Source organism: Cupressus sempervirens, chromosome 8 (assembly GCF_028749045.1).
Source record: "Cupressus sempervirens isolate cs-2001-9-10 chromosome 8, ASM2874904v1, whole genome shotgun sequence".
NCBI classification, from domain to species: Eukaryota; Viridiplantae; Streptophyta; class Pinopsida; order Cupressales; family Cupressaceae; genus Cupressus; species Cupressus sempervirens.
Window position 1 is genome coordinate 537,984,812 of NC_143125.1, and position 288,358 is coordinate 538,273,169.

A 288,358-nucleotide genomic window follows, 5' to 3' on the forward strand; every position below is an offset into this window, starting at 1 on the left:
ACTCTGAAATTAAATGCCATTACAAGTGACATAATGACTGCAGCTTCCAGGGTCCAAGACTTGCAGATGTTTACCAGTAACCCATCTTCTCAGGAACGCTTACCAGTTTCATGGCCCTCTGCACAAGAGTTTGTAATAAGCAAAGTTGTGCCAGGTGAAGCAACCATTCCTATGATGGAAACTATGTCAACTCAAAATGAAGAAATTATAAAGGATGTGCCCCTAAAAGAATCTTCTACTGGATTGGAATTCTTACCTTCTGTGAAGGCAACTCCAGGGGCACAAGGTGGCAGTGATACTCACATGCAAAGCCTCCCATTTGATGGAAGCATTTCATCAATGTAGGATGATTTATTTAGATAGAATTCTAAAGGGAGTTCCCAACAAGGATCATTGAGTAATATAAAAGGAGAAAAAGTGCTAAGTATGACTACAGATAAAAATTCTCACTCAGCACAGTTGACTCGTCAAAAAGGTCTAAGAACCATGAGTTCTATTCATACACCCTTTACTGAAAGGTGTCATAATGTGACAAGCACATCTGATACTTGCAGGATGCTAACAACCGTGTCACTTCTAGAACCTCAAGTGTGGTTGATTTGGCTAATGACAAAGAATCTAGTTTTTATCCTATAGACAAAGAGCTTTATGGGGAGAAAATAATTCTCCGCAGCTCTTCAGCTATTACAAATTCTTCAAATGGTTCTGAGTCTTCACAGTTGCGTTCAAGTGATTGTGGTTCACCCACCGAGAGCATTGCAAATATTTCACCTAAAGAAATACTTATTAAAGGTGAGAATTCAAGAACTACAGTGAAGGCAACATATAAAGAAGACATAGTTCGATTCAAACTTCCATAAATTTATGGATATTCTGAATTATGTGAGGAGCAGTTCAATTGAAACAAATTATCAAGTTATATTTTATTTGAAAGAAAGATCAAAATGGGATAAAGTGTATCAGCAAGTTGAATTTCACGTAAGAATCTGATCACAAAGAATCACTTATATCGGAAGGTATCTTTGGGCAAGAAGGATAACTATAAAGATTAAATGATTTATATGTTCATACAAGTCTAAAAATCAAGTTCAAATGAAGCTTTATATTTAAGGTACATGTCAGAAGATTACCACAATGATATGAAACTAGAGTTTGAATTTAAGAAAAAATCGAGTCTGGAAATAGTAGAAAATACTTATGTATGGAGCATGTTTTTTGGTAACAGCAAAAAGTAGACCCAACAAAGGCTCATACCAATGAATATGGCGTCCAAAGATAACTCCAAGAGGAAAATATGCAAGCTCATGAAGCCGTCCAAGCTCATAAAATGGTGTCTCACAAACATTCAGATCACAGGTTCAAAGCAAATCCGCGTCACAGCAACCATGAGGAAACTCGCAATAAAATATGGTGAGCTCACACCAAAATATGGTACAGCATGTGCCCAAATACACAGATCAGAACCCACGGCTAGAGTAGCAAATACATGGCACCTCAATCACCATTGGACAAGAAAATCCGTAGTTCAAGACCCATATGGATGAAAAACAACCGTAGCCGTAGCTCACAATAATGGAGCCGTTTTACGTAGAAAATCTGCATGATAGATGCCCAAACAGCAAGAACAATGCTCATGAGAAAATGAAAAATACAGCAGAGACCAGTCATGTGGCTAGGGTTTGATGAAAACCCTTCATTCTTCCCCACACAAAGAGCAAACAAAACACAAAAAATGCCTTTTACAAATGCTTTGGACGTATTTCATATTTTGCCTTTGCTATTTTTAATAGGATTTCGGGTCCAAGCTTAGACATTTGTTAACTCCATCTTTATTTTGTATAAATTATTATATGCATTATGCCCATGTCATTTATTCAATGCATATAATAGATTTATTAACAAATGAAGATTAGTAAAATATATACTATAAATATACATATATTAAATAAATTATGACTATATATTTATCTAATATATATAATACTTATAATATATGTTCAATATTCCCTTTGTTATATTTAATTAACATTGATGTGTTTTAAATAAAAAAAATTAATAATATTAAAACATGTAAATATTAATTAAATATAATTAAAAAGAACTTTTTGTAAAATTAATAAATTAAAAGGCTATAATTATAAGGCCTTAAATTTTATTAATTAATTAAAGGTAATTAAATAGAAGTTTTAAATGTTTAAATGCCTAAATGCAAAGAGAGAAAATGGGAATGCTATTTTTGGAATAGGGGGACATTTAGTTCACAGGAGGTACTCATTGAGGGTAAGTTCAGTTCCAGTTCCACATGCAGCTTTGTGAGTCATGTGATGATATTTTTAGCATCTTATGAGGCCGTTGAGATCAGTGATGCATGCAATTCAAATTGAGGGCTTATTTAATGCATATATTGCATAATCTGGAGCATTTTCACATGCTATTTCTGAGGGTTATTCAGTATATCCGAGTTTGAGCTTTTTGTGCATGATTTTGGAGAGTTAGAGGTAGTTTTGAGTTATCCATCAATTGGGCAAGTGGTTGAGTGTATTTTTCAGAGGCTCCTTCATTGTTTTCATCATTTTTTGGTGATTTTTCCTAGGCATGATTTTGGGATCCGAGTTAGGGTTGTTTTTCTATATATTGTATTTTCACCTCATTATGGGGACCTTCTTTCGGATTCAAATTTTTTGCAGATTGCAGATTTTGAGTTGATTGCAAGGGCACTTGTGATAGAGATTTTTTCAGCATTGATTATAGAGATACAGTGGTTCCTTATCATAGATTCTTGTGCAATTTTATGAATTCTTTGTTTTAATGTTGTGTTCGCCTTCATTATAGTTACATTCCTAGTTGCAAATTTGAATCGTGATACATGTGATTGCAAGTCTATGTTTGTGATTATTGTTTTCTTGCAAAAAATTGGTGAGACTTAGATATCCCCTTTCAAAGCAGGAGATCCCAATCCTTACATAGAAACACTTTTGTGATTCTGTGATTGTCTGATATTGTGAATCAATTGTCTTTTTCGTAGTTTGTGTTGAAGTAATCAAAATTACATTAATAATCATTGGTGTATCACCTCACTTAGATTAGTTTTAATCATTCATTCTTTCATTTCTTACCCTTATCTCGAGTACAATTTAGGATTAGGTGATGACAACTTAAGAACCAGCCTAGCTTCCGTAGATTCTTCTTTCGTTTTAGGACAACCCACCACCCGAGAGAGTTTTCGTTGTTTCACAGGATAGCTTGATTCTACATCTCGCTAAAGGCACAAATCCTAATTGACAACAGAAACAAAGAACACAAATTGAGAGAACAAAATATGGACTCCTTATTATCATCACAAATGTGAAATTACATAATTACAATATGAAAACCCACATGGGTGCCTTCCTTGCAACAATCTGCAAGACACAGTGGCTACTATCACCTAAAACTATTCTAGATAACCTACAGGCCTTCCTTATATAAACACTTTTACCACCCAGGAAGGTTCTAAACACTAAGTCCTAACCCTTGAGGCTGACCAACCTCATATTATATCATTTCATTATACTTTATTACAAAGAATCGACTCAAGACAATTTAAAAATTATATTTTTGGATGGGTCCACTTCTCAAGACCATAACTAGTAATCCATTAACTTAATGAGCTATTATAAAGCCATTTTGGAATCCTCGACTAGTGAGCTACAATGGCTGATTGTGTAAACATCTATTAGTTGAGGTTTTGCCTTATTTTGAAGCCATTTAGGCCTTCATCATTGGACTTGAAGTTTGGATAGCCAAAATTTCATATAAAAAATCTACAATGATTGCATTGATACATATGATATGGAAATAAAACTCAACCAGAATGCTGATATGTCAAAGATTAACCTCCATATATGAGATTAGAACAATCTACTTACTAAAATTAGCAATCTCCCTCAAATAGAAACTATGTATAGGAATCACCCTTATTGAAAACACAAAAACCTGAAAATCTAGAAATAGAAATATTTTTTGGGTGATGCAAGATTTACCTTACACTTAGGATGCTCCTACATTAGAAATTTATTCTCTTCAACAAACTGGGCATTCAAAAATATTAATTAGACTGGATATAAGTAAAGCCTATGATAAGGTTAATTAATTGTTCCTCTATAATTTGTTGCAAGCCTTTGGTTTTTCCAAGGCTTAGATTGGTCTAATTTTTGAATGCATCTCTACCAAAAAAATTTCTATCATGGTTAATGGTTCACCCAAGGGTTTCTTCTCTCCTTCTAGGGTATTGAGGCAAGGGGACCCAATGTCTCCCTTTCTCTTCATCTTAATGTTTGAAGCTCTTGGTAGATATTCTTGTGTAAATTGTTCTAATCAATCACTATAGGGTATCTAATTATCAAAGGATAAAGATCCATCCACTCACACACAATTTGTAGATAATACCAAGTTGTATGGTGAGGCTAGTATCAATGAAGCTAGAGTTATTAAAAGAATCCTTTTCAGCTATATGTTAGTCTTAGGGAAGGAAATTAAATTATCCAACTCTCAAATATTCTTCTTTAATACAAAGGTGAGTAAACAATAAAAGATAAGAATATTGGGATAGGTACATTTCCTTATAAATATCTTGGTGTTCAATTGGAAGTGGGTCAGAAACAATCTTTGAGTTGGGATAGTCTCCTTGAAAATGTTAAATCTAGGATGTAATCATGAAAAGGAAAATGGCTCTCACTAGTTGGCATAATTAGCCTTCTAAAAGAAGATCTAACTAGTATTCATATTTACCAACTTTCAGTTATAAATTTACCAGTACAAAATGGGGATAACCTGAACAAAATATTAAAGGATTTTTCCTGGCAAGGCAAAAAGAATAAGCATAAAATATCTTTGATGACATGGGAAAAATATTATAAACCTAACAGAGTGGGTGGCTTTGGGATTAGAAATTTTAGCTAGAGCACTACACAAACATTGTAAACATGTCCACCAATCCATATATCCTAAAACACCAATGTGAAGCATTATCCAATCTTGTCATGACTATTACTAATAGTCTTATTGATAACAAACAACAAAACACAACTTGTACCTCTAGACTTCCATAGACTTCAAATAGGGCAATGGAACATTCACAACCCATACATTGCAACACAAAAACTATAATTTGTCAACATCATTTTAGAGGAATGTAGAGCATTCTCCCATATGGACTTCAAATACTCTTTCTTGCATATTTCAACTTCTAATTGTTCCATGTTCCAATTATACCTCACACCAACTTGTTATCACCAGCAAACATAAGAACATGTAAGCATACAATATAGCACTTCAAATATAGATATTCTTTCATGAACATCTTATCTTATTGTAAACAACTTGTTGTTACATACAATATTGAACACAAACTCATGCATTTGCATAAAGTAGGTTAATACTAAACACAACTCTCATTTCTCTACATCGGGTACACTATTAATGTCACACACTTCTTGATCAGTTGACATCAATAATAATGTTAAGCTCAGAATGCTAATAAAAGAAAGGCCTAATATCCTTGCAATAAAAAAGGAGACAAATGTTAATAATGGTTGTGAACACTTTAGGAACTCAACCCCTAAAAACTACACCCTTCATAACCCAAGTGATAGTGATGCTTAAGAAACTCCACGCACAACAAACAACATTTTGTCAAGCTATGATACACCAAAAATGTTTGCTCCACAACTAAAAGAGAAGAAATTGACCTTATCAAACACCTTCAAATTCATAGAAGATTTTGTAGTAGGAAACTCCTACACAAATGCAACCACAGAATGTTCATTTATGCTCATGGGACTATACGGGAGAAGAAGCCTCTACACAAACACATACTTGAACAAAAGTAAGAAAAAGCCCCTCCATCATTCGTTAAAAGAGGCCCTAACCAATCACCAAACACATTGGTAGTAGGAGAAAAGTTATGTTGTTTACAAGCAATTGCAATTATCCTCACCCTTACCAGAGATTCAAAACACACTCACCGTCCCCATCCCAACTACCATTCCAGTTATCATCCTCATTTACCCATGCATCTTTGTCATCATCCTCCCCATCCATAGTGTTAAGTTCTTCCTAGTCAAGCCTTGTTCAAAGACTTTCTTCCCAATTTTGGCTTTTTTTAACTAGAAAAACATTATATATTAAATATGCTTTTAATATTGAAGCACATGTTCAAGGTAGGCTTCAAATTAATTTAATGTCATTTCTCTGAATTTTATAGTTGTCTAGAATGGTTATAATAGGTAGAAAAATAATAAATTTAATGAACATAAATAAGCTAATTATTATTTTTTATAGTGAATGATAATGAAATATATTATAAATAATAATCATAAAAGTAGGAGAAACATAAATTTAAAAATAAACTTGAAATCAATCATACATTAATGTTGTAAAAATAATAAAAACTAACATGTACAATAAAACAAGAAAAGCTCTATTTATTTAACAAAGTTATATATGTTTACATCGTTTAAAAATAATTTATTCTCACTTAAGCATTTCTTATTTCTTAACTTATTTTTTTAAAAGCAGCCTATCAATTTCTCCTTTGATGTTGTACATGTCAATAATTTTCTTTGCATAAGAGGGAATATGCCTGTCAGCCCTGCAACCAAGTAGAAACAATTTGTTGAGGTTATAACCTGCCACAATTCCATTTTGTTAGGCATATAAAGCCGCCTTCTCAAATACTCCAATTATTTTGTAACCTTAAAATGAAAATGCCCACAAAGTTTGTACACTGTTTTTCAACGAAAATTGAGGAGAGCAGATGACCTACCTTTGCTTGCCCCAGCTACGGCATACATGCAAATAATTACGTATTGTATGATAATCCAGGGAATATCGACCAAACTCTAGACCTTTGGGTCCAATCTGCCACAACCAAGAATGAAATCACTCTCATAGTAAGCATACCTTCCAAGACAACAACATTTTGCCAAAAAATGGCACTATGCCAACTGAGCAGGTTTGCTCTGGTATCGGTACATTTGAAGCCTTAATATAAAGCATTTTTCATGCCAAGGTATCTCAAATCTACTTGTTAGTTTCACTGTAGAAGGTGTTTCTCTCCAGACGGAGATTGGTTTTTACTATGGCACAACTAAAATTATCTAGAACAAAATCAATAAAAAAAGCAGAGTATACTCACCAAGTTTAAAAGAAAAGCAATGATGTTCCCAATTAATCTGGGAGCTGGTTGGGAGTTTCCCTTTTCTGCAAAGAGAAAGGCGATAAGTTCATAATTGCACAGCATCAGCACAGCATTAATATAGCCACAACAAGATAAAAAAATGAAACAAAAGATGCCAAGTGTCAGCTAAAAGGAACACAGATGCTAACATCATGTATGACAAGTTTATTCTAACCGTCAAAGAATAAAACCGAGGTCAACGTCAGAAAAAACATAAGCGAATCACAGATCATGCTTGGCATGGTAGCCAAGGAATATGTTGGAAGCTAGTAATCTGGTGGTATGAACAAATGGTCAACATTCATCCTAAAATGAATTTGTCTAATACAGGTTTTATATATTTCTATCCATAATTATCCACTGTAATCGTAAGGTGAAAAGATTCAATTGAAGAAAAAGGCCAAGATATACCAGTTTTTGCTTTGTCGTCAGCTTTAACTGTTTCCATAACAAATGACTGTCGCCTTCCCTGTACAATACCAATCAAAAGTTACGAAAATACAACTTTCTAAATTGCATTTGCATACTAAAATGAACAGACTTCAGGAAACACAATGCACTAGGCATGCTCACAGCAAAAGGAAAATCAGCAACAAACAAAATCATTTAACATACATTGCTGACAGTGGGGGATATTTCCAAGAGGTCACGAACTAAATTAAGCATTTCCCTTCCTCTTCTATTCCTGCCATTAAAATAAATGACTAACAAATCAAATTCTAGCAACTTCATATTCATGGGTATATTTCCTCTCTATAAACAAACACCAAATACATTTGATATTTTCAATAAAGCATTTTTTCTTCACTTCTGTTCCTATCACAGAGATGACTCAATCAACAGTTAGGAAATAATTAATTTCTACTCTGTGGATATATAATCAATTCCCTGAAAAGGTTGAACTTGAATGTAGAAGCCAAAGAAAAGACTTACCGAACTGTTATATACTGAGGGTGTTGAGTCATGGTTACCCCTGGGTATTTTGGCACTCCCATGTATCCTACAACTAAATCCTGTAATTTTTGTCAATTCTAGCACATTTGACAGTATGTTAGAATAAAAAATATTTGTAAAACCTCAGTTCCATTTATTAGACTAGCAATTGAGAAGACCATTACAATAGGGACTATTTTAGACAAATTTACTTTAAAATTACCAGGCTAGAGACTTGTGGACTCAATTTGCTATAGAAAGGAATGCCCTGGGTTACTCTGTAATGCCCTGCAATTTTTCACTTTCCTAAATAACAATGTTGGGGAAAAAAACAAAAGAATTTTGTGTTGATTAAGGATCATGATTATCAATTGAATTCTACCTACCTGAATAATAAAGTTTACCTGATTAGCAAATTCGAGCACGGACTACATTGCTAATCAGGGTCTACAGACGGAGAGCATAATTACTCGGAAAGATAATCTTGCCAAAAATTGTCTTTTAAAAGAAAAATTATACGTGGATGAGACACATAGCCATATTGGGAGCATAAACATCTATGATGAATACATCGAGCCAGTACAAGAATCATAACAAGGTAATGTGGTGGAGTCAGAATATTATCACGCTTTCTGGGTCCTTTTGGCAATTGTTTCTATTTTCTCTGATAAAGAAGTGCGCTGCCTGGTTTGTAAGAATAGCGGAGAAATCATGGGTGGGGAGCCAAAACAGCAAGAGCCAAGTGACTGTGATGAATGGAAGAGCGAAAACAAGGTCTGGGTACAACTGGAGAAAGGTGGGGTTACGATTTACCTCCAAAGGCCTCATGGCTTTGAGCCTTAAGCAAGGAATGAATTTTTTAAGGGCTGGAAAGAGCATATTGCTACCATGTACAGAATCACCTTTCCCCTTAATATGAAGTTCATCTCTGAGATATCTGGATTGCCAAACAACATGAACAAGTTTTTCAAGGAGTGGAAGACCACTCAGGAAGCTCTGAGAAAATTTCCAGAGGACAAAGCTGAAAAAAGGGCCCTTGTTAAGGTAGGTAGTTTTTTCTCCAATAAGCAGATCAAGCCGTTATGGCGAAGTGTTCTCAGCTTTCTTAGGGCTTACTTCACCTTAGATGGGAGAAAAAAGAGGGTTCATTGTTTCAATTTCGTTTTTCTTAACCACTTCTGATATGGCAATAGGATTTCATTTCCTTACTATAATCTGATTCCTTGAGAAAAGCATTGTTAGTCATAGGAAGAAATCTTCCCACCCAGCTCTCCACGAAAGCCTCATCTTGTTGTTTGCAGACTATTGCAAAGCTAGGATCCCTTCTGTAAAACCAAGGATTAACAAGGGAAGCGGGTCGACTAGTAAGGGTAACACCCCATATTCAAAGGAAAAAGGTGTTGAAAGTGAGGATACGAGTATGGATATTGGGGACGATGACAATGCCACCTCTAATGACTCGCAGGAGGATAGAGTTTCTATAGATATCTGGGGGGGAGATGGTGATGGGATGGACATGGGAGATGAAAGTGAAGAAACCTACCTGTGAAAAAGCTCAAAATGACACCTAATCCAGTTATTCCCACCATAATGGGTAGAAAGGAGAGGATGGTTCGGAATGAGAAACAAGGGAAAGGTAAGGAGAAGGATTCCCAGCCGTTGACTAGCTAGGGCAAGCGATCTGATGAGCTTGGGCAAAAAGCTAAGGATGATAAAGATGAGACCTCAAGGATCAATATTGTCAGTTACTCGGGATTGAATTCTAAGCACAGGCCTGCAGGGGAGAAGATGAAGGATACCCACGGAAAGGATTATGTTAGGGAACAAGGAATCAGGGTTGGATTAACTAACATTAAGGAAAAGCTAGATGCATCTATAGCCTTTGACAGGTGGGTATATCATGAAATCATTTCCATTAGGAAGGCAATGGAGAAGCTGGAGAAGGATATTCAAAATGAGATGGAGGCTAGGAGAAAGGTGGAGGAAGACATCCGGACCCAAATGAATGAGATAAAGAATTTTATTGATGATAGCGACGGGAAAATTCAAAATCTCGTGCAAAATCTTGTAAGTAATCAAGGCAGGTCAAAGAAAGAGGGCATTGAACTGAGCAATGACCTTACTGGTAAAGATAAAGAGGATCAAAACGACGTGGCTAGTGGACTTGGAAAAAGAACTTGGGGACGATTCAACAAAATTCCATGTATTGCCCCAAAGAACATAGAGCAGGATCCAAAGGTTGAAGAGGTCCAAGCTACTAAACTCCTTAAAGAGTTGGCCTAGCTCTGGTACTTGTGTTTTATCTTTTTGTTGCTTTCTATTTGGTCTGGTCTACAGATTAGGTTTTTTGCTAGTTTTAAGGTTTTTGTCTTGTTACATTTTTACATTGATTATATCTTGTTTCTAGCATAGTTTTAATTCTGGACTTTATTGATCTATCTTGTTTTTTGCTACTATTGAGTTTCGGGTCCCTATAAAACCAGCTTTTACCATAATCCAAAAAATACAGTTTACACTAAGAATGTTCTAATTTTAAAAGATGAGGGACAATATAGTTTCAAGGTTACAAAAGAAAAAATCTCAAGTGCATTGAAGAGAACCCAATCTTGTTGAAATCCTAGCTTCAAGGATGTTTCCCTTTAATCTTCTAATTGCACCTGTCCTATACACTAAAGGTCTCTCCAAGAAAACATCCAAGATTCTTCTTAAAAAGGATCTCTGTTACACATTCAAGCCCTTTTGCAGTCTAAGAAATTGTAGTTGTTGTCAATCAGGATTGTGCCTATAGCAAGATGTAGAATCTAACCATCCTGTTGAAACATAGGAACTCTCTCGCGTGGTGGGTTGTCCTACAATGAGAGATGAATCTCCGAAAGCTAGGCCAGTTCCTAAATTGTATGTGGCAAAAGGGATAAGAAGTGAATGACAAATAATGAATACTAAACTAAATGAGGTGATACACTGATGATTTTGTATGTAACTTTAATCAAATCAACAAAAATTATGCAAGATACAAATGATTCACAATACTTAGACAAACACACAATTACAAAAGTGATTCTATGCAAGGACCTGGAATCTTCTGCTTTGAAAGGAAAAACTAAGCTTTACCAATTTTCTGCAAAAAGGATAAGGACACAAACAAAGACCTATAATCACATGCATCAAGTTTCTAACATGCAATAAAGAATATAACCTAAATGAAGGACGAACACAACATAAAAGTAAAAAATCCACAATATTGCATGAGAATCAATGAGAAAGAACCACTGAATTTGTATAACCAATGTTGAAAAACCTCTAATACAAATTGCTCTTAAAATCAACTCAAAATTTGCGATGTGCAAAAATCTGAATCCGAAAGAAGATCCTCATAATGAGGTGAATGTTAAATAAATAGAGCTCATAACCCTAATTCGGATTTCAAAATCATGCATAAAAAAAAGGTCAAAATTGATCCAAAATATGAAGAAGCCCCTGAAACCTACTCTCAACCACCTGTCCAACTGATAGCTAACTGGAAAACTGCCTCTAACTCCTCAAAATCATGCATAAAACCCTAACTCAGATTTCAAAATCAACTCAGAAATATAGCATGCAAAACTCATCAAAAATATGCAAAGTATGCATAAAACAGGCTCCCATAACGAACTGCATGCAAAACTAGCTTTAATTGCTCCATATATTGCCAAAAATAGCACTAAAGTACTCCATCACTGCATGGAAAACTAAAACTGCCCTTAACCAAGAATGAACCTTATGTAGCGTTTAGTTAACTCAAACAGTCTATCTCTGCTAAAAATAGAGCTCTTTGCCTTTACTAAAAGACATAACTGAATAAACTCCCAGCTTTATATTGCTTCAATTTCTTCTTTCCCCCTTTTTATAATAATTAACAATAACAAAGGCTTTATAATTATAGCCATTTGATATATCAATTTTACAATATTTATACAAATATTCTTCTTTTATTATATTTATCAATATTAATGTATTTAATAATTAATATCATTTATTAAACTAAATTTTAAACATATTAATATTGATAAATATAGTAAAAGGGGGGTATGATAAAGCATTTTATAAATTTTTGTATATATTAAATGATAAAAATAGAACTTCATTTAAAATGTATTAAAATTTATAAAATGCTTTATAGCTTTAACACACTCGCTTTACATAGGGACCTGAAATATTATGCAATGTGGTGAAGGCATGAATAAAATGTAAAAGGTACAGTCTTTTTGGGCATTCGAATGCTTTGGGAGTTAAAATATGAGAGAAAGAAAGAGATAAGAGTTTTCAAACCCTAGCCGCCATGAATCTGCTGCCATTTCAAGGGCTCCATTTCTTCTCCTTGCGAGGGTTTCTTTACTGCTTTTTCCATTCTATAAATGCCATTTCTGCTGGTGTATTTGGACACAATGACTTCTCCATTTTGTGGCTTAGTGATGGTTGATTTGCTGATTACGTGTCTCTATTTCTTATAGCCATAAGCTGGGTTCTCTATTCTCATGGCTCCATTTCGTTTTTGAAAGAGGGGAAATCAGCTACAGCCCTGAGTACTTGGAAAAAGGTTGCTCATTCTCCCTCATGCAAGGCTATTATTACGTGAGCTTCATGCTTGATGTCGTGATTCATATTCTTTGCTCCCTGCTCACATGCTACCATGATTTCATGGGTTTCTTGCTTTGTTACGAGTCTATGCTGTGGATTTCATCGCCATTTCATGGTTCTACATTTCTTCTTCTTCACTTGCCATGAGTTATGGTGATTTCTAGGTTTCCTGTAGTGAGCTAGCGGTGCTATTTCGTGGATTTCCTGATGTAAGTTATTTGCTCTCCATTGCTTTGCTGGTATTTCTTTTCAATGAGCTATTTGCTATAGATGAATGTTTATATATTTGATGTTGTGAGCTGCTTTCTTTCTAACTCGTGATTCCTCCTCCATTTTTAATACCTATCTCTGGTCGTCGTGAGAGTATATTTGATAGTTTTGCTGTTTAGTATTAGACTAGTATTATCTTCATTTTCTGCCATATAAACTGTATAAATTGCTAAGGCTGATTTGTTTCTGTCTGCCATGACCTATCCATGTTGAAACATGAATTTCTGTTGTTGTTATACCTATGTGCTCTATGATGGAAATCGTTATTTGCTATAGCATCTTCTCCATTTCTTTGGCTGTTGTGCATGCCATGAGGGTTGTATTCTGTCTTCAATAAACATGATAGCAGCATCCCTGTCCTTGAGTAATTGCAAGCAATTTGAGTTTATCTTTTCTAATTCTCCTTGGTTGAGTTTGAAAGACTGAGAAACTATTTTGCTCATAATGGCAAGAGAGACTTTTGTTTACAACAATCAATGACCCAAGAGTAATGAATGGCATCTCAATGCTTTGTCGCCGCTTGGTATTTGATTCTTCTTTTATCAGATCTGTCATTAACATATGGGATGGTACTATAGTAAGAATCCTCTTTTCTCCCTTTGAAGTGCCTTTGATATGTTTTGCTTCCGAATATTGTATTGAAAATATTCTTGCTGCTACCATGAAATCTGCAATTTATTTCCCTGCATTCTATCTCATTCACATGTATGCTGAAATCTATGATGAGATAACCATGTCATTGTTATGTATTTGCTTCGCACTTTAGCCATATGGTATCACTTCAATGTGTCATGTACCCATGAATGTTTTGAGGAATGGGAATATCTGATGCATTTTACCTCATGTACTAAATATCTGATTTTGAATGACAACAAACATCTTTTTGTTTATGCTGTAGCCTTTTGACATTGCCAATGATTGTAAGCATGATTGTAGCTGCCTTAGTGCATATGAAATTGAAGTTTATTAATTACCATTGTTTTCCGAAGCTTTCTTCTGTATGTGCATCTATTCATACTGAGAATGGGGCTTATTTGAAACTCTAAGAATCTTTAATGTTAAATATTACAAGCAGATGTAAAATTCAGAAAATGTTGCTCTCAAAAAATCACTGATATCTCCTTTTCCTCTGTTTTTCTAGGGATTCTGCCCACAATGCTACCTAAATCACCCTATTTTGGTCATAACCCAGAAATCGTTTGTCTTGATTCCTTCTCAATCGTCCAAAATATGCCTCGCAATATGACTCTAGCTGATTGCAACTCATACTCTATTTCTTCATGTAGTCATGGATTAGTCATTCATTGCGCTCCTTTAGTAATTTCAGTTGAGCTGAAAGGTTTCATGACAAATTATCATGTCCCTTCGATAGCCAATCTTTTAGAACTCCATTAATTCAGCTGGAAGGTCCCATACCTGTAGTGTATGTATGCCCATTCAATGGTCTCCCCATGTCTTTGGTCTTCGCTTCTACATGATTTGACCAAAAAGTTTCACACTTGTAATTTATGTGTGTCCCTTCAATAATCTCCTCAGTCCTTCTGTCTTTGCCTCTACAAATCTTAGTCGAAAGGCTTCATGCATATAATTTATGCAATATCTTTCAACAACCTCAAACTTCATACCTATATCTGCACATGAAATAAACTTATTAGCATAAAATCTATTTTGCTTTCAGAAATCTCTCTTGCCTTCACATCTTTTAATGTAGTTATATAAATAATTACATTGTTGGAGCACTAAGTAGTGTAGAGATAATTGGAATAGTTTTCATTGCTCAATGCATATATACTGACCCTCCTCTTCTTGCATTTTTTGCAAGTCTATTCTTAGATGGAGATGTGGGCTCAAACCTTCTTCAACATTTAGATCAACGATCCTTCCATTCAGGCAATGGAGGTCTTTTCCTTTATCTTTTCAGTACTTTTTTGTTTATACAATGTGTTTATTCAGATATTATGTTAGGAGCGGAGAATGTTTGTGTGGTATGTGAATGTATTGTACTAAAAATTGTTTAAAATTTGAACACTTTGTACCTTATCAAAACAATTTTGAATATCTGAATAAAATGTACTATTTTGGTACTTGTATCTCGAATAAAAATGATCAATTTTTCTTGTTTATTGATTTTTGTATTTTACTTTTTGCATCCATTGCATTATGTAATATGTATGCTTAGCAACTTAAAACACCTAGCACAGTATAAAGGCAAGCATAACATAGCAATTTAGGAGGTATGTTAAATTGGTAACAGTAGTAGGCACCCTTATCCTGATTTATTTTTTGTTTGTTCTCTAAGAGGAAACATTAAAATTTCAGCTTGCAACCCATCAATATCCTTTGCTTTATTACTTGCTAGATTCTTTATCCGTTGCTTAATATCCTCTACCGAGAAAAGTTCAATAGAGGTGCTAATTCTGGGAGGCGTATTTCTATCTTGGATTCTCTCATAAAGGAGTTTTGCATACTCAAATCACTAGTTGTCCATAATATTGTTTCTCATTTTCTGCTTCTTTTGTTGTAATTCTTTCAAAAACCTCCTAGGATTGTGCTTGCCCAAAGAGATTAGCTCTTCTCTTTTTGTCGTACAAACATAAGATCCTCTTCAAAATAAAATTGTGTGCCTTTGAGCATTCCTCTCAGCTTTAGGATTGCATTTTTGTCTTCCACATCTTTTAGTGTAACCCTTATGTGCCTAGATTTGTTATTATCTGGTTTCCTCCCTATCCTGGCTGCCTGTTGGATATTACCTGACCACCTTATTTGATCTTTCAAAAAGTCTCTCACTAAGATATATGTTCTTTCATTTTCCCCAAAATCTTTGAAACCCTTGATTATGAAATTTGCTTCTATACTTTGTTTGTCTTTTTCTTCTATTAATTGTTTCCTAATTTGCTTTTCTATAGTTTCCATTTGTGCATTTAATGGAGTCCCATTTACAACTTGAGCCCAAGATTTGGTTGCCTCTATTTGCTCCCTTAAATTATTTTCTCTCCCTCTCAAGTCCTCCAATGCTTATTGTATTTCTTCCATATGTTTTTTATCGCCCTTATCCAATGTCTTTGCATCTCCTTTGCTTGTTTGTTTTTGTATACCTCTTGTCTCAAAGCGAGTAACTCTTCTTGCCCTCTCTCCATAGTGTTCCGCAACTTTGCAACTTCCTCTCTAAGCATCTTGTTTTCCTCTTCTAATCTCCTGTTAGCTTCTGTGATTTCATTCATCCATGAATATCTGATTTGGTTCTTTGTTTCTCTATTGTTAACTTGTTCTTTCAACAACATCAGTTCGTTCACTTACAGTTCAGAGGACCAAAGAAGTGGGGAGGTTGTAGGGTTGTATGTGCGTTGATGGTTACGTTATCCATCCTCCTTTCCATCTTCTCCTCAGCTATAATGCCAGCTTTGGTTTGCACTATCTTATTGCCTTAAATGAAAAAAGCCTCGTTCTCCCGTTTATCCCTTTCACCTTGTTCATGTTGCCCAATTTTATCTTGAGTTACTTGTGAGGTCATATTGTAGTTGTTTTTAACTATCTTTGGAAGTATTGTGAGTAGTTTCTTTTTTATGCCTCATCTTGCATATTTGTCTATGTCGAAAGATCCCCTTGTATTGCTTTGCATTGACCATAATTAATCTTTCTTTAATCATCACTCCATTTCCATTATTGAAATCTGCCCACTGCTACAAATTTGAAGTGTTTTTTCATCAACACTCAATTTCTTGAAGTCAACTTTTTGTTAAGAAGAGTTGCTCCTGCAACGTTGGCTCTTGCACAGTCTTAGGCAACTGAGATTGAAGATGAACAGATAATTGCGGGAAAAAATCGTAAAGATGCTAACCGATTTAAGAACAACGCCTTCCCGGAATCTTCTTCATCGAGTACATCTAATTCACTGGTTCAAAAGATAGCAAACAAACTTTCTCTCAAGAAGCAAATATCTCAATTTTCATTTGCGACACCATACAAGGATATTCCAAGGTGAGCCTATCCTAATGCTACAAATAATTATGCAGCTAAAAATCAGAATAATTTTCCTCCATTTCTGAAGATGCTTGCGCTCGAAGCGCCACCAAGTAACACAGCTAATGGTTACTTTGAAGCTCATCCAATCAATGATAATCAAGATGAATATTCTTCCGAGAATATTGTTCCTCTATATCATGATGACTCTCAAGCAGCTGGCGACTCTACTATTGGGTACATACAATACAATGATGTAGATCATGAAATTGATTTTGCACAAGCTTATGTGGTTATGACATGTTAACAAACCAAGTTAGAAGAGGCTGAAAAGAAGTTGGATATTTCTCAAATGCCTGTCGCCATTGCAAAGAGGGAACATCATTACCTAGCCTAGCTAATGATCCAGCTAAAAATCAAGTAAGTGCTAATCAAACTGTTCTTCAATATAGTATTTCTAAGTCCAGTATGCCTAATACTAGTATTAAAACTCAGGCTGAAAATTTCAGTTCTTTAGTGAATTCTTTCCAAGCTTTTGATATCATAGACCATGCTAGGAAGACTAAAATTCAGATGTTTGAGGTGGAATATCTCCAGGCCTGTCCGGATCAGCTGGATAGACTTACTAAAATTGTCAAAAAATCCCAGCCTACCCAAATTCATTTGGTTGCCCTTGAAGTTAAAAATATGCCAAATAACTTGGAAATCATTCCATCCTCAAATCCAGGAAAGATTGAACCTTTCTATCTTTCTCTCTTGATCAATGGCTACAACTTAACCAACTATGTCATAGATTCTGGTGCCTCTAATAATGTTATGTCAACCAAGGTTGCAGATGCTTTAGGTTTGACTTTAACCAAGTCTTTTGGTAGCTGTTATTCTATGGAAAACAAACAAGTGCCCTTGAAAGGACAAGTTAAACATGCCTAGTTTGCTTTTGCGTCTTTCCCAGACAAAAAGATAAAAATGACTATCTTAGTTGTTGATGTACCAGCCTCCTATGGGATGTTGCTTAGTCGCAATTTTTGCAAAGATGTAGAAGGAAAACTCAATATGGATATGACTGAAGCCAGAATACCAGTTAAAGGTGTTATGCAAAAGTTGTACCCCAAAAGAGAAACAAAGTAGGTGGTAGTCAAGTCAAATGATCCACATGCTCAAATTCTTTTTAAATCACTTGGAATGGGTAATTACTACCTACATGTTGATGAAGTATCCGAGTTTGCCAAAGACTGAGTTGATTTTGTAAATTCTTCACTACTATCAAACACTGAAAAATTTGTTGATGCTATTGAAGTCATAGAAGAAGATGTAATTCCTAAGGGAGTTATTCCTTAAGATGAACCTATGGATTGTTTTAAAGATGAAGAAATTCTTTCCAAAGGTGATTCCACCGATTCCCTTGAATGGAAAATTATTCTGAACAAAATCGGAGCAAGTTCAAGTAGTTCTATTACTGTTTGGATTATGGAATTTGATGGTAGTTGTGCTTCTATGGGATATACTGCTAGAGTTGTTTTCTAATCTCTTGATGGTGAATTTTCTCTTTTTCTTACAAATTGTAAATTCCTAACACCAATAACATTTCTAAATATGAAGCCTTGATATTGGGGTTAAACATGGCAGAAGCTAGATGAATTCAAAATTTGCATGTAAAAGGAGATGCTGAGTCGGTAGTATGTCAAGTCAAGGGTCAATCTCAAGCGAGAAACGATCGACTTAGACACTGCCATGATTTAGATTGGGATTACATCAAATTGTTCAAATATTTCAGTGATTCCTAGATAATTGAATGATAGGGCTGATTCACTAGTTGTTTCAACCACTCTGTTACTTCCGCACCAAGATTTTGAAAACAATATTTATGAAATACAATTAGTTTGTCAGCCAAGTATTCCAGACAATTGTGAACATTGGGTAGTGTTAAACGATGATACTCACATCATCAATTTTCTTGAAACAAAGGAAGGTTGAGATGAGATGTATTTTGAAGGAAGTGAAAATGCCTTCAAAGAAGTGATTTCTCAGAAAGATCCTGAAATTGGTCATGAAGTTATTCAGCTTAAAGGGAATAAGATTCCAAAGGGTTTGGTTTCCTTGGAAAAGGTTTCTGACAAGCATGATAGGTATGTTAAGGAGCAACAAAAGATAAGGACGAGATCTATGGAACAATATGAGAAATACAATATTGGAACTAAAGAAGACCCAAAGCTGGTTAACATTGGTAATTGGTGTAAGGAGGAAGAGAAGGAAAAGTTTATCGCCTTGCTTTGTGAGTTAAGATGTTTTAGCTTATTCTTATGAAGATCTCAAGTCTTTCCGTCCAAAAGAAGTACAACATGATATTCCTCTTAAGTTTGGTGTAGCTCCTTTCCACCAAAAGTAGAGGCAATATAATCCCAAGATTTCAGGTACCATTTTGGTTGAAATTCAAAAGATGCTTGAAGCAAATATTATTTTTCCTATTCATTGTTCATCTTGGGTAGCTAAAATAGTTCTTGTTAGAAAGAAAAATAGAGAGATTCGCATGTGTGGATTTTCGTAATCTCAATCAAGCATCTCTGAAGGATAATTATCCACTGGCAGTCATAGACCAAGTTTTACAAGTTGTTACTGGTTCCGAAATGTTATCTATAACAGATGGCTTTTCAAGTTACAATCAAATTGAAGTTCATCAAGATGATCAATAGAAGGCGACATTTACTACCCCATGGGGAACTTTTGCATTTAGGTCGATGGCTTTTACTCTTATCAATGCTGGAGCAACTTTTCAACGAGCAATCGATCTCTCTTTTGATGGTTTGATCAACGACAGTATTGTTGTATACTTGGATGATTTGATTGTTTATTCCAAAAAACATCAAGATCATTTCTTTCATCTTTGACAAGTTCAAGAAAGATGTAGATAGCATGGTGTCTCTTTAAATACCAAAAAATCAGTTTTTGGTCAGATGGAAGAAAAAATTCTAGGACACATTGTGTCAAAAGAAAGTATTAAAATTGATCCATAAAGGATACAAGCAATACAAAGCTTATCTTTACCGTCAAGTAAAATAGCTGTTCATTCTTTCTTCAGGATGGTGAATTTTCTTAGAAGGTTTGTACCTGATTTTTCTAAATAGACTTGTCATATTGTTTAAATGATGAAAGGAAGAATGCTTTCCATTGCAACCAATAAGGAAGAAAAGCATTTGCAGAAATGAAGGATGCTATAGCCCAACATTAATCTCGTATAGCAACTGAAAAGGTGACATTCCAATTGCTCACTTCAGAGTAATTCGATCTGCTCATAAAGTATCAAACAAAGCTTTGTGCCAGGTTCTCTTATTCGAATCAACCAACTTCTTAATGATAGTTGCTAGATTCTTGTTGGTTGATTCTGCTTGACCATTGCCTTATAGATAGTAATCAAATAATACCGTGATTGAAATAGAATTCAATGACCTCCTTGGAAGAGAAAGCCATTGTATTATCTGCAACAATCTTATTTGGAACACCAAAACATGAAATGAATATTCTGCTTTAGAAAGTCATAAATTATTCTAGTTGTAGAACCTTTCACCGGAATTGCTTCAACCCACTTGGTGAAGTAATATGATGCTGCTAAAATATGAGTATGACCCTCACTTGAAGATGGATTAATAGTACCAATAAAATCAATTCCCCATTGTTGAAATGGTTCATCGATCACAATTGGTCTTAATGGAAGAGCAACAAGTTTCTACTTAGCAACACACTGCTGACATAATTCACATTTCTTTACCCATTCAAGCATCGTAAAAAAGCGTGGGCCAATAATACTGTGCTCTCAAAATCTTATGTGCAGTGACAAGTGCTGAGAAGTGTCCACCACATACCTGATTATGAAAAGAATCCAAAAGTCGTACTTGCTGACTTTTATCCACATATCTAAGGAATGCTCCATCCATTGCTCACTTGTAAAGACCGTTTTCCCAAAGAACAAAACTCAGAGCTTTTAACTTGACAGTCCTCCATTCTTTGTGTATCAAATGTAGAGGACACTCACCATAGCTCAAATAGTATGCCATATCGGAGAGTCAATCATCCATAGTACTAATGAACAAGACAATAGAAAGAGAAAAAGAATTCTCATTTTCTACCTACAAGGGTTCATTTTCAGCCATGAGCTGACAAAGTCCTTTACCACGAACTAACTTGGTAGGACGTATCTCCATATCATACACCTGAATCTTAGCTATCCAATTTCCTCTTTTAGTAACAAAATCCTGTTGAGTCAGAATAGTATTGACAATCATATCTAGAACTAAAGCAATGATATGAGAATTCAAAATATAGAACCTAAAATGCTTACTACTTTGACAATAGCATAAGCATGTTTCTCCATTTGACTATATTTTAATTGATGAGCCTTAAAAGGACAGCTCATGAATGAAATAAGTGATTCAATACTTACATTATTTCTCTGCATCAGAATAGCAGAAAGAGTATGTTCTGAAGCATAATTGTGCATAATAAAGTTTTTTGTATAATCGAGACATACCATCAAAGGAGCGTGTTATTGCATCCTTGATTTTAGAAAATGTTTTTCTTCCTTCTTCGTTCCAATGGAAAGCATTCTTTCCATTCATCATTTCAACAATCTAATGAGTTTCTTCAGCAAAATCCGATACAAACCTTCTCAGAAAATTCACCATTCCAAAGAGAGAGTGAACAGTTGTTTTACTTGATGGTAAAGATAAACTTTGTATTGCTTGTACCCTTTCTAAATCAATCTTAATACTTTTTTTTGACACAATGTCTCCTACAAGTTTTCCCCCCATTAGACCAAAAACTAACATTTTGGTATTCAAAGACACACCATGATATCTACATCTTTCTAGAACTTGTCGAAGATTAAAGAAATGATCTTGATTTTTTTGGAATAAACAGTGAAATCATCCAAGTACACAACAATATTATCATTGATCGGACCATCAAAAGCAAGATACATTGCTTGTTGAAAAGTTGCTCCAACATGGATAAGACCAAAAGGCATCCGCCTATAAGAAAAAGTTCCTCATGTGGTAGTAAATGATATCTTATACTGATCATCTTCACGAACCTCAATTTGATTATAACCTGAAAAGCCATCCAACATTGATAAAATTTCTAAACCAATAACAGCTTATAAAAATTGGTCCATGATCAGCAGTGGATAATTGGCCTTGAGAGATGCCTGGTTGAGATTAAGAAAATCCACACATATGCCAATCTCTCCATTCTTCATTCTAGCAATAACTATATTAGCTACCCAAGACGAATGATGAATAGGAGAAATAATACCTACTTCAAGCATCTTTTGAATTTCATCCAAAATGCTACCTGAAATCCTAGCATTGTATTGCGTCTTCTTTTGGCAAAAAAGAACTATGCCAAAGTTAAAAGGAATATCATGTTGCACTTCTTTTGGATGGAAAGACTTGAGATCTTCATAAGAATAAGCTAAGACATCTTTGTATTCACGAAGCAAAATGATAAACTTTTCCTTCTCTTCCTTTGTGCACCAATTACCAATGTTAACTAGCTTTGGGTCTTCTTCAATTCCAATATTGTGTTTCTCATACTATTCCATAGATCTCGTTCTTGTCTTTTGTTGCTTTTTAACATATCTATCATGCTTGTCAAAAGTTTTTCCAAGGAAACTAAACCCTTTGGAATCTTATTTCCTTTAAGTTGAATAACCTCATGACCAGTTTCAGGATCTAGCTCAAAAATTACTTCATTCGAGGCACGTTCACTTCCTTCAAAGTACATCTCATCAAAATCCTCCTTTGTTTAAGAAAATTAATGATCTAAGTATCATCATTGAACACTTGCCAATGTTCAAAATCATATGAAATACTTGATCGATAAACCAATTGTATTTCATATATATTGTCTTCAAAATCTTGATGTGAAAGTAACGGAGTGGCTGAAAGAACTAGTGAATCAGCCCTATCATTCAGTTCCCTAGGAATTACTAAAATGTTGAAAGCATTGAACAATTTGATGTAATCCCATGCTAAATCACAATAATGTCTAACTCGATCATTTCTTACTTGATATTGACCTTTGACTTGACATACTACCAACTCAACATCTCCTTTTACATGCAAATATTGAAATCCTCTAGCTCACACCATGTTCAACCCCGATATCAAGGCTTCATATTCAGTCATATTATTGGTGTTAGGAAATCGCAACTTGTAAAAAAACAAGAAAAATTCACCATCAGGTGAAATAAACACAACTCTAGAGCCAAATCCCATAGAAGCGCAACTTCCATCAAATTCCATAATCCAAACAGCAGTAGAACTACTTGAACTTGCACTAGAATCGTTCAGTATGCTTTTCCCTTTAAGAGAATCAATGAAACCACTTTCGGAAAGAATTTCTTCATCTTTTAAAAAATCTATAGGATAATCTTCAAGAATTACTCCTCCCTTAGGAATAACATCATCTTCTATGATTTCAACATCATCAACAAACCTTTAAGAGTCTGATGGTAATGAAGAAATTTAAGAATCAATCTAATCTTTGGAAAATTTGCATACTTCATCTGCATCTAGGTAGTAATTACCCATTCCAATTGACTCAAAAATAATTTGAGCATATGGATCAATAAACTTGACTACTACATCATTTCTCTTTCAGGGTACAACTTCCGCATGACTCTTTTAACTGCTATTCTAGCTTCAATCATATCCATATTGAGTTCTTATCCTATATCTTTGCAAAAATTGCAACCAAGTAACATACAATAGGAGGCTAGTACATCAGCAACTAAGACAGTCATCTTGATCTTTTTGTCAAGAAAACAAGCAAAGGCAAACTGAGCATCTTTGATTTGTCCTTTCTATTGGAGTTGATGAAATCCAACTCCGAAGATGCCTAAGATCACCTGCATGCAATGACCTGTCAAAGGGAAGCCAAGGAGAGAAGAACGTGGAGCAAGGGAAAAACCCTAAGTGGACATGAGAGAGAAAGAGAAAATGCAAACACAAGAAAATATGTATTTACAATAAGAATGCGTTGTTATGTTGTTGTGAAATACAATGAGGGAGCCCGAATATAAAGGACTCCAGGAATCTCCTAGAAGAAGCTAGAAGACGCTAAGAGATAAGTGTGACAACTAAGCATACATCCACATAAGGTGGAAAGTCCTCAAACAAAGTGAGAGGATAAGTATGACTTACGAGAGAACAAACTCCCGTATTGTCAACAACTTATAACTAACTCCTAGACTACAACTAATTAATAAATGCATTTACCTAAGTAAGCTTAAATAAATAGAATAAATAATTAGTAAATTAATTATTTACTCTAACACCCCCCTTAAGTGCAACTTAGGGAAATGCCTTAAACTCAGAAAACTAAGATGAATGCAGAATGGGTCCAGGCAACGAGGCCATGTTAGGTACCCATGTACAATGCAATAAAATCCAACCTTTGAAAACAGGGAAAGAGAGAAAACCATGTGGGAAAAACCCTCCCCTAAAAAGAGGTGAGAACCTAGTGAAGAACTGAAGAAGCCTCCAACTAGGGAAATGTCCCCTAAAACAGGAGCAAGGAGTGATCATGAAGAAGCATCACTGAAGCAAGAAGAAGCCGCAAAATCTGCTATCAAGAAGAAAACTGCTGATCTGAAGAACCTCCATGGAAGAAGAAGGCACGAACCGAGCATGTCTATATGGTAGGTGATCCATCTCACCGAAATGCATAGGTAACCAGCCACTGCAATCGCCTTGTATATAGGATCAACCACTGAATACATAGTTCACACTATCGAACCATCGAACCAAGGATGCATTAGAACAATAGCATAACCCCCCCTTAACGCAGACGAGGTGTGATGATAGGCAACTGAGAAGGTGGGCCAAAGTCTTCTACAAACAAACCAAGAACGACGAGAGAGGAAGAGATACAAACACCTATAAAGACACGGTCACACTGACGCTACATGGGGCTAATGTCGTGGAAGGGACACTCACTTGACAAAGGGAGAATGCCTAAAACAGCAAACAACTATCCCCCCCATGGTGCTTTATGAAAATAGTGCATGTACAACTGACTCAAAAACAACATTCATGACCCCCAGAATGCAAGAGTGGCACTTTATCTCAGTGCGATACATAAAAGTGCTTCAAAATGATAGCTACAATGATCAAAACTGAAAACAAGCTGCAACAAAACAAAGTACAGCCCAAAACAAAGGAAACCATGCCAAAAAAATGATCCTCGGGCCTAAAACACTCAAGATATCCACCATATAGTAAAAATGCCAAAAATATGATAGAAAGAGCATGGACCAAAATCTAAGGAAAATGACTATATTTCTGAAAAGGTGACGAACCAACGTTCCAAAAATCAAGGTTGCACGGGTACGCGTACCCAGACCCCTGGTACGCGTATCCCGTACCAGGTACGAACTAGGGCACGTTTCCTAAATCGTATAACGCCACGTCAGCTTTTGAAAAGGTAGAGGCGGCACAATTTGTCGTGCTGGAAAGTTGAAATAAAATGTAACCTAAAACGCGACGTTATATTACCAAAACGCGGCATTAAACACTCTCCATCCGTGAGCAGGTCAAAGAAGAGGTTAAAGGTTGAACGCAAGTCGAAGACAAGGTTAAACGCAGGTCAAAGAAAGTCGGAAAACGGAAAGGCAGAGACAGTTTCACGCATTTTTCTCAAACGCCACGCATTTTTTTCAGACGCCACGCAAAGTTCAGACGCCACACAAAGTTCAGAAGCTTCACCCATTTTTCTACAACCACAAACTCGACGCTCACACAAACAGGTATTTTAATTTATTATTTTACTGTTGAAAAGTTAATAACTTAATCGACTTCTTTCTACTCGCATTTACAAAATACAGTATTATTTTTCAACGTTTTTTAATTTTGTTTGAGTTTTAAGCTTTTAATTTTTAAAGTTTTCAGTTTTAACTTTTACCAAAGTTTAATATTTTTATATATGATGGAACTACGTAACTATAGTAAACTTAAGTTTAAAGTCTTACACCAAATAAAATTAATAAATTAATAAATATTTTTAAATTTCAATACTTATACATTTTATAACTTTATTGAAATTAATTTTTAAATGTTATTGTTTAACTTTAGTATTTATTTAATTTTTAATTTTTTATATAATTTAAAATTGATAAAATTTAGTTAAAGTATTATTTTATTGATTTAATTAAATTAATTTATAGTTTAGTAGTTTACTATTTAGTATTTTGACTTGTAACAATACACGATCACCTTAAATTTTAAAAAATTTAAATTATAATATCAATATAGATTTCTAAAATTTTAAATAGATGTTTACAATTTAAATAATCATTTAAATTTTAAAGTGAAATTTATTTTAGATATTAAATTTAAAATATAAAGCAATATAAAGCAACTTTAAGTCTTTAATTCTTTTTAATTTGCTATACAATATCTTCTCAACAGTTCGACACTAATTATTGAATTTTTTAAAAATATTTCCAGGTAGAATGTCAAGCAGAGGAAAGCAAGCATTGTATCCTTTGTGGAAGTATGTTGATCGTGTTCGAGGGCCGAAGGGTTCAGGTGGATCAGCCGAGGTCACATGCAAGCTTTGCCCTTTGAAATGGAAAGGTTCTTACACGAGAGTGAAGGCTCACTTCCTTCACATATCTGGGGTAGGTGTTGATCCTTGTACAAATGAGGTGGAACGATATGATCTTATAAGGGAGCAAGAAAGGGCTGAAGGGAAAGTTGCTAAGAAGAGATCTCATGCTTCAACAACAGGGCATGTACAGAGTCAACATGGAGATTCAGAAGTAGATGTCTCAACTACATATGTAGCCCGCAAGAGACAACACATTGGCAGCTCAAATCCCATTGAAGAATTGTTTGATGTGATCGGTCGAGATGCTGTTGATGCAGCAATTGCACGATTCTTTTATACAAATGGAATTGCATTTAATGTTTCTCGCTCCCCTTTCTACACTGAGATGGTCCAAGCTATCCTTCATGCACCAATGGGGTATAAACCACCTGGATATGAAAAGCTTCACACTACTTTACTTGATAAAGAGAAAAGTCTATTAGATGAACAAACAACACCACTGAAAAGAGAGTGGGTTACAGAGGGATGCAGTATTGTGATGGATGGGTGGACAAATGCTAGAAATCGTCCATTACTTAATATCATGGTAACATGCAGCAAAGGGCCTTATTTTTTGAAGGCAATAGACTGTTCAGGGCAAGAAAAAAATGCAGAATTTTTACACACCCAACTACGTGAGGGCATTGAGGAGGTGGGGGCTACACATGTGGTCCAAGTTGTTACTGATGCTGCCCCTGTTTGTAAAGCAGCAGGTACGTTGGTGCAAAAAAAGTACAAGCATATATTTTGGACACCCTATTGTGTGCATTCGTTGAATAATGCACTCAAAGACATTGGCAGGTTTCAATGGATTGCAGATTGCATAGAGAAGGGGAGAAAAATACAAATGTTTATATGCAATCACCACCACACACAAGCCATCTATCGTAAATTTTCCAAGGTGGAGCTACTCAAACCTGCTGATACACGTTTTGCTTCTTACTTCATTCTTCTTGACCGCCTTTCTGAAGTCAAGGGAGCTTTGTGTTCCACAGTTGTTAGTGAAGCATGGACAACTTGGAGACAATCTACTTCAGATACTGCTATTGAGGTGCGAGGTATGATTCTTGATGAGCATTTTTGGGCTGATGTGAAATTTGCTGTGGAGTTTATTAAGCCCATATGTGAGCTGATCAGATATGCAGATTCAGATAAGGCATGTTTGGGAGAAATTTATGAAGCAATAGATTCCATGTGTGAAAAAGTGAAGACAATAACTGATATAAAAGACCCTTCTCTATATCCTTTGATAGAGGAGAAGTTACATGGAAGATGGAATAAGCTTAACACACCTCTTCATTGTGCTGTGTATGATCTTAATCCTAAATGGCATGATATACAAGTGACTGGGAAGAGGGCTCCACATCAGGATAGAGAGGTAATGAAAGGATTTTGGGCTGCAATAAAAAAGATCTATGGCCGAGGTGACGATGCTGCAGTTATAAGGAGTCAATGGAAAAAGTTTTCACGTGGGAAAGGTAAGTTTGGTTCTGTGGAAGCTTTATATGATATGAAATTAAAGATAGACCCTATAGAGTGGTGGTGGAACTATGGAGGTGAAGCTCCTGAATTGCAATCATTTGCCATAAGATTGCTCTCACAAGTAGCTAGCTCTTCATCTTGTGAGAGAAATTGAAGTACTTATGGGTTCATCCATTCACTATTGAGAAACCGTTTGGGGTCAAAGAAAGCAGAGAAATTGGTGTACATTCACAGCTCACTTCGTCTCCTCTCTCGTCTAGATCTTGGATACAATGATGGTCCTTCATCAAAATGGGATCAAATCTCACTTGATGGAGAACTTGCTGCCCTTGTGGATGGAGAGGTTGAAGTAGATGGCCTTATTGACTTGCCTATTATTATTCTACCAGCAGAGGAACCTGAGCTCGAGAGTGATGACTATTTGGACAGCATCATAACTGAGGACCTTGATATGAATGATGAAGACATAGAAGACTAGAAAATAGATTAAGATGTCTGATTTTTGTTTTAGTTTTTTGTTTGCATATCAGCTTGCTGTTTATCAAGCTTATTTTGATATGTAATCAGTTTGAGACTTTCGTACAATGCTGATTAACAATAGATTATAATCTATAAAGTCATAAACTTTTTCTGATTTTCACTGTTTAAACTTTTAAGTTTAAACTAGAATTTTATCATTTCTAATATCAATATGTCCTATCTATATGATATATCATTATGAAGTTATTGTTCGTATTTAAAGTTTGTCTTCTCTGTTAAAACTTAAGTATCTTTATCATTATGAAGTTATCACTGTTATTGTTTGTATTTAAAGTTTGTCTTCTCTGTTAAGTATCTAGACTCTAAAGTTTAAAACTGATATTTTTTAAACCCTCCTCGACATGTACAGCCAGCTTATAGACTCATGAGACTCACCTCGGCATGTATGGCCTCTCTGATTTTCTCAGCCAGTATGGCAGCTTGTTCTTAATATCAATGTTGAGTGAGTACTTCAAACAGCAAAGCAATTCCCAGACCCTTCAATCACAATCTTCAGCATACTATCACAGTTTCATATATTAAAATTTATAAGTTTAAACATTTTTGGATTTCTTGTTTTGGATGCTCAATGTCATGACTCATGACTGATATTTTGATTTTCAGATTTTCTATAAGATAATTATATATATATATATATATATATATATATATATATATATATATATATATAAAATATTAAAATTAGACATACACACGTACCCCCGTCCCTTGTTTTGGAAAATACCTGTTCCCGTTCCCGTACCCACGTACCCATGCAACCTTGCCAAAAATATAAAGTTTTTGAAAAACTGACATGGGACGCAAAAGATATGCAAGCCGGAGTCAAAAACACAACTCTAGACTTCAACTGAAAAAACGGGCAACAAAAATGCATCAAAACCTAAAAATACTTGCACCAATGTCTTCGTCTTGGAACCAGCTTTCCGGCGCTTCTTTCGGATCGGGAAAATACCTCCGTATGCTCAAGTTATGGCCAAAAAACTAAAGGTAGGTCCAAAACTGACCGTGGAGATGTGCATGCAAGGTGTGTTGATGCAGTGCTGACGACCTGATGACGTTAGCATTTCACGACCTTAAATTTGACGACTGAGAAACCGTCAGCGCAAAAAAGCCACGTGGCAAGTGGCTGATGTGGCAGGGGCCACATGGCAAAGTGCCACATGGCAGCCCTACCACATGTCACGCACAGGCTGGGCAGTAAATTGCCAAGCTGGTGCTGCCGAAGCTGCTGACGGGTCACTCGCTGGCGCTAACTGTAACTGCGCAGACGACGCGTGTCAGCTGGCTAATGGCTGATAAATCTGCACTGGCACTAACGAAGCAGGTGGCACTGACGTGTATTGGGCGGAGTGCAGAGTCGGTGGAAGGAGCTGGAGGAGGCAGCGGCTGAGTGGCTCGCCAGCGGAGGCCGGGCCGCGGTGCTGCCCCGGTGGCGCAGCTAGTTGCAGCCGCTACGAGAGGCGTGGCAGCGGCTCCATGGTGGCGCGGCGGTGGCCACCCGACGATGGTTTTTTTTTTTTTAATCACAATAAATGCCCCAAAATCATCCGTACGGCCTCTCAAACAAAAAAAATTTTGCCTCCCGGAGCCCTGTCTCCAAAATTAGATCCATTGGCAGTTCATTCCTTGCCTCCAGCGCCTCCTCCAGCTCCCACTACTCCCTCTTCATCTCCACTTTGTTTCACGGATGATGAGGATGATGATCATGGTGCTCCCGATATACCTCCACCACAAGATCCTCCCCAGATGCCTAAATGGGCTCAAGCTACTGTTGAGGCTGCAAGATCTCTAGTTGGTGACCCATCCACATCTTGTCGCACCCGTTCTCACACTCGGGTTCCAGTCTACTCAGTCATGCTGTTAGTACTGATCCTCAGACATTTGCGGAGGCGACAGGACATTCAAAATGGGACAGTCCAATGGAGGAATATTCTTCTTTGATGAAGAACCACACATGGGATCTTTGTTCTTTTCCCAAAGAGAGAAAACTAGTGCATTGTAAGTGGATTTACCGCACTAAGTATGCTGCTGATGGTTCCATTGATAAGTATAAGGCTCGTCTTGTTGCGAAGGGTTTTTCACAAGTCGAGGGTGTTGATTACTCCAAGACATTTGCCCCTGTCACCAAGATGAATTCCATTCGCCTTGTCTTATCCCTCGCAGCTTCACAGGGATGGTCAGTTTATCAGATGGATGTGAAAAGTGCCTTCCTACACGGTGATATCACTGAGGAGATTTATATGGAGCAGCCTCCAGGTTTTGTGCAGGATCCCACCTTGGTTTGCAGGCTTTGACGTTCATTATATGGTCTGAAACAAGCCCCTCAGGCTTGGTATGAGAAGATGGACTCATTTCTACTGTCTACAGGCTTCACTCGCTGCCATTCCGATCCCACAGTGTACATTCAGCGTCTTATGATGAGATTCTGATTCTTGTTTTGTATGTTGATGATCTTATCCTTACAGGTAGTTCATCATCCATGCTCCAGGATGTTAAGCGTGCACTGATGGACCAGTTCGAGATGATTGATCTTGGTTTGCTGCACTACTTTCTTGGTCTTCAGATTCATCAGTCTCCCACTGGCATTTCTGTGTATCAGCAAAAGTATGCTCTTGACATGCTTCGTTGCTTTCACACGCTTGATTGTAAGGCTGCTCCTACACCATTTCAGTCAAGTGTTACTTTGTCTACCTCCTGCTCCTCATCCACAGTGGATGCTACATTGTATCGGCAGTTGGTTGGCAGCCTATTGTACCTGACACACACCCACCCTAATCTTTCTTTTGCGGTTGGCCTAGTCTCTCGGTTTTCTCAGGACCCTCATGAGAGTCATTGGCAAGTTGACAGGCGTATTCTGCACTACATTTAGGGCACACGTATGTATGGCATTCATTACACTACGGGGACTCCCCACATTATTGGCTACACTTACTCAGATTGGGCCGGTGATGTTGATGATCGGAAGTCTACTTCTGGCTTTGTGTTTTGCCTTGGCTCTGGTCCCATCACATGGTCGTGCAAGAAGCAGCATGCTCAAGCACTTTCATCTACTGAGGCTAAGTACAAGGCCGCAGTTCTTGCTAGTCAGGAGGCTTTATGGCTTCGTCAGTTGATGACTGAGTTTGGCTTTCCTCCCGATCGTCCCACTATTTTGTGGTGCAATAATCAGAGTGACATCCACATTTCTCGCAACCCGATGGAACATCAGCATACCAAGCACATTGAGTTGCATATGCATTTCATCCGTCAGTTGATCCAGGATAGTGTTATTGCATTGGAGTACATTCCTACTGCCGGTCAGGTTGCAGACATCTTCACTAAGCCTTTTGCATCGCCTCGCTTTCTTCAGCTACGGTCAATGCTTCAGGTTACGGAAGTTGTCCTTGGGGGGATTGGTTGAGGCCTTCCTTCCTTCATGTTTTTTTTCAGCATGTTGTTTTTACCTCTTTTTGGGGAAGGGTTTTTACTACGTGGTTTTCTCTCTTTCCCTGTTTTCAGAGGTTGCATCTTTTTCATTTGTACATGGGTACCTAACATGGCCTCGTTGCTAGGACCCATTCTCCATTCATCTTAGTTTTGTGAGCTTAAGGCATTTCCCTAAGTTGCACTTAAGGAGGGGTGTTAGAGTAAATAATTAATTTACTAATTATTTATTCTATTTAATTAAGCTTACTTAGGTAAATGCATTTTATTTATTAGTTGTAGTCTAGGAGTTTGTTATAAGTTGTTGACAATACAGCAGTTTGTTCTCTCTTAAATCATACTTATCCTCTCACCTTGTTCGAGGACTTTCCACCTCAGCTGGAGGTATGCTTAGTTGTCACACTTATCTCCTAGCATCTTCTAGCTTCTTCTTGGAGATTCCTAGAGTCCTTTATATTCGGGCTCCCTCATTGTATTTCACAACATCTCATTCTTATTGTAAATACATTTTTTCTTGTGTTTGCATATTTTCTCTCTCTCATCTCCGTTTAGGGTTTTTCCCTTGCTCCACGCTCTTCCTTCCTTGGCTTCCCTTTGATAGATTTTCACATGCAGGTGATCTTGGGCGTCTTCGGAGTTGAATTTCATCAACTCCAACATGGTATCAGAGCCTCCCTGCTGCTGCTTCGTTGAAGGATTTTTGAAACTGTGATTTGGAGTCACAAACCCTAGTTTGTTTCTACATTTTTCTTCAAATCACAGGAACAGCAAATTTTTGAAGCACTTTGGGTCCAAACGGACGCTGCCATTAGATCCGAAAGGCCGTTTGCAGTCAGGAGTTATATAAAACTTTTCGTTTTTTGAGACAAAGCTCTGGGAGCCCAAAAAAAAATCATTCCAGGGCTGCCGTACGGACTGTACGGATGATTTCGGAGCAAAAATTTAAAAAATAAAATAAAATTTGCAACGCCACCGTGGGGCCACCACCGCGCCACCCGCGCGCGGCCCGCAATGGCCGCAACAGACAGTGCCGCCACAAGCACTGCCTCCTTTCTGCAGCCCACCACCAACAGCTCCGCCGGCGGCGACACCACCTCCGCCGCTCCAGCACCACCAACTCTGCACTCCGCCCAGTACACGTCAGTGCCACCTACTTCGTTAGTGCTAGCGCAAATTTATCAGCCACTCACCAGATGACACACGTTGTCTGCGTAGTTACAGTCAGTGCCAACGAGTGACCCATCAGCAGCTTCGGCAGCACCAACGTGGCAATTTACTGCCCAGCCTGCGCGTGACACGTGGCAAGGCTGCCACGTGGCGCTTTGCCACGTGGCCCCTGCCACATCAACCACTTACCACGTGGCTTTTTTGTGCCAACGGTTTCTAGGCCGTCAAATTTAAGGTCGTGAAATGCTGACATCAACACTGCATTAGCACACCTTGCTTGCACATCTCTAGGGTCAGTTTTGGACTTACCTTCAGTTTTTTGGCCATAGCTTGAACATACGGAGGTATTTTTCCGATCCGAAAGAAGCGTCGGAAAGCTAGTTCCGAGACAGAGACATTGGTGCAAGTATTTTTAGGTTTTGATGCATTTTTGTTGCCCTTTTTTCAGTTGAAGTCCGGAGTTGTGTTTTTGACTCCGGCTTGCATATCTTTTGCGTCCCATGTCAATTTTTTGAAAACTTTATATTTTTGGAAAGCTGGTTCTGTCACCTTTTCAGAAATAGTCATTTTCCTTAGATTTTGGCCCATGCTCTTTCTATCATATTTTTGGCATTTTTGCTATATGGTGGATATCTTGAGTGTTTTAAGCTCGAGGATCGTTTTCCTGGCATGGTTTCCTTTGTTTTGGGTTGTACTTTGTTTTGTTGCAGCTTGTTTTCAGTTTTGATCATCGTAGCTATCATTTTGAAGCACTTTTATGTATCGCATTGAGATAAAGTGCCACTCTTGCATTCCGGGGGTCATGAATGTTGTTTTTGAGTCAGTTGTACATGCACTATTTTCATAAAGCACCATGGGGGGGATAGTTGTTTGCTGTTTTAGGCATTCTCCCTTTGTCAAGTGAGTGTCCCTTCCACGACATTAGCCCCATGTAGCATCCATGTGACCGTGTCTTTATAGGTGTCTGTATCTCTTCCTTTCTCGTCGTTCTTGGTTCGTTTGCAGGAGACTTTGGCCCACCTTCTCAGTTGCCTGTCATCACACCCCGTCTGCATTAAGGGGGGGTTATGTTGTTGTTCTAATGCATCTTTGGTTCGATGGTTCGATAGTGTGAACTATGTATTCAGTGGTTGATCCTATATACAAGGCGATTGCAATGGCTGGCTACCTATGCATTTCGATGAGATGGACCATCTACCATATTGACATGCTCGGTTCATGCCTTCTTCTTCCATGGAGGTTCTTCAGATCAGCAGTTTTCTTCTTGATAGCAGATTTTGCGGCTTCATTTTGCTTCAATGATGCTTCTTCATGATCACTCCTTGCTCCTATTTTAGGAGACATTTCCCTAGTTGGAGGCTTCTTTAGTTCTTCACTAGGTTCTCACCTCTTTTTGGAGGAGGGTTTTTCCCATGTGGTTTTCTCTCTTTCCCCGTTTTTAGAGGTTGCATTTTATTGCATTGTACTTGGGTACCTGAAATGGCCTCGTTGTCGGGACCCATTTTGCATTTTTTCCTTTGTTTTGTGAGCTTAAGGCATTCCCCTAAGTTGCACTTAAGGTGGGGTGTTAGAGTAAATAATTAATTAATTGTTAATTATTTATTCTATATACTTAAGCTTACTTAGGTTAATGCATGTAATTGAGGTTAGTTGTTGACAACACAAGAGTTTGTTCCCTTTAGCATACTTATCTTTTCCACCTCTTGTGAATGTGTGCTTAGTTGTCAACCTTATCTCCTACCTCATTCCAGCTTGTTCTACAAGCTTCCATGAGGCCTTTTTATTTCGTCTCTCACTCATTGTAAATTCATTCCATTTTCACATAGCAATTCTAATTTCCTATTATGAAATATTTTCTTGTGCGATATTTGCTTCAAGCTCTTTGCTCCCTAGGTTTCTCTTCAGCAAGCTATTTGCATTGCAGGTGATCTTGGCACATTTCTGGAGTTGGCTCCCGGAGCTCTGTCTCCAAAAACAAAAAGTTTTATATGACTCTTGACTGCAAACGGCCTTTCGAATCCAATAGCAGCGTCCGTTTGGACCCAAAGTGATCCGAAAATTTTCTGTTCCCCCAATTTGAAGAAAAATGCACAAACAAACTAGGGTTTGTGACTCCAAATCACGGCTTGAAAAATCTTTCAATGAAGCAGCAGCAGGGAGGCTCTGATATCATGTTGGAGTTGATGAAATCCAACTCCGAAGACGCCCAAGATCACCTGCATGCAATGACCTGTCAAAGGGAAGCCAAGGAGAGAAGAGCATGAAGCAAGGGAAAAACCCTAAGCGGACATGAGAGAGAGAGAAAATGCAAACACAAGAAAATATGTATTTATAATAAGAATGCGTTGTTATCTTGTTATGAAATACAATGAGGGAGCCCGAATACAAAGGACTCCAGGAATCTCCTAGAAGAAGCTAGAAGACACTAGGAGATAAGTGTGACCACTGAGCATACATCCACATGAGGTGGAAATTCCTCGAACAAGGTGAGAGGATAAGTATGACTTAGGAGAGAACAAACTCCCGTATTGTCAACAACTTATAACTAACTCCTAGACTACAACTAATTAATAAATGCATTTACCTAGGTAAGCTTAACTAAATAGAATAAATAATTAGTAAATTAATTATTTACTCTTAACACTTTCAAGGGCGCTTATTTGTTCTCCATAAAATAATAGCTACCAAAAGACTTTGTTAAAGTCAATTTTAAAGCATCTACAACCTTGGCTGGCATATCATTATCAAAGGCATCAGAATCTATGACACAGTTGCTTAACTTGAAACCATTGATCAATTGAGAAAGATATAAAGGTTCAATCTTTCTTCGAACTGAGGAAGGAATGATCACAAAGTTATTTGGCATATTTTTAACTTTAGGGGCAACCAAATGAGTTTGGGTGGGCTAGAATTCTTTGACAAATTTAGTAAGTCTATCCAGCTGATCTGGATAGGCTTGTAGATATTCTACCTCAGACATCTGAATTTTAATCTTCTTAGCATGGTCTATGATATCAAAAGCTGGGAAAGAATTTGCTAAAGAAGAATTGAAATTTTCAGCCTAAGTTTTAACACCAGTATTAGGCATACTGGACATCAAAATACTAGATGCAAGAACAGTTTGATCAACACTTACTTGATTTTTAGTTGGATCATTATGTAGACTAGGCAATAGTATTCCTCTCTTTACAATGGTCACAGGCATTTGAGGAATATCCAACTTCTTTTCAGCCTCTTCTTGTTGTTGAGCCAGCTTGGTTTATGAATGTGTCATAACTGCATAAGCTTGTGCAAAATCACTTTCATGTTCTACATCATTGTATTGTACGAACCCAATAGTAGAGTCACCAACTACTTAAGAATCATCATGATATAGAGCAGCAACATCCTCAAAAGGATATTCCTCTTGATTATCATTCATTGGATCAGCTTCAAAGTAACCAATAGCTGTGTTACTTGGTGGTGCTTCGAGTGCAAGCCTCTCTAGAGGAGGAAGCTTATTCTGATTTATAGCTACATAATTATTTGCACTATTAGGGTAGGGTCGCCTTCAACTATCCTTGTATGGTGCCTCTGTTAGTTGCATAATTATTCGCAGTATTAGGATAGGGTTGCCTTGGACTATCCTTGTATGGTGCCTCAGATGAACCTTGAGATATTTGCTTCTTGAGAGCAAGAAGATCATTTGCTAACTTTTGAACCGGTAAATCAGATATACCTAGTGAAGAAGATTTCGGGAAAAAATTGTTCTTAAATCAGTTGGCATCTTTACAAATTTTTCCCGCGAATATCAGATTATTTTCAATCTCATTTGCCAGAGATTGTGTGAGAGCTAACATTGCAGGAGCAACTCTTCTCAACAAAAAGCTGACTTCAAGAAGCTAAGTGTTGATGAAGAAAAATTTCAAATTCGTGGCAGTGGGCTGAGAAGCAGTAGGAATTCTATTAGCTAATTTATTGAACATAGCAATAAATTCCTGCATTCTGTCATTTGCTTCCTTCTTCATATGTGTGAGTTGTGCTAGGAGAGCATGCTCATCTTCTACAAGCTTGAACCTTTCAAGAAACTGAGTTTTCAAGGAAACCCAATCTGTGATGGAATTAGGTTCCAAATTATAGAAACAATCAGCTGCTATACCTTGTAAGGTTTCAATAAATTCTTACGAGAACCTTGAGATAATGCATACAATGGTGTTGCAAGATTTAATTTACCAAAAGCTGCTCCCCACAGACCAACAGCCATATTGATGACTGGAGGAGTATGAGTAGCAAGATGTAATTGTGTAGTGGAAACAAGGGTTTTGAGAAAAAACTTGGAATATTCACTGGGTATAGCAGTCTAATATGGGAAAGAGAAGTAATACACGTACTCAAAACTTGCCAGTGTGATAACCTATAATGCCAATTAGAACAATGAACTAAACTTCAAACAAAAGCAAAAGGCTTTCGAATGCGTTCCTATCTCCCCAGCAGAGTCGCCAAAAAACTATTGGGTGGATATTTTGCAACCAACAATTTTGGATAAAAATCCAATCGCAAAATAGGATAACCAACCACAACATGTGAGACAGAGTCTCTCCTATCTTAAAGGGAAGGCTCCCCCTTCTCACCATTCTTGGATCAACTCAAGGTAAGTAAGAAGTTGAGAGATTTTGTAACAGGGTTTTCCCAATATTCTTTCCTCTTAAATTTCTGGAAATCGACTTACCTGTGGAGCGAGTAATGGGCAGAGTGAAATCTCTTACTACACTTCTATCTAAAAGCTGAAAATAATGGTACCAATAAACCAAAACTAACTCAAAGGCTAGACAAAAGTGTACCAATTTGGCTCTAAGGTCGGTCATAAATCTATATAAATAAGCTTTTACTAATAGGGCACAAAGAATTCCAAACGTAAAGATATATTAGCTATTTTGTGAATCAAGAAAGAGATAAAAGCTACAAACAAAGCTTCTAACAATATATCTCCACAATTGCTCCTAGTAAAAACCCCGACTCCAATTGCTTCTTAACTCTTTCTACACTCAATTATCAAGAGCACAAGATTACATGAATCGAAGATAATATATGCAAATCACAAACAAAGCTTCCAATTCGCACAAGTAACAATCTCACTCAATCAAAGTTGAGTCTCAATTGCTCCTTTGTATACAATTTTCTATCAAAATAGTGCTACACAAACAAAGTTCTTCTGGCACAATTTCTCCAAAGTTCTCTTGCATACAATAAAAGATGATTTTACAATAAGAAGGCACTCCTTTATATAGGCAAAAGAGTTGAGAAAAAGATCGGGGAAAAAGTGGGAGAAACTCAACCAACTTTGACTAACTCTAACTACAAGAGAAATTATTGGGTTACATGCAACTCGCATTACATGTAATTACATCTTTTCATGCAATGCATCCTCTTTGATCTACAAACAGAAATAAAAACAAAATAACAATCTTTTTGTGCCTTGAATTTGATGATAACATCACGCACTGTAGGAAGATTAAAAATCTCCATTGTCTTCGATATTGCTTCTATCCTTACTGCATCTTCATATGTTGATTACACAACCTTGGAATTCGTCGCCAAAGAAACTTTCAAGTGTTTTGCCACAGATTTATATGAAGCAAATTTGTTTATTGTGCAAGAACCGAAATCCTCAATGTTTCTTCTTTGTAACCCCTAAGCCCTTGATATTTGAAGAAAATTTCACATAACAGAAGAATGTCATATGAAACCATGGCATCTATTTCAAATTTAACAATCACATCCCAGTCATTGAGAATCTCTTTCAAATCATCCTCTTCTTGAGTCAAAGAGGAAATTAAGCCTTGCTCCATTTCAATCATATCTTTGATACATCTAAGGATTTTAACCATATCTGTAACAGCTTGGACTCCTTCAGAAATGACTTTTGCTATCCAAAACTTGGTAGGTTCAACTAACTTTCTTTCCTTGGATGTCTGAGACATAACAACAACATTTTGAAAAGATTGTTGCCAAATAAATTCATTTAGGTGAACAACATCGTGTTTCAACTGATTTTACTTTTCCCATAATTCATAATTGCTCTTTGATACATTGGCTAATGCATCTTGAGCATCTTGCAAGAAACTCAAACGTGACTGCTTTCCAATCTCTACCCAGTGAACTTGTAATCAGAATGGGTAATCTCTTCAACAAATTTGTCCACCAGTGGCTCAGCAACCTCTACAAATTTGATTTTCTCGGAATCGACAAAGATCCTTGAAACAATCTTATCTTTCAAAGATTTGGACCTATATTTCTTTACAGGAAGGTTATCTGGGGATACAACCACTTTCCTTCTCTTCATTGTGACCCTGCTCAACCATGCAGGCAAGCTGAAACTTTCATATGTGGAAACAGGTACAATGGAGACCATTGGCATTGATCCTGATTGTATCTCCATTGTAACCGAGCAAGATTAAGTTTGCACGGCTAAATTCATGGGTGCATGATTAGAGGACTGTCTCACGAATAGCTCAAAACCTATCAAAGATGTATCAAGTTGAGAAACTCAACCTTCAGTGAGTTGAAAAATATTCGAACACATTTACCAAACGTTCCTATTGTTCGTTTGTAAAAGCGGAAGGAGCTGTTGAAGATATATGAAAAGCCAATGTATTGACTTCTAAAACCGGAATGGAAAGTGTGAAAACAGTGGAAAATGAATCGACGTCATCATCTATGTCGTCCTAAAAATGTGCTTCGCGCATGAATGGTGCATGAGTTTGTGCAGGTCTTGAGGGAGATATGATCATAACTTCCCCTTCTTCTACATCTTCGTCTGATTCTATCTCTGATTCTTCCTCTGATTTCTCCTTTAACTCCTGAACTAATTCAAAGATATGAGATGATTTAGATCCCTTTCCGGCCTTCAACTTGAATTTAAGAGACTTCTTCACATCAAAAGAAGAAGCTCCATCTTTACCTATAATTTGCAGCTGCGACTTCCTTCCAGGAGAACCAAAACTTCCACAATCCAAACCCATTTTCAGATTGACCCTTTTTGGGCCTTTAATTTTCAACCACTTGTTAGTGTTTGCCAAAATGGATTGAAATCTATCAAGGATAGGCTTACCCTCCTTCTATTGTCACTAAATGGGAAAAGAACATCTTTTATCAAAACCGGCTTGATTATATTCAGGATCAAGAATATTGCCATCATCTTCGATTTGGAAATCTGACGAGATCTCGAGCATGTTAAGATCAATGATTTGTTGCAAATTTAATCTACAGTAATCCATCTTCATTATATCCAATTCTGTCCACATGTCAATCCAAATATCCTCGATGCGATGAACATGTGTAAAGGCCCTCTTAATTTGAGAATTCATTTCTCTGTAATCAAAGTCAAACTTGGCTTTCAATTTCTTTAAAGTGATCTTCCATATTTTTGCTTTATGTACAAAATTGATCAAAAAATTACCAATTACCAGGGGTTTGGAAAAAGATATACCAAACCTGGGCCTATGCAAAGCCTACTAATTAGATTGAACTTCCATGAGCTTTATGGCTAATTCCATCAAAATGATCCTATAAGTCACATACCTAGGTAAGGTATATGGCTCGCCCTTAAAGTACCCAACCCTCAAGTAAGTAAAGGTTGGAAACTGGATAAAGATACAACCGTACTAATTTACCTTCTCCCAAGCCTCAGATACCCTTTTGATGGATAAATGTCTATTCAAAAACACCGGAAATGCCCGAAGAAAGCATCTTCAACTCTTTTGTAATGGGACTTATTGTTAGCCAGAGTGATCTTTTCATAGTTATCCCAAACTGAATTTGAAGACGATCTCCTCTGGTTGAGAGTCCAGAGAAAGATCCTATGGTAGCAACAAGGTAGGAATTCATGTAGAAAGGCATTGAAGTGCCTACATTGAGCAATTGTTGACAAAGTGCAGTGCTAATCAGTTCTCCCCAAAAGATATGCTCCTTATTTTCCATGATTTGGAAGACGAATTTATACATCGATGGTTCAAAATCAGTGGAATCTTTAAGACCACAGATTCTGCAAAGAAGAATGATGAGATCTTTGTACTCATACTTGAAATTAGATATGTGAACAGTCTTTGGCCATCTCGAGAAGTTGTTCCTCTTGGTATCCAACCAATATCACTTCACAAACCTTTCATAATCTCCTTTATTCTCATTCCAAGTTTTCAACAATGAATCTTTGGTCAGATCTACGCACTCTGTATTATTAGGCACTTTGAAAATTTGCTCAATGAGTTATGGATCAAGAGTAACAATAACATTGCCATCAGCATCCTTGATTGTTTTTGACTTTGAGCTAAAATGCTTCGCGCATCCAAGAACAAACTCAAGTTATATGGCAGCCATGGGAAACGTAGAAACCAAGTGACTATGACTTATTTCATGCCCAGCAAGAGTTTCTACTCTCCATAGAAAATCAATCATATCTACATGTCCGATCTTTGTGTCTAGCACATTGTCAAGAATGGTTGAGACATGAGATGGAGTTGCATGAGCCAACTCTTTATCAAACTGGTATTTCATTTTGCCCTTAGATTTCGATTGTGAGGGCATCTCTTGCTCTTGTGTTGCAACACAAAAATTCCAAAACATGAACACATCATCAGAGGATATTGCCATAAAAGGTAAATCTTGATCAACAACAAAGGATTATGAAAGTGGAAATGGAAGGAGATGAATATGTGTGAAGGTGGAACGCATGTGAATCTGTGTGAGATAGAAATACAATGTAACTTGAGGCGAAGTGAACTTTATAGTCGTCTTTGTGGAAAGGTGAAGTCAAAGTATATGGGAAAACATGCACATGACATTTTTGACCTTTTAAAAAGTGTCTTTAAGTCAAAAACGGGTTTTAGAGACAAAATTACATGTAAGACTTTTCATGTAATCATGTCATGCGATTAGATGCGAAAAGTGAGAAGAGTGGAAATGGAAATAGAAAATGAGATTACATGTAAGTGCGAATGATGGATGGGATGAAATACATGTAATCGCATTTTATAAATGAGATGCGAAGTGTGGTGGCATGGAAAGATGGAAATGGAATGTGATGATGATTTTGCATAAAATGGAAAATGGAGTGAAGTGAAACATGACCAAGTTCTTGGGAAAGAACTTGCAATTCTCCAAAAATGAAGAAAAACCGAAAAGCAAACACACAAAACACAAAAAAAACTTCAAAAGAATGTACATTTGGCAAAAGACTCAAACATGTCAACAAGCAAACCCCTTCAACATGCAATTTCGAATTTAGAGTTTGGGAAAATTCCAAAAACATGAAAATGAACCATTTCATCATTTTTAAAGGAACAATACACTTTCCATGGCAACCAAATCAACAAGTGTAAAACATCAAACCTAAAATATGCATAAAATCAACAAAATAAGCACAAATTAATTAGCAAGAAGGAAAACGTCCACTTACATGATCATTGTATGCCAAAAATGAAGGAGGATGAAGCTCCAATGTTCCAAAATTCACAAACAAACTTGGATCTTTTCAAACTTTGCAAGGAGCAATTCAAATGAGCAGCAAAAGAGGCGTTTTCCATTCACAATACCAAAAACGTGCCCTAAAAATGCTCAAGCTTCCAACATTTTTGTGAAATGCAAGTTAATGAGACATTTTTGGGTAAAAACATGGTCCAGATGTGCACTTTAACAAGTCGTCGTTGTCAATGAGGAGCAAAAACGTGCTTTCCAATGATAAAGATATTCATTGAAACTCCAAAATGCCTCTTCCTATGGCAAAAACATGGATTCTAATGGCTCAAATCTAGGCATTTTTACTCAAAATGTGGCTTCAAATGAATCTGAAAACACACATTTTTTGCAAAAAGATCCAACATTTTTTGTGTAAAGAGGATTGGATTTGCAAAAACACCCCTCAAGGAGAAGATTGGAATATAGCTCATGAAGAAATCCAAGATTTTTATGCAAATATGTGTTCTTGGGAAGAACTTGCATGGAGTTTTTTTCATAAATGGGTTCATGAAGGTCAAATGCATGTGTTTGACAGAAAAACATGTTTACCATACAAGGTAAACGGTTTATTAATGCATGCAAACAATAGACAAGAATATGTAACACAGAAGTATTCTTTTTATTATTCACATGTGTATTGAAGATACTACAATATTCAATATGACTGATTCCAAATGCTTGCTTCTTGTTCAAGTACATATATCTGTCCGAAAGGGTGACTCAACCATCACGCAACCTTTCAGTTCTAATCTACCCATCGATTATACAATATAGATTTTACTGACAACATCATCCTCCCCAAAAGAAAAGCCGTCTCCAGACGACAATTACAAAATATCCGAGACAAATTAACAAAACGGAATACATTAACTGACTGACTATAACAAGATAGATTTGTTTCTGTCACATCACTTTCACATTCGTCCTGTACCTGCACCAAACTGGTCTTCAAAACATGTTGCATCTGTAACCTTCGCTAATACAATACTGTCACCTTAGCCAAGCTGACCTTGATAGCCACCTGTGTCATCTTCTCTACTTCCAACTCCTAGGTACACTGAGCCAAGTGTCTCTCTACTGCCTCCAACTGGATGATCAGCTCCTCCCAAGCTCTCTATGCATCCACCAAGACAACCTCACATCAAACACCTACTCCGAGTACCTCAAAACATAACATCCCTCTCGAAAGGCTTCTCCAGTGCCCTTTTCACCCCAGGCATACAAACACTCCATGACTACAAGAGCTCCAGGTCTCATCAACTGGTCACACTTCCCATACAAAAGTCCATGGAACACACCATTTTTGTGATTTTCTTCCAATCCCACACTCTTTCTGCCAACTACTTATGTTATTGTTCATTACCTATTTATGTCTGTCCCTCTCGTACTATACGTTTTCCATTCTCAACTGTTTTAATTTATCATCATTTCTTTTTAGAACCTCTTATCACCCTTCTTCTGTGTTTACTAGTGTACTACAATCTACTTCCCTTCAAGTGAGTCTGTACGATGATCTCAGACTTTTATGTTGTATAGATGACTATGCCTATGTCATACGATGTACGGCTACACCATTCACTGCCTCCACCAATTCTTCATACAGTCACCACAAAGTATGACTAATGAGTACTTGTGTTACTCCTTAGTGTCGTACGGCCGTACAATCTACTTCATGTCGCCTCCTTTCTTTATCTCCCTTTCCATACAGTGTATCATGTACCGCCTGTGGAATTTCTATTCTTCTGTTTAGCCGTACAGTGGATCGATTGTCATCTCCTATACAAGGCCGTACAGTCCATGTGCTTTCCTTAAGACCGCATGGTGCATTAACTTGTGCTCTCCTTGAGTCCGTATGGTCCAATTCACTAGCTAGTTGTTACCCGTATGGTGATACTATTCCCTTCACTTGAGCTGTGCGGTGTGTCATGTACAATATCTAATTTGTCTGGCCGTATGGTGGATCACCTATGATTTCCTGTCGTAATTTGCCTGGCCCTACGGCATCCTTCCTAGGTCGTACAACGTTTTGTTTTTCTTTACTGCCTTACTTTCTTGCTTACGCTCCCGATAGGCCATACGGCCATGTTTTATGGCAACCGTACTCCCTTCTATTCTCCTCCACATGTGCCCGTACGGCCAGAATTCCTTTTGACGCTTATCTGTATAGGTGTCTTTGTTCCTCACTTATTCTATGCGCTCACTTTCTTATACTCCTAGGACTGTACAGTGGTTGCTTTTCCTTCTTCCCAATCTATCTTTTTCATGCTACTGTAAGGATTTCCAAAGCCGTACGGTAATAATCTTGTTCTTTATACTCATTACTTTGTTACTTCCAGGTCCGTACTTAGAAAATATGCTCAACTTTATATATTATCTACATTTACATATTGATGGGGACACAACCCAAGAACAGAATGGACACAACAGATAAGGGAAATTGTATTAACTGAAAAATAAGCTACTACATTCAGTACAGAGAAAATAAACTTCAAAACATGCCCTAAGGGCTTACAATAACGTAAATCTGGAGATAATTTCTCCTTTTAGTACCTCCTCCCAAACTCCACTCCGAACTCCCTTTTACAATGCCAAGAATCTCCTTAAATAGACCCCGAAGGGTTAAGGAGTAGGAGTACATTCTAGAAAGTGCTAGTAGGCATCCACCGACCAAATAGAAGGTTCCAGAAGCTGTGTTAGAAGTCGGTGCAAATCTAAAAGAATCCAGAAACGGTAACCGAACTTCCGAGAGGCATAACTTTTGAACCGTAGCTCCGATTGACGAACCGTTTACATTTCCGAAAAGCCCTCGAAGCGCTCTATAGCCCTATGGACCAGCTTCGCTCGTCCCCCATTTTTCGGCCCTTTTCGAGGTCATTTAATGCCCCTAACTTGACTTTGAAGCATTCTTAGGAGGTCTCCAAAACCCGAAAAACTACAATAACTTTCAAACCGTGGGGCCTTTTGACCTGATTCTTTTTCTGGAATGCTCTAAATCACAGTTACATTCATTTGGCCAATTCACACCTAGTTTACCAAAATGATGGCCCAATTACATGCTCCTATTTTTTTGGGATTTTCTAGCACACTGATAGTGGAACTGTGAGAGTTGGAACCTTTATTTGACCCAAATGGGTGTCCAAAAATGAAAACACATGAAACAGAAACTAAGTCTAAGTACATTTTTTTTGGGTGACACAGAATTGCCCTTATACCTCTGGATGCTCCTGCATCAGACACCCAGGGTAGATTGAAAAGTGACCCTGTCACTTTATGAATGGTAGAGGAAATCCCAAATGCGAAACCTCAGCTGCTGAAATCCAAGTTGAGTCCTCGATCGGTCGTCCTTTCCATTTGACCAAATACTCTTCATACTGCCTGTTTCTGGTACTCCTACCCACACGATGATCTAGAATGTCTTCTATCTCCTCCTTAGAAGCAAGAATTGGACATGGCTCTAACACCAGCTCCTCATTTACACCATCATCATGATACTCTGTTAAATCTGCAATGTTGAAAATGGGAGAAATGTGAATACCATCTGGCAGCTCCACTTCATATGCATTTCCTGAATCATGTTTCTTCAAAATTTTGTAGGGGCCAAATTTCTTCATTTTCAGCTTGTTGTAAGTACCGGCTGGAAATCTTTCTTTTTGTAAGTGCACCATGACTAGATCCCCTACTTGGAATTCCTTATGTCTTCTCCTTTGATCAGCTCTAGCTTTATACTCTTGATTCATCTTGGTACTGTGTGCATGAACCTCCTCATGTAGACGCTTGATATGTTCAGCAAATTCTTCCACTTCAGCACTTGTCCTCTCCCCTTCCTCTATCTTCCTCAATTCTGGTGCAGTCCTTGGGCTACTCCCATATACAATTTGGAATGGTGATTTTCCAGTACTCCTATTTACAGAGTTATTACAAGCAAACTCTGCCTGTGGTAGAATCAAATCCCATCCCTTGGGCTTATCCCCAACTAAACATCTCAGCAAATTGCCTAGACTTCTATTTACCACTTCTGTTTGGCCATCAGTTTGTGGGTGATGCGTGGAACTGAATTTCAAGTCGGTTCTTAACTTTTTCCACAATGTCCTCCAGAAATACCCCACAAATTTAGTATCTCTGTCAAAAACTATGCTCCTTGGAAGACCATGTAGTCTTACCACCTCTTTGAAAAACAAGTCTGCAATATGGACAGCATCATGAGTTTTGTGGCATGGAATGAAATGTGCCATTTTGGAGAACCTATCAACCACCACAAATACTGAGTCATTACCCTTTTGTGTCCTCGGCAATCCCAGAACAAAATCCATACTTATGTCCTCCCATGGCCTTGATGGAATAGGCAATGGCTGATATAGGCCAGTATTGTGACTAAACCCCTTGGCAACTTGACAAACCTGGCAACTCTGTACAAACTTCTTCACATCCTGTGAAATTTGAGGCCAAAAATAATGTTCTCTAAGAATGGCAATGGTCTTATCTCGACCAAAATGTCCTGCCATCCCTCCACTATGTTTCTCCTTAATCAGATTTTCCCTCATGAACCTCCTTGGAATGCACAATTGACTACCCTTGAACAACATGCCATCCTGAATCAAATAGTCTAACCACTTGGTTCTATCTACAGCAACTGGTTCTTTACAAGCTTTCCATGCTTCAGCAAAATCAGGATCCTCGGGGTACAAATTTTTGAGTTCATTAGACCCAACTACTTCAACCTGCATTACTTCTTGGCTTAATACAGCCCCAATAGCGCTTCCACTGGCATCACAATCCACCTGGAAAACCTTTCTAAAATCTGGAAGTGCCAACACAGGCTATTATGTCACCTTCTTCTTCAGCAATTCAAAACTTCTCGCAGCTGCTGCAGTCCATTTGAACTCTTTTCTATCCCCTCTTATTGTATCAGTTAGGGGTGCACATATGCCACTAAAATTCTTAATAAACTTCTTGTAAAAACTAACCAGACCATGAAATGATCTTACCTCAGTAGCAGACCTTGGAGTAGGCCATTTCAAGATAGCTTTTACCTTCTCCGGATCCATTTTGAGACTTCGGGTGATATAACAAACCCCAAATAGACTAACTCCCTTTTTGCAAAGATACACTTCTTCAGATTAATTAACAGTTTCTCTTCCCTTAGCCTTTCAAGGACACTACGAATATGCAGTAAATGCTTCCAAAGTCTTGCTGAAAATTAAAATATCATCCAAATAAACAATAACAAATTTTACCAAGAACTTCTTAAGTACCTCATTCATGAGCCGCATGAAGGTGCTTGGGGCGTTCATCAATCCAAAGAGCATGACTAACCACTCATAAAGACCCTTCTTGGTCTTGAAGGTTGTTTTCCACTCATCTCCTTCTCAAATCCATATCTGGTGATAACCACTCTTCAGATCTATCTTTGTGAAGTATTGAGCTCCACTCAAGCAGTTCATAAGATCATCCATCCTTAGCAAAGGAAACCGGTACTTGATGGTTATCCTATTTATAGCTCGAGAATCTGTACACATCCTCCACTCTCCATCCTTCTTTGGTGTGGGTACTGCAAGTACTGCACATGGACTCAGGCTCTCTCGAATCAAGCCCTTCCTCAACAGCTCCTGAACCTATCTATTTAGCTCCTCTGTTTCAGTAGGAGTCATCCTGTGAGCAGTCTTGTTAGGCAAACTAGCTCCAGGAATCAGATCTATCTGATGACTGATTTGCCTTACTGGTGGCAATCCATCTGGAACATTATCAGAGATAATATCTCCAAACTCCCCTAGTAAATCTGAAACTTCAAGTGGTATTTTACTACTACCTTCTTTATGTTTCCTAGGAATCAAAGCATAACACATATGCTGATGTTTCATGCCATCTAAAAACTTCCTTTCATCAACAAGACAAATCCTAGCACTGCTACATACCTTTTCACCTTCCTTTTTCATGGGCTTCAATTTGTGGCGAATTCCATCCTTTGTCAGAGAGTATGTGTTTGCATGTCCATCATGTACTGCATGTCTATCAAACTACCATGGTCTACCCAACAATAGATGGCAAACATCCATCAAAATAACATCACAGAGAACTTCATCATGGTAATTCGCAATTTTGAATTTCACTAAACATTGTTCACTTACGAGGACCTTATGATCATCTTTTACCCAAGCAATCCGATAGGGCTGGGGATGTTTCTACCTCTTGAGCTTCAGCTTAGAGACCATCTCTTCTGATACCAAGTTATCAGTGCTACCACCATCAATGGTCACATCACAACATTTATCCTCACACTTGCATCTGGTACGGAACAAACTCCTCCGTTGTCCTGATTCAATCTCACCACTTAGTAGGACTCTTTCATTTACGAAGGTCTCTCCTCTTTCTGCATCCTCTGAATGTGATGATTGTGCATCCTCATCCACATGAGCAACCCTAGCTTGGCCCTCAGCTCTCCTATCTGTCCTTCCTTGTCGTTGAGAGCATTCAAAGGCACGATGACTTTCTTCATTGCAATGGAAACAGGTACCACGGAAGCTGCCTCTTCCTTGTCCACATCCTCTACCTCTTCCTCTCTGATTTCCAAAGTCTTGATCATGGGAGCGGTTGAAACCCTCATTCCTCTGGTTCCTGCTAGTACCCACATCCTCATTTTTCTTTTGGGTTTCATTGCGGCCTCCAGATGATCTACCGCTTCCCCTTCCTCTTTGACCGCGCCCCCTTTGTCTTCCTTCAAACCTTTTATTCAGCTTCTCTTCAACTCGTAGGGCAAACTGGTATGCCTCTTCAACGCTGGTCATTCTTACCAGACTTAATTCCTCCTGGATGCTAGGTTGCAACCCACTGATATAACGAGCAACCTTCTCCTTATTTGCTTCTACATGCCCAGCTCTAATCAAGAGTTGGTAAAATTCCTCTGTATATTCTTGGACTGATCTTCCTGCTTGCTTTAACCCATGCATCTTCTTAAACAAATCAAGCTCGTAGTCCATAGGAATGAACTGCTTCTTCAATTTGTCCACCATGCGATCCCACCTTGTGATCTTCTCCTTTCCTCTTCTGTTTCTTTCCAATTGGACCTCTTGCCACCAGATTTTGGCATGGCCTTTCAGTTTGGCCTTTGCAAACTTAACCCTATCTGGGTCCCTGATATCCTCATACTCGAAGTATTCTTCCAGTTCATTGATCCAATCGATCAACTCATTTGGTTTCAGATTTCCTAAAAATACACCCACTTCAATTGTAGGTCTTTTCCCAAACTTAGTAATGGCCCTAAAAAGCCTTTCCTCTGCATGATTCAGAACTTCCCCGTCAAATTCCCCTTCTGGTCCAATTTCGTCTTCTTCGTTGTCATCTTCACTTTCATCACCTGCGGCCACAATTGTTCCTCTACGGAGCTCCTCCTGCAATGCTTGTACCTGCCTTTGGAGGGCTCTAACCTCCTCAGGATTAATAGCTCTGGCCCTTCCGCCACGCTCTCTTCATGGAGGCATCTTCTTAACTCAAACCCACAACCACACAGTCCTGGTGCAAACTGCCTCACAGTCGGCGCTCTGTCTACACACTCGGGAAAACCAGCTCTGATACCACTTGATGGGGACACAACCCAAGAACAGAATGGACACAACAGAAAAGGGAAATTGTATTAACTAAAAAATAAGCTAGTACATTCAGTACAGAGAAAATAAACTTCAAAACATGCCCTAAGGGCTTACAATAACATAAATCTGGAGATAATTTCTCCTTTCAGTACCTCCTCCCAAACTCCACTCCAAACTGCCTTTTACAATGCCAGGAATCTCCTTAAATAGACCCCGGAGGGTTAAGGACTAGGAGTACATTCTAGAAAGTGCTAGTAGGCATCCACCAACCAAATAGAAGGTTCCAGAAGCTGCGTTAGAAGTCGGTGTAAATCTAGAAGAATCTAGAAACGGTAACCGAACTTCCGGGAGGCATAACTTTTGAACCGTAGCTCCAATTGACGAACTGTTTACATTTCTGGAAAGCTCTCAAAGCGCTCTATAGCCCTATGGACCAGCTTCGCTCGTCCCCCATTTTCCGGCCCTTTTTGAGGTCATTTAATGCCCCTAACTTGACTTTGAAGCATTCTTAGGAGGTCTCCAAAACCCGAAAAACTGCAATAACTTTCAAACCGTGGGGCCTTTTGACCTGATTCTTTTTCTGGAATGCTCTAAATCACAGTTACATTCATCTGGCCAATTCACACCTTCTAGTTTACCAAAATGTTGGCCCAATTACATGCTCCTATTTTTTCGGGATTTTCTAGCACACTGATAGTGGAACTGTGAGAGTTGTAACCTTTATTTGACCCAAATGGGTGTCCAAAAATGAAAACACATGAAACAGAAACTAAGTCTAAGTACATTTTTTTTTGGGTGACACAGCATTGCCCTTATACCTCTGGATGCTCCTGCATCACATATATACATTAATAATTACTACTTTTATACTCTCTCAATTGTTCGTCCATAGAGGTGCATTATTTCTTTCATGATAGACTTTCAGCTTTGATGCATTCACTGCATCGGCTACTTCCTTCCCATCGAGCGTCCATAATTTTAGTGCCCTATTATTGCCCACTTCGTAGATTTTATATGGCCTAACCCACTTTATTTTAAATTTTCCTAGTCTGATCTCGTTGCAGTCATTATACTTTAGCACTAGTTGTCCCAATTGAAATTTGTTCAACTTCAAGTGCTTGTCGTGCTATGCCCTATGCCTATTATGTATAACCTTCGTGGCCCATTCTGCCTACAATCGTTGCTCATCAAGTTTATTTAAATTATACAATCTCTCCCTCAGACTATCCATATCACCCAATTTGTTCTCGAAACTCGGTACCATGAATTTCGTCCACTGCCACTCCTTGCCGCCAATAACTATATTCTTGATTTTAGAACCTTCACCCCATACAACTGCAGTTTCTATTAAGCCCTTCCTCTTTGTTTCTTGTGTAGACCATACAATGTGTTTCCCTTGTTGTCGACAACTTTCTACCATATCCATGGTGCAGTGTAAGCTTTCCTTTCCGCATGGTCCATTCACCGTGTGTTGTATGGTGGAATCTTTCCTTTTATTGGGTTTGTATGGTATGTTCTTCCGTTCAACTTCAGTCTTAACTACCTTTCCTTCTTTCACTTCTCTGTATTCCTTCGAACATTCATTTTCTTCTCCTTTCTCACCTTCGTTGACCCTTAACATATTACAGCTCGAAAAGAGCTCGTAAGCCTCCATCTACCAGTGAAATAGACAATTTACCTAATTCAGATCGTCATCCTTCAATCCACCTTCTAACCGCAGGACTCCTTCCTCATCCAGTTCCATTCGCTTCTTACCTTCGTCCTCCCCTTCTGAATCAGACGATCCGGCTTCTTCTCCCACCATTTCTATATAAATCAATAATAGATCTCCGTCCTTTGCTCTCCATTGATAGTGTATTCTTCTTCCAGTCATGTTTAACCTTTGCTTGTACGAGCCATCCTCATCCAAAAATGGCGTCATATCCCCTTGTTTTTAGCGGGATGACTACAAATTCAAGCAGGAATGGCTGTGTTCCAATAGTTACTGGTTGTGCCATGAGGATCCCTAGAGGCTTAATGCCATGTTGGTCTGCAGTTCAATTGGAACGTGGGTGACCACAATGTCAGCTGTCTCAACTTCTTCCAGATATCTTCTAGTAGGACATTTACCCCTAAACCTCCGTCCACAATTGTGTCTGAGAGGATCGTTCCCAATATACCTATTTCTACAATCGTCAGATGCCTTCCTAATGTGAGGGCTAGCAGCACTGGGTCTACTGCGCTTGTTTAGCTTTCCTTCTCCTTCCTAGGTTCTTCTGGTAGTTTAGCAGTCGAGGCCATGATTATGAGTATCATTCGTAGTTGGGGCATTGTGAGGATCAGAGCATTTAATTTTACCGGCACTTCAATTTGTAATATTCGCCTTATGATATTATGTTTTGCGTAGTTCATCATTGAGGTACCCGCAGTGTCCCCCTTCTCCGTTTGTGATTTTTCTGTCCGCATCCCCTTCTCAATTTTTGCCAATGCTTCTTCCAGTCTCTTCTTTTGGGTTTGGGTATAGCTTTTCCTATTTACATGTAATTGCCAAGACTTCCTCTTCGTCCATTCCTGATTTGATGCTAATCAAATTCACTCTTGATTTCGACTTCGGGCACTTGGCATCTTCATGGTCTCCAGCACCATGCCATCTGCATAACAACTGCGGTGTGTTCATTGTTGTATAGTTTCGTGCAAAGTGGCCACACAAGTTGCATGCCTGACATTAAACCATCGGTCGATTGTTCTCATCATACTAAATCCTACTGCGGCCCCCGTTATTATCGTTATTATTATTGTTGGTGTTGTTGTTTTGTCCCCTTCTGTTGTTTCTGTACCTAGCCGAGGTGGCACCGTCATTGTTTGTGTTTCCGTTCCCTCCTAACGTGGATGCTTCCTGTGTTAGGAGAATTTGTTGATGCCCTCTTGTTTTCATATTGAATGGGCATTCCTTTATGGAATGTTCCGCAATTTGGCAAATATCACAGAACTAATTCTTCGGACAGTACCCCTTATTGTGACCTTTTGTCTTGCATTTTGTGCACCATAGCTCATTTTCTTTGGTTTGGCTATTCCCTTTCTGCATATTCTTAAACTCTTTCATCATCCTAACCATATCATTCTAGAGGGCTCGAACCTTCTTACTGCCCTTTTCATCACTATTGCTATCCTCAGAAGAGGATTCATCTAAGTCAAATGATCTTCTTTTCTTCTTCTTTTTTGTTTTTTGTTCACTCTCTAAGTCCATCGCTCAATTGTATGCTTCAGTGTATGACGATGGCGGTACAATCTTCATTTTCCTTTTTAACTTCGAGCGTAGTCCTTCTATGAACCATCTCTTTTTCAACCCGTCTGCTAGCTTACTTTCCATTTTATTTACTAATTCTTTTAGTTTTCTAGCATATACACGGACTATTTCATTTCTTCCTTGTTTTGTGGTGTAGATTTCTACTACTATCTCTTTGTCGTCTTGTAGCAGCTGAAACTCTGTAATAAATTCCTTCTTTATGTTTTCCTATGTGGTTAGCTTTGCCAAATTGGTGTCCAAAAATCAATCGATTACTATACCTCATAAGGTGGCTGGAAATTGCCTTGCCACATTTGTCATGGTCATTTCCTCCATTCGCTGTCCAAATCGTTTCGCGAGTTTTGCAGTGTCTGATTGGGTCAGTCGTGCCATCCCTGTCGAACTTTGGTAACTTTTCCTTTGTACCAGCCATCGGTACCCTTTCTTTCTTTTGTTGTGCATTGCTGTCAGTACCCACATAGTTCTGTACTCCCATACCATTCTGAACACCCGCGTTATGGACACCTAAGTTCTTGAGTGGCGTAAAGGCTTCCTCAAGGACTTGGTTGTTTCGACCAAATTCTATTTGCTCGTCAAGTGTATCAGGGACGAAGAGTTCACCCCGCGCTCGTGTTTCTTTAACACTCCGAGTCGTGCTTGTCCTTTCCTTTCCATCTAGATTCCCCCTCGGCGTACACTAGTTTGCCAATTCTTCCTTTGTTCCTTCGATCACCCTTCGCCTTTCTCAAGCTTCTTCTATCAACCTCTCCCTTGATCGACTTGGTGACTACACTCCGTTCGTCAGTGCTCCTATGGTATCATGGTCACCTCCTGTAACACCATTGTCGTACCTTCGGTGAGTTGTTGGAGTCTGTGCCTCCGGTCGCTTTGCTGTGTGCAGTTTAATATTTCTCGTGCCACACATATGCTGTCATCTTCTGGATTCTTATTTCTATCTTTATTCAATGTGTTCAGCATTCATAGCACCTAATCCTTATAGGCAACGGTGCCAAATGTTTACCATATAGGGTAAACGGATTATTAATGCATGCAAACAATAGACAAGAACATGTAACACAAAAGTATTCCTTTTATTATTCACATCTGTATTGAAAATACTACAATATTCGATATGATTGATTCCAAATGTTTGCTTTTTGTTCAAGTACATATATATGTATGAAGGGGTGACTCAACAGTCACGCAACCTTTCGGTTCTAATCTACTTGTCGGCTATACAATATAGATTTTATTGACAACAAAACACACCTTTTGGAGGTGTTTCCATATATTAAAAAAGCAACATAGAGAAAAACGCACCTTTCAGAGGCAATGTGCTCTTCCAAGGCAAAAACGCACCTTTTAGGTGTATATGCATGTTTTGAAAACATGCTTTTTGCCCAAAAATGGGTTTTGGGGATGCAATTACATGTCTTTGGTGCAAAATGCAGCTTTTTGGTGGAAAGACATGTTTAAGTTACTTGCAATGCAACCCAAGCAAAAACTAACCCTTTTGATACATATACATGTAGCTCAACTTTTTGATGTCATTGCACATTCAAGTTGAGTTTACATACAATTGCATCAAAAAGGTCCACTTTAAGAAGTCATTGCACATTTAAGTTGAGTTACCATGCAATTGCATCAAAAAGGTCCACTTTAAGATGTCATCGCACATTTATGTGATCAATTTAACCACAAGTCTATTTAATTTTGATAAAATACTACTTAAGTGGGACATAAATTATATTTACATCAGCATGTTAGTATAATGTGTAAATATCATTTAATAAGTAATATTTACTAGAGCATTTGATTTAAATATCAAAAATTAAATTGAAGTATATAGTTAATATAGTCACTTAAGTAAAAGATCAAAAAGTAAACTCAATTTAAGAATATAACATAAAGTGCACTATAGTTACTTGAAGTGAAAAATTAAATGATAAAGTAACTTAAAAATATAACATAAAGTGAATTTAAGTTATATTTTTCAAAAAAATGAATGTCAAACTAAAAATATAACATCATATTTTTAATTCGTGCAGTTGCATCAAAAAGATTCACTTTTTGGATACTAAATTGGTCATATCTTCTAATTGCCAACTCGGATTAAGCCCTAAGATAGATCAAATTGAAGGGAAAACCGAAAGCAGTGACTTGAGCAAAACCAAATGACTAAAAACTAAGAAACACTCAAAAACGAAAGAAAGGACAATGAAGGCCTCAAAAATCAAGCACAAGCTCGATAAACACAAAAAAAAAAGACTTGACAAAAACCTTCAGTAAAAGAACTTGCTATGTAGATTGGAGTTGATTGGTGACAAAATGTAGGTAACTTCTCACCAAGATTTTGTTTGTTGACTCTGCCTCCCCATTCACTCTCGAGTGGTACAGGCTCGAAAGGGAATGACTGATTTTAAATTATGTCGTAAGTAGTCTAATGACATGGTTGACAAAGTGCCCTCCGCAGTCACTTGTCATCTAAATTGGGATGTCGTACCTTGTAATGATTTCTTCATAAACGAATTTTGTTGTAGTCAGTGCAGAGTTGTCTGGTAAGGCCCGTGCATCTACCCACTTTGCGAGGTACTCTATTGCTACAACAATTTATCGACATCTATGGGCTCTGCTCACCTTCAGATGTCTAACAAAGTCCAGTCCCCAGTTTTAAAACAGTTTCTATGCCTATGAGGCGTTCAAGGGCATAAAGTCCCTCTTTATTAGCTTCCTAACCCTCTGGTATCTATCACATCTAATGACCCACTCTCTAGCATCATTGTACACAGTAGGCCACCATAGCCCTACGAGAAGTATCTTCCATGTAGTTGTGTCTAGCCCCATATGTCTGCCTATGGGCCCTTTGTGTGCTTCTTTTAATACTCTAGGTATTTCCTCTTCGAGAACACATAGCCACAAGATTTGGTCAAGTCCCATCTTGTATAGTACCCCGTTGATCAACTAGAATGTTCAACTTCTCAATATGAGTTTCCTTTTTTCATTTGGTTGCATTTATCTAGGGAACTGACCCATTTAAAGATACTCTCCAATACTTGTATAACAAGATGGAAGTACGCCGATCTGAAATAATTGTGCATCCGCGAAGTCATAATTGACTCCCTCAGGTGGTTTCCCTGTCTTGATTCTAGAGAGGTGATCTGCACTCACGTGGCTTTTTCCGGTGTGTGCTAAAATCTTAAAAGTATGTTCCTGTAGTAGAACTAACCATCTACTTATCTATCCCTGAATGATTGGTTTGTTCACCAAATATAGAAAAGCTTGATGATCTAGGTAAAATACGAACGAGGTTGCCAATTAGTAGTTCTTGAACTTCTCTATGGCATACACCATTCCAAGAGCTTCCCTCTTGGTTGTGTTGAAGTTATTTTCCGCTTTCGACAAAAAGCTACTTGCAAAGTTAATCGGGTGGTCTAATCGATGATCACCTGTCTGTGCGAGTGTTGCTCCGATTGTGAAATTTGATGCATCAACATGTACATGGAACTCCTTGTCCCAGTTTGGGTAAGCCAAAATAGGTGATGTGATCAGTCTTGTTTTCAACTCTTGGAAAGCTTCATCCTACTCTGCTTTCCATCATGTCAAGAGGGTAAGACACTTTGGCAAAAAATTTAATGATCCTCATGTAGTACCCGATGTGTCCCAGGAATGATTTTACATCTTTCACGTCCATCAAAGTTGGCATTTCTAATATCACTCGGACCTTGTCCGGGTCTCTCTTCAAGTCTGCCTTGCACACGATGTGTCCCAATAGTTTTCCCTAGGGCACCATGAATCTACATTTCTTAGGATTTAGTGCTAGTCATGCGCATCTGCATCTCTACATACACTCTTTGAGTACAGCCAAGTGTTTGTCCTCCGCGTAGAAAACCGACCAATCATCCAAGAAAGCCTTGAAGTTGCCTACTGACATCTTGTCAAAGATGTGTAGGATGATCATTTGAAACGTTGTTGGGGCATTGCACAGACCAAATGGCATTCAATTGTAGCCATAAACTCCGTCTTCCACCACAAAGGTTGTTTTCAGCTTGTCCTCCTCGGCAATGAATATCCGATTGTAACCAGAGAATCGATCCATGAAGGAGCATATTTTGTGCCCAGCAACTTCCTCCAAAACATTATCGGTGAATGGTATTGGGAATGGATCATTAATTGTCACTGCATTTAAATAACAGAAATCCATGCATATTCAAAATTGACTAGTCTCCTCTTTTAGTGAGATTACAATTGGAGACACCCACTCACTTGTCTATACTCGAAAGATAATGCCTACATCGAGCATTCAGATAATCTCAACCTTGACCCATGCAGCATAGTTTTTACTTATCCAGTATGGTCGCTTTCATATGGGCACCACTCTTTGTATCAATGGAATCCAGTGGTCACACAGTTCTAGCGGCACTACCTTCAAGTCTTTGTACATCCATGCAAAATCATCCTTGTACTACATGAATATTTTAAATGTTGACACTTTCAATACAAGGTTCCAGTCATCTCCCACAAGAATGTTTTTCGAGTTAGCCTCATCCCCTAATTTCACAATCTTCACCGAAGGTTCTTCATACTTAAGGGGTTTCTCTTTGCTAAATGTGTGTGCGGGTGTTTCATCTATCGATGCCTCCCCTTCCTTGAATTCTCTATATTCTATCGAGAACTCGTTCTTTTCATCCTCCTTATTTGCTTCTTCTACCCCTAACATGTGACAACTTATGAAGAGTTTATAGTCCTCCATTTGCCAATGGAGTAGATCATTCAATGACTCCAAGTCCAAGTCATCGGAGCCTCCTAATTTTAGGATTCCTTCTTTGTCGAGTTTCACCCTTCTCTTTCCTTTGGTGTTTCCTCCTTCGCCTTCGGAGTCTGATGAGGACTTTAGGTCTTCTCCCACCATCCGAGTGTGTAGGTTGATTATGAAACTATGACCCCCTCTTTCCATCGAAAAAGTGCTCCTTTTCCAATCATGTTTCAATTTTGCATGTACTAGCCAACCCCTTCTTAGGATGGCATTGTTACCCTTATTTTTTGCGGAATGACCACAAAGTCGAGTAGGGAGGGTCGTGTCCTAATTGTTACAGTCCGCACCTTTAAATTCCTGATGGGTTTGATTCCATGTTGGTCAACGCAAATCAGTTGGGATGTAGGCGGCCATAGGGTTGGTTGCCCTAACTTCTTCCACATTTTCTCAGGTAATACATTTATGCCAGACCCTCTGTCCACAATGGTGTCCGTCAAGATGGTTCCAAGGATACTCATTTCTACCACAGTAGGGTGTCTTCCTGTGTTCAATACAAGTAACATAAGGTCTGTAGCGAGGGCTTCACTTCCACCGTGGGTGTTCTTCCCTAACCCTTTCATCGTCTTTGGGGATGGTGTCATGTTTAGGATTGTTGTTCTTAGCTATGGTATTGCAAGAAGGTCATTTAATTTCATAGGAACCTCAGCTTGCATTACCTGTCATATAATGTTTTGTTCCACCTGGTTCCTCCATGAAGTACCTGTGGTGCCATTCATTCACATTCTTTTGGTCACCATCTCCTTCTGAATTTTTTCTTTTGCCTGGCGCATCCTCCTCTTCTCTTCTTCATGATTTGAGTATGTCGCCTTTTTTCCTTCCAAGTGGGTGACTGTTAATACTTCTTCCTCGGTTCTTTCTATACTCAATAGGTTCACCTTGAGCTTGGGGCATTTCGAGTCATTGTGGTCTCCAGGAGCACACCATTTGCACAATAGTTGTGGTGTTCCATTTGTGGTACAATCTCTGACAAAGTGGCCCCATAGATTACACACACATCATTGCATCACTGGCCATTCTGTTGGATCATATTGTATTTGGCTACGGCCCCTGTTATTGTTATTGTTGTTATTGTTGTTGCCTCCTCTTTTGAAGTTGTCACGTCATTTTTTGTATTTGCTCCTGAGATGGACACTTCTTGCATCAGTAGCACTTGCTGGTGAACTTTTGTTTTCATATTAAATGACCATTCTTTGCTGGAATGTTTGGCAATCAGGCAGATACCGCAAAACTGGTTCTTCGGACAAGAGCTCTTTCTATGGCCTTCCTCTTTGCAAAACTGGTTCTTCGGATAAGAGCTCTTTCTATGGCCTTCCTCTTTCTATGGCCTTCCTCTTTGCACCATAGTTCCCCTTCTGTGTTTTGACCAGGGTTCTTATTTTTGAATTCTTTCATCATACGTAGCATATCTTTTTTTAATGCTCAAATCTTTTTATTTGAATCATCACTACTTTTGAAGGATGAGTCTTCCAAATCAAAAGATCTGTTCTTTATCCCTATTTTGTGTTCTCTTTCCAAGTCCGTTGCCCGGTTATATGCCTCAATGTACAATGTCAGAGGTACTATTTTCATCTTCCTCCGAATTGCTAGTCGTAGCCCTTTGGCAAACCACCTTTCTTTCAAGCCATCGGCTGGTGGGCTTTCCATCTTCCCCACCAGCTCTTTTAGTCGCCTTGTGTATCCACAAAATGTCTCATTCTTCCCTTGCTTTGTACTATAGATTTCCACTACGATCTCATTGTCATCTCTTAGTAGTTAGAATTTTGCTATAAATTCTTTCTTTAATTTTGCCCATGCGGCCACTTTTTTTTGGTTAATGTTTGAAAACCAATCGATTGGTACGCCTCTTAGGGTGGCTAGAAACTAATGGATCCAATCATCCTCTTTCGTTATGCCATTCGCAACTCATATCGTTTCACACATTTTACAATGTCGAACATGGTCAAATGTCCCATCACCAATAAATTTAGGCAGTTTCTCCTTCGGCCCTACCATCGTTAGCTTTTGCCTTGTTCTGCTTGACATAGTTTGTTGTGTCTATTCTTGTTGCACACTGCTGTTGTTTTGCGCACCCACATTGTTCTGCACAACCGCGTTACTTTGTACAACCACATTGGTTTGTGCTGGTGTGATGGGTTCTTCAAAAAGTAGAGTTGTTCAATTATCGAATTGTATCTGTTCGTCTAGTACATCGGGGATGAAGAGTTCACCCAACGCTCGTGCTCCTTCGGCACGTGAAGCCATGCTGGTTCCTTCTCTTCCATCTGGACTCTCCACCCTTAGCGTATACAACTTTGGGGATTCCTCCCTTGATTCTTCGATCAAGCTCAATTTTTTAAATTATTCCCTTGTTTCTTCTATCAAGTCCTCTCGTGGATGGTTAGGCGCATGCACTCTATCGGTCAATGCTCCTGTGGCACTGTTGTCACCTTGAGTGACACCATCTCTATACCCATTAGCGAACTATTGAAGTCTATACCTTTGTCCTACTTATTGTGTGCGAATTAATGCTTCATGTGTTGTGCATACATCATCATTTTCTTTTATTTTATTTTGATCCTTATTAAGTTTGGCATCAATCTTCAGAACACATCTTTGATACCAGGTTCTACAAGCAACAACACCAAATGTTCGTCGCACAAGGCAAACATAGATTTATTCCATTTAGAGACTAGACTATGACACAACATAAGATAGTATTGTAGGCATATAAGCAGAAAATTCAGTAATGCCTACAACCATAATGTCGATCCATAGTTCAATAGGATGGTATACATATATATTCCAAAGGAACGACTCAACCTTCGTGCAACCTTTCGGGTACTAACTAATCGTGCCGGCTTTGTTATACTTTTGCCGAGAACAGCCTTGCCCATTTAGATTCAGTTAGAGTATTCCCAGATCATATTGGAGACCAAATAATCAATCCACTACATTTTGAAGTGCAGATCTAATATGTCAATACCAGGTATTGGCTGAAAGAAATAAAAATCTGATATATGTAGAGTGTCTTTAAATTTCCTAGCTGTTAACTTCATTTTAGTGTTAAAAGTTTATTGTTTTTGCATTGCAAACTATTGAGAAAATTCAAAAGCATCAAAAACACAAAAAAAACAGAAAAGATCCCCTTGGACATATAAAATAAAGAAAACAGTTCCAATTGAGAACAAATGTGCATGGAGAAAGTTTAACATTATGTCTTCTGTTTGTGCTTGTTTCTTACGAATGGGATGGCAATGAGAGGTGATATCCTCAATTTCCACTGTTTAATTGTGAATACCATTCCTTTGAATTCTCTATTGGTTGACATCCGCATTTTAAAAGTAATTTATTGATATCTGCAGAACATTTGTATTATTCTTTTTAACAAGCTCTCTGCCCGGCCACATAAATTTTCCATGTTACCAACACAATGACCACTTTCCAAAACCAAAAATCTACAATGGCAGGAACTCTGTACTTCTATTTTCTTTTGTGTTTTGGTTGATATATTTGGATACTGTCTTCCCATACCAATTTTTTCACAAAGAACAGCAACAGCTCAAAACTATCCCATCATCTCATGCTTTATCATTTATGGGATAAACTATAATACATCTTGCTTGTAATCGTTTGAATTTCATTTTAGACTAGAATAGCTCTGAAGTAATTCCCAACAGTTCAAAAAATCAGTAAAGTCAGCTTACATCTCTGTGAATAGCTGATATGTAGTCCCACATACACATCTTGCAAGACATTTTAGAATCTACAGCCACCATATATTCCTCTTCCTTTCAGTGTTTGCCACTGCCTAGATGCCTTCAAACCCTAGAATACTAAATTATTCTAAAAGAGAGAAACTATATGCTCTGCAGCTATTAGCTATATCCTAAAGGAAGAATATATGATGTAGGAGACAAATACCATCCCAGCATAAATCACATTGTGTTAAGTTCCTTTCTTTCCTTTCTAAGAGGATAACAATAAACATAGATGTAAACATTTTTCTCTTTCACCCATCTATACTCTGTTGACAAGGTGAACAAATAAAAGAAAACTATTGAATCGAAAAATTGATATGAGTAACAAATTGTAAAATTGAAAATTGATCATTTTTCTATAAGATGTTTCATGGCAATGTATATCACTTTAGATTTATATTCCCCTTAAGTTTTGAAATGCTAAACATGGAAGTTACTTTTACGTTTCAGAAAAGTGCAGAGGCATAACTCACCGCCAACGCATTTGTGTAGTCAAAGCAACTGGAAACAAACACAAAAAATATATCAGGGGGAATCACATTCTATAGTATAAGGTATCATGTACTACACATTATCAATTAATCATTATGTCTAAACATCACAAAGTATTAAGTACAACAAGATCCTAGGAAAAGAGGAATGGATAGATTTGAAGTCATTGAGTTGAGTAAATTTAGGCGTTTATAATTTCAAAAATGAATTAGTATAATTTGCTTTGCAATTTATGTATGCCATTATCAGTTCTGTTCCAAGAAAGGAATTCATGCCCAAAGCAAAAAGCAGACGACCAAGAAAGTACTTTCATGGCAAAGAAATCAATTTAAGAGAGTAACCTGGTTGCAAAAGTCAGGCAACATTCAAAAAGGGATTTACATAATATATCATTCAAGAACCTCTTTTAATTATTATATTTTTCCAGAAATTTGGCTTATATTTGATACTATATATAACAGAATGAATTTATCTACCATTTCCACACTATCCAAGAAGCATCCTTCTACTTTAGCAATAAATTTGAAATGCAAGTCAAAATGCTATTATTTTGTAGACCATGTTGCGAAGAGCCAGAGGATGAAATTGGTTCATAAGAGATTGCATTTATTATTTCTAGCATTTGGACCAGCTTTGCAGCATTTATCTATATGAGCATTTAATTATTCCTTTGGGAGTCCTCAACCACCTCTAAAACATCTTCCTTGATAGCATTCCAAAAGATCAATAGAATCGAGCAGACAACAAATGTAGTTTGGGAGACATGTTTTTAACTTACAAGAAATGAATCATTTTCAGCTCCTCTTCCTCTATCACTTTTGTGTCGGAATAACTGTCATTGCTTTTATAACTTTTGGAATTTGTTGCATGTGTTGGCCCTGGGAAGGGGTAGAAAGACATGCATGTTTGTCCTCGCTGAGGATATTACTGCAATATTCAGGGTGAAGGTACTTAAGTAGGAAAAAATTGGGGATCTATTGTAAGACATCCATTGGGATATCTCAATTTACCTTGTATTGAAGTTTTAATTTGCAAAATTTAGAGACACAAATGCCCTAGTGTGTCAGGTAAAAACCTTTTATTCAAATCAGAATGAGAAGCTTCCTATAACAAACATTAAACTAAAACTTTTCAAACCTAGGGAACAACCTCAAGAATTTTACAATATATACAGTTCAAATCTTGGGGTTTTGGATCTACATCACAAATAAACTAAAAATGTACTCTCTTTTTTTATATTAAAGGACAAAAGGGATTCAACAATTTTGTCAAAATGGGAGATTTTAGTATCATGTTACTTGAAGCAAATAACCCATGGAGCTAATGAATGCTCACTATTTACAGCTAACAGCAGAATCTAGAAACTGAATAAGGAACAAGGATCAGATGGATTTCAACAAAGGATGTACAATTAAGAGAAAGGAATCAAGGAATCACACACACAGTTAGAATCAAAAACTTCAGAAAAACTACAATATAAGGCCCACTAGATCTATACCTTCTACATGTAACTTAATAACCTAAAACTTTGGTCCCTTGTTGAAAGCTGGGAAATTAGAATTCAATTTCTCTAATATCTAGGTTTCTCCTTTGATGAACACTCAATTTCTCAAACCCTTACAAAAGTTTCATAGAAATAAAACGAATGCATGCTCCTATTGTTGGATGGTAAGCATTGCAATAAACCTATCCAATTTTTCTCAAATCTAAACTTCTTCAAAACATCTTTCATAATTTTTATATCCACTTGATAGTAAGCCTTCAATACATCCAAATTTATAATCATGTGAGCAAATCTGGCTTTTTCAGTTGAGTGAACAACCTCATGAGGTACTTCGATTCCTTCAGAAACTGAACTGTCAAGAATATATCCACTCTGTACAACTGAAATGACATCTGCAAGCACTTCTTTAACTCTTTTGCTATGGGTTTAGTTCTTAACTTGTAGATTGTATTGCGAAGCGCTATGGTCCTAAAATCACTCATCTCCCTAGCCTCTTTTTTTGGGACTAAGATTGGTGTGGTTGCAAAAACAATTCACAGATTGGTCTAACTTCGTGATTCTCCAATTGCCAAGAGGAGTTCATGACCAACAATATCACAAAAAATTATAAAATGCAGCAGGAAATCTATCTAGACCGGGATCCCTATCCACATGCAACTCAAAGGTAGCCTTTTTAACTTCTTCGTCTCTAACTAACTTCCACAATCTTTCATTTTGACCTACTATAATGATCTAAGGTATATTGGTCAAAAGTTTCTCTTTGTTAACTTGGGTCACTTTTTTCAAAAGGGACTCAAAGAACCTAACAGCTTCCTCATTAATTTATGGTTCCCTTCTCTCCTGAGAGCCACCCTCCTTTTTAATTGCAGTTATTTTGGTTTTACTCATGTTAGTTACACATGATTGGTGAAACAACTTAGTGTCCCTGTTCCTATCCTTTAGCCAAATTTCCCTCAATTTTTACCTCAAAAAAAATTCTTCCCTTGCTAAGATCTCCATCAATGCTTCCTTTAACTCATTTTCCTCAAAACTCTCAGCATTCATTCCTGACCTAATCACTTTCTCATTCAGGTCTACAAGCTTTGATTCTAACCTTATCCTATCTTTAAAGATGTTCATGAAATGCTCTTTGTTCCAAATTTTCGATTTCCTTTTGACGTAACTTTACTTTTTCCAAAAGCAAAAAAAGATGTAAGTGATTACCAACCTACAGTTCATTCCACCAAACTTCAATGAGGCGTCTCAGCTTGACTCTGAACCACATATTTTCAGATGTGAAAGGTCACTGATTTGGAGGGTTATGTAGTCGAATATGCATCTGAGCGAGAAAATGATCAAAGCCAGAAAATGGGAGAATGTTGGCTTCATGCGTTACACTCATACTACACAAATCATAAAAAAGGTCTAGCCAATTTGCAATGTTGGTGACTCCATTTATCTTGTTTGTCCATGTGAAAATCTCATTCTTTGTTAGGACATAACTGATTTCTATTAAAGATCCCAAATTTTGGATATATAGTAACTCGTAATAGCACTTGTAGATTTTATGTGTTTCAAGTTACTATTTTAATGAATATATATGAGATATAAAGAGCCACGTCTCTTGTAGAGACATGTCTCTTATTAACATATTAACTCAAACTAGTTATTGTTATATCACAAATAATATTTTCTCAATATATTATAATAGTTATATAACAATCTTATATACATATATATTATATATACTCCTAACATAAGTTAATTATTCCATATATAATATTTGCCATAAATTATTTATATATCTCATATATATAATTTAATTTATCCGGCAAAATTATAACATTAACACTCCCTCTTAATGAAGAAGGATAAAACACATAGATATTACCATTTGTTATATTTCAAAAATAACACATTCAAGAAATCTTTGATTAGAAGATTTCCAGTACATGATATCATATACGTATTGGCCTATCAGAATGTCAACACATGGTAATCACCAATTACTATTTGATATCATATTATGTAACATGAGTATTGGCATATCAGTGTTGTCAGTAAAGTTATAAAATAGCCAACAGGTAGATTAGCATGTAATTGGTAATTATAATGTAGCCAACGAGTGGAATTAATTATATCCGAATGGGCACAACGGTTGAGTCACCCCTTCGGAATGGACAGTGGATCATTGTGGTAATCATCATTGGAAGCACTATGTAATCTCTTTGGCATATATGCAAATAATAAAAGGAGTATTGCTGTGTTACATGTTTTTGTCTATTATCTGTATTCATTAAGCTATTTACCCCATATGGTAAACATTTGGCATCATTGTCCAATGGACCTAGAACGAAGGCAGAGGAATGAAGACTAATGTCGAATCAGCTTAACAAGGATAGGAATAAGATAAAGGAAAAAAATGAAATACGCACAATACAAGAAATATTAATTTTGGCACAACAAGCCGAACACAGACGAAGGTTTCAGCAAATTGCCGACGAACACCGAAGCACCGAAGAATTGTTGGAAGAGACTCGATAGCGGTTGAATTTGGTGGAAGAAACAAGGAAGGAATTTCATAACCTGTATACGCCAAGGGAAGAGAATCCAAATAGAAGGGAATTAACTCGCACGGCTCGGAGTGCCAAGGGAGCACGAGCGTGGAGTGAACTCTTCCTCCGCGATACACTTTCGGAACAGACAACTTCACTTGAGGAAAATCCTTTTCACCAAGTAACGTGGCTATTGGAAATAAGACGACTGTTCGAAATAGCGCGGGTGTTCAGAATAGCGCGGGTGTGCAGAACAACGTGGGTGTGCAGAATAGCACGGGTGTGCAAAACAACACGAGAGTGCAAAACAGTGCGGGTACACAACAAGTACCTCCAACTCGAATAGTAATGGCTTGACCAAAGGAAAAATTGCCAAAGTTTGATGGTGATTAAACGGTCGATCCAATCAGACATTGTAAGACATGCGAAACAATTTGGATAGCGAATGGCGTAACCGGCACAAATGAATGAGTCCAACAATTTCTAGCAACCCTAAGGGGTGTAGCAATTGATTGGTTTGCCGACGCTGATCCCCAAAAATTAACTTCTTGGGCAACAATTAGAAAGGAGTTTATCATCGAGTTTCAATTGCTACAAGACGACAATGAGATCGTAGTAGAAATATATACCACAAAGCAAGGGAAAAATGAAACAGTCCATATATATTGCCAAAAAACTAAAACAATTCATAAATAAAATGGAAAGTAAGCTGACAGACGGGCTAAAAAAGAGATGCTTCATTAAAGGACTACGCCCAAATTTAAGGAAGAAAATGAAGATTGTGCCGCCATCATCATACACCGAAGCATACAATCGGGCGATGGACTTAGAGAGTGAACAAAAAACGAAAAAGAAGAAGAAAAGTAGCTCATCCGACTCAGATGACTCATCTTCAGAAGAAGATAGCAGTGGTGATGAAAAGGACAGAAAGAAGATCCGAGCTCTCGAGAAAGATACGATCAAAATGATGAAGGAATTTAAGAATATGCAGAAAGAGACGAAGGGAAACGAGCTATGGTGCACAGAATGCAAGACAGAAAATCAAACGAAGGGGTCCTGTCTAAAAAATGAATTTTGTGATATCTGTCAAATTATGGGACATTCCACAAAAGAATGCCCCTTCAATATGAAAACTAGAGGGCATCAACAAGTGCTCCTGACACCAGAGGCTTCCGCGTTAGGAAGGAGCGGAAACACAAGCAATGATGGTGTCACTTCGGGTGGATACAGCAAAGAGGGCAAAACAACAATACCAACAATAATAATGGGGGCCGCAGCCAAATTCAGTACGATGCGAATGGCTGCCCGATGGTTCAATGTTGAGCATGCAATTTATGGGGCCATTTTGCACGGAACTGTACATCAACAAACGCACCAAAGTTGTTATGCAGATGGTGCGGTCCTGGAGATCATGAAGATGCCAAGTGCCCAAAATCAGGAGTGAATTTGATCAGCATTGGCACGGACGAAGAAGTCTTGGCAATCACCCGTAAACGAGCAAAACTGTACCCCAACCTGGCAGAAGAAAAGAAGAGATTGGAAGAAGCACAGGCAGAAATTGAGAAAGCAACCTAGGCAGAGAAATCACAATCGAAGGACACTACCGGTACCTCAACAAGGAACTGTACAGAACAAAATATCATAAGGCAGATATTGCAAACTGAAATACCAGTCAAGTTAAATGATTTGATCCTCACACTGCTTCAACTACGGACAACACTCACGAACATAGTCCCGACTGCTAAACTACCAGGAGAACATGGAAGGGAAAAGGAAAGCGGAGCAAGTGCAGCGGACCCAATGCTGCTAGCGCTCACATTCGGACGGCATCCGGTGATTGTAGAGATGGGTATATTATGAGCGGTCCTTTCAGACACAATTGTGGACGAAGGTTCAGGTGTAAACGTCCTACTAGAAGATACCTAGAAGAAGTTGGGACAGCCGACATTGTGGCCACCTACGTTCCAATTACTAACGGCGGACTAACACAGCATTAAACCTCTCGGGGTCTTGATGGCACAACCAGTGACTATTGGGACACAACCATTCCTACTCGATTTCGTCGTCATCCTGCTGAAGAGGAGAGGATATGACGCCATTCTGGGCCGAGGATGGCTCGTACAAGCAAAGGTTAAGCATGACTAGAAGAAGAATACACTATCAATGGAAAGAAAAGGACGAAAATTCATTATTGATTTACACACACAAATGGTGGGTGAAGAAGCTCTATCATTTGATTCCGAAGAAGAGGATGAAGGAAAGCAGCAAATGGAACTGGATGAGGAAGGAGTCCTACAGTTGGAAGGTGGATCGACGGACGATGATTTGGATTCGGTGGATGAATTATTTCACTAGCAAATGGAGGAGTATGAGCTATTCCAGAGCTGCAACATACTAACAATAGAGGATGGGCACAACAAAGACGGATTTCCAAAAGAATTCAGGGAAATAAAAGAAGGGGACGCACCGCTGGATGAAACACCTGCACATGTATTCAGTCAGGGAAAGCCGATAAAATATGACGAAGTCACAGTACAAACCATGAATTTGGGAGATGAGACCGAACCAAAAAACATACTAGTGGGGGATAACTGGAATCCACTACTAAAAGCAGCAGCATTTAAAATATTTCTAGAATACAAAGATGTATTTGCTTGGACATTCAAGGATTTGAAAGGAGTACCGTCGGAGCTGTGTGTTCACCGCATTCTGTTGATCAAAGGTGCAATGCCTGTACGAAAGCGACCTTACAGGATGAATAAAAATTACACAGCATGGGTTACAGAAGAAATTAACCGAATGTTGGAGGCCGGTATTATTTTTAAGGTTCAAACAAGTGAATGGGTGTCACCCATAATAATATCCCTGAAGAAGGATACCATCCAAATCAGGATATGTGTCGATTTCAGATGTCTCAATGCAGTAACAATCAAGGACCCCTTACCGATACCATTCACAGACAGTATATTGGAGGAAGTAGTTGGACATGAGATTTATTCATTTATGGACGAGTTCTCGGGATATAATCAAATTTCCATTGCAGAAGAGGACAAACTCAAAATGACATTTGTGGTAGAAGGCAGGGTATACGCATACCACTGAATGCCATTCGGCCTATGCAATGCGCCGGCTATGTTCCAAAGAATCATATTGCACATATTCGACAAAATGTCTGTCGAAAATTTCAAAGCATTCCTGGATGACTGGTCCGTATTCAGCACCAAAGACAAACATCTGGCGGCGTTGGGCGAATGCATGGAAAGATGTCGAAGGGCGCGACTAGCCTTAAATCCAAAGAAATGCAGATTCATGGTTCCACAGGGAAAATTACTAGGACATATAGTCTGTAAGGAGGGATTGAAAACAGATCCAGACAAAGTCAGAGTGATAATGGAAATGCAACCATCTACAAATGTAACAGAGGTGAAGTCATTCCTGGGACACAGGATATTATAGAAGATTCATCAAGAACTTCGCCAAATTATCATACCCGCTGGACAAATTGACATGCAAAGGGGAACCGTTCAAATGGGAGAAAGAACACAATGAGTCATTTGAAGGATTGAAGGTACGATTGGCCACAACACCTATATTGGCGTACCCAAATTGGAACAATGAATTTCATGTTCACGTTGATGCATCCAATTATGCAATAGGAGCCACTTTGGCACAAATAGGTAACCATGGGTTAGATCACCCGATGTATTTTGCCAGCCGACTACTATCAAAAGTAGAACAAAATTACAATACAACCAAATGGGAAGCCTTAGGAATGGTCTACGCAGTGCAGAAGTTCCAACATTACTTGTTGGCAACACCGTTCGTGTTTTATGTAAACCATCAGGCTCTGTTGTACCTGGTGAATAAACCTATCATCCAAGGAAGAATCAGCTAGTGGCTACTTTTGTTGCAGGAATTCACCTTCAAGATCATTGTACGGCCTAGGAAGAATCATGTCAACGCAGACCATCTGTCGCGAATTAAAACAGGTGAACCAGCGGACAAAGTGAATGATGATTTTCCTGATGCACAGTTATTTCAAATTGCAGTACTGCCAAAGTGGTACATGAGTATTGGGTAGTACCTTTCCACGGGACAGCCATCGAAGGAGATGCCACAAAATGAAAGGTGAAAATTAGTAATAAGGAGTCGTACATTTCAATTGATTAATGGATTACCGTAGAAAATGGGGCCTAATCACATCTTGCGACGGTGTGTTAGAGGAGGAAATACCAAAAGTGTTGAAGGAAGCACATGAGGGTCCAGCAGGAGGACATATGGGACCTGATACCATGGCGAGAAAAATATTGTTGGCAAGACTGTGGTGGCCAATAGTGTACAATGACGCACAGGAATGGGTCGTTGGGTGTAACACTTGCCAAAGGGCTGGAAAGCCACTAAAGAGAGACTTTATTCCGCTTAACCCTTCACATGCACAAGAATTATTCGAACAATGGGGATTGGATTTTGTGGGACCCCTGAGACTAAGTTGAAGGCACTGATGTCGATATATAGTTGTAGGTACGGAATACTTAATGAAGTGGGTGGAAGCACGGGCTCTAGTGCAGCAAAATTCATATATGAACAAATAATTATTCGGTATGAGATTCCACTTCAGATAACGAGTGATCGTGGAGGGCATTTTGTCAATCACGTCATTAAACTATTAACAACGGAATTCAAGATATATCACTCTCTATCTAGCCCATACTACTCAAGAGAAAATGGACAGGTTGAGGCTACAAACAAGATCTTGGTAGCAATCATCTACAAGTCATGTGTGGTCGAGGGTGAAGATTGGGAGGAAAACTTGTCATCTACCCTCTGGGCATACCGCACGGCATACAAAGTGACAACGGAACACACACCGTTCCAATCGATGTTTGGACAAGAGGCGGTGGTACCAGCAGAATTTATGGTACCGAGTCTGAGGATCGCACTGGAGAATAAGTTAGGCAACATGGAAAGCCTAAGGGAAAGGTTGCATAATCTGAACAAGCTCGAGGAGAAGCGACTATTGGCACAATGGGCTACAGAGGTGACACAGAATAGGCGCAAAGCGTGACATGATAAACACCTAAAACTAAACAAGTTCCAACCAGGACAGCTGGTGTTGAAGTATGACGGATGGAACGAATTCAAACCGAGAAAGTTTAAAGTCAAATGGGTCAGGGCATACCAAATCTGAGAAGTCGGTGATAACGAAGCAATAAAGCTATGGACATTGGACGAGCAGGAAATTCCAAAAACGGTGAACGGTTCCAAATTAAAAATATATCATGCCAGAATTGTTCCCCCGTTAACAAACAGTGAGGAGCAGTAGTTTCAAAAGAAAATAATAATAATAATAAAATAAAAATTTAAGTCACCGTATGGTCCCATACAGTCACCGTACGGCAACCTCAGCAAGTTAATGATCACCGTACAGCATATGGCTAAAAAGGTTAGAGTACCAAGACCGTACAGCCTATGCTAATAACAATAGTACAGCCAAGCATTACAAGTGTCATGTGCACGTGGTTATATACTGTACGGTGGCAAGGCAAAACACGTGTATAAGGAAAGACCGTATAGTGTACGATGAAATGTAGAGGGGAAGTGAAGAGTGATGACCATACGGCATACACAAAAAAAATTTAACCACGCAGAACAAAGGAAAGTATGAACAACAATCAGAAACTATACGGCATGTTGAAGACCATACGGTGTATGGTGAAGAGGAGAAACTAGGCGCAAGGACCATAAGACCGGCAGTTGTAGAGGTGGAAAAGAAGCCCGTACGGCTGGAAGGAAGGGAAACAACACATCACCGTACTCCCAAGAGGGGATTGCATGATCCAAACACTCATCACGTTACCAAAGCCTATATGGGTATTAGAGGAGAGAGCCTTGGCCGTACCCAAGCACATTCTGTACGGTGCATTATTGGCACCCCATCACCGTATGGCAAACATAATAGATTTTGAAGGCGCTGTACGAACATCATAATACATTGCGTAGGCATTAGGGAACATCCTACGGTCATGCTTACAAAGGATTTATGCAATTTTATACTACTCCAAACAATGTACGGTCACGCAAGAATCAGGCGATGAAATACTGCCACCGTACGGACACATAAGGCATTACATAGGCACATTGCTAAGAGGCTGAGAGGTTGATCAAGAGGTTGAACGCCTTACAAAATAAAGCTACTGTGCAAACAGCAAAGACATTGTACAAACGTTTACAGAAGCTTCTAGAAGGGTCGTATGGATCTGTATGAACACCAGGAAAGGAGAATAATTTGGTTGTACGAAGGAATAATTGACCTAACCAAGTAAAAGAACAAATGGAGTATGTAGGCAAGAGGAAGTGGAAAAGAGAATTAGAAGAATTTACAGCTGGGAAGGGGATGAAAATGTTGCCCATAGGTAACCGAAGTAAAGGCACTAGTAGCAACAGTAAGAAGAAGCGCAAGGTGTAGGCACATGCACCTGCAACTGCTGAAATCACACCACAAAATATAGCATTCGAAGGACTAAGCGGTATGGAATGTAGGAAGTGGTGGCAGGAAACTCTTGACAATCATCCAATAAAAGCCAGCATTAGAAGGGCAAAAGAGGAATGGGTGATTCGGATGCCTATTTTTTGCATCCAAGACTACGAGGGTTTCCTGTGCACCATGATCGAGACTTATGGCAAGGCCTCTTAGAAAAGCTCATTCCCATACCCAGGAAGGGACCTGGTAGTCTCATTCAAAGCAGTAGATTTCACACATGTGTTTGGCATACTAGGGCCACTAGGAAAAAAGGTACAGCCCAAGAAGATTACCAAAGAGTTAAAAATGTTTGTGATCCGGCTGGTATGCAGAGACATGGCAGAAGCAGAACAAGAAGTATTGGCTAATACATCAAAAGGTAGGGGACTGAAGAAAACAGACATTCAGGAGGGATCGTGGCCATGCCTGATGGATTTAGTCAAGAGCAGACTTACTAGATCAAGTAGGGCATCTAATATCTCCTTTCCATAGGTATCCATGATGAACGACATAATGAATGGGAAGGTGTATGATTGGGCATCCGTGCTGGCCGAATGCATGCATGAATTTATGACACTCTAGCATAAGACATTTTACATGCCACATAATGCCATAGACCTCTTTCTCAATAATACAACACGGATGATTCCAGAAGATAGGTTGGAGGTGAGACCTGGACCACTAGCCCCCGGGAAACCTCCTATCATGCAGTGGAAACACTTGGAAAGCCAGTGGGCAAAAGGGCACTGCAATCCAGAAGAGACCCTAGCTAGATACAGGAGGTGATATGGATAGTGGAAAGTAGGAGACATCTTCCGAGGAGAATAGCACAGGAGAGGAGGAAGGGGAAGACGATGATGAAGAGGTTGAGATTTTCACAGTCACCCCCTTGTTATTTCCGTGCCCTACACTATCCGCCACTTCTTGCCTAGTCCGAACAGGTGTGCACATGGCAGATATACCAAGGTTTGGACAGACATGACAGCCGATAGTGATGACTGCAGCACCACAACAGATGGTTACAGTAGTTGCACCCTGGCAGCATAGGATAAGACCTCCCCCAGTCCGACCGATCGGACCAGCAATTGGGTTTGCCATGGGATTTGCATGTGTGGCAAAACTTGTCAACCGAGAGAGAATGCTAGCTCCTGTCAAAGCACAACCAGTAGCAGAAACCGTGGCACCTGTAGCAAAGAGTGTACCGGAGGAGAGAGCGGAGACTACCATGGAGGTACCCAAACTACCAGTACCAGAGAGCAGAGAGCTAGAATACGCCTGGTATACACTTGGATGTAGTGGTTTCGAATGTAGTAGTTAAGGTGGATTCAGCACTCTTAGCATCACCTGAGCGAGATAGGAAGAGTAGAACCCAAAGTTTGAGTACCTACTTAAGTATGTAGTTCCACCGTACTCCATGGCCTACATCCAGACACCTACGCGGGATGAAATTTCGAAGGAAAACACTCAACAAGCACAGGAAGCAGAGCCAGTACAGGATGTGGAACCGTCACATAGCGCTATTAAGCATATGGCGGAAGTAGTAGAAAAGGTTGTGAGGGTACACCAGGGACACCCAATGGTGACAGAAGTAGTGGAAACATTCTTTGCTGATATAGCCGCTCTAGCGACTCGGGCTCGACAGGTAGTGGCATCTGCGGAGGCACAAGCTTTAGACTCAGTGGTGAAGAAGCTGAAGGGAGTGTATCTTTTATGAGATCAGGATGCTCGGCTACCTTTACAGTTTGCTTTGAGGATAGAGGTTGGCCAAGAGTGGAAACTACAAAAATGGGTCAGGAATGGGCCACCACAAGGAGTCCGAGCTTAGGGAGTCGAATAGAGACATTGACTCAGGAGATTGTGCAGATATACATGGAGGCATATTACACCCTTTGGAGGAGCCAAGCAGATTAGGCAGCAGTTGAGAGGGCTCGGGAGGAGTCAGTTGCTAGGATAGCCATGGAAAGGGTGGCCTAGGAATCCAAGAGGGCAGCCTTGCTAGAAAAACAGAGTCAATTACAACAATTGGCAGCAAAGAAAAAGAAGCTAGCAGATGAGAAAGAAAAGGAATTGGGAGAGATTGCTGGGATAATGCAGTCAGCTCTGGAGCTTCAGATGGAAGTGGAAGCCAAATTGAAAGTTTGAAAGGATTAAGTCTACAAGCTACGGGTTGAGCTGAGTAAACTGAGAGCACGGACACCTACCATGCCAGGGACCCATCCCCCTGCCTAGTATCTGTGTATTGATGTAATTAGTTGTGCAATTTTCAATTTTTGAGTTTTGTAATTGTCGTTCAAAGACGACTTTTCTTTTTGGGGGCGATAGTGTTTTCGGTAAAGTTATAAAATAGTCGACGAGTAGATTAGGATGTAGTCAGTAATTATTATGTAGCCAATGAGTAGAATTAATTTTATCCAAATGGGCGTGACGGTTAAGTCACCCCTTTGGAATGGTATATGTACACCGTCCGGAATGGACTGTGGATCATTGTGGTAATCATCATTGGAACCACTATGTAATCTCTTCGGCATATATGCGAATAATAAAAGGAGTGTTGTTGTGTTACATGTTTTTGTCTATTGTCTGTATGCATTAAACTATTTACCCCATACGGTAAATAATCAGAACATCAATCAAATGATATTCACCAAGTACTCTGAGTAATGGCCTATCAGAACATCAACTAGATGATATTCACCAAGTACTCAATACGGTAATGGCCTATCAAAATATCAAAGCAAAATATTCAGCAAATACCTATCATATATCTATACAAACAACTTGTAGACCGTCAATTTAATGACATCTAACACTTAGTTGTTGATTTACAAGATAAAGCCTTTCATGATCTATTTCAACATTTGCATAAAATGTATATCATGATTCTAAGTTTTTGTGAGGTTGTCAACTTCCAATAACTTATGCAAGTACAAGTGATAATCATTTGGAAGTCATCACTTCCTCATGATGTACACAAGGAGCGGGCCCATACACTCATGACATCAAAAATTCAAATGAAGTCACCACAGATACTATCATCTGGTGTTGTCTTGACATTCATCATGAAACATATCAGAGAATATGGTTTCACCTCAAACTTATCTCTCATAGACAAGAATGTATTACAAGGGATTGCACTTGGAGATTCTTCTTCACAAAGAGACACTAAACCTTTGAACTCCTTGTCAAGGTTACTAATAAAGTGTCAAAACTCCCTATAAGTTTGATATCAACTTTTATGACCTCTTAGCACAAGGTTCTCTTTGATGAAGTGACAAACTCCTCCTCAATCTATTATCATCCTTCTAACCTCCTAGCAGTAAGTCGTGTCATGCTTCACTAGTTCAATAGGTATCCTAGTAGCATAAGGCCTTCTAGCTTAGATACATCAAACTTTATCCCACGAATCGTAGTCCTCTAACTGCAATAGTTTCTGATAACTTGAGAATCCATCTCGACATGGTCTACTCCCCCTAAATCAATACAACCAAGAACATAAAAAATTTGACTGAAGCATATCTTCTATCTGCTCCCTCTCTTTGTCCAAGGATGCCTCTAATGAATTGTCGAACTCCCTCTTAATGTAGAATGATACTTCATAATCTTAATCATCAAAAATATTCGCTTCAAGAGCCTAACATTATCTAGCATGATCATCAAATGACTAACGAATTTGAGATCAAAAGCTTCTTTGGAGCATAAGATTGACTTCTGCACAATGTGTAAAGTATCAACCATATTTTCCTGCAAGAACATCTCCATAGACAAAGGAAAAAGATCAAGGCAAATAACTCTTAATAGTACATATAGAAATACAAATAAGAGAGAGAATACAATGATCAGATAAATGTAATACTTAAGGATAAGAAATACTTATCTACACAACTTTAATACACATTACTTCAATGAAGGTCCATTTAGACCAACTTAGAAAACATTTTCTCTAAATGTTAAGGATAAGGAATACTTGTCTACACAACTTTGATACACATTACTTCAATGAAGGTCCATTTACACCAACTTCAGAAAACATTTTCTCTAAATGTTCGAGAGACATCTTCCCTTTGAATCATCTCCCACTAAGGATGTTTCAAATTGAAAACTCTACTAGTGTCTCTTCTCTGGCATCTTACCTCTATAGGTGGTCCGAATGGGAATGGAACATGGTTATTGTTACCCCCTACAATGTTGAATTCCCACTTATTCCATTATTTATAGATATTATTCCAAAGTTGATTAAACAAGAAGCTAGACGGACTAGGTAGTCAAACAAGCTTGTTGATCCAAAAAAAATTGTATTTCTCCCTCTTGACATGAGACTTGACCTTTTCATTTAGTCCACTCAGCTATAGATAAGCCCTCCACAACTATATTCATATTGAGCATCAAGCGATTGCTGGATTATTTGAGCTCCTTGATTCTCAAGTGAGTCTTCTTTCCCAACTCATCACATAACATGATCACCCATCCTACAATGAGTGCAATGTTCCTCTACTAAATGATTCATAAGAGTGTTTGTATTCACCACAAATAACATATAAGAATAACCGCTTCAACTTTGGATATTTCATCCAAATGGGGACCCACCTTACTTATTCAAGGATTATGGATAAAGTTGAAATATTAATTGTATGGCTAATACATTATCAGGCTTGCTGCAAGAATATATTTTAGATAATATACCAGCAAGGAGGTCGAGTGCCCCTGGACTAAATGGATCTCTTTCAAGACAATTTATTTCCAATTTTTGTTGCTGCGAAAGCTTAGATATCGATTCATTCTTTTTTTCTATGATATTCCAATAGAAATATGAGCTCCTTGCATTCTCCCCCAAAATTGGGAGGATTCATACTTCCATTAAGCCCTTGTCCAACATATTCTTCCTTGGACTAGAGCATATTGCCATACCCACAAGTATCACTAGCAAATCTACAAACCTTTGCAATTGAAAGGTAGATCAAACATGATATTTACTTCTACGAATTTATCTTTGGCAACATCTTCTATTTGCAACTTCTTAAATAGAAAAAAAACTGAGCAAGAAATGTAGCCTAATCGTGACCCAATGGACATGTCAACATCAATGCATCTAAAAATTATTTTGCCAATGCCAAACATCTGAGCTAGCTGAATATTGCAACTTCCTCACCTAGAAGACATCAAACTTTTGCATTAGGTCTCTGCCTCAAGCAAGCGTCTAACCCTCCAGATAGTCAAACATCAATCCTCAAAGCGGTGAATGGATGTTTCGACTAGACATTGCTAGGCTTTGGATGGAGACAAATCTGACATTAGAATTTAGCGCGTGACATCGATATTGTTAGCTTGGCTCTACCGGCTACGACTGCCAATATTGCACCACATTGCTTGGGCATAAACATCGAAATCTATCGGATGAGGATCAGATGCCCATGTTGCCTGATTCGGCTTAGAGATGTTGATATCCACACGAAGCTCATTTAGCAGTAATCAACAAGCTAGACATTGCATAAGTCCAACACAGTGTGGTGTCATTGCAAGCCATTGGAGTTGAGACATACACAGAATTCGTTGATCCCATGTTGAGCATTATCAAACATTGAAATAGATTTGTATTGCAAGCAAATATATTGTAGACATTGCTAGCTACTATCAATAGCAGGAAGATGGATATGCATGACACTGGAAAGCATTCATTAGGTAGACCTCTCTTTTAGAACTTTTTGTAAAATGGTTCATGTCTTTATAGTCCTTGCGTATTTTACTGTGCTTTATGTTTTCTAGACATTTTTTATAGAGCATTTCCAATTATGATGCATGGAAAAATCACGTTATATGCAATATGGGTATGTCTTGTATTAAGTACATACTAAATCACCCAATCCCCAAATATCAATGACCGCTGAAAGAGTATCAGGTGATCCTCAAGTTTGATGCCTCCCAAATTGGTGTTCGTGTTTCATTTCAAAGAACTAAAAGTCTATCATCATCCTAGATTGTGGTTATAAGATGACCCAATGTGTTAGGAAGTTCTCAATATCCTGTTGCTATACTTGCATGTTCGCAGAGCAATATAATGAAATTCGTCAATATTTAATTCTGTTATTTCTATAGACAACATTCATTCATTCGTCAATGTTCTCTCATCATCTATTACCAACTTACAGTACCAAGAGCTAAAGCGAAGGCAAAACTTTTGGCATTGAACCTTTGTTAAAACATCTACGAAGTATCAAGTAAGACTGTCGAATGTTTATAATGGTGCAGTATTTTCCTTATTGGGCCCAATCCTTTTATGTGGTCCCTTTTTCCAAATTCATATCATTGAAGGTTTCTTATACAAAGTGCATCACTTTTGCGCAGTCTCAACTTGTGGTCTCCAGCTAAGTAGAAGGAAACCCTTTTGACCGTGGGACCATAGATCCATCATTACTAATGTGAGTTCATTAAAAACTTCTATCTACGATCGCAAGCAAGCGAGAAACAAGGCTCTGATACCATATTAAAGATCCCAAATTTTGGATATACAGTAACTTGTAGTAGCACTTGTAGATTTTATGTGTGTTTCAAGTTGCTATTCTAATGAATATTTATGAGATATAAATAGGCAGGTCTCTTGTAGTGACATAACGCTTGTTAACATATCAACTCAAATTAGTTAGTGTTATATCACAAGTAATATTTTCTCAATGTATTATAATGGTTATATAACAATCATATATAGATATAGATATAGATATAGATATATATGATTGTTATTAATATTATATATACTTTGAACATAAGTTAATTATTCCATGTATAATATTTGCCAAAATTTATTTATATCTCATATATATATAATTTAATTTATCTGACAGAATTATAACATTAACAATTTGCCCCAACAAATTGTTGAAAGTCAAGCTCGGCCCATGAGATAATGATCGTGTTAATTCTCTAGTTATCTATTGTACATAAATCAAACTTAAATGTCAAAGGCTGATAGGCCAATTTGACATTTGAATTATACAGGTACTTACATAAATAAAAAATTAATTAATAGTATTATTATTCTGTTTTTTATTCATCTCTCAAATTATACTTCATATGCTTAATCCTTCTCTTAATTGGAGTACAAATATAATCGTCTCTAACTAATGAATCAGTTAGCTTTGCAAAAGGTGGGCAGCAGATCAAGTGCAAGGTTGCAAACAGTTCAAACAAGTTGTGCCGTCTTAGTCCCTGATCAACATATATGTACAGTGTGTGATCTCATAGCTAGGAATGATGATATACAAATACAACAAAATTAATCTCAAGGTAGATCGAGATACATATATATGAAGAGCTGTATTTAATAGAAAGCATAGGATATATATATTCAGACCATGTTTATTGGAAGACATTAGTATATACAGATATACAGATCGTCTTTATTCGAAGACGCTGGCTTATACAACTGAGGTTGATCGATATATATAATCTTATTCAGATCATGATTCTACAGCAGTTCGATAATGGTAAAGGAAGATAATTATATATTAATTCTACAGCAGTTCGATACTTAAATAAAAAAAGATAATTTTATATATATTACAATATCGTAGTTGTGTTAAATTTGTGTGAATTATCTTATATCTCACTAATCTTTAAAATTTACATTGTATCAAAAGATCCTATATCAGAAATCGGATTTTAAGCATATGATCTTTAAGAGCCCTACTGGCTCATTCTTGCTGAAGAATTACTTATTGTATTTTAAAAGTTTATGATTTTTTGTGTTTTTAGAGAATATATGCTTTTGTTTGTTTTTTCAAAATATATAGAAATGCTTGAGAAACAAATACAATTACTGAAAACAATTATAGAGAACTACTTTGGCTTGCCAGCATAATGAGTTTAAATCACAATTATGATGTACGCAATTATTACAATCATAAACATGTAGACAATGCAACTAATTAAGAGAGCCTGTTATGAATTTGGCGTTGGAAAATTGCAGTGGGATAGAGGAGTCTCCATGCCAACCAGAATGCTCAATGCCGCCCAAATTTTAGTGGTAGCAGCTACAGAATGAAACGCATACACCTTCCAGTAGCAAACACAATTCACTGGATCAATTACCAGCTCAATGTGCAAAAGAGGAAATTAGAATTCCTCAAAACCCATGTCCAAACCCTTGGAGAGAAACTAAGATGAAATAAAAAATTATCAAGAAATGAGTTCTTTTCTCACAAAGCATTGGTTTTATAACATTTTAATCCAAAAAGCTTTTCCTTCCCACCTTTCACTTAAAAGACTTCATGCTCACACTTCTCACTTAAATTATGATATTGCATTTGGAAGCATAATCAACTTTTGAATCTAATGACTCCATTATAATTTAATGGCTAGTCTTCTCATGCACACTTTTCACTATAGAGACTTCTTCAACACACCATCAAATTAGAACATGAAGCTTATAAAGTCATTTATTGAGTTATACTTGATAAATAACTTTTAATATGCAACTCATTATTAAAGCCCAATAAAATATTGACTGAGGTTGTCACAACTCCACTACCAAAAATGGAAACCCTAGTCACCTGACTTCCTATAAATAGAAAGTCACACAAGCTAAGAACCTCAAATCTAGGTGTCAACTTACGAGGGTCACAATGATCAACTGACATACCCATGCTTCAAGGCCCTGCTAAATTGGCAACATTACAGTCTACCCTCCCTAAAATTGCTTGTCCCAAAAAAAATCTCATAAATGCATAACACATCAATTCACTCGGATCCCATAGATAAGACAAAGTAGTGTCCACGTCATAACTAACCAACTCCTGTAACATCATCACCAATACAACTAACCAAATGTGCAAAACTGAATCAAATGTAAGTACAAATGTTGCATGAGTGAACATCTTAAGGGGAAGCAACTCGGTAAGCTAACAAAGGTTGCTTCACCAAACTACACAAAGTGAAATGACATACACACTATCAAACACATGCGCAACAGAATTGTGCACCTAAAAAAGATCATGAATATGAGAGTCAAAGGCAAAACAATATGTACTCAGCATCATGTACACGTCCCAAAACTCCCCTATAAGCCCTGTCAAAAATCCCGACGCAATAGAAGGATCTCAAATACTGAACAAAAGCATGTTAAGAAGAACATTGTAAAAACCCTCAACAAGCTATATCCTTAACAAACATCAATTTTCTTTTGCTAATCAATAGTTTGGTATTTTGTCAAACATTTGGCAGGGCAATTATTATCACTCAATAAATAATGTTTTAAATTCACAGCCAGCTGCTCACAATTTTATTTGATTTAAGTCTTTATCAATTTGGACAAATCAACATCATTAAACATTTCAGAAGTAACTCTATAATTGATGGCAATGCTACTAATATCCAATTTAAAAATAGACTTTTGAAAATTTACAAGAATGCAATAATGAACATGGATATTGACTTCTAACAGATGAAATATAGATTGCAGCTCTCAAGAAATAATCCAATTTACTCACAAGTTCAGAAATTCATCCTCCTCGCTTATAATCGAGAGTGCTCTAAAACTTGATTGTTGCCCTCCAATAATTGATTGCAGCCTTCCACAAAGTCTGAAATCGCTTCCAAATACAGGGACAACAGCCACAGTACATTCCTCTTTAACCACGACAAACAATAGACAATAATAGTGTTTCAAATCACAAATTCTCCAGCCACAATGAAATTCCCAAGGTCAGTACATAACAATCGGGAAATACTATAATTTAATTAAGACAAATCTCAGAATTAATTCACAATACCTCAGCTGTGAATTACCAAGCACTTCTTAATTCTAAACCCTTATACTTCAACAAGGGCAAAAAAAGGGCAAACTCAAAAACTCTTTGCAAGCAACAAAAGAAAATAATCAATCAAATGCTTAACTCATCAAATGGGCTAATATTTATAATCTCCAAATGGCACAAAGTCTCCCAAATGAACTTCACTTAAGAAGCTTCCCACACACAACATTTAAACATAATAAGTACCATTATAAACTAATTTATTAATTGCTTTTGACTCCAAAAGTGACCTTTTCCACCATAACTTCAAATTTTGACATGTAAGACCATTGTTTCTTGTTCCCATGATTTAAAACTTTTCGTCCTAGTTCCAACGAACTATAATATTGAGGTGACCAACCAACAGCACTAGCAAAAATAGCAACCTCAGCGTATTTAGATGAATAATAATAATAATTCACCCATCTTGCGAAAACAACTGAAGAAGCTACAGAATCGAAATCTGACAACACCGAAGTGATCCTGATGAAGAAAGACGATGAATGAACCTGATAGAGTGACTTATTATAAATAGACGCTCCCTCCAAGATTCTTGGAGCCCAAACCGGAAGCCTGAAATAAAAATTGAGAGCCTCCTCCAACTACTCTAACTCAATTGAGTTCATCATAACCAACAGATTCACTTACTATAAATAGTAAGTCCCTCAAACAGAGCCAAAACACACCATAGGCTACTGAAAAGCCTATAATTACAGAACTAAGACACTCAAATCCTACTGTCAGCTCACAAGGTCACGATGGTGAACTGACCTAGCCAACTACAGGAACTTGCTAAAAAATGGGGACATTACAAACATCTTTTGACATCTATTACTCAACTCTGAACTCAACTTCACCAAGCCCCAAGTATTGAAGCCAATCAACTAGACCCGACCAAACTTCAATGCTGACCATATAAGCACTAAGGACCCAAAGCACGCTAGAAGCACATCCATCCGTAATATGGAGATCAAAACATATAAGTGGCAGTATCCCCAACCCCATCTCCATCCTCTACAAGGCTCTTGTGGATGTGGTAACTCTGCAAGTAATCCAACTTGCAACTATTCATCCCATCTACTACTATTGGCAAATACTCATTCCCCCAAAGGATGGTACAACCTCTAAACTAATCCACACTAATGCGTCGTCAAATCCTTTATATGTGGATATGAGAAGTCATGATGAATACTCCTCCCTATATAGTCCTGATTAAAAGCCACCACTTTGGTCAAACGTTGACTGTCATAGCTTTGAATGTAACCCTGGTAATCTAACTCATCACTAACAATACCGACAGCGGGTGTAATCACAAGAGAACTCTATGCAACATGTGGGTTGTCATTTCTCTCTAGAGATGCACTCATCCCAACCACATAATTTGCACCTATAACTGCACTGGATGCAACCACATCCTCATCATAATCTATGGACATAGGAATATCACCAACTGCTGCTATAGAAAATTGCATAGTGTTTGTAGATGGTGTAAATTATGCCCATCTCCACTCAAGTGAATGATCAACATCAACCTCAAAAAACGGATTGTCATAAGACAATGTTGCATCCACCTTGAACTGAGAATAGTCCACAAAGTGAACCTCAACACTGTCTTAGTCTATACTATAACACGACGTCGTCTCTACATCACTCACCTCATAATCAAAATTAACATGTGTGCTATAATCAATACACACATCAACAACCACATGCATACTACTAAACACCTCAATAGGTAGCTCAACTAGCACAGAAGTAGTTGTTGATCTACCAATATCACTACATGCTCTCCCTACCACTATCACTGCATCGCCATCAAATGCATAATCTTGGAAACTCATGCCAACAACTACATCATCCAACTCAACCTGACATGAATTCCACTCACGCCCCACATCCTATGTGTCCAACACTTGAGCAATGACATTTGGTAACTCAAAAGAATGTCATGTACATCTCTAGCTACCACTATATCATCATGATGCCGAAAATCCTCATTGTTATCATGCAAATCAGAACTAATGTGCCCATCAATATCCATGTTATCTTCCTCAATATCATTAATAACATGGGCACTATTATTTATTACTCTATTTACAACACTTTAGAACTTGGCTATGACACTAGGTGCAACTGTAAACTCAAGTGGGCCATAGATGATATAGATATCAAACCTAGAGTTTTGGCTGAAAATATTTTCTTGCTCTCTAATGGTGTCCATTATACCATCATGTTTCTTCCTATAATAAAATGACATCATGTTCTTCTCAAATTTTGAATTTGAAATCACTTTTGTCATCCATTTGTGGTTTTGATTCAACTCATTCACCAGCACATTCAATTGTTTCACAATATCATCCCATTGTTTCTAATTAGTGGCCATGATTCCAATATATGGACAATAAATTTTATTTCCCTAGTCCACAAGATGGCAGGAAACCGCTCTAATATGACTGTAGACAATCTTGTTGGCTCACCCTCAATCTATACTGAAATAAAAAAACAAAAAAAAAAAATTGTATTATGAAAGTTAATAAATTTTTGTGTTTTCAAAGAATATATGTTTTTTTGTTTCTTTTCTCATAATATAAAGGAAATGCTTGAGAAACAAATACAATTACAAGTAACAATTATTGAGAACTACTATGGCTTGCCAGCATAATGAATTTCAATTGCAATTATGATGTATGCAATTATTACAATCATAAACCTGTAGACAAAGTAACTAATAAAAAGAACATATAATGTATTTGGCGTTAGAAAATTGCAGCAAGATAGATGAGTCTCCACACCAACTAAAATGCTGAATGCCACCCAAATTTTAGTGCTTGCAGCTGCAAAATGAAACGATGCTAGCAAGGAGATTAAATGCAGCTCATAGACGAACCAGGCTGCCCAAATTTCAGCACTTGCAGCTGCAAAATAAAATTCTGCTACCAATGAGATTAAACATAGCTCATAGACAAATCAGGCCACCCAAATTCAGTAACCCTCAATGCTGCTATGCCAGAAAGAATTGCAGCTACACCCAAGTCAAGAAATGCCGTTGAAACTCTCACGTAGCTATACCAAATCAAATGCTGCTTCTTCTCAAGAAATTGCATCATATAAAGAAGTCTCTCAGTGACATTTTCAGCTCAGAATTTGTAGACAATACCCTATACAGTGTCGTCCTAGTCAGCTCTTAATTGTAGCAACCTCAAGAAATTAACATACTTGAAATACCTTCAATTTCAGAATGATAGATGCAAACCAGAATCAATAGATTGGTATACCTCAGCACCAATCAAACTCATACACCTTCCAGCAGAAAACACAATTCATTGGATCAATTACCAGCTCAGAGTGCAAAGGAGGAACTCAAAATTCTTCAAACCCCACATCCAAACCCTTCGAGAGAAACTCAAACAAAATAAAAAGGCATCAAGGAATGAATTGTTTTCTCACAAAGCATTGCTTTTATAACATTTCAATCCAAAAAGCTTCTCCTTCACACCTTTCACTTAAAAAGACTTCATGTTCACACTTTTCACTTAAGTTATGATTTTGCATTTGGAAACATATTCAACTTTTGAATATAATAACTCCTTTATAATTTAAAGGCTAGAGTCCTCTTGTGCACACTTTTCACTAAAGGGACTTCTTCAAAACACCATCAAATTAGAACATGAAGCTTATAAAGCCATTTATTAAGTTCAACTTAATAAATAACTTTCAACATATAACTCGTAATTAAAGCCCAATAAAATACTAACGGAGTTTGGACTAAGGGTGTGACAAGTGCACTGCCAAAAGGTGGAAACCCTACTCACCAAACTTACAATAAATAGCAAGTCACACAAACTGAGACCCTAAAATTTGAGTTTCAACTCACGAGAGTCGCAACAATGAACTAACATACTAATGCTTTTAGGCCTTGCTAATCTGGGAACATCGCGTTGAACTAACATACCCATGCTTTTGGGCCTGCTAATCTGGGAACCTCGCATTGTTAGGTTCACCTCTTGGAAATTCAGAGTGTTGCTTACCTTAGAAGAAAATGAGTTAGTAGAACTCATAAAGAATGATATACCTAAAACAAATAATGTCGAAAAAATTATCCCAATGGAAGGAAAACAATATCAAAGCCATTAATGGATTCAATAAAACATCATATAATTCCCATTATTTCCAAATTGTCAATGACAAAAGAAATGTTTAGAACCTTGGAGCAAATGTCTGAAATCAATAACACCAATCGAGCATTAGCATTTAAACAGAAACTTAATCACATAAAAATGGCAAAGGAAATTTTGTATTACTGCATACTTGTTAAAGATCACTGAATTAACCACTCATTTGGTAGCAGGCATAGGAATGGAGAATAGGAATGAATATTGGGAATATGAATGGTTTTTCCAATAACAGCTATTTTTTGGAATGGGTATAAGCTCATTTAGGGGCAAAATGCGAATATGTATTCCTATTCCCTATTCCAATTGATATACCAAACGAAAAATAGAAAACATATTCCTAATTTTCTATTCCTATTCCACCAACCAAATAGGCCCTAAGAGATCAACTATCAATTATTGGATATGTCATTGATAGAAAGGAACTCACCATGTTAGCTCTAAATGGACTTCCCTCATCATAAGAATCATTTAGTCAACGAGTTAGTGCAAGTTCCAAACTACCAATATTCAATAGACTAAGAATAGATTGCATCCAAGAAGAATCTAGACACGCTACCAACGGAATTGATTCAAACATCTATAATGAAGAAAATCAAGCTCTAATATCCAAAATTTCAAGAAGAAAAAGGAGATTACTTCAAACCAAAGAGAAACCATAGGACAGATTCAAATCATGAATCTTATGAGAAGTCAGATATAACAAAGATCAAGTGCTTTAGATGTGAGAAAATAGGACATTATTCTAGGGACTGCAAAACAAAATTCAAAAAGTAAGCTTCTACTACTAGAGTTCGTGATGAAGGACCCGAAGATAAAGAATTCCTATTTATTTCAGCATTATCAAGCAACACATTAAACAATAGCACTACTTGGTTAATGGATAGCGGAGGCTCTTGACATAAAACGGGGTTCTGAAAAAAATCTGATCTAGATGTAACTATTGGAGATAATGCTAGTTATCCTGTAACGGGTTCAGGTGTTACCTACTTGAAGTTGTGTCACTTCAATTGAGTGATGTATTTTATGTAACTAGAATTAAAAGAAATCTTGTATCAGTTTCTACACTAGAAGAGAAAGGTTATGAAATAGCATTTTCTAAGGGAAAGTACTTGCTTGGCCTAAGAATTCTGATATCAAGGACGTGAAATTGGATATAGACAAGAATGCTTGTACACCTACCATAGTTTTACTTATGATATCTGTAGCATTGCTTCTTCCCACATGTCATTTTTTTTTAGTTTAATGATTCTTAACTACTGTGTGACTTCTATATGTTTCGAATTGTTCATTTGTGTCAATGATAATGCATTCAATGCCTCTCATGGTTTATGTTCCTTTGACCTGGCTATATATGTGTGCCAATGTTTCATCATCCTAAGGTATTCATTAAATGATTAAATATAGCCCTTGAATCATGCACTATGTAGTTTATTTGGCATCAACTTGCATCTGTGCAGCTGCACTCATGATGATGGAAAATATTTCTTTTATTTTTCCTATTCATGTTTGTTTCATCATGCCATGTCCATATATGACTGCAATGGCAAGTAGTATTGTCTTCATCGAGTATAGACTTGTATCTCCTATACGCTGACTTCATACCCATATAGTTTCAATTCATTCACTTGATGTCTTCAAACATTGTCATCTAACTTAGTATAGTTCCGCCAATTGCTGAATCCATGCACAGAGAATAATATCACCATTGTACTCCCAGACAGTCCTTTTAATGGCATGGCAATTTGCTTGAATGTTTTTCATACTGTGTCGCCTCTATATAATTGAGATTATCACTTACGGCATGTTTGCTCAACTAAAATATAGAATGTTGCATACAAATGTCATTACCAATTAGATTCATATTCATAGTTACCATTTCAGCATCAACTTTCAGAACTGCCAATACTTCTGAAGATAATTATATAGTGTGTGCCTTCCAGGATCCTGACTGTTCTTATGATGCATTCAATTCATACATGAGTTTTGTTGACTGTATTAGAATCAACTTCCTTTGCAGCTGATAATACATCTGAATATATAGTGTGTGTTCTAATATATTTCATTACTGGGCTGCAGTAGATTCTCTATATTTGATCATTTTATATAACTTCACCAAATCATGCCATACACTGCTAACTCCTTATTTGTTTGCTAGTGTATATATGCTTTAAATCTTTCAGTTCATATGATTCATTATAACCTTTTCTTCACACATCTAGTAGGTAGATGACATCAATGGCAATAATTTATCAATCTCCTGAATGCCTTTGACATCAATGACAATAATCTATCGATCTCCCCCTTTTTCATTGATGGCAATATTTCCTCATCTCTTTCAGCTCCCTTTCTTTCTTTATCTCTCCCCATTTGACAACAATGGCAAAGCGATGAACATCATGCTTCCATCTTCAAACCAGTCATCAAATACTCCCCATGTGAAAAATCTCCCATACTTTCCCTAAGAAGGATTCCTCAATTCTCTTGCAAGGTTTAGTACTACCATCACTGTATTTTCTTGTTTGAAGGTTCCTTGAACTTTGACATCAATGACAATAATCCATCAGAGCTAACCCAGCCAACTACAGAGACCTGCTAAAATTGGGGACATTACACCTTGCATGTGCTCGAATCCAAGTTTCCTATTTGTCTAGCAATTACTAAAATTTGAATTTATTAAATCTGACTTCCCTTATGGGCCTACTACACGTCCTTGTCAATGCCCAAATGAGATCCTATTGACCCCTATTTATAAATTTACACCAAATTTGGCAAGGATGAACTTTGAATCCCACAAATTTGTCCATCTCTGTTGTTCCTAGCTCAAAGTTCCTCCATTGGGAGTTCCCTTTATTCTTCATCTACACATCTTCCCACTCCAACTGGCACCCTTTACTACTCCCTCTAACGAATTATAATAATTATTTAAAAAGGATCACCATTTACATAAGCAGCAAGGCCATTAGAATAGTAGGGACAGGCTGGACAATCAGCCAATTTATAATTATTAAATAGAGTGTTATTGACCATGCAAAAAGATGATTAAAAAGACAATATTATATTTGTTATAACTTTTAATGAATAATTTCCACAGGAGAATTATATTATTTTACTTTCTCAAAAGATGTCATAAAAGGGAGGAATGTTTACGAAAAGGATATTCTTGCTCATTGAAAACAATTTCATTTTTCAAGAACGAATATTCGTTCTTTTATTCCCAAGGATGAAAACCCTCAAGATATGTTGGCTTTGAAAGTGTACTTTAGCTGATTAGTTTTTAGTATACAGTCTGATTCTGAGTTTGATTATTTCCATATTTTCAAGTGAGTTTTCAATCATATTTCAATTTTCTAAGTGGATGATTTCATCTCTGGATTGTGGACTATTATTATTGTCATTTTTTAGTCAATATTTTGAGAGTTTATGGTATATGCAAGTCGTATCAAATATATGAAATGGGAAATTTGTGTCTGGGTGATGAAGTTTTGGTGGTATTGCTTTGCATCTGGCTGTACCAATCCCATGCCAGGACACACACTTGTTGATTATTGTGCTTCCTACTACAGGTGTCTAATATAAGCAATAATGTACCATAATCCTGGGCAAATAGATTCTCTTCCTGAGCTGGGCTGTACTAATGGTACTGAACCTCTGAGATTGGGTGCTAGACAAACAGCAAGGAATTCATAATAAGTGCTGACTTCTTTTTTCTCTTTTTCCTTTTCCATAGATTCTGAAACACCACAAATCCTTAAAGTTTATTACTAATTAATCCTTTTCGCGAATATCATTCATGTTGGTAACTCCCATTCAGTGGGTGATGGTCAAACCTCTTCTATGCCATGATACTTTGCCTCTGTTGGTTTGTACACTCTTTCCCTGCCACCATACTCCCATTAGTTTGATTGCAGCACTATATGAGCTAATCATTGCATTCATTCTCCTTCTTCAATCTGCTATAGAAAACCTTTCAGTCTATACTATTATGGAAGGGTCCCCCTACCATTGCAACAAATCTTTCATTTTTATCAGCAAACACTAATATTCCAGTTTTAGTTTGGGTTCCAGTTTCCTCTCTGAATATCATGTTGGTTTGTTTGATTGCATGTAATTGAATTTTTTGGAATGTGTTTGAATTTTTTGTAAATTGTTCAGCTAGGCATCAATATCTTTTATTTTAATTCCACTAGCCTCATTCTAGTCTCCTTATGCTACCACTTTGCCCACATGAGGAACTTGGCGATTAGAAAGAGCTTAGATTTGTGTTATCACAAATATATCTTGTGGATTTGTGCTAACACTCTGCAGATCGCAAGAGTTACTGCATAGCTGTTTTGTTGTTTTGTTCTTTATACAGGATTAAGAGTTTCTCTTAATCTATGTTCTGTCACAGACTTGTGTAAAATTAATTTTGATCTAGGTCCTATATAGTTTATGTTCTTTAGCTTGTATATCTCCTTGTAACATTCAGCTACAGCTTCACTAAATCTGTTTACTTTTTGTTAGATTTTATGCTACAAAAGATTTGATAAGATCTCTTCTGTTATAGAAAAAACATGGTTTTCCAGTTATTGAAACCAGGCATGATTCATAACTTTACAGTATTTTTGAAAAAAACATCTTGGTTATAGAAATATATAAATAAAGAAAGCTACCTGTAGCAAGAAGGAGCAATGACATCAGTTAAATCATCTGCTGGAAGACAGAAATATGGAACCTGTGACAAAGGTAAAATAAATGGAGGGAAAAATGACAGGTGCCAACAAAAAAGTTAAGCATACTGTTGACATTTAGAATCTCAACTATTATGCAAAACTTCAGATGGTCTAAATTATTTTGATGGACATCAAAGTGTGCTCACCTCTTCTATATGACCATCTAAATGCTTCAAATGAACCTACAGAAAGTGAGGCATTATGTTAGTTTGCAGTCAATAAACCAAACCCTACAAAGTATCAGTCTGCTCTCTCAGACAAGGATAGAACATAAACAATAAATGAAAAAGGAAAATTATAGTAAGAAATGAACGAAATGATATTAACAAAAAATAAACAGACAGGAAACTAAACGATATAGGTAGAAGGTGAATGGAGGAAGCACAAACAGGCAAATTATTTCTATTTTGCAATAGGAATAACATAGTTCAAACAATCGCAGGGTACTCACAAGTTAGCCAGAGGTACAAGAATTTTACCTGTGTACAGGTCAGCATGACCTGATGTACATTTTGTGACCACTTCAACATGCAGAAAAAAATGCCAAGTATCCTATCCTCTCTTGGACAAGGAAACCTCATATGCTAAATAGTATGTTGATGTGAGATAAAATAAGACAACCCCAAGGTTTACATAGAAAACTACCAATTTTGTGTTGGACAAAACTCAGTTTTATGACGTGATTTGTCGATAACCATGTTGGGAGTTACACTTTTCATTCAATGGACATCTACCAACTCTTCGAATGATTTGAAAAATCTAGCTCTTCAACTATCTCTAACAAAACAAAGCTATGTTCCCCCGAGTTTCCTTGACGGCGACGGCAGGGGAGAGCGAGACGGGTTTTCCAGGATGGCAAAAATATATAGAGAAATTCAAAATATTTATACGAAAACATGGATGAATACATAATAGAATCAATAACATAAGAATCAGCAAAACTCATGCCAAATTTATGTTACTTTGAGAGTCAAAATCTAATTTGTTCTAGAAATCAAAGTCAAAGTCCCCTAGGTGTCCAAGTCTCTGAGACGTTTCCAGAAAGGGGACGGCTGAAAATATACTAAGGACACATCCCGGAGCAACATTGAAATGAAGTGCAAAAGGAAATGCGTTTAAAAATCTAGGCTACTTCTAATCTACCAATGCAAGAGATTATTGATGATGAGATGAAACTAAACCAAGAATTATAGTATTATGTGTTAGTGTAGTTTTTTATTTCCTAGTAGGTTATTTATTTTTTCCTATATTGCTAGGTTTTTTGTACACTTTTAATAATCTCACTTAGGTTAATAAAGCATGTCTTATTAGGTGAATGGTTGCAAGGTGTCACCTTCCTACATGTGAGCATCCATTAGCTATCTTGGGAAGATACTTTGCTATCTTTAGTCCGATAGCTGGTTGCTCCTCATTGGTCAGTGTTGCCACCTCCTCTCTCTTCCTAGCCTATACAAGCATGCTACCTGACATGTATTTGTATCTCTTGTTTATGCATCCTCTTAATGCTATTTTACTTCTAGCATTTGCATTACTCTCTTGGAGACTAACTTTGTGTTGTTATTTTGATTTTGTATCATTTGCATTCATAGTTTAGATATCTATTCTTTGCACTAGTTTTCTGGGTTATTTATCTTTTCAGATTCTAATATGGTATCAAAGTTTTTCTATGTGCAAAAGTAGATTTTAGTTTCCTCATTTGAGAGATTCAAGGGGGGCTAATAAATCTTATTGTAAGTTTTTTAAAAACCCAATATACTCTTCTTTCGCATCTTTGGATGATCTTGAGAATCAGAAAAATTTGACAAAGACGTTTTTAATCTCTGGGTGATTGAAGCATTTCTGCTTATACTAGCAACATTTCTGGTTGTTCCAACGGGTCCAGGAGGCTTGAGAAAGTCAGATTAGGCTTTCATTTCACCGAGATCGGAGATCGTCATACAAGTTGCAAAATTGGGATTTCAATCTCAAATCTAACAACCAACTTGCATATTCGGTGTTTTCAATCAATATTGCAGGTTCCAACATGCCATTTATTGACTTAGGTAGCTGATTCAATCTTTTCATGACATTTTTTGGTTGCTGGGGTCGTTTTTGGTTGTTGGGGCCGTTTTTTGTTGTTGAAGGCATTTGATTTACACTATAGCTACATCTTCTGTACATCAGCAAGAAAAACGTTTTTTGGGTTTTGTTCGCAGCCCCAAAAAACCATCTGGGTATCTTTTAGTTTTTGCATGCAATCTATATATTTTGCAGAATCGAGCGCAGAAAGCTACAACCATACCCCTCTCCGTTGGCAGTCGCAATTTTGAATGCAGTTTTCAAATGCCTCGTTCTTGCTCATATGGACTCCAATTTCAACGATTCTTGTTATGATCTTGGCTATTTTTTTGTGTTCTATCCACTAGTGGTCTTTTTTTAATTTTCATGCATAAATTTTTCAGAAATTGCAGATTCTCGGCAGTGACTTTGCACAGTTCTCGTTTTGAAAAATTTTAAGGATCATAACTTTCTCATACGACCTCATATCGAGGTGATTCTTTTTCGAAAGTGCATGATTTTTCGAGATCGCAGTGGTGTTATTTGTTTCCTTGAGTATTGTGCCCAATATTCACTTTTAGCATATGCTCTTCATGAGGGTTTTGTAATGCATTGTAAACAAGACCACTTAGCATTTCTTGCTAGTGGTAATTGTAAATGTACTAAAATAAAGTGCCAAATCATATTTCTTTGGGGGGGGTTCTTTGATTAAGTAAAAAAGGGGGGGTGGCATTGTCGTGGCTAGGTTCTCTTCTTTTTAGCATTTATTCTCTGCATTTCTTCATCATGGATCAAACAAATATGCCCATCCTAACTCCATACAATTACTTTGAGTGGAAATCACACATGACAATTCACTTAAGGAAAGCTGGATTAAGTAGGATAACTATGGGACTTGAAATTGAACCTGATAAAGATGAAGATAACCATAAGTGGTTTAACAAATGTGATGAGGCATATGGAACATTGTGTTTGTCTGTTTCTCCTAACTTGCTATTTCACATCAAGTCTCGATACACCAAATGAAATATCGACAGAACTAGAAACACCATTTGGCACACAAGATTCAATGAGGGATCATATGTTGGAAAATGAACTAATTAGTTTAAGTCCAGGCAATTTCAACGCCATACTGGATTTCTTCACCAAATTGAAATCACTAAGGCTACAATCAAAACAATGTGGAATTGAAAAAAAAAGATGAACAACTGATTCGTAGTATTCTCTTTAAGCTAAGTTCAAAATATTTTGTGTTTGTCTCTACCTTCTATGCTACTAAGGGTGCACTTGGTACCCAATTCACCATGCCATCTTTAGATGATTTTGCTATCAATCTCACTCGAGAATAGGACAAGCTAATCTAGATGGGCACTCTTAAGTCCTCTAAGTCACATGCCTGGGCTGCCAACCAAGGCACAAAAGAACAAAAAAGACAAAGTAGTAACAACAATAGTAAGGATGAGAAACAAAATAATAGTGAGGAAAAGAAGGATCAGATACTAGTTGCTTCAAAAGCAACTATTGATACCCCATCTTCCAAGGGCGATAAGCCTAAGAAAGAATAGGTCAAATGTGCCTATTGTAAAAGACTCGGTCATGATGAACATAAATGTTTGAAGAAACAAATTGATCACTTGACATACATTCTTGAGAAGACTAATATCAGTGTTCCTGAGTCTATCAAACAAAGTTCTAATGAAGGGTCTAACAAGGCAAAAGAAAACAACAAGGGGAAAGGAAAGGGCAAGGCTCTCGTTGTAGTTGCTTCCTCACCATCCACTTGGGTTCTTGATTCAAATGCTTCACACCACATGGCTTCATCTAAGGAAGAACTTGCATCCTCGGAGCCGTGTACTATGCCTTCTATTTTGATGGGTGATAACACTCATGTTGAAGTGTGTGGGAGAGGGTCTGTTGATGTGGGGAATGGCACATTCCATGATGTTCTTTGTGTACCCTCATTATCAACTAATCACCTATCAGTATACCAGATCACTCACACAAGTTCAGGCAAGTGGGTTGAGTTCACTCCTGATTCAGTGGAGATACGTGAGTTGCACAGTGATTCTACAGTTGCAGTTGGGAGAGCAGATCATCAGTCACGACTCTGTCTATTTTCTCACTTTGTTCCTTATCCTCCTTCGACTGTTTTACTCACTCACTCTAATGATGTGAGTAAATTATGGCATGAGTAGTTTGGCCATCTTAACTTCCACTATTTGCATCATCTCAACTAGCAAAGCATGGTCACAGGGTTGCCTTCGGTTCAGTTCTCAGGCAGTGTTTTCCAAGGTTGCATTCTTGGTAAGCATCCTAAGGAAAAGTTTGACAAAAGTAAGGCATGGAGAGCTTCACAAATACTAGAGTTAGATCATAGTGATTCGGCTGGTCCATTTTAGCATCGTTCTTTCAGCGGGGCCTGATATGTCTTCACATTCATTGATGACTTTTCTCGATATACTTAGGTGTACTTTCTCAAATAGAAGTCAGAGGTATTTGATCATTTTCAAGACTTCAAAAATTTTGTAGAAAAGCAATCCAGGAAAGCCATCAAGGTTTTGTGCGCACACAATGGTGGTGAGTATGTCAACCATTGGTTTGAAAGATTTTGCACTTCAGAGGAGATTGATTTACAGCATTCAGTTCCATACAATCCTCAACCAAACGGTGTTGCAGAACGGAAGAATAGATCCTTGAAGGAAATGGCAAACTGTATGATTCACTCTAGATCTCTTGCACCACAATATTGGGCAGAGGCCATTAACTGTGCTTGTTATATGCAGAACCATGTTCCTCACTGAGCCTTGAAGGGAGTTACCCCTTTTGAAGCTTGGAACGGTCGGAAACCATCAGTTAAGCACTTTCGAATTTTTGGCCCTCCTGCATGGGCCCACATTCCTTCAGAGAAACGCAAGGCCTTGGATCAGCAGAGCAGACCTTGCATATTTGTAGGTTATCCTAATGCTGTAAAGGGTTATCGATCGCTCCACCCTACTACACATGAGTTGTTCATTGAGAGGAGTGTTCAAATTGAGGAGGGATCTTCAAGCTCACTTTCTATCACTTCTCCAACTCCTACTTTGACATTGGAGTCACTTGGAATACATGAAAGATCTTCTGATGAGTCAGATTCACCTGAACAGTCTTCTAACTCCACTTCTGATGCAGAGAGTGATTTAGAGAACTCACCTCCTTCCTCTCCTAGTCATCATTCAAAGGTTAATGATTCCCCTCCAAATTCTCCGTCTTCCAGTCCACTTTGGGCTAGACAAACCTTGCAGTCTGCAGGTCATTGGGTTGGGGATCCATCAGACACCAAGCAGACTCGTTCACAATTCTAGGATGCTCCACATGTCTTTATTGCTATTGCCTCAAATCCACAGTCCTTTCATGAGGCTTCTGGTATTCTTGAGCAGGATACAGCTATGCAGAAAGAGTATAGTTCCTTGATGAGGAACCACACTTGGGATCTTGTCCCTCTTCCTAAGGCAAGAAAACTTGTTCGATGTAAGTGGATCTATCAGACGAAATTTGCAGCAGATGGGTTAGTTGACAAACACAAGGCTTGCTTGGTCGCCAAAGGATTCTCTCAGGTTCCTGGGATTGACTACTCTGAGACTTTTGCGCCAGTTGCCCAAATAAATTCCATTCAACTTGTTCTTGTCATTGTTGTAGCTAATTGTTAGGAAGTACATCAGATGGATGTGAAGAGTGATTTTCTTCACGGTGACCTTCATGAGGAGATCTACATGGAGCAGCCATAGGGCTTCCTTCAGGATTCTTCACTTGTGTGTCATCTTCGAAAGTCTCTCTATGGCCTAAAACAGGCTCCTCGGGCCTAGTATGCCAAGATAGACTCCTTCCTTCTATCATTTGGGTTCACTCGATGCCATTCTGATCCTAATGTCTACATTCTACAAGAGAGTGATTCACTTCTAGTTTTGGTTTTGTATGTTGATGACTTGTTGATCATAGAAAGTTCTTCATCCACCATTAAGGCTGTCAAAGTGGCCCTTTAGGACAGTTTTTTTATGACTAACTTGGGCTTGTTACATTACTTTCTCGGGATTGAGATTTTTCAGTCTCCTTCAGGGATCACCATCACACAATCCAAGTATGCTCTAGATTTACTCTCGAAGTTTCATATGGCTAACTGTAAGCCTGCTCCGACTCCCTTCCTTTCTGGAGTCAAACTTGAGGCTCAGTGTTCTTCTCCACTTGTTGATGGCACTTTGTATGGCCAACTTGTTGGGAGTCTCATTTATATGACTCATACGAGACCTGACATCTCATATGTTGTAGGCATGGTCTCTCAATTCATGCAGGAGTCCCATGAGCTGCACTGGAAAGCAGCCAAGCAAATCCTTGGCTACATTCAAGGTTCCCACAGTTGTGGGATTCACTACGCAGCAAGTATTGAGCTTGATTTGGTGGGCTACACAGATTCAGATTAGGCAGGTGATTCTCAGGATCACAAGTCTACTTCAGGTTACAGCTTCTCCCTTGGTTCAAAACCTCTTTGTTGGTCGAGCAAAAAGTAGTTTGCTATTGCTCTATCTTCTACTGAGGCTAAGTATCAGGGGGCTGTAAATGCCGCCACTAAGACCATTTGGCTTCAACATCTTCTCACTGAGTTTGGTATCCAGATTAGATGGCCATCAGTCATATTTTGTGACAACCAGAGTGCCATTCAAATCTCACGGACTCCGGTTCATCATCAACGGACCAAACACATAGAGGTCCACATGCATTACATCCAAGAGCTCATCCATGGTCACATCATTGACCTTCGCTATTGTTCGACTTCTGAGCAGGTTGCTGATATCTTCACCAAACCCTTCACTAAGAGCAAGTTCCTTCATTTGTGAGCTTTGTTGGGGGTGTGGGATGCTTCATCGTTTGGGGGGGCCTCTTCCTCTCACTCAGAGTCCTGACTTTTTTTTGGGGGGTCTCTTTTCTCTCTCTTTTTGGGGAATTTTATGTACATGGGTACCTCATCAGGCTTGACTGGTTGGGACCCATTTCTACATCCACCTAAGCTTCGTTTATCGGGGGGTGTTAGTGTAGTTTTTTATTTCCCAGTAGTTTTTTATTTCCCAGAAGGTTATTTATTTTTCACTATATTGCTAGGTTTTTCCTACACTTCTAATAATCTCACTTAGGTTAATAAAGCATGTCTTATTAGGTGAATGGTTGCGAGGTGTCACCTTCCTACATGTAAGCATCCATTAGCTATCTTGGGAAGATACTTTGCTATCTTTAGTTTGATAGATGGTTGCTCCTCATTGGTTGGTGTTGCCACCTCCTTCCTCTTCCTAGCCTATATAAACATGCTACTTGGCTTGTATTTGTATCTCTTGTTTTTGCATCCTCTTAATGCTATTTTGCTTCTAGCATTTGCATTACTCTCTTGTTTTTGCATCCTCATAGTGCTATTTTGCTTCTAGCATTGGCAGAGAAAGAAGGAATGAAAATACTTTCATTGATTTCTTAAATGTAGAGGTGATTCATTAAAACAACAACTATCCTCAAACTCGTACAAATGTTCGATGCCAAAGTAAAGGTGAGATTTGAGTGAAGGCACAATCACAAACAAAAGAGTGTATGAGAAATGTTTGTCTCAATGCTTGAAGGAAAATGATATTCAAGATTTCTTTTTAGAACCTTCCATTTTCTCTTAAGGCTGCTTCTGATAACTTCAAGATGGGGAGATGAGGTGATGACCTCTTTTATCCATGTAAACATTCTTGTGCAGATATCAAAGGATCGTCAAACCCACATCTCATGAAGCATATTGTAAATGACATGCTTGTGGTTTCATAAATTAATTAACTATGTAAAAGAATAGCGAGCGAGATTTGAACTATTTGACAAAATGCCTCAAGTAGATATTATTGAATGAGATACAGTTGCCAATTGAATCAAGTGATAATTGTGGGAGCACAGACCAAGCATGTGAATTGTTTGATAGAATGTCGCAAGGGAGTATCATATAATGCATTGATTCATTCCACCAAACTGATGTGGTTAGAAGATTTATAAAAATTTGAGCAATTGTAATTGGCAAGGAGTTGCCATGTTGTATATACGTGGTGGTTAAACAAGCTTGAAGCCCCTATCAGTAGACTTTTCTTCCTACCCTCGGGGAAGGGCATGAATGAAGAATGTGGAAGCATAAGGTGGTCTTGATTTTATTAAAAAATTACTTCATATCTATCATCCACAGTAATGAGAGTTACACCACCTAAGGGCAATTAGAGGTATATAGAGGCAGATGTACAAGACAATTTCTGCCAATTACTACTATTTGGATTGATAGCTGTGAAGGTTTGAGTTTGTGCACATGCAGAAGTATCAAATCCAAACATCACCAACCTGATCTTTAAGCTCACTATTGATTAAAGGCCATGTAGTGTGTGCGAGATAGTTCAATGGAAGGCATGTATGTTTCTCACATACATGATTCAGATGCCTATTTTATGAACACATTTTGAGGCGTCATCACATGCAATACTTTAGCTATAAGTAAATCAGTGACAGGAATTTGTTACCACATCAAATTCAAAATGCATGTTTCAATGCATGGCTCAGATAGTGAGTTGGTTGTACCAGTATAAAGGAAGCATATTGGTGTAGAAAACTACAATGAAAAAAATGGTAATTTATCTTTTGTTGTTGCAAGACCTCAATTACTTCATGAAGGAAAGTGATAAGTGTCACTTATTGTAACTCAATAGTTGGAGTTGTAAAATTTAGAGTTGGTTATGGATCTTCTTGAGAGTAGTCCAAGCTCTAACTTTTGGAGTAGTTATGAACCCGGTTGGTTATGCTAGAATAGCTATAAATTTACGAATCTCAATGTAATAGGGGACTTTTTAGGTCTTTAGAATAAGGGAACACTTATGCTAAATTTTGCTGAGAAGACAATTTTTGAAAAGTATGTTCAGGTTTTGTCTTTGAAATCTGAAATGTCTCTTATGTTCTTGGTAAATAAAATGAGAAATGTGTTTGGGTTCTTTTTTAAAAATCTGGTTTGTCATGGCATAAAACTATTGATTCTTCTTCTATTGAATGTTTTCACAATATTGTGTATTTCTTTATGAATCATGAATCATCATGGTAATAATGATTATCTTCAAGTGTAGTTCTTGGTTATCTTTATTATCAATTTATGTTAGTTCAAGAAATTTGTGAAGTTATTTTATTTGTAAGTACCTTTCTCTTTAATCTTCAAGTTCAAATACATTTTATTGAAAATCACAAATACCCATATCTTACAAGAGAGATGCCCCTCTCAAATGCAGAGGAAGATTGTAACTTGATAGTGATTAGTTGCCATCTCTACAACTATTGGCACACTTGTCACTATTTAGAGAACGAACAAGATAATTTTCAGGAGTAGTGACAAATCTTCTTACCAACAAGTTTAGATTAAGTTCCGTAGGTGTCACTTTTTGTTGTCTTTAGACTAAGTTTGAGCCCTTCCCAACTTTATTTAATGAGAACAAAAATATTATTTCATTTGAATTAAATAAAATATTCATAATCTAATTTACTAAAAAATATAATTAGTATTAAAATAACATCACCCATTTATTTTGAATGGGGACATGCGATTCAATTAAAATATGTCAATTGAAACCCATATGTCACAACATCCATTACATATATAAAAATAAAAAGGAAAGAGTTTAACAATAAATAAATAATTTAAATCAAAATCACTCTAACCAAAATGTAATATAGATTCAGCCACAAGCTTACTTCAATCTTAATAAGATCCAACATTAATTTGAAAGAGGAAATATCACTGATATTTCATAGTATACAATTTAACAAAAAGAAATCACTTCCTCCAAATAAATTGAAATTGAATTATTAAAATTTACTTCATTTCAATTAAATAAACAAGAGCTCTGTAGAGCTAGAGTCCCACTTTATGAAAGAAAGAATAAGTATAATAAATCAAGTTGTAAATGATTTCAAACATTTGTTTAATAGAGATTGGTGAATTTAAATTATAAATGCATGCTTCAATAGTAAAATAGAATATAATTGATCTTTATCACTATGATATTTCTAGGTATTATTACTATGTTTTTTATTTTGTACATGCATTTAGTTTAAATATATACAAAATGGACACTAATAGGAAATATGACCTAAGTTTTATAGATACTCTTCATGCTTTACAACATTTGGCTTCATTAAAATGCAAATTAGAAGACAACATAGAAGTTCATGGTAATTATAATAAATTAAAAGTTTCCCTCATTTTTAAATGTAAAATAGCATTCGATTAAACAAATTTCATACTTGTGCTTAGATAATTTGATGTAATAAATTATCCTTTAATGCACTATTGAAATACAACAAGTAACAAAACAGATATATTGAGCTAAAAATGAAAAATAGTACACTAAATAACTTAGGCTCAAATTAAGAAAGGAAAAATAGAAAACTATAAAGATCAAGTATAATGAGAGAAGAAATTTGGAAAAATAGTACACACTAGATTTCCTAGGCTCAAATTGAGAAAGGAAAGATCTATTTAAGATAAATCATTAGTTGATAATCTATTGTGAAAATCATAGGACTATCAAAGTACACAAGATTTTCTCTTATCTCCCCTCGTTCCACTCAATGAGATGAATCAATAATAGTCCACTAGATCTTCTGGTATTGTGGAGACTGATGATTTTTGATAGAACAAATAGAGGAGTAGAGGAGGCAGGTGTAATATTCTGAACATGAGTTTAATAATTAAAATGCTGAATATATGTATGGATATATTGCTGAGAGGAATTTTGTCAAACAATTCTTAGACAATCAGCATAATAAACTTCACCAGCTCTAATCACAAGTTCAGATTTATGCCTAGGTATTTTATCAAGGGTCCACCAGTGACATGTACTTCAACAATAAATATAGGTTCAGGATACAAATACCACTGTTCACAAATTTCATTAACTAAGAACCAGTGACAGCAATCATTAATAGTTCAAGGAGTTTAAACACATGTATTCAGACTGAGATTTTGCATTATCATATTCATTACTTCACAATGATAAAAACAGTCAACCTTTAGCATAAGTGGAATGCAATATCAGTGCAGGAGTTCAAGACAACAAAATAGAAAGATAAGGAATGTCAGACCCGAATTGGCATGCCGATCTGAACAGGTCTGATGTCGATCGAGCTTCCACCACCTAGTATGGTCTCTGCTGGAAACCGACTGTGATGCATGTAAATGACCACGCAAGTTGAGAACAACTGGAACTCATGACAACCCTGCCTGTCATGATATCCTGCCAATTACGGTTTAAGACCAACCCACGGCACCCCAAGACTTTGTTCACATCTTTCCAAAACCGGCTACGAAATCTGGGCGTGTGTACACTCTGAATCTCAACAATCCCGACTGTGTGTGACGTGTATTGCTTCCAACCTGAGATGGAGCTCCCAAAACCTCCAACGCGGGTATGCTAGTATAATGCGTAGTTGTTCCCAGTTGTGCCGACCAATGTAAATTGATAACAATGACCTCCACACAAATTTCCCTTGGTTACTGCGCCAGGTACTAAACTGTTCAAATAAACTGCTCTATCAACTGGAAGTTCAAATTACAAAGGATTCAGATTATGAAATGACTAACTTGCTCGGATTCACTTACCTCCCAATATCTTGATTTACTGAAAAACTACTGCCTTGCCGATTCTTCTGCCCAACTTGTATAGTGTTGATTAGAAGGAAGATTGGGGTGACGTCCGACTCCCTTAGAAAACTTCAAACTTGAGGGTTTTCGTCCTCACAGTTCAGACTAGTCACATTTAAGCAACTAGAACTCACAACATTTCTCTTTCATAAATTCTTGTGTGTTCAAATCCCAATACAAGCTCCATATTTATAACCTCAAAGTGGGGGAAAACACAAGGAGCAAGGAATGTGGGATAAAACACCATTTTTGTCCTATAGTCACTTAAAGCCACTTTATAAAATAAATAACTTTATAACATAAAGTGACTTTATTCCACACACATTAATAAAGTTCTGAAATATATAAAATTAAACCTCCATTGTGACTGGTAGGCATCCTGTTAGAAAATGCTATTAATCTATCCAAATGTGGAGATAGACTAACCTAGCACCAAAACACTAGTGCTGAGAAGGGGACATAACAGCAGGCAATCACCATCAACTTTTGATATGATAAACATCTGTTAATGTTGCTTCTATTCATACTCTTATCATAGACATATAAATATGTCACAAACTATGCATATAGATTTAAAAATGTCATTAACAAGAAAATAATACATTTTTAAAATTGAAATTGAAGCTATGACTAAAAAGCATTCAAATAAGTTAGATAAGCTCATATTGCCTTTAAAAATGAGACCAAATACAAGTTAATGTAGTAACAATCTCAACTTATGGTAGAACAAAAGAAAATCAGATTGGAATTAGTAACAATAAATAAAGTATGGTTGCATGCACTAGATCCCTCAGAATTTTGAAGTTAAGCTTGCTTGGATGAGGAAACTACTAGTTCTTTCCCCGTGAAGCATATTCAAAGGCTACGTCCATTTTTGCCTTTTAAAATAATAATAAATAAGTACATATACAATGTTGTAATGTCCCCGTTTTGGCTGCCATCGTTTTGCGTGCTGGATCAGTCTATCACAGACTCTCGTAGACGAGTGGTTGTGATGAGAGAGTCATTCTGGCGTTTATTTGGGGATTGGATGCTTTATTATGCTCTTGGAGATATTATTTATATTTTATCATTACTTCTTATATTGGGCCTACATGTTATAATTCTAGGTTGAGTTGCACTTTTTATTTTATAAAGTTATTTTATTATAAAAGTGCATTATAATGGGATTTTATAATGGATGTTTCTAGAAGTCCTTAGTAACTTCTTAGAAAAGTAAATAAATAGAGGGGTTGACGTCTCATTTGGATAGACGGGAATTGATGATTCTACTACCATTCTCTTTGAGTATTTGTGGCACCATCCAGGTCTACAAATATTCAGCATAATCCTTGAGAATGATACCTCTCAAGAGATTGCATAACTGAGAAAGTGAAAGAACTTTTGAAGGGTTGCACTTTGGAAATGGTATTCAACCATTTCAAATTGAGCTTAATTTGAAAACTCAGACTACCTGAGGGTTTGAGTTTTTGAAAGCAGTCCGGAATAAGAAGATCCGAAAAAGCAGTCCGAAAAGCAGGTCCGAAAAAATAGATCTGAAAAAGCAGATCCGAAAAAGCAAAGAGAAAAAGCAGATCTAGAAAAAGCAAGTGAAAAAGCGAACAGAAAAAAACAAAGCAGAAAGGCAGCCTTAGAGAAATTATTGCAGCCATCTACAACTAGGTTCCTTTCTTAGCATTGCATTTTAGGTGTTATAAGTTTCAGCTGGAGGGGTGCATTATACCAACATTATCATTTTTGTAATCCATGTAAATGCCAAAAGTCTTGGCCATATTTCATGAGCATTGTATTAGAAATTTCATTGCAATTAAGGAGATAATAGTTGCTAGTGTCGTTTAAGCAATTCAATATCATTATTTATCAACTAGTTAGTTTGCATACCAACTGTTTGTAAAAATGCCAGTTGCCTGTAGGTGCTCATTTCTCATGCTTAGATCATATATATGCATTGAATATTGCCAAAATTGGTTGCACATTCATGTTAGGTCATTGTTTAATCAATTCAAAGTCTTCTTGCAAGCATTCTTATTGATGCTAAGTGAAGGAAAGAGCCATAAAAGCAAACTGAAATTTTATATCAGTCATATGACCCTTGTATGCAAAGTGTTTTCTTGAACCTTTATCAGCATTATGGAATCAGATTTGAGCAGGGTTATTACAATGGTATCAGAGCGGTTTCCTGCCAGCCTGATTTCGGTTATTTCAGATTGAATTCAATTATCAGTATGGCTTTAACAGGAGACAAGCATTTGGAAGAAAGAATGCACAATGTAAAGAAGAAATTAGATTGCCCATTTCAGCGAAAAGAGGACCTTCTAAAAACTTTGGGAGTTGGAAATTGATTTAGGCAAGATTGATCAGTCAAAACCAAATGCTATGCAAACAACTTTATCTCCAACATTTGGTTCGTTGGTTAAGCCCCGCTTATTGAGACATCATGATGAGGTGATAAGACTTGCAGCTCTCTCTTGCATTAGTGAAATCATGAGGATAATAGCTGGCCTTAATTCTTATGATGATCAAATTATGAGAGAGGTACTTCATGCCATGGTAAAAAGCTTCAAAAAGTTGGACAACAACCGGGACCCTTATTTCACAAAGAGGGCAAGATTACTTGAAGTATTTGCAAGGTGTAGATTTGAAAATATTATGCTAGCAATAGGTTGTATCGGTGACATTCGCAGGATGTTTAATACATTTTGGAATATTATGGACGAGTTTCATCCCAGCAAGGTATTGGCATCGATGCACTCCATCATGTTCACAATCTTGTTTGAGGAGGAGGATGAAATTTCTAAACTTTTGGTAGAAGACTTATGGTATGTTTGGACAAAAGAGAAGAATTTGTCACCTATGGCATGTACGTGGTTAAAGAGCCTCATTGATAGGCCTAAGGATCGTACCTTCCCTATGACAGGCAAAAACTTGTATGAGGAGTTTAACAGACATGTAGATTCGAAACAGGGAGACATTAGCACATCTTCAGGTAATGGTTTATCTACATCATCTTCACAGGCAGAAGGGGTTACAGATGTTGTGCAGGTTGAGCCAGTTGCATCAGAAGGTGATATCACAGGCACACCGGATTGCATGATTGACACAAATAGTGATTCCACTACAGTTGGGCTGGATGAAGTTACAGCAGTTGAGGATACTATCATGTTTGAGGATAGTACAATTGATCAGAAAGTGAGCATTCAGGACTTTGCAGAAAATGAGTATCAGGCACAATTGGATACTTCTTCACATGAGATAGAGGCTAGTATCTCTTCACTTGGTTTGGCAAGCCAACTGAAGACAAGGGACAAGGATATTGTCGAGGCTTTATCTCATCATGACAAGATGCATGGATTGATTGAGAATCACATTTGGTGATTCAACTGTAGGAGAGATAGAAAGGAGTCACAACAGGTTCTTCTTGTGACAACTTACAGCAGATCAAGGAAGGCATGGAGGCAATGAAGGTAAGTTAGATACACCTACTTTCAGATCGCGATCATCTCCTTAATCTTGCAGGGATTTATTTAGATGCATTGAAGGAGGAGGAGGTTGACCGGCTTTCTCATGAGCTGGAGGATATTCGGAATTCCTTGGTGTGTACTTAGTTGACTCTCGAGGATTCTGAGAGACATGTGGACGAGCTTTGTCTTGAGGTGAGTTCAGTTCGGGAGTTAGCGCGTATAGCAGGGACTCAGTTTTCTTTTACAGTCGGGTCACATGTTGATGATGATATGAGTATGTCTAGCATTCACACTCTGGATTCAGAGATTGTAGATAGGTGCTTGAAGTCAGTTGGTATTGTTCACATTACTCAGGTGAGAAGTTTACTTGAATTGCCAGTTGGTTTCCGTTCATGGATTAGATGTTGGGATCGTTATCTTAGTACTTGGGATCGTTTTGACCGGAGATATCTATTATTCTTTGGTAGTAGTATCTGTTAAACCATCATGGACTTGATTAGTAGTTTTCCAAGTGTAGTTCTCATCCATGCCAACAGCTTGTTTGATGCTGGAATTAGTTTTTACACGCCTGTGTTGGGCATTGTTCATGTATCTAGTCGACCATTCTTGTTGGAATGGGTTGATGATCTCTCAGATATGACTGAGTTTACAGAAGAGTCCCAGGATCTGATTATTACAAATGACACCCAAGGGGATGTTGTGGACAGTTTTGAGGACTTAGTCTCCTCAGCAGTTTCTTTTGATACAGAGGTTTTTGATGTTGATGCTTTAGTCGCTCCATTTGATGATACGAGTTCAGCAGTTGGCCTGCAGAATTTGGATGGCAGTATTATAGATGATAGCTATTCTGAGGTTACTTCTTTGGACAGTGTACCAGTGGTAGAGTATAAGAGTTCAACCAGTCAGCACAATCATTTGTCTAGTTAGCTAAGAGTTGGTGAGCGAGCCATTTCTATCACTTGCGAGCATTTCGATGCTGCTTGTCAGTTATTAGTAGTTTATGGATGGGGTTCTCCTACTAGTGATGAGTAGGGAGGCTATTATCTTTCCTTGACATAGATCCACTCTTTATGGGAGGCTAATCGGATTCTGAGACAGAATTATATGCAGTGCATGGGTGTTATGGTTATGAGACAGTGGCTGGTGATCTGCAGAGTTGTGTTAACTGTAATAGATGTACAGTGTGTGGTTTCTCTATATTTGGTGCAGTTTCATGTGGGTGTGGTCACCATTGTAGCAGAGTTGGAGTGTGCATTCCGCATAACACGGTGGGTTGTGTAGATGGTGTTTATTATGATGACAGTTTGGGTGATCTACTCTACTTGGGGTTTGATGTTTTGAGAGTTTGTGTCTCGTGAGTTTTTGACTCTGGCAGTAGTGGATTTGGAGTTCAGTTGCGCAGTTGTTCACGATCCATTCATGGTTTCCTCTTGGTTATATTTCAGAGGTTGTCGCTGGAGCCTACGTTGACTGACAATAGTATGGTTCATGACTACATTTGGGATCCAGGTGGATTGACTAGTTTGTTGTTCGGCCATTGTTTGGGGACAAGCAATTTCAGGTAGGGCGCACTGTAATGTCCCCGTTTTTGCTAGCATCATTTTGCGTGCCGGATCAGTCTATCACGAACTCTCGTAGACGGGTGGTTGTGATGAGAGAGTCATTATGGCGTTTATTTGGGGATTGGATGGTTTATTATGCTCTTGGAGATATTATTTATATTTTATCATTACTTCTTATATTGGGCCTACATGTTATAATTCTAAGTTGAGTTGCACTTTTTATTTTATAAAGTTATTTTATTATAAAAGTGCATTATAATGGGATTTTATAATGGATGTTTCTAGAAGTCCTTAGTAACTTCTTAGACAAGTAAATAAATAGAGGGCTTGGCCTCTCATTTGGACAGACAGGAATGGATGATTCTACTACCATTCTCTTTGAGCATTTGTGGCACCATCCAAGTCTGCAAATATTCAGCATAATCCTTGAGAACGATACCTCTCAAGAGATTGCATAATTAAGGAAGTGAAAGACCTTCTGAAGGGTTGCACTTTGGAAGTTGTATTCAGCCATTTCAAGTTGAGCTTAATTTGAATACTCAGACTACCTGAGGGTTTGAGTTTTTGAAAGCAATCCAAAAAAAGCAAATCCAAAAAAGCAATCCAAAAAAGCAGTCCAAAAATGCAGGTCCAAAAAAGCAGTCCGAAAAACTAAATCCGAAAAAGCAGTTTGAAAAAGCAAAGTGAAAAAGTAGATCTGAAAAAAGCAAGTGAAAAAGGGGAATAGAAAAAAGCAAAGCAGAAAGGCAGCATTGGAGAAATTATTACAGCCATCTACAACTAGGTTCCTTTGTTAGCATTGCATTTTAGGTGTTATAAGTTTTAGCTGTAGGGGTGCATTATACTAACATTATCATTTTTGTAATCCATATAAATGCCAAAAGTTTTGGCCATATTTCATGAGCGTTGTATTAGAAATTTCATTACAATTAAGGAGATAATAGTTGCTGGTGTCGTTTGAGAAATTCAATATCATTATTTATCAGCGAGTTAGTTTGCATACCAACTGTTTGTAAAAATGCCAGTTGGCTGTAGTTGTTCATTTCTCATGCTTAGATCATATATATATGCATTGAATATTGCCAAAATTAGTTGCACATTCATCTTAGGTCATTGTTTAATCAATTTAAAGTCTTCTTGCAAGCATTCTTATTAATGCCAAGTGAAGGAAAGAGCCATAAAAGAAAACTGAAATTTTATATCAGCCATATGACCCTTGTATGCAAAGTGTTTTCTTGAACCTTTATCAGCATTTTGGGATCAGATTTGTGCAGAGTTACTATAAATGTGGTAAAAAAAGTTAGCTTAAATTCAAGCAAAAGCATAGAGACCGAAGAAGGTTTTCTCATTTCAATGAGAATATGAAGGTAGGAAATAAAGATAGAGTTTTACTTTGACCTCTTGCACAATAATAAAGTGCCTATTTGTTCTCTTTAATTTTCTACCTAATTTTATGTATTTCTAATGTGCAGTCTGTCAGCAAAACAAATCCGAAAACACTTTACCTGTCGAGATACTACAACCTTTTCTTATACCAGAACAGAAGTGGTAAAGTATCTCTATGGACTTCATCACCAAACTTCCGAAGGTAAACGGGAAGGATTGTATCTTTGTGGTGATTGGCAAACTGACGAAGTACACACTTCTTTGCCATCTCAAATTTCTAGGCGATGCAGGTGGCCGACTTATTTTTCAGAGAAGCTTTTCATCTGCATGGATTACCCCAAAACATTGTTAGTGACAGGGATCGTCAGTTCATCAGTATTTTCTGGATAGAATTGTTTCGGGTGGCAGTAACAGAATTGTCACCAAGTACTAGCTACCACCCTCAGAGAGACAGACTATTAAACTAAGATCTTTTCTAGAGAATAATCTAACCTTGGATTTATCGGACATGAAAATGGCTACTGAATATTCTTTTAATATTTGTGACAACTCTAAATATATTAATCTGAAACAGCTAACTTCTCTAAATGTTATAATGATGAATTAGATGACTACCGAATCAAGTAGATGCCCTTTGATATCAATCTGTATCATTGGCAGCCATCGGTCTTGGAATAAATACATGTTTGAGGGTCACGACCATTCCCTCATGGCAAACGCCATAGGAAGTCATGACCTTTCATGGTCGTGACTCTTTACTATAATACACGGTGAACATTGTTTAGTTTATTTACACTTGGCCAATCCTATTCAACAAGGATTATTTGTGACTAACATGATTATATTCAATTGTATTTATATAAATATATGTGTGTATTATCACAACTAATATATGCTTCAATCTACTAAATCCATATCAATTATGAGGATGCTTCAATCCGAATGAAGCTATATCCTTAACACTCCCTCTTAGAAGAAAAGAGGATAGAGAGCATACACCTAGGATGTACTTTGTCTTAAACCATTATCACTATTCTTGTCTAAACCAGAACTGAACTCGGTGATAAACATCATATCAAAAGAACAACGCATTTTGGATTATCAATCCAACAAAGTCAATCTTGATACATCCGCCATTATGTATTTCTAAATCTAGAGATAACATGACAAAAAGTCAAACTATTGTTAAGATCGTCACCTTCCAATAGTTGTCACAGTGAATTATGGTGGACTCTAATGGTTTGCCAAATAAACCATATAAAAGTTTCCTTAGCCATACTGCTTTATGTGCCCCCATGGAGGATGTCATATATTCTGCTTCCATAGAGCTCTGAGCAACTACAACTTGTTTTCTACTGAACCAAGATATCATAGCTGATCCAAAACTAAAACAGCACCCTATTATGCTCTTACGATCAATAGAACAGCCTGCCCAATCAGAATCGGAATACCCTTGAAGTTGTAGCTCAGTATATCATATTTTAATCCAAGTCAAATAGTTCCTCTTAAATATCTAAAAATATGTTTGGCAGCTATTAGATGAATCTTCTTAGGCTCACACATAAAGTGACTTAATACATTTGTAGCATAGCATATATCTGGTCGAGTGGTTACCAAGTACGTTAGGGATCCAACAATTTGTCAATAGTGAGTAGGATCTACTAATTTTGAGGCTATTGCTTCACTCCTAATTTTATCAAAATTAGTTCCCATTGGAGTAAATGGTGGCTTACAATCCATCAACGCAAATCTGGTCAATATATTTGTGGTGTACTTTTCTTGATTTAGGAGACCTACTTTTCTTGATGTACTTTTCTCTTTTGTCTTACTTCTAGACCCAAAAAATAATGTAGGAGACCTAGATCCTTCATGTCAAATTCAGTCATGAGATCCTATTTACATTTGGCTATAAGATGATCTGCACTTGTTATTAACAAGTCATCAACATAAAGAACACTAATGAACATGTCACTATTAGATATTTTGAAGTATATATTCAAATCAGCATCATTCTTGGAGTACCCCAATTTGAGAAGATAGTTGTCTATTCTCTCATACCAAGCCCTAGGAGCTTGCTTCAACCCATAGAGAGCTTTCTTTAGTTTACATATGTAATGCTTCTAAGCATGTGTAGTGAATCCTTCTGGTTGTTCTATATATACTTTCTCTTCAATGACGCCATTCAAAAAGGTTGTCTTACATCCATTTCATGTATTTTTCATCCTTTGGATGCAGCAATGGCAATTATCGTTCTTACTAAAGTATAACGTGCTACTGGAGTTAAAGTTTCTTCATAATCAATTCTGCCTTTTGACAGAACCCCTTGCAACAAATCTTGCTTTGTGTTTTTCATTGTTTTCGCCAAGTGCATACTTGATTTTAAACAACCATTTAGAGGATACAAGTGATTTGTCTTTAGGTCTAGGAACAATATCCCAGACATCATTTTTTAGAATAGATTGATATTTCTCTACCATTGCATCTTTCCATGCTTGACATTTTAAGGCCTCCTCTACATTTGTTGGTTTTGTTTTTGTCAGTTCTATCAATAAAGAAACATAACCTTTTTTACTTCTTGTCTTCTTATTTTCTTTAGAGACCTCATCTAGTTTCACCTTGTTTTCTTCAATCATTTTCGTTGCACATAGTGGTCTTCTCTTGTGATTTAAAACTTCATCATTCCTAGCATTAGATGTAAGTGTCTCTATCTTCGAAAAAGCTCTCCCTCAGATTTTCAGTTGAATTATCTTCTATAGTGTTCTCCCTCTGATTCTCAGTAATATAATCTTCTTCTACGATGAACTCCCTCTGATTCTCAACTTCCTTGTCTTCTTTGTTTAAAGATGTTTTGAAAGCGATTTCTTCATCAAACAGAACATCCTTACTGAATTCAACAAACTTTTGTCATAGAATATATACTTTGTATCCTTTAGTTGTTTCACTATAGCCAACGAATATGCCTTTCCTTCCAAAAGGTTGAAGTTTAGACCTTTCCTCTTTGGGAATGTGAATGTAGACTGGACAACCGAAAATTCTTAGATGACTAAGATCTGGTTTGATTCCTGTGAAGGCTTCTTCAGGAGTTATATTTTCTAATGATACAAGAGGGCTTCTATTTTGAATGTAAACTGTTGTACTTGTTGCTTCGGCCGAAAAAGACATCGGAGATTTTGATAATGAATCATGTCTTTTCTTGCTTCTATAATAGTTCTATTTTTTCTTTCTGCAGCCCCATCTTGTTGAGGATTATAAGGCACTGTAGTCTCCCTCTTAATGGCAACAGATATATAGAATTCTTTAAAGATCTCAGATGTGCATTCATCTTCATTATTTGATCTTAGTGTTTTTATTTTCTTTCTAGTGTGGTTTTCCACAAGGACTTTAAATTCTTTGAATTTTTGTAAGACTTCATTAGATTCTTTAAGTTTTAGAAAGTATATCCAACTTTCCTAGAATAATCATGAATGAAGGTTACATAGTACAATAAAACCCCAAGTGAAAGCACTGACATGGGTCCACACAAATCAATGTGGACAAGTTCTAGTGCAAATTTTGACTAGTGTTTACTTAAAGGAAAGTATCCTTCCTTATTTTTTCCAAGGGCACACCCTTTACAAATGCTAACGTAATCAGTTTTAGATTAGGTATACCAGTAGTGATTTTCCCTATGGTAGGAAAAGCACAAAAGCCAAGGTGTCCTAATCTTTTATGCCAAAGTTCATTTGAATTATGAACTTCATAATTTAGTGCTTGATGTTTTGCCTTAATCTTTAATTTGTACAAACTTCTGTCTCTAGATCCTATGCTGATGGCATTCTTAACGTTGGAGTTTTTAGTCCATAGTAACACTTTCTCCTTATTGAATGTGATGTGGTATCCTTGGTCCGCTAACCTAGAAAGGGAAATTAGGTTTCCTTTTATCACTAGTACAAATAGTACATCTTTTAGTAGAAGAGTCTCTAGATTTTATTTCTAAGGAGCAGGTCCCAATTCCTTTTACTCGATGAGTAGAATTATCTCCAATTGTGACTTCTTTTGTGCAATACTCTTTGAATGTTTCAAACTGATCTCTAAATCCAGTTATATGTCTTGAAGCTCCACTATCTATTATCCAAATATTATTACTTGCATTTAATTCACTTGACAAAGCTACATAGAATAGAGGATTTGACACTTCATCAGATTCCGATATGGTAGCTTAAATTTTCTTTCTTTCAGGACGATCTCTTCGTATGTAACCAAATTTATCACATCGGTAGCATTGGACTTTGGATAGATCCTTTTCTTTGTGGTATTGAGAATTTTTTCCTCTCTTTGGTTTGAATTTCCTCTTCTTCCCTTTGTTGTTGGTATATAAGACTTGAATCTCCCCTTCTTGATTTGTGGAGATTCCTCTAGAGATTAACCAAGATTCTTCTTGGATATACTCATTCTTGAGTCGATCAAACTTAAGAAGAGAGGGACGACTTACACATTGAATGAAAGGTTCCCATGATATAGGTAGGCCTCTTAGAGAAAGTAGTGTAAGTTCCTCGTCATCTGCATTGTTTCCAATAGTGACAAGTTGGTCTCTTATCTCAAAGATTCTTAAAAAATAATGTCATTGACTCTCCTTAGTTTATTTTTATATTCAGGAGTTGATGTTTTAATGTGCGTATTCTTCTTGCATTGTTTATTTCAAATGTATCTTTTATAGTTTTAAACACTTTGTATGTTTGTTTTAATCTTGCTATAGAAGGAAGTATGTGATCCATTACATCATCAGTTATGATCTTCTTAGCTTTATTGTTTCGTCTTTTCCAAGTTTTTTCTGATTCATCTTCAGGCATCTTAACGTCTTTTTCTATAAAAAGACTAATTCAAGTTCTTCAACTAAGGCTAAAATTCGAATTTTCCATAAGAAGAAGTTTGCAACCCCTTCCAATCGATCTTCTACTTTGATTTTGTTCACCATTCTCATTTATATAGAGTTTGTATAAGGCGAGGAACAATCTGAGTACTGATTTCTATGAGACAAAGAACAAATCTAAATACAATTTTTCTCGAGTTAAGCTCTAATACTATGTTAAACTAGAATCTTTTCTAGAGAATAATCTAACCTTGGATTTATCAAACCTGAAAATGGCCACTGAATATTCTTTTAATATTTGTGACAACTTTGAATATATTAACCTAAAACAACCAACTTCTCTGAATGTTATAATGATGAATTAGATGATTGTTGAATCAACTAGATGCCCTTTGTTATCGATCTGTATCATTGGCAACCATCGGCCTTGGAATAAATGCATCCTTGAGGGTCACAACCATGAAAGGTCATGACTTCCCCTGTGGCAAAGGCCACAGGAAGTCGTAGCCTTTCATGGTCGTGACTCTTTACTATAATACATAATGAACATTGTTTAGTTTATTTAAAATTGGCCGATCATATTGATAATGGATTATTTGTGACAAACATAATTATATACAATTGTACTTATATAAATATATATGTATATATATATTATCACAACTTTTAATATATGCTTCAATATACTAAACCCATATCAATTATGAGGATGCTTCAATCCGAATGAAGCTATATCCTTAACACAGACAGACGGAGATTGTGTAGAAGTGGCTAGAAGGCTACCTCTAGAACTACGTTTCAGCACAACAACGGGCATGGGTCAAATGGACGCATCTGGGGGAATACTGTTATAATACCACTTATCACATGTCCATTGGGATAACACCCTTCAAAGCACTATACGGGTGACAGCTGCACACCAAGGGCGAGGGACTAGCTTCAAGAAGGGAAAGACATCCTAAGATTCTTGAAGGAGAACTTACAAATGGCGCAAAATCAACAAAAGATGTACGCTAACAAACACCAGATCGAAAGAAGTTTCGAAGTGAGAGCTTGGTCTATCTCAGAATCTAGTTGTACACACAATCCTCATTGAAGGCAAAAGGGAAAGAAAAATTGAAGCCATGTTTTTATGGTCCTTATCGTGTAGCCCGCCGCATCGATGAAATTGCCTACGAACTAGAACTTCCAAAAGGAAGCTACATCCATAATGTCTTTCACGTCTCCTTCCTTAAGAAAGTCGTGGGACAAAACATTGCAGTAGCCACAGATCTTTAGCCACTTAATGAAAAAGGGAAGCTCGTATTGGAACCGGCCGAGATCATCGATGTACATGAGAAGACTCTGCAGAACTGTACCCTAAAGGAATAATTGGTACGCTAGAAACACTTGTCGTTGGACAACACGACTTGGGAAGGTGAACACATTCTATAGCATCTAGCATTGCATTTGCTTCAGGACAAGCAAACTTTGGGACAGGAGAGTTGTAATGTACCCATCATAAAATAAATAATTAATCAAACCTTTGCATATAGGCCGATTGAATTAGTAAATCTCAAACCCATTTTTATTTAATTGTTTTTGTAGGTGTGGTCGTCGGCTACCTTTGTAAACCTTCAGAAAGTTACTCCGGAAGATATTTAAGCACGACATGTAGGTAGTAGTTGGAATGCCATTTGGATTATTCTTTCTATATAGCGATTTCCTATTGGAGTTCCCTGTATTCACCATTTCGGAAGTGAAAGACCTTCTCTACTTGGCTATTCTAGATTCGATGGGATTCAACCCTCACCCTATTCCGTCTGTGTATTACTTAGCTCGGATCTAGCAAATCAGAGCATCATTTTTATTTGCAAATATCATTGTGGCCAAAACGTATCTATCTTTATTCATGTGCGCCAGTGTGCGCTCTGTGTTTTACTAATTCCTTTGTACTTGATCAACAATTGTATTATTCTGTACACATTGCCCTATCACCCTCCAGCAACCCTAATTCTGTATGCATTCCCCTATCATCATATGGACCTGTAGTAGCTATTGTACAGCCTACATCACCAACGTATAGACCTTGTTGATACCATACGGCTTGCTCTGCCCATCGTATAGCCCTACTTGGTTGCCATCATACGTCGTGCATTCCCTACCATACAGCCTTGCCTTATTGCCATTGTGCGGCCTGCATTCCCCACTGTACGGCCTTGCCTTGTGGCCATCACACAACCACTATCCTCCCCTCACTGTACAGACACTAGTTTTACCTCCAAGAAAAGCAGAAGTTGCCTCCTAAGGTGCATTTTTCGAGCGGGGAAAGGACTTCCTTGGCCATTGTTGGAAAGGAACATTACAAACTTGACTCAATATTTAATGTTGTTAATAAACAATTACGTTCATTACTGATTTCATCTTGTTTTTAATATTGCAGGGATGCTCTCTCCTCCCACACTTTATCTTGACCATTATTGTCCTAATGGGTGCTTCCTAGGAGATCTCTTGAGTAAGATTCAATTCTAGTAGCAATTTGCGTTTCTAAATCCAAATCATTGTACATAATTTTTTTTATCATGGCGTCAAATATTGTACTTATCTCATAGGCATATTGCCAACACCTTTGCATAAGCCGGTGTCATTTAAAAATATGCCCAATACGTATTTCGATGCTTTGAAATATCATATCATACACAGAATTTGTAGTAACATATGCATGGTGGATTTGCATATAGTAATACATTGACAACATATGAAGTTCACATCTATGATATCATCATTCGATCCTTCTGTTGTAGCATAAATTAAGGAATAATGAAATGCATAACCTGTTAGAAAGAGTTGCGTTTGTCTTGTGCGGCTATATAATGCTATCCTCGTCTAGTAGACAGAAATGAAGATCTAGAAAAGTTGGATGCAAGGACTTGGCATGTCCAAATCTACAATGCTTGGCTCTTGAATTACAAGGAGCTCCTACACAATACTAACTGCAGTATTCACAGTATATGGCCAATGAATAATGCTGCAAGAATGAATCAATTCATAGAACGAAAGACTAGAACAAGAATGTTCGCAAGCTATGGCAAGAAGATATATAAAAGAGCTCACAACGCATGCTTGATTACAAGAAAGTTTGAGGTGGCGGACGCAGAGCCATGTATCTATTCCATTCAAGATTTATATTTCCACCGATTCAAAAATAATAAACTCCATTGGTTGAAATATTTGAAAAGAACATTTGAAAATATAAAAGCCTGATGGAAAGATAGGCAATCACTCAAATCAATTGGAAACAATAATAAACATTAATTAGAAAGGTTCTCCCTCAAAATGGTTTTTAAAATATATCGACATCATGGTATTTATTCCACCTCTATTTGTACATACACATACATACATGTGCATAAATTTTATCATTTATTTCGTTTGTATCATTATATTGATTTACACACATATGTATGTATGTATGTATGTATGTATGTCATCATATCATGGTGCCAATAATATGAGGTATAACAGGAGACTCCACAATGATCTCAAATAAAAAAAAGGTAACATGTTATTAATTAAATGCTTAATGTTTTTCTTTAATTGATAATTGTTATGAACTAATTGGTTAGGTCATGGTTGTCCAAGGTATACTCTTGCTTGCGTAGTCATTAAATCCTTAGCCCAGATGGTTGTAATGTACACCTGATGACCTATAAGTGGACGTTTTGTGTCCCAACCCAAGCTCCCGATTTGGCAAGACACGCCCCCCTTTGTCATATTTTGCAACAAAGAATTTCCACGATAATAACATATTCCTTAAAATAAATCAAGTAACTTTAATCAAAAACCATTTTTATAATCATCATAATGGCTAACCACCATTTCAAATAAGTTGCTAACTTTTCAAAACTTCTTTAAAATAATAAATATTAATTTTTTGTTAAAATTGCAATGAACAACTAACATGTCATCTTCACATAAATTAGAATGAACAAACATATTTCCATTTCACATGATCATAATATTCAACTGATTTAGTACCCAATCGACTTCACATGGATTACATATGCTATTTGATTATTTAAATTGTGCAAAAATTTGGGATGCAACATGTTCAAGCATAGACTGGATCCTTCTGGTGATCAGGCAGTTTCGACACTCAATGCCACCGTTTTTTAGGGATGTAGGATGTTGTGAATTGGCTCTTTACACCATGTTGATCAAAGAAATGGGAGAAGGAAAAGGAACAAAACTCTCCCCCATTGTAAGTTCTGAGAGCAATAATGTGTTAACCAGACCCTTTTTTCCACAAATGATTTGAACTTTTGAAATTCAACAAATACATTTGGTTCTTTACGAAGGAAATACGCCCACATTTTATGACTAAAATCATCACCAAGAAGTAAAAAATACTTGAACCCAACAACAGAGGGAATAGCAATAGGTCCACAAATATCATCATGGACTAGTTGTAATACATTAGAAGCTCTCCAGGTGTCGTCTTCTAAAAAGGAGTGCAATGTTGCTTCCCTGCCTAACATGCTCTGCAAACTCCAAGATTTTCGGTCCAAATCTCTAGTAGTCCAATGACGAGATCTTCCCAAACAAGCTGAGAAAGATATTTACATTTTCCTAATTGGCACATCTAAGTTTTCTCGAGGGGAAAACACCTATAGGAAGTACTCAAGGGAAATGCCCAAAAGAAACGCTTGACGGAATGTGCCCGAGGGCAACACCCAAGGGAAAGTACCCAAGGGCAATAGCCAAAAGTAATGCCCGAGGGAAAGTACCCGAGAGAAACAATCTAGGGCAATGTTTGATGGAAGATACTCGAGGGCAACGCTCGACAAGTACTTGAGAGTAATACTCCTAGAATTGTCATACACGCTGTCAAGATAGTTGTACAAGTTAGTGGTATATGGTGCAAGATGGATGGTCGTACAATATAATGGTCATATGGTGAGCGAATTGGGTGAGAGGTGAAATAGATATGGACGCACATAATGAGGAGGGATGAACAGTGAGTTGAAAGATAAAGTTTCAGGTCATATGTGTAGATTTTGCCATCACACCAAAAGCACGTACTGATGGTGGAGAGGGATCTCATCGGGGATATAGTCGCTACGCCAACACCCCCCCCCCCACACGATGGAGCCGGATACAACCATTTATCATGTGAGATTTGCACCCACTACATACCATGTTGATAATCCAAGCCTATGCGGACAAAGGGTCAAAGGGCTTGAGGGACTTGAACCGGTGACCTGCGCTCTGATACCATGTAAATTTTGCCATCACACCAAAAGCACGTAATTATGGTGGAGAGGGATCTCATCGGGGATATAGTCACTATGCCAACAATATGGTGACGAGGGGAGTGAATGTAAAGCCGTCAGTGTTAGATGGGATTTGACTATACGGTATTCGTACGGTGGTCTCTCCTCCCATACGAATGTCTTGCGAACAATTATGACTCAACGTGCAATTTTTTCCTTAGGTATGGTACATGTGATGATGTTGTGAAGTTGTACTTCGTTCTTTGCCAATGATTCTATGTTAATATGTACTCTTGCAAAGTATTACGAATAGATGGAGATAATGATAACATACATTGACCAGGAAATAATTTCCAACCAAAAAATATTCATATATTTAGAGCTTAGTTACAATAATAAAAGCAATCTAGATTTTCCATATTTGAAGCCAAACAAGAAAAGTGGAATAGGGTAAGGGTTAAATCCCACAAAAATCGAGATCTCCAAATAGGGACGGTTTTCCACTTCTGAAATGGAAAAACCCAACAGAACTCCAATTGGAATTCGCAGTATAGTAAAATAATTCAAGTTGCATACCAAAAACACCCTACCCGTCAGTCATAAATACCCCGTCAAAGGAAAACTCCCGAGGTGCACAATAATTCCCAACATAGTAACAAACACCTATGAGCAAAATAAAAGATGAGCCTGAGATATACATAAATCAATCGGAACTCCAAATACAAATATTTTTATTTTATTAATTTGGGCCTCATATTTATTAATTAAAATAATCAATTAAATGTCCTTTTTATTATAAATTTAAATTCTCGGACCAATTAATTAATTTAATTTACTTATTACAATAAAGTTTGGGAACATCACAAATCCTCATCGCCCAAAGATTGCTTCTCATCAAGCAATTTGCTATCTAATCAACACCATCAGTTCTAGGATCCCAAATCAAACGCACAGGCAGAACATGTGAGTTGATATCAAACCTCCACTGCAACACACTGTCATCCAACTTTGTTATGCCACTCTAATATAAACATTGTTGTGCCCTTCACTAAGACCAATAATGTCAATCGATGAAATCCTTCGCATCGTCATGTTCAATAATTTCTTTAGGTATAGCCACTAACACAGACGTTGATGTTGACATGAGACAGAGACAAACACAGCCATGGAGATGGGCACAACCCTTGTAACAAATGAAACCTCAGCGACAAACGGAGCCTTGATGACGGCAACGAACAGAACCTTGACTGTGGACAAAACCTTGGTGGTGGACAAAGCCTGAGCAACAATAGCAGACAAATCCTCTGCAACAAACAAGACATCAATGATGGCAACACCAAGAGGTGCCAAACTGAGCCTCTGCAATAGACACAATTACAGTGACAGACACGACCTCGAAGATAGACATAGCCGTGATGAAAAACCCAGCCATGACAACAGACACAGCCTTAACGAAAGACAGCCTTGGTGACAAACACAGCCTCAACGACGATGAGAGACAAAGCCTTGGTGATGGACACACCCTTTGCAACAGAATGAGCCTCAATTAGGGACACAACCATGGCAACAGACACAACCACAACAAGGGACATAGCCTCAGCGACAGATGCAGCAAACATGACCTCAGTGATGGACACAACCACAACAACAGACACAACAATGGTAACAGACACCGCCACAACGGCACAGTCTCGGCGACAAACACGACCACAATGGGTAAAGCCGCGACTATTGACACACCTCGACGATGGGCACAGGCATGGTGATAGACCGAACCACTACGATGGACACAACCTCAGCGATAGACATTGCCTTGGTGAAAAACACGGCCTCGGCAATGAACACAACCTCGATAGCAATGACAAGCTGAGCCTCGGCGATGGACACAACCTCGACGATTGAAAAAGACTCCACTACAAATAGAGTCGTGGCAACAGGCACAACCTCAATGATAGATAGAGCTTGTTGACGAACACAATCTCAATAGTGAACAAAGCCTCGAAAATGGACAAAGCCTCGGTAATGGGCACAGTTATAGCGATGAACATAGCCTTGGCGATGGACACAGCCTCAATGACAGACACAACTCATAGCACATAAGAAATGGCTCCATCCTCACAAAATAGAAAACCTAGCTCATGAAATGGAGTTGTGGCAGAGCTTATGTCATCTTGATCTGTGGATGTTGACTTCGCAAGATTTAGCAAATCCTCCTGGAGCAGCCATGCAATCATGCCTTCATTCTCCTCATGCAATGCATTACCCTTATTGTCGATATCTACTTTCTCCCACTTGTGCAGATGAGATATTAGTTTGTCTTCGCAATGCTTCAATACATTACTAACTACTCTGCATGCTTCCACAGAAGGACACATTCTAGATTACAAACAATGCACAACATAGATATGATAGATTGAGATATTTCCTCCATCTCTTCAATGCACAAAATTGTAAGGCTCTCCATAGAAACCGAAGCCTTAGTATCATGGCATTCCTTGATTGTGACCAATAAGTGATGAAACATATCATGGATCAAGTCTTGCAACTCTAGATCTAAGAGGAGGTTACTCACTTTGACATTTACACAATTCTCTGATATTGTAGATCTCCTGCCAACTTTATTCGTTTGTCATGGTGTCTCAAAAACTTGGATTGACTTAAGTAATCCTTAATCGGAGAAAGGATCCTCTATGTAAATCTTGAACATAATTTTCCCACATTACACATACATCCATTATATTTAATGGAAGATCAACACCCTCACTAAGTTCTTTGCCAATGTTCTATAGTTCCTACAACCACCATTGTCCATTACTACTTGGCTCCATAGTGTGATCCACATCCCAAAGTCTCTCAATCATCCCAAAAGGCTAGCAAGATCACTTGCTTTGATATCACTATAATGTTCCATGACGGCATACCCGAATTTTCTCAAGGGAAAACCAACCCTAGGAAGTACCTGAGGGCAACGCCTGAGTTAAAGTATCTAAGGGCAATGCTTAAGGGAAATGCTTGAGAAAAAGTGCCTGAGAACAACACCCAATGGAAAGTACCCAAGGCCGACACCCGAGAGCAACAATTGAGGGCAACACCTAAGGGAAGGCAATAGAGCATAGCACCTCAGGAGAAGTACCCGATGACAACACCCAAGGGAAAGTACCCAAGGGAGATGCCAAAGGGAAAGCAACTGAGGGCAACACTCCCAGAATGGTTGAACGGGTTCTTGGAAAGGTTGGAAAGGTTGTCAGGATAACCGTACGTGTTAATGGTCCTACAGTGCAAGATGGATGGTTGTAAGATATAGTGGTCATGCAATGAGCAGATTGGCGTGCGATGAAATAGATATGGCCGTACAAAATGAGGGATGTATGATGAGTTGATAAATGGAGTTCCAAGCCATACGATGAGGGGGGGAGTGAATGTAGGGAGTCTATGTGAGATGGGATTTGACTATACGGTGATCGTAGTGTGGTGTTCCCTGGCATACACATGCCTTCCGAACAATTATGACTCGACATCGAATTCTTCATTAGGTATGGTGCATGCAATAATGTTGTGCAGTGGTATTGTTGTTCTCTACCTATCATCTTGTGTTAAATAGGTACTCTTCCTAAGTACTATGAATAGATGGAAATAATGATAATACACATCAAACAAGAAATGATTGCCAACCAAATAATATTCATATATTCAAAGTTTAGTTACAATAATGAAAGCACTCGAAATTTACCATATCTAATGCGAAACAAGAAAAGCAGAATAGGATGAGGGTTGAATCCCACTGAAATCAAGATAACCAAATAGGGAAGATATTCCACGTCCGAAATGGCAAAACTAAGCAAGATTCCAACTCCAATTCACAGTAAACTAATATAACTCAAGTCGCGTACCAAAAAACATTAGCATTCATTCATAAATACCCCATCGGAGTAAAACTCCTAAGATGCACAATAAGTGCTGACACGATAATGACCAAAATAAAAGATGGGCCCGAGATATACATAAATCAATCGGAACCCCAAATAGAAATATTTTATAAACTAATTTACCTATAGTTGTTATCTTTATGGTATGAATTAAGTTGATTCAAGTACAATAAACATATATTTATTTATGCATAATTAGTTAAACTTACATGGGAAAACTACATGCTGCCAATCTAGGACTAGTCCATGCAAACTACTAAACAGCCAACCAAAATAGTGGAGGTATCCAATTGTAATGGAGCATGTGTTTTTGCAACAAGCAACAACACTATGCAAGATCTACTATAATCTATCTCAAAAGAGAATTTGTGTCATTGCCAATATCAGGCAATTCAAAAGGATACGTAAACAATACCCACAATATGCAATTATGTCAATTTTCATTTGTGAGGCCTCGCCCCGACCCATCGTAGCATAGTGATACCCTATTATCATTTTGATACTCACGACTCGAGATGCTAAGATATTATCTGATGCTTTGAACATATTATATTATTTCATGTTGTGTGATGTTATTTTCAGATATTTGATGTTTGTCATTTAATGTTATATGTATATGTATGTTGAAGAAATCAGTAAATGTAGGATTGATACTTTGATTTAAGAGATTTTAAATGGTTAAGAATTAAGTAGGATGAAAGAAACCCTGATTGATGTATGTTTCAATTCATGTGAATTTCTTATATGTATATATATATATATATATGTACATGTGATTTTATGGGACTACTGATGTGTGCAATGAGTGTGCAGATATTTTAGCCGAGAAAACCGACGGAGGAACAGAACTGATCTCTATGTGCTAATTTTGGAAACCTTGCTGTTCATAATTCAAGTATTTTAATTGTGAGATGTATGTATGTATCTTTCTGTGACCAGTAAATGTTAATGTTCGTAAATGGTGTTCTTATAGTGTCACTTGACACTCGTGAATTATGTATGCTCTTCAGCGTGCTGATTAGGCTTAGCTGTGTAACCTTTGGATCTACCTCGGACTAAATTAGTGTCTTTTTGCTAATTTGGTTCTTAATCGAGTTTAGTCATCCTTAATTCGGATTAATGCTTAATTTGCATTTTAGAGTTCTAAGTTGGTCCTTATTATTTTTTTCCTAGCTTTTGTTTGGTTCCAAACCTATTCCTAAGGCTTTAAATCATGAAATAATTATACCCAAGGGGTATGGGTATGGGTTGGGGGTCTTTTCCAACCCCTAAACCCCTTTTATTGACTTTTGAGGTCACTCAAAAAGTCTCTTTTTGCCTTTGTGCGAAAATTGACTATGGCTACCATGAGTTTCATCACCTCACCTCCACTTAGTGATTAACCATAATGTGTGTTGAGTTAGGAGCTTCTAGATTTGTAGGTGGGTGGGAGAAGTTATTGATCCCTTTGGTGGTTGAGTTTGAGGCTTATTTAGAGGCCCTTCTTGGACTAGTTGAGGTTGTTACCCAATCTCTACATTTAGAGAGGAGTCTTGGAAGATTGAAGCAAGGAAGGGAAAAGCTCTACTCAAAACTTGTTCATATTGCCATTACCTCTTTGTGCAGGTAGGAATTCTCATCTCCCTTGTTCAGATTTTCATGTTTGTTTCATGCTTATGCTACCTTGTTGTTGTTTGAATGCTTGTATGTTTGTGGGTATGTTGGGAAGATTTGAAACCCATGCTTTTTTTGAATGTTTTCTTTTCATGTTTATGTTTGTGGGTATGTTGGGAAGATTTGAAACCCATGCTTTTTTTGAATGTTTTCTTTTCATGTTTATGTTTGAATTTTGAGGTATTCTTGTATGGGTGTTTTGGTATTACTCACCCTTGGATAGGGCAGAAGTGACCAATTTCGGGAAAGATCCTTTTAGTTGGACTCCAACAGTGTAGAGTCTCTTCTCAGGACGAGAAGAGGGAGAGAGAGTAGGGTGTTATGGGCCTCTACCTGTCAGCACAAACCATGTATGAGTTTTAGCATGTAAGAATGGAAGAACGGAAGTTCTTGATTTATAACCCCGATTGGGCACCTCGTTTGGTGTTGTGTCTGACATCTCCTATTGGAAAAATCCACATTTCCCTAGTTCTGATTCATTGTGAATCCTATTGTGTAAACTTTGTATGAATATGCATGTTTGATTGTCTCTTGGTTATGCTTGGTTGTCACCCGATCAGATTCTGTTCCCTCCACGGTTCTTTGAAATGTGTTGCAAAAATTGATATGGAACCCCTGATGAGGGTCATGAAGGAAATTCAATTACATTGTTGTAAATTTTGGGATTGGAATCCTATGTTTTTTGTATTTCAAAACCTTGTTGTAATGGCAACGACGCCGAGTTTTCTTCCTGGTTCTTTCCTGGCTGAGCCTTTGAATCAAGTTTGCCAATAAAATTGGTGATTGAGTATAATTGTTTATCATGTGATTTAATCATAATTTTAAATTAGATGGATGCACATCAAGAATAGGATGGAAATGATGTTTGATTCAATTAGGCAAATTTCAAGTTTCCTTATATGTTGGAAATAAAAATTCTATTATGAATGAAAGATTAGTTTTTGTGATTATTGGAATTAAATCAATTCTTGCATTGTGGTTTAAATGATTATCTAAATTTCTTGGTTTATCTATTTGCAAGTAGATCTATTCAATGTGCTTTAAAAAAAAAAATAATCCCCCCTTGGTTATTAATCAAATGAAAATTTTATACTTAGAAAATTATAAGACCAAACAAAAATGTGTTTCAAGAGAGTAAAAAGTCTCTGTCTTTTGTATGGGAGGAGCAAATTATATGCCCTTTGATAACAGAGAATCTAAAAGATTCTCCTATTATCCCTTTTACTTTATTGAATATTGTATTTTTTTTTTTTTAAAAACACTAATAAAATAGCTATCAAAAGAAAAAGGAAAAAAAGAAAATATATTCTAAATATCCTATTCTTACTTAATAAACTTTATAACTTAATGCATTAACCCTTAGTCTTTATCTACCCCTGCATACTCCCTAGGCGTTGCCTTGCAAGTACCATCTTGTCGCTGAGGTCGTCACCCACTTGTCCCATCACCTTGGGCGCAGTATGCAAGTGGAAGGAAAAAGTTTTAAGTTTTCTTTATTGTTATGTAGTTGATTTCTTTTAATACCCCATTCACTTTGACATTAACATCAACCCCAACCTATTTTGCACTAACTAATTTACTCCTAGGCGCCAGCTCATAGTAGGGGGCTTGGAAGAGTTGATTGCATGGTCATTATCCCCTGACACAGAGTGATGTCACCACTGTACCTCTTCTCCTTTTCAAATTTGGGCGCTCACCTCATTTTGGGTAGAAGTTTATATATTATATTCAAACAAGAAAGCAATTTTTTTAAAAGAAAACTTAACCTTGCTCTTCCCCCTAAGCACCAGCTTGGCTCCCTTCCATGACAAGAAAGGAGGGGGGGACAAGACTGCTGCGGTACTACGGGACAGCGCGCAGGTCTGGTCTTGGAGAATGGGATTTGAGTAGGTGTGGTGGGGAGATTTATGACAGGGTAAGTATGTGTAGTGAGGGGTTTAGTTAGTAATTTAGGTTAGTTGATTTATTATTTTAATGTTAGTTTGTGTATTAAGTTATGTTAGTAAGTTTAGAATATGTTTTATTAGTAGTTACTTTTTGTAATTTTTTTTTATATACTTTTAATTAAGTTTGTTTTAAATGTAAATTAAATTTGTTAGTTGATATTAGTAGATAGTTAACTTGTTAAAGTTTAAGTTAGTTATTCATTTTGTTAATTGTTTTAAATTATTTGTTTTAAAATTATTTTTAGTTAGTAGCATATATTATGTTTTATAGTTACTTTATGTTATTGCTAATTTGTTATTACTTTTAATTAGTTAAGTTGTAAACGTAAATTAAGTAAATTTTAGTTAGTTATAACTTGTGTTGATTGTGCAAGTCATTGTTCAAAATTTAATACATTTTTTTAGTAGTGTTAGTTTTTATATTAATGTTAAATCAGTTGAATGTTACTTAGTTTTTGATTTGTAGATTAATAATTAGTCACAATTAAAAATAGTATATATAAGTGTACAGGTAGACATGATAATTCTTTTAATTAAATTTTAAATGTATTTAGTTTTATTATTGAAGTTAGTTCGAAGTTTTGAGTATTAATTGGTTTTAAATTTAAGGTTATTGTCTATTTGAAATAAGTTTAAATCTAGATGTTATTTGCTTAGATTTTTTTTTAATTAAACTAATTTGAAGTCATCTACATTATTGTTTAAATAATTTTTATTATAATAAATGTATAAGCAATGTAATAACGAATCAAATGGCGACATCAGTTTTCTAACGAAAGCATCAAAATCTTAGCGATGTATTCATCCTCTAGAGTTTTAAACTTGAGACGTAACGTAGAGAACCTATACTTAAATGTGATCGCAAACTTATCAAACATGAGCATTTTAATTATTATTTTTCAAAAAAAAAAAATTGCGTTTTGCCTCGTAGTTTGGGCATGACATCATTTCACATATTGGAACAATTTTGAGACCTAGTATTTGTATCCAGTATGTATTTGACACAGAAAAATCACAGGGATACAAGATATAATCTTTCTTAAGAAAAGGAATGGATTCTTGAACATACTAATTTAAGCCTCAAAAGGATCAAGCTTTCACCTATAAAAGAAAAATAACAAGTACGCATGCACAAAAGACAACAAAAGACCATTGTCTGCTGACAGATAGGAGGATATATCCCCACCTTGTAATCCTGCATGAACTCGTAATGCAAAACAGTCTCAGGACTATCACTTGCAGCCTTTAAAAACTTATCAAGGCCCTTCCTTGGTCCATTATCCACTGTGAAAAACATGAAATGAAGACATTAGAAACCAGAAATGATAACAAACTACTTACTCTTAAAAAGTACTTTTGTCATCTAATTTTATGGTCTTGTAATCATGTCAATTATTTTTCAGGGATATAAAAATACAACTTCAAAACATGAATTATGAAGACATCAAAAAATAGTTGCAAATAAGCAGGTTCAAAGAAGAAAACATATTACAAGATACATGTCATTGAAAAGTTACTGTACTCTATAGAGAAGCCTATCACCTTGCAAAATAACTTTGTAAGAAAAGAGTGCAGAGAGAGATAAAAGACTATTAGTCCTATAGCATACCACAATTTGTACCAAGTACATACAGTTCTTCAAGCCCTAAATATTGCTCAACTGCTCTTAATGCTGCAAATGAGGGCCCAACTCCATGTTATAACAAGAAAACAATTCATCAACCAAAACCAAATTTGAAAAAGCAATATAATGAAAGAATTATAGCTACCTTGCACTTGACAACCTACTCCACAAAAAAGCAGTCGCTTCACTCCTAGTGCCTACAAAGAGACTTCAAAGTAATGCTCAAAACATCGCTAAGATAAAAATCAAACAAAATATTTAAGTGTTTCAAGAGATCCTTAAACTTGACTCCATATAACATATCCAAGAGTCCATTCATAAATGTTTGTGACAAGTCCAACCATGACATCCAAATAAGCTCAAAGAAAAAGCAATCAACAAAATGACCTATGCAAGTCAAACATGTAATGTATCATAACTCTGAGTCAAACATTCTATGTATCATAACTAACACATGTAATGTATCATAACTAACTTTGAGTCAAACATCCAATGTATCATAACTATTTTCAGAATATTTTATAATAACAATCATGGAAAGTTGTCCCTTTGCTGACAAACAGTGAATCAAAGCAGTATACATAGAAGAATAAAGTGATCCCTATGCAAAAATGAAATATGTATATCATTAGTAAGGACCAGAACAAAAAACTTGTGGACGAGGATTTAGAGAAGGCATTCAAAGAATTATTTAAAGAGTCCTTGGATCAAAATATTTCCTAAGAATCCTTTTCCTTCATATGTGCAATATAATCTAACCGGACCCCTCCAAGGTTATGAAGGAAATCAATTCCTCACAAAAGGTACTTTAAGTACTTGAGAGTCAGCACTATGTACAATTGTTTGATTCTTAAAATACTTAGATGCCTTTAGACTTCTCTTTACGTAACATTGTGTACAAGGTCAAACTCAATACCCCCTTTTCCAGTTCATGTTGCTTCATTTGTTCAACAAAGATGGAACTGAACAATACTCTATCACAAGTTTTTAAAGATACTCCATATGTGACTCAAACACACAATAAATAAATTTGTATTTTCATACACAAATCTCCATAATAAAAAGCATGAAAAGATCACATTGTAGAGACATCCAATGAGATTGCTAGCACAAATGACAATTTTGCAACCACTTGTATGCATTGTGAAACATGTTAGGCCAATGGTACTAATGACTTTTCTCTCAAAACTTTTGAAAGCTACCTTAATGAGAAATGACCACCACAAGCTTTCTCAAAAACCTTATAACAACTTGTGTTGTTTCATGCATACTTGCCTCAAGAATGTAGCATATATTTGTAATGTCTCCTTCCTTGTAGCTATCTTAGTTATTGTCTTAGCCTTTACGCTCCTGAGGGTTAAGTGTTGAAATAAGGGAGAAATTAGTTAATTGTTTCTAAGGTTGTCTGTAATGTCCCCAATATTTTAATAAAATAGTTCAATTTGATTAATTCATTAAATGGTCCTAAAAAATGAAAAATATAACAAGGACTTATTTAATTAATTGATATAATTAATAAAGGCGACCAATTTTGATGATTATCCCTAGGTGTTTGTTGAGTCAGCATTCTTTTGTAAACCCTCGGGAGTTTTCTCCAAAGGGGTATTTATGACCAACATGTAGGATGTTTTTGGTATGTGATTTGGATCATTTTTATTGTGTTGTTGTTGGCTAAAAAATTTGTAAGCCACTACAACCATAGATTACAAAATGGGAACTTTAAGCAATGGTGTAGTGAGATAAATCTCTCCTCTCAGCAATAGGGGAGGCTCCCTTCTTATTGTAAGTGGCTATAACAAAGACCTAAATGGAATTAACAAAAGGGTGTTTTACTTAATCCATTCCCCTTTTTTCAGGAACGATTTTATATTGCCAACTACTACTTTCAATTAAACAAAAGGAATCTATTGCTATAGTAATATCGGTGGCTTAAGTATTGACATAAGAACAACCTTAAGACAGTAGTTAAATCTTAACTTGTGTCATTGATACTAAGAACCCAAAGTCTCCTACAAGTAACCTTCTTGAAACAAAAGAGCAAATAGCTAACAAAGCTCAAAGTCTTCAATTCCTAGTACTTGCAACCACTAACAAACTAGATTGATCATGTTTAAGAAAGCTCAAAGCCTTCCAAAAACAACATCAAACACTTAATTGCTCCTAAAGAGAGAAGTAACAGATTTCCAGTTAGTACCTACGGTAAGCTGAAATTTGAAAATGAAGAAATTTGGTCCTTGTACAATTCTAAGAAAGTCTAACAGCGGAAATACCTTTGAAGTTGAATTGCTAGAAGACATGGATATTTCACCTATATTCAACATTGCAAATATCTTCGAGTATTTTGAATCAAAGGATGAGTTGCAAAATAACTTGGATTATCTTGAGATGAAGGCAGATAGCATTGAAAGGATTTTGAATAGCTGAATAAGTAAAAGTTGAGTTGAAGACTACATGCAATACATAGTTCAGTGGAAAGACAAATGAGTTGAAGACAATTCATGGATTACACAAGCTAAGTTGGATCTTTATGATTCAAGTTAGAATACTAGTCATGCCTGATGTGGACATCAGTTCTTTATTAACCCCAGGTGTCTAATGCAAGGGCATCTTGGGTCTTTGAGCAATCTTGCATTAACCAAAAAATATTTCTTGTTTTCTGATCCAGACTATTATTTGCGAAGTAGTCGTTGTTGCTTTTGTTTTCATGTTGTCCACAGTTGTCATCATATCAAGGACCTATCCTAGATCCTCGTCCTAACTATGCAAGTTCTTATGTTTTATATTTCTTGAGTTTGGTGTCACTATTTGTGGTCCTTGTTTCTTTCTGTTTTCATCCAACTAAGCATGTAATTCTAATTGACACAGATTTTGTTGATTATGTGGTGTCTTATGCAATGAGGAGTCAACTCCCAACACACGTGTGGACCTACCTTTAAGTGTGCATGGCTTCATATTGTCCTTTGTTTGGATTTTGGTTTACTCTTCCAAGTCTAGACCTATATTGTAATTAAATGCTTGACTAGCCAACTTGTGGCTTAGTTAGCTATCAAAGAAGCTTGGATAGTTGTAGGAAAATATAGAGGATCAAAATGAGATAGCAAATCGATCATATTCTTAGAGGATAACAAATAGAGGATGCAAGCTAAGGCTCTGAGATTGTAATTTCTTTTGTATAAGGCTGCATCCCATTGGGCCTTACAGCCATGCATGTTGTGGTTTATTTTATGTAGAGTGAAATAATTACACCTATAAATTATGGTGCATCTGGCCTTTTCTTCTTTGTGGTTTCCATGAATTATGTGTAGCTTTTGTGTGCATCTCTGAGCAAGGCGGTATTGGAAGGTTTTGTTGGCACAAAAGTTTGCACCCTTGCTTGAGGTATGACCCTCAAGTGGCCTTGTGTAACATGGAAACAACCTCCAAGTATAGGACTTGCGCTCTAAGGCTAAGTGTCCGCAGAAGGCTGGCTTCCTTACTATCAGGATGCATCTAAACTACTACTTGGAAGGAAAAGGGAGAAGGAAACTAAAAGAAATTGTCGAAAGGGAAAGGGCAATGATGCACCAAGATGGAAATGTAGTTACAACTCTCCCTATGAATGCACTACACATCGATGAAAAACTAGAATACACTAAACTTGACTCCAATCTATATCCCAAAATGACATGTAGGTTCAAAACTAATGAAATGTTGAAAGGAAAGATAATTTTCACTATGCAACAATTACCAACAGATTAAACACAACATGTAAATCTGAAGAAATGGAAGGAAAACATCTACAACAAGGCAATAAACATGCACAAATAGTGAATGGGAAGAAGAGATAAGAAGTAGAGCTATCTCATTATGCAAGGCAAGATTGTAGAGCATAGTACTACTACAATATACAAGCAGAGAAAAACCCTTAGAAAATATTTACAAATGCCTTTTAAAGAGTTCAAGCATAACTCAAATGTTTGCATTGAGTTCGAACCCCAACCAAGTAGAGTCAAGTTGCAGAGAAGCCATAAATGGATACCAGAATGAAATCTGATCTTGAAATCAACTTGTAGTGAAGTGAGAGGAAAGAAACCAAAACAAGACATCCAGTCGTAAGAGATCAACTCCCATCAGATTTGATCATTACAATCAACAAAGAGGCATGGAGAGGCATTGGCGTCGTAGAACATGGCCCTAGATGTCATTTTGCAATAAAGGAATAGTCCTTGTAATGTGTCATGGCTGCTACAAATAAATTCGCGCCGCAGTCAAAAAACACGGAAGGAATAACACAATGGAAATGCAAAAAAGATACAAACTGTCGATGGAGATCTTCCTTTTGAAATGGACGGCCCAGATGTTGCGACAAACTCCCCAATGCATGGTGCAAATGGTAGATCTTATTTATTTCCAAGAGATGGCTGCAATACCAAAAAGAAACCCCAAAGATGCTTCCAAATCTTATGGCCATTGTATCTTTGCAAGAGCAAAAGGCAGTAATGCAAAAACGTGAGAGCCATTAGCTCAAAAGCAACCCAGCAAAAGAAGGATCCACCACGTGGCACAAATCTGTTGGTTGGCACATTCTGCAATGCATGGTGGATGCAACATACAATTTCGCAATTTTGCAGGTCACCAAAAATGACTATTGCAAAATGGCGAAAATGGGGATAACATGCAAGTTTGCCCACCACCACTTGGCACAAGCCCATTCACCACAATATCGATGTCACCATTTTGCAGAAGCAAGGAATGAAGCCTTTTGAAATAGCAAAATTTGCTATTTCGGGAAGGCACAAAAAGTCACTTTCCAAAATAGCGAATTTCACTATTTTGGGGAGGCAAGAAAGCAAGCCTTCCGAAATGGCGAAATTTGCTATTTCGGAAAGGGCATGAAAGTGACTCTTTGAAACAATGAAAATGGTTAACACGAAATGTTAACCCCAACAAAAGCACATGTTAACCCAAAGCAAGAAAACCTCCCATTGAAGATTTCTCTAATTGATTATCAATGATGGGCTGAATGAGGGGCCAAAATGGCCAACAAGTTTAAGTTGACTTTATTCCACATATAATCCCTCTAAGTTTCGAATTTTGCCCCCTCCCTTGTGTCAAAAGATCACCCGTATGCAATGCAACTTCCAGACATATGCCATGCAACTTTCAGTTGGGCACTACTCACAAACGTACGCCAAGCAACTTCCAGTGGGGAACTACTTCTAGATGTACATGAGGCAACTTCCAGTTGGGAACTAGAATGGAACATTACATTGCGAAATAAATGAATATTAAAAGGTGACCTTATATTTAATTAGTTTTATAAAGCAGCAAAAATAAAATAATATGTTTCTTAAAGTTTCTTGAAGGATCCAACGCATATCTTTCTAGAAGCTTCTTGAAGGATCCACCTTCTCATTTCTTGAGGGGTCCACCTCTTCGTGTTTCACGAAGCTTCTTGAAAGATCCACCTACTCATGTTCATAGAAGTTTCTTGAAGGATCCACCTACTCTCAGAGAAAAAGTATAAATAGGGGTAAATTAAGCTTCTAATCATCCAATTCTTGACAATTGTTTTGATATGAAGATTTGTGGAGTTGAGGCTTTCTGCAAGTTATTCTATTGCTCATTGGAAACAATAAATCCCATTCATGAGCATAATTAAGATGGTGAAAGATCCTCAGAGGGTTACAGTTGTTTGGGTGAGAGATATTCAATCTTTCACATTGGTATCATTGTGTTTAGATTTCACGAAGGTGGACTTGGTATGAAATATGCAGATTGTTGATTGTTGACATCTATTTGGGCATTGATTTCACAAGGTAATTCAATTGTTCTATTGAGGTGATTTTGACAATTAATTTTAGAGGTTCTGAAGTGCATTCCCATGTAAGCCAAGAGTCTTGGCCATTATTCGATGTTTGTAATCAATCAATTGCATTTTCATTCTAATATATTAGATGCTTGAAGTCTTTGTAAGCATTTCTATTGTTACCAATTGAAGTTCAGCATATTAGAATCCATCTACAAGATATCCTCTATGTGCAAAGTGTACGACAAGATCAAAAATCAGAAAATTGGAATCTGAATTACTGAGGGATACTGCAGTGGTACCAAAGCTTAGATCCTACCATCCTAGAGGGTTAAAGTTTCATATGCAATCACAACAGTGATGTCATCACATGTACTACACTTGAAGGAGAACAGAACAAGAGATAAATCAATTTGAGGATACACCATTAGAAATAATGGGTAACAGTAAAGGAGGCGACTTACCAAGAAATGAAGGAAGAACTGGGGGAACAAAGGAGAAAGAGAAGCACAAGAGATTAATAAATACATGGCAGCGAGCCAGCAGCAGATAGTTGAGGCTTTATGAGCTATAAGAAATTTGCATTACATCATAAGCCATAATATTATATATCATACTCAATCATTACCAAACACCATTGCATCCATAAGCATCATTCGTATTGAAATACAAAAGCCATTGCCTTTTCAAAGTGGGTTCCTATAATAGTCCCATTAGCAATTTCATGAAATGTCTAAAAGTTTTAGTCAAAAGGTTGATCACCCTTATACTATAAGAGCATGGTTTTGTCTAGTTTTCACACCATCACCCTAGTGGAAATGGGGACCCCCTCTTTTTTATTTAGCAAGTAGGAGTCATTGTCTTAGGTGGTTTTAGCTGGCAACATTTTGAAGTCTCCTAGTCTGAGGGTAAGTTTGAACGATTTTAATTTGCAAGGAAGTAATATTTGTTCAAGCTTTGGGTGGAGGTTTTGATGTCCTTTGAGGTATTTTCATAACCCAATTCCCCGTGAAAGGGTAGAGTTCTAGTCTAAATGAGAAAGGTTTACATGCTTGGGAGATGGGAGAAGGATAGTGAACAAATTTGGAAAGTGGTGGAAATAATTTCATCAAAGGATTTCTACTAGTTATAATTTCTCCTCAAAATCTCAAGATTTTTGCCATAGGATAAAGGGATGTGGTGCAAATTTGGTTGTGAGTGATCCTTACTAAGGTAGCAAATTGATTGATGTAATGTTAAATGATGAAGAGAAGGAAAAAAATGGTAATTTTCCTAAGGATAATTGGCGTAGTCATGTGTGCTGGAAATCCTTTGACAAGAGGATTCTCACCATGGAAATTCTCTATCCTTAGGATTTCCGCCCTTCTCTTCATCAGCTCAGATTGATCCAAAATTATACTAAAGCTTAATCTTGAATAAGAGAAATCCATTTTGTTCATTATTAATGTGAATTTATTTTCAGATTTCTTTTGCAAATTTAACAAAGCTTTCTTCTTCTTTTTTGTAAGGTCAAAAATAAAGATGATGTCAAGGTTTAGGTTGAGACTTGAAGAGGATAACCAAGTAGATGCTACAAGAAGATGGCTCAAGCCAGAGGACTCAAGTGAAAAGGAAAGATTCATGTTCAAGCGATCAACCCTCAAATTCAGATTGAAATAAGGACGAAATTTTGTAAAGCACGGAAGATCTAGCTACATGAGGACATATTCTATAAGACTCAACAAAGATCAAGTTCACGAGTTCATGAAGATGCACGTGATTCAAGTCAATTCCATGAGAAAATTTCAAAGGATGGAGAAAATCTCAAATGTCGAGAGATACTCTCTAACAATCGAGCAAGAAATATTTGCAATTTTAACAAACACCTTCTACAAGCCAAGGCTCCAAGCACAAGATAAAGATGACGAGATGGCAATTTTTTGTCTCCTCCAATTAGAAAATGTCAATTTCAAGCACAGTTAATCATAACATGTCAATTGTCCTATTTTCTCATTGGTTGGAAAAATCATTGTAATTTTTTAGAGGCCCATGAATTGGTGCCTTCATGTAATTGGTTGTAAATTTAGCAACCCTAATAAGTGTTTGTGGGAAGAAATCTCAGCCTTTGATCTTCAATTGATCTTGGCCCTTCGTTGTAATGTAACTACTATAAAAGGCCAAGGCCTTCTCATTTGTAAGTCATGAGCTTATGAGATTAGAGTAGGAGAGAGCTATTAGTATAGGAGACTAGAATTGATTAGATAAGAGAGACTTGATAATGTTGTTACCATAATGTCAACATCATTGATAATTCATCGTTGGTTTGAAGTGTTCAATGGTTTCCTCAGTCTTTCACTTCGACTAGATTTCTTTTCTTGTTGAAGTAATTTAGTTGAATGGAAGTTGTTGTGGAAGTGTACTTGATTGACTCGAACGAAACCAGGCCACTAGACTCTTGTTGATGGTAGGAGTGCCTTGTGTGGTAAGTCAATGATTGAATGCACTTCACTTCAATTGATGTTGAATCTTTAGTTGCATCAATTTTATGGGATTGGAGAGGAGATATTTATTTGAAAACTATTTGACTGTTCCTTAGAAGCTTGCACTAGGTGGGTGGAGTCATTGGCAAGATTACATCTAGTAGAGTCCAAGTCAGCCATGATTCCTTGCATTCATAGCTAGAAGTAGAAGTAAAAGTAGAAATAAGTTTGTGTTAAAGTTAAAGCAAGAAGTTTGAAAAGCAAAACTATATTTTCATTGCACGTGGTGAAGCAAAATCTTTAAAAGTGCAAGAATTGGTAACCATGAAATGAAATTAGCATAAGTACCCTAAGTGATTACCAACAAATCATATTATTTCACTGAGTGAGTATCTACAGCTAATGGAACTGTTATTCACCAAAATTGCACTGTTGACTAAACTAATAAAAAAAGTTCAGCAAGCCTGGCATTACAAGGGAATCGCTTCATCAAATGTGGGACATGCAAAACTAAAGTACACCTCTAATTTCTAGGCCACTTCCTATTAGATGATCACCTTCTAAGCTTGAAACTATCAGTAAAACTTTTAAGGGAAAGGGAAGAAATGCAGAAAAAAAAACTGGATGCAACAAATCAAACTAATTACTAGGTAATACACCAAACTGGTATGAATATGATAGAACCTTGTACACCATGCACACGTGATAAAATTTCAGTGATTAATTGACATAAACTGATGCATCCACAACTTACATATAAATGATTCACTGAAAGGAGGACTGTACTTGTATAGGATGATTGGAAAAGCAAAAACTTTCACAATCAACTAGACTTAATGGACTCAACCTCAAACTGTGACCTATGCAAGATATAAAAGATATGCACTTAAAGACACGATTCTTTGACATAAACTAACAGGATCCAAACAAATATTACATCAAATCAGAATGGAAGCATACAATACATTGAACAACAGTTAGGCCTCTAAAAACTCTGCATTTTTATTCAAAATCATGAGATATTGTTGTCAACATACCCAATATTGAGTTACAATTGCATGATGTGAAAAGAACTCAAGAAAACTCTGCAATAAGCAACCTTCAAACACTCTACATACCTGAAGAAGAACTTCCTCAAAAATGAGTTGGAAAACTCATTAAATACAAACTGCCCATAACCTCCTGGGGTCAAATGCCATAAAACAGCCTCCAAAATATCCCCTAAAATACCTCAAAATAGAAAGCTTATTATGTATAAAGTCTCTCCCACCATAGTTGTATGACTGACTTGCCATAACCACCCCTAAAAGAGCTCCAATAGCCAATTAATGTCTCTTATACACCACAGGAAAGTCAAAAGACTCCCCTCCCTAAATTGACTCCACAACTCCTAGATAGACTCCTTCAAACACGATGGCAAACCCTCGAGCATAAACGCATACCCCTCAAATGACTAAGTCCATAACAACAAACTTAATCCAAAACATCTGACCTCCAAAATGATTGACCTATTATTATTGCTTCATTTCCCCATAAAACCTTATTAGTTTACTAAGTTATTCATTTATGAGCATCAATTAATAAATTATTAATTGTAAAAATAAAAACGAGTGATGACAATAGGAATCCTTTTATTGATTATAATAATATAATAACGAATTAAAGAAAACACTTTACTATATTACTAAAATTATTAAAATTACATATGTTAAAAATGCCACTTAAATGGCATTAAGGCATCGAATTTCAAACTCTATGAAATGTTTAGAAAAGAACCTTATATGGCTGATACCCTAAGGCATTTATCATTTCAACTTATCTCTTTCTAGAGAATTCTCGAGATATTGAAGTTTAGGGATACCAAACCCTAGCTCACCACCATGAGATCTGGAAGAATTTTCTGTGAAAATGGAGAAAAAAACTTGAGGTTTTAGGGGCTGACTGTTGCTGGAAAGGATGACTTGGAGTTAAATTAATCTAAATAGCTACTTCTCTAGCAGGTATTTCAAGCCACATATTATTGCCTTGTTGATTGTGTTTAATAGTACAAAATGGAGTTTTTTCCTGAGCTTTGTCTTTCTATACTCTGTGAAATCTATATTCTTTGCAAACTGGAAGATTTTTTGCTAAATTTGTATGTCACAAGCTTCTTAGAGGATAGCTTCTCTTTTCTGGGCACCTCAAAAGCTTTTCTCCACATTTCTTTTTTTCTTTCTTAATGGCATTTGGAAGCTTTTCGGCTCAACAACATCTATTCATTTAATTTCACACTCACTATTTTTCTTGCAACTGACAGTTGCTTCTATGCATTTGATCACCATGGCTCTTTCTATGATTTTCTTGGCTCCCATGAATTGTGGAGGTTTCTAGTTCTGATTGCTTTAATGATATGGTGACTGCTAATTGTTTGGAACAAAAATGCCCACCCTTTTTGAAGTAATGCTGACGGTATTCCTCTACCCTATAGAAATTCCTGGATGGCAAGATTTTAGTCACAATCTTTTCACAAACAGTCTTTTGGGGCTTTTTTTATGGATTCTCTGGAATGTGAGCTCTACTCACTTGAGACATCCTGCCCCAAAATGTGCAAATCTTTGTCAGACCCATTTTCTACTTCTATTATGCTAAATCCCTTTCGTTTGCAACTATTTATTTCACCCTTACAGAAACAGCTCTTGTCAAAAAACATTAACTGAAGGGAACGATTGAAAAGTAAAGTAAATTTGATGCATTTAGCATTAGCACTGGTGAGATTATCATGAAAACCAGTTTTAGCTTTTACTTCTGCTACTTCCATATTAGTATGTTTTCATTTGATCATGTTGCTACTTCTTTATTAGATGATAGCATAAGAGAAGCAGAATCATCACCAATGATTAATGGTTCATGAACAACTTTCCTCTGCAGCTCAAGCTGATTTTAATGGGTACTTTCTCTAGCAAGCAGAAGTACATCAATATGAAGATCCCGATCACTCAATGTTTCAGAGTTGTCTGTTAAAGAACCACTTTCCAGTCTAGGGGAGGTTTGATATAGTGTAATTTGTGCCATTGAACAACTATTGTGTGCAAGAAAACGAGTAGAAAAGCTACTTCTTGCTGATGTTGTTCCAGGCTCCAGCTTAAAAGCACTCGCCAAACTTCCAAAAGTTTGCTGAAAAGATCCTTTTTACCGCAGAACCCATCCTCACTATCTTCTTCAACACTAGAAGCCTTACTCGTAATCTTGTCATAGTGTACTTCCAAACTTTCTAGGAAGTTGCTGTCAGGAACCTTAGAGGTATGTAAATAGTTATTGTTATTACACCCCATTTTTGGAAAAATGTTGTAGTCAAACTCACTATTGAGAATGATGCACATTGGTTGTGGTGTTCTGTATATATGTGTCATATTAACATCTTTATCAGGCACATCGCAATACATATCTCCTTTGGTCTTCTTTGTATCTAGCATAATCCACGCCTTTGAATCACTCTGGCTTCTTAATCCCTGAACATATAATTTCTAGTTTGATCTGGCAGCTTGGTTATTAATTGATAAATCATTTTCCTCTGGCTCTATTTTGGTTCCTAATTGTTGTTATTTCATCTAAGCCAAAAATAAAGTCTTCTTGACATTTGCATCAGAGCTAGCTTGATGAATGATGTTTTTCATCTTTTCTGAACATGTTAGAAAAGATGGCATGCAACTCTCATATAAGCTGAAGTTCAATCCCAATTATAAAAATTGATCTCCCTTCATTTTAACTATCATATACATTGTAGACTACATGGTTGCTCACGAAAGTTACCTCACTTCCAGATATATGACTACACCTTGTTGATACCTGATTGAATCTCTGATTGTTCTCATAAATCATGTATAGTCTTTCTATCCTTTATGCAAATTCCGAGCAAGCATAGATAGCATAGGAATAGAGATAGATGATAGGGAGTAATTAGCCATTGCTTATATTTATTGGATCTAATACCATTTTTTACACTCATGCAATCTTCAAGAGCTACCAAGAGACTCAGATGGGATGAGAGAGCATCAACAAGCCATTTCTACCAGTAAAAGCACAAGGCAATGACTGGTTACTCTTGACCACCTCCCTCTACTTATTCTATATTTTCTTTTGTTCTGCATTTGTATGAAAGATAGATAGGCTACTCTCACGACTTGTGTGAGAAATCTGTTTGATACTCAATACACTTTCTTTTCTTTTGAATGCATAAACATAAATTATATCTAACTAATGTTCAATGTAAATGTAAATACAAATTATTGCTACAGGCTATTATTGAGGAGGCTAGACACCACTCTGAGAAGGTCTACTACTGTTTTGTGGACTTCCGCATGGCTTTTGATTTTGTCCCAAGGATGGCCTTATTCTAAAATCTTAGAGATATTGGGATTTCAAATATGTTGTTGACTGCTATTATGCGTCTGTATAAGAAGGTGATTGGTCATTTCAGGACTTCAGAGGGCTTTTCTGTTCCGATTCAGAGCACCCTTGGGGTGAACAAGGTTGATGAGCTTGAGGATTTCCTTGCGAACTCCTTACAGCCTAGGGATGGGTGTTATCTACATCAGGTTTTGATCTCCATTCTTTTGCTTGTTGATGATGTTGTTCTCTTGGCCTCTTCTCCTAACAGTTTATAGAGACCCCTTGATGGTTTGGCTTCTTTTTGTGATCAGCATCAGCTTGTGGTCAATTTAGCCAAGACTCCGGTTATGATCTTTAATTGTTTGAAGACCTCTCACCTTCATTTCTTCTTTTAGGGTCAGGAGGTTGAGATTACTTCTTCTTACATGTATCTCGAGGTGAAGTTCTTAGGACCACACTTTAGTCTGAGACCAGCTATTAGTCCAAAGTCAGTAAGGGCATGGGCTCTTTGTCCATGCTTGAGAGACAGTGTTTCAGACACTATTTTCAGGACATTTTGTCCAAGTTGTCCCTCCTCGACTCTTTGGTTCGGCCGACTGTTCTCTATGGCTCGGTAGTTTGGGGACCTTCTCTTATTACTTCCAATTGGGACTCTATTGAGTGTGTTCAGACCTTGCTTTTATGGCATATCATCAGATGTCACAAGCTCATTCCCCCATAGCATTGTTTTGGTTGAGTTTGGAGCTCATCCTTTCAAACTTGTCGCCATTTTTTACTTGATCTGGTTTCTCCATCAGGTTCAGGGCTTTGCGGATTCAGTTGTTGAGCGACATGGATATTCTCATTTGGCTTATTGTTCTTCTATTACAATTGTGAGATCCGATACTAGCACCAGATCTAGTTGTTGGTATGCGCGGGCCACCTCTCTCTTGAGTTTGATCAAGATCGAGATTGATCGTCTCCCTCCTTACCAGTTTTCATTAGATGCTCCTGTTCACCTCCTTCCCTCTCGTCAAGAGTTGAATGAGCAATGTCAGATAGGATATTTATAGACAGTACATTACCACTACCTGGCGTAATCCTCCTAGCGGATTACATCCAAAGATGGCCTTCTATGTTGAGCATTTTCTTGAGACCCAGAATGGTATTATTGTCCGCCCTGCTTATCTTTATCGATGATGGAGTCACGCTTTGAGATTCTCTTTGGGCTCATTCGACATTGGCTTTCACCATCTTCGGGTTCAAACTGAATACCATATTGTTAGAGAGGACTGTATCTGTTAACTGTTCACTTTATCTGAGGTGGAGACCGAGACTCACTTTATATTTCATTGTCCTATCTACTATGAGATCAGAGGGAGGTTTTACTACCTATTCAAAGATTGTGTTTCTCTTTCAGCATTCTTTACTTATATTGACCAGCGGTGCCTTGCACTTTACCTATGGGAGGCCACACTGCTCCGAGAACATACCCTGCAGTCACTCATACCTCAAGGCCATATTTCAGACTAGCTCATCACCGCCTTTTTCTCTCCCCTGTCTTCTCCACAGGGCATGAAAAAGCTATCCAGTACTATTCACTCCAGATCGGTTTGGCATTGTGCCAATCTTTCTAGGCAGCGACACCCATATAGTGGTTACCGATGTAGATCTCTGGCTCCTAATCGTTCACAGCTCTACCCTTCTGCGGCTGACTTCTTTGGACGAAGAAAGGATCCTTAATCCTTAACTTGGTTTCTCTGGTTGTGTATCTTGTTTTGTTTCTTCTATGACATCGTTTGGTGCACCTGCTTTGATCGGCTCTGTTGTTTGTATACTTAGTCTCATAAACCCTTGTGGTTTCTTATTGGACATTAATATCATTATCTTATCTTATCTTATCTTATTGCAACAATCTTTGCCTCAATTGAGTATCTAAAATGAATGATAATCTATAAGGGAAATACCTTTCCTTCTTGCATTATTATTATCTGGGCAAAAATTGCAGTAGTGAAAATTTTAGCAACAGGAACCTTGAAGTCATTTCATGATCTTACATTGCAAGCTTAGCATGAGAGATGAACTTATATCAAGAGAGGATTGAGTGTTTGGTGTTTCTCCTTGAAACATTACATATTTGAGTTAGCATGTTGTAGTGGAATAAAATTGACATCAATGCATGGAAGGTGAGCCACCCTTTCATCCCTCAGATCACCTTAGAGGTGCTTCATCTTCCCTGATCAAGCCCAAGAGCACTAATAAGCCTCCCAACCCATGAGGCTTAACTCCCAATAGGTGGCCTACTTGTTGGGACCTCACGCAAAAAGCACATGGAGCCCCTTGGCCCACAAGCATAGAATTTATCTTGGGGTGGCATACTTGATGGTATCTCAATCCCTTGGCACACAAAGCCCTGTAGCACACAAGCATGACATTCGTTTTGGTGGCCATACTTGGGACTTCGGAACTTGAAAGGTCAATCGGCCTTTCTACTTTGCAATCTATTTCTCCAAACTCAAAATCGACTATCATACGAATCTTCCATTGTATGTTTATATTAGAAAGACTAAGGATTTTTAAATAATTTCTGCAAGAACACATATGCATAGATCTATATTTCTACTTACCTATTAGCTTTATCAGTTAATTAGCATTGTTGCCAATATTAGTTCAATTCTTAGTTCCATTATATTGCTGCTTATTTTCATTGATTTTTCCATTTCTCTTTCCTTCATGTACACCTTCCTTGGAAAATTTGTTCTTTCTTCTATGTCTCCTATATGGAGCAAGATATACCTCTTGATGAAAACCTGTCCCTTTTGCAAGAGTAGAAAAATTCCAAAATCCCATGGGTTCTTTATAGAAATCGCCATCATATAAATATTGCTTGTAGTTTTCCTTGTTCTAGTTGACCCCTCAATTCTACTCAGCACTCTTTTAAACAAACACGGCCAAATTTTATTTAATCTTATTTTAAGTCACCTTACTTATTCAACAGCCTAAGGTTTCTTATTTAAAACTAAGATTTGTTCCTTATGAAAGCCATGATCTCGGACAAGGGCGTAACTGTCTACCTTTTCCATAATTACTTGTCCACAAGCAACTTAAATTGAGATGGCCAAGGAGGGAGTACTTGAAATGATCGTCAATTGGAAATGGTTAGGTTTTGCAACTCCTACCTTAGTTATTTACAATCCAATTTTGTTGTACAACTCTAATATTATTTCGAGTTACAAATTTAAATCAAGATATATTTTTCCCTTTACTTCAAAGTGGAGTATCCCAAAAACTCTCAACAATGTGAAAAAGAATTGAAAATTTTCAAGGTCTATAACTTAAATAAATTTCCTCTTATCCTCCCATAGAAGAAACAAGGACATCCTGCAATAGCATAGTTTAATACCTAATCAATCGAAAATTCAATTTATCCCTCTGTATCTACAAAGAATTCACTTAAGCTAGGTCAGGTAAGAAGAGTAATGTATCAAGATGAGAATTAGAAGCATGCGACACATCTATGACCTCGTCTTTATATTGATGCTCGTTTTCCTCCCACTTGCCCAAGATGCAAAACATAGGAACTTATAGTGATGCATCGAAGATGATACATTTGTATGTCACAAAATAATTTTCTCCTCTCTAATTAAAAATCTCTATTCCACAATAGAATCTCTAATAGACAAGTGGTAGGATTCCAATAACTTATGTGCACTAGTGTGAGTTTTGTGAAATGATTATCCAAGGTTCCTTCCAGTGAATACCATAATAAACAAATAAACTGTATCAAAGCCATTTCCCAAGGCATAAGTTATATCCTTTCCTTATTTGTAATGGGGAATGTGTTGAGTAATTAAGTTGGATTATTAACAGATACTTGGATAATTTTTTATACTTACGACAAATGTTTTATTCAAGGTCACCGTGAGACGGGGAGACTTGGAGGTCTCTGGTAGTGATATTGGTACCGGTACGGCAATTTTCAAATATAGGAGATGGGGGTACCTAGAGACGGCAATTTTTTTTATTAGTTTAAAGAGTCTCATACAAAATACACAATAGTAATACAGTAAAACTAGAAAACTAAAGTAAATAATAATAGTAATGTTACATTAATATAGAGTCAAATATTTCAAAACTTACATAATCACATTATTGTATCTCATAGTCATACTTGTGAATGTTAAGACTGCGAATAAACAAATGTCGGTGGCCCAATTTAGTAGGAGTTGCTCAAGTTAGGCAAGGCCTATAGCAATATAAGGCAGGTCACTTCTCATTTTGATTATGTTATTAGGATTTGACAGAATGTTACCGTTTGATGATCTTAGTCTCTTTTTAATTGATAGTGTAGATAGTTCTCAATACCGATAATGAATTTTGGCATGTTCTTGATATGGATTGGAAAGCCTAATACGCTAATTTCTTCATATATCTATACAATATCTTGAGGGATGTGTGAGCACAACTTGCATTTCTGTCAAAATATATTAGAATATCAGATATGGTGCAAAAAGTCTGCAGAAATCTTAATCTTAAAGTGCAGATTGGATTGCCGATGGAGAAGAAACACATTCATTTGATACTTAACTGTTTTGCTTATAGTGGCATATTTTCTTTGATTGATAAAGTTTACGGTGACAGGCATAAGTCAATCTGTAGCTGGTTTTTTGTTTTCAAGTAGTGGTCTTCTGTTATGTAGAATCTGAAAATACTTTATCGTGATCAAAATCTTATACATAAACTTGCTCTTAATCAGTTTGATATGTTTTTGTTGTGACAATAGACCTATTTGTGAAGTTTTGTGTTCAAAATGGCTAGGAATGAATGCATCAATTTGGTTACCAAAATGGCACCAAATGAATCCATCAGTCTACATATACTAGTTAGACCGGTTTAAATTCTGGCTATACAATTAGAACTGTTACAACTGTCTTTACAATAAGTTGCAATTATTGTTTAATTCTACCATCTCATTCTTCAGCAATGAAAGGTTTGTTTTTGTTTATAATAATATGGTTGAAACTGTCAACCGATTCCTATATGGTTAAAACTGAGAATTGTCCAAACAGTTATTAACCAATTTGGACGCCGTACAAACAATGGATAAAAAAGACTGGTCTTAATTTTTGCATTAAAAAACACTAAAATGAGGGCTAAAACACAAAACAATTTGATATTATATTTTACATTTATTTTTTATAAGGAGACTTCGGGGAGACTTCACTTTTTGGATTAGGAGACTCGGAGACTTCAAAAGACTCCATTATGAAGTCTCCAACCTTTTTTGAGGTCTCCGGAGATGCGAAAAGTCTCCGAGACGCGTCTTTTAGGGGGGAGACGGGTCTCCCTGTAACCATGGTTTTATTATGTTAGATTAGACAAGTAGAGTTGATGATCATGTACGGTAATCTGAATTGTAGAGTTGTCAGGAGGAAAATCTGACGGATATTACCACAGCGTTGCAATGATGACCATTACTTCATTCAAACATTTGTTTAGGACTTCCAGTCTCGAGTGGGGAATGGGGGGGATCTATACGATATTTGTTACTCTACACTACCTTAGGGAGAACATTGTAAGCGTTCCCTTTGTCATCTTCTGGGACAAGTTGTTTGTATGCCAAATTCAAATAGAGAATATGGTAGAGGGTTGTCATTGTATATAAAAGTCAAATAGTATTGCACAATGATTGTGTTGCAATTCTTACAAATTCTAATTGTGGGAGGATGTTAACATTTAACAAATGTGAGTGCTCTGATTGCATGTTATGATAATGTTGAAGATCGATAATTATGCCTTTTCACATATGGAATAGACGAGGTGTTATGACCATTTAGTTGCACTATTCTAGAGGGTTGTTGTATTCCAATGACTAGTAGTTCTTCAATATTTGTGGTGCTTAATTTTTTGTTGATAGTTCATATCGTTGCTTCAAACTTTCATGAAGTTGAGTTTGGCATAGTCTCACCAACTATATATACAGTACAATCTTCTACACAAGCAGTTGGTAATGATCTTATAACTACAAGTTATAGCTGTCAGCGAGTTGAAAATGTAGCTACATCCATTACAAATACAAGTGTAGTAGTCTCAGATGTGATGAGTATTTAGGTTGAGAGCAGTAGAGAACCACTTGTTGCATCAAGTTCTCGCAAGGTTAGTAATATGATAATTGATCTATGTCAGATTACTAAGAGCTCTTGTGTGGTAGTGGTGGATTCTTCAGAGAGTTGTGTGGTAGTTCACAATGTTACTCCATCATCTTCACAAGGCACTTGCAAAGTGTTATCTCATTGGAAGCATGGTTCTGATGTAGATTTATTTCCCTCTCTTGGAAGAAAATTTGTTACTTGATCCCATGAGGCTGATTTTAGACTACATCTTCTTGTGTTGTAGAGCCAAAGTGATCGGCTGAGAGTTGCAGAAGAACAAGTGAATTTTGCTTGTTTATTGAGTACCTGATTGAGTGAGATTCCATGTTCTCGACATCTTTGTAAGACTTTCCTCAAATCTTCTATGTGATCTTTCCTCTTTTTCGAAAACATAGTGAGGTCATCTAGATATATAACTATAATCCGGTCTTTTAGATCAGCAAACGTTTTACTTATACACCTTTGGAATGTGGCACCAGCATTAATGAGCCCAAAGGGCATCCCGTGATATGCAAACGTACCCCAAGGAGTAATGAATGTTGTTTTATGGTTGTCTTTCTCTTCTACCTCAACTTGATTGTAACCCGAGAACCCATCAAGCATGGACATCACTTCAAATTCGGCTACTGCTTGTAGTAAGTAATCCATATTGGGATGAGTGAAATTATCCTTCAAAGACGCCTGGTTCAAATTACGAAAATCAACACAAATCCTTATTTCTCCATTCGTCTTTCTAACTGGTACTATATTGGCTACCCAGGTGGAGTGATGAATGGGATAGATGATCCTTGCTTTCAACATTTTATCTACTTCCCGAAATATGGCATCTGCAACCTTAGGATTATAATTCCTTTGTTTTTGCCGGAAAGGAACTGCATCAAGTTTGAGGGGAATCTAATGTTTTACCTTCCCGCCTCGATAGCTTTTCAGGTCTTCGTAACTCCAGGCAAAAACATCCTGATATTCTATGAAGAGTTGTTTTGCAGCCTCTTTCTCTTCAGGTAAGCAACATTTCCCAATATTAATCATTTTGGGATCATGAACATCCCCAATATTTATCCTTTCGTATTCGCTAGTGGTAAGTCCCTTTTCTACCCTCTTTCGCTTAATGTATGCGTCATGTCTATTAAATAATTTTTCCAAAGACACAAAGTATGGGGGAATAATATTACCTCGCAATTGAACTTCATCATGTTGGCTCCTTTTTTTCTCAACATCAGAGCTTTTATGATTGTCATCATTGAGTTCATGTTCAGAACTGGATTTGTCATTTTCTAAGAACAGTTGCAAGCTCTTGTCGTTTTCGAAAACTTGCCAAGATTCTACATTATCTGGAAAAGAGGCTCGATACACAATCTCAATCTAATATTTCTTGTCTTTGAATTCTGGATGGGGTAATAGCAGAGAAGCAAAAACTGCTAGGGAATCAGCTTTGGTGTTCATCTTCCTTGGCATTGCTTCAATAGAAAAGACATCTAGGCCTTCTATTTCATCCCAAACTCTATTTCGGTAATTCTTCAGATTGTGATTCTTTACAGAATATTGCCCTTTAATTTGTCTCACAATGAGTTATGCGTCACCCTGAGCTTTCAAGATCTTTATTCCTCTTTCTTTTCCTACCATTATCCCTAGTAACAAGGCCTCATGCTTTGCAGTGTTATTTGTATTCCCAAATTCCAATTTGAAAGCCATGGGTTCAGGTTCTCTTTCAAAGGGAATTAACACTACACCTACACCAAATCCTGAAGAAGAACAGCTTCCATCAAACTCTAGTGTCCATATACCCGTTAAATCTTTTTCCACATTAAGAATTTCTTCACTTAAATTTTCATTTCTTTGTTCATTCAAAGCCTCTTCAATGAATAACATGTGATTGCCAAATTCCAACTCTTGATAAAGGATCTAAGCTTTAGGATCATCTGATTTTAAGACTGTAAATTTTGCCTTTTCTTCAAGTTCTAACTTCACTTTTTTATTCCCGATAGGTATGACTGCCTAGGACCAGTCTAGTTTTATTTCTCCTCCTAAATCTCGGCAAAAACTCCTGCTTAGAGAAGTCCGTAACTCGCAGGAATATTTGCTACTAGAATGGTCAATAAGAGTTTCTTTTCTAGATGTGAAGCCAAGGCTAATTGAACATCTTTAATTTGCCCAAGCAAAGGAACTTGTTTGGCATCCATAGAATAACATCTTCCATGCACCTTAGTGAGGTTGAGACCCAGGGCCTTAGCTACAGAATAGGGCATGACATTGTCTAATGCACCTAAATCTATTATGCAATTGCTTAGTTTGCACCCATTGATATACAGTGAGATATAAAATGGGTCGGGTTCTTGCCCAGGAGAAGTTGCTAAAACAGTAGAATCCTCTTGATTAAACAAGCTAGATGTCAAGGTTTCATCTCCTTTTTCCACAGTCAAATTGTGATTCAAATCTGAAGCATTCCCTTTACATCGATCTACTAGTCTTTTTAACTCAAAAGGATGAGACTTCAAATAATCTATAGTGGAAATTTAAATTTTTGATTCTTCACAGAATTGAATGAAATCAAAAGGCATTTTGTCCTTACCCATTTGTGAAGTGGATATTCCTTGATCAGTATGAACATTACTTGCCAAACGACTGGGATCATTCCTTTGAGCATGACTGGAGAATTGATTCTTTTGCCTTTGACCTCAAGTCAATACTGTGTAAGAAGTTCCATCAATAGTTGCGTAGCATTCACCTTTTGATTTAGAATCTGACTCATACTCTAAAAATAAATTTCCAAAGTCGCCATTTGAGTACGAATCTGATTTTCGACCAAGAGTTGTAGTGTTCAGCTCGTTGGTGGATAATAACTGCATCATACGGGCAATTTCCGAACAGCTCTCACTATCATGATCTATTGTCAAACGAAAGACACACATATTTCCTTTCTTTGGTGCTGCTTCAATTTGCAACCTAGGTTGTGAGCCTGTGAGCTACGGATATTTTCCATCATTGTTCCTTCCTGGCAAATTTTGATAATTCCGCTGAAAGGAATTAGTGAATCCGGGTAATTGCCTTTTTACTACAATAAATTCATTTGACAATTTCTGAATCATTTCATCAGATGATTTGGTATTACTGGAACTTCCTTTAGTATGAAGCTCTCTCTTCCATTTTCCCACAGAAATCAAATCATCTTCAAATTCAATTGCCTTCTTTTGTGCATCTGCTAAATCCGTGGGATGCACTCTTCTCAAGTCATAATTGACGTTTGGGGGTATTGCACTGATAAAGAAGGTTTTCAATTACCAAGTGTAGGTCTGTCAGCAGTTGGAATTCTCCTAATAATCTTATTGAACTTAGCAACAAAAGCTCTCATACTCATAGTGGGTTGCTTTTTAATAGAAGTCAACTGTGTTAACAAGGCATGTTCATCATCCGCAATCTTAAACCTTGTCTCAAAGGTCGTTCTCATTGTATCCCAATCAGTGATTGAGCCCTCATCCAGATGATAAAACCAGTTTGTTGCACTTTCTGTCAAGGTTTCCACAAATAATCTTATAGCAACATCCTCATGTCCAACTGCTAAGATGTGAGTAGCTGCAAAGATGGCTTTAATGTGTTCATCTATAGTAACCTTCCCATCTCCTGAAAATTTTGGGAAAATCTTCCTTGAACCAGCCGGGAGTGGATGGTAAGCTGTTAGTGCTGTGGTCCTGTTGCTACAGCCCATGGAGCAGCCATGATTGTTCTGGCAATGTATGGCAGGAAATTAACAACTGGGGGAGTAGTAATTCCGTGTAGAGCCAATACCTGACAAGTCGAATGTGAAGTACTAGTGTCCTGATTCCTAACAGAGGAAGGTGGTCTACTTTGACTTTTCTTTTCACCTTTCCACTTTGGAACGTCTAAGATGGGAAAACCAAGCTTTGTAAGTTTATCAAAAATAGGGTCTTGGCCACCCTATTCCTTGGTACTTCTGAGGAACCTTGTTTGTTCCAGGGTGCTAAGTTAATTTTGTCTTTGAGCTACTTGTCTTAATTGTCTTTCTACTCTTCGGATGTTCCCTCCTTTGAACAACTCTTTCTAAAGCTTCATCTCTTCTTTCCTCTTCCAATACTTGGCTAGCGTTCCTGTAATGTTCAGCGTTCCTCCTGTCTCTAAACAAATGTATTAAGGGATGAAATTATGTCTTCTTGATCGTCTTGAAAACCAAGGTTAGGTTAAAGCACTAGAACAATGTTTTCATGAGGTAGTACCATTTTTCCTCATGACATAGGCTTTTTAGTCAAGCGACTATTCGTCTCCCAAGCAGAGTCGCCAAAAATCTATTGGTAAACAGATTTGTTCTTCTTTGATTATGACTCTTGAATGCCCAAATCAGGAACAATATCTGATTACAAACAGTTGAAAAGTCATTTATGAGTAGATTGGCTTTTCTCTGAATTGATAGGTACAACTCCCTGTGGTAGATTTGCAATGAATCGTGTTTTGTTTCTAAAACTAAACAGGGGTATGTTCTTAACTCGAGAATAGAAGAGGTAAACCAAGCTGGACCTAAAGAGAATCCAACTCAGGCAAAAAGGATTTCTGAAGAATTGATTAGTTTATGAACCCACACATCTTATGAACTCATAAGGCTTAATAGTATGTTTAACAATACTAAACTTAGTTAATTGTAATCTGCACTATAGTTAGCTTAATAGGAAAAACATTTTAAAGATCTCCCTTTGAACATGTAGTGACACTACTTGTCACATTATGTTCACTGCTTTGAAATAGAGAAGCGAAACTTTGTTCTTCCTTTGCTTCAATCAAACAAAAGAGAAAGCATAAAACTATAACTAACGGAAATGGAACATAAAATAATTGATACAAAAATACCATTAATTGTCTCTGCAACATCAAGTATTTCACGCCAAAAATTTGCTGACCTTTTATTAATCTTTCAATTTCGTACATATACGATTTTGAGATGACTGTTACAGTGGAAATTCAATCGGTTCATCTTCTCAAAAATGACAAATGGCAAGACGTCAGTTTGTCATATTACAATAATCAAATAAGAAAGCAAAAAATGGAGGTAGAATGTGAATCACTTCAACTTCTTCCTTTTTTCCGCATTCACTCTATAGCCCTTGGCGGCAACTATGATTGGGATGAGTTCCTCATGCTTAGGCATGTATATGTTGGTGTATCTCAGGAGCCATTTGGAATGTTCTCTAGCCAACTCCTTCACAACATTCAATTGATTTGGTAGCTCCTCAGTGGCCACGTGTATGCATCCGTTGAGTGTCTGAACTTCTACAACTCTGTTTTGACTACTTGAAGATACACCAGACAGACTATCCAAAAATTTGGAGAAGTTCTCCTTCATGACATTTATTCCAATGAGTGCTTTTCCTTGGCCATTAGTCTGTGAATCCGTATGTAGCCCTTTCATGAGTTTGAATCCTCTGTCTTGAGTCTTCTTCACTTTATCCTTTGTTTCTCTAAGCCCTTTCTCTGCTAACAAGATCATTTGTCTTGAACTGCATGCTCTAGAGCCACTCGAACAAAGGTTCATTTCCCTTTGGCAAGATTTTTGCTTCAACAACTTCTTTTGCTTTCATCTGAATGATCATCTTCAGAAGGGAGATGCAATCATCGCACTTTGTCCTTTCTTCGGCCAGAATATTGCTATTTGATAAGATGTTATCCTTCTCCATTTCCAATCTTAGGATAACATTACCAATTTTTCCTATAATAGCAACTCCTTTTGATTTGAGCTTCTCAATCCATTCCTTACCAATCTAGCCAAAGTGCCTATCTTCCTGAAGTTGAGAGATGAGGGCCTGAACCTCAGTAACAATAGGATTTTTGGTTACTAATACTCCAGACATAGCTGCCAATGGAGTAACCAACTGTCTGATGAACCTATTCAATTCTTCTATCTTGGCCTTTATTCTGGTCTTTGACAACTTCAGACTTTCTAATTGTCCCTCAATCACCTCGTTGGTTGACTTCCACAAACCAACTTTGGTGTCATGCATGGCCTCTCCAAGGTCCACCGAGTGTAGAGTAAAATCATCAGCAGTCATATCTTCAATCTTTCCTCCTTTGTTGGGCTTGGCTATCTCCATTGTCAAGTGCCCTATTTCTGGATCTTGCCCAAGTATACACAAAGTTTTCTGCTTCTTAACCTTGGCTAATGCAGATCCACAATGAACTGCGAGGGATACAATGTCTTTGGCGGAGACACTTTCATCTTTCCTTTTCCTCTTTCTTTCCAGAGTATCTTCCAACCAAGAGTCAGTGCTTATCACTTTGGAGGCTGTCCCAAGTGATTCTATACTAAACATCTTCTTCTTAACTGGAGTGATTGTCACCGCAGTTGAAGAGAAGGGATTCTTTGGATCTTGAAAAATGAGCTTTGAAGAGCTCTGGCCTTTATCTACCTCTGGAGTCTTCTTTGCTGCCTCATCAGACTCAGTAGACTCACTACTACTGCTCTTTCCATCTCCCAAATCTACTATCTGTATTGGGGAGCCACTTGGTTGCAGAAGTGTAGCACTTACTGGTGGAACAGGGCTATGATGAGGAGAGGAAACTGGAGTAACATGGGGAGACGAAACCGGAGAAACATGAGGGGATGGAACTGGTGTGACATGGGGGAATGGGACTAGAGTGGTAGTACTATCCTTTGGCTCCTTCGTCTTCTTTTCTTCAGCACCAGCTTGGGTTCCGATGACTGGGAGGGAGCCACCATTACAAGTCTTAGCTATGGGAATGCTCTTGTCTAGAGGTTGATCACCTCCTCCCGCAGGTTGAGTTGGCCCTTGAGTGGTAGCCATTGTTACACTTGGTGTAGCACTCTGGGAGGAAGAAGGCATTGCAGCTGCTGGAGAGGCTTGAGTGGTTGTACCTTTACTCCGGCTCCTCTTGGTCGTCCATTCAACCCACTTCCCCATTCTCTTGATGATTCTGGCCATCATAACATCTAAATCCTCCTCAGCATCTTCATAAGGCTCTGAACTGATAAGAATATCCCTTAACTTAGTTAAATATGTATTACTATACAATATCTTGTCCATCATCCTCCAATCCTTCTACATTGAGTTGATACCATATGTTTTAACTTGCTCCACTGTAAGCTTGGCAAAAGCACAATCTCTACTTTCAAGTTCATCTTTACAGTCCGCCCAATAGTCTTCAATAGTGGTAATGTGTTTGATCACACTTCCAATCTGCAACACATCCCTCACATATCCATTTGGGTCAAACATAGGTCTCATGACCTCATACGCCTCCAATTTGTATTTTATCTCAAACACCTTGAGCATATTCTTTGCATCAGAGCGGGACTCGCAACTGTAAGCTCCAACTCTCATAGGGAATTCATACCCTTTCTTCTTCAAGCTTTCGCTTAGCACATTCACCTGCACCGCCTGCCTCATGATCTCTATCAGCACGATCATGAAATTCGGGTACCTGGGCAGCTTCAAGGGGAATCCATCGAAAGTTGCAAGACACAAATATGAGAAGGATAAGAACTGGATAAAATAGTTCCCAAACTAACTAATAGCCGTCATTGCCTCCGAGCTGAACCTCCTCTCCAAGCATCCTTGGAGTTCCTTGCAAATTCTCATTGTAAACACGTCATTAACCTTGACATATTCTGCATAACTATTCTACAATTGCAAACATGGATAGAATTCATAACATTTCACATCATCAGGAAAGTTTTCTATTCTTGGAAGGCACGGCCACAACTGTAGAGATGCTAGCATATAAATCAAAAAGGAAAACATATAAAAGGTGTTATAAAACTTCACGGCACTAAGAGCTTTGGACAGATGCTCACTTACCTCATGGGCCCAATCAATATACTGTGTATCTGAACAGATAATTTGTACCAAAAAGAAATATTGTTCAATAAAATTGAGAGCCTCTACCTCACCTTTCAACCTATGCAGGAGTCAAGTTTGAGATCAATACCAAATAGAGTTTTGGGAACCTTACTCTTGGCGCCCTGCAGCTTTTGAAACCAGGATCGCATGATTTCTTTCCTCCACACCATCTTCTTCAAGAACTCAAAGACTGCTCCTCCTATTGTCAATTCTTAAAACTCCTCCCGTTTTGGGATTCGGAGGCAATTCACCACAATTTACCTATCAATGGAGATTAGAACTGATTGATCAGGTAGCAGAATTTGTCTGGTATCCGGATTGTAGTGATTTATGCATTCATAAATTAATTCTGGAGCTTGAACTGCCACCAGGAAACCAGTTGCCTCCACTAGTCCACTTCCTCGGAGCTTCTCAGTTATAGGATGAATCGGCTCCGACTTCAACCTCCTTTGGAAATCTTGCATATCATAAAAGCGGAGTGAGGTATCTGTGAAGTTCTGCAATGTGGACTTAATCCCATTTAGCCCATCAAATCCTCCAAATCTGGTTGCCATTCTATTTGAAAAAGAAGTAAATTGAAACTTTGAATTTGGATGAGGCACAGAGGATTGACTTTGCAAGCACAGGAAATTTGAAAATGTTGTGCAATTTAACAACATAACAGTTCTAGAAAAAGCGGTAGTTTGAAAAATTGTTATGTTTCCCTCTATATAGAAATCCTAATTCATTCGTTAATCTTTAGGATTCGCGCCACACGAACGAATTAAAAGATTAATACGTTGAATCAGTAAATGCGGGAGCCTCTAATGGACATCTCAGTGTCTTTTCACTGTTTCTGTTGGCCCAACGATAACTTTCCTTCCTTTCATATTTACCTTTCCATTTTCCATTCAATTTCGGAGTATTAAGAATAGAGTACTCCGTAAGGAAATATCCGCCTAGCCAAATTTTGCCCAATATACTTTTCCAAGAGCGATTAGATTGTTTCCATTAATATCTTAAGATGCCTCGTGTGTAATTTGTGAGCCCAATCTACTTAAAAAGTTGATTTCTTTGTGAATGCAAAAAATCGCTCTCATGGGTTGAAAACCCGCCAAGGAGAAGGCAATTTTCGTTTTTCCGCCCAGGATTTATTTTACACTTTACCTTTTGAGTTAACATTTACTATGGGTTCGAAAAATCTTGAAAGCACTACGAAAGTCGAAGGGGGGCACACTTCTTTGCCTTTTTCCTTCACAATTGCTCTTGGCGGAAAACAAACTTCATGGGACGAAAGCCCGCCGAGGAGAAGTCATTTTTGGGTTTTCCACTAAGGATGATTCTAAGCATCATGATGAATCCCAAATGTTTCCCAAGGCAGAAAACTGTAATAAAAATGCAAATTCTCCATAAAGCAGCTCATTACCTTCTTACCTTGATGCGTAAGCCTCATTTATTAATCTTTGCGGGGAATCACCTTCATGGGTTGGAAACCTGCCAGGGAGAAGGCGATGCTCAATTTCCCACAAACTTCATTCTTTCACAGGAAAAGCATGATAAGCCATGAACAAGTTCAACTTTGTGAATAGCTTTATGAATTGCAAGAGTCTCCATCGAATTAGGTACTAAGCTACCCATAGACTCACGACATCAAGGAAAACCCAACCGGCCATAAAAGTGTGGTAGAAGGGAAAGGTGGAAAATCCAATGAAGGCTCTTTTCATCTAAAGGGAAAAACTAGACCCAAACATACCTAGACCAAACTAAGACACAAAAAAAATCTCCACTTTTGCAAAATGGATACAAGGTGAGAAGTGGGGCAACAGATATATATATATATATATATACCTCACTTATATATATATATATATATATATATATATAAAATACAACTATTATGTAATTTTGAAGAAATTAATATAATGATCCAAGAGATATTATGTACATATAAATACATATATATGTACATGTATGTGTATATATTTATTTATATTGATATTTATATATAGTCATAAATAATTATCGTTATATTAATCACATAATAATGAATAGACATGTCTCATGAAGGGACATGTCTCTCCTTGGCTTATTCTCCATATAAATACAAGAGACATTGTTGCCTCTGGAAAACACAAAAATTACGAGCAGTGCTATAACATTTGCAGCAATCCTCCAGCTTTAACATGCTATCAGAGCCACACTGCAAATGTAAGAAAGAAGTATATGCAGAGGGATCAGAAGAAGAATCATGACAGCAACCAAATTGATTTTTTTTGCAGTCAGTGAATAGAGAATATTGATGGAGTAATACGATGTGGAGAGGAACTTATAGGAAGATGGGATTCAAAACTGACAAAACAATTCCCAGCAGGCAAGCAAATCAACTTGTTTATAGCATTAGGTAGAGGAATACGATAGGTATCATATCTAATTAATGATTGGTCAATCAATCAATAGGTTCAAAAACCTCAAATCAAATAGTTGCATATCAGAAGGAGAGGGGAATAGATGAAATAAATAAATAAAAAGAATGAGTAGTCAAGCCAGCGACATTTTTTATACAGTCAATAACGATCACAAAAGGCAAATATTGAAAGCAGGGAATTCAGGAGCAGAGAACATTTTCATATAACATATTTGGCATAACATAAATTCATACACGTCTTGTTGCAATTGGTATCGTGACACGGGAAGAAAGTTGGACTTTTGAGCCAGCAAGAACAAAGTAAATCAGTCCTCGAGCATCTTGTAGGATAAACAGTAAGACCCACTCTTTATGAATTTATATTCAAAGTTAGGGTCAGTGGTAGAATGTATTGGTTGGGAGACTTACTGAGGAAAATGTCCATTCCTTCAATAGAAATTCCCCATACAAAAAGAAGGGCAAAACCTTAATATTTAGCATGCAAGTGAATGATCCAGTATAAAGGGTATTTTGTGATATATATCTCTACTAAGTAGTATTGAATGCAGTGACACTTCTACAAAAGAAATGTCATGTACAATTGGTAATTCAAAGCGGCTTACTGTAATACTTGAGAAAGAATGTTAGTAGGGAATTAAGCAATATATCCTTCAAAAATAAAATTAAAAATGATTTTATGCAACAAATACTACAACTGCAAGGGATCCCAAGAGTCACCAATCAATGAAGACTCTTTGAAAATGAATTCACAGGTATGGAATTGGGAATTAATCATTAGACATCAAATATCAAGAGGATTAATAAGAAAATATATAACAAGGGGATTGGATCATCTACCACGCAGCAGAGATATCCACGAAAAACCAAGACCTTTGACCTATTTAATTTGGCAGAGACATAACAGGTGGAGTGGTTAATAAAGAGGAAGTGTCATCATTAAAGTGTGTGTGGAGGACTTCAAAGAGTTGTAATATACAACGCAAGGATCAAAGGGACTCATCTTATCAAAGGGAAAAATATTAAAATAGCATTGGAAACCCCAAATGGATGAGAGGTACAAGACTTGGTCAGCAGATGCCACGTAATGAAAAAGATCAAGCATGGATTTAATATGGACACTCAAGAGTTTAGAACAAGAGCACGTTAAGGAGTGTAAAGAGGGGAGAATAAGTTCCAAATCCACTGAATAAGAAGCATACAAATCCCAAATTATAGGGCTTGAATGAAAATAGCACTTGAGTGAAGTTTGACATCATTGGAAATCACTGCAAAGTAGACAAGGGAGACTGAGCTTAGTGGAAGAAGTGGTCAAAGGACTGCAGCATTTGACAATCAGAGATAAGGACTGCACTTGAATAATGTTTTAAATTTTTCCATCATTAATTCATGCTATGACATTGGGATAATAAATCTGGTATGCTTCTATATTGGTATCTCCTTTTGAGATAGTTTGATTCAAAGGGAGTAAATCATGAAGAGGATATGAGATCGGAATACAAGAAACAAGTTAAAAGGAAGCACGTCCAATGAGCATAAGAAGCATCAAGTCCCACACATATGTATTCAAGGTGGAATGAAGGATGAAAATTCATTCATGTGTTATATTTCCTATATGGGCTCACCTTATGAATGGAAATATTTGAAACACAAGGACAAAAGCATATGGAATTCAGATTTAGAGGGAGTTTGGCATCTTCAAAGGTCTAAATGTCGATGAACTCGAGCTTCAAAGGGAGAAGATGGGTTCAATCATCTTGTGACATCTCAATCATAGTGATTGAGAGGGAGTTTCACTATTGAAGTGAAAAGACTTATGAGGTAAACTTGATTTAATTGATTTAATTGATTATTATACTAATGAAATCATTGTTAATGCCTTGTAGGCCCTGTGTAAATCATGAGGAAGTGACGACTTCAAAATGATTATCACTTGTATTTGTTGATGTTATTGAAAGACGAAAATCTTACAATAATTTAATCTTCTATCATGATAGACATTGTATGATGGCTGAAACCGATCACTATAGATTATGATTGTTCCTATATTAAGTGCACATTGCCTTTGAACAATTTTAAGTTATGGTGAATATCATGAGACTTGATATTCTTGGTCAAACCATATCTTTGATATCATATGAGATGATATCTAAAACTAGGTATCACTTGTTAAGTGATTCCTCATATCACGAGTTAGGTGATATGTAAAACTAGGTATCACTTGTTAAGTGATCACTAATTCCTCATATCACAAGTTAGGTGATATGTAAAACTAGGTATCACTTGTAAAGTGATTCCTCGTATCACGAGTTAGGTGATATGTAAAACTGGGTATCACGTGTTAGGTGATTCCTCATATCATGAGTTAGGTGATATGTAAAACCGGTTATTATATGTTATATGATACTTCATATCATGTGTTGTGTGATTACAAGATACGTAATATGATTATACTGTTTATCTTCCCTAGCCAAGTGGGAGTGTTGATATTTGTAGCATCGATCAGATGTCATATGAGTTGACATTCTAAAAACCATTATTTACGTTGAGGTAATATGTTATTCATATTGTGTATGAATCTTGTTTATCCTCTCTAAGCTAAGAGGGAGTGTTAATATTTGATAGCTTTAGTTGGATAAACTATAGGGCAAATATATATTATATATATGTGTAAGGTATAATATATATATATATATATATATATATATATATATATACATATATTATATATATGAGATAATTATTTGTCATTATATTAATTACATTCTAATGAATAGACATGTCCCATGAAGAGACATGTCTATTCATACTTTATCCTATATTAGAGAGATGGCTACCATTTGGAAAACACATACCAAACATTATGGCAATGCTATTACATTTACAGCAGATCTGGAAAACCTTAACAATTTATATGTTCTTATATCAAATAAATGTTATGACTCTTGGTGAAGAGACGTTACTTATGAACATCATACTAAATTTCTTTTTATTAAGTAACCTTAATCGCACCTTTTGAATTAGTAATTTTTGTGATAATTTCATACTATTTTAATTGAATTATATCATAAATATTATCAATGTTTTGATTGTTGAGGTTGCCGAGGTCTTCATCGAACACCTCAAACCTATCTGTTCTTGTTATCGCTGATGACACTTATCCTTGATTTTCCGTATCTTTCAACACTTGCAATAATATGCATAGTCATTCCTGCTACTTGAATGCTTCATTGCCCATGACTCATGATTGGCCAATCTACCATATATGTTTTTTCGTCGGTAGAAACTATGTAGCCGACGGACCCCTTCGAGAAGGTTTGATAGGAAGTATATATACACCATCTAAGATTATTGAGAATCTTATCTTCTTCTTTTTCTTTTTTTTAATAAATACAACAAACTCAATTTTCCCTCCAAACTTTGCCATTCTGCAACAATGAGGGACTCATTCAGACTTCGCCATTCTATGACGATGAGGGAGTCTTCCTAGCATGGTACATCTTTAGCTTCGAACCATTGACTGCCTAAGGCACTTCTTGTCCATCCAAAGTCCACAATTTTATTGCTCCATTGTCACCTACCTCCCTGATCTGGTATGGTCCTACCCATCTAACCTTAAACTTTCCTGGTTTGATTTCATTTCGTTCGTCATACTTCAACACCAACTGCCCTGGCTGAAACCTGTTGGGTTTCAGATGCTTATCATGCCACGCTTTGCGTCGGTTCTATGTCACCTCTGTGGCCCATTGTGCCAGTAGCCGCTTTTCTTCGAACTTATTCAGATTATGCAACCGTTCCCTTAGGCTTTCCATGTCGCCCAACTTATTTTCCAGCGCGATCCTCAGGCTCGATATCATGAATTCAGCTAGTACCACTGCCTCCTATCCGAACATCAACTGAAATGGTGTGTGCCCCATTGTCACCTTGCACGCCATGCGGTATGCCCAAAGGGCAAAGGGTAATTTTCCCTCCCAATCCTTACCTTCGACTGCACATGACTTGTAGATAATTGATACCAGGACCTTGTTTGTAGCCTCGGCCTGTCCGTTTGCTCTTGGGTAGTACGGGCTCGATAATGAATGATAACTCTTGAATTCAATGGTGAGCAATCTGATAACATGGTTAACGAAGTGTCCACCCCTATCACTTGTTAACTATAATGGAATCCTGTACCTTGTAATGATCTACTCATAAATAAATCTTGTCGTGTTGATGGTTGAGTTATCCGGTAGTGTGCGTGCCTCCACCCACTTGGTCAGGTACTCCGTTGCGAAAACAATGTATCGGCACCTTCTAGTTATGCTCACCTTTAGGGGTCCGATGAAATCCAATCCCCACCTTTCAAAAAGTTCCTGTGCGTGGGAGGGGCTGAGTGGCATGAAGTCTCTCTTTAGCGGCTTCCCGGCCCGTTGGCAAGTGTCACACTCGACGACCCATTCCCACACGTTGTTGTACATTGTTGGCCACCACAGTCCTACCAGAAATATCTTTCGTGCCGTGGTATCAAGTCCCATGTGCCCTCCCGCTAGACCCTCATGCTTCCTTTAACACTCGTGGTATTTCTTCCTCTAACACACACCGTCGCAAGATGTGCTCAAGCCCCATCTTGTAGAGTAATCCGTTGATCAATTGAAAGGTATGGCTCCTGATTATCAATTTGCGCCTTTCATTTGGTGGCATCTCACTTGGGAACTATCCCATCTAAATGATTCTGCTTTGCATGTTAACCTGTCCAGCGGGTACGATACCTTGGCAAAAATTTTAATGAACCTTCTGTAATAGCCTGTGTCCTAGGAAAGACTTTACCTCTGTTACATTGGTGGATGGTTGCATTTCCAATATGACTCTGACTTTGTCCGGATCTGTCTTCAATCACTCCTTACAGACTATATGTCCGAGCAACCTTCCTTGCGGAACCATGAATCTGCATTTCTTCAGATTCAGGGCTAGTCGCACCCGTCGACATCTCTCCATACATTCGCCCAACGCTACCAGATGTTTGTCCTCGGTGCTGAATATAGACCAATCATGTTTTCGTCTCCCCTTCATTCTATGCTCGATCAATATTGCTGAGTTGTGTTTGCTCCGACAATGTTGAGTTTGATAATTTGTTTCTTCCAACAGTTTGGCGTAAGTCTTCTAAGTGTCTACATGGATTTGGTATGGATTATAATTACAGGTAATGAATTGTTCCTCCTTTTCATATCACATTTCCTTTATAGAAGATTACCATATATACGTCGATTTGTACTTTATCAATGTAGAACCTTGCATGAACCTTTATCTTTAACATCTTTTATATATCGTATGCACCTTGAATGCACGTCAACGGTGTTGTAGTCTCACGTGGAAAACTGTAATATACCCTATCTGATCCTCGAATAGTTGGCACTGAATTCTTTAGACTCAAATGTCTTTCTCTCTATGAACCAAAACATTTATATGATATTATACATTCCCCTTAAATAAATAATAATCTTACTGATTTTGTAATGTCCCCACTTCGTGAATTGGATAATGAACTTATAACCTCTGGGTTGTCTCTTATAAGTTCTGCATTAATAGACTCTTGAATCAGATCTATTATTGTTACTGTCAATATAATGATTGCAACCGCTCTTTTTTGTGAGTTCTCATTCTTTTATACAGTTGGTATGTATCTTGATTACTGTATAACTTTGCTATTGTCTTGTTTAAACTAGCTGCTTAACATCTGCATAACATTATCTATCCCTTATATTTTATAGTTCACTCTTACAATCCACGTTGTTTGTTTCTTTTTGTATGTAGGCTGTCTTCCCTGTTTGCTCCTGATTGGCAATCATTGCTGGCACTGTAGTATCTTTAGTGTTACTGTTGTGTAGCTTAAAATAATATTTCTGCCTTTATTATCCCTGACTTGATGTATTTTGAATTTCTTTATGGTAGATTGAATTGGATGTAGTATCGGATATGTGAATGTAAAACTAATGCTTGTCCGTTCGAAATGGTCTCCCAGATTTATTCTTCTGATCACCTATCATTGCTTCCATAGTCCCTACAATGGATATTCTTTCTTTCCTTTCACTGCAAGGACTGGTATTGTCAGTTGTGTTCGTGGATACCAATTCCCCAATTTCTCTACTGCTAAACCCTGAACGCTGATTGTTTTTCTTCCTTTTCCCTATACAAACATATATATATGTACATAATCCCTTCTACCCACATAGATAACTTTTTGCGTATGATATCTACGTACTCTGTAGATGTCCTTCTTAGTGGTTCCAGATGTGTCTTCCACATTTAAATGTATTCACTTCTGACTCCAATATAGTGATTGGTGACACTAAGTTCGATAACAAATGCTGAAGGTGATATGTAATATCCAACTTTAATTATCGTTCGCTGCCTGGACTGTTGTGAGGCCCTTAACTTATTTGTTCTGACTGCACATATATTATTAAGTCACTCTGTAGGATGTGAAAATTCCCACGCCAGCTCACTTCTAATCTCCTATCGTTTCCTATCATTCCCTCCTCTTAATCGTTGTTCTTCCTTCTTATCTGAATCCAATAAAATTCTTTCCTATCTTCCCATTTGGCTCTCCATCCCTTATGTTCTCTTACCTATTTAAAAAAAAACTCCTCCTATTCTCCTTCCTTCCACTCATCTCTAATGGATGCCTAGGTCTTCATATAACTGACGTCTACTCCTCATGGTTCCCTTCTCCATTTCTTTCTTATAATTGTGTTGGATGGAAGAGGTACGAACTTTCAAAGGTTTTCATCCATTAAATTGTGTGTTAACTATATTTTTATCATTTAGATATAAATTATTATATATCATGATTGATATATTTTATAATATATTTATATTGTAGATTTCCAAATTAATGATATTTATATTAATGATGGTATTTGAAATATTATGCAATATATTATTTCATTATAATATTACTTTAATCATTTATTTATTATATTTATCATTGACTTTATTTGTAGTTATATATTTTCTTATTAGTTAATCATTTAATTTTATATATAATTCTTATAATTGTTAAATTCAATCTTGGAAATGGGGACATGAAAAAAACAATTTATCATTGTTGCTGTTTGTTTAATTGTTTATCCTTGTACATGGATCGTTGAAGAAAAATATCACAAGATCTGCTATAATTTCATAGATGCTTTTATAAATGCATATATCAATTCAATGGAACTATCCTATGATCGAACCCTTCATTTGCTGTGGATGGTATTCATATCTATAAGTAATAGCATGCTTGTAGAGTCATTTCTTTGGCAAGCTTTTGCACTTATCAACCTTCATTATATTGTTGTTGTAAATATATCAATTGTTCCTATGACTCCTATATGCTACTAATGTTTCATTCCCACGGTATCACCAGACATAATCATTTTCTTCATTTAAGCCTTGCCACAATTCATCTTTCTTGTAAATGCTAATTGATTCTTCCATACTGAACTTTTACTTTTGTCTGTTTTTAAATAATAGTGTACAAGTATTATATGTATTCATTACTCTGCCACTAACATTGACAAACTTGATTGCTGTGTAATACTGGTCTGAATACGTGTCTCTCTCATCTCTTTGGCAATGATGAAGTCTTATCATGAATATGATTAAGCCATGCCATTATTTAATGATAATAATATTGCTCATATGTTCTCACTAGAATTTCTATTGACCTTTGATATTTATGATAACTTCTTTGAACCTTTGACATCAATGACAATATTTCCATCATGATAATCCTTGTTGAATAATGGAGTAATATTTTATTCTCCTTTGTTCTACCATATCTACTGAACTCCCTTTTGGTGCTGACTGTGCTAAATCCTCACTCTGATATCTTCCCGATATTTTTCCTTCTGTCCCCCAAAATATATCCCTGCTTATATCTTCTTATATGTTCGATAATAGTAGAAATGCCTCTTACAAAGGTTGTGACTATTCATCCCATAACTCGTGACTCAGTATTTGTTCATCATATTAAATTTATTTATTTATTTATCATATCATTTTTATTCATCATAGGAATTACATTATAATCATATATAGTAGAGGATATGATTATATTAATCAATATATTATAAGACAATGAATTTCCTTTATAACATATAATAATAAATTATATTATAATTTATTTTATCATTAATTATTATATCTTTAAAATACGGGGGTATGACATAGTGTTATAGTAGTTGTGTTTCAGTGTGGAACATTTCACAATCTTCCTTTAAACTTCCAGTGTAGTGGAGTTTCTTTGTTGCTATGATTGCTCAGGTACAAGCAATTTCAGGGAGGGTAAAATGTTATGACTCCATTTTCACAAGCATCAGATTTTGTTTGGATCATCCTATCATTGGCCCTCGTAGGCTGTGTAATGGTTGGAGGCTTCCTGGTTGGCAGAACAAAAGTTTCTTTCCCTTCCGGAGTACAAAAGTGTTCAAGATTGCTCTTTGTTTGGTTAAGTTTTGCACACTTATTATTTATAGTAAGTCTTCTATCTAGTGTTTCTATATTTGGCATGGCGCCTAGACTAGCCTCAATTACAATGATCACCTTTTGCAGCTTTGTTTTGATCAGGTATTCAAGGACTGATTAATTCTAGTAAATCAAGGGTGATAGTGATGGACCCTTGCTATTTTTAGTACGACACTCTGGTTAGCAATGCAATAAACTACCTCTTGATGAGGTCATAATTGATTTGCAATAGTGAATGATGGATTTAGCATATTATAATTATTATTAAAGTTATACATTAATAATAAATATTTCTTAAGTGCATATCATTAAATGAATTAAGGAGTGACTATAATGAAGTTATAATATAAAGTCACTTAAGTTATTAAAGCTCTCTAGCATGTTTGAGAAGCTACTTCATAAGGAGGAATTAAAAAGTAAAGAATGTTTTATCCAACATTGCTAAAAGTACAGGCATAGACCAACTAAAAAGTTGTATAAGGTTATCCTTTCAGTCGAGATATATTACGAGAATTGGATATTGAAACTATTTCTCCATTGTTGCTAGAAACCACTGACTGGATATTCTAAGGACAATCCCCCTTGGAATTAGTGAAGGCCGGAAGGAAACCTGCTCCTTCATTGAGAGGTGGATTTACATCTTAATTCACCATTGTTTCTAGTGTGAAGTTTTGTGTTGAGATGAGAGGGTTTTTTCATGGCAGCTTAATGGTTTATAATGTGCCCTAGTGTTGGTGAACAGATTTGCCTCCCTTTTATGATGTGAAATAACTGACTATATGCCCTTATTTGGTAAACAATAAAAGTTCATAACAATTGGGTAAACGTATGTTAATCGTTGCCCTCTGAATTTTGAGAGGTACAGCTCCCTATTAATAGATTTTCAATAAAGTTCTATTTTAAAAGTCCATACATGTGTACTTTTCCTAGAAAGTAGTTAAGGAACTCTCACATACTCTTAGGTATGGAGAGAAATTTTCAGAAGCTACAAAAGAGTTCAAGTAAATCAACAAACACAAAGTTTTCTCAAATCACCCAAACTTAAAAGCAAAGAGAATTCAAAGACATTTAAAAGAAACACCGGAAAGGATGATAACCTGAGATAAACAACAGCCAAGTCACGAAGCAATTGATATAACAATCCACAAAGTAATCATCACAACAAAGTTCAAACACATCATTTTAAATTGTGTCATGTATTCATAGATTTATATATATGGGTGTGTGTGTGTTAGTGTTATTGGCCCGAAGTCTCAAAATAGACATTCAAATTACCAAACTTTCCTTCTAAAAATGTTTAAAAAAAGGTATCTTAGTTTAAACTAATATTTAACCTATTTTCTCTATCCCAAAAATTTAACCCGTAACCAACTTTAAGCTCTAGCATATATAGTATCAATTACGAGAGGCCTCCATCAAAACCCAACTCTCTCAGTTACAGAGCGGTCATGGTAATAACTTAAAAAAACAATCTTCAAGACAAATGTCTTCAAAAAGACAACTGATTAAAAAATTGACACGCCATGCCACTAATCAGCTTCAGCGGGCTTATCCTCTCTTGACGTCGCCTACTTAACTAGTTTCCAACTCCTAAAAACATTCACAAACTCCTGAGCTACATGAGAATGTGCATTTTTAAAACTTAGCAATTTTTCTCTACATGCATCCTTTTGCCATTTGAGTTCTTTGATCCTCTTGTTCTGTACGGGTAAGTGCTCCCGGTTCAAGTATAGCATGGACTCCACATTAGCCACTATAGTGAAACCTTGGGACGTAGGACTATCGTTGTCTTTAATCTCAACCTTGGCATCTTGGAAACTTTTCACCAAACCCTTTGAATCTGTGTTGCCCTTCTCAAACTGCAGTATGTCGGTGGGGTTAATTAATTACATGTCTTTCATAACTTCTTTATGCATTTCCTTTATTTCCTTCTCAATTGCTCGTACCTCTTTGGAGGTGGCTTTAAACAAGGAATTCTTCCAATTCATATTGCTTTCCAACATATAGAGCATACAAGGGTTTATGGTTTTCATAGGATTTTCAGCGAGGAACTTAATCACTCTGTATTTTTCAACTTCTTGCACTTGATACACTATTGCTTGGCATTTAGCTTCATCATCTTCCCATGCTAGTATGAGGGTTTGCATCTCTCCAAGTAGCACCTCTCCCTCCGCATAGGTAGTAGTGAACTCTCGGATGAACTTATTTCCTTCTTCTATGACAACTCCTATCCTGGTGGTCATCACTTCCAAGAAGAGTCTTCCCCCTTTCATTTTCTTTAATAGTTGCTTGTTGTCAGAGGAGTTAGGATCGAGTGATTAGGGAGCCCGGATCAAGGGAAGCACCCCAAAATTCTTCAGAGAATCGATGTACTCAGCCATAGTGATAACTAATTGTTTCAATTCCCTCTTTTCTTGACTATCCTTCTTAGACTGTTTCAGCATATGATCGGCTGAGAACTTAAACCGATGGTTACTAGCATCCCGGTTCAAAACTCCCAATTCGATTTTTGTAACCTCAAAATCCTCGGCCTCCATCTCATGCACACCTTCTTTCTTCTTATAAGTGGTTATCTTCGTAGTCAGCTTCCCTATTGTAGGGTCTTTGGTCAAGTGAGTATTATTCTTTACCTTCTTGGTTTTAGGAGTGTGAGTGGCATACTTAGTAACTATGTCTTTGACTGGCAAAGAGACAGGTCTCAAGCTACGCTTTTTGTTTACTGAGCTAGACAGCCAAAGGGGAATAGCACTTCTGGCTATCGGCCCTTCATCCTGTTAGTAGGTGTCATGAAATCTTGTTGAATCACATTCATACTGTCAAACACTTATGTATCCATCCCGTCGTTTTCAGGTATTGCAGGGTTGTCTTCTTTATCTAGTTCCAAATCCATGAAGTCGGGCTCTTGAACCACTATCTAAACCTGTGTGATAGACTTAGTTTTGGATCTCAATCTAAGAGCCGTGGGATGGACTAGTGGTGCCTTGGTGGCTAATTCAAGCGAGGTCGCCACCTTTTTCTTCTTGGCTAAGGAAATGCTACTTGCATCATCTAACAAAAAGGGAACGTTAGAAGGTGAGGATTGTGATAAAGAAACACCCTTTTTAGCTATTTCCGTCTATATTGAACTAGTCGATTTGTACCTTTTCCCTTGCAACCAAATTGTCAGTGCCTTTTCGCTTGCAACCTAAGATTTATATCATTTTCTTCATCCCGACTCTAGTCAATTTCAGGGAGGGCTTGTTCACATGTTTCTTTATATCCTAGTTCAATAACATCTAAACCGTCTTCGACAAGTCCCTCTGCATTGAGTTTTAACTGAAGTGGCTTGATTTAAGGAATCGTTAGCCTTGAGTGATCCGTTTTCATGACCTCTTGTTCATTACTACAATCTTCCCACCAGTCTTCAATGTGAGGCACCGACTATATTCGATCTCCCAGACCAAGCACTAGCTTTACAAAGTTCTTATTATTAAAATTTCTCCTTTCATGATAGAGCCCTAAGTTGAAATTCAACAAATCACTCCCAATTGCTGAGGCATTAATCATAGTATTACAAGTCAGGAAACCTAGTTTAGTGGGGAACATGGATTCCCATTTTTCTTCGGGGAGATTGTTCTTGATCACAGAAAACATTTGTCTACAAACTTTGGCAAGAACAAAACAGTCCAGTGCATACCTCGGCAACCTGAGTAATTCCTCCTCAAACCCCTTACCCTTATATAAGAGAACCTGGTGAATTGTATGAAGAAGCGTCTATAGTTTTAGACTACATATGGGGCTTCTAGGGACATCATTTGCATCAAGTTTCCAATGAGATTGAGTTACAACTTTTCTAAGAAGACATCATGTACTTTTCGAAAATCCTCCAACACGCTATCTTTTCTTAGCAGATGGCAATATTGGTACACTATGATGTCTTTGTTCCATGGTTCATGAAGAAGTGCAGTGAGATTACAAACGCATGCAAAACAATAGTTCAAATAGGAAGACATGTAGAATTCTTTCCTGGTAGCTTGTGAATGTTTGAGTTGATTCCTTAATGAACTAGCTATCAATTCAGCCCAATCGAAGAATTGTGTACCACTCAAAAGAATATCTATATAGTGGAACATCCAATCTTCAAAAACAAGGACATCAGCTGAACCTTTAACTCTATGCAGCAAAACTACCACGTCATGCATGTGAGATTTCATATGGTCTTTAGTTAACACCTTTGGGAGCCTTGAACCTCCTCTGTAAAAGGTTTCAATCCACTTTCTAGCTATTTGATTACAATTCTTTTTAGGGTCCTCTTGAAATTGAACCAAGGATTGAGTAAGACTGAAACTAGCAAAGGGTGACTCGGGTAACTTGAAGACTAATATGATAGTCTCCCTGGAAATCGACAGAAGGGTATCACCATTGTTTCTTACTATGCTCTTGGACTTGACACCATAATGGTTGAGACAATATTGGAGTAATTTCGGGTTTGGTAAGGCGAGACGAAAGGCACCAGCTTCAAGGAGCCCACTTATCAAGACTTCAAGACATCCTTTAATCTCTGCTTGTCCCAAAAAATTCTCTTGCAATTTTTCTACTCCAACCCCCATTAGAATTGTATTAGAAATTACATGTCACCGACACTCTAGACTAGAAGTATTCCCAAATTAATGCATAATAGACTTCATACTTACGACAAGGACAAACACTCCCCAAGTTCTTTCTTCCTGAAGAAAAATGACATAAAAAGAATAGAAAGAAAAGCTTTCAACCCTCACCTGCAAGCAGCTGAAAACTAGAAACACTTCCTTTTCTTTGTCCACCGCTTTACCTTCAATTTTACAGACTAGAATAAGAATAAGCTCCAACTAGGTTTTAAAATGATTTACATACCCAGAAACTACCACTAAATATTCAGGCCTTAATGACAAGATAATCCCAGCAGAAAATACACACTTCAATAAATTATGATGTCCTTCCATTAAATGATCACTTGAGAAAATTGTCCAAATCATCATTAATATCCCTCTGACAATTTAGATTTAGCTTTCATTTGAAGATTTGGCTTTTTCACTTGCACTGCCAACTCATCATCCGTACTCAGCAATACTAATTTTGAGACGGCCTTTCCATCATTATTGGGATCTCAATTTTCACGTTTAAAAGATAATCAATCATCAATCTTACTTCTCGACATCGTTTTTCAACATTGGAACTCATTTGAACCTCTTCAAACCTTCGTACAAAGTAGTTTGAAGTGGTTTGGATACAACCTGCAACTCATTTGGTAGGTCCCACCTGTAAAACAAATGTTAGCCCAAAAAACTTTAATGGAACCAGTTTAAACTCTTTTGAACTTTGGTACAAAGTGATTCGAACAGGTTCAAAGGACTTGTTCATAGGTATTTTATAATCGATTCAGTCCTATATACCTAGAACAACACAGAGACCTCTGAAGGGATCAATATAACTCATGAAGTCATGAAGGGCACACTTGGAGAGGTGAGACAAAAAAGACAGGAGAAAAAGGCTCGAAAACTGTGACTTCGAAGAGAGAAAATGAATATAATGCCGACTCAAAATTTAGACTAACACCTAGCAAGGACATTGATTAGGAGATATTTTTGCAGGCATGAGCGTGAGCATCTTGTAGATGGAACGTATTGAAATCTCATACTGCTACAGTATTATTCTCCTCATTTGGGTCAAAAACTTGTTCAGCAGATTTATAAGGCTTAATCTCAGACCTGGAAAGTGCTTCAAGATGATATATTAGCAGCAAGAGTCTGATGAACCGATGGAATTGGTGACTCCAGTATGCCGAACAATTTAGGACTGTCAAATCAAGCTATGCAGTTGAAGCTAGAGGTGCACAAGATTTGTGAATCTCTGTTATTCTGTAACAAAAGAAATCAGAACTGAAAAGATTATTTAGTCTGATATGAGTAATTTGCTGGCTAATGCTGAACACCTAATTGCATTATTCCTTAGTCTATTGTTGTTCTGAGCAGTACATTTACATTTTACCTTTAGATGATTGCAAAATGTTTGTTTGTGATGGTACACTACAAATATTCTTAGAGAACCTGTAAGAGTGGGAGATAACTGTTTGTCTTAATGATTGTACAGTTTCTTCACAACTTCTTTTGAAAATTTAAATCAGAGTTGCATCTAAAACAGTCTGACATATCTGCATAAGTGTTTGACAAAACATCCTATACAAAACGTTTGCACTCATTATGCATCTTCTTGGCTCAAGTATTCAAAAAGTTCAGAACAGACCTTGCATGCAAACTATTTGATGAAGTGAAAATGTTACAAAATTGAACATTCAAGGAAAACATAGGTATCTTACAAGCTCCACTAAGAAAATTGTCTGTATCAACCTTGTGATGCAAGATATGTTGGGGCTCCATCTCAATGCCTCATCACTCCCTCCTTGCACTTGTTTGTGCAAGAGCAGGAATAAGTTGGAATGCGCATACATCAACAAATTTTTCTTTTTTACAACCAACTAGTTGTGCTTAACAAAGTGGATATAGGAGTTTGTAATCCAATTTGCTCGGTTGAAGAGAAATCACAATGTGTTGAGATTCAAGGCAAAGTCAATAAAAAATTTCAATTATAGTTGCCAAATGAAAGTAACGAATTTTTAAAAACAACAAAATGCACATCTATTATAGAATTTCAATGGCAAAAGGTTGTCCGCAAACAAATCCTTCCCATTACTGTAGACCATGCATGAGCACCATTCTTGTGATTCTCAAAGAGTGCTATGCACGTGACCCATTAAAGCTATGAAATTCTCAATCTCACCCATGACTCTGTCCTCTACATCTAGATCATAGAACAATCAAGGAAATGATATCTTGTACCATTCGCTAGTTTAAGATCTCTATATGGTTAACCTCCCACTCAAAAAAAGTTTCTTTGTGCTATACTAATTAGCCAACAAATAAAATGATTAGAGATGCAAGAGCTTAGTCGTCATGTTCCACCATTCAACTATTACATTTTGCACATATTTCATAAATGTTTTTTGGTGTCTTTCTCCTTACATACTATTATGCCCCTTACTGTTCCTATTATGGACTCAAATCCATCATATATCTTCCACCTTCACAAGTCTCAAGACAATGTGTGTGAGTTGAATCAAATCTCTACAAACTAATATCTTATTTATAAAACAACACAAAATGGAAAAGCGAAAAATAAAAAAATAAGCAAAAGAAATTATAAATGAAAAAAATATTCAATAAAATTAAATTTTAGTAAACACTCGCTTCTTTGGGCGCAGAGGATAGTTATTTTCCGGATTATGAGAGCAAAGACAATGTTGATTGATGACAAAACTAAATTTCATGACTGTCATGCTTTGTTGACTGCTGACTGCTCACTGGAAGACCCAACCCCAGCTTGAATCTGGACCTGCATCTGGGCTCTCAATTCCAAACCCAATAATACAGTTTTATTCAGATGGGAATTTCCTCAACTGAAACCTGGGATAAGATACTTACAGCCCAGTACTCATGTTTTATTTATATTACTTTCCCACATAAAGTTTCTTCATATCTCCTATTTGTCATTAACTGAAACGAACTGCATATTGTAGCCAAAAACCCTCTCAGAAACCATAATTGTCTGTCATCGTAGACAAACTAAATATTTGAAAAAAGAGAAAAACTAAAAATTGTTGGCACAGGCTGTAAAGATAGTGCTCAAACATCCGCATTGCTCTTTGGCACATTTAATCAAAGAAAAATACCTCAACAACAGCTAGTGTATTCAAATTAGGTGATAATGTCGGCTTCACCCCTTTTGCTGCCAAAACTTCCTCTGGAGTCCTATAACAAGCATCAAATAATTAGTATCAGTTATGGACCACAAGAAATCAGATAAAGAACAGTCCTTGCTTTAGAATATTAAAGACAAATGCCAAAATTGTAAAGTTCAAAGTCTAAATATTTGATATTTGAAGAGTTTCTTCCATTCTTCATCAGCTCTTTCTTTTTGTGGATTTTGTTCCCCCCCATATAGCTATTTGTATTGGTTTCTTAACCACTTGTGTTGATCTTGCACTACTACAGTTTACTTTTAATGCCTTAGGTTCCTTATTTTGCTTTCCTAGTATGTACAACTTTCTACTGTTGACTGATGTATACTCAAGCCTGTTGACCTACATTTGGTTGGTCGTAGACATTAATATACTTATTAAAAGGACTACAACAATCCATAGCATGGATATTTCAATATTTCTAACTATTTCATAATTACAATATCCTTTAGCAGTCATTATATGTGATTCTTTTTCTAAAAATGGTAAATTTAATTTTCAGCTATTATGAACCATTTTCTACAATATTCAATACTTTAACTAAACTTAATTCATCTAAACCATTTTTTAAAGCAAAGGTCTTACTACTTAAACTTACCTGGCAACCACTGGCTGTGGCATAAACCTGTCCTCTGGATCACTGCAGAGAGTTAAATTGTCATAAACTACACAAGCTCCTTAGTGAACCAACAAATGGAAATGAGAAATGAGAACGTTCCACAAACCATAATACTTCATATCCAATAACAGCATACCAATAGCATCAATCCTTTGGCCATCTTGAGACTTTAATAAAATAGATTTAGACAGAAATAACTGCATCCTCTTTGTTAGATGTCACATCTCTAGTTTACTTGAATAAAAATACCTTTGGACGCAAATGACTGCATCCACTCTGTTTGAGCGTAGCATCTCCATGGCAATAGTGGTCACAATACCTGTCCACTGTGCTCCTAGAATACCAAGCAACCAGACATTCAGCAAAGCTACCGAATTACAAAACAAAATGAAGAAACTTCTCTGGGGAAAAGTTACTTGTAAGAAATTACAAAGTGAAACACAACATCAACACCTACACATCGTCAATGCTAAATGGAAATTTTCAGCAAACTTTGAAAGTTAACAAAGATCCGTCATGTTCATAGTTCTCCACATAAATGAATTTTCAGATTGACGACTATAGTTATAGTTCTTATTGGTAACAATGTTCTCTATATGTGCACAAATTTATGACATCTCACTACTTAAACGATTACTTGCATCTCTCTGCTATAATACTTCTAATTCTACACATCAAATATTTTGTCTGCGGGATTCATCCTGCAACCCAGATTAAACTAAGAAAGTATAACCCTTTTTTTGGATAAGTTGGCAAATCCTTTCAAATATCATGTGTATGAAGCCAACTGACAAAAAATTGACTATCATAGGCTCTTTTGACCAATTTTTATCATATAGGATAGTTTAGAAACATGTCGATCTTATTTCATTAGATTTCTTTTATGAAAATTGAAAATCCAGAGGGTAGCAGATATCAAAATTACCATCACTTTTGTCTTCCATGTTGTGCTCTAAAAATATGTATAACAATCTGTGTCGATCCATTACAAGTCAAATCCATAAGAAATGTATAAATATAAAGGATGGTAGATCCCACTTGAAAGTAAACTTGCACCTTTAAATAAATTGGCAAGTGTCTTCGATTAGCACAAATCAAAACAGAATGGAAAACATTAACATCGAATAACAATTCTGATCTTGGTCAACCATTTTTGGGGCCCTAAAACATCCAACATCAGTTTTCTGCTAATTTGCCGATTCAAATTCGGGATCGGATTTGGGCATGTGAATCGGATCCACAGATTCGTGAAATTTTGCTTTTCCTATTATGATTCGTAAGGATTCGTGTCCGTGTGTGTATATAAATATATATATATGATGTGTAAGGATTTGTGTGCGTGTGTGTGTATATGTGTGTGTGTATATATATAAGAGAAATAAACATAACTCTAAAACTAAATCATTTCATAGTTTGAATCTATGATTCTAAATCATTTCATATTATGAATCTATGATTCTGTTTTGAGTCTATGAATCAAAGTCATTACGATTATAAACAAAAAAATAAAAATAAAATATAAAACTGGACAAATCCGGGCACAAATCCAGATCCAGTCTCCAGGGTAAGAATCAGGTAACTAGGGTTTTCTGCAACAGGTGGATTGCTAGCAGTATGATCAGTGAAATTCTGAATATCATTACCCACTCATGGTCATTCACAAATTGGCTAAATCAGATCTGAATCAGATGTAGTTGCTGGGCTGATTCCTTTTCTGTAAACATTGATATAAAATCTCATGTTCAGTACATTAAGTCTGAAACCTAAAGGTTGTCCAATGTGTAAGGTATTGTCTTCATCATGCAACCAGAATTCACAGTTTGCTGCTCATTAATGGCAGAAAATTAATTGCAGGTTTATCTCTGTTTTTAGCATTGTTTCAGAATTTTTATGTATAGCTATTTTTGAATGAATCTATCATCAATTGATAGAAACATTATGGCTTTGTTTTGAAAATGCCATGCTTATAGAATGAAAATAGTGTAAAATTGAATAAACAAATCTGCAATAGAACCCTTTTGAGAAGTATGCAAAGTGTTTAACAAAAAGTGTACAAAGAATAATGCATGATTTTGGTGAATTTATAACAGGGTTTTTACAGTGGTATTAGAGAGTCAACCTTGCCAGCCTAAGGTTACTTTGATGAGTGAAACAGAGGAGGGTACTAGTATGCGAGACAAAGATGATGAAACTATTAAAGCATTCTTCAAGAGGACGGAGGAATTCTATAATAACATGTCAAAGACAATGAAGGAACTGGTCCAGCCACTAAGAGGCTTGAATCAGCACTCAAGTGTGGATAAACCTGCACATTGCATGATGCAGTCATGGCCAGAGTTTCTCCAAAGGAAATGGTCCAAAGACAAACCATGCAGCACGAGTCAACACAGAGGAAATCACAGACTCGTATGTCTATAAACACAATGAACATGCTAAACCAATCTTCTCATTATCAAAAAATCTAGAAGTTACATCAAAATGGCCTGCAACATGAAGTTTACAGACTTTCAGCATACATGCCTGATTACAGTGATTATCCAAATCCAAATTGGATGCTCTTCTCCTTACCAAACTACTTCCTGCCACCCTATTCTTAACTACGAACTAAAGCCACAATATATACAAGATCACAAGCAAAGAATCAGCCAGACCAATCGCATTCTCCAAGAAAGAAGAAGACACATTACAACATATAGGGCAGGACCTAAATCCTTAAAAACTCCTACAAATAAGGATGAAATGTCATCTGATCATACAAGGAGATCCAACTCGAGTGTAGGGACATTGAGCAATGCACTGTCAAGATTCACCGATCATGAAACAGCTTTGCAAGATTGGAAAACTAAATCTGACCGTAAGAACAGGAAGAACTAATACAGGATAGGATCAAACTTTAAGAATCTCCATCAAAGAAGAATGGATCAAGTCGCAAACTTGGACACAGAATCCAAATGATTCCAAGAACAAATCACTAGATGCACAATTCAAAGCGAGAGAACTGGAGGATAACTCTCATAAACACCTAAATAGAGAAAACAAGAACAAAAAATAAACAAATATAGTTTTGGTTGATGCAAGACTGCCAACAACCCAAGGATGCTCCTACATCAACCACCCCAAGTGAGTAAAAGACGTTCCATAAGAGGAACTTATGAACATCTTGAAGGATTCCTGACATAAATACCATGCTCATTTTTTATCTACATATCTTCCTTGACTTCAACTTCCATTAAATGCAAATTGGTTACTCCTATTATCAATCTTCCTAATTTATCTTGATCCTCACTATACCTTCCATCACCTAATAACAATTGATCTTGATTACCACCCTTACTCAACTAGCCCAACTTGTTTTTTCTACCAGAAACAATTACTGTCTTCTGGTGCTTCATTAGTTTGTCCCTGTTAAAGTTCTCCTTAGCCTCTGAACTGATCACAATATCACTCTGCCTCTTGTCAATGTCATGCCCGAAACACAGGGGTAAAAACACACCAAATTTTTATTATTATTATTATTATTTTGATGGGTTTAACATAAAGTTTAATAGTATTGTTAACAATGCAAAATTCATTTTAACAACAATACAAAATTGTTATATTTCCAATAATCACGAAAAAAAAACAAAACCGAACCTTCATTCTTAACATTTTTTTTTTTTTTTTTTTTTTTTTGTAACATGTAAGAAAACTTGAAATTTTGCCTAATTGAATCATCATCATTTCATCTCTTTTTTTTTTTGATGTGCATCCATATAACCAAAAATTACAATTAAATCTCATGAGAAGCAATAATACTCAACCATTATTTTATTGGCAAACTGATTCAAAGGCTCGGCCGAGAAAGAACCAGGAAGAAAACCCAACTTCGTTGCCATTACAACAAAGTTATTAAATACAATTTTCATAGGATTTCAATCCCGAATTTCAACAATCAAATAATTTCCTTCATGTCCCTTATCAAGGGATCCATATCATTTTCTGCAATACATTTCTATAATTCGTGAAGGGGACAAAATCTGATCAAGTGTCAAACAAACATGACCAAGAGACAAAATCAAACATGCATATTCATACTAGGTTTTCACAATAGGATTCACAATGAATCAAAACTAGAGAAAGGTGGATTTTTCCAACAGGATATGTCAGACACAACACCCAAATAGATGCCCAATCGGGGCTATAATTCAAGAACTTCCGTTCTTCCATTTTAACATGCCAAAACTCATACGAGGTTTGTGCTGACAGGTAGGGGCCCATAACACCCTACCCTCTCTCCCTCTTCTCGTCCCGAGAAGAGACTCTACACTGTTGGAGTCCAACTAAAAAAACCTTTCCTGAAACTGGCCACTTCTGCCTTACCCAAGGGTGAGTAATGCCAAAACACCCATACAAGGAAACTTTGAAATTCAAATATAAACATGAAAGGAAAACATTCAAAAAAAAACATGGTTTTCAAATCTTCCCAACATACCCAACATACATACAAGCATTCAAACAACAACAAGGTAGCATAGCATGAAACAAGCATGAAAACCTGAACAAGGGAGATGAAGAACTCCTACCTTCACAAAGAGGTAATGGCAATGAACAAATTTGAGTAGAGCTTTTCCCTTCCTTGCTTCAATCTTCCAAGACTCCTCTCTAAATGTAGAGATTGGGTAACAACCTTTACTACTCCAAGAAGGGCCTCTAAATAAGCCTCAAACTCAACCACCAAAAAGAGCAATAACTACTCCCACCCACCTACCAATCTAGAAGTTCCTAACTCAACTCATACTATGATTAACCACTAAGTGGAGGTGAGGTGATGCAACTCATGGTAGCCATAGTCAATTTTCGCACAAAGGCAAAAAGAGACTTTTTGAGTGATCTCAAAAGTCAATAAAAGGGGCTTAGGGGTTGGAAAAGACCCCCAACCCATACCCATACCCCTTGGGTATAATTATTTCATGTTTTAAAGCCTTAGGAATAGGTTTAGAACCAAACAAAAGCTAGGAATTAATTAGGACCAACTAACAACTCTAAAATGCAGATTAAGCACTAATCTAGATTAGGGATAACTAAACTCGATTAAGAACCAAATTAGCAAAAAGACACTAACTTAAACCAACTTAGGTCCAAAGGTTACACAGCTAACCCTAATAAGCACGCTGAAAATCACAAACAATTCACGAGTGTCAAGCGACACTAAAAAAAACATAGTTACGAACATTAACATTTACTGATCACAGAAAGACACATTCACACATCTCACAATAAAATATTTGAATTACAAACAAGGTTTCCACAATGAGCACATAGGGATCAGTTTTGTTCCTCCATCGGGTTTCTCGGCTAAAATATCTGCACTCATTGCACACATCAGTAGTCCCGTAAAATCACATGTACATATGTATATACGTATCATAAATTCACATAAATTGAAACATACATCAATCAGGGTTTCTTTCATCCTACTTATATCCTTAATCATAAAGATTCCAAAATCAATGTGTTAATCCTACATTTTACTTAATTCATCAACATACATATACATAAAACCTTAAATGACGAATATCAAATATCTGAAAGTAACATCATACAACAGGAAATAATAAAATATGTTCAAGCATCAAATAATGTCTCAACATCTCGAGTCGTGAGTATCAAAATAATAGTAATGTATCACTATTCTACGATGGATCGGGGCGAACTCAGAACATAATGCTTCAATTACTTAACTATTAAATTCATTTCTACTCATATGTAATCATCAGTAATTACATAATCAATATGACATATAACTTATTCATTAATTCAGATTAAATACAAGAATAATAATTGTTAGGCATGCATATACCTAAACATCATAACATCACCAATAGTGAATATTGAACTATCTAAATGCATAGAATCCTAATCATTGAGGTAACGAAATCAATAACATCATCATTAAGTGAAACACCTTGTATTACTGTTAGTGCAAATTAATGTTTAAATAGTCGACATAACATAGTAGTTCTCTAATCTTTAAGTATTAAAGCATGGATGTATCTGTTGATCTCAATTTTCATTAGGACATCTAAAACCTAAAACATTACTCCATATCCATTCAAATCTCCTACAACAGATTTGACAAAGAAATTCATATTTAATAAGTACATGCGAGGAGGGACCTTAAAGTCAACCTCTAACTTACCTCTTTCACCAAGTTTCCTCTAATCCATGACAATCTTTGAATTCCAATCATAGTGCTTCACAATACTTCAGTTCCTTATCCTTTTCTCTCTTTCCTCCAAAGGAACTAAAGTAGATCTTTGTCCATCCTTCTCTAGTGTCCCTGAATTTCTTCTGCAATCATAGATAGCCCCTCTATCATATTGCCAAGATCTGCCTAATAAAATATGTCAAGGGTCTATGCTTACAAAATCACAAAGAACTTCATGCCAACAAATTGTAATGTCCCCTTTCGGGACCACCTTATATTTTGCCATAAATTCACAAATTTGATTGAAAAAAGACAAAAACAGTAGTTAGAGAATTAATTCTTACTCAAATAAGATGAGATAAGTTGTATAAATATCTGAAGTGTGTTATCTCAAATCAGCTTATTCTCCTTTATATCTAAAGTTTGTTTTCTCATATCATGTTGATCTCTTAGGTCGATCTCCTTTGCTAAATGGAATTCTTTTGCTTGTTCTTCTCTCAAAAACAAACTCTTTAATTGTTTCTCCTTTATTTGCTTCAAATGAAATCTCCTTTATACTTTATTGGTGAAAAGGTCACCACCATTCATTACAATTGAGTTACCACTTTTTTATTATTGCCTTTGAGAATATTATAGCATTCCCCAAATTTGTCTCCCTTAGATATCCTCAAATGAAACATTATCCCTTTTGTATCTTCCAATGTGGAGGAGAGTTGGACGTCTCAATCACGGCTCCCTTTGCAAAGATTACAGCTTTCCACAATTACTGCCCTTTGAATGAGTCACAACCCTTCATCATTTGTGCTGTTCATAATTGTCCCTCTTTAAAAGAATCACAAATCTTCATTATTATTTACCTTTCAAAGACTCACAACACTTCATAACTTTTTCCCTTTGAATGAATCATCTCCCTATTTTCTTCTCATTTGTTTTTTCTCTTCTACTAATTCTTATTTGCTTCACATCTTCCTTTTCTCTTTATTCCTCCCTCCCACTTTCAAATGAACTTCTCTTCTCCCTTTCTATTTGTCAAGTTTGATGGAGTCACAAATTTTCATTTCATGCCTCTTGACCTTCTTTAACTTAATTGTTATGATATTGCTATTAAGATTTAACTATGTAATTTTCATGTCAAATGCATTGATCAATGTTTCCTGGGTAATGGTTCACAAGAAGCCACCTCTCATGAGAATGAATTCAACACTTAGCACTCATTGCATCTGGATGATGCTCACTGAGGTGAAGCATTGGGCATTCCCAAGAGATCACCCATCCCAGTACTACTCCAGCTCAAGCACGCTTAACCGTGGAGTTTCCTCCAAGGTTAATCCCACTTAGCTTCCATGCATTATAAAGCCCCCTTAGCTCATCAAGTGAATTTGACTTAAAAACTGCACAATTTAACCTTGATAGCAATATCATAATTTGACTTATTAGAAAATTTCTCCTACTTAAATTTAATTATGTTAGATTTTATTTTATTATTTCATTATTTTTAATTTAATATTATTTTTATTCTTCTATAATTATATTTTGTATTAAATCCTAATTTAGAAAGGGGATACCACAATCCACCCTTCCTAAAATTGTTTGTCCTCAAACAATGATTGAATGATCATGAAATCCCATGTAAAAATATCCAAGATGCATCAACCAATTTTTGGATTTTAGCTACATGCAAGGTATGACAGATCATAGCGAGATTGATTTCACGTGTTTCATACACATGATTGCATTGGAGGAATACATGTTTAAGATCATATGAGGCATATTGTTTAAGAAAGTTGTTTGTAGAGACTAAGAGATTGCCCAACAGGAATATCCTTCAATTCAATAATATTTGGTTTGTCATGGATCCTTCACCATGGAGTGAGTTGGAGGCAAAATAAACATAGCTAAGATGGTGCAGGTAAGGATAAGTTCTATGACAGCTAAGAGAACAGGTTGCTTTCAGCTGGACACACCTCATAGACCAGCTCTTATGAAGAAGCAGCCTACCTTGGTTGATAATTTACTAAAGGACAACATAGACTGTTGGAAGAAGCAGGAACATGATTCAGATTTTCTGAATTCGACCAGCAATCCTTGTCATCACATGAGCCTTGCATTGAAGACACTCAAGAGTGGATTGACAAGAATGAGGTAAAATTGAAAATTCAGATTGCTCAGAGTCAAATTTCGTATCACCATTTCAAAAACATGAGGTTAATGATTCTACTCCCTGTTATAATGGTAATCCTTTATTGAGCATGATGTTGCCCTCACTTCAAAATGTCATTTTTTGGAAAAAGAAGTTGTGAAGGGAGCTATTTTAGAATGGCATCATCATGAAGACTAATAAAAACAGTTGATCAACGATGTTAGACTTTAACAGTAACATTACCTGGAGGATCAATTGAGGATAAAAAATGACATGATTATTGTAACCCAAACTCACTTGTGTTGAGGTACAAACCTATAATGATGGTGATTATTTGATGAAACTGAAAACTGCCCTAATTTCAGGAGTTGTGACACGTCATGGAGATACTTGCCTTTGATTGGTATGCACTTGGAGAAGTGAAGTCTCAACTGGTCTTTAAACCGAGGTATGGAGAAGTTCTCGTGTAGATACTTAGTTTTGAGAGTCAAATGTTTGAGTTTTAGCTGCATTATAATCCATCGCACACAAGGGCAGAAGTGTTGCAATGCTAACTCATGGGTTACCACATGCATTGTTGAGTGACTTTTACATTGCTGAAAGTGGACTTGCTTGGGATCACTTTGAGAATAGCAGCTGTTTGGGTGTTTTGGAGAAACAAGGATCATATCTTTATCAGTGGAGGTAAGCTAACGATGAGGCACTATCATCATCTGTCATTAGAGGTACTGATAAGTAGGAGATAATTTCAACAGCAAGTCAAATTATGATATTGCTATCAGGATTTAACTGTGTGATTTTTGAGTCAAACTCATTGACCCATATATAAGGCACAACACTTGGTGAAGGTTTTGCAAATTGAGCTCATTGAGCTCCAATTAAGTAGGATTCAACTTTCTTTGTATTTCTTTCTTGTTTTGCTACAATATTGCATTCTTTGGCTCATTTTTGTGCATTTGTTCAAATGCAGCCCTTGTCTTTTACATTTAATCTTTAAATAAGTTTGAAATCTTCTTATTGCAAATGCAAAAGTCTTTCAATTCCAAGAATGAAATTGCATGTAAAGAGAGATTTTAAAGTTTGTCATGTTTGAGTCAAAAGCAAGAGGTCATTGTTATTTGGTTTTTAGTTTTTCTTTCTTGTTTGTTGCTTGTTTAAAAAAAAAAATTACACCCAAGAATGCAAGTGCATTTCCATGTTTCCACCTCCCATACTTCATCTATTTTCCAAATTCATTCATTTTCCACTTTCCCATACATGTAATTGCACTCTCTGAACCCAGTTGCATGTTTTACATCATGTAAAATGAGGAGTTTTTACCATATGCAATGACATCTAGAGAACCCGATTTGGGTGAAACTCACATTTTTAAATGCCAAAACTCTCTTTTTCACATATGCATATCCTTTCAACTTGAATTATTGGTCACCCAAAGCAAAAGCCTCATTTTGCCCACATGCCACCCACCATCTTAAACCCAATTTTGTTCATTTTTTCCCAAAATACAAGCCGTTCCGTTCATTCCCAGCCTTCAAAAGTGTTCAATAAGCATCTAAGCCATGCTTCAAACACCCATCTCTCATGGATCCTCATTGTAACTCAAATCCTAAAGTTTTCAAGGATCCAATCTCATTGGAAGATGTTTTCTTCATGTTGCAACACACTCTTCAAGATATGTCAGAATTTCCTAAGAGAATAGACATCCTGTCAAGAAGATATGCTTCAAATCCGAGGAAGCAATAATTCATTTGATCTCCACTTTCCCAGTGGTTGGCCTAAAACCTGAGTTCACGTGGGAATGCACCTAAGCACTTTGATTTGTAAAAAAAGAAAAAGAAGAGAAGAATCATTTGAAGATGTTGATAGAAAAGTTGTTTCGGGTTTACATTCAAACATCATTGAGAAGGTTTTTCAAAGTGTCAGGAACTCTAATCTGTCAAAGAAGAATTCACAACTCTAGAATGAGGAAATGCTTGATTAAATCAAGTTTTTAAATAATAAATTGCAATTTAAAAAAGAGTGCAATAGCGCGTAATATAGTGACTTCCAATTTAGCAACCATCCACGTTTCTGTCACCAAGTACAAAGGCTTTTCTTGACAATCTACAAGATTGATTCAGCAGTTCCAACTTTTTCTTCATATTGTTGTAGTTGTAGAAGATGAATTGCATGTGATGCAACTACATGTAATTCTATTGCATGTCCGCATGACATGTAATCCAATAATTCTTCTCACCTAGTTTTACTAGGTCAAAGTGGTTGAGTTGCTCCCACTTTTTCAACCTTCCTTCTCTCACTTCTTTTCCTATATAGGAAGTGCCCCCTCATTGTAAAAATCATCTTTTATTGTATGCAAGAAAGCTCTGATAAAATTGTACAAGCATAACTTTGATTGTGTAGTATTGTTTTGAAGAAAAAAGTATACAAAGAAGCAATCGGAGCTGAAGCTTTGATTGAGAGCAATTTTGATAGTACAAATTAGAAGCTTTGACAGTAATTTGTGTCTATTATCTTTGATTCATGTTGTTGTATGTTTAAGTAATAAAGCATAACGAGTTAAGAAGCAATCAGAGTCAATGCTTTGACTGAGAATGATTGTGCCGATACATAGACTAGAAGCTTTGACTGTAGCTTGTATTATTGTCTCAATTCACAAAAAAAAAAAAAATAGAATTCCCTACCTATGGAAATCTTTGCGCCCCAATGGTAGAGGTTATTTTTATAGAATAGATTAAAATAAGACTTGGAGCCAAATTGGTATGCTTTCAACCAGCCTTTGATTCGGTATTGGTTTATCCCTATCACCATTTCCAGCTATTAGATATTACTGTACTTAGAGATTTCATCTTGCCCATTACTCGCTCTGGGGGCAAGTGGATCATTTCCTGAAAGATAAGAGGAAAGAATATTGGTAACACTCCTTGCAAAATCTCTCAACTTCTTGCTTACCTTGAGTAAATCCAAACAACGGTGAGAAGGGAGAGCCTTCTCTTTAAGATAAGAGACTTTGTCTGATACGCTGTGGCTGGTCTGCCTATTTTGTGACTGAATTTGAACAAACTTTCGATTGCAAAATATCAACCCAACATGCACCAACCGCTTAGGATGGCTAATATGTCTTTTCATGTGTCAAGACTTGTTTTGCACATCCATTGGAGACCATTTGGAGTTGGAGCGTTCTTTGTTGTTGATAGCTCATTGAGAAATTCCCATCTCCTCATATTCGATGGATATAGCAGCATAATTATTTGGGATCCATTGATCAGCTTGGTTGTGGGAATGTTCCAAAATAACGAAGTTGCAGGCTTCAGAACTGTTGGTTGCATCAGAGTGGCGCAGCGGAGGGTTATAGTGTTTTCCATATACCTAGCTTGGGATCCTAGTGGTGCAATAGAGAATTGCTTAAAGACAAGCAATGTTTGGGCCAGGAGGACAGTTATCTGCAATTTTCATGTAGACAATTAATTAAATCGATTTTTTATTAAGTTGTCAAAAGATAAATGAAATATTCAAATGATGACTTAATATTAATTAATTAAACTAAATAATAATAAAATAATAAATTGTTACTAAATGCCACTTTATTTAATAAAGTTCTCAAAATATTATTAATATTAAAGTTGGCCAAATCAGCCTAATATTCTAGATGCCTCTTGGAGTTAAGTAAAAGAAGGTTGGATGGAGGAAATAAGGCATGCCACAGATTTGATAAACTTTTTCAATTTCTGGGGGCTAAAACTTTCAGCAGTTTGACAGGAGAGTTGGACAAAAGTAAAACTCTTCCAAAAAGAGGTGTTCCAAAAAGAGGTGGACTTGTGATGGAATCTACATCTAAGCCAAAATTTGTGATGTCTCTAATAGAGACGAATTTGCCGTAATAAGGGTTTGCATATATTGAGATTCAATATTATCTTTTTCTTCCATATTATCACTTATCACAGATCAATAGAACTTTTATATTATTGTAAACGTGCTTGTTTGTCTGCTTGATCGAATTAAAATTCCAATCTTGGTCTGTCATTCTTGGGACCTAAAACATCCAACATCAGTATTCTGCAACAGTGAATTGACAGGAGTGTGATCACTGAAATTCTGAATTTCCATAACTATTTGTGGTCCTTCATTAATTGGCTAAATCAGATCTGAGTCGTATGCAGTTTTTAGGATGATTCCTTATAAACATTGATCTAGAAGATCCCAGTAAGTACATGAAGTCTGGAACTTAGAGGCTATGCAGTGTATAAGGTATTGTCTTCATCAAGCGCACCCAGAATTGACACTTTGCTGCTCATTGAAGTCAGACAACTAATTGCAGACTTGTAACTGTTTTAGCAATGTGAATTAATACTGCAGTCACCTATTAAATAGATAAAAGATTATTTCAGAATTCTCATGTATGGCTATATTGTAATGAATATGCCATCATTTGAAATAAACATTCTAGCTTTAATTTCAATATGACATGCTTCTTATAGAATGAAACCAGTGCAAAATTGGAAAAACAAATCTGCAATAGAACCCTTCTAAGAATTATGTAAAGTGTTTGTCAAACAATTTATGAAGAGGAATGGATGATTTTGATGAAATTAAAGTAGGGTTCTTACAGATGAGCATGTTTATAGATCTTGTAGCTACAATCACTTGGGAACGTGAACAAAGCACACTTAAAAAAAATTCGATAAACTCATAATTCTACGAAATCAATGAAAGATCCCTAATAGCTGCCCTTGCTGATCTGCTGTAGTTTTTAAATTAATAAACTATATTTTCCTATGATTTCTTTGATGGTCTTTGAGAATAGACAGAAGTTGCAGAAGGTTTTGTTTTTGTTTTGTGTTTTTTGATAGTTTTCACAATAGTAATGAATAATGAACAATAAACATGAGAGGAGACTGAAAATAAATAAGAACATAGAGCCAAATCAGAATTGCTATAAATCGTACCAGGCAGATTTCTAATTTATAAAGCCAAATAATAAATCCAATGCAGTTCCAAGGAGCTTACATCCAACAATGATGCCAAACTGCTGCAAATGGCAGCCGTAAGACTACAAGGAATCATGTCCCAACTGAAAGAATCAATCTGTAACGCTGAAATCATAAATCTGCAACCTGAATCCACAATAAAGAATGGTGTACTCTATCCCTGATAGCAACGCACACTGTCTGAAGAATCCAATGCCAATAACTGCTGAGGGCTACGTCCCAGCCAATCCAGAACCTGGGGTTTGCGTCCCAGATGAAGAATTGCTCTCTTAGAGCCAATTCACAAAAACAAGTTTTTCAATATGCAAAAGATAATAAGAAATTAGGTCTCCATCTCCTTATATCCCCTTCCAACTGTAAATCGAACCCTAAAGGGAAATTACACTTTGCCCTTTAAATAAAATATAATAAAATAACATTTTCCCAATTAAAGTCGTCCATGCTATAGGAAAAACATTACTTTATTAAAATTCCATAGCTGAAGGCACCAAAAAGTCTACAAATAGTAAAAATCATGTATAATAATTCGAGACCTTTCCAACGAGCTATAACACATAGGTGTACCTGATCAACTAAAGCCAAAATCCCCTTATTACTCCAAAATGGTTTATATTATTAACCTTATTTTAATTTATTTAATCACCAACTTAAGAAATATTTAAATATATTAAAATATTTCCCAAATGGTCCCAAAAGGCCCAAAATGACCAATCAAACATGAATCTGACCTTGTCACCTGTCTGTGACTAATGCCGAATAAGATGTGTCAACTGGTAGTCCATCCCTAAAATCTAGGGGTGCTCCTAAAAAGTAGGAGACAACCCCAATCAACCAAAATTGAGTCCCAATGACTCCCCTGCTATGTGCACCTCTAAGAGAACTGTCACTGAACTGGGAGTTCCTCCTAAAAAATAGGAATGCCTCCTAAAAAATAGGAGATGCACTCTAAGTCTCCAAAACATTCGCCGAGGTCTCCAAATGCCTCCTAGACCACTCCTAGTCAATCCCTACAAATTAGGAATCCCTCCTAAATTGTAGGAAACTGTTGTCTACTGCTCCAAACTACTTGGGAAGCTCATGCATGACTCTCAAAACCCCTGGGTTGATTCCCTCTACGCTCTGCTGGCCTATGGGAACCAGATAATAGACAAAACCTACTAGAAATGTTGTCACTAAGGAAGGGCAAAAATTGGGGACATGACAGTCCTCCCTTCCCAAAGATTGCTTGTCCTCAAGCAATGTCAATCCAACTCCACAAACATCAGGCAAGTCCATACCATAACCAAGAATGATCCCAGGGTCCCAAGCCATCCTGGAAGATTTGTAGTTCCATCTTCTAAAAACACTATCCTGCACTGCACCCAAACAAGTAACCTCCTGAAAACCCCCTGAAGGAAGAGCAATCAAATACTGTACCAACTCTGTCAACTCCTCAATGAACTGCTCTCCGAAAGAACCAAACTGGAACACTAAAGGCGGAAACTCTAGTAAGCCTACATTGGCTTCCACATCCTCAACTATTGAACTGCAAATCCAAGTGATTCTAGGATTCCAAATCCGCCTCAAAAGGGAACCACCATGTTGACGCTTCGTCACTCTGATATTAATATTAGTGAACCACAAGTTGTGAAGCAATTCATTAGGACCCTAAAGCACCAATGTATCAATGAGACCAGGGCCTGAATCCCAAACCAAAATACCAAATGTGCTGAATGAGATGAAAAAGTATCTCAACCACACTCCATGAAACATACATACAATAAAGCAGACTAGCAAGGTGTGAAAGTGAACTCCCATAAACAAGTACTCTAAACCACATGACCACCTAACAATGCTGCTATAATTCTGACCAGCAACTCGAATGATATCATAGACGTCATCATACCAATGCCAAACAAAAAATGTCCCAAAGAAACACTCCTCAATGCCCTCATACTGAATCATGGATGTAGTCAATGCCAAGTCAAGTAGTAAATGATTCCAGCTTGGACAGCCACTAGTCCATAAGGAATCGAAGACTATGGAGTCACCAATCAACAAGGATACCACTGCCATATCAATGGATGTAGATGAAAAACTTGAAGATGAAGTATGTATGCCATCATGAGAAAAACCAAAGCATGTGTCATTTGTACCCAACATTGTAGGATTATCAATTCCTGAATCCCATATTGATCTGAGAAATGTTGCTCCACCCAACCACTGCACTACTCTAATGTAAACATCTGTATACCAAAAGTGAAGCAACTCAACATGAATCCACTGAAGAAATGCTCAACACATGTTGATACCAAGATCCCAAATCTTTGCACTAACACATCCCTCCGGCATGTTGATACTCATTATGTTGCTGTTGTGAAATTGTACCTCATCTAACCAACTAAGAACTTCACTCCAAATGAAGCCACAATTACTACCAACAACCAATGTTGTTAGGAATTCACAAATGAGCCAATCATCGGCAACGAAAGTTTGTTGAATACTTTTCCAAGTCCTCCAAACAGCTGCTGCAACTTTACCTATATTTCCACAAATTAGTGTGCCTTTATTAAAGGTTGTTAAGTAAATATTTTGTTTAACCATGTAACCAACGAAGTCCCTTATATTCTGATCTTGAAAGCCCAATGTAATATTTAAAAAGTCTGAATCTTCAATCAAAAGGTACATTGCTACCCTATCATATGGAAGAGGTGATAAACCCATTGATGAATGAGAGATGTTTCTAATTCTCAACAAAGACAGGCTCTTTGTGGCTGGTCCACTAGGTATGCAACTTAATATATCATCAACTCTTAGTAGCGAAGGATCAACTTCACACTTGAACACCCCAACTTGAATGTAACCGACCCAAGGTTCAAAGTTTGACTAATGAGATGGAAGAGAATTGCTGTTCAAAGTCAGAAAATCAGAAGTATGTTCATACTTTTCTGCAATGTTTTTGCGGTCTTCTCTTGCCTCTCCTTCCAAGGTAGGTGACTCCTCTAAAGGTGCTGGTCCATGGGGTGTGTTCAAACGAATATAACATGTCCCATTAATTGCCTTAGCTGCCCAAAATCTGATCCATACCTCTATTTCCATAACTGATATGTTTTCCATTACTAACAAACTCCAAGGTGTAGTATGCCAAACAAACCAAACATTATCAAAATGCAACATCTTCTTAGTAAGCAACCTCTTAGTCTCCCTAATCATCTCTTTAAGACAAGATGCTTCATATGATCTTAACAATTGTCCTTCCATTGTAGATGATGCATGACTAACCAAATCAGAATCAATAATGTTCCATTCCACACAAATGAAAATAACACTTGTGGTTGGTCCATCAAGTGTAAAACTAATATCATCATTGTTTGGAGCCTTTAAGGGGCTCTTTAAAAGAGGAACGTCATAAACTTCATGATGCAAACTAGACCAAACTGAGTTTTCTAAATCATAACTCTTTTCCTCTTCACACATCTCAACATTGTCATGTCCCCTTTCTAATGACATAACTCTAACAGAGAATTTGCCTATCATCGACTCTCGTAGGCAAATGATTTTGGAAAGAGAGTCATTTTATTTCCAGATGATTACATTTTTGCTCTCGGAAAATAATAATTCAGTAAGTGGGGCCCACTTGTTTTAATATTAAATTAAGGTTGTACTTTAACTTTATAAAGTTATTTATTTAATTTTATAAAGTTTAATAATAAAAAAAGTACATCATAAAAGATAATTCCAGAAAACTTCCAGTAACTTCTCAGCAAAGTGAATAAATAGAGGATATAAGGCACCCATTTGGATAAGCGGTTTTGTGGATTCGATTTCTATTTCAATTGGAGCAATTTGTAGTCATTGGTCTGCAAATTTCCATTACGTCTTTGGGAACGAAAACTCCCTTGGATCTGCATAACTGAGGAGGTGAAATATCCCCCGAAGGGTTGCACGTTGGAGGTGGCACGGCAGTCATTTCATCAGGGCTAAATTCGTGGCCAAAGGCCAATTTTGAATGATACGTTTCATTGAAGTCGGGTGACAGTGAAGAATTTGGTTAAAGGCAACAGCCGAACTAAAGAAATATGAGTTTATAACCACCACCAGCGGAGGACAATCCGATACCCTACTTGATAGAACCCAAAATTAAATACACCATTGTCAAAGATAGACGAGCTGAAGGCACATCAATTTGCATGCGTCTAGGGGTTTAACTTCTCTCACCACAGGAGGAAATTATTCGAATCAATATCAGGTTTGAGAAGCAGCCAGTTTATACGCATTTCGTGGGACTACACATGAACTTCCGAAGCCGAAATCGTCATTGGAAGACAGGAGGAATATTTCAAAACTGCTCCAAATTCATATACGACCAAGGCACGATTTTTCCTAATATCAGACGGATTCTATTCTAACCGTCGGGCTCCGATCACAGGTTGCGAATCATATTAAAAAATTCACATTCAATATCCAGCGGCAGCGTTAATCGGAATGAGGGCAGATTGGGAGACGTGACTCAGTTTTATCAATTCCGAGCATTAATATAACAGACCCGTCAGAGTCATCAAAACGATTCATTAACAGTACCAATAATGGGCAGATCGGGACAGGCTCGGATTCGACAGTGAGATCGCAGCTAGGTAGGAAGAAGTGCAAGGGTTTTTGCTTACGCCAGGAGATTCCCAGGTTTTCCTTTAATGTTACTCTATTAGTAAAAGCCTGAATGCAATATATATTGTCACTGTTATTTGTTCGTCTCTCCATACAAAAACACAATAAGATTTCTGTGAACGGGTTTGCGTCACTATTAATTTGGTGGATGATTCGAAACATTGCATTTGTGATTATCTAACAATTGTTCACCAAGTGTTTTACAATTTTGTCGTAGCTCAGTTTTTGCTAGCTTTTCAAGTCAAGGACATTTCAGTGATATCAAAGCAATAGTCCTGCCATCCTGTTGGGTAGAATATTATATGCAACCCTATTCTAAGTATTATATTCGCAGGAGAACAATATTTAAGGACAGAGATATGGGAGAAAGACAATCACAGAGTCCACCGAGATTTCCCAGAGTTAATGATGATGAAACCAGAGAGTTTTACAGAATCATGACTACCGAACAGCAAGAAATAGCTCAATCACTCCAAGCTTTGACTACCATAATGGAGAGAGTTGTTCAGCCCAGGATTCAGGAACAAGGTAGAGGTACATCTGATCATGATAATAGAAGTGTGGCAAGCTCACAGGGTGCTCCTAGGCGCAGATCATGGACAGCAAATAGGCCTACTCGTCCCACCTTCCTAAGGGAGGAGGCACAGGAGATAGGAGAAGATGAATTGCCGGATGATTTCCAGGATGATCTCAGAGCTACTACTGCAGAATGGCAGGCATTACCACCGCATGTGCATGAACTATTGAACTTTGATCGCTATCTAAACCAGAGGAGAGAACATATGAGGAGCAGCCGCCAAAATAGGAGGCCTAGAGGAGGACATTATAGTGAATTACAGCGAGCTGTTAGCAAACTCACTTTACCATCTTTCGATGGTAGTGGTCAGATGACAGCGCAAGCTTGGGTTCATAAGTTGGATACCTTCCTAGCATTAAGGCCTATGTCTGAGATCGATGCCATCAGGTACGCCACCTTGCATTTGGAAGGCGCAGCTCATGACTGGTGGTCACATGGGATGGTAACCTTGCAGCACAATCAAGTAACATCTTACCAAGACTTTGTGGATAGATTGGTTGAGCGTTTTGATAAAAAGGATCCAGAGATTTATTTTCGCGACCTTGCACAGTTGAGACAGTCTGGCCATTTGGAGGTTTATATTAGTGAATTCCAAAGGTTGTCAGTCATGGTACAGGATGTGTCTGAGAGAAGGTTAGTTATATTATTTACAGAAGGATTGTCTGAACCTCTCAAGGGATGGATTAAGGCATTTGACCCACCAACACTGCAGGAGGCTATAAGGAAAGCACGAAGTATGGAGCTTACAGCACCTTCTAGTAGGTTCACCTCTCGGAGTAATACCTCTTTCAGAGACAATAAGAAGTTTGATAAGAATAAAGGGAAGAGCATTGAAACCAAAGGAAAATCTACTACTCCCCTGGATGCAGAAACATTAAACGACTTACGCAGGAAAAAATTATGCTTCTATTGCAAAGGTCCATATGACAGGGATCATGATTGTCCTTTGAGACCTAAAGGAAAGGCCAACAGAGTTATGTGGGCATATTACGAAGAGTCAGATTCCGACAGCGCAGCAAATGAGGATGATCACGGTAGTTCAGAACCTGAAGGAGAAACAGGAAATTTAGAACTAAAGGAAGAAATTGAGTTACATTTACAGCAAGGGCGTCTGTCTAGTATTCAGCAGGAGGGATCTTTTAGGTTACGTGGTGTTTTAGCAGGACAGAAGGTGATCACATTGGTTGATACAGAAGCTACGCACAACTTCATCGATGCACGACTGGTTGAGCGCCATGGTATTAAGACAGAAGAATTCGAAGGTCTCCGAGTACAGGTTGCTGATGGTTACACTCTTAAGTGTAACAAGATGGTTAGAGATATGCCTTCACGCCTAAATAATTATGAGTTCAGAGCGGATTACCATGTGGTCAATATGGGTGACTTGGATATCGTTTTGGGTATGACATGGCTACGTTTATTGGGTGAGGTCACTTTTCGACTCAAGGACATGGAGATCAAGTTTGAAGTAGATGGGAAACAGCATGTGTTGAGAGCTATCCGGAATAGTGACATCCGAACAATTTCTCTCAGGCGATTGGAAAGATTGGTGAGACATGAGGATATTGAATGAGCAGCCATGTGTACTCTCATGCCTACACAGGAGGAACAACAAAAGACAAAATATCATTCCGACATATAGATTTTGAGGGAAAAGTATAGTAAGGTATTCAGCGATATTCCACCTAGTACACCACCTGATAGAGGGATTGAGCACATCATCGAATTAGAAGAGGGCGCTAAACCAGTCATGATCACTCCATACAAGCATCCAAAGAGGCTCAAAGATGAAATAGAGAAAACCATCAAGGAGCTTCTCGCAATGGGACACATCAGACCCAGTAAGTCTCCTTTTGCTTCTTCAGTAGTTTTGGTAAAGAAGAAAGATGGTTCTCTTCGGATGTGCATTGATTACAGGATGCTGAATAAGAAAACCATTAAGAATAGATATCCTATTCCACGGATTGATGAGCTAATAGATGAACTACATGGGGCATGCTACTTTAGTAAGATTGATTTGAGATCCGGTTACCACCAGATTAGAGTCAGAGAACGGGACATAGAGAAGACTGCATTCAGATGTCACTGTGGGCATTTTGAGTTTGTAGTGATGTCATTCGGGTTGACCAATGCACCAGCCACTTTCCAGTCTACCATGAATAAGGTTTTCCATCATCAGTTGAGAAAATTCGTGTTGGTTTTCTTTGATGATATCTTGGTATACAGTCGAACATGGCATAAGCATATGGAGCATCTAGAGACGGTACTGAAGACTTTGCAAGCAGAGTCCTTGTATGCCAAAGAGTCTAAATGTGATTTGGGCATGACCGAGTTATTATATTTGGGACATATTATCAGCAGAGAAGGAGTACGGATGGACCCTGATAAGATTCGTGCTATTGTGGAGTGGCCTATTCCTGAGAACCTGACACAGCTGAGAGGATTCCTCGGTTTATGTGGCTTCTACCGCAGATTTGTTTGCGGATATTCGCGACACGCGGCTCCTATGACAGATTTGCTTAAAAAGGGAGCTTTCGTTTGGACAGCAAAGGCACAGGCTTGTTTTGACAGATTTAAGGAGATCATGACTTCATGTCCGGTACTAGCATTGCCCGATTTCTCGAAGCCATTTGAACTCCAGTGTGATGCTTCAGGAGATGGTATTGGGGCTGTTTTGATGCAAGACAAACACCCAATTGCATATGAGAGCAAAAAACTCCGTGGGCCAGAGAAAACATTCAGCATCTATGACAAGGAGATGTTAGCTATCATGCATGCATTAGCTAAGTTCAGGCAGTACTTAGTAGGTGGTAAGTTTTGTATAAAAACTGACCACAACAGTTTAAGACATTTCCTTGGGCAAAGGGATCTCAATGATAGACAGCAGAAATGGGTAAGTAAGCTACAGGCATAAGATTTTGATATATCTTATGTTAAGGGCACGCAGAATGTGGTCGCAGATGCCTTGTCACGCAGGCCACACCTTAGTTCAATGATTGAGATCTCTAAGAACTGGAAGCATCTGATTATTGCAGAATATGTTAGAGACCCATGGGCATCTGGTATAGTTGATGGGACCATTGTCGATGCTAGGTATTCACTTGTGGATGACTTGATCATTTACAAAAGCCGGATCTTTTTAGTCCCAGGATCAAAGGTGAAATGGTTTATTATGCGGGCTCTTCATGATTCACCTATAGCTGGTCATCCCGGGTACTTTAAAACATATAGACAGGTGCGGGAACGGTTTGCATGGAAAGGACTCAAGAAGGATGTTTTGCAATATGTCCGTGAGTGTGCTGTTTGTCGGCAGAATAAGCAAGAACACACCTTCCCAGCAGGACTCCTACAGCCACTTCCTATTCCAGATCAGAAGTGGGAATGCATATCCATGGATTTCATTACCGGGTTGCCCAAGGCTCAGGGTCGTGATTGCATTTATGTGGTGGTAGATAGACTAACGAAATATGCTCATTTCTTTCCCATCACCACTACTTATACCGCAATACAGGTAGCCGAGGTATTCTTCAGAGAGGTTTTCAGGTTACATGGGATACCCCGCAGTGTTGTTAGTGACAGGGATAGTAGATTCTTGAGTCATTTTTGGCGAGAGGTGTTCCGATTATGTGGCACTGAGCTCACACCCAGTACCAATTATCATCCGCAAACTGATGGACAGACAAAGATAGTAAACAAATGGGTGGAAGGCTACTTGAGGAATTACGTGGCTGATCAGCAGAAGGCTTGGGTAAGATGGATTTATTTGTGTGAATATTGTTATAACACCACTTTTCACATGTCTATTCAGATGACACCTTTCCGAGCATTATATGGGTATGATGCACCGAGCTTTATTGACTTATTAATGGGTGATGTTCGGGTTCCTCGTGCCGGGGATTTGATTCAAGAAAGTAAAGACATTATTAGCACTCTACAGGAAAACATAGCTCGGGCACAGAATCAGTATAAGCAATATGCAGATCAAAAGAGGACGGAAAGGAGCTTTGAGGTGGGTGACATGGTTTACCTAATGCTTCAGCCATTTCAACAATCTACTTTCAAAAAGAGTGGGTCAGAGAAGCTTAAGCCTAGGTATTATGGGCCTTTCACGATCACCAGGCGAATAGGGGAATTGGCTTATGAGTTTGAGCTTCCAGCAGATAGCAAAGTATATAATGTGTTTCATGTATCGTGTCTCAAAAGGGCGTTGGGACAGAATGTGGTACCTTCTACCATATTACCGCCATTGGATGATGAAGGGAAATTGATCTTAGTACCGGAATTCATTTTAGAAAGCAGGGAAAAACAGCTCCGCAGAAGGGTAATCAGAGAATATTTGGTTAAATGGAGAGATCTACCAGTTGAAGATGCTACTTGGGAAAACGAAACAATTTTGCAGCATCCAGCTTTGAGATTGCTTGAGGGCAAGCAATTTCAGGAAGGGCGGACTGTCATGTCCCCTTTCTAATGACATAACTCTAACAGAGAATTTGCCTATCATCGACTCTCGTAGGCAAATGATTTTGGAAAGAGAGTCATTTTATTTCCAGATGATTACATTTTTGCTCTCGGAAAATAATAATTCAGTAAGTGGGGCCTACTTGTTTTAATATTAAATTAAGGTTGTACTTTAACTTTATAAAGTTATTTATTTAATTTTATAAAGTTTAATAATAATAAAAGTACATCATAAAAGATAATTTTGGAAAACTTCCAGTAACTTCTCAGCAAAGTGAATAAATAGAGGACATAAGGCACCCATTTGGATAAGCGGTTTTGTGGATTCGATTTCTATTTCAATTGGAGCAATTTGTAGTCATTGGTCTGCAAATTTCCATTAGGTCTTTGGGAATGAAAACTCCCTTGGATCTGCATAACTGAGGAGGTGAAATATCCCCCGAAGGGTTGCACGTTGGAGGTGGCACGGCAGTCATTTCATCAGGGCTAAATTCGTGGCCAAAGGCCAATTTTGAATGATACGTTTCATTGAAGTCGGGTGACAATGAAGAATTTGGTTAAAGGCAACAGCCGAACTAAAGAAATATGAGTTTATAACCACCACCAGCGGAGGACAATCCGATACCCTACTTGATAGAACCCACAATTAAATACACCATTGTCAAAGATAGACGGGCTGAAGGCACATCAATTTGCATGCGTCTAGGGGTTTAACTTTTCTCACCACATGAGGAAATTATTCGAATCAATATTAGGTTTGGGAAGCAGCCAGTTTATACGCATTTCGTGGGACTACACATGAACTTCCGAAGCCGAAATCGTCATTGGAAGACAGGAGGAATATTTCAAAACTGCTCCAAATTCATATACGACCAAGGCACGATTTTTCCTAATATCAAACGGATTTCATTCTAACCGTCGGGTTCCAATCACAGGTTGCGAATCATATTAAAAAATTCGGATTCAATATCCAGCGGCAGCATTAATCGGAATGAGAGCAGATTGGGAGACGTGACTCAGTTTTATCAATTCCGAGCATTAATATAACAGACCCGTCGGAGTCATCAAAACGATTCATTAACAGTACCAATAATGGGCAGATCGGGACAGGCTCGGATTCGACAGTGAGATTGCAGCTAGGCAGGAAGAAGTGCAAGGGTTTTTGCTTACGCCAGGAGATTCCCAGGTTTTCCTTTAATGTTACTCTATTAGTAAAAGCCTAAATGAAATATATATTGTCACTGTTATTTGTTCGTCTCTCCATACAAAAACACAATAAGATTTCTGTGAACGGGTTTGCGTCACTATTAATTTGGTGGATGATTCGAAACATTGCATTTGTGATTATCTAACAATTGTTCACCAAGTGTTTGACAATTTTGTCGTAGCTCAATTTTTGCTAGCTTTTCAAGTCAAGGACATTTCAAACATGCTCTTCTTGTGGCCTTACCTCAAGAAGCTCTTCCCTTGTATGCTCAACATCCTCACTTTCTTCCCTTGGAAGAAATAAGGATCTAATGTATGACTCTCTTTGTCTTCTTGCATTATCAAGCTGATTGCATCTTTCCTTGACCTCTTGTACATGTTGTCTTGCTTGGGCAGCAAGCATCTTGGCCTTCTTAGCTCTATGTGACCATCCATTGCACGTCTCTTGAGCCTTTTTCACATCTTCCAAGGTGGGGTAAACACAATCAAAACCTTTGTTGTTTGAATCCACAATATAAATCTCATGTGCAACACACTTAACCTGAGTACCATCATAGAAAGACTCAACAACCTCATTACCTTCATGTGAAATGGATGATACCACATGACTAGAGCTACTGTTGCAAAAATTAAAATAGGTATCAGACCTTGGAGACATGCTTTCAGCATCCCTAGTGGACTGATCCATGAGTGTAATCTCTTCCATTTTGTGATCAACTTGATGAATCAATGGTGTGCTATGTGTCTCCTCCTAATCTAGAGTTATTTCTTCTTTAGGAATCGCACATGATGACTGATTTTTGTTTTTCATAGGCTGCAACTCAAATGATAACACATCTTCATGCCTTTCTTCTACATACTCTGCAAATGACTGATCCATTATGGTGTTTTTATCATGAAAAAAATGGATAGGTTGACACAAATATTCTTTCTCACATGAAAACATATCATTAACTATGGCATGGTATTCCTTTTTTGCAAGTTTAACCTTATGACAAATTTTTGGATGCATGTCAATGTAATCTTTGAAATGAAAGTTCTCCCTAACATATTGAGGAAGAGTATTATACTCCTCAAGTATGCTAATTACTTCCGTTTTCCTATCTAGTGGCAATGGATCCTTTCTAGAAGAAGATGATGATCCACTAGCATGTCCAAATTTCCTTGATATAGAATCATTGAACTGCTGCAATTGAAGCTTGAATTTTTGTTGTGACTGTTCCCATTCTTTCCACAGGGTTATATCTCTTAACAATTTTTCCATAATGAACTACCACGCTGACCAACTGAAACTAACATGCCAAAGCAAAAATCGAGCCTGTACTGCTAATATGAATTATCAAAACTTTTGATCCAGTACCCAGATGCCAAAATGAATTATCAAAATTTTTTAGCCAATACCGAGATGCTGAAATAAATTATCAAAACCTTTTATCCAATACCCAGATGCCAAAATGAATTATCAAAACTTTTTAGCTAGTACCCAGATGCTGAAATGAATTATCAAAATTTTTTATCCAATACCCAGATGCCAAAATCTGTTGTGACAATTTCTCACTAACCCTACAAGCTGGCAAGATGTAGGCTCTGATACCACTGAAAGATCCCTGATAGATGCCCTTGCTGATCTGCTGTAGTTTTTAAATTAATAAACTATATTTTCCTGTGATTTCTTTGATGGTCTTTGAGAATAGACAGAAGTTGCAGAAGGTTTTGTTTTTGTTTTGTGTTTTTTGATAGTTTTCACAATTGTAATGAATAATGAACAATAAACATGAGAGGAGACTGAAAATAAATAAGAACATAGAGCCAAATCAGAATTGCTATAAATCGTACCAAGCAGATTTCTAATTTATAAAGCCAAATAATAAATCCAATGCAGTTCCAAGGAGCTTACATCCAACAATGATGCCAAACTGCAGCAAATGGCAGCCGTAAGACTGCAAGGAATCACGTCCCAACTGAAAGAATCAATCTGTAACGCTGAAATCATAAATCTGCAACCTGAATCCACAATAAAGAATGGTGTACTCTATCCCTGATAGCAACGCACACCGTCTGAAGAATCCAATGCCAATAACTGCTGAGAACTACGTCCCAGCCAATCCAGAACCCGGGGTTTGCGTCCCAGATGAAGAATTGCTCTCTCAGAACTAATTCACAAAAACAAGTTTTTCAATATGCAAAAGATAATAAGAAATTAGGTCTCCATCTCCTTATATCCCCTTCCAACTGTAAATCGAACCCTAAAGGGAAATTACACTTTGCCCTTTAAATAAAATATAATAAAATAACATTTTCCCAATTAAAATCGTCCATGCTATAGGAAAAACATTACTTTATTAAAATTTCGAAGCTGAAGGCACCAAAAAGTCTACAGATAGTAAAAATCATGTATAATAATTCGAGACCTTTCCAACGAGCTATAACACATAGGTGTACCTGATCAACTAAAGCCAAAATCCCCTTATTACTCCAAAATGGTTATATTATTAACCTTATTTTAATTTATTTAATCACCAACTTAGGAAATATTTAAATATATTAAAATATTTCCCAAATGGTCCCAAAAGGCCCAAAATGACCAATCAAACATGAATCTGACCTTGTCACCTGTCTGTGACTGATGACGAACAAGATGTGTCAACTGGTAGTCCATCCCTAAAATCTAGGGATGCTCCTAAAAAGTAGGAGACAGCCCCAATCAACCAAAATTGAGTCCCAATGACTCCCCTGCTGTGTGCACCTCTAAGAAAACTGTCACTGAACTGGGAGTTCCTCCTAAAAAATAGGAGATGCACTCTAAGTCTCCAAAACATTCGCCGAGGTCTCCAAATGCCTCCTATACCACTCCTAGTCAATCCCTACAAATTAGGAATCCCTCCTAAATTGTAGGAAACTGTTGTCTACTGCTCCAAAATACTTGGGAAGCTCATGCATGACTCTCAAAACCCATGGGTTGGTTCCCTCTACGCTCTGCTGGCCTATGGGAACCAAATAATAGACCAAACCTACTAGAAATGTTGTCACTAAGGAAGGGCAGAAATTGGGGACATGACAATCAACTTCTCCAGCACATATGAAGACTGAATTGAATGATATGTCCAGTGCATTTGTTCAGAGGTATGCTTATCACATAAACTTTGAGTTCATTGGGATGAAAACACACCCGGGCCCTGAGCAATCGAATTTTCTGTAGATTCACAAACAATGAGCATGGTATCTTATGATCACATAAAAGATGTGCAAGTATTTCATCTCTGGTGGGGTTAAAATCAAAATCAGATGAGCAACACTTGACCATGCCTGTCCAGCAATTAGCCAAAACGCATATTCAGATAATGTACAATTCATTGGAATGGCAACCAAAGAGTCAAGAAGAGGATAAAAGAAGAGCAAGACAGAAAGCTTTGGGCTCAATCAACAAAATTGTTACTATAATAATCAAAGATGATTTCAAGAGGGTAGAGAGAGTTAGCTTACAAAGAAATTAGTGAAATTTGCTAAAGACATTTGGGTGGTAAGACATTTTTATCAGAATAAATCTTCTTTAAAATTCTTATAGGAGAGAATTTTTAATTTTAAAATCAAACTTTTAAACAGAAAAAGTTTGACTTTCTACCAAAAAGGCAGCATTGGTGTTTTCTTTGAACAGACAAGCACAGGCAGTTGGCACTTTGGGCCCAGGTTTTGTCAATACTTTTAAGGAAAAAAACACTATATTTTTTTCATTTCTGAGAAAAAAAGAAAACAATATTATTTGTAAGAATCATTTGATTTATGCCATTGCCTCATCAATTGAATGTGTATTATAAGGACATTATATTTTTGCATTTCGGAGAAAGACAAAAACAACATGGCTTCTAAGAATCATTTTGATTTATAGCATTGCCTCATCAATCGAATGTGTATTGATGGAATTATTGTGTTTCCTTAGCATCTGGGTGTACTTTAAGGGAGCAAAAAAATTGTTTGAAATGGTATTACTATCAACATTGAAGTGAACAAAATGATAATTGCTTCAAAGCTGATCCCTTCTTGCTTAAGGTTACCTTGATGTCCATTTTTTAAAAGCATACTGAGTTGGATTGAATAGAGACTTTTCAGATCTTTCCAAATATTTGAGGATGAACAGAAAGCGATGCATGCTTGGGACATCCTTGATCACGCTAGATTCTGAACTGTTATGGTAGCTTAATATATCCTGTTTTGCTTCTTTAGCCTGAAGCTATCCGTCCATAAAGCCTACAATACCAAATAAGCATTCCTTATCTAAGGTGCACAACAAAATATTTCCATTAGTCTTCTGTTTATTGTAAGAAATGGCATCCCATGGCCCCACTTGACTGGCTGAATGCCCCATTTTATACTCGGGTGACATCATAATATTAGTATTAGTCTAACATTTATAGGTTATCTTTTTAGATAAATGGCATGTACTTAAATAAAAAGAGTACGAGGATGTGTGACAAGTACTCATTGAAAAATGTAAATGTTAGTTCTGTGCTACATTAATGCAAAGGCGGCATTGTTAATTTAATGTAATTTAGACTCGCCAATAGTAAATCATAAACTTGTGAAAAGAAAAACAAGGTAACACCATTTCTAAAGTAGTTTCAAGATTTGAACAAATAATATGCATTGATCTGGCCATTTTTGAATAAAGCTGCAAATATTGCCTTCCAAAGGCTCAATTTTCCGTGCATAGTTCACTTCCTCGTGTACACCAAAGTATAAGTCGTCCAGTGAGTCTTCTTTCCTACCTCTCCCATGAACTCTTGGTTCCAGGGCCTGCCAGAGGGAAGGAGCATCAGTAACTAATAATAATTAGAATATTCTAATCTAGGAAAATATGTAGAATAGTGGAATAATGTCATGCACGATATGTTCTTGGTATAGTACCATATATATGTCAACTTCAATTGACCTTTGAGACTTCGTGTAAAACATGACTAGTGAGTCAGTCAACAAAGTTTACAACCTCAGATAGCATGTCTGTTTGATGGAAAATAGCATTCTAGCTTGCAAAGAAATCATTTCAAAGCATTTCTTCTAAGAGTTGTTTCAGAAATTAAGCAGCTGGATGTCACATAGTAGGTCAAAAATTACAAGTTTTTCAGAGTTAAGTTGAAATTGCCTACAAGAAATTTTATGCTAATACCATCATCTTTGCAAGACACAAGTGAAATACTTGCCTTAATTTTCTAACAAGAAGCATGTTATCGAAGGGAAGCAGAGGATACAGTATTCACCCATTTGTTGCAATAATGCTAATCAACACCGGCCTCATAAAAAAAACTCAAACCTCTCTATGCTAAGATAAACAATTGTAATCCAATCAACTCTCCCAGTAATTAGAAATAGATAACAAGGTGTGGCTACTGTTTTGAAGCATCATGATTTCTACAAAAAGAAAAGCACATTGATTTCCAAGTTAATGTCTGTCAAACTTTAAATCTGTTCACCTCCTAACAAACCTAATCATCCTGCTTCCATAATCAAATAATTTATACAGTGCCCTAAAAATGTGGCACTCCTCGTTTTGCATTCCTTTTGGCGTATATTTCATCACACAGACTATTTAGTATGTTTTACCTACCGTTATTGTGGTCAACTTATATCTATCATCAGTTAAATTTCTTAGATTATTTCTATGGTTATTTATTTTCTAAACATACATCTGATTGAATATATGTAATGTCCTATTATGTCAATTATTAGGCAATAGGGACTATCAACTCGTAGAAATCAATTGCAAGAGACTTTTGCCAAACAAAAGTCTCTTGCAATTGATAATAACAATTGATACCACTTAATATAATTATAAACAATTACCCAATCGATGCCACTTATATTATGGCAGTCTGATCCCTACATGATATATCACTTGTTAATGAATAAATTAAATAATCTTAATCACTATATGTTATTCAAGAATGATGGGGTGCAAGGGCCTATTAATGGGCCCTTCAGAGTTGGTTCTCTACCCAAACCCCCTAGTGTTTCATGATCCCCACATGATCTTGGGTAGATTAAAATCAACTTTGATGGGGCTTCCGCAGGAAACCCAGGCCCTTTCGGTATTGGAGTAGTAACCAGAACAGAAAATGGAAGATTCTGGCATTCTGAGCAAAAAGGATGGTGGATAGAACGAACAAGCTGAGTGCCTCACCGTTGTTGAAGCAGTATTGCTAGGAGTGAAGCTCAGCATTCAAAAGCTATACATGAAAGGGGATTCCCTGATTGCTGTAAATGGAATTGCAAAGAGGAGCATAGAGACATAGTATCTAGACAAATACATCAAACAAATTAGAACCTTGCTCAATGAAGTGGATGAATTTAAAACAACCTGTGTACTTAGAGAAGCTAATTCCCTAACAGATAAACTTTCAAATGTTGGGGTGGCGGTTCCTTTACAAGAGAACTTTGAAATTAAGGAAGACTTCAGCCAAATCGAACCTTCGGGTTTAGACTCGTGAATGATCTAGAATGACATTGCAGCGATTATTGCTCTTGAGTTCAACTCTCTGACGACAATCATGGTGGCATATTGGCAACGTGACCATCCTTTCCACTTTGATGTTTTGGGTAAGGTTGGATGTTGTAGCAAGGGTGGCAATCATTTATTTGTTGAGGATGGTTACATGATTGAGGGAAGCCAATGAGGTGGCGGACTCTCTGCCAAGGTGGAGAACCTTTTGCTAGTAGAAGATTTTTGGAATATTGACCCGTGTGAGCTGGTGTCTCCATCACATCAAACTTTGCAACATACGCATCCTATATGGGATGGAGGCGGGAGTGACAACAGATAATTAATAGCCTGTGCCTTTGGCATGTGTGTGAGATTGGGTAAGTTTTAGTATTAATAGAAGTAATCTTTAAGAATCGACAGCTTTTTTTTAAAAAACCTACACTCTACTTTCCTTTCAACACCACAAAACAAGGAAGCCGAGAACGAACAAGGTGTGGGTGCAGAGAGATGGAAGCAAATTTCTCTTTGAGCATGGACGGGCAAATGCTTTCTTTCAAAGGGTTAATCACAATAACTCAACTGAGAAATGTGCTTAAGCTCAATGATAATCTATTTTGGGAGGCTCTAAAGTTAATCTTCGACGAAGAATATTTGGAGAAAGATTGGAGACCAAGGTCGAATTTGGATATTTCCCCTTTGTTTCTGGCATTACCCTTGATAGTGGCCGACTCTAAACCAGATGTGACGTATATGGCTACAGCATGCGTAGAGCCAAAGTGGGGTGGTGACATTGAACACATTGTTCGAAGGGTTGAGTTCGGTGTTGGTATTCATATGGAACAACGGCCCTAGAGGATGATAGGTGGCAGTTTAGGAGAGCTCCAACCCTTATGGTCTTCTAGTGCACTTGTTAAAGTACATCTCCTCGTTGCACGATTGGGGTGGTGCGAGTTGTTATTCTTTGTTCATTCTCTCGATCAGGCATGGGTGTTGGTGGGTGACAAAATGGTGAGGCGTAAATTGAAATATCCCAAATGGATATTTGCTCTACTGCTACTATTTGTTTAATTATATAAATTATATTTTCCTATAGATTTTGCTTTGATCTTATAGAACTAGACAGAAGTTGCAGAAGAAGGTTGTTTCTTTTTGTATTTTTCAAAATATAGGTATTACAATGAATAAATAACAGTAATTGATAAAATAGAAGTGATAGAAATCATATGCAGCAATACATACTATTCTAGAAATGATTCTAAAAGCGTACCAGCAAAGTTTGATTTATTTCAGAGTAGTACCAATATAGATGTACTTCAAACAAGGTTGACGCCAGCTGAAGATGGGAACCAGCTACAGCCAAACAAATTCAAATGATAGAGCCTAAGCTGCTGCAATAAAACAACTCCAGTCTACTACAAATAAACACTCCAAAATTTCTCTTGCGAGCTGCTATAAGGAAAAGCCAGGCTGATCCAAAGTGGTCGCCTTCCCAATAAATCCACTGCCTGCAAAGTGTGACTACAATACTAGAAATTGATCCTTTGTCATGATCAAACTATATGCATAAGAACCTTCAAATCTGATCTTGTTGAGGGCTACATTCCAACAAATCTACTCTCAACACTAGGGTTTGCATCCTAGGTGAGGAATGCTCTTCCTAAGCAATGGCATCCAAAATAGGTTGACAAAATGATAAAGATACTCATCTTTAGGTTGCCTTCTCCTTATATCCCCTCTCCAAGGCAATTGAACCCTAAAAGAACCCTAATGTGGATTTCATTTGAACTTTATAATATAACATTATTTTCCCAATAAAGGCATCCAAATAGAAGGAAATCATTACTTTATTAATGACAAATAGCTCCAAGCATCAAATAAGTCCCAGCAAGTGATAATCAAATACTAGAGACTAAGCTCTTTCCAACAAGCTATCAGACATAGGCAAATCGATCCAAATGGAGCCAAAAAACTTCTTATTACTCCCAAATGGCTAAACACTTAACCTTATTTAAATTATTAAAATGCTAACTTAGAAGAATATTTAAATATATTAAAATATTTTCTAAGTAGCCAAGGAACAACCCAAACACCTCTAAAACATGAAACTGAGTTTGTCACCTACCTGTGACTGATGTCGAACAACCTAGGCCAACTAGCGATCACACCCTCAAATCTAAGGATACTCCTAAAATATAGGGAACACACCCAAATCTCCTGAAATTAAGACCAGGGGATGATCTCATAGAACCTCAACTCTGGAAACGTCACCACCTCCAAGGTAGGAATCTCCTCCTACAATCAAGGAACTGCCTCCTAAAATCAAGGAACTACCCTCAATTGATCTACTACTGCCTGTAATACCAAATCCAGACGCTAAAAACCTTGACTGAGTCCCTGATCACCACTGCCAGCCTACAAGACTCCATAATAGGCTAACTCTCATGTCATTGCTAGATAGAGCTAAAAAGGGGACATGTCAAATCCTCCCCTCTCGAAGATGCTTGCCCACAAGCAACTACAAAGCCGGATGCTGTAAAATAGTCTCTCCCTCCCAAATGGCATCCTCTATAGGGAGACCTCTCTAGCGAATCAGATATTCTCGAATCACCCTACTTCTCAACTGGCATTCCCTCTCTTCCAAGATCTGGAGATGGTATAATATGTTGCTCCAGTGCCTTTTTCAGACATGACACATGGAACACATTATGAATCCTACTGCCAGATGGTAACTCAATCTCATACACAGCCTCTCCAACACACCTAATAATCCTGTATGGTCCATAAAAACGAGGTTTAAGCTTCTCAACTCCACTCCTTTTAAGAGTGCTCTGTCAGTAAGGCTGCAGTCATAGGTACACCATATCCCCCACCTCAAATATCCTCTCAATCCTGTGTCGATCAACGTAGACCTTCTGCTAACTATGTGCCTGTTGAAGATTCTCTCTAAGAAATCTCATGATGTCCTGGTTCTCCCGTACCTAATCCTGTGCCAAAGAAACCCTGTTGTCACTAATCACTAGATCAACAAAAGATAAGAGCATCATAATCATAGAGAGCTCTAAATGAAGTCATAGCAATCGACATATGATACGTGGTATTATAACAATACTCGCCCAAGTGCAACCAATGCACCCATGTCCTCTGTTGTGATACTCTAATTTAAACATCAAGATCTTCGAAGTGTAGCATCTCACCAATAATCCACTGGAGGACTGTATTATACATGTCATTTCTTGGATTCCAAACCAATTTTTTTTAAAATGCAACATATTCATATTGCACCTGTCTAAATAGATGTGCAAACCCATATTGCCAATTCCTCTCCATGAGGTCCCTACTAACAATCCTTGAACCTGATGCAATCCGCAGAAACTAACAAAATAACATGTTCAACCATAGCATACGACCCTCCATATCTCTCAAACATACAAACAGTTGTTCCATTCTGGCGAAAATGCCCAAACACTACAAACCATGAAGCTATATATGGAAGTCTGTGTAAAGTGATGTATCTCATGAATCAATACCTGGGTCCCATAACAAAACACATGTCATACTATGTGTGATGTAGAAGAACTTCATATTATCACCATCACTATCAAGTAACCCTCTATTTATGCAAACCACCATAGCTATGGGTGAGTAAAATCTTGCATGCTCAAAAACTATCAACAATGGCCACCCTATCTCATTGTCATAACTCTGACCAGCAACACAAGTGATATCAAACATACTATCAAACGAATTCCAATCAACAACAAACACTCCCTGCTCCATCGCTAACCTATAGGGGCACCTCCCAACACTCCCATACTATTGAAAACCTAATGTAGACAATGAAAAACTCAGATGAGTCATAAGATCCCCACTAGGATAGTCACTAATCCTCAATGGATTGAAGAGTACAAAGTCACCAATCAACAAGGTTATTTCTGCCCCGTCAAGGAAACCATGTGGCCATCTCTTAACAGAAGTATATGTGTCATCCATGCCCATAAGGGACACTCTTGAGTGGCCGGCCCACCAAGCGTATGCTCAACTTCACAATCATACTCCAAGATTGAGCTCCTCATATCATTTGTGTCTTCAAGATCAAGAGCCTCCTCATCATCCAATTCAAGAGTGGGTTATCTAAAATCAAATCAGCACTCGTCTCGGAAAACAGGTTATCACCAATGACTAAATGTATGTCATCAACTTCTTCAAGACTATAGGCAGCAAACTCATGAGAATGGGAAGTAAAATTGCTGCTATCCAAACTCAAAATTTTGGAATCCTCTTCTATAACTTCTTTGGAATCAACTTGTATATCCTCAGTATTAATGGCACTATTGGTGTCATTGAATAATGCATCATCAAGTGGTTAGCTTCCTCATTCACCTCATGAATATGTTGTCTGTCTAAACAAGCTATTGCAAGAGGCAAGTTTTCTAATTGAGCTGAAGTAGAATGTAGTAGACTCAGCTCCACACAATGTTCCTCCTACTAATTTTCTAATTTTGTAGGTAAAGCATGGATTAAACTCAACTCCCTACTCAGTTCTTCAATCTGATTTTCTACCATGAGGAGAGCTACTTGAGAATTTTCCAAAGCTTCTCTAACCTTTAAAAGTTCTGAAATAAGCTGATCAATCTCCTCTTCTTTCCCCCTCAAAGCAATAGAGTAAATAACACCAAGGTCAAGAAGATGATCTCTATCTGAAAGGAGGTTTAAGTAATTATTCTTCACTGCCTTCATGGCTGTCTTAAGCACATGCAAATTAGAGATTGATGAGATTGATGAAGCCTCTTCTTTACATTTATGTCTTCCCTCAAGTTGGACCTTCCAAATATAGCTCTCTACTAACTTGTGCGAACTATCAAAATGTGACAAGGCTACAATGACCTTTTCTTCACCAACCTTCAGTTGGCTCTCTAGAACAAGCTTATGGACTGTAAATCCATAAGCAAAGGATGGGGACTGCCATTGATAGCAGGGCTCTCTTCAATATCCTCTTTTGATACCCCCTCAAGATCTTCATCTAGTAATTCCTCTTGTTGATTATTGTTGGTCTGTGTTTCCTTTGTTAACTTATCTTCTCTCCCAATACTTTCTTTTCTATCCCTTAATTCTTTCCTTCCTTGCTATTGATATGAACTTTTGGATATGAAATCATCCTCGGCATCTAGTATACCCATAAATTGTGTGAATGCAAGCATATCTTGTATCTACTTAGGAAGAGAACAATACTAATGGTAGCTGCTCATTATTGCATCATTGAAAGCCTTAGCAGGAGGCCTCTTACTTGTACCTATTGACGGAGATGAAGCCTTAAAGCACCCATTTCTCATTCTAGCCATGGTATTAACTTGCAACTAACCCAAAAGGCTAGCAGGAACTAGGCTCTGATACCACTAAAATATCCCAAATGGATATTTGCTCTACTGCTACTCTTTGTTTAATTAAATAAATTATATTTCCTATAGATTTCCCTTTGATCTTATAGAGCTAGACAGAAGTTGCAAAAGAAGGTTGTTTCTTTTTGTATTTCTCAAAATATAGGTATTACAATGAATAAATAACAGTAACTGATAAAATAAGTGATAGAAATCATATGCAGCAATACATACTATTCTGGAAATGATTCTAAAATTGTACCAGCAGAGTTTGATTTATTTCAAAGTAGTACCAATAGAGATGTACTTCAAAAAAGGTTGATGCCAGTTGAAGATGGGAACCAGCTACAGCCAAACAAGTTCAAATGATAGAGCCTAAGTTGCTGCAATAAAACAACTCCAGTCTGTTGCAAATACACACTCCAAAATTCCTCTTGCAAGCTGCTATAAGGAAAAGCTAGGCTGAACCAAAGTGGTCACCTTCCCAATAAATCCATTGCCTGCAAAGTGTGACTGCAATACTAGAAATTGATCCTCTATCGTGATCAAACTATATGCATAAGAACCTTCAAATCTGATCTTGTTAAGGGCTACATCCCAACAAATCTGCTCTCAACACTAGGGTTTGCATCCTAGGTGAGGAATGCTCTTCCAAAGCAATGGCATCCAAAATAGGTTGACAAAATGATAAAGATACTCATCTTTAGGTTGCCTTCTCCTTATATCCCCTCTCCAAGGCAATTCAAACCCTAAAAGAACCCTAAAGTGGATTTCATTTGAACTTTATAATATAACATTATTTTCCCACTAAAGGCGTCCAAATAGAAGGAAATCATTACTTTATTAATGACAAATAGCTCTAAGCATCAAATAAGTCCCGGCAAGTGATAATCAAATACTAGAGACTGAGCTCTTTCCAATGAGCTATCACACATAGGCAAATCGATCCAAATGGAGCCAAAAAACTCCTTATTACTCCAAAATGACTAAACACTTAACCTTATTTAAATTATTAAAATGCTAACTTAGGAGAATATTTAAATATATTAAAATATTTCCCAAGTAGCCAAGGAACAACCCAAACACCTCTAAAACATGAAATCGAGTTTGTCACCTGCTTGTGACTAATACCGGACAACCTGGGCCAACTGGCAAACACACCCTCAAATCTAGGGATACTCCTAAAATATAGGGAACACACCCAAATGTCCTAAAATTGAGACTAGGGGGTGATCTCATAGAACCCCAACTCTGGAAATGTCACCACCTCCTAAACGGTAGGAATCTCCTACAATCAAGGAACTGCCTCTTAAAATCAAGGAACCGCTCTCAATTCATCTACTACTGCCTGTAATAGCAAATCCGAACGCTGAAAACCCTGATTGAGTACCTGATCACCACTGCCAGCCTACGAGACTCCATAATAGGTTAACTCTCATGTCACTACTAAATAGCGCTAAAAAGGGGACATGAAATAAATCAGCACTTATGAAGTCAAATGTGTCAATGGGTGAGGATGGTTAGGCCAAGAATTAGAAAGCAAATTCCTGTGAGGCCTCACAAGAAGGGCTCAGGAAGGGTGCAGGTGGGGTTGCGAGTAGTGTTGGTTTGTCCATGGAGGAAAAAGGTTATGTACAACCAGAGCTGCTTCAAAGTGGAGGAGAGGAGTCAGGGCCTTCGAATCAGGTTGGTCACGAACCTAAGACAGGGATCAACGTATCTTTGCTACCAAAGCATGTTGCAGTGGCCGAGAGAAAGTCAATTCAAGGTAGAGGCAATGCCAATGTGGCCAACGATGGCATTCCCAATTTCACCAAGGAAGATGCTGCAAAATGGTTCTCAAGTTAGGTGGCGAAGCGTCTTTGTTGGGGTATGGTTATGGGGGGGTCTTGATGCAAGATCACAAATTTTGGTATGACTAATCATTTTGTAAAAGCAATATATATTGTATATGGGTTATATTTTCAGATGGGTGGGTGATGATGAGGATAGGCTGGGTAGTCTCTTTTGGCACTTCGTGCTATGTAAATTGCTTTTTCGAATATTAATATAAAGCTCTTTATTACCGATCAAAAAAAACGAATGATGCGATGCAATGAATATCTTCAATATACAGATCTACAATAAGGTAGAGAAATATTTGATATCTCCGATAGGGATTGCGTGGATTATGGGATGATAATTTCCTTCCTTACCCTGGTATGCACTTCTGCTATTCCTGATATGAAAAAGTAGTAGCAGCTCCTGGTATGGCAATATTAGAGTGCTGTAAGTCTTTCCTTTCTATTGCTTATAGCCATCAAGCCAAGTTGCTGTCTCTGATTTAAACTCTAGATGAATGCAATGGTTTCGTCAATCTCACTTATAGCTGTTTCAGATAGGACAATATGAATTACACTGAAGTCTGTTATCTATTTCTTACAGAAATGATGTAATTTGCTATGTCTGATTTGTCTTAAAAAATATGCAATAATGGTGGTGTTTTTCTTGATATCCTCAAGTATATAGAACCAGATTTGCCAAAGGCAAATGCTCAATTGAGTGTTCCAGTAAAGATGAATAGATAATAAGAAACAATTGATGATAATTTGAAGTGATACTTAAGTCTCTTAAATATCTTATGAAATCAAATGGATGCATCTTTTGATTCTATCCTTTGATTGTACCTTTTGTTAATGATTAACTAATCTTTCTTAAGATCGCACTTTTCCATTCTTATGAGCATTTGTTTCTTATCCAAACTGTTCTTTTTCTGCCTAATGATTTATCACCCTTGAACAAATAATCAGTTGATTAGTTAATATATGCAACAAATCCCTTCATGGAAGTGATACTAATAATATCAAACTGATCACAAAAAATGACATAATTTGTTTTCTTAATGATTGATGTAATCATCCTTTAGAGATCGATCTTCTTAATCTTCCTTCAAAATGCTCATAATCAATGGGCAATTATGATGATTAATATCGATAAGCTTACTAACTGATATTTCATGGTTAACATAACCACTTATTGCAGATTGACTTGGTAATTGATGGTTGACATTGCTCTTTTAGTTATTGTTAATGATGATGATTTTTAAAGGATGTCATGTTATAGTCATGCCAGATTATAAATTTACTCTTCATTTTCCTAATCGCATTAACTCAATGTAATCAATAGTAAAGTCATAACTTTCATGTTGATAAGATGGGTATCCGAAACATTGTTGCATTTGGCATCATGTGAGCTCAATGTCTGGATCATTATTTGGTGTTATGCTGATGAAGGTAATTGATATCTATAACCATTGATCATATCACTTGATCTTAACCAATCTGACTAGTGCATTCCCTTGTCTGCTTACTTGAGGCTAGATAGGAAAATCAACTTATTGTTAAGATCAACTTATTGTTAAGACTTCACAATTTTCCCTTGATAAGATCTTGATAATAGTGAATTTATTGAAAGAATATGCAAAACTACCTCCTTGAACTTCTAACTGCTATGTACAAATTGCCAATCTCTATTCACTATTTTGAGGTGCTCAAGGTCTGACAAACCTTGACCAGATATGTACTTAATGGCTTTCTTGTTATTAGGTGGAGGATGGAGGTATCCCAATATTATAAAGAGACTCCAGATATATATCAATCATTAGTTGCCTACAAATGGGCATCAACTTCTCTTTTTACTTAAGGTTCCCAACTCCATAGACATTTGAGTTTTGCTCCCAAATGACCACCCAAACAACAATGTCACACAGGGTGTAGCGCTCCAACCAGAAAGCATGCCTTCACATTGACAAATATTCTGACCTCTTTCAGGCTGAACTTCCCGCACCATGCTAGATTAGGCAAGTATCTAAACTTAGATTTGCTAAGTGTGCTTCATCTTGATTGTGTTTGTTACCAATTGAGTGTAATTACAAATTGCAGGATACTGCATGTCAAAACCAATTCAGATCCCAGTAGTCACAAAATAGATTTCATTAACATCATCTGCAAATTTGTCACATAAAATGCAGCAAACCTGTACTGACGAAAGTTTTGTAGCTTCTGCTACATTGCTATAGAAATGAGATTTTGTTTGATTTATCTGCCACAAACTGATTATGTAGAAGTGACCCAATGATGAACAGTGATAAACAAACCTATCTAGGTGACTTACTAAAAATAGACACTCCATCCAAGAATCTTGGAGCACAAACTAGAAGCCATAAATAACATTTAAAACGTCATATGACTCATCTAAACCATCTAAGATCATTGATAACATCAAATTACCCCACTGAACAAGCTGACACAAACACAAAAAGTTAGCGGCAACTACACTAGTAAAGAACCTGAAAATGGGGACACGACACAATTGTCTTTCCCTAATATCCAGAATAGCCTTAGGTAACAATATCAATTTCTCCTCTTCATCTAATGGTGGAAACTCAAAGAGAAGGTGTAATAACAGTCTAAGTGACTTTTTGAGGCACGAAACATGAAAAACATTTTGGGTCTTTCTATGCTTTAGTAACTCCATTTCGTCGCAACCTCTCTTATCCTCATCACAACCTTGTACAATCTGTAAAATCAATGCTTCAGCTTCTCTACCCTACTCTTCTTCAAAGATGACAGCTTGTAGGGTGTTACAAATGTAAATGGCAGAGTATTTTATTGATTAAACAGAGATCAAAACGATCAATATATACAAAAGGAGATTAGAATAGAATAGAAACATTCTATTCTACACTACACCTAAATATTAGAAACATTCTAATATTTACAATAAACTACAACAGTGAGCGTTAAAGATTATTCTAATACCCCCCCCATAATGCTCAATCTATTTACTACACCAATAGATCCCTTGAATTTAACAAACTTGTCAGGACCAAGGGGTTTTGTGAAAATATCTACTGGTTGCTCTGAGGTAGGGACATAGAGTAACTGAATAGATCCATCTTCTACTAACTGTCGGATATAATGGCAATGAACCTCTATGTGCTTGGTTTGTTCATGAAACACTGGGTTTTTGGCAAGTTTGAGTACTGCCTGATTGTCTGAAAACAAAGAAGTTGGACCTGCTTGAGAAATATGCATATCTGCAAGCATCTGACGGAGCCAAACTGCTTCACAAGCTGCCTTGACAGCTCCTCTATATTCTGCTTCTGTAGAGGAGAGTGCATGTGCTTGTTGCTTCTTACTGGTCCAGGTAATTGTTGCAGATCCGATACTGAACACATAACCAGAAGTAGATTTCCTATCATCAACTAAGCCGGTCCAATCAGAATCAGTGAATCCACTGAGCTGAGGAGTAGTACTCCTTGTGTAAAGAAGACCATAATCTGAAGTACCCTGTACATAGCGTAACACACGTTTTGTTGCAATCCAATGATCAGTCCTGGGGTTCGTCATGAACCGAGAGATGTAGTTGACTGCAAAACTGAGATCAGGTCTAGTAGTAGTAAGATAGATGAGACTACCTACTAGCTGCCTGAAGAGTGTTTCATCTACAGGAGGAGAATCAGATTGTGCGGACAATTTCAGACCAGTCTCCATAGGAGTGGAGGCAGGTTTGCAATCCTGCATTCGAAACCTGTCAAGCAAATTTCTGGCATAATTGGACTGAGACAAAAAAATACTGTTGTCAGTCTGCCAAACCTCAATACCTAAACAATAATGAAGCAATCCAAGATCGGTCATATCAAAAGTTCTGCATAGATCCTATTTGATATCTGAAATTAAATGTTCTGAACTCCCAGTAATGATCAGATCATCTACATAGACAACAAGAAAAAGAATTTCATTACCAGAGTGTTTAATATACAGATTACTATCTGACGGGCTGCACTGAAATCCCTGAGTAACCAAGTACTGATCAATCTTTATGTACCAAGCCCTAGGAGCCTGTTTAAGACCATAGATGGCCTTCTGGAGTTTACATACTTTTGGTTTTGAACCGGCAACCTTAAAACCTGGGGGCTGCGTCATGTAGACTTCTTCCTGTAATTCACCATTGAGAAAAGCACTCACATCCATTTGATGAACTTTCCAACCATATAGAGCTACAATGGCAAGAAGAATGCGAAAAGTGCTCATATTGGCTATTGGAGCAAATGTCTCCTCATAGTCAATGCCTTCACACTGGGTGAATCCTCAAGCAACAAGTCTGGCTTTGTATTTGTCCAGGGTACCATCTGCATGGTACTTGACCTTATAGACCCATTTACAGCTGATGGGTTTCTTCCCAAAAGGAAGATCTGAAAGAACCCAGGTATGATTCTTTTGAAGACTTTGAAGCTCGGCATCCATTGCATGTTCTCATTCTGGAATTCCTTTGGCCTCTGCATATGTCTGGGGCTCAGGGATACTATGGATGTTGGCCATAAGAGCTATATTGACTGTGTTGTGCTGAATGCTCTTATTTCTGGAGGTTCTACCCTCAATGAGTTCATCAGGACGAAGATCACTAATCATTTTCACCCACCATTTTGGCCGAAGAGTCGAGGAGCCAGTATCAAATGTTGTCGAAATAGCTGGATGAGGAGCAGGAGCAAGGGCTATATTATCAGGAGGTGGCTGAGGTGGTGTATCAGTAGCATCAGATGACTCATGTAAAATAGAAGAACCCAAGTCAAAGATTGCTGAAGACTGAATCTCGGAATGCGGTGGAGAGTCAGAGAGCGGAAATGGTCCAAGTTCCTCATCAAACACAACATCACGACTGAAGATTAAACGATTAGTATTTACATCAATCAGCCTGTAGGCCTTATGTGTGTGACTATATCTTGTAAACATAAGTTTTTGGCTTTTGGAATCCAACTTAGTGCGTTTGACATCAGGAATCCATACATATGCCAGAGAGCCAAAAACTTTCAAATGGTTGATCCTAGGTTTGCGAGCAGACCAGGCTTCCTCAGGAGTCTTATGATTAACGGCAAGGGTGGGTGACCGGTTAAGAAGATAGACCGATGTGGATACTGCTTCTGCCCAATATTTTTTGGGAACATTTCTATGTTCTAGCATAGCCCTAGCCATTTCTGTGATGGTACAGTTTCGATGCTCTACAACACCATTTTGCTAAGGAGTGTGAGGTGTGGTGAACTAACATCTAATGCCATGAGTAGTACAGAAGGCAGAGAAAGCAAAAGAACAGAATTCCCCCCCATTATCGGTCCTAAGAGTATGGATGGAGGAACAGACTCTTTTTCTACTAGGGCTTTAAATTGCTGAAATACAGGAAAAGCATCTGATTTTTGCTTAAGAAAATATACCCACATTTTGCGTCTGAAATCATCCACAAAGAGTAAGAAGTACCTATTCCCGAAAATAGAAGAAGTATTCATAGGACCACATACATTAGCATGGACCAACTGTAGCACTCTAGATGCCTACCATGATTCGCCATTCTTAAATGGTGTCCTATGTTGCTTCCCTGCTTGGCAAGCTCCACAAACACGATGTTTCTGGGTCTGGATGTTAGGTAGGCCATGGACTAAATTATCCCGAGCAAGTTGTGCTAGATATTGCATGTTCAGATGACCATATCACTAATGCCAAAGGTTGCTGAGAGCAGATGATTCGGCAATGAAGGCATGCTCAAGAAAATCTCCTGAATCTATAAGTCTATAAATACCATGATCCTCAAGACCGATAGCAAGGGTAGTGCGAGAAGCATGATCAATAATCGAACACTTATTTCCACTGAAGATGAAATCCAATTGAGGAGAGTGCTTCATAATCTGACTAACAGACAGAAGATTATGTTTCATGCCAGGAACATAACATACATTGAGAAACATGAGTTTTCTTCCTCCAGACTGAATCTGAACATTGCCTTTGCCGACAATATTGTATTCTTCGCCGCCTCCAAAGATTATTGAATCAAAATAGGGAGTGAATTCAACAAATCAATCACGCCTATGAGTAAAATGTCAGGAGGCACCAGAATCAATGTACCAGGCAGAAGATTTCGCATGATTTGTAGGTATGCTAGCCATAAAGGCATGATAGATTCTTTCTGCTTTGAGTGTTGGGCAGCATTGGCTTGCTATTGAATTGAGTCTGACTTCTGATGCTGCTGATACAGATGTTCATAACGTGTGAATATCTCAAATGGCACAAACTTCGATGTAAGAAAATTAAAGACCTAGAAAATTTGGAGAACCCAGAAAAGAGCTCGAAAAACCCAAAAATAAAATGTTGTCGAAATTCGGATCCACTGGCTCGAAAACTGAGGCACGGAAAACAAGACACCCATAAAAAACTGATGAAGACCCATTTGAGATCTCCAGAAACCCACCAAGAATATGAGATCAGAGAATTTTTCTGAGGTTAAAAACTAGGGTTTCGAAGAAAACCCTAGTCGACAGTTATGGAGGACGAATTAGCAGAGAAAATGGCCGATTTTAGTTGCAGAATGGGGGCATTTTTTTATATTACCGAGACAGCAAAGGTAACATATAAAAAAAATGATTTTACCTTAAAACCGCAAGTCTTTCAACTGAAAAAATCGTGTTTTAGGAGCTCGCGATTTGCAATCGAACTAAGAAAATGGCGGATTTATATATCAGACACTCATAGCAGAGGATGAGACACGATTTGGAGCTGAAAACAGACGTAGTTCCAACGTATTTCAGACGCTCAGAGGAAGAGACGTGATTTGGCAGATTTGAAATAAAACACAGACATTTTTCCACGAATTCGCAAACTTTTTATTCTAAAACCCTAGTGCTCTAATACCATGTTACAAATGTAAATGGCGGAATATTTTATTAATTAAACAGAGATCAAAACGATCAATATATACAAAAGGAGATTAGAATAGAATAGAAACATTCTATTCTACACTACACCTAAATATTAGAAACATTCTAATATTTACAATAAACTACAACAGTGAGCATTAAAGATTATTCTAATATAGGGTTGCAGTCGCAATAAAGCCAAGTCACCAATCTCAAAAGATTGCTCCTTGTGCCTCTCTGTATAGATGTTCTGTTGATTATCGGCCTACTAAAGATTATCTTTGAATGCTTTAGGATTTCTTGACTCTTCTATACCCAATCCTTGGCCTTTGGTACCATCTATCATCAATGACTAAATCCACAAAAGATACAGCATCATATCCATACAAAGCTCTGAAAGAGTCATGCCAATAGACATGTATTGGGTAGTATTATGCAAAGCTCACCTAAATACAACCACCTAAATGTTGCCCCAATATATAGTTGCATAGATAAATTGCCTCCTATTTATTGGCAACCTTCATCCACCCGTTTGTTTGCAAATGTTAGCTAGTCCTTGGAGTTAACTCAACACTTGTTAATCTCAAAAGCTCCTACCAAAACAAATTGAGAAACTCGTTGTCCCAATCACTCGTTATATTTCCTGGGTAGATGATGTAATTTAAATGCCTCCCTAAAGGATAATTATGCAACTCGAGGCGCCTTGTCCTCAAAAGGTATGGGAGCATACTTAGTTAACCTATCAATCACCACAAAAAAAAACATTTTCCTTGTATTCCTAGAGGACATATGATGAACTCCATAGGATACACTCTACCTTTCTACTCTAAAAATGGTTGGGGCTGCAGTAATCCTACAGGGAAAGTATGCTTGTTTTATTACAAGTCAAACACTCTCTAGTATGTCGCAAGGCATCATCCTTCAGGCCATTCCATGTGAATCTCTCCTTGATTTGTTTATAAACATTGAAATAACTAGGATGTCCTGCCATAAAATGGTCATGGATAGCCCTCAAAATCTTCTCTTTTGTCTTAGATTCTTGAACAATTTAAATCCTATCCCTCTACAAAGTAAGATCTTCCATCACCTTGCACTTGTCACCCTACATTTCTCCCTCCATGAAATTACAAGCTAAAGTACTTTTTGAATACTCAACCAACTGATCAGCCTTCCAATCACCTGAAATCTTTGACATCGAATACAAAGTAAGTCTCCTAGACAAGAAATCAGCAACTACATTCCTCTTTCTCTTAATATACAATAGGGAAGAGTCATATGCCTACAATTTGCTAACCCACTTTTGCTATCTTTCATTTAAATCTTTCTGACTTAAGAAATATTTGGGGCTATTATGATCAGTTCTTACCACAAACTTACTTCCAACCAAGTTATATCTGAATTCATCCAACATGCACACATAATGGCTGACATTTCCTTGTCACACATGCAAAATCTTTCCATCATATTTCTTTGAGCTTCCTTCTCATGAATGCAATGGGATTTTTGTTTAAAATTATAATACCTCCAATGACCTAACCTGGAGCATGACAATACAGCACAAAGATGAGAAAATTTTGGCAATGCTAAAAGTGGACAAGACCTCATGACCTCCTTAACTCTGTCATATGTTTGTAGTGTTGCCCAAATGAATCAAGAACAATATTTTGCCCAGAACTTGCCAAATGTAGGTTTCTCAATAACTATTGCCTCTAAAACAAATTAATTTGTACTACTATAAATTTTTGTATAGAATATGACCATAGAGCTGTGCAACAAATGGTACAGGAAAAAAATTGCAAAAAGCCAAAAGAAGTTGTTTTCAACTAAGTCACCATATTCGTCCCTGCAACCCCAAATTCGCAAGTTGGTTCGGTCCAAATTCAAATTCGGTTTGAATTCATTTCAAATTCGCCTGCAGACTGGTAAATTCGCTCGTCATTCACTGGGAAGGACCCTGGACGACTACGGGGTGATTTTGCAGTGAATGATGACAAAACACATCGAGCCAATATGGAACCCAGAGCGAATGACCAACAAATTTGGTCGTGATTGACTTTTCAAATGATTTTTGAAACATTTTTTAATTAAAACCCTGAAATGACACTGATTTTTCAGTTGCTTTTGCGTTTACACATTCCGTTTTTGTATCGTGAGTCCAAGATTTATTTTGCTGTCGTTTTTCTTGTGCGTCCAAAATCCAATAACATTATAGACTACAGTTTGCATCCAGAAATATTATCACGTGTCCAAAAGGCAGGGCAAAAACATTATACTTTGCATCCAGAAACATTATCGTGCATCCAAAAGAGTCAAGTGACTTGAACAACAGTTTTTCCTACCATTTTTTACTTTTTTGTTCTGAGTAGAGGTTACAGATTACAGGCTACAGTTTTTCTGTCATTTTTTTCTTGTAAACAGAGGTTACAGTTGTTACCATTACAGATTACATAACAGAGTCAACAAACCATTCATGGTAGAGGCACATTCACGAGAATATAATGTTTTTTTTTTTTTTTTTTTTAAACTTGTACGTACAAACCCAAAATGAACCCGAACCCAGTCTAAACAAATTTTAAGCGAATTTCGAACCCGAATGTCAAACCTGCATACGAACCAAAATCCGAACTGACAACCTAGGCTTTGAATGAAACAGAAGGTAATCTTTTGTTTTTCAGATCTTCCAATTGCAACAGCAATGTTTGTTTGGGTCCGCTACACTTTTTTGAAAGAATAAGAGCTTGATTTGTTAATATAATGAGAAGGAACTTAAGAATTAATACTCTGATACCAGGTTGGAATGGCAAACAATGAACACAAAATTCAGAACTTCATCAAATGAATCAAGCACAATGCAATAGCAAGGAGTCTATCATAAACATGTGTGTGCACAATGAACTCTCCTTGCATATATTGATCAAGGAGGAAGTAGGAAGTGTGAATAGGACTACTAGGAGTAGAAACTAGATAAAAGACAACATGATAGATAAAAACTCTTTTCATACTAACAATAGCTACAGAAGCTATAATATCAGATTTACAAGTAATAGTACAACCTTGACTTCCCTGCTGTCTAAAGGATCAGACACCTAATCTCACTTCCAAGGTCTGCTATAGCTTTGTTATACTGGTGACTGGGATAAAATCCTCGGATTGTCCCAAAAGTGATTCCAAACTCACAGTGAGGTATACTGTAGGTTTATTATGCTAGTGACTGAGATGAAATCCTTAGATCACCCCCAGAACTGACTTAGAACCCTCTATAGTTGATGGTGCTGAAGTTAGGATATTGGCGGCAAATCAAGTACTCTGATTCCCCTCGTACTTCACCTTCAGATCTCTCAGTTTGGGCATCACGTCTGATCTGCCCTAAAATCCTTGCTGATGATGTGTGTTAGCCCTAGTCTGGTACAAAATCATCTTTCACAGCAAATAGTGCCAAGTCTGATCATGAATTTGTGTCTTTTCTGCTACCTCTGGCTGCTTGGGACAGGAGAAAGGTACTTTATAAAAATTCAGGAGTTTTCAATGCAGGAAGAATTTGTCTCTTTTCTGTTAGCTCTGGCTGCTTTGGGCAGGGAAAAATGGCACTTTATTAAGATTCAGGAGTTTTCAATGCAAGATATGGTAAAACAAGGCTGAAAAGAGGGTTTTCAATGTTCATCCTACCTCAAGAAATTCATCCAAATATAGGGACGTGTGTCCCTGTGGAACAGATTGTAATTTGTAATAATCAAAGAATGTCCCAAGCACCTCCAAATGGAACCTTCATCTGCCTTCATACTAACCTACGCAGCAGTTTAAGAAGGGCCAAAAACTAGGCGCCAGATTCAGATTTCAATACTTTATCTTATCTATTTTTAATAATTTAATTATAGTTTTTTTTTTCTGAAAAATAGTCGAGGTGTTCAAAAAATAAAAACATTTTTGCAGCTGCTGGACCACCCCAGCTACAGAGGAGATATGGCATGGTTCCTCTCTTTTCATGCCCAATTGTGATTGGTTTTAACCAGTTGCCTAATACTGTAGCATAGGAACATATTTGCCCGATACTAGGCAATCTGTGCGTTGCATCGAACTTATTTTCCATTTCGAGCCTCTCTTGCAAGGATTTGCTAGTTGGGAACAGTTAATTTTTCAACAGATCTATTTTAATGACAGTGCCTTCTCATGTGTTCTATGTTGCCATCATCGCTAGACTGGAAAGCTCAAAAGACAACCTCCACCATAAGTGAATGATAGATGGAAAAATGTCGATTCCTCCAAAAAAATCATCCGGGTGTTGCACGTTGTGGTCTGTCCGCTAGAAGATTTGTAACAATTGGAGATAAATGAAGGGAAACATACATTCTCCATTTGTTCCAGAAAGCATATTGCCACCAACTTTTCAGTTATAGCAATCAAACACAGAACAAAATTTTCTCCAAACTTGATCCATTCTTTAGAACATTATGTATGGTGGTATGAATCGCGGCTTGGCTCATCTAGAGGAGAGTTGCAAGCTCGAGTTTACCTCTGTATTCCAAGAAATGAACGTCAAAAATCTTAACCGCATTGTATTGCATTCAATATGGAGGACTGAATTCGGCGTGAGGATAGACCATAAAACCCTTGAGTTTCTCTCATTTATTTGGATTGCAAACATGAACACGTTACAGCTAGACCTGAAAAGGTACATGTTACTACCAAAAGCATATATTCAAAGGACAAGTTCGGCAAAATACAGACCATAACAGGACTGCCTAGTCGATTAGCCTTATCATCCAAGATAAAACCAATTAAATTGTCTACAATTCTAATGAATCATTAGGTAAGCATTACTATCATGATGAAAGACAGAATAATTGAATGCATTTACTGCTGAAAATAATCAATTCTAAGTCTATAAATTCAGATACAAATCAAAGAAAAACTCGTGGACTAGAGAATACAAAAATTATACCTCAATTCTTGACATACCGTCCCCAAGGAAGGCACAAGCATTCTTTACATGAGCAATGAAGTAGGTATCGCATAATCCACATTGACTGCAATAATGAACTTTAATCAATTTTCTGCTGTAAATAGTTTTTTTAATCTTGTTTTTAAATATGAATGTAGATGCAAGAAAGTAAGCATGCAGAACCTGCAATGGTCTTTGGCGGGATAAACGCCACCAGGGGAGATGGGCTTCGACCTCTTCCTCCAATCCTCCCTTAATTCAGTATCTGCCATAGCCATTAAAAAAACAGCAATCATAACCCCGTAATTTTCCCTGATAAAATGGTATAAGCGTTGTGATGTTTGAATCCACCTGTGAACTTTGCATAAACTTTGAGAAATTGTAAAGGGCAAAAACCTTTTCCAGAGGAGCAACGCACTCGCAGCGGGGGGGGAAGCGATTTGAAGTTGGAGAAGCCACGAGTGCATACTGAGATGGCCATTTTACAAGATTTCAATGGATGAATTGCCTTTTTAGTTTATATTTATATTTAAATGGGAACCAAATACAAACGAGCTCGGATATGCTTTTTAATTCCTATTATCACCAATTATTCCCAACTAATTCCCATTTGACGACTAAAATTGGTGTTGCTTACACATTTTAATAATAATAAAAATGGGGAAGTCTAATTTTGTGAAAATGTGTGGCTGATGTTTAATCAAAATTTGAAAGGTTCGAATCACTTTTTTCTGCTTTCTCTTCCGCGTTTGTAATTTGGAAAGCTCTTTTCTTTTAAATATTTAAATTTGTGTCTTGAATGGTTTGAATGGTTTGTTTGCCTCTGTTCATTATAGAGGCGAAGTGATTGTATTTCGGTTTTCTAAAATCTTAAATTTGTTATATCTTTCATTTTTTTTTAAGGAATTAATAGTAATTATTATTATGTGTTAATTTCAAGATTCATATCTAAGATTTTTCTAATGAGAGGCTTCCAAATAACCGATGCGTTGTAGGCCTTTGCCTTGTATCTTTTGTTCATATTATTAGACATAAAATTGGCATTTTGAAATAGTTTAAGAATTTTTTAAGTCCTGGCTTGTTTCTATTAAGGGAGCGTTTTCACTAATTTTTTTTTTAAATATTGACTGTTAGAAGACTTTTTTGTTTTGTCTTCTCAATTTGTAATTAGGAAAGTTCAAATCATCATATCGAATTTAAAAATGATGTCATGAAAGATAAAATGTAAAAGCTTTTGGAGAACTTATTTAGGTTTTTTCAAATCTTAAAATTTATCAATATTCTTTGTTTTGGAAGAATTCAATTACATTTTTTTTTAAAAGGTTGTAGTAGCCCTAGTTTTTTCTTCTATGAATTTATTACTAGGATAGCTTAAAGTATCATATTTTAAGTTGTATTTGAAAGACATGGATATTTGATCTATGTCATTGAAAGTTAAAATACGAAAAAAAATACAATAAATTTTCAAGAATTTAAAAAATCGTGAAAATATCTCAAATTGTTAATTTTTTTTGTTTTGCAAGGGTTTATTTTGTGTTATTCACATGTAAAATTGCTATTGCCTTGTACATTTTGATATGGGGAACTATATATCTCTTAGAATGTGTGTGAAATGTCTTTTATAAAATTTTGAAGTTTGTGATTGTACTTTCTCATTTCTCTTGTGAATTTCAAACTAGGAAAACTTAAATTACCATTTTTTAAGTTACATGTGGAAAAACATGTTTAAGAGCTAGGTGTGTTCCCTATTATTGGCATGTAACTTGGCTATGTCATCGAAGCCAGAATGGGAAAGCGTTTGCAGAACTTTTCGTGGTTTTTTCAAATAATTAAATTTGTTAATATCTTTTATTTTGCAAGGGTTTGCTTACCTATATTTTTCATAAAATAGAAGCGGCTATAGTTTTATGTTCCCTACGATGTTTCTTAAAATCTACCATACTTAAAGTTGCATAAGGAAGAAATAGATTTAAGATATATGTTGAGTTTGCAAACAATAGAGAAGCTCAAAATAGTGGTAAAAACATAGGATGAGAAGAATGTTTAAATGGTGTTAAAAATACCAATTGTGATACCTAAAAAGATAAAGCATCTTCTATCAAACAACTTTTATGCCTCAACATATTCTAGAGGTAACATGGACAAGAAGTAAAGCATGGGACACATTGTTAAATATGACTACTATTAACAAAATTGTTTCTAAACCTGGAACCTTAGATGCATTAGGGACTCAAATAAATTGTGTAGTTCATTGAAATATAATTAACCTTTCTCTTTTTTTCCACATCCATGAGGATTTAATATTAATCCCCTTTTTCATAATGTTAAGATTCATCTGCAAAATATTTTGAACTATATAACATTTTTTGTTAAACTTGATGAATCCAATAGTGCGCCTCTTTCTACTAGGAATTGATAAACATTCAATATCAAGAATATCAAAATTGAATCCTACTTTTCTATAATTTTTAAATGTAAACTAGTGTAATTTATTATACAATCTTTAAATTTGGCAATATTTTTTATTTTGTAAGGATTTGTTTCCTCTGTTCAAATGTGAAATTTTTATCGCTCTATACATTTTGACATCAGGAAGACTAATTTTGTCAAAATTGAACACTTTTTTTCTAATCAAATCCAAAGGTCTAGTCTCAAGGTGGCAGCAAGCTCTAAGTGAAGAAACAATAGTCTAGTGTTTAGCAAATTAATCATTCGCCTTGAACATTTGATAATTGATATAAGGAGCGATAGAGAAACATGGACAACGATGTGCTTAGTGTGGATGTTCTGCAGGTGGTGAGTGATCTTGACAAACATGGGTACAAGCTAGTAAGTGATCTCAACAAAAGATGTCATGACTTTGGATGCATAGACCTAGTATTTTTCTCACAATTTTTAGTGAGATCAATGGAAATAGTGGAAGTGATATCTTCATCATACTTAGGAGGTGGGTAAGATATAGGATATGGAAGAGTGGCATCTTGAAGGAGATGAAAGGGTACTTGATCTTCATCTTTCTTGACATTGATAGTTTTAGCTTTTTGAGAGTCCTCTTGACATGAAACCACTTCTAAGGACAAAGGATCTTGTGAGGTTTGCAAGGTAGGATCTTAAAGAGGGAATGGAGGATAATTTGGATTAGGCATAGTAAGCATAACATCAAATGAAGGTTGATGATCTTTAGTCTTAGTGGTATGGAAAAGGTTTGCAGCCAAGTGAAAATTAGCTTGAGTTTCTTTTAGAGGTAGCCCTTGAGGATAGACATAGTGAAAGCATTAAGTTCTTTGCTTGATGGAGGTATGTTGTAAATATTTAAAGTTTTAGGAGGTGCATGAGTGCTAGAAGAAGTGGAGGTATCAAGGAAACCATCACTATATATAGGTTCATTAGTATGATCTTGCTCAAGAGTGGCATCACATGAGTCTTTAGAGGTTCCAATGTCAACAATCCCATCATTAATAAGGTATTAGATTTTATGTTTCAACTCAATGCATTCAGAAGTATTATTCTCATTATGTCTATGATAAGCACAATAGATATCCAAGAATGGGTTTCGATATGAGCTAGACTTAGGCAATGTGATGAGCTTGGTGCCAATAAGTGTTTGCAAAATGTCATCATAAGAATCTTCCAAGTGAGTAAAATTTCTCTTAAAATTATTTCTAGAGTTATTTTGTTGCTTCTCAAGTGAATAGCATGCATCCATGTCTTCATCATATTGGTCAAAGATAGGTTTATCATGAAATTTTGGCATAGTTGAAAAGGATATATAATTTTCTTTCTCTCTAAGGAGGTCTTTAGATCCAATAAATGAAGTCAATTGATATATTGGAGAGACAAAGTGTGTAGACTTAGAAGAAGAGGAATAATATGATCTCAAAGAAGATGACTTGTATGCATATTGAGAACTTAAGGGAAGCTCGTGTGATGATTTCATTCTTTCCTCTAACATTTTCTCAATGTTAGACTTCATTTATATCACGTGCCTTGTAAGATGAAGGTAAACAAGATCATTTGTTTCTTCTAGTTCTTTGTATTGAATGTTTAGATCTTGAAACTCTTTAGTGCATAAAAGAACTCATGATCATGTAGACTTGGTTAAGGTTTGGTAGCACAAGGTTCGAAGCCCATAGTGGTAGATAGAAAATCAAGCACAAAGGAGACTAGAGGAAGCCAATAAGGTGACATAAGATAACTTGATGTCCAACCTAGAGAGGTAGAGCATTCACTTGTCGAAGAGAGGTAGCAATAAGTGAGTGACTTGTCAAGCAAAGTGTCCAAGCAACTTACAACACTAGAAGCTCAAGTCAAGTTCTAGGAAAGAAGCCCAAATATAAAATTAGATAAAGCAAGATAAATGACAAATGAACAACTTTCCCAATCAAAGAGTGTAGTCAAGAGATCAAGGGAACCATTTCAGCAAATAAATTTGTAGTATGCTAGAATAGACCATGAAGATGGAAAAGACCAAGAGTGTTAAGACCAAGAACCATTTTAATCAACTTAAAACACTAGAGACATAGCAAGAAAAGTCAAATGATGGAAATCCTTCTAATAAGAAACACAAGCAAAATATTTAGACTTGGTTGACAAAGTTTGACAATAGTAGATAGCATAGCAATTTTAATGTTCAAAAGAAAGTTTTTCAAGCAAGATAGTGACACATGGAGTTGTCTTCAAACAATCAAGAAAGGGAAAAAGTAACCTTGCATGATATAAGCATATGGGAGGTCTAAAAAGGAAAGCCCTAGAACTACCGTCATGTGTATATTAAAAAGATTTCCATGGGTCTAGCACAAACGAGGGCACATCAAGCACATTCTAGCTAGAGGACATAGCTCATTACTCAATACCTTGGCCAACAACTTGATTCTTTGTTGCCTCACACAAAGTGGGTACTCACAATAGATATTGGCTTTGTGATAGATGGGTTACCCATATCTATGGGAACACATATGGTGAGTCAAATCTTGGGGTGATTTGGGTAGTCCACTATGATCAATCCTTGCACTAAGATATTGAGTGGAAAAATAAGGTGACCTCTAATCCTAAGGTGTCTAGTAAGGGTTTCATTCATAACACCCCCCTTACTCCTGATACAAGACACCTTATCATATGATAAGTAACAGACCTCACAACCACTAGAATACCTTAAGCATTCTCACCTAGTGATTTTCTCATGGTCACAATCCCACAAATACTTCCACAAGATGAAGATAAGTACTACATCCCCCAAGGATTTGACCTTTGTTAAGGGGTTTGTGATTATAATGGGTCAGATTAGCTAGGTTTTTCTTGTTCCCACTCTAGGTCATTCCTATTAGCATCTTTCTACCAATAACAAGCCTTCTAAAGGAAAAAGCTCGCTAATGAGATTGACAGAATGGATCCACACCAAAGAGGTCAAGATTTATGACTCACCTTAGAAGGTGAAGAGCATATTATCCTATTCCTTCATGGTTCCCCAAAACATGCTAAGAATATTAACTAAAACCACTAAAAAGTGGAGTATCCCACTCACTTTTGAGATCCAATGAAGGGTAGAGATTTATGATTCACATATAAGGTGAAGAGCATACTCTCATACCAACAATGAACCCTACTCGCAAGTTTTATGTTCCTATGAAATGAGATTAATAATCTAATTTTGCACTTGAAAATGAAATAAAATACAAGAAATACTTGGTTTGTTTGTTTTCTTTGGGCAGTCATGCAAACACGTTAATAACCCTTTTATCTTTGACAAACATTCTTTTATTTTATTTTAGAAAGAAAGTGTGAAACCCCTACAAAAAAATAAGGTTAGGGTAGTTGCCTCAAAAATCCAAGTTGTCTTCCTATCAAGTGTATTAAAAAAAAGTGCAAACTAACCACAAATGCTCTCTTTTTACTTTTTACTTTTGACCTAGTCAACAAGATCTAATATGTTTGCTATTGTTTTGGCTCCAAAAACAAAAATACAAAGAAGGGACCCCTACTTAAAACTAAAGAGATTTCAAAAAATGTAAGAAATTCAACAATATCTCATAATTTTTTCCCTAGGGACCCATTTTGTCAAGACAAACCAATTTTTTCAAATTGAGTTATTGAGCCCTAATATGAATTCCAAACTCATAACACAAACAATCAACTCACTATAAAATTTAAACATATTTTTGAAAATATAAAGTTTTCTAAAATATTTGCTGATTTGCAACCAAAAATGTTTTTTTATGGAAAATAAAGAAAAATTAATAACCAATGCAAATCAAATTAAAACTATCTAAAAATTGGACTAAGACATCTCAAATGCATCCCCAACTTGAGCAAAAAAAATTAGATTGTAACTCTAAGTGATTGGAAAGATATGGATAAGTCTTTCAAAAGCTAGGGTTTTGGCCTTCAAACCAATCTACACAAGGGTTAGCCTTAAAAAACATAGTGAGAACCCTGCAAAATCACTTGATTAGATCTAATATGTTGTTGTAAAAAAATAGAAATGAGAAATGAAATGAAAATGAAATCAAATGGAACTAGAAACTTGATTCAAGCCCCACAGTGGGTGCAAAAAGTGTGCATAAAATATGTTACACTTCTATGAAGCATTATTATTGGGAACACACATGAAAGAGAGCATCTTAAGAGGTATCTTATAGCTCTCTATATATGATGTGAAAAGGCTATGAGATGGTGGCTCTCAAATGAACCAAGCTATACAACCCTTGCAAGGCACACCATAGAATGAGAGATTCAAAGAGTAAAGGCAATGAGTGTCAATATCCAAGAATCCTCGAATGGGTATGCAATGCAAGACAAAAGCTAAACTAAATGAGATGCAAGATGCAAGCTAAGCTAACAAGAATGAGGATTACTAGTATTCCTATTTAAACTATGTGAGCTATTATAAAACATAAAAGAAAGCTAAACTATATGCAAATAAACTACAATGCAAGTGTGAGGATGCAAAATGCAATAATGAGAATGCTCCAAGTCATCAAAAGCTCCAAAGTCATCAAAAAAACCTACAGCCATTAGCATGAGAGTCTAGGATTTGAGAACGAGGAGAGAACCCTCCATTTTAAAGAAAATTGGACGGTAGAGATCAAGAGACAAAGGAGGCATAATCAAGGGAGGAGGGTGCATCTTGAGTGATCCATGTGCACAAGCATCTCCTCCAATCATAATCAATAGTTGACTTTTGAGAGGGTAAGAAATGTGTGGAGGAGAATTAAAGTTATTTAAAAAATAGAAGATTCCTCTCACATAGAAAATTGTGCATTCGTGCATAGACAAAAATATCTTTTCTTTTTATTTTTAAAATATGAATAATGATTTATGTGTGCACACTTAGTCTAAGTGGGAAGTGAGGATTTTTATTTAATTAAAAAAAGCATATTCTTTTAATTAAATAAGAGACTTAGGATAAAGTGGTCAAACCATAGGTTATAGTCGAATAGATAGATTTTTGAATATATAATCAAGAATCAGTGATTAATAAATTAAGAAAAAAATGCTAGAAAGGGACCTAATAGTCTAGATGACCAATTTTGAGTGATTAGAAGAACAATATGTGTACTTATTTTGATGTTTTATGGTGTGCAAAGATAATACTAATGACTAGACATGTCTTATGTTCCAATTCTATGAGACCACATCCTACTTCTAAAAATGGTGCGAGTTATGAGTAATTTGGTGTACATTGTAAAAAATGATGTAATTTAATACAAGAATTCCTGAAAAATCTATGAAAACATGTGAATAAACTCAACTTAAATCTTCCAACACTCCCCTATGCAACTTGCACACATAAGTTATACATAACTCAATTAAACCATGGAGAACGCAAGGCTAGATGAAACATATTTCTAGGTGTAATTATTTCACTTCACATAAAAAAGAAACCACAACATGCCTAACTATGAGGCCTTATAAAAAATAAGAATTTATAATCTCAAAACCTCAACTCGCATCCTCTCTCTTCTATCATTTAAGAATTATTCTTATCTCTCTTTCTACATCTAACCAAGCTTCTTTTATAGCTAGCTAAGCCACAAATCAACTAGTCAAGCATTTAATCACAATATAAGTCCATACTTGGAAGAGTAAACCATAATCCACATAAATGACAATATTAAATCATGTCCACTTAAAGGCAAGTCCTCATATGTGTTAGGAGTAAGCTCATAATTGCACAAGACACCATGTAATCAAAGGAAACTATGCTAATTGGAACACCAAGCTTTGATAGATGAAAATAGTAGGAAATAGAGGTTGAAAAGAACAATATAAAACTCAAGAAATAAGGAACATTAGAACTCATGCACTTAGGACAAGGATCTAGGATAGATCCTTGACATAATTAAAATTGCACACAACATGGAAATAAAAGTAGCAACAAATACTTTGTGAACAACAATCTGGTACAAAAAAACAAGAAATATTTTTGGTTGATGCAAGATTGCTCAAAAACCCAAGATGCTCCTGCATTAGACACTTGGGGTTAATAAAGAACTGGCATCCACATAGAAATGACTAGTATTCTGACCTAAATCATAAAGATCCAACTCAACTTGTGTAATCCATGAACTATCTTCAACTAGTTTGTCTCTCCACTGAACTAGGTATTCCACATGTAGTCTTTTCCTCTAGTGCTTTTACTTATTCTACTATTCAAAATCCTTTTAATATTATCTATCTTCTTCTTAGGATAATCTAAGGTATTTTTCAATCGGTCATCTAATTCAAAATGCTTGATGATATCTGCAATGTTGAAGATAGGTGAAATATTCATGTCTTCTAGAAATTCAATTTCAAAGGCATTTCCACTATCAAACTTCCTTAGAATCTTACAAGGACCAAACTTCTTCATTTTGAGCTTACTATAGGTACTAACTGAAAATCTATTATTCTTCAAGTGAATCATAACCTCATCACCAAATTTGAAAGATTTATGCCTCTTTATTTTATCATCTCTCTGTTTGTATTCTAGATTATTGTTTTCCAATTTTATTTTCACATCCTCATGTAAAGTCTTCATAAAATCTAAAAATTCCTCAGCTTCAACACTTCTCTTTGTCTCAAGGTTTAGATCTCTCAACTCAGTAGTTCCCTTAGGATTTATTCTAGTACCAATCTCAAAAGGTGTCTTTTTAGTGCTCATATTTACAAAATTATTGTATGTGAACTCTCCTTGTGCCAAAATTAAATCTCAATTAGTAGGCTTATCTCCTACCAAACATCTTAACGAGTTACCCAAAAAAAAATTCACAACTTTAGTTTTTACATTTGTTTATGGATGAAATGTAGAACTAAACTTTAACTTGGTATTCATCTTCTTCTAAAGTATCCTCTAGAAATAACCAATACACTTAGTAACTCTATTTGAAAGAATACTTTTAGGAAAACCATGCAATCTTACCACTTCCTTAAAGAATAATTGAGCTACATGTACAACAACATATGCCTTCTTACTATTGGTATCTCTACCTATTTTTGTCTATTAGTGTCAAATACTTAGTCATTTACAAGGCAGAGTCAGACAGTCATCACTGAGATCGAGCTACTCTACTTAGGTTAGTCATGTACATAAGAAAGTATGTACTAAGCTCTATAAGATTCAAGTAAGTGTATGGTCACCGAGTATTTTCTATACAAGATGAGCTCAACAATGACTAAGCAAGTTTCAAGAATACAAGTATCAAGTTACATAGTATGTGTCAAGCATAACACAAACCAAGTAACAAGAATGTTGAGCCTCAAAAAATAGTAAAGGCCAAGCAAAGTAGAATTTACATAAAAGTCAGGAATGGAACAAATTTTGAGGTAAAAAAATTTTGAGCCAACTTGGACAGAACATTTAATATATGTAGAGCTTATAAATATTTTTATGCATTAATGATGTGGATCACATATATCTATGTGATTGTGATCAACAATTGAGATGGAGAGGCTAATCTTGAAAGCATCTAGAAAACACTTTATGGAACTTTGTAAATAGAGAAGATCTTGGCCTAAATCAATCAGTGTGAGAGTGTGATGAGCATGATAAGGCAATGTGAATTGAAGTGAAGGATCAAGATTAGATCAGAAGTCAATGATAGGTTATGTTATCACTTAACAGAGCAAGTGACCTAATCATAGCAGTGAAGGGGAAGACAAGTATTATTAGAGGATAGGACTAGTTAGCAAGGAGAAGACTCGAAATCAACTTACAGAGCATATCGAGAGTCAGGTGTTGAGTCAGTTCTAAATGACTTGAATCAAGGTAAATCTCTTAACATGGTGGTCTTAACAAATCTTTGTAAATATCCTAATAGAGTCCTTACTTTGTTGTATGTGTTAAATCCTCTAACAAGGTGAGACCTAGCAGTCTCTTAAGATTTCAACAAGGTAGACCCCTCATAGGGTAGATCATATATTATGATCAAACATTGTAACCATAACAGGTTAACTTTATTACTCTAGTGGTGAAGTTTTGTGGGGGTCATCACCACCCTAGTTTTTCCTTCACCTTGGAGGGTTTTTGGGTAACAAATATTGTGTCATGTGTTTATTTTCATGCATGTGATAGATCAGATTTACATGTTACATTAAGTTATCATTACAAGTTTTACATGCACAAGTTTAATGATAGATGTGAATGAATAGGTGAAAAGCTTAAAGTGTTTAAGATTATGATTCACCCCCCCTCTCAATATCTTGTTATCCTATTTGTAACCCCATCAATCAACAATTGGTATCAGAGCATTAGTTCTCTGAGAGAAGGTTAAATGCTTGGAGATTAGATCTTGGAGATGGAGGCTTTCAAATTGGACAAGGTTATTGATAATCAGGTTATTAACATCTGACTCACACTATAGAAACTTGAGAAAGCAAGACAAAATCTTAAGGATTCCCTAGAAAGGAGAAACAAAAGTGCTATCTAGATAAAACAATTTCCTATGAAGAAGTCAGGACTGAAGGAATTTTTGAATCAATTAATCCAAATGACAAAGCATGCAGATCTACTTGAAAATAATAAACTTTTAAATGAAGAAATAAGAGAATTGTAAAGAGAACATAAAATCCAATCAGTAAGAATATGTGAAGTGATTGAACAAAAGAAAAAAGTTGAAGAAGACAGGACTATGGCTGAAGAAGACAAAAGGGTAATGGCTACAAGACTTGAAGAAAGGATATCAGATCTACAAAAGCTCATAAATACACAACTAGACATGATGAATCAACTTATTCTTGTAAACTAGGAATTGAATCATAAGGATGTGGAAATTGCAAATCTCAAACCATAAAGGGACACACTGAAGAATGAACTAAACATTGAGAAAGAATCTATGGAGAGGTTAAACAAACCTAAAGAGGCAATGACATACTTTGAAGAACTTACGAAGTCATCTAGTTTTTCTAATGAGCTAGGATATTCATGCACTAAGCAAGGAGAATCATCCAGGAATGGAGAAATGAGAAATGCAAAGTCAAAGGACAAACCAACATGCTATCATTGTGGAAAACTTGGTCATACTACAAATATTTGTTTAAGTAAATATGGTATTCAAAATTCTAAACCTAAGTTTATTGGTTACTATTTTTATTGTAAGAAACAATGACATCAAATGCATGAGTGTAGGTCAAGACTAAGGAGTACATCTAATACACCTAGATTTGAAGGATATTACTATGACTGTTAGAAGTATGGGCATAGAGCATATGAATGTAGATCACAAACAAAACCTTATTGGACAAATCAGAGGAATAATTATACACCTAACAATGTATGTTCCAAATGTCACAAGTTTGGACATCTAAGCAAGAATTGTAGGACTCAAGTACATTTAGAAAATCAAACAAAAGATAGAGGAAAAGGCAAACTAGATATTGAGAAAATCAAGAAGGAAATGAATCAAAAATTGAAAAAGAGAACTAAAGATGGAAATATTGGAGCAAATGGAGTTGAGGTCACTCAATCCAATGGAGAAGGTGATCATGTAATCTCAAACTAAGAAAGAAAGGTATGTATGGAACTATATATTTAATAGATATATCATACATCAATTCCTTACATGAAATTTCCCAAAGTTCATATTTGCATATATGAATATGCATAAGAAGAGATTTATGAAGGATTGTCGAACATCAATAAAATTATTTATGTTGATTGAGCATTGCAACATAGACCAAGCACTTCAGAGGTGAAATGATCAACACTGAGTGATATGAAAGAGATCGAGTTGTAAAGTAAAGACCTAGCTAAAAGGCATCAATATTGACTAAGATAGTTGGATTCCACCTACCTGAGTACACAAGATGAATGGAGACCCTAAATTAACCAAAAGAAGGTATATATTGAATTTTGAAGACATTATTTAATACCTTGCATATAGATTTCAAGAGCAAAGAGTGATTTGGTAATTTGAGCAACTAGCAAAAGATTTCAAAAGCAAGTTGGACAAAAAGCTCGAACAAGTGAAGATCTAAATAATAATGAGTAATTTAGAAGATGAAGAGGAGTAAGAAGAAACTTCAAACCATAACAAAAAATATGGCAGCATCATCAACTACTAGCACGATTCAAGAGGTTAGTAGAATCCAACTAGTGAAGAGTGACGCTTGTCCTCCACCAAAGTTTTATGCTATTCAAAAGATTGTGATGAAAAGAGATTCAATGAGTCCACTATCCTTGACACCACCTAAATTTATTATGATCCATGATGTTAGAAACAGCTACATGTGTAAAATTGGAGAAGTAGGAGACTATGAGATCAGAGAAGCTTATGAGAAGTTGTGCAATGAAGGTATCTTGAAGGATGAATTCAAAGTTGTTGAAAGGAAAGGTTTAACTTGTCCCCTAGAATTCGCAAGAATTTTCAAGATCTAATGGATTAAAGTTGTTTTGAGAAAAATCCATGATATGAAGTATTGGTTATAGAATGGACCCATTGAGATCACAAAGAAAATGATTCATAAGGTTACAACCTAACACTAGATAAGAAGAATACCATGCAATGCTTGAGTCGAAAGGAAATTGAGTCAAACACTTGAGTTGAGTGGAACGGACAAGGTTTGTCCATTGCAAACATTTCTAATCCACTAATTAAATTTGTAGTGAGGGTTATAGCTCACAAATTGTACCAATCAAGCAGATTGAATAGTGTGTTGTGTATGGTAGTGGATCAAGCATGAAAGATAGTGATGAAAGATCATGAGTATGATCTTGTTGAGCTACAGAACTACAACTAGTAGAGAATTTTTCATCTACAAGGAAATAAAATAATTCAATGTGTAGGTTTGGATCCCTCATTGTATGTATTTTCTTTTATATCCAATGGTATTTTCCTAGTGTTGGTGAAGTTGTTTAGGAACAAGACAAACCTATGACAAGATATATTAATGAGTACATTACTCAATATGGAGCAAATTTTGAGAATGTTATGGATGCTTATTTTGATGAATTTAAATAATGAGTGAGGTTGAGGATGAGGATACGTAAATAATTGGTCACAAGATATTACAGTGACATATGCTTTCTTGTAGATATAGACAACACATTTGTATAGGTAGTGAAGCCAAGGAAGGCTTGGTTACAAAATTTTGACTATGAAATAGATAGTGATGTAGTAAGTGCAAACATTAAAGCACTGTTGAACGAAGAGATAGATGTCAAGGCTAAACCTTTTGGAAGATATGAGGAAGAAAAGGATAGAATAACTATAAATATCAAGATAGTTTCAAAAGAAAAGAAGAGGAAGAGGATGATTGAATACCTAGAAGCTAAACTGGGTACCCTAGGCAAGGGAAAAGAACCATTACAGTTAACACAAGGTCTTGGAGAAGATGAAGAACAAGACAATGGTGATGAGGAAGAGAAAGAAGTAGAAGGTGACAAGGGTAAAGCCCTAGTTGTTATCACTCCACCAATAAAGAAGGCTCAAGGAACAAAAAGGAAGCCAGTGGTGAAACCCCTCTCTCCTCCACCACCAAACAAGCCAAGGACTAGGTAGCTACTAGTGCCAAGTAGTCTACAAAGAAAAAGGTAGTAGAAACTACAGAGCCTAGTGCCCCTAAAACAAACAGAAGGAAATTGGCCAAAGGACCACCCATAAGGAAAACAAGGTCTATTGAAGAGGTATGTACAAACCTAAGAAGATCTATAGGATTATCCTATTTTAGATTTATAAAGTATAATACATTGGATAATACTAACTGAACCAAAGTTGAGGAGGCTATGGTATAAATGATCGCTAATCATAATCTTGACCCTAGAAAAATTGAGAAAAAGATACCCAAAGATTTAGTTGAGAGACTAGAAAGGAGATGGTAACAAGCAAAAGTAGAAGAGAAAAAGATAAGGACTGACACATTAGTCAGAGTTATGCTTGATCTATCCCAAGATCAACATACCACATTTTTGAAGTAGTACAGGAGAAGATTTGTTCTTAAGTACATAATGTTTTTTATCTTACAAAATAAAATGGAATTTGTAGAACAATAAACTGAGTTGCTTTGGAAAAGCATTTTTGGATTATCCACCAAAGGAGCAGAGAAAGAGACAGATATTGTAAATATTGAAGATGATTACAACAATGGAGGAAGCTCAGGTGTGCTGAGTCTACAAGGTAGCATGTCACCTATACATGCCGACACCCCTGACACTCTAGAGGTTGAGCAATCAATTCTCATAGATACAGAGGCAAGAACCGAGGAAAAATAAACAAGTGTAGATGGTAAGATTATTTCGGCACCTCATATTGAGGAAAACATAGAGTCAAGTAAATTTGAACCAAGTGTGATAATTTTTGTCTCAATTACATATGCACAAGCATGACCGAGTGGTGAAAATCCTTCACCAAATCCTAAAGTAGTGTCAAGCAACAATATTCCTTCACCAAGCAAAAAGAGAACAATAAAGGATAATTCACTAGATATTGAAGTTAGTTTGGATGAAATAATTGAGATGCCACAATTAGACCTGGAAAATTTCACCTTGGAGCAAACAATTTTGCGACAATAAGTTTTGCCAGAGAAGAAATGACAAGAAGAGATAAAGAGAGAGTTGAAGCAAAAGCAGGTACTTTATGATGTAAAGAATTTTTTTGTTGATGCTTTTGATATTTAAAATTTTGATGAAGAAGAGCCAATCATCAACTAGCTTGTACATATTGTTGATCAAGTCAATGCTGGTAATATGGAATCAAATGAAAAATTTATGGATTGGTCTGCAAGAAGATTCGAGAATAAGGTTGTGGACAAAGTTTCCATAACCATTGTTGAGCAAAAAGTGAAATTGCAAGAGCAAATACAGGTTATGAAAAAACTAATTTAGGAGGTACAACATTTGTACAACATTTTATCAGATGTACCAAGATTCACAAATGATATCTAGGAACAAATTAACCAAATTCAAGCTAACATTAAGAGATCCAACAATATTATTTCATAGTTAGCAAGATCAAGCATTGATCATTACAATAATTTAGTAAATGCTCAAGGCACATTGGCCAAGCTTCAGACAACTAACAACATTATGAGATCTAAATTGATCTATGTTCAAGCAATGATGATACCTCATCTGGAGGTCATGCAGAGAGAGATGAAGTCAACCCAGGATCTTATCATAGAAGATCACAATCTTTCAATGGTTGATATTTTAATTGATCTAGCTACAAGATTATAGTTGTAGAATCATATTTTGAAGGCAATAAGAACCACATGGGAACATGCAATGTCCATTATCACCCATGTTCATAAGGAATTCATTAAGAAATATGGATTGCTTTCACCTGTTCAACCCTAGCAGTCATGACATAAGTGTTTAAAAACAAGGGGGAAAATAGATTTGAATAAAAGGGGAAATGAATTTGTTATTCATTTTTATATTGTTTATTCATTATTTTTGCATAAGTCATAAGACTTAGGAGAGAGCTCATTATCAAATTATATTGTAAAGATGTAAATATGACAAAGTATTTTTTCGACTAATGTCAAAGGGGGAGATTTTTGGTATCTCTACTTATTGTTGTCTATTAGTGTCAAATCACTTACAAGGCAGAGTTAGATGGTCATCATTGATATCGAGCTACTCTACATAGGTTGAGTCATGCACATAAGAAAGTATGTACCAAGCTCTATAGGAGTTGAGTAAGTGTATGGTCACAAAATAGTTTATATACAAGCCGAGTTCAATAGCAATCGATCAAGTTCCAAGCATACAAGTGTCGAGTTACATAGTATGTGCCAAGCACAATACAAAATGAGCAACAACAATGTCAAGCATAAGAAAATAGTAAAGGCCAAGCAACGTAAAATTTACATTTAAAAGTCAAGAATGGAACAAATTTTGAGGTAAAACAATTTCAAGCCAACTTAGAAAGAACAGTTAATATATGAAGAGGTTATTACAAAACATTTAATATATGTAGAGATTGTTATAGAGAGTTTTATGCATTAATGATGTGGATCAAAGATCTCTACATGATTGTGATCAACAATTGAGATGGAAAGGCTAATCTTGGAAGCATCTAAAAAACTCCTTACAAAACTTTTTTAAATAGAGAAGATCTTAATGTAAATTAATTAGAGTGAGAGTGTAATGAACATGATAAGGCGATGTGAAATGAAGTGAAGGATTAAGATCATATAAAAATTTAGTGAAAGGTTCTATTATCACTTAACAAAGCAAGTGACCCAATCATAGTAGTGAAGGGGAAGACAAGTATTATCAGATCACAGCAGAGGATCAGTTAGCAAGTAGAAGACTCAAAATCAGCTTATAGAGCATATCGAGAGTCAGGTATTGAGTCAGTTCTAACTAACTTGAATTAGAATAAATCTCTTAACAAAGTGGTCTTAACAAATCTTTTAAAATCTCCTAATAGAGTCCTTACTTTGTTATAAGTGCTAAATCCTCTAACAAGTTGATACTGATGCAATACAAATCTGGAGGTACCCCAAAATGAGGTGATCCAAAAACTAGTAAACAAATACACAACAAAAAATAAACAAAAGAAACAAGATTAAGATCTAGAGAGATAATATTTCATATGTTCCCATCAAGAAGTTTACATCCAACATACCCAGCTATATGGCCTTTTGGGTTATGGCCATTACAAAGAAGAACACATGTTTCAAAGAAGAAATAGATCTCTAGACTCAAAAACGAACTTCTACCTCCAAGCTACTCCATGCTAAGACTCCCTAAACTGAATGACTTCTTCGTGCTTCACTACATCTCCCTCATCGAATAATAATGCCTAAGAGTCTAACCAAGAACCCTTTAAATACTTGCACGACCACAAGTTGACCTTAAAAATTACCAACTAAATCAACCCTTACATTAAATTCATAACCAAGGCACAAGTCGACTCTCAAAAAATATTAAATATCTATCACAAAATTAAATGCAACGGCTGGCTCAAACTAGTAATCAATCATAGACAAGTTGGCAAACACTACAACTCTGAAACATTGCAACTTGATGAACACTACAACTCAACAAACATTGCAATCGACCAACTTGACACTTGAAGGAATGCTTCGTTAATATTGGCAGAATAAATGGGATAACATGACAACCAATAGGTTAACACAACCTTAGAAAATTGTAACTTGATCAATACTAAATAATTACTGGCACTCGACAATATTTGTAACTCGGTAGCAACCAAAAGAATTAGCAGGATAACATGACAGCCAGGATGCTCCTGCATCAGACTACCTAGGTAAATAGAAAAGACTTTGGATGGTCCATCATCAGAGAACTAGTAGTTTCTTAAGCTTTTAACAAGGTAGACCCCTCACAGGGTAGATCATATATTATGATCAAACATTGTAACCATAATATGTTAACTTTATTATTGCAATAGTGAAGATATGTGGGTGTCATCCCCACCCTAGTTTTACTTTCATCTTGGACGGTTTCTAGGTAACAAATATTGTGTTATGTGTTTATTTTCATGCATGTGACTGTAGACACCTAAAAATTCTTTAGAAAATAAAGTATTTTTATTTTCTGAAAAAATTCCCTAATGACATCATCATTTATTAATTAATTAATTATTTAATTGATTCATTTATTTTTATGCCATTAAATCCCTTTATCTTAATTAAAAATATTTAATTAAGGAATCCCTTTCAAAAATGTTTAAATCTTATTTAAACATTATTTCCTTATTTATTAATTATTTAATTAATAAATTGACCAAAAATCCAAAAATAAATAAATAATTTATTTTTTGCCCAAAACTTGGCCAATTTCCTTAAGACCACTAACCTCTTCCAAAATCTTCTAATCCTTCTTTAATTTCGATTAAAGGCTAATCCCATCATTTCCTAACCCTAATCCCAACTCAAAATATTTAATTAAGATTAAATATTAATCCTCATGTTTATTAAAAATATTTTAATGAATATCTCCTCAACCCAAACTCTTGAAATAAATAAAACTTTATTTATTTCCTAAAAACCTTATTTATCCTCATCCTAGGAAGTTCTAGACTCTTCTAAGAAAGTTGTCATTCTCATCGAAAGCCTAGACTCTTCTAGAAGATGTCAATCCTTATCTTTGATCCTAATCCCCCCCCTAACCTTGTCACATTCCCTAAACAAGGTTAGCCAACTCCTAAGCTAATCCTAATCCCTCTTATAATCATGTGCACAACTTAAGCAAGGGTTAAGACTTGCTAACCCAAGCTAAAGTCAACAATCTCATCCTCCTCCTCACCATCTCTATTTATGACCCAACCATCTCTATTTATGGCTCAACCATCCCTCTTTATGGCTCAACCTCCCTCATTACTCCTTTGACCAACCCTTATCCTATCCTCTCACATCCAATCATCTTGTGACATGTGTCACTTCCCTATTGGCTCCAAACAAGCACAATCCATGTGCTCCCCTTTGAGTGCATCTTGACCCTCCCTCACCATCTTGCCATCCTTGCATCCTAACCGTCCATCCCTCTACCCCTTGGCCTATAAATAGAAGCCTCTTTCTTCACTAAAATCATCGACTTTTCAAGAAAACTTATAATGCTATTTTGAGAGCCTAAAAACTACCAAAATACCATCATAATGTTGAAACCCCTCCATACCTTCATTGTTGAATCATTCATCCACACCCATATTTTATTATCTCTCATCCACTTGGAGCTTGAACACATCATGAGCAAACATCTACTATCCATTAGGGACATAGCTTCGTCATCATGAGAAGCACTTGAGGAGTTTACCATCTTTGGTCTACTTTCTTCAATTTTGTCTTCTTTGGTCCTATCTTAAGTGTTTACTTGTTTTTAGTATCGAGAATGCTTTTTATAGATTAGTGTTCATTTTACTCTACTAAACTAGGTGATACAGTGATAGATTAGATTTACATATTACATCAAGTTATTATTAAAAGTTTTACACGCACAAGTTTATTGATAGATGTGAATGAATTGTTGAAAAGTTTAAAGTGTTTCAGATTCTGATTCATCCCCCCCCACAACACACACACACTCAGCAACTTATTATCCAATTTGTAACTCCACTAGTCAACACTTACAAGGTATGAAATGAGCCATGTTTGATAATCTATCCACTACTACCAAAATAGAATCACTACCTCTCTGATTTCTAGGTAAACCAAGAATTAAATCCACACTGATATCTTTCAAAGGCTTATTAAGTATAGGAAATAGTGAATAAAATCCCAAGTTCTAACCAGTTCCTTTGGTTTTTTAATGAATTACACAACTTTTCACCATCTTCTACGCAACCTTATAAATTTGTGGCCAATATTACCTATTTGAAATCAATTTCACTATCTTATCAATCACAAAATGTCCAACAAGTCTACCACTATGCTTCTCCTTCATGATGTTCTGTCTCATAGATCTCCTTGGTATAGACAACTTAATTCCCTTAAACAACATATCTTCCTAAATGAAATAAAAAATCTACTTATATCTCACCATCTATTCTTTAAAAAAATTCCAAGAATTTTCAAAATCAAAATAAGTTTCATACAAATACTTCAAATCATTAAAACCAAGTACCCCAACTCTCATTCCTGTTAGGAAATTCCTTCTTCTTCTCAAAGCATCAACAACCTTGTTTGATTTCCAACTATTATGTTTCAATGGAGAGGAAAAGTAATGCAAAAACTCAACCCACTTCATTTGTCTCCAATTCAACTTATTTTGACTTCCCAAATACTGCAAAACTTTATGGTCAGTATACAACACAAAGTCTTTAGGCATCATTTAATGTTTCCATTTCTTCAAAGCTTGAATAATAGCATATAATTCTTGACTATAAACTGAATATTTTCTCTTAGCATCATTCAATTTCTCACTAAAGAAATCTATAGCTCTTCCTTCTTGACTCAAAACAACTCCAATGTCACTTCCACTAGCATTACACTCATCTTGATAAACATTACAAAGAATAGGCAAAGCAAGTGTAGGCAATTCTGCAATCTTTTTTTTTAACGTTTCAAAACTCTTGTGTGCTCCATGTGTTCACTTGAAATCATTTTTACCTCTTCCTGTAGTCTTAGTCATAAAATAACAAATATAACTGAAAATTTTTATGAACTTCCTATAAAAACTTTCCAACCCCTGAAATGATCTCATCTCTCCAACATTCTCAGTTGTAGGTGAATCAAGAATAACTTTCTCCATTTTAGGATCCATCTTCAAACCATCAACTAAGATGATAAAACCAAGATACATAAATTCTTCCTTTATAAATGAACATTTCTTCAGGTTAATCAACAATTTCTTTTCCTTCAATCTCTGCAATACTTGTTTGACATACTCAAGATGCTCTTCTTTAGTCTTACTGAATATCAAAATGTCATCTAAATATACAATCAAAAATTTACCCAAGAATATTTTCAAAATGTTATTCATTAGCCTCATAAAGGTACTAGGTACATTAGTTAGAATAAAATGCATAACCAACCACTCATACAAACCCTCATTAGTCGTAAAAGTAGTTTTCTATTCATCTCCTTCTCTAATTTTTATATAATGATAGCTAATTTTCAAATCAATCTTTGTAAAATACTTTGCTCCACTCAAACTGTCCATAATGTCATCCATCTTAAGCAAAGGAGATCTATATTTCACTATTATCTTATTTATAGCTCCAAAATTAGTGCACATTCTCCATTCTCTATGTTTTTAGGTGCTAACACAACAAGTAGTACACAAGGACTGAAACTTTCTCTTATCAAACCTTTCTCTAGAAATTCTTGCACATTTCTATTCAATTCAACCTTTTCATCAGGTGTGAATCTATGTGGTGCTTTATTAGGAAAACTAGCTCCAAGTATGAAATCTAGACTATGACTTATGTTTCTCATAGGTGGTAAACTATCCAATACATTATAAAAACTAATGTCTTGAAACTTTGCTAACAAGGATTCAATCTCAGTTACATGTTCTAACTCATCTTTTTTCTCACTCTTTCTTGGCTCAAAGAAAAGAAAACATTATGTTCTTTCATATGTCTATCAAATTGATTACTTTCAACCAAACATACTCTGATTGTGGTATAATTATTCTCCTCAGGTTTTTCTACCAAAGGAAACAATATTTGTTTCTTTCTATTTACCCAAATAGTATATTGGTTTAATCTATCATCATGCAAAGCTTGTCTATCATACTGCCGAGGTCTACCCAAAAGAATATAACGATACCCTATAGGCATAATATCACACCAAACTTCATCATGATAATTTTATAAAGCATTGCTCACATACAAGTAATTTGTGCTCCTTGTGAATCTAAGAAACATGACAAGGATTAGGATGTCTCAATCTATGCAACTACAACTTGTTAACCAACTCTTTAGATGCCAAATTACCAGAAATTCCACTATCAATGATTACCTTGTAGCATTTTCTAGCTATCCTACATCTAGTATTGAAAAAAAATCTTCTCAAAATAGGTTCTCCATCAATTTCCTCATTCCACAAGATCTTTCTTACCATTAGGTTCTCACCATTTTTAGGTTCATTAGGTATTTCAGTAACTTCCTCACAAGACAAAGTGCTTCTACTATTACCTCTAATCTTCTTTCCAAAGTTAGTATATTCAAAGGCTCTATGTTCTTCTTCACCACATTTTTAACAAGTACCCTTAAAACCAATATATTTCTTCTCCTTTTCCATCGTTATTATTCCTAGAGTAACTAGTATAGCTAGCTCTAGTGTAATTACCTTTTTTACCAGTAGATTCTTCCTTCCATTCTAATTTCCTTTTGTCTTGTATTGTAATGTCATATCTGCTACTTTCTTCATATATTTTCTTCTACTTCTCTAAAATTTGTCACCTCTTCCTCTTTGTCTCTGATCATGTCTCTTTTCCAATCTTTCTTCAACAGGTTCAAAGTGTGCTAATATACTTCTTCTACATTGTCCATCTTAACATAGTTGATCTCATCTTGAATTGATGTCCTCAAACCATTCAAGTATCTAGCCACTTTCTCAACTTCATCATCCATATGTCTAGATCAAATATCCAGTCTATAAAATTCCAAACCATAAAGAATAATATAGAACTTGGTAAATAAGGAACATTATAACTTGCGCACTTAGGACAAGGATCTAGGATAGGTCCTCAACATGATAGAAATTGCTTAGCCAATGTATCAGTTGGAAACTAAACTTTATAACTTGTGGATTTGGGCATCCTTAAGTGGCAACCAATAACCTATTGGAATCATTTACTATGTCGGCTAGAGATGTAAACTAGAAATGATGTCTACAAAGTATATGCTTTAAACCCATTCTTAAAGGTCATCACTAAGCTACATGAATGAAATGCATAAATTACAATGTTGGACTTAAAATAAAAACAACTATTCTATAGGAAGCACCTCAATATAGAAATGAATCTACTCTATTGCCTATGCTACAAGAACAACTACCCGACTCGTGGCTATATGAACAATAGAATAATAACTTACTTTTAAATGAGATGAAAACTAATTCCTACCAAAAGAAAGCATTCGATTACCAAGTGGCCCCTTTGGATAAGAGAATGAAGAAACTATTCAGAACTTAAATACTAGCTTGAAAGAACATCATGTTATTCTTATTCAACTCATCAAAATATAATTGAGAAATACAGAGTCATAAACTTAGCTACTTGTTGTTGCATTACAAAAGGCTTTCCAACTAACTTTGAAAAATCAGAGCAACTTCTAATTTATCCTATCTACCTAAAAAAAAACTTTCCTACATTTAAGATTCTCCACAATGTGGGTTCAACTGAATCTTTCAATGAATTATAAAAATGTAGTGAGTCACTAATCATGAAACAGTTCTTCCTAGAATATATCTCATTGTGTTTCTAGATTTAGGTAAGGACATTGATAGTTTTAAGATAACTCATTCCTTTTCAACCATTTATTGTAATTTTTGCAATGATGTGCCATCAAGTGATTTATGTCACTCCTTAGGTACAACTGAATATGTTCTGTGAAGGGTTAGCATAATGTCCGACTTCAAAACACACATTCAAAACATTAATTCATAGAAAATCATTTAATGAACTAACTAACTAATATTTTATTATAACACATGGCTACATGAACATTCCCCATTAAGGTACATGAAGAGAACACCACATTGATTCAACATGTACATGTCTAATTCCATTAATCATCCTAAAGTTCTAACTTATAGTATCATTTCCATAAACCATGAAAAAAATAGAAGTTCACAAGTCCACATGTTTATACAATCATCACATCTTAAAATTTTTCTAATATGAACGTAAAAAACTATTGAAAAGACTATGAAAATTATCAAAATAGATGCTATAAAATAGTTCCATCAACTCCCCCCAACTTTAGACCTTGTTGGTTCTCCAACAAGGATATAATTATTCACCTAAACTTTAACACAAAAGTCAGTAGAGATACTCTCACTAGTTCCTTTTTCATCATAATTATAGTAATATCCTTTGTTCTTCCTATGGTTTTGCCAAATCATTTCCTCTACAACTATTTCATAGTCATTAGGATCCTCATTCACACCAAGCAAAGGATGAATGAGAAAATTTGGCTGAAATTTTAGAGGAAACTAACAAATTTTCCTTTCTTGGCCCAAATTGATATCTGGAAGCCCTCCTCATTGCCATGATGAGGTTCTATGGTTAGTGAGGTTCTCTTACCTTTAAGTCATGAGGAATTCTTATCCGCCTCTGCATAGTAGACCTCTTAGCTTCCCTAAGTTCCCTAGGAGCTAAGTGTTCAAATTCTGTATAGGAAACTTCCCTAAAAGTATTGATTCTTTTACTTCATGATTTAGTATCAACTGCCTTTAACCAATCCATGTAGTATGTCTTAGGATTATTTGCCTTAGGCCTTACGAGTAGGGGCATGGTCATCTCTTCTCCCCTATAAAATCTTGCTTGTTCTTCCCTACTGAGTTCATTTTGTATCCATGACATAACGACTTTGAATTGAATGTCACCTACGTACATAAAGGGATTTCATTCCCTATCATTTGGAACTACGACATTGTGTAAATATATCTCACAAAGGAGGTTATTAATCACAGATGAGGAGTGTATGTAGTCATAATAAAATTCATGAGATGTGTCTAGGGAGGGACTGAGTCCATAAACTATTCTAGTCATATGAAAAAACAACATTTTCTCCTTAAGGAAGAGGTTATATACCCAAGCTAGTGGTCGGAAGTGAAGAAAATCAGGTATCATGGCTATAATTTGAGTGACCTTATGTTTCAACACCTTAACATCATCATCCTTATTCCTTAATTCTTGTTGCTGATTATGAATAGTTATTTCTTAACTTTTCCTTCCTCTAATTAGCCTTCTCTAATAACCAATGTTGATATAAACTAAGTCCAACTATTAAGGGCATAAATAAATTAGGTGGAGGTACCTTGTCTCTCTTCACTACCCCAATCTAGCACTACATGAACTCTTGGATGACTTGATTCTTCTTCATGAGATGGGGTTCCACTTCTCAAGGCAATTGTTCTTTCTTGATTTCTAATTTCCACCTTCTATGGTTTTTCACATTTCTCTTGTTGTGGGGTTGGTTTCTCAACCTCATGTATCTATATTTAACCAACATCTAATTTTTATGTAGCTTGAGAAAGAGTTTCTAAACTTAGAATAGGAATTTTCATAGATGATTGATCACTAGATTCTATATTTTCACTAGAAACCTTAGCATTGGTGTCTTCACTAGTTGCTACAGGAAGATCTTATTGAGTTTCATTTATTTTTACATTATCCTCAGGAATAAATTATTCTTTCTCAAGAAAAAAATCATTCCCCACATAAATATCCTCATTTACAACTTCCTCTATTTTATCAAAAACATTTCCATATTTTTTTAATGACACATCAATTTCATTTTGTGTTTCCTCATCATTCCTTGGTTGCATAGTTGTTTCTCTTTCTTCCTCTAGTTCAAGGTCAATTATTTCTAGTCCTACATTTTTAGAAGAACCATCACTTTAAGCATGGGTTTTACCCATATTAGGAGTTCTAGAAAGTCTCCAATTACTCCCCCTAGTAGGTTCTTTAGATGAGGTCTTAGGAACCTATTTTGTTTTCTTACTAGAAGGATCACTCCCGTTGAAACTACAAGTGTCTCCTCAAATTGAACATATTTTTTCTTAAAAGGACATTTTGCAAGGGCACTCAGGTCCTTATCTATCTATGTCACTTTAAGATGAGGTTCATAACATTGTACACAATATTCTACTTCTTCCTCTTCATCCCTTTGGGTGGAAGACCTAGTTTTTACCCCAAACTAAGGGGTAACAAGATTCTTACAAGACTCAACATTTCCTTTATTTTTCTTAGAAATAGAGGATTCCTAAGAGACTACATCCTTATTTTTCTTCTTGCAAGGCCTAGGGTTTTCAAAGGAAGAGAGTTCCAGGTGCTTAATGACCTTTATTTTACCAGTAGGAGTTCTAATTAACCTACCTACCCCTTCTCCTCTAAGACCTATGACTTTAGGAGAGTATGTGTCATTTAATGAAAAAATATCCCATGTTACAGTTGCATCCCTCTGCAAAGATTTTTCAACTAACAACTTAAGCAGTGATGACCAACAAAATTAGACTTACTTGCTTGAACTGCAACGACCCTTTTCTTTAGGCAACTGAGGAGTTTGAAATAGAGCCCATGTAGCCACTAATACTAAACCTCACAAGTTATATAGTTCATAATATACTTAGCACACTAGTAGTATGGTTTTGGAAATGAATTCCTCCTCATGCCCTTCTTTTTGTCAACCTCTAGACATGCATCAATATGTAGAGTGAATTGGCTTTGGCAAATATGGCACCAAAATTTTCTTCATATGACCTTTCTTTATGGGGTAACCCTAACATTTCTGCAATAATATCCTCATTACAATATAAATGAAATCCCTTAAGTGTAGCTATACCATCATGTAGAGAATTAAAGAACTGAAAAGCCACCACATCATCATATGATGTCAATTTGAGAAAATAATTCTACCAACCCCTAGCTTCAAATTGTTCTTGAGTAGGCTGGTCTTGAAGGAAAAGGTCATGAACAATAGGTTCACAATGAATTACACCATCTCCAATAATTTTTGTATCAAGAATTCTCAAACTTCTAACAAACCCAAAACACCAAATTCACAGTGCAAGCTTGCAAACTTCAAGAATTCAAACTAACACAAATAGGAAAATGAAGTGACTACAGTCACACAGAAAATAACAAATAAAAATGATAATTTTTAGAATCTTTTTTACATGTCACATCATGATTAAACTGATTTAGTTTGTAGCATGCTATTCCAAGATTATCAATTTGTCGTACATGCTTAAATAGTCACATCAATGTGAACTTCCCCCTTTTTATTATGGCATGTCATCCCTCTTTTAAGTAGGAACTTATATGGAAAATAAAATAAAATTATACCATACAATATAAATTAATTAAAATGGCACATCCCCCTAACTTAAAATGAGGCATGGGTTCCACCATGCCATGTGTGAGAGCTAAACAATTAAGTACATAAAAATAAAAATCTATAAATCAAACGAGTAAATATATGTACGAGAATATTATTTACCTATCCATCTTGGTAGATTGATTACATTTTCATCATGTGCAGTGTTAGAATGATTAGAATAATTGAGAGGGGGGATGGGGGTGAATCAATTATCCTCAAGTCTAGACGTACCAATTTAAAATTTAACAACTTCAAGAAAATTATTCAAACTCTTAAACCCACTTGGCCATTATAGAAACTTATCAACAACTTATCAACAACTTAACTTATTTAGTCATTACTAGCTTTGTATTTGGTATATGTTGACTAATATAAATAAAACAACTGTAAATAACATGCATCATGAAAATAACATTCACACATATTTGACAACATGATTTAACATAGAAACTCAATTTGGGAAAAACCACCAAGTAACATGCTACCACTTTTCAGTCTTCTGAAGTGAGCTCGGTTAAGAGCCAACCTTGTTAAAGGTTACAAAACACACTATTAGGTGTGACCCTATTAAAGGATTTAATCACCCTATTAGGAGTGGATTTGTTAGAGGACTTTGAATCATTCCATTAGAATGTCACCTTGATTAAAGGATTTACAAATGGTTATTAGGTCAACTTTGAGTTAAGGATTTTGACTTCTAAAATGGTTAGAAAGTAAAAACTAGGTTTAATATATCAAGATACAAATCACTTTACAAATTTAGATCTCCATTTAGCTAAGTTGCTAGTTCATTAACTGAAGTTTATTATGTTTTGCATCTCTATTATTCATGAACCCTTTAAGCAAGCACACTTCACCAATATTCTCACTTTTCCTCTACTACTTTGTTCTTCACAAGTTCTCCACAAAATCGCCAATCAACAATGAACCAACTTAGAAAACATCTAGTGTCCCTCCTTAAATGGGTAGCTTTGATATTTTGCTTCTTAAAAATCATCGTAGATCTTAGGGTTTCATTATTTTTCCTTCTACTCCTTGCGTCATGAAAACAACATTCACATATAGCTTCTTTATAGCTTCTCCACAAAATTTCCAATAAACAATGAACCAACCTTAGAAAACATCTCTTGTTTCTCCTTAAATAGGTATCTATGATCTTTTCCACTTAAACATCACCTTAGATCTTAGGGTTTGGTCAGCCTCAATAAATCTATCCATTATTTTGTCCTTCTACTCCTTGCTTGACATTTCTAGAAACTTCTTTTTAAATCCTTGCCTTTGATCTCTTAGCATACTCAATTATTGCATTAAATATTCCAACTCATCAATCCTTATCTTTCATGCATCTTCACTAATCCATAAATTTAACTATGTTGGCCTCAAATATTAATTCTTTCATAAATAAATAAAAATTTGACACTCGGTCATCACTGTGTTATGCTCAATTATCATTGTGTATCTCAATCTCTAATATTTTGTCCATCACTCAGCTTACACTGGCTTACTCGGTCTTTACTATGCTCAGTCACTACTATATTTTTCTTCATCTTTCTCAATCATAACTAACACTTTGATAATACTATTTTCTTGATTATCTCTTAAGTTCTTTAATCTTCTACTTCATTGGCCTTCTAAATCAATACTTGGTCAAGATTAGTGTTTTACTCAATATCTCTTCTATAATTTTAAAATCATCTATCTTCTTCAATCATAAAACGATTAAAAAACACATTATCTTGTCAAAGAATAATTGATAAAGTGTCCATTGTAATTCTATCATACTCAAGTTCTTCTCTTTTATCAATAACTTTACTAGTTCATCTAGTTATCTCTCTTTTCAAATCTTCTTCATCAGTCAATAGACATGACACTTTACAGTGTTAGTAAATGTCTTACTAGCGAGGTTTGACATTAATGAAAATATAACAATTATTTCATTTGTAGTTTCCAACAATTTCCAACACCTTTAGTTACCATAAAAATGCAAAAGAAATCTTGTGATTAACAATTCGCTCTATGGTTTGTATCATATTTTCATTAATATCCTTATTTTCATTTTGATTCTCATCCATGCAACCTCAATGTGCTTCCTCTTTGCTTCTATTACACTTCTCCCTCTATGATATTGCATGGTAATTATGATCACACATTGTCCCTCTTTATCTACAATTGGTATGGTAACTATCATACATATTATCCTTCTTTGACAATAATGCCAAAGATATCATCTATAACATCTTGTACTCATCTCACTTATTAGTTGACACATCATCCTCTTGTCGCTATCTAAATGATCTTGCAATATCACCCCCTCTTTCATCTTTTACTTGCAACTTCATCTTCTTATGCTTCAGTTAATCTCTTCACAACTTTAGGAAGCTCCTAAAGTGTGACCTCCTACATCAATGTGTAAGATGATCATAATTATTGATGCAATGTTGCATTTCAGATTAGCTTGCTTCAGATGGGGGAATGACTCCTAACTTACCTCTTATATACTCAAAATAATCCTTAGGTAATTCCTTAGTGAATATATCAATTATCTTATCCTTTGTGTTTACATATTCTAATCTCACTTCTTTGTCTTGTACCAACTCTCTTAAGTAATGATACTTGATAGTAATTTGTTTTTCCTTTTCGTGCATCACATGATTCTTAGATATGTTTAAAGAAATTGTGTTATCACAATATATCACTGTTGGTATGTTTGCCATTGCACCAAAAGTTCAAGCTATCAATGAATGCCACAAACACCAAACTTACTAGATCCACAAGAAGTTGTTAATCCATGTATGAATCTAGAAGGAGGTGTTGACCACCAATTCAACAATCTCCCCCTCAGCACCAACTGAGGGTTCTACACTGACAGACTAAAGGAGACCACTTGAGATTCGAACCCATGACCTAAGGCTTTGATACCAATTTTTGGTATTTTTTTATTAAGCCACAAGTTTGAGCTATCAACGAATGTCACAAACACCAAACTTCCCAAATCCATGAGAGGTAGTTAAGCCATGTCACAAACCCTAAAGGATGTGCTAACCACCAATTCAACAATCACAACAAATTTAGTAATCTCCTCCTTCATACCTTTCAACAATTTATTGATCCACACAACATTTAAACAATTAAATGTTGTAGTGTAATATTTATCCTCTATTGTAGATTGAGAAATATAATTTTTCTTCTTGCTTGTCCATGAAATCAACCTCTTTCCTAGAAAAGGATCCTCCACTTGTACTCTTTTTATCATCAATATTTCTAGCCCAATCAATATATGTGTAAACCTTCAACTCAAAATTTTCATTCTTTTTGTACCATAATCCATAGTCTTATATTACTTTCAGATATCTCAATATCCTTTTCAGAACCATCATGTGATTTTCTCTAGGATTAGTAGAAAATCTACAAACAATACCAATTGCAAATGTAGTGTCAGGTCTTCTATGTACAACATATTTTAATTTATCAATTATTGACCTATATAGTGTCTGATTTACTTTAGAAGAATTGTCATTCTTTAAAATTTTATGTTGAGTGACCATAGGTGTTCCAACTAGTCTTGAATCTTCCATTCCAAAGGTATTCAATATCTCCTTGATATACTTTGATTGTGCAGTATAAATTTCATTCTTCATTTGATAAAATTTAAAACCAATAAAGAATTTAATCTCTCTAAACATTGAAATCCTAATTTCTTTCTTCATCTCATTAGAAAATCATGTGCACAACAAATTATGTCCTCTAGATATGATATCATCAACTAAAATTTCAGCCAATAATATCTTGCTTTCAGATTCACTTTTTGAGTATAGATTGCTATTATCATTAGTTCTTACAAAACCAATTTTCACCAAATAAGTATGTAACATTTCATACCATGCTCTATGGGCTTATTTTAAACCATATAATTCTTTGTGAATTTTACATACCATGTACCTCTTTTTAGGGTCAAAAAATCCTTTATGTTGTTCATTGTAGATTTTTTCTTCCAAGATTCCATTCATAAATACATATTTCACATCCATTTGATATACCTTGAATCCATTGTAAGCAACATATGCAAGGAAAGTTCTTACTCCTTCCAACCTTGCAATTAGGGAAAATGTCTCTCTATAGTCAATTCCTTCCTCTTATGCATATCCCTTACAAACTAGTCTTGCTTTGTTCCTTGTGACTTCAACTTTCTCATTCATCTTGTTTCTGAATACCCACTTGGTTCCAATCACATTCTTTTCTTTTGGCCTTGGTACCAATGTCCATATCTTATTCTTCTACATTTAATCAATTTACTCATTTATTGCCTTTATCTAATCTTCTTTCTCCAAAGCATCTTTAACTAATCTAGGTTCAAACTCACACAACAAACATGCATCATTCTTCAACTTATTTCTTGCCATGACTTTGTAATCTTTATCTCCAATGATTTGGTTTGGTGTATGGGTAAAAGTACAAAGTTGTGTCACCTTTTAGACTGACTTATGATAATGACCAAATTTGAGTATTTCTATCTAAAATTCAATTTGTTTAAAACATATGATCTAGATAAATTCATTCTAGCTAAGTTATATATGGTCTCACACTTTTCCAATTGGAAATGTCTATTAAATGCATGTTTTATACTAGTTTGTATATAATTACTAAAGAAATAAAATTATTTCAGAAAAGTGGCATTTCAATAACTCTTACTAACTTTTATGATTTTTTTTAATAACATATAAACACCATTTTATAGAGCTCAGAGTCAAGAATATTCTCATGTAGAGTTTAAAGTGTTTTAATTAGATATAGTATATTGAAATTAAGAAATTCCACAACCACATATTTTAACACTTAAAAAGATGTCAACTTTGAGAAAGAAAATAATATTAAATCATATAAAAAATTAATAAAAATTATATGACGTTCTAGAGGAGAGAGTCCTCTTCTAGAATGTATAATTTTTTTCTTGGCTAGAATCTATTTGTTTTAAAAAATGTGGTGGGAGATGAAAACTATCAATTTCACGTGAGTTGAAATTTCAATCCTTATAAAAGATAAAACATAGTTCCAAAGGTGATTTTTATTTTTGTTTGTTCTAGATATATATGTTATCTATAACATAGTTTGAGATCAAAGGGAAATAAGTTCATTTGCATTTAGTTTTGTGGTGGGAAATAGACCCCTAATTCTTAATATTTTTCAGCACCTAAAATATTATCTATAAAAATTAGGAAAATATATCAATTCTTATTCCAAAAAATTATTAAAAATAATAATCCTAAAATTCATCCATTTCTACACATTTCATTAGTTTACTTCATTTCCAAATTCAAAATAATAATACCAATTTTATGTCATTGAAGGTGAACAATTATACTTTTGTTAGCCTTTTCCTTTACAAAAGGGTGACACAGGTTTGTGCTTTTACCCGTATGGTATCTTCTCAGATATTTTGCGAAGACAAGTTTAGATATCATTTCTTCTTGTGGTAATTCACTTGGTGCTTCTTTTTCATCTTCTTTAGGTATTTTGGTTGTAATTCATCATTCTCCATCTACTGTTTGATCTCCTCTCTATATGTCTCAACTCCTACAACATTTCAAGTACTACTCTAGGGGCAAAGTTGAATAATGAATCATGTTGAATGTCATAGCTTGTTTTTTGATGCTCAATAGTGCTTGGGTGTTGGTGCTTGACAACCTACTTTTTTGGTTCAGGTATTGTACTAGGTTATCCTTCATAGACGTAGACAATTTTTTTGTAATCTTCAGGTTCTTTCTTGCCTTCCTCTTCATTATTTTCTAAAAATTCATCAACTTTAACATTTTCGCTTTCCACAATTTTATTAGTGTTAGAATTCAAATATTTGTATGCCTTTCTTTTAGTGGAATATCTTAGAAATATACCTTCATCACATTTTGCCTCAAGTTTTCCTTTCCTTGAATCTTTCAACATGTAACACTTTCTTCCAAATAATTTGAAATAATTGGCATTAGGTGCATAGCCATACCGAATTTCAAAAGGGGTTTTGTTTGTTCCTTTCTTGACTTAAACTCATTTCAAAGTATAGAATGCAATACTTAGAACTTCTCTCCAATAGTTTTGTGAAACACTCTTTTCCATCATTAGTGTTCTTGCACCTTCTATGATTGATCTATTTCTTCTTTGAGCTATCCCATTCTATGGTGGAGTCCTTAGTGCAGGCATTTGTCTCTTGATTCCTTTATCATTGCACAATGTATTGAACTCCTCTGATATGAATTCACCTCCTGTATTTGGATCTTAGGCACTTCAGACTCTTACTAGTTTCCTTTTCAAATCTAGCCAAATACAACTTAAACATTTGAAATGCATCAGATTTTTATTTAAGAAACATCATAGTCATAATTCTAGAGAAATCATCAACAAATAGAATAAAATGTTTTTTGTCACCATATTTTCTTTGCACTCTAATAGGACCACACAAGTCAGTATGAACCAACTCCAAAATATCATAAGAACAATAGCCCTTTCTCTTGAAACTAGACTTTGTCATTTTTCCCATTTGACATTGTTTGCACATCACCTTATCAGGTTTTTTCAATCTTGGTAATCCTCTTACTCTTTTCATCTTACCAGTGCTTACCAAATTACCAAATTTTGCATGACATAACCTCTAATGCCATAACCAAACATCCTCAAATTATGCAAATAGACAAGTCATCAGACAACTCTAGATATAACAAGTTGCCTCTTGTTTTCTCTCCACTTCCAATTAGGTAACCAATAGCATCATAGTTTATTTCCTTCCTACTTTGGAATTCAACTCGATAGCCTGAACCACTCAACTACGACACACTCAAGAGATTATAATTCAAACCATCAACCCAATCTTCATTGTCAAATTTGATCTTAACATTAAGTATTATTGATCATTTACCATTCACACAAAATGATGGATCATTACCAAACTTACACTAGCATGATAAAGTTCTATCTTTTCAAACTTACTTGTATTGCCTATCATATAATATGAGCAACCACTATCAATTATCCATATGTCATTCTTATTCACATGTGAAATTAGAGCAATTTTTTTCATCTTCATCATATTCATCTTTCATTGCAACATAAACAAATTCTTCATCATTTTTATCAAAATCACTATCAGAACCATCTTCTTTAGCAATGCAATAAGATTTCTTACCGTTGCCCTTTTAGTATTTTTAACCTTGATTGTCTCTATTGTCTCTTCTTCCTCGATATTTTCTATCTTTCCTTTTGCCCTTTTCATCTTTGTTAGGACACCTTGCAATAATATGACCAAATTTGTTACAAGTAAAATAGATAATAGGAAGTTTACCATTGTATTTTCCTTTTCCTCTAGGTAGCCTTCTTGCCATTAATGCTTCTACCTCATCAATGTCATCATCTGATTCATCGTCACTATCCACATGATTATTCTTTTTCTTTCTTTTAGATCTATCAAGGTTTAGTTGAGACTTGAAAGCACATTCAATACTAGAAGGTGTATAGTTATAAAAAATTGACAATTCCAATGCATCGACTCTACCAATTAGACTATCAAAGGTTATATTATTACTAGGTGTACTTCTCAATTCTTGAATTGTGGATACTCTAATTGCATAGATAGGAAGTAAAGTCCTCAATACCTTGTTTATCACAATCTCATTAGATATGTCTTCTCCAAATCCTCTAATAGAATTTACAACCTTCTTGATTCAGCCACAATACTATGCAATAGTCTCTCCTTCTTTCATTCTCATGTTATCAAATTTATCTCTCAAACTTTTTGCTTTAGCCATAAACATATTTTTGTCACCTCCATGGATTTGTGCTAGTTTATCCCATATTTTCTTTGTAGTAGTACATTCCTTCACATCATCAAATTCAATGTAACTTACAGAAGATTCTAGATCTATCATCATTTGATTATGCTTCTACTTCTCTTTGATTTGTTCAAATGTTATGGGTCTAGGAACCTCAATGTATTTATTGTCTAGGTATTATATTGAAAAATCTCCAACTCCAAAAATATGCAATCTCATCAAGTGTTTTCATGCTAGGAAGTTCTCTTTGTTTATCTTGGGGACCTCTCTCTTATACATCTTGATCTTTAGCTTTACATTCCTTCAAAATTTCCTCATAAGCACCTGAGCTCTAATACCAACTGTTATCATGATTAGAATAACTTAGAGGGGGGTGGGGGGTGTTGAATCAGTTTTCCTCAAGTCCACATGTATCAATTGAAGATTTAACAACTTCAAATATCTTATTCAAATTCCTAAATTCACTCGACCAATATAGCGACTTATCAACAACTTAACTTATTCTTTCATCAGTAGCTCTTTGTTTAGTATATACCAACTAATGGAATTAAAAGAACTATAAATAACATGCATCATGAAAACAACATTCACACGTATATGATACTAGGGATTAGCATGGAAAACTAATTTGGGAAAAAGCACCAAGTAACATGCTACCACTTTTCACTCTTCTAAAGTGAGCTTAGTTAAGAGCCAACTTTGTTAAAGGTTACAAAACACATTGTTTGGTGTGACCTTGTTAAAGGATTTAATCACCTTGTTAGGAGTACCCTTGTTAGAGGAATTTGGATCATATCTTTATAATTCCACCTTGATTAAAGGATTTGTAAATGATGGTTAGGTCAACCTTGAGTAAAGGATTTTGACTGCCACAATGGTTAGAAAGTAACAACTAGGTTTGGTCTTCCAAGATAGAAATCACTTTGAAAATTGAGATCTCATTCGGCTTAATTTCTTGTTCATTTACTGGACTTCATTATGTTCTCCATATTTTATTTTCTTGGCAACCCTTCAATCAATCACACTTCACACCGATCTTCTTACTTTTCTTGTGCTACTTTGTTCTTCACAAGTTCTCAACAAAATTGCCAATCAACAATGAACCAACCTTAGAAAACATCTCTTGTCCCTCCTTAAATATGTAGCTTTGATCTTTTTCTACTTAAACATCACCTTAGATCTTATGGTTTGATCAAATTCAATAAATCTATCCATCATTTAATCCTTCTACTTCTTGTTTGACATTTCTAGAAACTTCTCTTTAAATCCTTACATTTGATCACTTAACAAACTCAATTATTGCATTAAATATGTCATCTCATCAATCCTTATCTTTCACACATTTTGACCAATCTGAAAATTCAACTATGTATACCTCAAATCTCAATTCTTCTATATACTTGTTGGTACACATATGGACTCATATATTAAATTTTTAGTTTAAGGTCTTGAACTATTTTTAACCACTTTGAATGCATTTGATAGTTCAAAGCACTTCGAAGTAGTTCAAAGTGATTCAGTTTGCAGGAAATGGTTCAAGTCCAAAGTTGAAGTTTGGAAGTTTTAGGTTGTCAGATTTTGGAATGTAGATTTAGAAGATCAACACCTTGAAGTTTAGAACTGAGTTCAAATTTAGTTTCAAAAATACAATTTTTTGATCTTAGGCTCATGGTCAAAATGAAGAATTTGAAGGGTAAATCCACCTGTGCAAACTCCAAATTTGTAATTCAAGCACATAATGGTTTGGAAAGCTAAAGTTGAGTAAAGATTCATATCTTCCCATTTATTTCACTATCATTGTGTTGGTTACCAAGTAATAAGAGACAATGAATATGGCATAATCTCGTGCATAGAATTGTAAGACATCATTTTGGTAGTGTTGTTTTGTCTTACTCATATCATGAAAAGGAAACCATGAACTCAAGTGGTAAGTGAATGAGATCAACACCCTTGGAAGAATACATGGCATGAAAGTTGTCAGTACTCACTCAAACATGGTCTTGGGTGGAGGCACATAAGTACACATGCAAAAATACAACCTGCAAGCATGGATTCTCTTATGACAGAAAAATGGTCATATTTTGGGAGTCATATCTAACAATATAACCTTTGGATTGGGCTGAATTTTAAATATGTATGGCCAAACCTACTTCTTGAAATTCTCTCTAGAGCATTTTCTTAGATTAATTGTGGATCAACAGTTACAGGTTTTTGAGCACAACACTATCGGATCAATAATGACAGTCATAGAATGCAAATCATGAAAAATTGGTCTCAATGCGGGAGGTATAAACCCCAATATAACCATTGGATAAATCCCATTTTTAGATATGTTTACAAAAAACTAATTATCTGAACTTCTTCAGAATGGTTTGAAAATATTCCTGATGGAAAGAAAGTTACACATGTTTTAATGCAGTACTGTCGAAATCATTCATGACACCTAGAAAATGATGCCAGAAAAAATAGGTCCTATTTCAAGGCCCATAACTCCCAAATCCATTGTTGGATCTTTTCAAAATTTAAATATTTTGGACATAACCAAGATATCTAAGATCTCACCAAAAAAACCTTCAAAATTCAGTCTGGTTTGTGAGATATGGATGCATGTGTGCAGGTCTATCAAAATTACCCAGGACAATCACAAAATGCACCATAGTAAAATAGTTGTGTTGTGGGAGTCTAGTGGATTGATCTAAATTTTGGATATGTTTTGTAAATACTAGTTTTACAAATCCTCTCCAAACAAAATTACAAGATTCCTTCTAGATCAAAAGTTATGCTCAGATGAGTGCAGTGCTATCAAAATTGCATATGACTATCATGAAACAATGACAACACTTTACAACCAGCAAGTGCCACCTGTCCCAATTTAATTGGATTGCTTGAGAATTTGGAGAGATATATTTCCAAGTTTTTCATTTTAAAAAGTTATAAAGTATGAGGAGATTAAGGAAGAGATAAAGTCATCGGAGGAAAGGAAGAGATATAAGATAATTTAAATAGGTAATATTTTCAAGAATCGGTTACATAACAAAAAATCAGCAAGAATGCTATTTATTGTAATCATAGAGACATAGAAGGGGTTGCACATTTTCCTTTCTTGATTATAGATGTTGTGCTATAGCAAGAAGGGAGAGTTTTTCTAGATTCTTCAGTTCTTCCAAGGGAGAAAGAGTAGAGCTTTTGTTTATTTTTCTGAAGTTGTGTGTTAGAAAAGAGGGGATATTTTGAATTTGAATGTAATACAGGGGATGGAATTTATGTTTCCTTTTTAGACTATGATTTTGATGCAAAATCTAATGATATTTTTATTGTCTTTGCAATTTTAGAGAAGAGAGACTTGGGAGACAATTGCATACCAATACTTTGAATTTGGGCAATTTTCTTTCCACTAATCATTATCTTTGTGTAACTTTCAATTTTCTCTAAATGCATTTGATATCATGGTTTTTTGAATATATTTGATTTCAAAGCATCTTTAAAGCTCTGATTCTTTTCTTTGTTAGGCTTTGTTTTTCTTTGTAATGCAACATGCAAATGACTTTGTGTCATTTGTTTTTTATATTCTTGTAGTCATTTAGCTTTTTGCATCTACTTTGTGTTTACAAGTAGGTGTTTGTAAACCTTTTGTGCTTTCTGGTTAAAAGCATCCATATTCAAATTTATTGTAAATCATATACGAGGAGTTGTACCCGAATAAATTCAGAGGTCGCTTATAGTCTTTCAATAGTGAAGTGACCCAACTGTTAGTGCTGATTAGTCTTCCTACTTGGGCATTTAGAGTTAATTTGTGTTTATTTGTTCGGAGGACAATCTGTTCACTAATAGATCTTTGGCTACTCCGCTAGGGATCATAAATAAAGAGTAGTATTAATATTTGATTTCTCAATTTTGTGATTATCTCCGTGTACAGGAAATTGGTGGCTTTGTGTTACAAACTTGTTAAATCCTTGATTTTGAAGTTTCAGTGTGTTTTATGGTAGTGGTTGCAGCTCAGCCATGGGGGGCTCAGATCAGACCATTTGTCTTGGCCTAGTATTTAGCCTTACTTAAAAGATCATGAGAATACCTTCCCAAGTTTCTTGGAGATAAAACACAAGATCTAGATGACCACATCAAAGCAGTTACAGTCACATGTGGGATTCTTGGTGTGCAAGAAGAGGATGTCTTTGTCAGATTGTTCACTGGAAGCCTCATTGAAAATGCTATTCATTGGTTTCAAAACTTGCAAGATGGTTGTATCACTTGTTGGGATGACTTGAAAGTGAAGTTTATTGAAAGATTCAGGCCTCCAATTGAAATTGGTAAGATGTTATCAATTTTCTTGCAAATATGAATGATGGAAGATGAATCTATAAGAGATTTTATTGATAGATTTAATAGATGTGTTGAAAAGATCCCTCTAGCATGCCAACCAACTTAAAATAATTAGTTATGCATTTTTTTTGTTGCAATGGAAACCGAAATTAAATTCCAGTTAAAGTATCAAAATGTGCAAAATTTAAGAGATGCTCAAAAAGAAGCAATTAAAATAGATGATGATATGCTATTATGTGGAATGAAATGTAATAGTAGGAGCAATTCCCCCACTGAAAAAGTGCTTGGTGATGATAAGATTAATAAAAATCTACCAATGGCTTCTTCATTTCAAGCATTTGATTCTTTTGCATTTGCAGTTTCTAATGTCTTTCCAACCATTGACGTTGATCCAGTAAACTTGATAGATCAACCACATCAAGAAGGAACTCATGGTGAAGAAATACAAGACATCCCTCATCTTGATGAACAAGTAAAAATTGAAGATGATTTATCTTTTGATACCCAAGAAAGCAACGAGAGTATAGTATGCTCACCTACAGAAGTCATGGAAGATTTTAGCAAGAAACTATGTTCAAAGAATGACAGCCCTTCAAAGCCTTCTCCTATAAATGATTCTTGGTTATTTGAGGAAATTGAAGGAGGAATGGTTGGTAATTTCCAAGAGACTGCAAATATACATGATGAAAACCATATAAGTGTGGCTAAGGCAAAACATAGTTTCAACTTGGTACCCTTGATTTTTGCAACTAATGATGTAGATATATGCTTTGTTGATCTTAAGTTGGTCATAATGTGCTGATTGATGAGTTAGAAGCCATGCCTCATACATGCTATGAGAAAGATGATATAGAAAAGCCATTTGAAGATGAAGAATGCTACAATGAGCTTTGGTTGTTCAATATGGAATGTTAGGTTGCCAAAATTTTGTATATTGTGAGCTTGATTTTTAGCGTCAAAGAGATTCCCAGAAGGTAGTGGTTTGGAGCTGATCTGTTAAGGCATGGTTTGCTAATATGGAAAGGCTCCTACTTCTCCCTGCCGGTAAACAAATTTACATGAATTCTTCTTTCTTCTAGTTCTCATGGTAGGTTCTCTTCCTACCTTTGTATATACTCTATAAATATCTTTTTGGTGTGCTTAGCATTAGTTTGAAATAATGTGCAAGCTTCATGCTTACTGGTAGTTTAGGTGTTTGGCTAGTTGGCTTTGCGCTATTCCCCTCCACCCTCTCTACAAGTAGCTCCCAGTTTTCTATTCTTGGTGTCTCTATTTGTCCAATGGATAAGGAACTTGTATTTTCCCAGAGATTGCTGGAGTTCTCTGATTTTGTATCAAAATTAGTCCCATAGTTAGAGCCCCTATTGGTACACATATGGACCCAGATTTTAAATTTTTAGTTTCAGGTCTTGAACTGCTTTGAACCACTTTGAATGCATTTGACAGTTCAAAGCACTTCGAAGTGATTTGAAGTGATTCAGTTTGCAGAAATGGTTCAAGTCCAAAGTTCAAGTTTGGAAGTTCTAGCTTGTCAAGTTTTGGAATGTAGATTCAGAAGATCAACACCTTGAAGTTTAGAACTGAGTTCATATTTAGTTTCAAAAAAACAGGTTTTTGATCTCAGACTCATGGTCAAAATGAAGAATTTGAAGGGTAAATCCACCTGTACAAAGTCCAAAGTTGTAATTCAAGTGCATAATGGTTTGGAAAGCTAAATTTGAGTAAAGATGCATATCTTCCCATGGATTTCAATATAATTATGTTGGTTACCAAGTAATAAGGGACAATAAATGTGACACATAATCTTGTGCATAGAATTGTAAGACATCAGTTTGGTAGTGTTGTTTTGTCTTACCCATATCATGAAAAGGAAACCATGAACTCAAGTGGTAAGTGAATGAGCTCAAATCCCTTGGGAGAATACATGGCATGAAATTTTTTAGCACTCACTGAAACATGGTCTTGGGTGGAGGCACATAAGTACACATGCAAAAATACAACCTGCCAGCACAAATTCTTTGATGACAGAAAAATGGTCATATTTCGGGAGTCATATCTAACAACCCAAGCTTTGTATTGGGCTGAATTTTAGATATGTATGGAAAAAACTAGTTCTCAAAATCCTCTCCAAATAGTTTTTTCAGATTTATTATGGATTAAAAGTTATAGGTTTTTGAGAAAAAAACTATCAGATTAGCAATGACAATCACATAATGCAGATCATGAAAAATTGGTCTCAATGATAGGGGTCTAAATCCAAATCTAACCATTGGATCAATCCCATTTTCATATTTTTTTGCAAAAAACTAATTATCTGAACTTCCTCCAAATGGTTTGAAAATATTCCTTATGGAAAGAAAGTTACACATGTTTTAATGCAGTATTGTCGAAATCATTCATGACACCTAGAAAATGATGCCAGAAAAATAGGTCCTATTTCGAGGCCCATAACTCGCAAATACACTATTGGATCTTTCCAAAATTTAAATATGTTGGAAATATCCAAGATATTTAAAATATCACCAAAGTTATCTTCAAAATTCAGTCTGGTTTGTGAGATATGCATAAATGTTTACAGGTCTATCAAAATTACCCAGGACAGTCACAAAATGCAACACAGTAAAATAGTTGTGTTGCAGGGGTTTTGTCTCACAATCCAGCTAGTGGATTGATCAAAATTTTGGATATGTGTTGTAAATTCTAGTTTTAAAAATCCTCTCCAAATTAAGTTGCAAGATTCCTTCTAGATCAAAAGTTATGCTCAGATGAGTGCAGTGCTGTCAAAATTGCATATGACTATTATAAAACAATGACAACACTTTACAACTAGCAAGTGCCACCTGTCCCAATTTAATTGGATTGTTTGAGAATTTGGAGAGTTATATTTCCAAGTTGTTCATTTAAAAAAATTATATAGTATGAGGAGATTAAGGAAGAGATAAAGTCATCAGAGAAAAGGAAGAGATATAAGATAATTAAAATAGGTAATATTTTCAAGAATCGGTTACATAACAAAAAATTAGCAAGAATGCTATTTATTGCAATCAGAGAGACATAGAAGGGATTCCACTTTTTCCTTTCTTGATTACAGACTTTGTGCTACAAAAAGAAGGGAGAGTTTTTCTAGATTCTTCAGTTCTTTTGAGGGAGAAAGAACAAAGCTTTTGTTTATTTTTCTGAAATTGTGTGTTAGAAAAGAGGGGATATTTTGAATTTAAATGTAATACAGGGGAGGGAATTTATGTCTACTTTTGAGACTATGATTTTTATGCAAAATGTAATGAGATCTTTGTTGTATTTGCAATTTTAGAGAAGAGAGACTTGGGAAACAATTGCATACCAAAACTTTGAATTTGGGCAATTTTCTTTCACTAATCGTTATCTTTGTGTAGCTTTCAATTTTCTCTAAACGCATTCAATATCATTGTTTTCTAAATATATTTGATTTCAATGCATCTTTAAAGCTCTGATTCTTTGCTTTCTTAGACTTTCTTTCTCTTTGTAATGCAGTATGCAAATGGACTTTGTGTCATTTGTTGTTTATATTCTTGTAGTCATTTAGCTTTTCACATCTACTTTATGTTTATAGGTAGGTGTTTGTAAACCTTTTGTGCTTTTTGGTTAAAAGCATCTATATTCAAATTTATTGTAAATCATATATAGGGAACTATACCTGAATAAATTTAGAGGGCGCTTACACTCTTTCAATAGTGAAGTGACCCAACTGTTAGTGCTAAATAGTCTTCCTACTTGGGCATTTAGAGTTAATTTGTGTTTATTTCTTCGGAGGACAATCTGTTCACTAACAATACTATTATTTTTTTGATACTTGCTAATCATTGTGTTCTTCTACTTAGTCATCACCATGTAGCTTAGTCTCTACTATACTATCCATGGCTCAATTTACACTAGCTTGCTCAGTCTTCACTATGCTCAGTCGTTACTAAATTTCTTTCTTCATCTTTCTCGGTCATAACTAACACTTGGATAATACTATTTTCTCAACTATCTCTTAAGTTCCTTAATCTTTTGCTTTATTGACCTTGTAAATGAGTACTTAGTCAAGCTTAGTGTTTTACTCGATAGTTCTTCTACGCTTAAACTCATCTATCTTCTTCAATTCAAACAATGATTAAACAACACATTATCTTGTCAAAGACTAACTAATGAAGTGCCCATTGTAATTCTATCATACTCAACTCCTCTTTACTCAACAACTTCACAAGTTCATCTAGTTATCTCTCTTTTCAAATCCTCTTCATCAATCAATAGATATGACACCCTACACTATTATTAAATGTCTTACAAGTGAGGTTTGACATCAATATCAACATAATAATTATTCCATTTGTCATTTCCAATAGTTGAGGTGAGGAAGGGTGAGGTGGATGAGTGGAAAGACAAAATATGAGATGGTAAATGAGTACAGAAAAGAAAGCTTCTACAAGTGAAGCATTTATTATGAAGCTTTGAAATAAATTAAAAGAGATGAGTGAATCTGAGTGGAACAATCAAATTGTGTTACTGCAGGAGCAAAGGTAGTTTCATGTAATTTGAATTGCAATAGGAACTCTTCCTTACTCTATGGTTTGTTGTAGAGATTGAGGTGATGATTGTTGACCAGAAGTTTGAATTTTAAAGGATCTATGGTTGACAATTTCACAATGCCATTATGCATATACTGTGACTATTTCATATGATCCTAACCATCTTCTATGGAATTTTCTAGGATTATGGTGATAACATGAATCATATAAGAGTGCCTAGTCACCAATAGAAAACTACTTTTCTTTTATAAACTTGTCATTTCACTTCTTATGCTAGCTTTGAATAATTTCAATATTATGTAAGGCAAAATTTATATATTCACCGAGTCCATTAAGATGTAGGATCCTTTCCCTTTGTGCCTCATTGAGATCAATATTTAGTTCCAATTTTGTTCTAGGTGTTTTGTGTTCAAACTCAGCTGACATGTCATTTGCCTTTCCATCTAAAGAGGTAGAAACACCCGTGTCCATATCAGATTGCCTAGGTGCAGGATGGCCACAAGGTCATGGTCAATGAGCAGTGCCTAGTGAAGTTCAAGATTGGAAGCTACTAGAATGTGGTGCTTTGTGATATCATACCTATGGACATATGTCATATGTTTTTGAGGAGGTTGTGGTAGTTTGACAGGCATGTTGTACATGATGAGCAAGAAAATACCTACACCTTGACAAAGGATGGAGTGAAACATAAGTTAAAGTCATTGAAGGAGAAAGAAGAAAAGGTATGCAATGCTTGCATAATATATTTTGTTGATGGAAAAGAGTTTATCCAAGGTGTTAAGCATGAGAATATGTATTTTACTGTAATCCCAAAAGATGGAAAAGAAGAAGTAGAGGAGCTACCTATATAATTTGCATATTTGTTGGGAGAGTTTCATGATATTGTATCAAATAATGTACCTAATGGATCACCCTTAGTGAGGAAGCTCAGTTATAGATGGATTTGATTCCAGGAGCCAATTTGCCAAACAAGGTAGCACATAAAATGACACCACCAGAAAGTGAAGAGTTAAATAGACAAGTTTAGGAGTTCTTGGAGAAGGGGTTCATTCGAGAGACTTTGAGTCCATGTTTTGTACTAGTAATATAAGAACCAAAGAATAATGAAGAATAGGGGTAAGTGCACCAAGATGGTGTACAAAAAGGAGGGTATAAGTGCACACCTTTTTTTATGAAACCAGATAAATATGAACTTGGATGAGACATTTGAGGTTCATCCACTCAAAATGACAATGTGTAAAATATATAAATTGTAGTGCTTTGAATCTACTTTCTAAACTACTAGAGTTTTTACAAAATGGATAAGATTAGGTGGGTCAAACCCTATGCACAAAAAAAATAGTTCTTATTTTTTTTAGAAAACATAACATAGTTATTTTCATGTGCAACAAAAAAGACATGGTTATATTTAGTATTTTGGGATATGTAATGTCCCCACTTTCTGATTAGGTTCAAAAACTATAACCTACAACCATTTTTTAGTACATTATAAAAAAAAAACATATCTAAAACATATTAGCAACATTAGATTTAAGTAAATACTAATCTAAATAGTACCCAAGCTACCCATCCTAAACCTTTGAAAGAGACCCTTTCTCTAATCACCTAACCCTCTGGTGAGAACTACATCTTGATTAGGTAATTGTCATAGAAAGAGCTTCTCCCTTAGGCTTCTTTAGGACATCTGGTAACAATACTTGGTAGAGTTTCCACCTTTACCAAGTCTCTATCTCTGACATATGCATGTGTTTGACCACTACAATATATTGTTTCTAAGAGATTCTCTAAAATCTCTCTCTAGGACTCTGATCCTGACATTCATTTCTGAATGCCCTCTAATGTCTCTAAGAGATTCTCTAAAATCTCTCTTTGGGACACTAATCCCGACATTCATTCCTAAATGCCCTCTAGTCTCTAAGTTCTCTCTATAAGAACTCAACATTCCTTTAGAATGCCCTTTATCATCTACTAAGAAGATTGATCTATAATGATATCTCTAACACTATCAATGACTATTGTTTGATAACCACTTGCTATTATGATGGTATGGTATGCAAAAATATCTGACTGGGCTCCTCGTGTATTTTGTATGAGGCTATCATGGCACTAAGTTAACTCAACATATAAGTAGCCCATTGAATATTGATCCTTAGCTCTATCTCCTTAATTAACATTCTTGTATTCTTTATCACTATCAACCCTTGGTTAAAAAATAATAGTAAATAGACCTGCTTGTTGTTGATGTTTAATATGTTGGTTACTACATTTCTTTAGATCTTCTTTTAACGTGTCACTCATACTTTGGGGCTCAAATTGGACTGTCTTCCCTTTATTATAATTTCATCCTTTTTCTAACATTCCATCTATGTAGCCTTCCATAGCCTTGGAACTTGTAGTATCTTCTATCGGTTCTTATTCAATGTCCTTGTTTTTTGTGGCATGTAGGATTGCAAGTATCTACGATTTAATATTCGAGACTTGGCTACTTACTTATCCTTTGTATTCTAATCTTTTGCACGATCCTCCCATTTGGTGTATTATTATTGTTCATTCGAGAAAACATGGGTCTCTATCTTCTTCTAATGTTTGATACTTGTTGGCCATCTTATTGACTCTACTTGCGATATTGATATTGTCACCTTGAAGGAGATGTCATTATTATTTATTTATTTTTAATGGTGTTGTTTGATTGGTTTGCTTCTGTTCTCTATTATTTGAGAATAATGATTATTAATACTTCTTAGATTCTATGTTTGTCCCAATGTTTGATGGCTATCCAGCTACTTTTGAATATCATCTTCTTCCATTCCTTTGTATTTGTAGTTTCCTTGGAATGGATGTATTCACATTCTGTGTGAGTCTACTCTACACCTTTTCGCTAAATATGGAATAATCTATGCCGCTTCGATACTTGTTCTATCCTCTATCCGTAAACCAAATTGTATATTGCAATCTTCTTCCAGGTGATAATGTTATGTATTATTTGAATTGTGCTCTTTTATGCCATGTTAGTAATCACCTCTCTTCCCCCTTCAATAAAGGCATATAGTTCTCTTTATAATAGACATGTATCTTGAATGGTCGTATCTCTTCATTTCATTAATAGTAAGTTTTAATTAATTAATTTATTTGATATTTGTTTATTTAAGATCTTTTATTTTATTTTATTATAATATAATAATAATTATATTATTTATTTCTTCATTTATTATTTATATCATAGATAACATGGCATGATAAAATATTATATTAATTAATTTATTATAGCTCGTTCATTAGAAAATTACATCTATATGTTCATTTTGGGGGTTATTATAGTCCTACCCTCCCCCAAATTGCTTGTCCTCAAACAATAATGATTTCTCATTTGATTTGTTAGATCTCAGAGAATACTTGATTGAACACTAGATCACTTTTCTTGGTTGTATGCTAGTAAATGATTGATTCTTCTATAATATTAGGTAATATGTTCCTAATAATTTTTTAAATTTTTTAAAAAAATTTCCCATTTAGGTGTTCTTTCCTTTATTTTTATTATTATTTATTTTTAAATTCTTATCAAATTCTTTGAATATTATCAAGATTATTTTCTTTAATAGATGGCTTAATCCATTTATCTTTCACCCTACAAGATGGCAAGATCCTTGCTCTGATACCATTGTAATGTTTAAAGGAAAAAAAATGGAGGGAAAGCAATCTCCCAAGCCTTTGGGTCATTTCCCTATGCTATCATTAAGCCATAACCCAATCAAGTTTCTAGGATTCAAATAACCTAATTGGGTTATGAAAATGAAAAATCACATTCAAAACCCAATTGGGTTATTCAAAACCAGATCAGGTTTTGAAGAAATAAAAATAGGCTTCACTTTGAAAGCCATAACATTCACATAAGATGTTCGATTGACTCCGTTCAAAATGCATTGGAAAGATATTGAAGGTATCTAAAACTTTATGTAGATAAATCAATACTATGTCATTAAAATTTTATTTAATAAATCAATACTATGCCATCAAAATTTTATTTACCATAAATTTGAATTAAACATTGTCTAAATAGGTAGTCATTGTTTTCCAAATATGTAATCAATAGGAAAAAACAAATGTTAACATGTTTTTAATTCTCTCTCAAACACATATAAACACACTCACTCACTAAATAACTCCTATGATATCTCTCTTACTAACTCCTAACCTCTCTCTCTATCTAACACTTAAGTGTTGCCTCTCTGCATAATCCCTAAGCCTCCTCTCTCTCACTAACCCCTAAACACACACACTCACTCTCTATCCATGTCCAATCCCCTCTCACTCTCTCCATCATATCCCCTAATCTCTCTCTCCTATACAACCTCTCTCTCTATCTCCTTCTCTCTCCCTCTATCCCCTTCTCTCTCAATTCTCTAACCTTTTTCTAACCCCTTACCCATCTCTCTCACCCCTAATTCCTAACCCCCCTCCCTCTCCTTATGTGAAGTTCCCATTTCAAGGATCTGAGGTTAGGAAGACACAAAGAGAGGGAGGGACTAGGGATTAGGGGTCAGAGAGAGATGGATAGAGAGAGAGAATGATAGACAAATGGAGAGAGTGAGAGAGATGAAGTGATGGAGAGATAGAGGGAAAAAGGAGAGAGATAATAGGGGATATGATGAAGAGAGTTAGAGGGGATTGGAAATGGACAAACAGAGTGAGAAATATGTAGAGAATGAGAGAGGATGGAGAGAGAGAGTTTATGGGTTAGTGAAAGAGAGGGGGCTTAGGGATTACTCAAAGAGGGACAACACTTAAGGGTAAAAATTTAGAGAGAGAGGGGGGGGGGGGGGTGTTGAGAGTTAGTAAGAGAGATATCTTAGGAGTTATTTAGTTAGTGATTAAGTGTGTGTATGTGTGTTTGAGAGAGAGAGAGAATTAAAAAATAAAATTTTGATGACATAGGATTGATTTATCTACATTGCATTGCACATCTCTTCAATATCTTTACAACACATTTTGAATGGAGTCAATTGAACTCTGGATGTTAAAGTTATGGCTTTTGGAGTAAAGCCTATTTTTATTTCTTCAAAACTCGATCGGGTTTTGTTTTTTACGTATTTTGGCTAGGCTTGGTAACTAAGCTTGGCCTCTTTTTGAAATTTCAAACTACCTAATTGGGTTATTAATATTTTTGAGTTTTTCTTGTGTGGTGTCCACTAAATTTTACACCATCTTAGTGCACGCACCCATGGAGGATGTGCATAGATTCGTGGGATATCAACAAGATCATATACATGTACATATTTCCATTGCCAAGGATGGATGATATTATGGACTGTTTGAGTAGAGCTGTTTATTTCACAAATATAGAGTTGAAAAAGTGGGTATCATTAGATTCACATCAGAAGAGGAGATGAGTGGAAGACTACCTTCAAGACAAGGGAAGGATTGTACGAGTGTTTAGTCACACCTTTTGGGCTAACCAATGCTCCAAGCACTTTCATGAGGCTCATGAATGAGGTATTGAAGGAGTTTCTAGGTAAGTTTTTCATTGTTTACCTAAATAATATTTGTATCTTTAGTAAGACATTCAAGGAGCATTTAATGCACATTCGAAAGGTGTTTGATAAGTTGAGGGAAGAAAAGATACTCATAAACCTAAAAGAAGTGTAGTTTTGCGAAGAAGAAGTTGGTGTACTTGGGATTTGCAGTATTAGTAGAAGGTCTAAAAATGGACCCTAAGAAAGTGAAGGCTATCCTTGAATGACCTACTCCAAAGGAGTGCAACAAAGGTGATATCTTTCCATGGACTGGCTAATTTTTAAAGAAAGTTTATATGAGATTTTAGCAGTATTTGTGGGCCTTTGAGTGAAACAATAAGAGGGGATAGGAAAGAATTTAAGTGGACTATAGGAGAAGATAAGAGTTTTAATATATTGAAATAGAAAGTTATTAAGCAACCTGTTTTAGCACTTCCATATTTTAACAAGGCGTTTCAAGTAGATTGTGATGCTAGTGGTGCTACAATGGTAGTTCTTTTGAGCCAAGAAGGTAGACCTATTGCTTATTTTAGTGAGAAGTTGAATGATGCCAAGAGAAAATATTATATTTATGATCAAGAATTTTATGATATAGTTTAGGCATTAAAGAAGTGGAGATACTATCTTCTTCCTAAGCAGTCCATTTTATATACTGATCATCAAGCTTTGCAATATTTGAATAGCCAAGGAAAATTGAACCAAAGGCATTTGAAGTGGGTTGAGTTTTTGTAGATTTATACATTTTTTTTAAAACATAAGAGTGGCAAGTCTAACAAATTTGTAGATGCTCTTAGTAGAAGACAAGTTTTGCTGACAGAAATGTAGATTGAGGTGGTTGGGTTCAAGGAACTCAAGAATTTGTATCTAGAGGATCTTTATTTTGGCAAAGCTTGGAAAACTTATACATAACCTATTACACTTGATAGGAAAAAGTGGTTGGATTTCATAATCCAAGATGGTATTCTCTTCAAACGAAGCCAGTTGTGCATTCCCAAAAGTTCTATGAGAGAGAATCTCATCAACGAGAAGCATAGTGGAGGACTGGATGGACATTTTGGGAGAGATAAGACCATTGCTTTTGTTGTTGAGAAATGCAACTGGCTACAATTGCAACAAGTTGTGAAGAAGTTTTTGAAGAATTGTAGAGTCTATCAGATGGAAAAAGGCATAAAGTAGAATAATGGGTTGTACCAACCATTACCTATACTAGAGAAGCTATGGGAGGATGTTAGCATGGGTTTTATTCTTGGTTTACCAAAGAAATAGTGAGGGTATGATTCCATAATTGTGGTGGTTCATAAATTTTAAAAAATAGAACATTTTATTCTATATAAGAAGACTAGTGATGTCGTTCATGTGGTAGGGTTATTTTTTTAGAGAAGTGGTGAGACTACGTGGTCTACCAAAGAATATAGTTTTAGATCAAGATACCAAGTTTGTTGGGTATTTCTGGCATACATTATGGAAGAATTTGAAGACAAATTTGAAGATTAGTTCATCACATCATCCATAGACTGATGCACAAAATAAATATTGTGAATTAGAGTTTGGGGAATTTGCTGAGATGCTTGGTTGGTGATAAGCCAGAATGCTAGCATCTGATCTGACCATAGGAAGAATTTGCATATAATAATTCTATCAATAAGATTATTGGTAAATCACCATTCCAAATTGTATATGGAAGATATCAAAGAAATGCTTCTGAATTGAGAAAACTGGATAAAGGAGAAATAAGTAGTGCTAAAGTAGAATATTTTGTTGGACATTTGAAGAACATCCATGAGGAGATGAAGATGCACATTGCAAAGATGAATATGTAGTACAAGGCTAAGGTGGGTGTGAAAAAGAAGTATAAGGAATTTCAGATTGGAGATTAAGTCATGGTTCATTTGAGAAAGGTGCAATTTCTAGTGGGTACATATAATAAGCTAAAAATGAAGAAGTTTGGACTGTGCAAGATAATGAAGAAGCATGATTTTGGAAATTCCTATGAAGTGGAGTTACCTATTGAATCAAATATTTCACTAGTATTTAATATTTCACATTTGACAGAGTATTATGAAGGAGGTGATGGAGATGAAGTTGTAGAAGTGTAGTGGAGTATTCCAGCAACTAGTTTGGCTACAAAGGAGATTGAGGAGATGCTGGACAGTCATGTTGGAAAAATTACAAGGAATAATACTTATGAAGAGGTCAAATGGAAAGGAAGGTTAGTGTAAGATTTATTATGGCTAGAACGTGATGAGGTTAATTAACTTGGTTTTCCTTTGAACACTTGAGACATGACAGGGTCACTTCTCAAATTACCCTGGGTGAGCATCCTAGGTGTAAGAGAAATCTTGGATCACCCAAAAATATTTACTTTTGTTTCTTAAATAAGAGTTGTCTCACTACAAAGTTATTTTCTATGAAGGCTTGCTTCTTAGTTTGTTAGTTATACGAGCTTAGAATGTCTTAATTTCAGAGATGGATGTTCATCTTGGATATATCAACCTATCAGTTGAGGCTCAGTGTCATATGATGAGTATTTGTGGAATTTTTACTAATGGGATCCAAAATGGGGTCAACTAGAGCTTGTACAAGTCAAGCCCCATAGATCAGAATTTACAAATTCCAAAATTTGGTTATAATAGCCAATCAGAGAAATGGGTCAAAAGTTATGGCCTTCCAAAGTTGCCCCGACCAAAATTTACAAAATAAGTGTCAGAGGTGTATCAAGCTGATTCTATATGTAATTATAGGTTAATTAATCTCAAGGGTTAGGGTTTTATGTCTATAAACTTCTTGGGTGGTGCTTATTTAAGGAATGCCCATACATTGTCTAGGACAACTTTGGGCGAGAGTTTGTAGCTCTGTGTTGTAAAGTATTGTAAGCAAGGTGTCCATGTGGGTTTGCATATTATATTTTATAATTATGTAATTTCACATTTGTGGCAATAATAAGAAGGCCATATTTGGTTCTTGCAAATAGTTTTTATTTCTTTGTTTCTCTTATGTGTCTGTGGTATTAAGGGGAGTACCCTTCATCACTTCCTTAGTACTTTCTCCTTGTAAAATAGTATCATACACAAATTGTTGGTGGGTTATTTTAGGAACTTCTTTAGTAAATGTAATACCTCTTATCTTCCTTTTATCTTGAGGCTTTATTATTGCTCCACCAAAAGTTTCTTCAACAATTATAAAGAGAAAAGGTGAAATAGGGTCCCCTTATTTAATCCCTTTAGAAATACTAAACAATCTTTCAGGTGTGTCATTTATAAGAAGGGATATTTTTGGAGTTGAAATGCAATTATATATTAAGTTGATCCATTGACGAGAGAATCCAAAAACTCTAATAGTTTTACAAATAAATCTCTGATCTACTTTATCATAAGCCTTTTTAATATCTAATTTCATTAGCATACACAATTCTTTGATTGATTGTACAAAGTGTATTAATTCTTGAATAATAAAAATACCATCAAAGATTGACTTATTGGGAACAAAACTTATTTGTTCCTCTAAAATGAGTTTTCGAAGAGTTTTTTTAGGCCTATTGGCTAACACTTTTGAGAGAATCTCGTAAATTGTATTACATACAACTATGGGCCTAAAATCTCCTAGATCCTCATATTCTAGCTTCTTTGGAATTAAAGCAAAGAATATATTGTTAATTTATATCAAAAGAGATCCATAATTCCTAGTTTCCTCAATTAATTTCCAAATATCATCTCCTAGAATATCCTAACACTTTTGAAAGAAAAAGGCTTGAAAACTATTTGGTCGTAAAGATTTATCCGGATTAAGTTGAAAATGGGCCTCTTTAATTTCTTCATTAGTAAGTTTCTTGTTTAAAGACTTATTATGTTCTGAAGTTATTATTTTAGGGATCGACCCTAACATCTTATTTTGACCTATTAGATTTGAGTATTGATAATTATTAAGAATTTTAGTATAATATTTAACAAAACTTTCTGCTATCTCATAATGGATTTCCGTTACCCTTCCTACATGATCTTTGATTTTTACTATTCTATTCATATTCCTTCTATTGATAGTACTATTATAAATATAAATTGTATTCCTATTTCCTTCTAACAGCCAGGTTTTTCTTGATTTTTGTTTCCAAAATATTTCTTCTTTTGTTATAATAGTTTCTTGTTTAGCCAAAAGTTCTATTTCTTTGATAAATTTATCATTTTCCATTCCTCCCTTGATAACTTCTTCATTTGAATTTTTTAATTCCTCTTCATTCTCTAATTTATCTTTAATTATGTAGTTAAAGTGTTCTTTATCCTATTTTAAAATTTTTTCTTTTTAATTTTTTTGTTTTTGGTATAAAATAGAACATTCACGATCCTTCAAAATTCTCTCCATTCCACCATTACCTAATGTTAATGAGAAAATATTTGTCTAGAAACCATACTTTTTCACATTTAAAAGGATTTTGTAATGATTTATGTGATTCACCTATTTCTAGCATAACTGGGTAATGATTAGATCCTATATTGGGAAGAATGACTGTACCAAAAGGGTGATTAAAAAAATTAAGTTTCATTTAAATATAAATCTATCCAATCTTTCTGCTATATTACAAAAACCTTCTCGTCTATTTTTCCAAGTGGAAGTTCTATTAGTTGTTTGGATATCTATAAAATTTTCTTTTGCAAACCAATCTTTGAATTCTAGTGTAACCTAGGAAATGGTCAAGGTTCCACCTACTTTTTCTCCAAAGTCTAGGATAGCATTAAAATTTCCCTCAGTAAAAATATCTTTCAAAGGATTTATTTTTGGATAATTACTTATTTCATTTCATAATTCTTTCTTATTCGATGTTGGAGTTGGTCCATATACATTTATTAGAATGAATTGAGTTTTGCTTTTAAAGATTTTAACTTTTCCCCTCATCCAATTACTTCTTGAAATGAGTGGATTAAATTATACCCTCATAGGATCCCATAAAATACCTATCCCCTAGAGGCCCCAGCTGATACAACCATTTAAGTTTTCCAAAACTCCAATTTTATTCTAAGTTTATCTCCTTCTTTATTAAGTTGTGTTTCTTGAATTAAAATTATATTAGTTTCAAATAATGACAAGTTATGCTTTATCAAACACTTTTTATTAGGAGCATTAAGACCTCCTATATTCCAAGTTGCTAACTCCATGGTTAAGTAGAAGGGAGCTTCCCCTTTGCTACATTCAACGAGTTGTTAATCTTTTTTTGATTGCCATCCTGACCTATAGATGCTTTAAGTTCAACTAAGGGTTTTCTAACTCTTATATTACATTATTTTATATTACATTACATTATATTATTCATATTACGTTACATTATATTATATTTGTTGACAACATATGAACTCCTACGAGTCCTAGGACCACTAGGGACATATATTATCATAGAATGTGTTGAAAGGGGTCATATGATACCCTATGACCACTTTCAACTGATCAAAATAAATATAATATATTCCTAGGGCCACACTAGATACACCACCTGTTGAGAAAGGAGTTGGGAAGATTACTCAACCTGCACAATCTAAAACAAAGACCTATTAGAAGAGGAAATAGTCACATATTCTCAAGTCAATAAACGACTAGAAGAAGAAGAAAATTGAAATTTTAAGAGGATAATGATAAGACTGAATCATGTGACATAAGTCAATTTAGAGTGGCTATAAATAAGAAGCTCAAAACTATTGATGAGATGGATAATTCCCAAAGGAAAAATAGAACTTTTTCAACATTTAGATATATTAAGTACCATACTTTAAATGTTGATGACAAGAAAAATATTGAAGATTCCCTGATTGACATGATGTACAATTTCAAATATGCACCTCATGAGATAGGTAATATGATTCCCAAGGAGATGGACAATAAGATCAATATTAGATGATGATGTACACTAGATAATGAGAGACAAAAGAGGGAAAGTACACTGGCCATTGTTATGCAAAATTTACTAGCCCCAGAATTGGGTGAAGCCATGCAATAATATCAAAAGAGGTTTATGAAAAAGCATAAGATTTTATAGATCTTGATAGACAAATTGAGAGATGATGATGTAGATGGGAAAAGAGTGTGGAAACAAATTTTTAATATCAAAGACCCCAAGGAGGCCATACATGTAGTTGACTCCAAGCCTGCACAACACATTGAACTTGATAATAAGGAAAATGAATTTGAAAATGTTTACATTCAATATGTTGTAGACAATGTTCACAATATAGTGATGGAAATAGTTGATAGTGCCACAATTGAAGATCTTCCAAGATGACCTAGATGATGGAGTAAATAAAGATCAAGATGTGATCATATCCACCAAGTAGAACATTGAAGAAAAAACATTTTCTAAGTTAGCTCATGTATACATATTGGGCTATGCATCTGTGATTGAGAAAATCAAGGCATACAACAGAACTAAAGGACAAATAGAACCATTCAATTTAAATACTAATATTAACAATTCTTTAAATTCTTTTGTTACTATTGTTCCCTTGGATGGAGATATCAATCAACAAGGTCTAGAGAAATCAAGGAGAGTTAAATAAGGAGACCGAGAAACATAACAATGATAGAATGGAGGGTACCACACAAAATGATGGAGACACAAATGTTGATATAACAAATAATTCTACTACTAGCACAAAAAAATAGGCCACAAGACCAAGGACCTCCAAATGAGGGATTGAAGGGCCAAGGATATCAAGCTCAACTTGAGAAGAGTTCTCAAGGGTAACAAGAGAAGGGAAAATAAACACCATCTGAGGAACAAAATCACATCATACTAGTTTAAATAATTCAACCAGTAATCATTGAAAAAAGGATAGAACAAGAAAATAAAAATTATAATGTGCCTAAAAAGAAAAATACAAAGAAGAAGGCTTTAATTCCATGTAAAGCATCACCGAGTACCATCACTACAACTTCAAAAGATAAGAAGAAAATAGAAAGATATCTGAGTCCAATCTAGTGACTTTAGATGAAGCTATTGTCATACTTAATTTGGACCCCTAGAATCTTGCCCCCAATGCTTTGAGACAATATGGAAAACTATGCACTATGAAGGTAGAGCATGATTGAATTTGGCAAGAACTTAAGAATAAACAAGTTTTACTTGATGTTAAGGACATCCTATTGCAAGTTCTTCTTGATGTTACACTAGATGAGAAAGCCCCCATATTGGAACAACTAGTCATGCTAGTACAATAGGAAACCACTATTGATGTTGATACCCAAAAGAATATACTAGAATGGGAAAAGAAGAAATTTGAGTGAAAAGTAATGGAGAAAGTAGCTTAGACAATTACAATTCAACAAGTGGAACTTTCCACTATGGTTACCCAACTTGAAGCTCTTGTTCACTAAGTTATTTTCATGTTTCAAAAGCTATGTGATATTCCTCACCTTAGAAAGGAGATTAAAGACAAATTATAGAAAATTGAGGAGGATTTGAAGAAAAGTGCAAATGCACTGAAAATCGAACTGAGCTCATACAACGTTCACTATTCCCAAGTGAATTTTACATAGGAGTTCAATTTTTATTGCAAGTGGAAGAAGCAAAAACAAGGGCTGAATTTAATGACATCCACACTTTTTTTATTACCATACAAAGGCATATTAAGAAGGCCAAGGATCTAATAGTGCAACCTGATCTATCTATTGCAGATCATATGCTAGAGCTTGCAGTTAAGCTACGTGTGGAGAAGAAAGTATTGAAAGCATTGAAGGATAACTACAACTCCACCATGGATACTTTGAAGAAGACTCGCAACAAGTTACTTGATCAATTGTGAGTGTATTTTCTAAAGGCTTTTGAATTTTTGAGTTTATCTTTTTGGAAGAAGTGTCAAAAAAAGGGGAACATATGTATATATGTAAGTATATTGAATGTAACTATATTGATAGGAGGAGTATGATTTTTTTTAGGATACATAAGGATGTGTTGTACCAAAAAGAGTTTTTTTTGAAAAGGTTTTGCAAAACACTTGATATTTTGAGGACAAGCACATATGCATGGGAGTTATGAAATTTTTCACTATGTCAGTTTTTGAGTGTTGAGTCTATGTATAGGGGTTTGTTCCACTAATGCCAAAGGGGGATAATGTTACTCCTACAGATATCAAATTTTTCATTAGTACAAAAGATTAGTCAATGAGTACAAAGGATATCAGTTGATGAACATTATTATCTAGCCATACTATATTGACCAAGTTGAGATAGAAAGATAGTAAAAGTATGGATTAGAATAATCGAGCACTACATACACCGAGAAATGTACATGGAGCGAGGAAAGAATTAGTGAGACATGTTGTTACTAAATGTTTTGCATTTCTACTAAGAAAGGACACAATGTTTACCAAGTTGAACAAGAAGGACATAAAAGTTTGGAATGTCACTAAAATCTATATATTTGAATTCTATTACAAGGATCAAGAAAATTAGGTAAGATTTATTGGGAAGAGAGATGTGACCAATGCTGATTCCAAGAAAAAATATGAGCCAATAAAATACAAGAAGGTAAATGAAATAATAAGGATGGATCTAGATCATAGATTTTGATCAATGGAATATTTTAGAAGTTTCTTTAACCCTAATTAGGTCATGGATTAGAGAGGAATTTTTTTCTATATAAGAATCTACTTAGAAAAATTTAAGACTGATGAGGTTTCTGCTATACTATGAAGGGGATATGATAAAGGAATGAAAATGTGAATTATTACAGAGAAGAGTATTGTGTAGTGAAGGAAGGGATCAGATACATCTGTTACAAGGAGGTGATAAAGTGTCAGCTACAATCAGATCAAGTTCACTATTACTTCTTATCATTGTAGCTAATAAATCCTTTAGTAGGGTAGACCTAATAGTCTTGATTGTAGATCTCTTAACTGAGTGCACAGATTGTACAATGTTGCAAAAATCCTTGAGTAAGATGGATTTTGATAGATCCTATTATATAGATCCTAATAGAGTAAGTCGCTAGAACTAATATTCTTTGTAGACCTGACATGAAACATCTTTTTTGTGATAACCCCAACCAGTTATAACTTCATCAAACACAAATTATTCTCTAATTCACATGTTTGACAATGTGTCAAACACTTCGCAAGCAAGAGACATATTGAATATCTAAAAGCCAAACTTTAATAAATATGCTTGCCAAGAACTCCAAAACATCTAACAATGAAGATGCAAATGTTTTTGTATAACACCGATTACAAATAGGAAAATATGCATGTACATCAATAACACATTAGGGCAATTTTTTTTTGATATAAAACTCTGATATAAATTAGATTACAACAGATTTGAAAAACCTTAGCAATGCCCTAAAAATATACTCTCAAACAATGCAAAATGTAGTAGATAAAAACCTAGAATCACTCCAAATATCAGAATTGTACTGTAGCAAATCATTGTAGCAACAACACTATAGCAAAGTTACTATAGCAGTGCTACTGTAGCAATATCCAACTTATTTCTTACTCCACAGTTTTGGCCCTAGGCCACAAACTTGGCACAATGAAAAGACTAATTTTTCTTCTCCAACAGTCCCTACCCTTCAAAAGATATTTCACCACCTCAGTTATGCAAATCAATGGGATTATTCATTCCCAATGATCAATGTAGTAACTAAAAAAACCCTTGGCTCCACAAGTTATCTTGAAGAGTAGATGGCAACAGATTCAATGATCAACAATGAGGCTGCCCTTCCTATTTATTCTTTTCCCCCAATAGATGGACCTTCTTCTAGAAGAAATAAAATCATATTTAATTTTTTTTTTCTAGAATATTCTTTTAATTTATTTAATTAACTTTATTCACTTTTAATTAAATTAATTAAATATAAAGTCACCTTTTAATTTTAATTTATTTAATGACTTTATAAGAAATTAATTTAATCAATTTCTCCTTATTCTTTCACTTAGCCTACGAAGAATATAAAGGCTAAGAACTCCATTAAGAGGTTAAAAAGATGGGGACATTATATTGCTGGAGTAGTGAAGGATTTGTGGGTGTCATCCCCACTGCATTTTCCCTTCTAACCAGGAGTTTCTGGGTGACTAAAATCTTTGTGTCATGTGTGCATTAATTTTTTTTAATGTTTACATGCTTATGGTGAAATAAAATATTTAATGTTGTTTTAGTTTATAAAGTTACGAGTATCCATCTATACCAAGTTCAGAATCATAAGGGTAAATAAGGTTTCAAAGAGTAGAAAAGTTTTTTAGGATACTAATTCACCCCCCCCTCTCGACATCCTTCCTTTCCTAAATATTTTATAAAATTATAGATGCATATGCATATTTACATGTAATTGGGTTAAAAGACATGTAATGCACAACTTAAGTGATGAATTAAGCACATGTCTAATTGATCTTTGAGGAAATATCACTTAATTAGGTCAAAAATAATATTTACATTATATAGTTTAATAAATATGTGCAAATATCATTCAAAAAGTAATATTTACTTTGATGTTTTAAATTGAAACATAAAGTAACTCAAAAATTTAAATCAAACTGTATAGTTAATAAAGTCACTTAAGTGAAAATTTTAAAAAAGCAACTCAACATGAAAATATAACATAAAGTGCACTATAATCACTTAAGTGATAAATTTAAGTGATAAAGTAACTTAACAACATAACATAAAGTGATTTTGAAGTTATATTTTTCAAAAAGTAAATGTCAACATTAAAATATAACATGGTTTCTAAAATCATGTAGTTGCACATGGAAAGTCCACTTTTTGGACACTAAAATGATCATATGTTTTGATTGCTAACTCCGATTAAGCCCTAAGATAGATCGAATTGAAGGAAAAATCGAAGGAAATAATTTGAGAAAAACCAAGTGACCAAAAACTAATAAACACACACTCAAAAATGAGAAAAAGGACACTAAAGGCTTCAAAAATCAAGCATAGGTTCAACAAACAAAAAAACAAAAAAGACTTGAGGAAAACCTTTAGTAAAAGGATTCATTATATGGATTAGGGTCAATTGATTGAGTAGTGTTATCTAATCAAATAATAAACCAACTTAGAGAAAAATTAAACTAAGTTGAAACAATTTCGTATTGTTACCTACATTTTGTGATGACAAAATGCAGGACAATACTATTGTACTAAATGTATTACCAAACTATGAGAAGAAATGTTTTATTCTTGTGTACAAATAACTATTTCCAAAGACACCAGTAACTCAGTTGCTGCTATTAGAAGTTCAAATATTTTCTATTATATTTTATTGTGTTAAAGACTCATTCACCTAATGTCTTCATTTTAGTAGCTTGCTTCAACTTTTATTCCTAGTATTTTCTTTCTAGTACTAGTATGGCTTGGGCACTCTTAATTGAATTAAATCTATTATAGTTAATGAAGTTTATTGAGAAGTTCTTATGTACATCTAATCATAATATTCAAAATATAATTTTATAAATGGTCTAGATCTTGAATTCTAGAATCTTTCATGTTTTAACAGAAAAAAATACTAACTAGCTTAAAAATCTAATATTAAATGAAGCATGATAGTACTTATGTTAGAATGGACCTCATAACCTATGAAATAATCAAATACTGTAATGAAAATAAAGAACAATTGTAACAAAGTCAATAAAATAACAAAAAAAATATGACAAATTACAGGAAAATTATGAACTATTTAAAATTAAATTCTCTTTCCCATGGTTTAAATTGTGAAGTTGAGAAACTCCCCTATTTTAATGGAACTCATTGAGATTTCTATACCATTTTTTATTTTTGTATTTCTTAATATCAATAACTGACACAACTTGTGTTTGATTTTGTTATTCCATTCATCATTTGAACATTTACATTGTTCCAAGAAACATTAACTACTTAGTAAACATCATGAATATCAACTAGAGAAAAATAAGGAATATCATTCAAACAATCTGAAAGAAAAGAAATACCAATCTGTTGTTGGATTTAAATGAGTTACCATGAACAAAAATAGTAATTATGGTTGTGATGTAACAAAAACAAGATAACTAGTGAGTATTAAAATGGAAGCCCGCTCTATAATAATTCCAATTCAAGGTCTTTAATAAACAATGGATCCTTCTTATTAGTCAAGTAGTAGCTTTCTTTACTCTTTTTCCAAAGATTAACTTACATAGCAATATCACAATAATAACAAATATAATTCTATATTATGAAAACCCCAACATCATAATTAAAGAACATTAATTAAATAAATATTTTTTCAGATTTATCAAATTTAGGACACCAGGAAGATTAATTGAATAAACACTTTCCATATTTATTATGATATAATCATGTTTCATAATATTCAATACCATCGAACTAAAAACATGTTGCATAATAAGAAATGTGACTGGTTTATAGCCATACTCTAGCCATAATGGCTTGACAAGAGACTCTATTAAAAGAAAAAATTGTCAAAAATGGCTTGACCAAAATACATAACTTTATATTGTGTGAATTTAGGAAAAGAGATGAAAACCTGGAGGTTTAGGAGGCAATTTGAGAATCAACATCCTGTGCTCTCCTTGCCATTATTATTCTTCTACAGACAAACACATTGATCACAAATCATAATTATTTTGAAGTAGAGATCAGAACTTCAGACTGAGTTTTAAGCTATGAAAAAATAGGAGGAATAGAAGTAAGGCTATTAAAATGTGGAGCTACTTAGAGCCATAATAGCACACCTGAACTCCGTTTTGAGCTCATTTCTCTTTTGAGCAATCATTTAAGAAAAAATAATTCTAAATAACACCAACAATTAAATCTAATAATAAACTACAAGTAGCCATATCCAAAAACATAATCAAATATGTGGCGACAACACAATCATCACCAATAGAGAAATATACAACACATAGAATACAATTTTCAATAGATAAAGAGATTTTCCATGCTAGTAGATCTACTATGATATTGTTAGATGTGCAATGATCAAGTTCAAGTCCATCTTGAATAGAACATTTCCTAGAGGGATGTGCATTCTATCATCTCATGAGCCTTCCTTCCATCGTACAACTGTAAACTCAACCAATACGGCAATTTTAAATTTTTTGGAATGATACATTTGTTAAATAACATAAAAATTCCAATTAAAACTAATAGATGAATGAAAAATATTTATCAAAGATGAATTTTGATTGGGTGTTGAAGATTAGGTTAATAACTAGTTAACAAGAGAAGCCTCTACTATAGTTCTTGAACTAATAAAAATTGCCAAAAAGATTTCTGAAGCAAGTAGCACTCATGAAAGATGAGCAATGGAGAATAGATTTCAAAGATAGAAAACAAAAATGTGGCCACTAAAAACAAATAAAAGAGTTCTAAGAAATGACTACTCTTAATTATTATGTCGTCAACAACTCTTAGGATGTAAATATTGTGAAATATTGTGTAGTTGATAAGTTAGTAAGAAATGACCATCCCAAAGTATTACATGGTTCCAATAATAGTAATGTATGTTTATCACTTTAACAAATGGATGGAGTATCAAGAGGATTGGTAAATCTATAACTTAAACTTCATTTCTAAAATCATTTTAACTATTTGACTATTTAATTAGGGTAATAAAAACTAGTTTTATAAAGGTTATTCTCATGTGGGGGTTAATTTTAATTTTAGAAGAAACTAATCATCAAGTATTAATGAAAATATATTAAAAAATAATTTAATCTGATAACAAAACCTTTTATTTTAATATTTATAAAGGACTGAGGTTAGAAATATCTATTAATGATCACACAAAATATAAGCAACAAGGTTAAAAGTTGCTGGTAATCAAATTGACATCAAATAGACCAACCAAAATAGGAATGATCGATGAGAACCAAAATCATCAATTAAAAAAAAAACTAGAACAACTAAACTAGGAGAACATCTAAAACTAAGAGATCTAAAAGTGTAAAAACTAAAGTCACAAACTGAACAACAAAAACATTGTTGTAAACAACTGAAACTATTAATAAAGTTCACTCATATAACGAAATCTCTTCTTCAAACGTACATGTGGGTTAACTAGTCAAGACAATAGATTTCATCTTGAAATCTTTCCTAACCTTCCAATCTTTCTAACTCTAGTTTTTCTTCTTCCTTCACTTCATTTGACCAATATTCACTCCTAAGACAATCCAAATTTTATCATACTTATACTTGAAAACCCATTCTTAATCTTCATTTATATTATTATCAATTGAATTTTCAAAAACATCAAGATGCCAAAAAATGTTTTAATAACTACTCAATGTTGGATCCTCAAATTCTTATTTTCACCCAATAAATACAAAAAAACTTCTAGTAGGATTGGCATAAGGACTTATTCAAATTTGGTTTCCAAGA

The 288,358-nt window shown here is 36.1% G+C and overlaps 1 protein-coding gene across 6 annotated transcripts; it reads right to left on the reverse strand.

The window, feature by feature from the left end:
• Positions 1-6,439: 6,439 nt before the first annotated feature.
• On the reverse strand, positions 6,440-225,400 carry HCAR (coenzyme F420 hydrogenase family / dehydrogenase, beta subunit family). 6 transcript variants are annotated; one of them, XM_089798342.1, is made up of 20 exons: positions 225,300-225,400; positions 225,087-225,168; positions 224,904-224,988; positions 204,075-204,186; positions 175,448-175,532; positions 175,178-175,219; positions 174,511-174,589; positions 129,419-129,470; positions 129,259-129,321; positions 128,836-128,933; positions 92,009-92,044; positions 91,803-91,864; positions 82,673-82,861; positions 62,617-62,644; positions 8,153-8,232; positions 7,835-7,904; positions 7,631-7,688; positions 7,178-7,242; positions 6,806-6,900; positions 6,440-6,631 (listed from the first exon to the last, which is right to left on the reverse strand). In XM_089798342.1, the coding sequence occupies exons 1-20, from the start codon at positions 225,382-225,384 to the stop codon at positions 6,541-6,543; spliced, it is 1,557 nt and encodes a 518-aa protein (XP_089654468.1). In that variant the 5' UTR covers positions 225,385-225,400; the 3' UTR covers positions 6,440-6,540. The 6 variants fall into 6 exon arrangements, with proteins under 6 accessions (XP_089654468.1, XP_089654467.1, XP_089654470.1 ...); XM_089798341.1 differs by having other exon boundaries at positions 225,255-225,400; XM_089798344.1 differs by lacking the exon at positions 82,673-82,861.
• Between the last annotated feature and the right edge of the window lie 62,958 nt (positions 225,401-288,358).

Bases quoted from the DNA above. Each gene is read 5' to 3' on its own strand.
- HCAR (XM_089798341.1), bottom strand. From the start codon at position 225,384: ATGGCCATCTCAGTATGCACTCGTGGCTTCTCCAACTTCAAATCGCTT. The intron at 6,901-7,177 runs GTGAGTATACTC...TGGTTGTGGCAG, and splicing joins TTGCTTTTCTTTTAAACTTG to ATTGGACCCAAAGGTCTAGA. The intron at 6,632-6,805 runs GTAGGTCATCTG...ACTTGGTTGCAG, and splicing joins CGTAGCTGGGGCAAGCAAAG to GGCTGACAGGCATATTCCCT.